Source organism: Pelophylax lessonae (genome assembly GCF_965119305.1).
Source record: "Pelophylax lessonae genome assembly, chromosome: 2".
Classification (NCBI taxonomy): domain Eukaryota; kingdom Metazoa; phylum Chordata; class Amphibia; order Anura; family Ranidae; genus Pelophylax; species Pelophylax lessonae.
The window spans coordinates 173,000,675-173,265,292 of record NC_138769.1 but is presented as its reverse complement, the minus strand read 5'-3'; the positions used below and the strand labels follow the sequence as shown (position 1 = coordinate 173,265,292).

The following is a 264,618-nucleotide window of genomic DNA, read 5'->3' as shown; positions in this document are numbered from 1 at the left end:
CTGCCCTCTCCTGTCCACCTGGCTGCACCCCATCTCCTGTCCACCTGGCTGCAACCCCCCTCTCTTTTCCACCTGGCTGCATCCCCCCTCCACCTGGCAGCACTCCCCCCCCTCTCCTGTCCACCCTCCACCTGGCTGCACCCCCCCTCTTCTGTCCATCTGGCTCTGCCCTCTCCTGTCCACCTGGCTTCACCCCATCTCCTGTGCACCTGGCTGCATTCCCCCTCCACCTGGCTGCACCCTCCCTCTCCTGTCCACCTGGCTCTGTCCTCCCCCCTCCACCTGGCTGTACCCTCCCCCCTCTCCTGTCCACCTGGCTCTGCCCCCCCCACCTGGCTGCACACCCCCCATCTCCTGTCCACCTGGCTGCAACCCCCATCTCCTGTCCACCTGGCTGCAACCCCATCTCCTGTCCACCTGGCTGCATTCCCCCTCCACCTGGCTGCACCCTCCCTCTCCTGTCCACCTGGCTCTGTCCCCCCCCACCTGGCTGTACCCTCCCCCCTCTTCTGTCCACCTGGCTGCACACTCCTCCACCTTCTGTAGCTGCAACCCCCCCCCTCTCCTATCCACCTGGCTCTGCCCTCTCCTGTCCACCTGGCTGCACCCCATCTCCTGTCCACCTGGCTGCATTCCCCCTCCACCTGGCTGCACCCTCCCTCTCCTGTCCACCTGGCTCTGCCCCCCCCCCCACCTGGCTGTACCCTCCCCCCTCTCCTGTCCACCTGGCTGCACACTCCTCCACCTTCTGTAGCTGCAACCCCCCCTCTCCTATCCACCTGGCTCTGCCCTCTCCTGTCCACCTGGCTGCACCCCATCTCCTGTCCACCTGGCTGCATTCCCCCTCCACCTGGCTGCATCCTCCCTCTCCTGTCCACCTGGCTGCACCCCACCCTCTCCTGTTCACCTGGCTCTGTCCCCCCCCACATGGCTGCACCCCACCCTCTCCTGTCCACCTGGCTCTATCCCCCCCCCACCTGGCTGTACCCTCCCCTGTCACCTGGCTCTGCCCCCCCCACCTGGCTGCACACTCCTCTCCTGTCCACCTGGCTGCATTCCCCCCCTCCACCTTCTGTAGCTGCAACCCCCCACCCTCTCCTGTCCACCTGGCTCTGTCCTCCCCCACCACCTAGCTGCACCCCATCTCCTGTCCACCTGGCTGCACCCCCCCACCTGGATGCACCCTCCCTCTCCTGTCCACCTGGCTCTGTCCCCCCCCCCCCACCTGGCTGCACCCACTCTCTCCTGTCCACCTGGCTCTGTCCTCCCCCACCTGGCTGTACCCTCCCCCCTCTCCTGTCCACCTGGCTACATCTCCCCCCCTCTCTTGCCCACCTTGCTCTGTTCAGCCCCCACCTGGCTGCACCCCCCCTCTCCTGTTCACCTGGCTGCACCCCCCTCTCCTGTTCACCTGGCTATGTCCAGCCCCCACATGGCTGCACCCCCCCTCTTCTGTTCACCTGGCTCTGTCCAGCCCCCACATGGCTGCACCCCCCCTTTCCTGTCCACCTGGCTCTGCCCTCTCCTGTCCACCTGGCTGCATCCCCTCTTTTCCACCTGGCTGCATTCCCCCTCCACCTGGCTGCACCCTCCCTCTCCTGTCCACCAGGCTCTCTCTAATCAAGAGTACCTATCACTTATATGCAACCACATAGGGGGCTATTGGTCCTCTGTCTAATGGCAATAAAAGTTATGTATAAAAAAAAAAAAAAAAACTTTTAAACATTTAAAGAGACACATATAAAAGCAAAACATTTTAGAGCCCCCCCCAAGACATACACACAAAAAAAAATGCATGTGATTGCCCTGCACATGTTATGCATCACCACACACGCCAGACTGACCGCAATATTTCTAGTATCAGAACTACTGCATAACACTAACCTGATGTCCTGTAGGGGCTTATTGAGTGTTGCCTATGAAAAAATATAGGGTACTAAAGTTTTTTGCTGTTTCATGGGTGCACACACGAAAAGACCCTATAGGCCATCAGTTTAATGTTATGCAGGAGTTCTGGTGCTAGTATTAGTGAATTTATTTATATATATATATATTTTTTTTGGGGGGGGGCGCAATTAGCTGGTCTTACCTAGGGCGCAAAATAGTCTAGCACCAGCCCTGTTTACAGCAAGATACAGCCGCTCAGCAAAGCCAGCGCTGACAGTTCCTTCTGATCCTCCTCCTCCTGCCCTCTCCTCCTGTGCTTGCCCACCAGGGGATGCTTGAATGGGAAGTTTGAAGCCCAGCAGCCAGAAGAGGAAAGATTGAGCCTGATCCATCCATTTATCCAGTCCCTCCCTTGTCTCTCCTGCCTCCCAGTGAGTACTCTGATGTGAGGGGTCTTCTCTCTCTCTCTCTCTCTCTCTCTCGATTCGGTGGGGCCTCATGTCTAAATTTTGCCTAAGGCCTCACAAAGCCTAGAGCCGCCTCTGTATGTGTCAGTGGGTGGGATAGGTGCTGCCCGCTCTCTCCCACTCTGCTCTCAGTGCTCCTGTCCTCCTGGAAGCTTCTGTAACTGGCTGGACAAGTCAAGACATGTCTCTGGAGTCTCAGTCTGGACTAGAGAGGAGGTGTGGAGGCAGAGCAGACAGACGAGAGCACTGTGAGCCAGAGCTTCCCAAGCCAAGCCTACAGCCCGAGCGGCGCTCCAGGTGGTTCGGTGGAGTAACAGTAGGCAGCAGCATTAACCACCTCAATACTGGGCACTTAAACCCCCTTCCTTCCTAGACCAATTTTCAGCTTTTAGTGCTGTTGCATTTTGAATGACAATTGCGCGGTCATGCTACACTGTACCTAAACCAAATTTATGTAATTTTTTCCCCACAAATAGAACTTTCTTTTGGTGGTATTTGATCACCGCAAGGTTTTTTCTTTTTTGGTGCACAAATAAAAAAAGACCTGAAAAGTTTGAAAAAAAAAAAGTTTTTTTGTTTATGTTATAAAATTTTGTAAATAGATAAGTTTTTTCCTGCACTGATGAGGAGGCACTGATGGGGTGGCACTGATGGGATGGCACTGATATGCAGCACTGATGGGCACTGATATGTGGCACTGATAGGTAGCACTGATATGCAGCATTGGTGGGCACTGATAGGCAGCGCTGACGGGCACTGATAGGCAGCACTGATGGGCACTGGTAGGCGGCACTGATGGGCACTGATAGGTGGCACTGATGGGCACTGATAGGCGGCACTGATGGGCGGCACTGGTGGGCAATAATGGGCACTGGTGGGCAAGACTGATAGATGGCAATAATGGGCACTGGTGGGCAGCACTGATAGATGGCAATGGTGGGCAGCACTGATGGGGAGGGCACCACTGGCAGGCTCTCTAAGCCCTGATTGCCATCCCTGGTGGCCATGGTGGGCATCCCTGGTGGTCATGGGTGGGCATCCCTGGTGGCTCTAGTGGCACCCCCCCCAGGGCTGCACTGGTAATCAATGTTCTGATTACCAGCACAGACCCCCCCCCCCTGTGATCAGTGGGTAATTAGAAAAACTCACTGATCCCCTGGCTGCAGCACAGATCGTCTTCTTCCCCTCACTGACAGGATCTGTGTGAGGAGAAGAAGAGATCAAAGCCGTTACAACGGCTGTATTTACATTGCATGATGGCTGTGATTGGACACAGCCGTCATGTGATCAGGAGGGCCAATCACAGGGCCCTCCTGCCAAAACTTGTTGCTATGTGTCCGAGGGACACAGGCACATCGAGATTGCGCCGCTGCGCGTGCCCGCGGCAGCGCGATCTCGCTCCTTCTGCAGTACGTTCGGGAACGTCCGATCAGAAGGACGAGACACCCACCCAGCCGTATATGTACAGTGGCCGGGTGGGAGGTGGTTAATATAACAATGCATTAGAGCCTAGAGCGGCGCAAATAAAAATGTATATTGTACACTGATGCTCTTGGGGGGGGGGGGTGTTTCAACCCCCCTAACCCCCCCCCCCCCTTATCTATGTCCCTGTTTAAAGTGGCCCGGTTAGAAAAATAAAATTAGCCAAATACCTATTGCCCCAAAAGAAGAAAATGAGTACTCAACTCTCCTGCTGCTCATGCTCATGTTAATGAACTCCGCTCCATTGAAGATTAATCTTCCCCTAATTTAAACACTTGCAGGCGAACTGATCTCCTGGTTATCCTCTGTGCTCAGTGGCTTCTCTTGATGACCTCCAAATTTACCTCAGGGCGCAGTACTGACATTGAGGTTGATGGGGGGGGGGGCACAGTGAACAGTTTCAGATCAGAAGATTGAGACTAATGAAAGTGTCAATATCTTAAGAAGCAAGATTAAAAATACATACAGTATAGTGTTAATCACAAAGCTGGTCATGTCACAGTTTGCTTTGCAAGGGAATTTTTCCAAGGCTTCATAAATGCGATAAAAATTAAATTTGAAAAGAATACCCAATCATATGCAAGACAATTCTAAAAAAAAAAAATAAATAAATAAAATAAAACTGTTATTTTGCTTGCACATAATTGGTTGATAGCAGGGGCGGACTGACAACTCATGGGGCCCCCGGGCAATAAGAGATCATGGGCCCCCTGTGTCCCTGCCCACACTCAAGCCACACCCACACAAACCCCGCCTACATCTTGCACTGCCCACATTACATTTGTTCGTCACAGAATTTCTCTACACTATGTTCAAATAAATGTTTATTATAGAAAAAAAGAAAAATAAACTTACATTAAAAAAGTGCAACAATGGTACATTTCCAAAAATAAGGTTTTCATGAATTAACACAATATAACAGGTGTAACAAATGTGTTCTTAGCTGAACAGTTTAATAAAAAAAGATACAAAAAAAATAAAAAGCGCTGACCAGCATGTTACAAAATTATGGCCCTAGAATTGCTCTCACTCCGACGTTCCTGACGATACCATACATATGTGCCGCCATTATTGTTTTCATGCGCGTGCTCGTCCTACATAACACCCTACCTGAATGTTCTTTACAGTCTTTTTTAACAATTTTTATTTATTTTATATAATTTCCACTGACCACCAATGTAAGGGGGCCATTCCTCCCATCGACCACCATTGTAAGGAATATTCTTACCACTGACCACCAATGTAAGGAGCATTCTTCTCACTGACCACCAATGTAAGGGGCATTCTTCCCACTGACCACCAATGTAGGGGACATTCTTCCCACTGACCACCAATGTAAGGGACATTCTTACCACTGACCACCAATGTAAGGGACATTCTTACCACTGACCACCAATGTAAGGGACATTCTTCCCACTGACCCTCAATGGAAGGAACATTCTTCCCACTGACCACCAATATAAGGAACATTCTTCCTACTGTCCACCAATGTAAGGAGCATTCTTCCCGCTGACCACCAATGTAAGGAGCATTCTTCCCGCTGACCACCAATGTAAGGGCCATTCTTCCCACTGACCACCAATCTAAGGGCCATTCTTCCCACTGACCACCAATGTAAGGAGCATTCCTCTCACTGACCACCAATATAAGGAACATTCTTCCTACTGTCCACCAATGTAAGGAGCATTCTTCCCGCTGACCACCAATGTAAGGAGCATTCTTCCCACTGACCACCAATGTAAGGAGCATTCTTCTCACTGACCACCAATATAAGGAGCATTCCTCTCACTGACCACCAATATAAGGAACATTCTTCCTACTGTCCACCAATGTAAGGAGCATTCTTCCCACTGACCACCAATGTAAGGGACATTCTTCCCACTGACCCTTATGGAAGGAACATTCTTCCCACTGACCACCAATATAAGGAACATTCTTCCTACTGTCCACCAATGTAAGGAGCATTCTTCCCGCTGACCACCAATGTAAGGGCCATTCTTCCCACTGACCACCAATCTAAGGGCCATTCTTCCCACTGACCACCAATGTAAGGAGCATTCTTCTCACTGACCACCAATATAAGGCGCATTCCTCTCACTGACCACCAATATAAGGAACATTCTTCCTACTGTCCACCAATGTAAGGAGCATTCTTCCCGCTGACCACCAATGTAAGGGCCATTCTTCCCACTGACCACCAATCTAAGGGCCATTCTTCCCACTGACCACCAATGTAAGGAGCATTCTTCCCACTGACCTCCAATGTAAGGGACATTCTTTCCACTGTGGCCATGAGTGGCACTGGGCAAGAAGGAACACTCATTCAGCCTGGCTGGTAATTATAGACACACACTAAACTGTGTGATCAGGCCAGCCTTCAGACATTTTGAGGGCCCTTACACAGCTTTAGGCCTGCCCCCTGGGCCTGACCGCCGACTTTCCCTAGGGCCTGCCCACTTGCCATTCCCCTAAATTCACCCACTGGCCAGAGGTATACACAACATTTGCAGTTTGGGGGCAGTAAAACCCCATATTTGATCCCTATTTTAACTCCCCCACCACACCCTCTTTAACTTCAGTGGCCAGGAGTGTACATATGTTGCAGTCGCAGCAGGGATTATACACACTGTCACACAGGTGTAGCGCCTGCCAAGTGTGACCTAATCAAGTGAATGGGGCCACTCTGCAAAGGCCCTGCAACTGTGTGCAATGCATGCAGTTTCTGCATGCTAGCGTTGGATCCAAAGAGGTAAAGCAGTTGGTGTGGAGGTGATAAAACTCCTCCTCACCACCTCCTTTACCCTCTCTTTCACTGTACTGCACAAGGTTGCAGAGCGCTTGCAGAGCAGCCCCACTCACTATAATGGGTCACACTTTGCAGGTGCTACACCTGTTAAGTGTGACAGGGCGAATAATTCCTGCTGTGGCATGTGTACACCCCTGGCCACTGCAGTTAAAGGGGGGTGCGGTTGGGGGTGGTAAAAACAGGGCTCAACTATGGGGTTTTACCGACTCCAATCTGCAAATGTAATCAAGTCCTTACTGTGTGAGATGGAGGGTGAGAGAGAGAGAACGAGAAAAAAAAAGGGATGAAGGAAGAGGGATGGAGGGAGATACAAAGAAAGAGGGATGGAGGGCAAGAGAAAAAAAAGAGATGAAGAAAGAGGGATGGAGGGAGAGAACAATATAGGCATTAGGCACAGCTCTTGAATCTAGTGTTAGGATTTTATGTTGTGCAATTTGAAGAAGAGAGAGAGAGAGAGAGAGAGAGAGAAAGAGGGAAGGAGAGAGAGAGAGAGAAGGAGGGGGTAGAAAGAAAGAGGGAAGGAGAGAAAGAGGGGTGGAAAGAAAGGGGGAGGGGGGAGAGAGAGAGAGGAGGGGTGGAAAGAAAGAGGGACAGGGGAGAGAGAGAGAGAGAGAAGGAGGGGGTGGAAAGAAAGAGGGAAGGAGAGAGAGGGGGGTGGAAATAAAGAGGGACGTGGGAGAGAGAAAAGGAGGGGGTGGAAAGAAAGAGGGAAGGAGAGAGAGAAGGAGGGGTGGAAAGAAAGAGGGAACGAGAGAGAGAGAAGGAGGGGTGGAAAGAAAGAGGGACAGGGGAGAGAGAGAGAGAGAGAGAGAAAGAGGGGGTGGAAAGAAAGAGGGAAGGATAGAGAGAGAGAGTGGGTGGAAAGAAAGAGGGACAGGGGAGAGAGAAAAGGAGGGGGTGGAAAGAAAGGGGGAAGGAGAGAGAGAAGGAGGGGTGGAAAGAAAGAGGGAAGGAGAGAGAGAGAGAGAAGGAGGGGTGGAAAGAAAGAGAGAAAGAGGGAAGGAGAGAAAAAAAAAGGGAATGAGAGAAAGAAAGAGGGAAGGAGAGAGAGAGAGAGAGAGAGAGAGGGAGGGGGTGGAAAGAAAGAGGGAAGGAGAGAGAGAAAGAAGGAGGGGTGGAAAGAATGAGAGAAAGAGGGAAGGAGAGAAAGAGAGAGAAGGAGGGCTGGGAAGAAAGAGGGAAGGAGAGAGAGAGAGAGAGAGAGAGAGAGAGGGGGGGGGTGGAAAGAAAGAAGGAAGGAGAGAGAGAGAGAGAGAGAGAGAGAGAGAGAGGGGTGGGAAGGAAGGAGGGAGGGGGAGAGATAGATCTAGTGGCTCATCTACAAATCTCTGCAATTAATACATTGGCACAATTGTGGAAATGCAAGCATATCAAATTGTGAAGGTCACATTAAAAATGAAACATTACAAAAATAATTCAACATACTGTACTGTATATGGTTCACTGAAAATACACTTCTTGCCCTCTAGGTAAAAAACGAAGTGTCTGTTAGAAAGCAAAGTAGTTTTTGGGAAAAAAAAAAAAAGCAAAGTAGTTGAAGAACTTTTGTCACATTGTTGTATATGAATATTTTAGAAATATAGAAATCTTATTCTAGCCATACACAGTGTAGTTTTTTGTGAACACTGAACAGTGCCATCTCTGACATTTGCTGTGGGGATGGGGAATGATAAGGCTGTGCACGTGTGATAGAACAGTCATAGTAAGTAGATGTAAACATGTCCCTTCTTATCTCAGAGGGAAGATGTTTGTCTTTAGATAAAATACAATCGTTTTGCTACATGCATTTTGGAACACAGCCACATTTACCTCAGAGAGAAGTATAAGCAAGATATAGAATGACAGATTATATCACCTCATGCAGCAGTTTGCCTCGGTCCTGCTCTGAGGTCTCCTGATGGCAGTCAGGCAGTTTCTCTCGGCCGCACAGTGAAGAGGAAGGGAGGGAGGTGGGTGGAGCCACACATTCCATATTAGGCACAGAGCAGAACGAGGAAGATCCTCCTCGCTCTGCATTCTGGGTCCTCTCCTCGCACGTCACTGGTTGCTAGATGCTAGGCGGCTGGCCAGCCTAGCAACCAGTCTAGCACACACTAAAGTTGCTACTGCAGCGTCCTGAGGGATCAGATGGGGAAAATTGCTACCCTGCGTGGGGCCCCCTGGACAACTTCCCAGCATGCCCATGCAGAAAGACAGCTCTGCCGGGCCCCCCCTGACCGCGGGCCCTCGGGCAGTGACCGAAATGCCCGAATGGTCAGTCCGCCCCTGGTTGATAGAAGTCAGCAGAGCTTCATCTCATTTACTAAGCTAAGGAAAAAAAATGCCTTGCAAAGGGAAAGTTTCCTTGTAAAGCGAACTGACTATTTGTCATTTGTCTTATCAACCCAATTTAGTCCCGGACTTGTGTAAAGGCAACATAGATTATTACTTAACGCAAACCTTGCAAGAAAAAGCAAGGTCTATTAATTACCTCAGGGATCCCACTGCCTAAGTATTTTTTTAATTCCTTCTTTTACTGATTGTTTGCTGTGGACAATTTAAAATCTATCCTTTAGCACATGTCTTAAACTTCAGATCCTTTCTTTTTAATTAACGAGCTGCATTGTATTGTAATCCTTTCAAAAACATATGAATATAATTGTGCTGTTAAATTTGAAGTGAGAAACAGGCAGGACAAAGATAGAAATCCCATTCCTCAGCATTTTTTATTGTGTACAACAGGAATGAGTTCTAAAAAATAGTATATTCAAGTAGCAGACTAGGCTCTGAGAACTGATCATTTAAATTTGTCTCTACAGCAAACTGATTCTACATGCAGAAATGGGATCCTGAAACAACAAACTGCTGTAATAGTGACTATTTGTTACCATATTAATGAAGAAAAAAAGGTGACACATTCTACATACAAGCTCAGCAGACACCTAAGGGAGAAAATAAGCAGGCCGCACTTCAGTAAATACCTTCTGTCTAGAGGACTTAAATACATGTTTGCTATTTTAGGAAACAGTTGAAAGGTTTTTAATGGAAAAGCTAAAATGGGATGAAAGACCAAATATGGAGAACTGGGTCAAACATGTGAACAGACTTTTAGACCATTAATGGAATACCAATGCAAAGGTAGAAATGTAGAAAATACTGTTACTGCTATCAAATAATGCTCTGTGAAGAAGCATCAATTGCAGATAGTAAGTTAATGTGTCGATATTAATCAAAACAGTTCGAGCTGTGATTTGGAAAATGAGAAAAGGCCGAGGACTGTCAGGTGTTCTGTGATCAGCAGGGAAGTCCACCTAATGAGGATTGGAAGTGAGTCTTGTTATTCGCACACTGTCTGATGAACAAGTCCAATTAGTCTGCAAAGATAGAGATAACCTCGTTGTTACTTCCCAGATAGATACAAGGAGCCAATAAATGATAAAAGAAAATAGGTGATTTTTTGGAATTGCTGCTGTGAACATTAGAATGAGCAGTGGGTTGATGATATTCGTATCAGTGATAATTGTTATAAACTGTGCAAAGGTACAAAGTATGTCTAAGAACAAAGCAGAGGCAAATAAAAGTGATATGTGATAACTGTTCTATACACAGAATAACAGTAAAGTTTTTTGAAATTTAGGTAAATGTAAAGTATATATATATATTTCTGGGATAAGATGTAAAAATGAGCAGCTTGATGTAAATGATCTTATAAAAACATTGCAAATTCCTACTTTTCCTACTTTGCATTACTACTCAGTAATAATGCTGTACTGTTTTTTCTTACAATAAAATTCTCTAGGCTGGTCAACTCATGGAAAACAAAGGGGGGTTGTTAAAGGGTATTGTGGACACCCATTATAATTTTGTAGGGCCATCACACAGAAATTGTCGATGCCCAAGCCCATTTCATGTACCTATCAGACACAGGTGATTGAATCTGTAAAGACCCAACACTAAGGTTGGTGTCTCCATACTGGATGCATCCTTCCTAGTGTGCTCCTGGCCAGCCACTGCACCCATCACAGCCCGTAGGCGGTTAGCTGAGGAACTTTGCAGTGTAGTCTGCGGAGTCTGATAGGGAAATAGTCTCCCAGTTCCCCATCAGGTCCACCGTGCTGTTGATTGACAGTACCTGAAATGGGAGGATCCATAGCCACTATTCTGTCCAATAATGGCTTTTCAATCCTCCCGCTGCTACCCAATGTCAATCAAAACTAAGGCAGGCCTAAAAGGTAAGTGATCTCCCAGTTCATTATCAGGCTCTGCCCACACAGTGACTCAAGTAATTTGCCAAATATTGGCATTGCCATGTTTGGATACTGAAATGACCAGTATTTGTTTACATTTAGCTTTTGGCCAGGGAATCTCCTAACTGAAAGGGGCCTGCCATGGAGCCTTGTGCAGGAAATTGTTACATACATAACAACTTCCCAGCACAGACATGTTCACTCTGAGCACTGGCGTACCTCTGTGAAAATCGCATACCACTGAATTTCTGTGCATTCCTGTGCAATTCAGGTGAGTAGCAGCACTGAAACTTTGATCAACCACAAGAAAGTTAAATAAAAAATAACACAAGCCATGTGTATCAGCAGACAGGATATATAAATATATTGTAGTTCGCAAATCACCACTTATAAGAAAATTGGAGAAGGTCAGAAAACAAGAAACACATTCCAAAATGTGTCACTAGGAAAACTAAGATTTGATGTTAGAATAATTCTTTGACAATAGCAACCTCCGCTCCCAGTGATTGTCATAACTATATGTTACGTGGTTCCACAGCAAAATCAATACGTTTACATCTAGTCAAAACTTTTTTTATTGATTGGTTAAAACTCCTATCAGTTTATTTTTTTATGTCTTTGTACCCTTGGCAAGATTTCCCTTTACTTCTTGTCCCAGAGGTGTAACAAAAAGTAATAGGAAATCTCTTAAAATGAGGGGGATTACCATCGTAGACAGTTCTCATTGAAACATGTGACAACCGATGGAAGACTCTATTCCCCATGCCTCTTGTTTTGGTGAAAACTTTAAAATATATATTTTCCTAAATTTCAGCTTTAATAAATGTATCCTTGCGTTTAAATCATTTTCACTACACAGCCACTGAAAATTATAGAGGGGAATTTGAAGTAAATGAAACAAAACCAAAGTAAATTCCCAGCTCAACTCACCAGCCAGCCTGCAACCAACTGAATTATCCTGTTTAGCAGTATGCGTTAAAAACAGGTTTAGTTTGCACACAGTTGCAAATACATGCGTAAGCTCCTGAGCCACTTCAAGGCACCCCAGTATTATCTGCAGTCCTAACTCTATAAAATTATAAGAGCCTCCATAGTAGAGGCAAATGCATAATAATGTATAGATAGAGGGCAGATATGCCTGGAGGGAGCCCATCCTTCCTTAAAGGCACAGGGGCGCACTGGACACCCAGCATATAGCACAATGGCAGCATAGGTGTCCAGTGCGTCCCCTCACCATTTAAAGTAAACCAGTCAAAAACCAAATCAATTCAGCAATTTATGGGTCACAATAAGTGGAGTGTGCATGGGGGGGAGGAGCCTTATAATAGCGCCTGCACAGAGTTTGTGCTAGGAGCGCCAGGAGTCCTTATCCTGCTTATGTGGTTGTAAGACATTGCCTGAAATTCCCCAGGTGTTATGCCTCTCTGACAGCTGAAGCGGCTTAGAAGGGAATATGTGTCTTGCTGGAAGTGGTGTCAGGTTTCTTGTGTCGGTGTGGATGCAGTGGAGCGGGGAGCTGAGGCGGTGGACTCAGGGCTGCTGTGGATGGAGGGGACACCGACGCTCGCAAGGGGGAGTGGGTGAACAGAAGTGTGACGCTGAGTTCAGAGGAGTGCAGGAGGATTCGGCAGCCTCCGGCGGGACTCGACTACACTCGGCCACACTTGGCAAGACTCAGTAGAGTCTAACGGTGAGCTGAAGTAGAGCGGCTTGGGAACTATCAAGGAGCATGCTTGTGGGCTGCGAGAGGAGAGAGGCCACTCAATAAAGAAAAATACAGAGCGGCTACTGAGAGGTGAAAAGGGGAAAAAAAAAGGACTTCCATTACAAACAGCATATCTCCGCTTAACAGGAGTGGTGAGTCAACGTCTCCTTTTCTCTCTTTCCCTTCCATTTATACAAACTGTGTATACACTGCAGACAAGTTTTGTTTTTGACGGAAAGACACCCCCCCAATACCCCTTCTGCATACATAAATACATTTACAGTTGGATTAGATGATAAGGGAGAAACTGGCTAAAGGAGGCAGGATGGTAAAGTTGTCTAAAATAAGTGCTAGCCCCTGGACAAAAAATCTATTTATGACCCAAGATGGGAATAATGAGAAATCAATCTCTGAAAAACAACAGGGAGCAGGGGGGAAGCAGATGACAGAAACCAATAAAATGGACAAAATAGGACAGCAATGGAAAAGAATATGTTTAACCAGCCAAAAGTAGATATAGAGATTGAGAGGGATACAGAAGTAGGATTCATGGAGGAACAAACTTAAAAAATGTAGTTGCCTACAAAAGTAGAAATGGCGGATATGTTCACAAAATTAGAAATATCCTTGAAAACTGATGTAGCAACACTTCATAGAGACTTAGGCCAGATACTGACATGAGTGGAAGAGACAGAAAAGAGACTGGACTTTCATACTCAAGGTATAAAATAATTGAGAGAGGAAATTAAAGTATTACAAATGGAACAAAGGAATTTGGCCTATAAACTAAAAGACCAGGAAAGACGTTCAGCCAAATTGAGCTTCCTATGATAGATATCCCTGGCTGGCCGTATAATAGGAGAGACGATCTACAGTCAGAAGAAGACCAATGGCAACTAGTACCTAGGAAGAGCTGGAAATTAAAGAGACAATAGAAAGGAGTTACCACCTTATGAGATGTTGAAAAGAAAACGGGGAGAGTAGGGATAGAAAAGTAATGTTGTAAGCAATAGGGATGGAACATCTGAATGTCTGGTGGGCTCTGGGCATTACCTATCCAATTGAGCGGGGAGGGATATCCAGTGGGCACATCAGACAGAGCACCACCCCAGTTATGCAAGAGTAGAAAGAATATGGAAGGGCAGGATGGGGGTAGGGAGGGCAAGAGTTTATTTTGCCAAAAGGAATGGAATCCCCTCGTCTCCCTCATTCACCCCACTGAAGAGACAAAGGTCCTAAAAGAAATTAACAATACTCTGCAAATGTAGTCTTTTTTTACAAGAGACACACATTTCACATGATGTAAATGTTAGATTGTATTCCAAATATTAACCGATATGGAGACTCCACAACAAAAAGGGCAAAAGGAATTGCGATAGGTTTTGCAAAAGATGTAAAGTTATTTTTACTAGAAAGGACGGTGGACCCAGAAGGGTGATATTAATTTTTGAAGGGAAGATTGCAGGAGGTGGAATGTCACCTGGCAAATATATCCTTTCCGAATAAAAACCCTACAGGGTACCCAGGGTGGTACTGGGAAAGCTAGTGGATTTTAAAAAGGGAAATTGATCTTAGCGGGTGACTGCTGCATGGATCCAAGGGAAGACAGTACGTCACATGCATTGGGGAAGGAAAACTGCTAACTTAGGCTGGTGAAGAAAAAATTATATCAATTCCAGATGATAGATATATGGAAAATACAACAACCCAGGGGTAAAAGATTATAGGTTTTACTCCTCAATGCATGGAAGGTACTCCAGACTGGATTATATAACGGTAGACTATAGATGGTTGGACTCAATAGTTAAAACATCTATAGAAACAATATTCCTATCGGGCCATGCCCCGGTAATAATGAAGATGAAAATAGCAGAGCATCAGAATAGGACAGGTACCTTCAGGCTAAATGAGGAGCTGATACAAGATAAAGGGGTGGAAGGCAGACTAAAAAAAATGAGTTACAACAATACTTCCTGTTAAATGAAACCCCAGGGACTTCGGAGGCCATGATATGGGAAGCGCATGAATCCTATATTAGAGGTATTTTGGTTTCAATCTGAGCTAAAAAGAAGAGGGAAAGAATAAGTAGCATGAAAGTATTAATAACAGAAATACGAGTTAGAACAACTAGGTAAAAAGACAGCAGATTCAGAAGTACAACATACCTTAATATAAAAAAGAGAAGAACTAAAAGAGATAATGGAACAGGAAACAAGAAAGGTATTTAATGTGCGCCTCCTAATCTGACCGGTTTCTTCCCATAGGACCAGTAGAAGTCCTATGGGAAGAAACCGGTCAGATTAGGAGGCGCACACGTCACACACAACTTGCGGTCCGTGCTGCAGCCGGTCGCAAGCCTTTGCAGGAATTCGTATGCCTATGTTTATGCTGAATACAAGACATCTAATTGTAAGTGCATTATCAACTGTTTTTTGAATAAATCTCAAGGGTAATACACTATTAGCCCTCTTTTTTCCTTTAATACACGGTGGTTTTGTGAGCTTGTAAAGAAGGATGAGGCTGTGTTTCTTGCTGGTACTCGTTGCCATCTAGTGGAGAAAGAAAGGTAGAGCGGTTCTACATCCCACTTCAGGATTTTAAAGAGGAAGCAAGGCGGTGGTTTCACTGAACAAGTGCATACCTATTACCATCTGGTAAGAGGCTAATTCTTGGTGATTTACACGTGGTGTTTGTTCACAAGGAGATTGGATATTTTTTCAGCACAAGAAAATATAGTTGCACCTTATTTATTTCCGTTTGGTATGGATGAATTTCACTCGGTGGTGGATACACGTATTATTCGGATAGAATACAATTCTACTCACCTGCAAAATATTTATGGACACTTATGAACTTTTATGTTTATGCACCAATGGATTTGCATTATTAATTGGCTTCACAGATTGATATATGATATATATATTTACTTTTGTTGATTTGGTTCACACATAGATATATGTTATATATTCATTATTTATTTGTTGTTTAGCGCACCCCACACCACATATACATTTATCTATATTCAAAAGCACTGAATACCGGGAGCAGCTTCAACGCACTATCAGCGCACCCATCCCCCCTTACAAAATTAATCAATTTGATTAACTGAGTAACCATTATCCAAAAATACATTCAACATGTAGAGTTGTTTTTTTTTTTTTCAATAAAAAACAGTTTGTATCATTGAAAGCTCTGTTACTGTGTTTTTTCTTTTAAGACAATAGATGGTAATTATTTCGGACAACTGTATGAGTTGTTTTTTCTACACTAAAACCTCAGTATTCAAGTTTAATTTTAGCGTTGGCACTTTGAAATAAATAAGTTGGTTTTGTGTTGCAGTTTGGGCACTTAGGCTCAAAAAGGTTCACCATCACTGGACTAGGAGAAGGTATGGAGATGAGGAAGGAATCACTGGAAGCTCATATTACAGTTATACCTAAAGGGGGGGGAGGATGTTACTTTATGCTCCAGTTATAGACCAATAGCACTGTTAAATGTAGACACAAAGCTATATGCAAAAGTTTTGGCTTCTAGATTAAAAGAGCTGATGCCTGATTGGATCCATGCAGACCAAACCGGATTTGTCCCTGGGAGGGAAGGCAAGGATAATGGAATAAGAACCTTGTTCCTTATACAAAGGATGAGAAGTGGAAGGTCTCCAGCGCTACCTCTGTCAATTGATGCCGAAAAGGCATTAGACAGGGTAGACTTGGGATTCATGATAAATACAATAGAGGCTGTGGGAATAGGCCCAATGGATTAAAACATTATATAGTCAACCTACAGCATCAGTAAATGTGAATTGGGTGGTGTCCACTTAAGAGTGCTGCTTTCTCCCCTCCTGTTTGTGCGGTCATTGGAACCTTTATTGGCAACCATACAAAATAGCAAGGATATAGGAAGAGTGAATATTGGAAATGAAGAGCACAAGCTAGCGGCTTATGCAGATGACATTCTGTTCTATGTATCTAACTCGAGAATCACATTGCCAAATGTAATAAAATAAATCAAAAGGTACAGAGAACTCTCAAATTTTAAGATCAACCCTGTAAAATCTGAAATTTTAAACATAAATATGAATAGGAAAGAAGAACTAGCTTTACAAAAAGAATCCCATTCTCCTGGGGAAAAAAAGTTTTAAAATATCTTGGGATAAATTTAACACCGTCCTTAAAGAATTTATATCATGAAAACTATGTTCCACAACTGTACGAAATAAAAATGGAAATGGAAAAAAATAACAACATGACCACTCTCTTGGGTAGGACGAATAAATATGGTAATGATGGTGATAGTGCCGAAAATCCTCTACAAATTTCAGATGCTACCAATATATCTACTGCAGACTTATTTTAAAATACTAAACACGGTCCCGTTCCCCTTTCTTCCCCCTTGTCTCCCCTTCTTTCCTCCTCTCCCTTATTCCCTACCACATTCCCTTCCTCATCCCTCTTTTGTCCTTCTTTTGCTTCCTTCTGTTCTTTCTTTCTCTTTCCATCCTCTTTGACGTTCCCGGATGGGACCGACTGTTTAACATCAGAAAAAGTCACTCGCTGGGGCAGGATTCTTCAGGGATACCTACATGGAGGGATGCTTTAGCCTGTTGTTCCTCTTGGGGGAATTAAGTTTGATCTGCCATTGCTGATAACACCTCACGGCCTTACAGTACTATTCTTCTGTGACTTATGTTGTTGCACCGTGATTTGCTCATATTGCACTCCTCTTACTTATATATTTTGTTATGCCTGTACCTGGTTGTTCTCAATAAATTTATATTTGCAAAAAAAAAAAAAAAATACTAAACACAATGATAACAAAATTCTTATGGCAGAATAAGAAACCAAAAATACAACTCTCAGTACTAAGCAGAGGCAAGACACAAGGGGGTTTAGTTGCATGGATAATAAAAAGGTATTAAAATGCTGTGGTATTAGCATGAATGGTGGAGTGGACAAAAATAAAAAGTGAAAATATAATGGGTAAAAATTGAAAATGAATGGTAAAAACACAATCTGCATTCTAACCCTAATCCCGCCATCCTGTGGAGTTAAGTATTGTCCTGCTCCACCCGAGCTCCCTTAGACACTGCCACTATAGGTTGATAGGAGATATGACAGCAGCGTCACTCACTACTCCTGTCAGCAGTGCTGTGTGGGCTCATCAGGGGTGCTGCAGCATCCTGGTTGAGAAAGGCTGACTGCCTGAGAAGCCAACTGGCTTCAAATGTTGAACTGTTGAGCAGAAACGGGCAATAAGGGGCACAGTCAACAGCTTCCCAAGTCCTGACCTGCCTCGTCCTCACTTCCATGCAGTACTGTACACAAGCATCTTACTCGGCAGTGCAGGTGCCAAACACAGGTCCTGGCGTCAGCCTGGTACAGTAAGCTGGGTATTTTCAGAAGGATATATGTATGTGAGTGTGTATGTACTGTGCAAATGTTTTAGGCAGGTGTAAAATAAAAAAGGCTATAAATTACAAATGTTTTCAGAAATAGAAGTGTTAATAGTTTATTTTTGATCAAAATAACAAAATGGAAAGTAAAAGAACTAAAGAGAAATCCAAATCAAATCAACATTTGGTATGACCATTCTTTGCCTTCAAACCAGCTTCATTAAAGGAACTTGGCAAGCAGTTTGTTTCAAACATCTTGGAGAACTAACCACAGATCTTTTGGGGAAGTAGCTTTTCTCAAATCCTTCTGTCTCTTCATGTAATCACAGAGACTTGATATTGAGGTCAGGACTCTGTGGGGGTCCAAACCATCACCTCTGGAACTCCTTGTTCTTCTTTAAACTGAAGATAGTTCTTAATGACATGGGCTGTAGGTTTGGGGTCGTTATCCTGCTGCAGAATAAATTTGAGGCCAATCACACGCCTCCCTGATGGTATGGCATGAAGGGAAAGTATCTGCCTATATTTCTCAGCATTGATCACACAATTGATCCTGACCAAATCCCCAACTACATTTACAGAAATGCAGCCCCAGACTTGCAAGGAACCTCCATCATGCTTCACAGTTGCCTGCAGACACTCATTAATATGTCATTCTCCAGCCTTTTATTAAGAGGGCAGGACAGTGTGTACAGTGGGTGAATTTGCTGGATAACTCCCAGGTTGTCTTTATTTGTTGTTTCTAATAAGACTATAAAGCCATGCCCAATATTCAGCAAAATTTAACCGCACCCACTTTTTGCTGTGGCGTGTGTAGTACTCAGAAGGTCCTGAACTCCCTACTGTGTCCCTCATCCTCAAGTTTAAAAATTGGGAGGTATGCAAAGACAACAAAGAAAACATGTACTAAAAGAAATATGAAGGCTGACATTTCTGACCGCCTTTAAAATATATTTGTTTTTGGCTTGGAGTCTTTGACTTGCAACAAGCATGCGGCCAGTACATCCAGGTAGGTAGCATTTTTATTATATTTTTGGATGTCTGTATTCTGTAAAACATTGACATGTATGGTAGGAAGAAATTTAAACATAATCCAATGTACCTGACAACCACCGGTCCAGCTTTGTGCAATGGGTGTTTTTGTAATATTTTCACACTGAATGAAAGAGGGATCCCACTAATGCAAACTCAAAAGGAGGGGGAAGGTTTGGGACTTTGAGTGAGATGCACGAAGGGGCCTTTTATCGTGCATCTCCATCCCTATTCATTAGAAGAAAAAAATGGAGAAGTTTGGGACTTTAAATGAGAGACATTGCAAGGCTGGTTGGACAAAAGATAAAAACATTTATTGATACATACATACATGAATAGTAATATAGAATACAAAATAATAAGGAAACTGGTAAGTAGTCCCCAGATCCAGGTACATCTCAATCAACAAGGCAAAGATTCCAGATGGTAAAAAGTATTACGATACAAATCATGACATCATGAGACTCGACGCGTTTCGTGGACTGTGTATGCCACTTCTTCAGGAGTAGATGTGTGATATGTATCTAAAAAAATAAATGAATATAAGGAAAATGCAACTATGATGATGAAGGGAACTGGAAAGGGGAAGGAGGGAGAGGGGGAGGGACAAACCCCCCCCAAAAAACGCAAACTTACATGAGAGTTCTCATGACACCAGCACTGGATGTGAAGACACGACCATGAGTGCTTCCCATGGAAGCAGAGGGCACACAGGGCAGGCAGGCAGGGTGAGATGCCACATATGTAGTGAGTCTGGGTGATTCAAGAGTGTTGGCAGTAACAGCATCATGATATCTAATAATAATGAGGTATATGAGATATATGAGATATATAGAGTGCATGTAAATAAAATACATGATGTTGCTTTCAACAGGTGCATATAAAGTGAAAGAAATCAAAAATAAAATAGGTGATAAGGGAGAATGTGGTGTGAAAGAAAGAAGATGAAAAAGTCTAGCCCAATCCAAAGAGAGTGAATAAAAGCCCTTGTGGTGAAATCATGAGCCACTCATGATTGGGAAACCAGAAAAGAAAAATGGGGGGGGGGGGGGAAGAGATAAGAGAATAGGACCTAGAGTGAACCAGAGTCCAAGTATCCCCAGGGAGAATAACCAGTGAGGCATGACCATAGTGAAAAATAGAAAGCAAGTTACCAAAGAAAGTGTTGATCCCAGAACTCAAACCATACATTGTCCAAGACATTGCAAACGGCTTCCAATCACTGTGTTCCCAGCGTCACGTCGGTGTAACATGGTAGGAAAGCCGCGGGAACGGAGGAGATAATAGCAGCACCGTCCCATGGGCCACCTATTATACACTGTGGTGATGGACAAACAGCCGTCGACGCTTGGCGCCAAAATGACATCAGGCGTCGGCGCAGGGCGTGGTGCCGATGCGCAGCGGGAGCGCCCACCAACCACCCCACACCTGGAGGGCGAGAGGAGAGAAGGAGGACACCTGCTGCGCATCGCAGCTCCCAGGTGAGACATCGTGCGGTCAGCCAAAACAGACAGTGCATGTCCAGGTGCACTATAATGGATTGTTGGAAACATGAAAGTTAAAATAATGATGATAAAAATACCATTATTGTGCTGTATGTACAATCTGGTTGTTAATTGTAAAAAGAGTATACACAATCCCCAAAGGTCTGAGGGAAATATGTGGAACATCATGTGGGGCTGGGAAATGTAGGCCATCACATGCGGTAACATAATAACTGTTATATCAACCAATCGGCCAGAGCAATGTCTCTCCATCCCTATATTGCGTAGCAAAAAAGGAGGGGGAAGGTTTGGGACTTTGAGTGAGATGCACGAAGGGGCCTTTTATCGTGCATCTCCATCCCTATTCATTAGAAGAAAAAAATGGAGAAGTTTGGGACTTTAAATGAGAGACATTGCAAGGCTGGTTGGACAAAAGATAAAAACATTTATTGATACATACATACATGAATAGTAATATAGAATACAAAATAATAAGGAAACTGGTAAGTAGTCCCCAGATCCAGGTACATCTCAATCAACAAGGCAAAGATTCCAGAAGGTAAAAAGTGTTATGATACAAATCATGACATCATGAGACTCGACGCGTTTCGTGGACTGTGTATGCCACTTCTTCAGGAATAGATGTGTGATATGTAACTAAAAAATAAATGAATATAAGGAAAATGCAACTATGATGATGAAGGGAACTGGAAAGTGGAAGGAGGGAGAAGGGGGAGGGACAAAACCCCCAAAAAACGCAAACTTACATGAGAGTTCTCATGGCACCAGCACTGGATGTGAAGACACGACCATGAGTGCCTCCCATGGGAGCTGAGGGCACACAGGGCAGGCAGGCAGGGTGAGATGCCACATATGTGGCTAGTCTGAGTGATTCAAGAGTGTTGGCAGTAACAGAATCAAGATATCTAATAATAATGAGGTATATGAGATATATAGAGTGCATGTAAATAAAATACATGATGTTGCTTTCAACAGGTGCATATAAAGTGAAAGAAATAAAAAAAATACACAACATGCTGTAACCAAAGCAGCATGGCTTTACTGAGGGCAGATCATGTCAGAGTAATCTAATTTAATTTTTTGACTATATTACCAATGTTTTGGACCAAGGTGGTGCTGTGGACATCTTTATTTAAGCAAGGCATTTGATACAGTTCCACATAATGATCTAATAAAAAAGTTTTACAAACTAGGACTTAACCCTTGGGTGGTTCAGTGAATGTGCAGTTGGCTAAAGGATAAATACCAGAGTGTGGTTGTAAATAGGGTTCACTCAAAACAGAGGCCAGTTAGCAGTGGTGTACCACAAGACTCTGTACTGGGTACTGTTCTGTTTAATCTATATGTAAGTGATACAACTAAAGGTTTGTTGGGCAAGCTACGTCTTTTTGCTGATGACATCCCTGGAGGTGTCTGTAATATGGAACATGATTTGCAGGAAGATTGGTCAAAGCAGTGAAGACTGCAGTTCAATGTTTCTAAATGTAAAATAATGCACCTAGGGAAAAATAATCCCATGAGAGAGTACAACATTGGGGGTACAGTGTTAGCCAGAACTACAGGAGAAAAAGATTTGGGGGTACTTATTTCAAATGATTGCAAAATTAGCAGTGTGACCAAGCAGTGGGAAAGGAAATCGATTTCTAGGATGAATCACTAGAGGGATCACCAGCAGGAGGAAGGAGGACCTGATTTCTTTATATAGATCTTTGGTTAGACCTCATTTAGAATACTGTGTCCAGTTCTGGAGACCTCACTTAAAAAGATTTTGATAAAAAAGATGAGTCCGGAGACGGGTAACAAAAATGATAAAAGATCTGGGGTTTAAAACATATCGAGAGCAACTTAAGGAACTTAATATGTACAGTCTGGAGGAAAGGAGAGAAAGGGGAGACATGATTAAAACCTTTAATTACATCAAGGGGGTGAATAAAGTTCAGGAGGGCAGTTTTTGTCAAAATGAAACCAAAATCAAGAACACGGGGACATGAACTCAAACTCACTAGAGGAAAGTTTAAAACGAATCTTATAAAGTATTATTTTACTGAAGTGGTAGTTAATGCTTGGAATAAACTACCAGCAGAGGTAGTGAGACAGCCAACAGTAAATGGCTTCAAACATGCTTGGGACAAACATAGATCTATAGTCAGACAATAAAATTAACGAAAAAAAAACAAAGAAAAAAAACAAAAAAGCTCCAAAACTTTTTTTTAAAATGGGCAGAATCGACCCAGTGCTTAATGGTCTTGATGCTTGGGATTTAATTTAATGGACATGAACCCTATCTAACTACCTAAAATTCACAAAAAAAATGGGGCCATTAAAATAAATTTATATACCAAGTCCTGATTTAGAAAGTTAGATATGGTTTTTGTCCAATAAGTTAATTTTATATACCAAGCCCTGAGTGCAAGAGGCGTAATTTAGTCTATAAAATAAGCAAGAGTAAAGCTGGGACTACTCACTCCTGAGAGCAGCCAATTTTGATGAGCCACATAGGGCAGGACTTCAGGATGATGTCATTTCCGCTCTTTGGAGCACACGCTGGGTACATACAAAGCGGCCCTTCCTGGTTTACATGCGACTGATGTTAAGCATACTGTGAGTGCACTGACTTTTATTTGTTGTATTTATAATAAAGGGTATTTCACTATGGAAGGTTTTCCTCTATTTTTTCTGCTTCTACAATATTACCCCCTATTTGAGTTGTGAGTGGCTGGAGTCACTTATGGGACAGCATTCAAACACATCCTGAGCATCGAGACCATTTAGCTCTGGGGGCCTATCCTGACTCACTTGCTAATGCAAGGGATCACATATTTTTTTGTTGAGTGCAGAAATTGGGGTCATGTGGAGTGTACACAGTTCTGCTACCTGGCTGGATTAAAGGTCTGACTGTCCATCCAGATGGCACACAGCTATTGAGCGCAGTCCCTAACAACATTTGCTAAAAGCAGTAACTTCAGGGAACCCCCTTGGGGTGTTAACTAAGAAGGCTAAATGCCAAGTTGCAAGAGGCTCTGGCTGCATCTGGGAATCGCTACTTCAGCATTGCATTCCGGTGGTGGTGTGGGGCACATACACTGAATATACCTCTGGGCATTAAAGATGGTGGTGCGCTCCACTGTGGACAGCACGCTGTTGGGACCTGGCTGGCTTGTCTGCATATGCATGCTCCCCATTGGCCAATCAACAGCCTCGGGGGCAGGGTAATTGCCCCATTGTCAAATTTAAGCTGACAGCCTTTCAGTATGTTGCTGCCTTGTCTGGAGGAAGGTCTGTTTACCTCTTGTGCTGCCATTGCTGTGCGATGTTGTGTCTCCAGGTATTCTTGAGCTTAAAATGATATTGTATGTGTTAGCTGCACATACTTAGTATGCAAATGTGAACCCCTGCGAAAGGCCAGCAGTTGCACCTAGGTAGCAGAGTACGTCCACCGTTCACAATTTGATGCTTATTTTTGGTTCCTTTGACACTGCGGGGATCTCACTTTTATGAGCTTGTCAAGCTCAAGGCATCGCTTGCCTCACCTATAAGATGACAGGAATCATGGCAGGGGTAGTCATCGGGATCGGCACTCTCGATCCAGTTCACCCTAATTCCTCACAAAGGTTCCTAAACGCCTATCACCATCAACAGTCCTGGCCTGGGCTTGCCCCAATATGGAACTTCTGGGTAAAATGGCCTGTGAATCTTGTTTTAGGGTATCGACCAGGGAGAGGAAGGCGGATAGTAGAAAGATGTCAATACAGAAGCAGACCTTTATAAAACGCAATGACATTTTTTGCTAGTCAAGTACAGCCTTCACCCTAGCAGTCAGCTTAAACTTCTCAGGTGGCAGTGCCCCAGTAATATACTGCAGGGCGTGAGACCCAAGAGCCTGCTAAATGAGCAACACTGATTTGTCCTCAGAGGGGGAAAGTCATTTCAGTGGTGCAGCCAGGGGATTTGCTTCTATCTGTTGAGCTAAAAGATGTGTATTTTCACATGCATGTGGCACTACATTTTCAGAAATGCTTGAGTTTTGCAATCAGCCAGCTCCACTTCGTCCTTCCCGTTTGGGCTAACCACATCACCAAGAGTCTTTACAAAGATGCTCCTAACCTTGATAGCTTGGCTTCAAGAGCTAAGAATACACATTTACCATTATCTGGATGACATTTTGCTATTGAATCAAGCCAAAAGCGTGCTCCTGCTGAAACTAGTTATGCCAGGCTGGGATGTGGACTCAAATTTATGAGATCTTATTATTGCAGGGGGTGGAGGGGCCTCCTCAAGTGTGTGCTAACATTGAGTTTGTCAGAAAAGGAAAATTTCGGCACGTATGAAGAACAATTTTCCAATTTAAGCATTAGGTTTTGGCAAAGCTAACACAAAATTTCCACTCTATTTGTGAAGAAGATCCCTGCTTGGGTTTGGATTTTTATAGTTTAAACTGACATTCTCTTTTTTAATTCTTTAACAAGTTGAAGCTAAATAAACCATTTGTATAGTAATTCAAAGTCTGGTTGAACATAGCTAGCCACTACCAAATCAATACAGTAAAATGTAGTAAATGTTTGCTGCACAGTCAATGTCTTTTAGCTCATTTATTTTGAAGCATCAACTGGCATTTAAAGCTAAACGCCAGGAAACCGCTAAATACACAAATAAAACACATGTATAGGAGCGGTTTTACCTGCCAAAGGATTTGTATATCTGTCCACCCAGTCATGAGATTTACATAGCTCTGCCACACAGAATAACCCTCTCTGGCAGGGCAGGAGACCAGATTTGTACAGCCCCAGAAGCAGCTTTTTTTGTACACTGCTAAATACAGCATACATTTGGGTTTGTAGACGCAGCTGTGTGCATGATCCCATTAATTCCTATTGTTCTGTGTTCATAAGCATACAAAGCTATACACCGCATGCATCTAATTGCAGCCCTTTAGAGTCCCCATGTGAATATGCCCTTCAAGGCATCCCTCCTTTTTTTTTTAAATGTTGGAAACTTTGCAGTAGATAGCATCTCTGAGCTCCTGCAGGTTAGGTATAATCATATGTTACGTTCAGTCTCTCTGCATTCCTTACAGCCACCCTTGAACGGGCAAATCCACTCTCAACTCCCCCGCATGCATGATATTCAATTTCATGAATAATGCTAAAAATAATACTAATGAATGGGGGTGTTTAAAGAGGTCTATCCTGGGTGGGAGATATTTTATGTACACCACTGCTCTGTGTTACTCTGCTCTGTTACTATCACCTTGTCTATTGTTACCACACGAGCACTGCAGCACAGCTAACTGGCTCCTTGTTCTGCTTCTAGATCTCCCAGTCTAAGCTCTGCCGTACAGGGATTGCAAGAAGTGGGTACCAGGTCAGATTCAGGTACATTAGGTACTGCTTGCATTAAATGGTATAAATACAGAGGGTGCATTCATTTGTATTTTTTATATTTGACTGAAGTTCAGCTGTAAGGGCCACTGCTCTCATCCAAGAAAAGGTAAAAGTCCGAAAATACATGTTTGCTGAGATGGGCTCCCTTTGGGTCTGATCTGCTAGGGCAGGGGTGTCAAACACAATTTTATCTCGGGCCACATCACCATTATGGTTACCCTCAGAGGGCCAGTTCTATCTGTAGCCCACCACTATCAGAAGTCAAGAGCCTCAACCAGGGCCGGACTGGGTATGAAAACCAGCCCTGGAAAAAAATGACATACCAGCCCCATAGCATTGCGTCATTATACCAGCGCAACCCCTCAGTAAGCCCCCCACCTAGTACAGACCCCTCAGTAAGCCCCCATCCCAGTACAGACCCCTCAGTAAGCCCTCCTCCCAGTACAGACCCCTCAGTAAGCCCCCCTCCGTGTACAGATCCCTCAGTAAGGCCCCTCTCCCAGTACAGACCCCTCAGTAAGCCCCCCTAGTACAGACCCCTCAGTAAGCCCCCCCTAGTACAGACCCCTCAGTAAGCCCCCCCCCCCACCTAGTACAGACCCCTCAGTAAGTTCCCCTCCCAGTACAGACCCCTCAGTAAGCCCCCCTCCCAGTACAGACCCCTCAGTAAACCCCCCTTCCAGGACAGACCCCTCAGTAAGCCCCCCTCCCAGGACAGACCACTCAGTAAGCCCCCCTCCCAGGACAGACCCCTCAGTAAGCCCCCCCACCTAGTACAGACCCTTCAGTAAGCCCCCCTCCCAGTAGAGACCCCTCAGTAAACCCCCCTCCCAGTACAGACCCCTCAGTAAGCCCCCCTCCCAGTACAGACCCCTCAGTAAGCCCCCCTCCCAGTACAGACCCCTCAGTAAGCCCCCCCACCTTCACTCCCCAGTACAGTTGCAGTGTAAGTTGTGTGCCCCCCTCCAGCGGTATGGTGCTCACATACTTTCCCCCTGATGTTGATCCCATGTTATGAAGAGCACTCATGCCCATGGAAGAATGGATCCAAGCTCAGCAATGTCCGGGAACAGTGTGTGCACAGCTATGACACAAGGTGGGTGGAGAAAGGGGGGGAACCTATCCTGGCCACTGCTGCTGGCGCGTCTCGTCTGTGTAGTAGGGATCGGCATCAGCACCATGACAGTCTTGCAGGCAGCCACTCGGACTTGATCCACCATCGCGCAGCCGCCCCCGCCGGATGTGATGTCATGCCGCTTACAGCGGCTGACGTAGAAGAGTATATCGGACGGACCGTCACTCTAGAGCGCAGCGGGGGCCGGGGCCGCTGCAGCGGCCATCATCACAGCGGCCGGCCCCAATGCTTAAAGGTGCCCTTATCTTAAAGTGTAAGAAAAAGTGGGGATAGTGGCGCTGCCTATATAATTAGATATAAATTATGGTGAAAACTCTAGTGGTTAAAAATGTGAAAAGTGCCTACGTGCTAACATTGATATGTGCAATAATATAATATAAATTCACCAGCACAGAAATACAATCCTAAACATCAAATTGGTGCAAATACGCAAGTGCAATGTATTAAAGTGCCTTCAAGAATGTAAGAGTGACTGGTGCAAGAAATTATATGTGATAAATAACATACATAGACGATAGGCTACCAATTAATATGACCAATAATAATAATATTCATGCAATCTTAAGGTGCTTTGAAAAAGGGCTATATAGTGTAAGAAACCCCAATATTACCACATTCACTGGTAAAGGGGTAGTGTAAAGTGCCAACAGAAAACAGTCCAAAATCTATACAGCTTGCAAAGTCCAGTAGAGGATCTAGTAAAAAAGTCTATATGTCACATGCAGTGACCACAGGCAAACATAAGTTGAGATAGGTGACAACACTCAGGTGACAACACTCTGGTGATTGATAGATGAAGAGTAACCCCGTGGTGGGTGGTAAGGTGCTGGGATATCCCTCCAGTGGAAAGGCACACTTACCAGAAACACCCACCCCACACAGGGGTATAGAGCGGGTGTTTAAATGGGTCCAGCAGCCCAGCGATATCCTCCTATGCCTGGATGGGGGCGTGTGCCGGAAGCCTGGCTGGTCCTAGTATGGATATCCCCTGGTTTGGTCCCCTGTGTGCTTTCCTGATCTGGGTATGCTCCGAGGTATCCCCCGATTCCACTCCTGATATTATGCCAGAGAGTAAATGATGGACATAGTGTAATGCCGTAAGGTGATTTATTTAGCATATAATATACAGAGGTACTCACATTTGAGCAGGTAAAATTGAGCGTAGATGTGTATCAGAGCGCTTGCGATCCAAGCCTCGATACCATACGGGTAAACCGGAAATGACTCGACACGCCGTACGCGTTTCGTAGCTAGTACGTCATCAGCAGCGTCAAGTCACGTCCGGTGAGCTTCCTTAAATATGCATGCGGTAACCAGGCAACCAGTTGACGCTTGTATTTCAATGCGCGGTCCGATCATGCGGACTACGGGAAGATGGCGCCTGCTTACATTCCATCCGACTATGATAATAGACTAAAGGGCTGGAGCAGGGCCGAATATATAGATAAAGCTATAAATATATTAATTAATATAATAAAAAATGGTTCCTGGTGGTGGTGCATGTTCATATTTACGGAAGTTAACGTACATTTTGTAGCTCATAGTATATGTCAACATTTTAAAAAATCTCATTTATTTAAAACAATGAATATGTATTAAAAAACACAAAAATGAAAAAGAAAAAGAAAAGTATTTAAATGTAATGCTGGTCCGCATAAATATATACGGTGGGGAAGATTAGAAGGACATCTAGTGGACATAGGTAAAACTACATGAAATGGTGTCAATGTAATAGGTGTATTTATGTTTAAAAAATAGATGTATGTTTAAAATCTATTAAAAAAGGGGGGTGAAAGAAGCACTGAGTGTTCACTTATCCATATAGTCCGTGGCGCGGAAGTCTTATTTTTCTCATTCTACATACCTCTTGGGGTATGACTACCTCTGCAGCCATGGATCTATTTGGATATGTCACCAATAGGGTCATTAATATAGAAGACATCTTTAATCAAGAAACAGTTGCCAACAAACATGATATGGAAGGATTATTTAAACAATTAAAACATGCATTAGAGAAACAACTAAGGGTATGGTGGGACATATCCATTCTCAGAATGTACATCAAAGAAAAAATCACACCCAGAAGATTGAGATGGGATGTAAATCCCAATGATGGGTTGGAAGACACCATACTTGCAGACGAATGGTATGTCTTTTTTAATAGATGCGAGACAGAGCTCCTGACACTTATCATAAAAAGGAGACAAGTTAAACTTCGGAACATAGAGACCAATATCACCAATCTCAAAACCGCACTAACACCATACGCAGAGCTTAACCACTTGCCTACAGTGCACTTTCACCCCCTTCCTGCCCAGACCGATTTTCAGCTTTCAGCGCTCTCACACTTTGACTGAGAGTTACTCAGTCATGCAACACTGTACCCATACAAAAATTGTGTCCTTTTTTTCACACAAATAGAGCTTTCTTTTGATGGTATTTGATCAATACTGGGTTTTTTATTTTTTGTGCTATAAATAAAAAAAGACTGAAAATATCGTGAAAAAACGCATTTTTCTTTGTTTCTGTCATAAAATTTTGCAAATTAGTAATTTTTCTTAACAAATTTTGGCCAAAATTTATACTGCTACTTATCTTTGGTAAAAATAACCCAAGTAAGTGTATATTATTTGGTCTTTGTGAAAGTTATAGAGTCCACAAGCTATGGTGCGAATCATTGAAAATTGATCACACTTGATCACACCTGATGTACTGAATACCTATCTCATTTCTTGAGACACTAAAAAGTCAGGAAAGTACAAATACCCCCCAAATGACCCCTTTTTGGAAAGTAGACATTCCAAGGTATTTAATAAGGGGCATGGTGAGTTTTTTGAAGTTGTAATTTTTTCCCACAATGCATTGCAAAATGAAGATTTTTTTTTTTTATTTATTTTTTTTTACAAATTGCCGTATTAACAGGTTATTTCTCTCACACAGCACATGTATACTTGCAACTACACCCCAAAACACATTCTACTACTCCTCCTGAGTATGGCGATACCACATGTGTGAGACTTTTTCACAGCCTGGCCACATACAGAGGCCTAACATCCAAGTAGCAGCGTCCGGCATTCTAGGAGCACAAATTACACATATAATTTCCTGACAACCTATCGCACTTTTGAAGGCCCTGGAGCACCAGGACAATGGAAACCCCCCATAAAAAGACCCCATTTTGGAAAGCCAACAGCCCAACGTATAATTTTTGAGGCATAATAAATCTTTTGAATATGTCATTTTTTTCCACAAGTTTTTGGAAAATGTGGAAAGAAAATGAAAACACATTTTTTTTTACACAAAGCTGTCCATTTATGCAATATTTCTAACACATAGAATGTACATAGCAAAAATTGCACCCCAAAATACATTCTGCTATTCCTCCTGAGTATGGCGATACCACATGTGTAACACATTTTCACAGCCTGGCCACATACATAGGCCTAACATCCAAGTAGCGCTTTACACAAAGTTGTCCATTTATCCACTTTAAGACTGGGCCTATTTTTGACACTTGGTGTTTACAAGCTAAAATCATTTTTTTTGCTATAAAACTACTTGGAACCCCCAAACATTATATATATTTTTTTAGCAGAGACCCTAGAGAATAAAATGGAGATCGTTGCAATATTTTTTATCACACCATATTTGCGCAGCAGTCTTCCAAATGCGATTTTTTTGAAAAAAATTCACTTTTTTGAACTAAAAAATAAGAAAACAGTAAATTTAGCCCATTTTTTTTCCATAATGTGAAAGATAATGTTATGCCGAGTAATTAGATACCCAACATGTCATGCTTCAAAATTGCGCATGCTCACAGAATGGCGCCAAACATTGGTACTTAAAAATCCCCATAGGCAACATTTTAAAAATTTCTGCAGGTTACTAGCTTAGAGTTACAGAGGAGTTCTAGGGCTCAAATTATTGCTCTCGCTCTAACGATCACGGCGATACCTCACATGTATGGTTTGAACACCGTTTACATATGTGGGCGGGACTTGCGTATGCGTTTGCTTCTGCGCGCGAGCTAACGGGGACAGGGCGCTTTAATTTTTTTTTTTTTCCTATTTATTTTATTTATTATTTTTTTATTTTTACACAGTTTTAAAAAAAAAAATGTTTTGATCATTTTTATTCCTATTACAAGGAATGTAAACATCCCTTGTAATAGAAATAGGCATGACAGGTCCTCTTTATTGTGAGATCTGGGGTCAAAAAGACCTCACACCTCACAACTACACTAAAAAAGAAAAAAAAAAATTGTTGAAAGAGGAAAAAAAAAAAAAGAAAAAAAAAAAGCGGCCCTTTAAACCGGTTGCTAGGCAACGTCTTTTGACGTAGCTCCGGTCCTCCAAGACCATAGATTCGAGTGAGGGCCATCTTGCCCTCACTCGACTTCCTGTCTCTGAGGATCCGGGACCGGATAGTTTTCACCGCTGCCGGCGGGTCCGGTAAGCTGGGAAAACGTCTGGGACGCGGCAGGAGGGGGGGGGGGCACCTCTTCCCCTGCACCGTAAGGGTAATTCCGCGGCGAATCCGCCACTGGGACCACCCTTATCTGAAAGCCGACCGCCCGCCGTTTCAAAAAATACCGGGGTTATGGGGGCTATCTGCTGCCATAACCCCAGTATTTAGCTTTTAATGGCCGACGCATATAGTCATTAGGCAGTCAGTAAGTGATTGCATGTATATGGCAAACAGGTGACGATGACTGATGGGGTGACAGGTGACGATGACTGATGGGGTGACAGGTGACGATGGTTGATGAGGTGACAGGTGACGATGATTGATGAGGTGACAAGTGACGATGATTGATGGGGTGACAGATGACAATCACTGACGGGGTGACAAGTGACGATCATTGATAGGGTGACAGATGACAATGACTGATGGGGTGACAGGTGACGATGACTGATGGGGTGACAGGTGACGGTGATTGATGGGGTGACAGGTGACGGGCGATGGTCACTGATGGGTGACAGGCGATGGTGCACGGCGGTACTGATGGCAGTCTCTGGTGACCGGTGAACTTTAGGCTACGTTCACATGTGAGCGTAGCGATCGCAGGCAGAATCACTGCGATTCTGCCCGCGATCCAGAAATCATTGCAAATCGCTGGACGCCTGTGCGTTGCCTGTGATTTGCAATAGCACCCCAAACGCTGTGCGATGTTGCTGCGATTTCCACCTGCCGAATCGAGGTAACATCACGCAAACAATGCATGACGCCCCAAAGAAACTCTTGTACCTTTTTTGGGCGTCATGCGATGTTTGCGCGATGTTACAGCGATTCGGCAGGCGGAAATGGCGGCAACATCGCACAGCGTTTGGGGTGCTATTGCAAAAAACGGGCAACGCACAGGCGTCCCGCAATTTGCAACGATTTCCGGATCGCGGGTAGAATCGCGGTGATTCTGCCCGCGATCGCTGCGCTCACATGTGAACGTTATGGGTGTCAATTTCTGGGCACTGATGAGGTGACTGTTGGGTGACAGGTGACACTGGGGGGGGCTGAGGACTGTGTGGGGACCTTTATTTGTGTGCTTTTACTTTGTGACAAGGTATACAGAGCAGTAACTCACTATTTCTAGCTCTGCTCCCCTCATACTGGAAACTGTATGAGGGGAGAAGAGCTAGCAACAGTCAGTTACTGCTCTTTGTTTACATTTTGTGATCGGCTGTGAATGGATTCACAGCCGATCACATAGTAAACAGTCACTGTCAGTGACTGTTTACTACCGCCGGTGACAGCTGTGTTCCTACGGAACACAGTGCCACCGACATGACCGCGCTGCGAGCTCCCGATCGCGCATGCGCGGTCATCTCCCGGGCGCCTCCATTGTGATCGGCTGTGTCATTGGAACACAGCCGATCACGTGGGAAACAGCCACGCCCATTGGCTGTTTCCCCCCTGCCGGTGACGGGGGGTGTTCCGGGGCCCCCCCGACACCAGCAGTGCAGGGCGGCGCGAACGCGATCGCGCGCCTGCCCTGTTTCCTGGGATCACGTCATATGACGTCTTCCCAGGATAATGGTCGCACCACTCCGCCGTCAATTGACGGCGGGCGGGCGGCAAGTAGTATATATAAGAATATAAGGATAAAGAAAAAGAATTGCATTCCTATATTAACAGATATGATACAGCATTGCAGTTAAAGAAACAGAAAAAATTCAGTAGAGACGTCAATGACTACAGAAAGCAAACAGTATATAAATGGCAAACAGGGGGTGTGGAAGAAATGGAAATCCCCACCACACCCATTATCCCATCGTCAATGGAATCATCATTAGACGATGGAGATTTTGAGGATGAACCAGAAACACCCGTTTCTGTTACACCCCAGGTTGTCTCTTTCAGACCTAACAGGGAACATAGGGAGACTCAACCTATACCACCCCAGAATAGATTTGACCAATCCAGAGACTCAAGAAGACCAGATACCAGACCCTCTCCTCTACACAGACCTAGGCCGAGACCTTCTATATTGAGTACACCTAATACAAGGTTTCAGATTCCTACTCATAATAGATACTCCCCTTTGGAAAGAAGAGATTCCTTCACACCCACTAGGGAAGACCGAATCCAATACCAAGAACCAAGAAGTTTTTTTCGGGGAGGCCCCCGCCCAAGACCCCCAGCATATGGATTCCAACAAACTCAAGGATGGCCAAGACCACAAGGGAGACAAGGTTGGAGAGGCCCCCAAGGGTTCAACAATTGGAACACCTTTCATCTCAGGAATCGGAGACCGGTCCCACCCAGAGGAGGAGGAGGATACCAAGGGACATGGAGAGGTCAACAACAAGCAGGATATTCGAGACCCCAATACCAGAACCAATACTGGGAAGACGAAGACGTACACGAGGGAAGAGAGGAGGCAAGAAGAAAAAGAAGACGCAAATTTTAGGACAAGGTATTTTTAATCTCACGGACATTGTTTTTACTCCAGACGAACTTTTTATCTTAGATCTTGGTCTTAAATACACCCCAAATAAAGACATGGATCCCTTTGAAGTTTTTATAGATTTGCACAAGTTTTTAAGAAAACTCAAAATAAAGAAACATTTTAGTTTGAAAGGTTCCACACAACCGTCGGGCGATTCCAAATTTGCACATTCCGGGTTACGAAACAAATCCCTTTTTAATCCCAAAGTACCGGGAGGCGAATGCATTAGTGCATTCAAACAAATGGTAGAAGCTGATTTACGCAAAATTAAAGCTAACCCAAAAAAGTACAATTATATTCAACATACCATCAAGAAATTAGAGAAAAAGAAATACATAGTGATCAGGCCGGCAGACAAATGAGGCGGCCTGGTCATTTTGAAGAAATCCGACTATGAAGCCGAAATGAACAACCTCCTCAGCATACCAGACACATATAAAAAACTCAAAGGTAACCCTACCAAAATATTTAAAAAGAAACTTAAGGATTATGTGAAAAAAGGGGAAGAACTAGGAATACTAAATAAAAAAGAAGCAGAATATCTAATACCAGAGTCCAACAAGATACCAGTGGTATATTATTTACCCAAGATCCACAAAGACGCGCAGAAGCCACCTGGTAGGCCAATCGTGAGCGGCATTGACTCACTATTTTCAAGACTTGGCGAGTATATAAACACCTACCTACAACCAGTAGTCAAAAAGGGTAGATCTTACCTCAAAGATAGCTCTGAACTTATTAGGGATCTCAAATCAATTCCCATTACAGACCAATGCTTCTTAGCCACTATAGACGCGAACTTGTTATATACGAGCATTTCCCAACCAGATGGCCTACGGGCAGTAAAAAAGGCATTGCAACAACACAGCAAATGAAAGCAAATCCAAATAGAGTACATTATGGAAGGACTTGAATTGGCAATGTCACACAATTTCTTTTGGCATAATAGAGAGTATTACCTACAAACAAAGGGCGTGGCCATGGGAGCCAAATACGCACCGAGTGTTGCCAATTTGCTTATGGATATGCTAGAAGAAATTTCCGTCTATGGTCGACATATTCCAGAATTCGTTTTTACAAACGCTACATAGATGATATTGTGATCATTTGGAACGGCACTGAAGACACCTTAAGAGAATTTTTTTCCATACTTAATAACAATTCTTTCGAAATAAAATTCACCGGCAATTGGGACCAGGAACTAATACATTTTTTAGATTTACAAATTTTTAAGGATGAACACGTTTTAAAAAGCAAAACTTTTTTTAAGAGCACAGATAGAAATGGGTACATACCCATCACGAGTTGCCATCATCCCAACTGGAAAGGGAACATACCTAAGGGCCAGTTCATAAGAATGAGGCGCAATTGTGATAATTATGAAGATTTCCTAACACAATCAGAAATCCTATTGGAAAGATTCGTGGAAAAAGGATACGATAAAGAGAATCTATACAAAACCAGGGAAGCGGTATCAAGAATGAATAGGGACGACCTTCTAAAGAAAAAGAACCGTACAGATAATAAAAGAGGAGATACAGCTTTTATTACAGGGTTCCATAAAAACTTCAGAGACACTGAACGCATCATCAAAAGATACTGGCCCATACTTAAATCAGATAGGACCTTATCAAAGCTGCTACCTAATAAACCCACGTACATTTACAGGAAGGCACCCTCCCTCCGGAACCAACTGGTACACAATGTAGTTGACCCACCCAAACCAGTAAAAATGTTTAAAGATCTCAAAGGATTTATTAGGTGCAGAAGATGTTTGGCCTGTAAGACAAATCCAAAGCAACCCAGAAAAACGCTACAATTTAAATCGAGAGCCACTGGAGAAGAATTCATTATAAATAAGTTGATCACCTGCCAGACGGATTATGTTACATACCTTGTTGAATGTCCTTGCCGACTGCAATATGTGGGCAAGACCACTAGACCACCGTACATCAGAATAAGAGAACATATTAACCGCTTGCCGACCGCCGCAAGTAGATTTACTGCGGCGGTCAGCCCCTGCCAGGCAGAGTGACGTTAATTAACATCACTAGCCTGGGAGGGTCTGGGGAGCGAGCGCGCGCCCGCGGAGGCGCGCTCCCGCTCCCGCGCGGTCACGGATCCCCACGCGCGTGTGACTGGCGGACCCGATGTCCGCCAGTCACTCGGCGATCGGCGGGGGAGAGGGAGAAAGTCAGGCGGCTTGTGTAGACAAGCCACCTGTCATTCTCCTCGGTGTAAAGACACTGATCACACGGATCTACTATGTAGATCCGTTGATCAGTGTCCTTACAGCTCAAGCCACAGCCAATCACAATAGAAAGCACGCCCCTAGGGACACACACAGCCCCTCCCTCCCAAATAAAGTTAACCCCTTCACTACCAGTGTATTTTTACAGTAACAGTGCATATATATAGCACTGATTACTGTAGAAATGTCACTGGTAACCCCAAAAGTGTCAAAAATGTCAGTCAAGGGTCCGATCTGTCCGCCGCAATGTCGCAGTACCGCAAAAAAAATCGCAGATCGCCATTACGCGTTAAAAAAAAAAACAACAAAAATGACAAAAATCTTTCCCTTTGTTAGTAAACGCGATAACTTTTGCGCAAACCAATAAAAATACGCTTTTTGCAATTTTTTTTACCAAACATAGGTAGGATAAAACAAATTGGCCGAAAATGTTAAAAAATTTTGATTTTTACATTTTTTTGGGGGGAATTTCATATAAAAAAATGTGAAAAATATCGCTATTTTTGCAAAATTTACGCTCTTTTTTTGTTTATAGCGCAAAAAATTAAAATCGCACAGGTGATCAAATACCACCAAAAGAAAGCTCGGTTTGTGGGAAAAAAAAGGACGTCAAATTCGTTTAGGTACAGCGTCGCACGACCGCGCAATTGTCCGTTAAATTCACGCAGTGCCGAATCGCAAAATACCCCCTGGTCTTTTAGCAGGAAAATCCTCCGGGGCTTAAGTGGTTAAGAATATCCGTTTAGGTTTCCCCAAACATAGCCTGTCTAGGCATTTTGCGGAGAAACACAATAAAGATCCCAGGGGCCTTACTTTTTGTGGAATCGACTCCATTTCCGCACACTGGCGAGGAGAAAATAAAAGAAGAAAAATCTCCAAAAATGAAACTTTTTGGATTTATAGATTACACACACTACAGCCTAAAGGCCTAAACTTAGATATCGATTTAAATTGTTTCATTTCTAATTTTTAGTAGTTTATCCTATCTGTGAGTCTAACATTTAATTTAAATATTTGATTCATCCTTCTGGTTTTAAACTAATTTAGTATATGTAGCTTATCAGGATATGATATATTAAATAGTACGTGTGCAAACCCAGCACAGCTATATTCAGATAATTCATACATGTCATCAAATATTAAGTTCTATTGGACCATACATGCCAGGAATTTACATGCATTGGCACATTATATCCTTGACATCATAATATCATATTTATATATTGCTTCTTTCACCCCCCTTTTTTAATAGATTTTAAACATACATCTATTTTTTAAACATAAATACACATATTACATTGACACCATTTCATGTAGTTTTACTTATGTCCACTAGATGTCCTTCTAATCTTCCCCACCGTATATATTAATGCGGACCAGCATTACATTTAAATACTTTTCTTTTTCTTTTTCATTTTTGTGTTTTTTAATACATATTCATTGTTTTAAATAAATGAGATTTTTTAAAATGTTGACATATACTATGAGCTACAAAAAATGGATTTTTGTAAAATCTTACCGTAAAATCCTTTTCTCTTAGCTCATTGACAGACGTAGTCCTCAGTGATTTAGCACCTTCGGGTTATGCTGCCCTCCACAGGAGTAGGACTAGACAGGAAATAAAAATGCTCTGGTCACACCCTAGGGGCAGTCCCCGAGGGTATATCCTCTCTCTCTCTGCCACAGCAAATCAGTTATGTCACAAAGCAGTGTTTAGAGAATTTAACCCAACCCAACTCCAAAACAGAGGGGCGGGTACTACGTCTGCCAATGAGCTAAGAGAAAAGGATTTTACGGTAAGATTTTACAAAAATCCATTTTTCTCTATCGCTCATTGACAGACGTAGTCCTCGGTGATTTAGCACCTTCGGGACGCCCCAAAGCAGTACCACAAATGAGGGGTGGGAAAAATGGAAATTAAATCCAATCTAGAAGGCCCAACCGGTGCCAACTAGAAGTTTTACAATGCTCATCCTCAATGATGAGACTCAACAAAAAATTTTTCAACAGAAAAAATCCTCGAGGTAGACCTGCGGTCTCCTCAAATTGCGGCCTGCAAAACCTTGCGGCCAAATGAGGCATCCGCCGATGCCATCACATCAATTTTATAAAATTTTGTAAAGGTATGTACCGACGACCAGGTGGCCGCCTTACATACCTGGACCACTGACGCCTGATGGCGGAAGGCCCAGGAAGTACTGAGCGCTCGAGTGGAGTGCGCCCTAACAGGGAACGGAGGACTCCGACTCTTAATAGAATAAGCCTGTACCACCGTCTGTCTAATCCATTTGGCGATAGTCGCGGCAGATGCAGGCAACCCCTTTCTGGGGCCATCCGTGATCACAAAAACTGAATCCGTCTTACGGAACGATTCCGTAGCCTTCAGGTATACCCTAATTGCCCGAACCACATCCAAGGAATGCAACGCATGTTCCCGATGATGATTGGGCTGAGGACACAAGGAAGGTAGTACAATATCTTCATTCAGATGAAAATCTGAAACCACCTTAGGAAGAAAGGATGGCTTAGGATGAAGTACTACCTTATCCCTATGAATCACTAAGTATGGGGACTGGCATGATAAAGCAGCCAGTTCTGACACCCTGCGTGCAGAAGTGATAGCCACCAAGAAGGCTACCTTCTGGGATAAAGTAAGCAAGGGAATCTCCCTGATGTATTCAAAGGGAGGTTTCTGTAGAACCGACAAAACCAAATTAAGATCCCAGGGCGGTAAGGGCGCGCGGACTGGTGGAGCCAGGTGCCGCACCCCCTGGATGAAATTCCGCACCAAGGACTTAGTAGCTAAAGGCTTCTGAAAGAAGATTGCTAATGCTGAAACTTGACCCTTGATGGTGCTCAAGGCTAGTTTCTGCTCAACCCCTTTTTGCAGAAAGGCCAATATTCGGGTCACCGAATAGGTACGTGGAGGAATCCCTAAAGATTCGCACCACGCGATATAAGTCTTCCATGTGCGATAATAGACCTTGCTGGAAGTCGCTTTCCTTGCTTTAATAAGGGTAGGAATAACTGAAGCTGACAACCCTCTGTCCTTCAGTACCTGGGTCTCAATGGCCAGGCCATTAAAACCAGCGACTGTAAAGCACGATGGAAGATTGGTCCTTGAGACCGCAGACACTCCCTGAGACGAAGTTCCCAAGGAACGTCCGCGACTCGCATGTCCAAGTCGGGTAGATCGGCTTGACGAGGCTAGCCTAGAATTTCTAGGACCACTGGCGCTGACTGGATCTGAACCAGGCGGCCCTAGAGCTATCTGGTCCCGACCATCCGACAAAGTCTGATCGTTCTCCGTTCCCACACATTTATCAGACACCTGATTCCTATCAGGAACGGTGATCTCTCCTGGTTGAATCTCAGGGACCGAAGTCACCCGGCTAGAGGCTTCTTGGTCTGTCTGTTCAACTGGATCCGATTCTTGTGGGGAACTGAGACTAATCTTTGGAAAAGGTAAAGAAAAAGATCTTTTCAGGGAACGGTAACTACCGCTCCCTGTAATACTTAAATGTTGGAAGGGAAGAATCGCACCGGTAGCAGTGGTCGATGCTCGATCTAATGCCCTGAATACCGGTGAAAACGTCCCCCCACCCTCAAGCCGGGTGGGGGCGCACCTTCAGGCTGTGTAATCCTTTGCTTCAGGTTTGGCTGAGTCGGTCTTTTGTTTGTCCGACCAGCCCTTCTTGAACCCTCCTGGAGGAGCCTTGCCCTTCCCGCTTGCAGCAGTCGGGCGCACAAACCCTTTATGGGCGGTAAAGAAAGGTCCCCGCTTGTTACGAGGTCCTTTAGCTTTAGCAGCCTGTGGCAAGAAAGTGCTCTTGCCCCCAGTGGCATCCTTAATGATCTCATCTAGGGTGGCCCCAAATAGGCGATTCCCCTGAAAGGGGAGATTCGTCAAGGTCTTTTTGGAACCTAGGTCTGCTGACCAGCATTTTAACCACAGCACACGTCTGAGGATTACCGCTGACATAGATGCTTGCCCTAATAGGGGAGTAGTATCCAAGGCTGCGTCACAGACGAACTGTAGTCCTTGTATAATCTGTTCCATTAATTCAGATGTTCCCTGGGGGATATCTTTCCCCCTCAGGTCTTGGCGTACCAATCTCGCCCATTCCGTTAATGTCTGGGAAACTAGACCAATAACAATTACTGGTCTAAATGCTGACCCTATCAGGGAGAAGATAGTGCGGGACTCCGCTTCCACCTTTCGATCCACCGGATCCTTAAAGGACGAAGTGTCCTCCACTGGGATAACCGTGGCTTTATTCAGCCTGGAAATAGGTGGGTCCACCACCGGTGGAACAAATAGGTGGGTCCACCACCGGTGGAACCGTCCATTTCTTGATGAGGGATTCCTCAAACGGATAGCGTCTAGCAATACGCTTGGAAATAGTAGAGGTACGCTTAGAATGCTCCCATTCTACCTTAATTTTGTTATCAAAACACTTGGGTACAGGAAAAACCTTCACCGTTTTGATGGGCTTGTTAGTACCAAAGGGAATCTCTGTTTCAGTTGCCTCTGCCGGTAAAACCTCAAGTCTTAAGGTTTCCCGCACCGCCACAACTAGTGCGTCCACCAATGCTTCTTCCCGAATTATGGCGGAAGAATGAACGTCCTCCTCACTGTCTGAGGGAACTTTACCTGAGATAACAGCCCTTGCAGAGGGACCTGCAGCTGCAGTGACCATCTCTGAATATGAGTCAGAGGTGTCAGATGATATAGGGGTAGGCGGGGGTCGCTTTCTTGACCCCTGTCCCTGACAGGCCGTCTCCACCCGAGCCACCAAAGACTCCAAAGCTGATGTAAAAGCGTCTATACTCTGTGCACCGGCGGGTCCCGTGGTCCCCTCGAGGGAAACAGGTGGGGTGCTTGTGTGGCAGGGTCCATGATAATTCCAGTTACTACCGGAAAATTCAATCCAAAAATAAAACTTTTTTTTTTTTGTTAGACCCCCAGCGCCACAAAGCCCCTCAGTGTTAGCTGCTTAGGGACCCCTATTGAGCGAAAGAGAGAGAGATAGACCCCCAGGCTCACCACTTGATGCTCATAGTTTTCCACTGCACTTGTCTCAGCACTGTCTCGAACCGACAGGAAGTCTCTTGGCTGGGTGCCCGGGAAGAAAGGAGGCGGCTCCGCTCCTCCGTACGCCTTCCGGCGCCTCCCCTAGCTCCACGAGGTGTTTGGGTCACCTCAAACATGGCCGCCCCCATGCTGGAGACACGAGGCTACGCCAAAATGGCGGCCTCGTGCGATCTAGCAAACAATGGCGGCGGCTGTACCGAATAGCGGCGTGACTGCAGGGCATCACAACACCTTCTCTACATGGGGATTTAGCCTGGTCGGCGGTACCGGACCCTGGCGGACCGCATGGCCGTCGGAAGGTCTGCTATTGCTGGAGACCTGACTTGGAATGCAGTCTACATGTCCGTGGCTTCTGACTGGTAGGATACTTATATTATCACAGAAAGATTCCAGTACTGCCACTGATTACAATTTTTTAAACATATTTACAATTAGATTGTCAGCTCCCAAACCAAGCCTCCTGGCTTTTTGCACACAAAAATCACACTCAAAGTAGGGGGATCTGTGCCATGTTATAGGATAGAGGGGAACTCATCCTTACCATACAGAGAGGGGCCCGCGTTCACCACAAGACCCGTCAGAGGGAAAGGGGGAACATACTACTCACCATACCAGGAGCGGGCGCCAACTCCTGACAGTACCCCTCTCCACCGGGGCGGGAGGGCTGTCGACCAATACGGACACCGTGACTCATGGTCCTTGGCGTTTCAGTGAGACGTTTAACTCGCAAGGTCAGTCCCTCCAGTGGGACTATGTCGCGGCCGACCCAGCGCGGAGCTATGGCCTGCACGCGCTCGTAGGCTGAACTGGGGTGACCACCGGATCTCAACATCCAGCCCGTTGCCCAGTTCAGCTTTCTTGCTTGAAGATCTCACAGGAACACTGGAGAAAAAAAGCTGTCTAAAAAATGGATTTTTGTAAGATCTTACCGTAAAATCCTTTTCTCTTAGCTCATTGACAGACGTAGTCCTCAGTGATACACCACCTTCGGGTTATGTTGCCTCCACAGGAGCAGGACTAGACAGGAAATTAAAAAGCTCTGGCCACACCCTAGGGGCAGTCCCAGAGGGTATATCCTCTCTCTCTCTGCCTCAGCAAATCAGTTATGTGAAAAAGCAGTCTTTAGAGATTTAACCCAACCCAACTCAAAAAACAGAGGGGCGGGGACTACGTCTGTCAATGAGCTAAGAGAAAAGGATTTTACGGTAAGATCTTACAAAAATCCATTTTTCTCTAGCGCTCATTGACAGACGTAGTCCTCGGTGATACACCACCTTCGGGACGTCCCAGAGCAGTATCACAACTGAGGGGTGGGAAAATGAAATCAAATCCCAATCTAGAAGGCCCAACCGGTGCCAACTAGAAGTTTACAATGCTCATCCTTAATGATGAGACTCAACAAAAAAGAGAAAAAAATCTTTTTTTTTTTTTTCAAACAGAAAAAAACCCTCGAGGTAGACCACCGGTCTCCTCAAATTGCGGCCTGCAAAACCTTGCGGCCAAATGAGGCATCCGCCGATGCCGTCACATCAATTTTATAGAATTTTGTAAAGGTATGTACCGACGACCAGGTGGCCGCCTTACATACCTGGACCACTGACGCCTGATGGCGAAAGGCCCAGGAAGTACTGAGCGCTCGAGTGGAGTGCGCCCTAACAGGGAACGGAGGACTCTGACCCTTAATAGAATAAGCCTGTACCACCGTTTGTCTAATCCATTTGGCAATGGTCACGGCAGATGCAGGCAAACCCTTTCTGGGGCCATCCGTGATCACAAAAAGTGAATCCGTCTTACGGAATGATTCCGTAGCTTTCAGGTATACCTTGATTGCCCGAACCACATCTAAGGAATGCAACGCATGTTCCCGATGATGCTTGGGCTGAGGACACAAGGAAGGTAGTACAATATCTTCATTCAGATGAAAATCTGAAACCACCTTAGGAAGAAAAGATGGCTTAGGATGAAGTACTACCTTATCCCTATGAATCACTAGGTATGGGGACTGGCATGATAATGCAGCCAGTTCTGACACCCTGCGAGCAGAAGTAATAGCCACCAAGAAGGCCACCTTCTGGGATAAAGTAAGCAAGGGAATCTCCCTGATGTTTTCAAAGTGAGGTTTCTGTAGAACCGACAAAACCAAATTAAGATCCCAGGGCGGTAAGGGCGCGCGGACTGGAGGAGCCAGGTGCCGCACCCCCTGGATAAAATTCCGCACCAAGGACTTGGTAGCTAAAGGTTTCTGAAAGAAGATTGCTAATGCTGAAACTTGACCCTTGATGGTGCTCAAGGCTAGCTTCTGCTCAACCCCTTGTTGCAAAAAGGCCAATATTCGAGTCACCGAATAGGTACGTGGAGGAAATCCTAAAGATTCGCACCACGCAATATAAGTCTTCCATGTGTGATAATAGACCTTGCTGGAAGTCGCTTTCCTTGCTTTAATAAGGGTAGGAATGACTGAAGTAGACAAACCTCTGTCCTTCAGTACTTGGGTCTCAATGGCCAGGCCATTAAACCCAGCGACTGTAAAGCATGATGGTAAATTGGTCCTTGAGACCACAGACACTCCCTGAGACGAAGTTCCCACGGAACGTCTGCGACTAGCATGTCCAAGTCGGCCAGGCCGGCTTGAGGAGGCCAGCCTAGAATTTCTAGGACCACTGGCGCTGATAGAATCTGAACCAGGCGTCCCTAGAGCTATCTGGCCCCGACCATCCGAGAAAGTCTGGTCGTTTTCTGTTCCCACACATTTATCAGATACCTGATTGTTATCAGGAAGGGTGATCTTTTCTGGTTGAACCTCAGGGACCGAAGTCACCCGACTAGAGGCTACTTGGCCTATCTGGTCAACCAGATCCGATTCCTGTGAGGTATAGGGACTAATCTTAGGAAAAGGTAAAGGAAAAGATCTATTCAGGGAACGGTAACTACCGCTTCCTGTAGTACTTAAATGTTGGAAGGGAAGAATCGCACCGGTAGTAGTAGTTGATGCTCGATCTAATGTCCTGAATACCGGTGAAAACGTCCCCCCACCCTGAAACCGGGTGGGGGCGCACCTTCAGGCTGTGTACTCCTTTGCTTCGGGTTTGGCTGGGTTGGTCCTTTGCTTGTCCGACCAGCCCTTCTTGAACCCTCCTGGAGGAGTCTTGCCTTTCCCGCTAGTACCAGCCGGGCGCCCTTTATGGGCGGTAAAGAAAGGTCCTCGCTTGTTGCGAGGTCCCTTAGCTTTTGCAGCCTGTGGCAAAAAAGTGCTCTTGCCCCCAGTGGCATCCTTAATGATTTCATCTAGGTTGGCCCCAAATAGACGATTCCCCTGAAAAGGGAGATTTGTCAAGGTCTTCTTGGAACCTAGGTCAGCTGACCAGCATTTTAACCACAGCACACGTCTGAGGATCACCGCTGACATAGATGCATGCCCTAATAAGGGAGTAGTGTCCAAGGCTGCGTCACAGAAAAACTGTAGCCCTTGTATAATCTGTTCCATCAAATCAGATGTCTCCTGGGGAATATCCTTTCCCCTAAGGTCTTGGCGTACCATTTTCGCCCATTCCGTAAGTGTCTGGGAAACTAGACCAATAACAATTACTGGTCTAAATGCTGACCCTATCAGAGAGAAGATGGTGCGGGACTCTGCTTCCATCTTTCGATCCACCGGATCCTTAAAGGACGAAGTGTCCTCCACTGGGATAACCGTGGCTTTATTCAGCCTGGAAATAGGTGGATCCACCACTGGTGGTACCGTCCATTTCTTAATGATGGATTCCTCAAACGGATAGCGTCTAGCAATACGCTTGGAAATAGTAAAGGTACGTTTAGAATGCTCCCATTCTCCTTTAATCTGATTACCGAAACATTTGGGTACAGGAAAAACCTTCACCGTTTTGATGGGCTTATTAGTACCAAAAGGAATCTCTGTTTCAGTTGCCTCTGCCGGTAAAGCCTCAAGTTTTAAGGTTTCCTGCACTGCCACAACTAGTGCGTCCACCAATGCTTCTTCCTGAATTATAGCAGGAGAAGAAGCGTCCTCCTCACTGTCTGAGGGGGCTTTACCTGGGATAACAGCCCTTGCAGAGGAACCTGCAACTGCAGTGACCATCTCTGAATCTGAGTCAGAGGTGTCAGATAGTATAGGGGTAGGCGGGGGTCGCTTCCTTGACCCCCGTCCCTGACAGGCCGCCTCCACCCGAGCCACCATAGACTCCAAAATTGCTGTAAATGACTCTACACTCTGTGCACTGGCGGGTCCCGTGGCCCCCTCGACGAGGGAAACAGGTGGGGGAATATGTGTGGCAGGGTCCATGATAATTCCAGTCACTTCCTGGATAATATAATTCAAAAATAAAAAACTTTTTTTTTTTTTTTTTTTCAGACCCCCAGCGCCACAAAAAGCCCCTTAGTGTTACCTGCTAGGGATCCCTATCGATCGAGAGAGAGAGAGAGATAGACCCCCAGGCTCACCACTTGATGCTCAGAGTTTAACTGCAACAGGTTACAGCGCTGTCTTGACAAACAGGAAGTCTTTTGGCTGGCTGCCCAGGAAGAAAGGAGGCGGCTCCGCCCCTCTGCACGCCTTCCGGCGCCTCCCCAAGCTCCACGAGGTGTTTGGATCACCTCAAACATGGCCGCCCCCATGCTGGAGACACGAGGCTACGCCAAAATGGCGGCTCGTGCGATCCAGCAAAAAAAATGGCGGCGGCCTGTACTGAATAGCGGTGTGCTGCAGGGCACACAACACTCTCTCTGCATGGGGATTTGGCGTGGTTGGCGGTACCGGCCCTGGCGGACCGCATGGCCATTCGGGAGGCCTGCTAATAGCTGGAGATCTGATTAGGAAGGCAGTCTACATGTCCGTGGCTTCTGACTGGTAGGTAACTTATTCTTATCACCGTAAGATTCCCAGAATGCCACAGATTACATCTTTTTAACATGTATACAATTAGATTGTTAGCTCCCAAACCAAGCCTCCTGGCTTTTTGCACATAAAATCACACTCAAAGTAGGAGGATCTGTGTCATGTTATAGGATAGAGAGGGACTCTATCTTACCATACAGAGAGGGGCCCGCGTTCACCACAAGACCCGTCAGGGGAAAAGGGGGAACATACTACTCACCATACCGGAACCAGGCGGGCACCAACTCCTGACAGTACCCCTCTCCACCGGGGCGGGAGGGCTGTCGACCGATACGGACGCCGTGACTCATGGTCTTTGGCGTTTCAGCGAGACGTTTAACTCGCGGGGTTAGTCCTTTAATGGGACTTTGTCGCGGCCGACCCAGCGCGGAGCTATGGCCTGCACGCGCTCGTAGGCTGAACTGGGGTGACCACCGGATCTCAACATCCAGCCCGTCGCCCAGTTCAGCTTTCTTGCTTGAAGATCTCACAGGAACACTGGAGAAAAAAAGCTGTCTAAAAAATCCTTTAAGAAAAAATTCTTGCCAGGACCTAAGATCCCAGCAAGGTATCTAGGTCCTTACTCCTAACTAGACAGAAAATAACTGATTTGCTGAGGCAGAGAGAGAGAGGATATACCCTCTGGGACTGCCCCTAGGGTGTGGCCAGAGCTTTTTAATTTCCTGTCTAGTCCTGCTCCTGTGGAGGCAACATAACCCGAAGGTGTTGTATCACCGAGGACTACGTCTGTCAATGAGCGCTAGAAAAAATCTTTTTAAGAAAAAAATCCTGCCAGGATCGAAGATCCCAGCAAGGTATCTAGGTCCTTACTCCTAACTAGGCTTGTGACGGTATCAGATTTTCATGCTGCGATTAATTGATTAAGGTTTTGCCACGGTATACGGTATTATCACGGTATTCTATTATTAAATTTAAATTATTAAATTTCCACCTCACTTCAATTTCATTGCTGAATTTAGGGGCTTTGGTTCACTTATGCACATTATTATATAGTCAGTCAGTACAGACTCTGTGAACCAGGCCTAAAATAGGTCATCAAGCAGTGTCTGGCCTAACTGGTGATAACTGGTCCTGGCGCTCGGCTCCGATCCGATGGCCTGGTCATTAAGAGGGCAAATCCTTGTGGTCAAGAAGTGGTTAAACCTGAAGGAGGTGTTGTTTATAAATGACTTTACTATTGCTTTAGGCCTGGTTCACATGTATGCGGGTTGGCGGTTCACATGTATGCGGGTTGGCGGCCCACATTTGCACAGGCATAGCAGCCCATTGATTTGAACGGGCTGCTATGCCCTCATTTTCCGCAGAAAAAAGGTGCATGCAGCATTTTTTTAAAATTCAGTGGCCTTGAAATCCATCCTGCTTTTGCACCATGCGACTAACCTGCAGTTCCTGCTATGGCAAGCTTTCTGCATTTTTTGTATACGTGGGCATGGCATTTAAAAACAGTTTGCATGTGCAGCAACAGCAGGTAAGTCGCATGGTGCAAAAGGATGGATTTCATGGCCACTGCATTTTTTTAAATTCTGCATGCACCTTTTTTCAGCTGAAAACGCAGGCATAGCAGCTCAAGCCCATTCACATCAATGGGCTGCTATGCCTGTGCAAATGTGGGCCCCCAACCCGCATACATGTGAACCAGGCCTAAAGCAATAGTAAAGTCATTAATTGGTTAAACCTGCAGGAGGACCGGTGTTTTTATCTATTAATGACTTTACTATTGCTTTAGGCATGGTTCACATGTATGCGGGTTGGGGGCCCACATTTGCACAGGCATAGCAGCCCATTGATGTGAATGGGCTTGAGCTGCTATGCCTGCGTTTTCAGCTGAAAAAAGGTGCATGCAGAATTTAAAAAAATGCAGTGGCCATGAAATCCATCCTTCTTTTGCACCATGCGACTTACCTGCCGTTGCTGCACACGCAAACTGTTTTTAAATGCCGTGCCCACGTATACAAAAAATGCAGAAAGCTTGCCAGAGCAGGAACTGCAGGTTAGTCGCATGGTGCAAAAGCAGGATGGATTTCAAGGCCACTAAATTTTAAAAAAATGCTGCATGCACCTTTTTTCTGTGGAAAATGAGGGCATAGCAGCCCGTTCAAATCAATGGGCTGCTATGCCTGTGCAAATGTGGGCCGCCAACCCGCATACATGTGAACCACCAACCCGCATACATGTGAACCAGGCCTAAAGCAATAGTAAAGTCATTAATAGATAAAAACACCAGTCCTCCTGCAGGTTTAACCACTTCTGGATCGCAAGGATTTGCCCCTTTAAAGACCAGGCCATCGGATCAGAGCGCCAGGACCAGTCATCACCAGGTAGGCCAGACACTGCTTGATGGCTATATAATAATGTAATGTGGGCTGCTATGCGTGTGTGTGTGTGTGTGTGTGTGTGTGTGTGTGTGTGTGTGTATATTTATATATATATATATATATATTAGAGCTGCACGATTCTGGCCAAAATGAGAATCACGATTTTTTTAGCTTGGAATAAAGATCACGATTCTCTCACGATTCTCTGTGTAACAAAAAAAAAAATTGGGATAACTTTACTGTTACGTTTTTTTTTTTATTCATTAAAGTCTATTAATTGCGTTTGAAAGACTGCTGCGCAAATACAGTGTGACATAAAATATTACAACAATCGCCATTTTTTTCTGTAGGGTCTCTGCTAAAAAAATATATAAAATGTTTGGGGGTTCTAAGTACTTTTCTAGCAAAAAAAAAACTGATTTTAACTTGCAAGCAAGTAGCAACAAGTGTCAGAAAAAGGTCCAGTCTTTAAGAGGTTAAACTTCCTTTCTCCCTGGCAGAGGTAAGGAAAAGATACAAATGTAATCATTTTTGTTTATAGTTACTGGGAGACTTAGCCCCCATTCACACTGGGGCGACGCTACTTCGCACCGCGACCTCCGAGGTCGCGGTGCGAGCAGCGCGCCGCTACCTCGGAGCGGCCGCCACGGACTTCGTAACATTGAAGTCTATGGCGGTCGCCTCCTGGTCGCCCCAAAGAAGCTCCGGACCCTTTTTCTGAGTCGGAGCGACTTGTGTCGCTCCTATCAGAACGGGTCCGCAGCTTCCCTATGGGAGGCGACCTGCGGCGACCTGTGAGGCGACCAGGTCGCCTCACAGGTCGCCCCAGTGTGAACGGGGGCTTAATGCTGAAAGGCGTTAGCTGTGTGAGTGAATGAGTCATCCAGCTCACTGAAATGTATCAATTCACAAGTCAGACCCAGGAGCAGAGAAACTCTGTATTTTAAAAATGCCACAATAACAATACCGTGGCTATGCAATACCGCGATATATCGAATTACCGAAAACCGGCATGTCTACTCCTAACTAGACAGAAAAAAACTGATTTGCTGTGGCAGAGAGAGAGAGAGGATATACCCTCGGGGACTGCCCCTAGGGTGTGGCCAGAGCATTTTTATTTCCTGTCTAGTCCTACTCCTGTGGAGGGCAGCATAACCCGAAGGTGCTAAATCACCAAGGACTACGTCTGTCAATGAGCGATAGAGAAATGTATGTTAACTTCCGGAAATATGAACATGCACCACCACCAGGAACCATTTTTTATTATATTAATTAATATATTTATAGCTTTATCTATATATTCGGCCCTGCTCCAGCCCTTTAGTCTATTATCATAGTCGGATGGAGGTCTTTTATATTTATATTCATGTAAGCAGGCGCCATCTTCCCGTAGTCCGCATGATCGGACCGCGCATTGAAATACAAGCGTCAACTGGTTGCCTGGTTACCGCATGCATATTTAAGGAAGCTCACCGGACGTGACTTGACGCTGCTGATGACGTACTAGCTACGAAACGCGTACGGCGTGTCGAGTCATTTCCGGTTTACCCATATGGTATCGAGGCTTGGATCGCAATCGCTCTGATACACATCTACGCTCGATTTTACCTGCTCAAATGTGAGTACCTCTGTATATTATATGCTAAATAAATCACCTTACGGCATTACACTATGTCCATCATTTACTCTCTGGCATAATATCGGGAGTGGAATCGGGGGATACCTCGGAGCATACCCAGATCAGGAAAGCACACAGGGGACCAAACCAGGGGATATCCATACTAGGACCAGCCAGGCTTCCGGCACACGCCCCCATCCAGGCATAGGAGGATATCGCTGGGCTGCTGGACCCATTTAAACACCCGCTCTATACCCCTGTGTGGGGTGGGTGTTTCTGGTAAGTGTGCCTTTCCACTGGAGGGATATCCCAGCACCTTACCACCCACCACGGGGTTACTCTTCATCTATCAATCACCAGAGTGTTGTCACCTGAGTGTTGTCACCTATCTCAACTTATGTTTGCTTGTGGTCACTGCATGTGACATATAGACTTTTTTACTAGATCCTCTACTGGACTTTGCAAGCTGTATAGATTTTGGACTGTTTTCTGTTGGCACTTTACACTACCCCTTTACCAGTGAATGTGGTAATATTGGGGTTTCTTACACTATATAGCACTTTTTAAAAGCACCTTAAGATTGCATGAATATTATTATTATTGGTCATATTAATTGGTAGCCTATCGTCTATGTATGTTATTTATCACATATAATTTCTTGCACCAGTCACTTTCAACATTCTTGAAGGCACTTTAATACATTGCACTTGCGTATTTGCACCAATTTGATGTTTAGGATTGTATTTCTGTACTGGTGAATTTATATTATATTATTGCACATATCAATGTTAGCACGTAGGCACTTTTCACATTTTTAACCACTAGAGTTTTCACCATAATTTATATCTAATTCAATATAGGCAGCGCCACTATCCCCACTTTTTCTTACATCCATTGTATAGTCTCCGGACTATCATTCAGGGAGGCTGCAGCCTATTTTTAGATATATTCCTCATATATATATATATATATATTTTTTTTTATACCTTTTACAATTTATTTATACACTGAGTGTTCACTTATCCATATAGTCCGTGGCGCGGAAGTCTTATTTTTCTCTTATCTTAAAGTGGCCCCAGGGCCGGCGGCCCTCCGGGAAACTTCCCGGTAGGCCAGTGCGGCCCTGGCCTCCACCCTCCCTTACATCACAGTGCATCCCCTTTACCACGTGCTGCTGCTGTGAAAAAGCTGGAGGCAGCGATGGGAAGCAGCAACTGAAGGGTCTGGAGGAGGGCTGGAGTCAGCTTCCAGAGTCTGCCGAATGCTAAGACCAGTGAAGGCGGAGAGGAGGGGGTGCTGCAGGTGCACAGATAGGTGCAGGATCTGTAGGAGGAGTTGTGTCCTCCTCTCTGCTGCCAACTGCCGAGTTTTGAGGGGGGTCCTCTCTGCAGCTGCAGGGGGAAGCACAGGATCTGGCACAGTTCTGTCCTCTCTGCTGCTGTCTGCTGAGACAAGGTGGGGGCAGAGATGTAGCTGCATGAGAGGTGCAAGGGCCACATGAAATGGCCTGGAGGGCCAGATTCGGCCCGCGGGCCTTGTGTTTGACACCTTTGTGCTAGGGTTTCTTTGGTGCTTCTGTTCTATGGTCAGGGGCAGGCACCATGAAAATGAGGCACTGATTGGCTGCCATTGCCTAAGCAACCAGTAAATGTGTCTGCCACGAGATTCTGCCCTCAGCTAAGAAATGTTAGAAAATCAGTGGCCTTTAAAAATAAGTTGTTGGGAAGGGATCTTCTAGTTCTTTTTATAAATGAGCATTGAGGACTGTTGTCACCAGGATTACAATTGAGTAAAATTGAGCAAAATTTCAAATTGTCACTGGAACAAGAATTTAAAGGAAACCTTACAATAGGGACACTTGTTCCAGAAACAAGAAGGCATTTCCCTCACTTTCATCTCACTTCCTATTGAGTCTATAGGGCAGGAAGTGATGGAAAATCTCTTGAGAAGGACAAAGATAAAAAAAAAAACGGCAGAGGTTTTACCCTTTGCAATGCAATTCAAGATAAAAACATAGTTTGGGCTATATATATATATATATATATATATATATATATATATATTTTAAAAACTCCAGTCCTGCATAATAAGCTTTGGTTTGACCATTTATAGTTTCAGCTTGAAGCACAAATGATGGGGTGACAAAGCAAGAGAACAACTGGGAGACCGGGACAATGTTATCACCTTACAACAGGAAGTGCCTGAACAAGGATCTTCATGGCAGAAACACCAAGTATTATTTTAATGTAATTTGCAGATTTAAAAGTAGTGAAAACAACTTTTGAAATTGCATTACCGTGTTAAATTTATATGAGATTTTAGTGATGGCTTTTAGATCTACTTTAAGGGTTCAATCCCACTGAGGTGAATTAAGTTAACACATGTGCCACAACATGCTTTATTGTATACTGTGGGACACTACATTATTGCTGCAATTTTTTATCGCAGCTCACCGCAAAGCACATCATGTGTTGGGGTATACTGTAGCATAATTGCGCTCTGTAGATGCATTAAATGGCAATAAAATATTGTAAGATCACACTGTGCTTGAAGAATTATGGAAGCAGGCACTGTTTACCACACTCTACTACAAAATGATGGTGTGAAAGGGCTAAAGTGTATAGGCAGCAGGGTTCCCTGATCCCTAGGAACAGGATTCCAGCTGCCATTTTTAGAGATTAAAGAAAAGAGATAAAAAGATAAAAAAATGAAAGACTGTTAGATGATCATCACACACCTCAAGCTGTCCAATCGCTCCTCTGTCCTGTGAGACAGGTGCCTAAGCCCAGGAGCCCGCTCCCCCTCTGTACAGCAAACAAAAGGGCTGAGCATCTAAGATGTAATTTAGATCCGATTCAGTTTGAGAGACAACAAATGCCACATCGTTTCACCTAGGGCCCTCCCTCTAACGCATTTCACCCATCCAGGGCTTAGTCATAAAGATCTTCCACCAAGCCCTGGATGGGTGAAATGCGTTAGAGGGAGGGCCCTAGGTGAAACGATGTGGCATTTGCTGTCTCTCAAACCGAATCCGATCTAAATGACATCTTAGATGCTCAGCCCATTTGTTTGCTGTACAGAGGGGGAGCGGGCTCCTGGGCTAGGAGGAACAATACAGTGTGTGTTGTTTGTCAAATAAACCAAATGGGACCTAAATGACATCCTAGTTCTGCTGCCCATTTGTTTTTGCACCAGACTGGTTGTAATAGGCAACACAAAGACATACACATATGGCCCTCTGAGTATTAAAGCACAGAACCAAGTCAGCATCAAACAATTCAGGCACTTTATTAACATTAATAATACACAAACCATGAAACAGAATTTTACAACTAACAAACAAACCAACAAAAAAAAAAAAAAACAGTATGGAGAAAATCCAAACAAAAACATGCTCTTATTGAGGAGGAATATGCACAATAAATAAGACAGTCCCATAGGAGGGATGATCACTGCTTGAAAAACATTTTTAATGCTTTGCATATGTTTTTTATTTTCTTGCAAAAAAAAAAAAAAGTAACAGGGAAACTAGTAATCTTCCATCTCAACGCTGTCTTTACAAAAATGTGAAAACCGTAAAAAAGTTGTGCAGCATTCCACTACCGAAAAATAGTTATTTTCTTTTATCAAGACTATTGAGCTTGTAATGCCAGTGCTCCTGAAAGTCACATATCTAAATCTAGAAGTCCTTTTTTTTTGCAGCACAGTCTCTATGAAATCCAGGGAAGAACATTATATTCTTGCAGCAGGGTTCCCCCATCCCTGTGGAGAGAAATGACAGAATGCATGAGTGAAATATTATCCAGCTAGTATGAAATACTGATTCATAGTACAGTTTTGCTTTTCTATTTTAATGTAATAGGAAGGCACAGTGACAGAAGGAGTAAACCCAGCTGGCAGCCAAATGGTGAAATGCTGATCAGCTCTGTAGGTGGTAAATGAAGCATTCGTGTAAACTAACTATGTGTGTTTGTACACAACATTTAGCAGCAAGGTCAGACAGGTAATGATAAATACTTCCAGTAGGTGGAAAAGTACGCTTTTACTGGTTTAACAGGAAGGAAGTTTTTATTCTTTAGTCCCGTGATCCTGGATTTCTATCGCTGTAGCCACCACTGGTGCCCAAAGCAATACCCTTTACTAAGATCACCTCTTTCACACCTATGTTACTGGTCTTAACCTAGCTAAGAATACTTTGATAAAGAAAAACCATATATTAGATGACATATTTCTACCAATAATGGGAAAAATATGTGGCGGTAATTATACAGGGCGAAGGTGCCTTTTCGCCCACTGTGCCTAACAGTAAATCTGATGCAGGAATAAATGCTTTTACAGGCACATGAACTTTAATGGCATCCCAGTCTTAGTCCATAGGGTTCATTATTGAGTTGGCCCACCCTTTGCAGCTGTAACGGCTTCAACTCTTCTGGGAAGGTTGTCCACAAGGTTTAGGAGTGTGTCTATGGCATGTGTGACCATTCTTCCAGAAGCGCATTTTTGAGGTCAGGCACTGATGTGGACAAGAAGGCCTGGCTCGCAGTCTCTGCTCTAATTCATACAAAAGGTGTTCTATTGGGTTGAGGCCAAGACTCTGTGCAGGCCAGTCAAGTTCCTCCCCCCCAACTCGCTCATCCATGTCTTTATGGACCTTGCTTTGTGCATTGGTGCGCAGTCATGTTAGAACAGGGACAACCCCAAACTGTTCCCACAAAGTTGGGAGCGTGAAATTGTCCAAAATGTCTTGGTATGCAGACGCCTTAAAGAAGTTGTAAAGTCAGAAGATTTTTTTATCTAAATGCATTCTATACATTAAGATAAAAAACCTTCTGGGTGCAGCAGCCCCCCCCCCCCCAGCACCCCCTAATACTCACCTGAACCCAATCTCCGTCCAGCGATGTCCACGAGTCCTTCAGCCGTCCAAGACTGTCCCTCCTGATTGGCTGGGAGACAGCAGCGGCGCCACTGGCTCCAGTGGCTGTCAATCAAATTTAGTCAGCCAATCAGGTGAGGGGGGGGCTGAACGGCAGCTCCATGTCTAAATGGACAGATGGAGCTGCAGCTCGGCTCGGGTGCCCCCCATAGCAAACTGCTTGCTGTGTGGGCACTCGATAGGAGGGAAGGGCCTGGAGCTGCAAAGAGGGACCCGAGAAGAGGATCTGGGCTGCTCTGTGCAAATCCACTGCAATAGATCAGGTAAGTATAACATGTTTGTTGTTAAAAAAAAAAAAAAAAAAAAAAAAAAAAACGAGATTTGGCCAACCACAACCCCTGAAAAACAACCCCACACCATAATCCCCAACCCCCCCAAATGATTTGGACCAGTGCACAAAGCAAGGTCCATAAAAACATGGTTGAGCAAGTTTGGGGTGGAGGAACTTGACTGGCCTGCACAGAGTCCTGACCTCAACCTGACAGAACACCTTTGGGATTAATTAGAGCAGAGACTGTGAACCAGGCCTTCTTGTCCACATCAGTGCCTGACCTCACAAACGCGCTTCTGGATAAATGGTCAAACATTCCTACAGACACACTTCTAAACCTTGTGGACAGCCTTATCGGAAGAGCTGTTATAGCTGTAAAGGGTGGGCAAATTTAATAGTGAACCCTACGGACTAAGACTGGGATGCCATTAAAAAGGAAGTAAGCTTCCTCTGCAAACAGTTACCTATAGGTAAGTCTATAATAAGGCTTACCTATAGGTAGTGTAAATTTGTCCTAAATGTATACTGTTTAGGAGATTTTTATATGACATGCAGCCAGTGACATCACTGGTGCGTGCGCTCTGAAGGAACTGCCACGGGTGCTGTTCCTTCCAAGCCCCGTGCCGTGAACGTCGGCTCCCGCGCGTGACAACATTGCGGCCCGTGCCAATCACAGCGCAGAGCCCGCCAACTCGGAAGTAACTCCGGGGAAAATGTCAGCAGTGACACAGATGTGCAGGCGCTGCTGAGGGGGCTTCGTTCTAAGGTAAGTATTATATAATGAGCTAGTATGCAATGCATACTAGCGCATTATGCCTTTGTCTTACAGGGGTTTTTTTTTTTTTTTCGTTTTTTTTTTGGGGGGAGTTTACAGCCTCTTTAAAGTTCATGTGTGTGTTTAAAGGCAGGCGTCCCAATACTTTTTTTTAATATAGTGTATGTCTGTCACTCCTCCTACTACTTCCCTATGTCCTCCCCCCTAACATCATTTCAACCTGCCATCTTATTGAGAGGAGTTGGGGGAATAGCAACTTTCAGTAATATAGTGTATATACAGTCAGGTCCATAAATATTGGGACATCGACACAATTCAAATCTTTTTGGCTCTATACACCACCACACTGGATTTGAAATGAAACAAACAAAAGATGTGCTTTAACTGCAGACTTTCAGCTTTCATTTGAGGGTATTTACATTCAAATCAGGTGAAAGGTGTAGGAATTACAATAGTTTGTATATGTGCCTCCCACTTTTTAAAGGGACCAAAAGTAATGGGACAATTGGCTGCTCAGCTGTTCCATGGCCAGGTGTGTGTTATTCCCTCATCCGATTTTAAAGGAGCAGATAAAAGGTCCAGAGTTAATTCCAAGTGTGCTATTTGCATTTGGAATCTGTTGCTGTCAACTCTCAATATGAGATCCAAAGAGCTGTCACTATCAGTGAAGCAATCCATCATTAGGCTGAAAAAACAAAACAAAGTGTTTTGAACATCCTTAAAAAAGAACGCACCGGTGAGCTCAGCAACACCAAAAGACCCGGAAGACCACGGAAAACTGTGGTGGATGACCGAAGAATTCTTTCCCTGGTGAAGAAAACACCCTTCACAACAGTTGGGCAGATCAGGAACACTCTCCAGGAGGTAGGTGTATGTGTGTCAAACTCAACAATCAAGAGAAGACTTCACCAGAGTGAATACAGAGGGTTCACCACAAGATGTAAACCACTGGTGAGCCTCAAAAACAGGAAGGCCAGATTAGAGTTTGCCAAACAACATCTAAAAAAGCCTTCACAGTTCTGGAATACATAAACAGATGAGACCAAGATCAACTTGTACCAGAGTGATGGGAAGAGAAGAGTATGGAGAAGGAAAGGAACTGCTCATGATCCAAAGCATACCACCTCATCAGTGAAGCATGGTGGTGGTAGTGTCATGGCGTGGGCATGTATGGCTGCCAATGGAACTGGTTCTCTTGTATTTATTGATGATGTGACTGCTGACAAAAGCAGCAGGATGAATTCTGAAGTGTTTCAGGCAATATTATCTGCTCATATTCAGCCAAATGCTTCAGAACTCATTGGACGGCGCTTCACAGTGCAGATGGACAATGACCCGAAGCATACTGCCAAAGCAACCAAATCGTTTTTTATGGGAAAGAAGTGGAATGTTATGCAATAGCCAAGTCAATCACCTGACCTGAATCCGATTGAGCATGCATTTCACTTGCTGAAGACAAAATTTAAGGGAAAATGCCCCAAGAACAAGCAGGAACTGAAGACAGTTGCAGTAGAGGCCTGGCAGAGCATCACCAGGTATGAAACCCAGCGTCTGGTGATGTCTATGCGTTCCAGACTTCAGGCTGTAATTGACTGCAAAGGTCCCTTAAAAAGTGGGAAGCACATATACAAACTGTTGTAATTCCTACACAATTCACCTGATTTGGATGTAAATACCCTCAAATTAAAGCTGAGAGTCTGCAGTTAAAGCACATCTTGTTTGTTTCATGTCAAATCCATTGTGGTGGTGTATAGAGCCAAAAAGATTAGAATTGTGTTGATGTCCCAATATTTATGGACCTGACTGTATATAAATATATATATATATATATATATATATATATATATATATATATATATATATATATCTATCTATCTACACATACACACGCACAGGTTATAAAAATAAAATAATGCGATACCCTTTTCAAAGTAAAAAAGGGCAGGATTTGCAGATCTTCAATACTCTCATACTGGTGCTGTTCCCCACAGACTTGATACTCGGTACAGGGCTGCTCATCTCTCAGGTTGAATAATGGCTATCATCATCCAATCCTTTTCCTGTATGCCTAATACAAACCTATTTTGCCACCCTCTGCACGTCGGGAGCCGTGCTTTGAAGTGCACTGTATTAACTAAGTTGACCACCACTGTTTTACCCCTCACCACAAGAGTGCAAAAAGGTTTTGATCTGGCAATTTTGTTTAATATCCTTTTTATTTTAATTTTGATCAAAAAAGAATAAACAAACATACAAGGAAGAAAAAAGAAAGTCTATATCATTCTCATTCAAAAAGTACGAACAACATAACATAACATTGAGAGTGTGCTCTGGTAAATTCCAGATACGGTAAATATTCTTCCAAATACAAAATCTCATTAAATTATAACGAAAAATAAAAGAAAGAAAAAAAGGAAAGGATAAGAGAAAAAACAAACTCACATACCATAATTCAATCAGTTAGGTTATCACAATCGCCTTATAAATTGGGGTAGTTTTAAAAGAATACCATTTACTCCAACTGGCTAATTGTCTGACTGGATTTCCTCCAGAAATGTACGTGAGTTCCTCCAACAGACATACATCGTCCAGCATTCAATCTGGCAATTTCGACAACCAGTCCATAAAATAGTGCATCGGCTTCCTGATTCCTCAACAAATAGGTTTTGTATAGCTTAGAAATAGGCTTCAGATAGTTGACATTCTGCATTATGAAACTGGCACCAGTCAAGTGCTGACTACAGGTTTTTGGCTTCTGTGTTTCTGTGCTAGACTCCCACTTTACCAATGCAGCTGCATCCCAGTACATGTTCTTGGTCATGCTTAACAGAGGAACTATTTACTTCTCAAACATCATTTAGACTGGTTCTATGTCCTGTCTATCTTCTAGATCCAAACACCTAAAGCTTAAACTCATCTGACCATAAATACTATTTTCCAATCATCCATTGTCTTCTGTGCTCTTAGCCTTTTTTTTTTTCCCCTTTTTTTAACTCTTTCTTAGCCTTTTCTTTATAACTGCCCCAGAGAGTCGTTTTTGCACAGAAGATAATACTGGGGTTTTTCGCCTGCAACATTCCTGTATCAGTAGTTTCTGTTTGTGTTCAAAGTGGTCTAATCAGTCGGCCCAATTTTGTATGTGTTTTTTGTTTTTTTTGCCAATTTTGTTATTTTTTTTGCACCATGTATCTATGAAATCCTTGTTCCAAGCATGTTTGAAGCCACTTACTGTTGACTAGTTCCTCTGCTGTAAGTCCGTTCCAAACATCAACTACTCTTTCAGTAAAATAATACATCACTTCTGTTTGTAGTTTAAGAACTGACACTTCCTGTGAACAAAACTAAATATCCCACAATCCATGGGTCTCGCACTGGTGAGGGTGAGAGCTTAATAGTAATTTGATCTGACATAGACAAACAGCCAGAGCAATTAACAGCAATAAACACCATGCTGAAAGAGAATGTTTTCAACACATCAGCATTTGTGATGAAACACATAGGAAATGGTGAGCCAAGGACTGAATGTTGGCGATTTACAAAAACTGGAGAGTGAAAAATCCCATTCAGCTCTGCAGAGAAACCAATCAGCTTCCAGGTTTTTTTTTTTTTGTCAAAGCTGAATTGAAAAAGCTAAAGTTAGAAGCGGATTAATTAAAACAAAGGTGACCAGCGCTATGGATTAATAAGGTGAATGCAGAAACAGACGGTGTGAGCTGCCAACAACCAAACCCAACAAGTTGGGTTGGAAATAAAATAGTGCAAGTGGGGTTGTGAACGGCGCTACCGTTTTTCAAGAAATAGCAATATTATATTTGCTTAGCGTGAATGGTGATACCACTTAATGTGTGCCGTGAATAAATAGATAAATAAATTTTAAAGTGCAATCTTATAAAATGCTGTATAAAAATATTGTGTAAAAATCAATAAAAATAGATTATATAAATGCCTTGTATCTTAAATTATTGGTGATAAAGTGCATAAGTGCTAGTGCAAAGAAAGGAGAGACACAAGGCTGAAATAAATTAGTGAATTTTATTTAAAAAAAGACCAGGTGGAACATATATCTATCCTCACTATGAACCAAAGGTGATGGTGTTTAGTGAAGAGAAAAGAAGTAAAAGCTGCTGTGAGCAAACGAAAAAAATGTATACTGAAATTAATAGGTGTAAGATGAATAGGATAAATGAATTAATGTGATGAATTTGGGTTGCAACAACCTGCGTGACCGCTAGGTGTCGCACCCTGCTATATGACCTGATATCAGTTGCAGGAGGGTACCGTATATCTGGGTTCCGCTGTCCCCTCTGACTTCCTGGTGGGTCTGCGTGATTCCTCAGAAAGAAGAAAGGAGACCCCTAGGTATCATATCCAAACAACATGATAAAAAAGTGTAGAGACTCACAGGGAGATTCGAGGCTGTCCGCGATCAGTGTAGTGTGGCCGGGAAGCTTCCGCGTTCCACGGCTCTGGCTCCGGGTGCCGGAAATGACGTTAGACGTCGCTGACTCCGCCCTTTTTGGGCGGAGTCAGCGACGTCTAACGTCATTTCCGGCACCCGGAGCCAGAGCCGTGGAACGCGGAAGCTTCCCGGCCACACTACACTGATCGCGGACAGCCTCGAATCTCCCTGTGAGTCTCTACACTTTTTTATCATGTTGTTTGGATATGATACCTAGGGGTCTCCTTTCTTCTTTCTGAGGAATCACGCAGACCCACCAGGAAGTCAGAGGGGACAGCGGAACCCAGATATACGGTACCCTCCTGCAACTGATATCAGGTCATATAGCAGGGTGCGACACCTAGCGGTCACGCAGGTTGTTGCAACCCAAATTCATCACATTAATTCATTTATCCTATTCATCTTACACCTATTAATTTCAGTATACATTTTTTTCGTTTGCTCACAGCAGCTTTTACTTCTTTTCTCTTCACTAAACACCATCACCTTTGGTTCATAGTGAGGATAGATATATGTTCCACCTGGTCTTTTTTTAAATAAAATTCACTAATTTATTTCAGCCTTGTGTCTCTCCTTTCTTTGCACTAGCACTTATGCACTTTATCACCAATAATTTAAGATACAAGGCATTTATATAATCTATTTTTATTGATTTTTACACAATATTTTTATACAGCATTTTATAAGATTGCACTTTAAAATTTATTTATCTATTTATTCACGGCACACATTAAGTGGTATCACCATTCACGCTAAGCAAATATAATATTGCTATTTCTTGAAAAACGGTAGCGCCGTTCACAACCCCACTTGCACTATTTTAGAAGCGGATTGGCTACCATGCACAGCTGCACTAGATTCGGAGTGCTCCAGTTTTAGTAAACCAACCTCAGTGTGACCCAGAGAACAAGAAGTTGCCTGTCTCTTTAGCGAATAGGACAAGCTGGGTGAATGAATACATGGACACAGGGGAATTGATCAGCCATGACACTACAAACTGCAGACATAACATGTGAGCACATCAATTCAAGGTAAGGCAAACAAACAATGCAGGGAATATAACTACACTAATACCTACCTAATAACAAAAACATCTTAGGCCTCATGTACACTGCTACTTGTAAATGGATGTTTAGGAGCAGTTGGGCATTTTTTTCAGAAGCCCCTGAACCCTCCTCTATGTTATCTTATCTGTCCATGTACACTGAGTCGTTTACAGTCATTTAGAGGCAGTTGAGTTCAGTGTCGTTTTTTGGAAAGCAATTATTTGTATTCAGGATGTTCAGACCGTGTGTTTACCGGCATTTCAAACGCAAAACGCGACCGATTGGATCACCCGCGTTTAGCGCTTGCGTTTTTACTGTTTAAAGGGGAATGATTTAAACACGGCTGCAAAGGCGACACAACGGACGTTTTAAATGTCCTTTACATAGCTGTTAAATTCCAGCGTTCAAAGGACTTTTTAAAACGTCCCGTGTACATGTAGCCTTAAAGTGTACAATGGCTTTAAATACAGTTATTAAGGCATAGGCTAAGGGAGTCACATTAGGACACACATGCAGCTGCTACAAAAGGGGCTTTTCAGAGATACAGTATGGGAATAAATGCATGCCTTTCACAGCACTTTAGCAACTGCATTGTCTTTTTTAATCAAGTATTAATTATTCCAAATACTGTACATCCATCCCAATGAATGTTTACCTGGCACGCTAAGCAAAAATCTTTATATATCAAGAATAGAACCATAAGGGCCCATTTAGAATTATGCATTGCAGTATTAGGCATTACCAGCACCCAATGCACTAAAACAGTAGAGCATTACCAATGCAGATGCAATGCACACGCCATTCAGTCTTTACATTCCTCAGGTTGTTAATAAGCTGTTAGTCTACAAGTTGTTGAACCACATGTAAATTGCTGCCTAATACTGTGGCCAAAGCCCTAAAAAGTTTATAATTTTTTTTTTTAGCCTTTTGAAAAACGGAATTTTTGTAAAATCTTACCTGTAAAATTCCTTTCTCTGAGTCCTCCGACAGTCGCCGCCTCTTCATATTCGTCACATATGGGGTATTAGACTTTGCTCCGAAGGAGTAGCTAGGCAACAGAATATGTTAACAATAAAGCTTTAACATATCCCACCCTCAAGGGGTGGTCCCCTCAGTCAATACCCTCCTACTTCCTGCAACCATATCTCAGTTTTAGTGGAATAGCAGTAGAGTATACATTCAAACCCCAAAAGAGGGGCGGGGGCGGCGACTGTCGGAGGACTCAGAGAAAGGAATTTTACAGGTAAGATTTTACAAAAATTCCGTTTTCTCTTACGTCCTCCGACAGTCGCCGCCTCTTCATATTCGTCACATATGGGGACGTCCCAAAGCAGTGCAAACATGAGGGGTGGGAAACGCATCCGCGCCGAAAGGCAACGCAGTCTCCACATCAAAGAAAGGAACCTTACCAAAGGAAGGAAACCAGCTGGGCAACAGCAAAAATAAGTGCTCAACAGGAGCAACAACCCAGGAAAAGACAAAAAACCAGGGGATACAAAACTTATCCCAACAGCCAGGAGTCCCCAACAAAGGACCCTAGGGAACAGCCGCACTAAGAACCTTGCGGCCAAAGGAAGCATCCGCCGATGCCTGAACATCTACTTTGTAGAATTTTGTGAAAGTGTGTACGGTCGACCAAGTCGCCGCCTTACACACCTGGGCTACAGAAGCCCCATGATGACAGGCCCAAGACGTACTCAGAGATCTAGTAGAGTGCGCCTTCACAGGCACAGGGGGAACCTTCCCCTGCAAGGCATAGGCCTGTTCAATGGTCTGCCTGATCCATTTGGCAATGGTAGAGGCGGAAGCCGCCATGCCCTTCTGAGGACCCTCTGGAAGAACAAACAAGGAGTCCGTCTTTCGAAAAGACTCAGTCGATTTAAGGTAAACCCTAATCGCCCGAACAACATCCAGAGAATGCAATCTCACCTCCTTTGGATGTTTAGGCTTCGTGCACAACGAAGGCAAAACAATATCCTCGTTAAGATGGAATTCCGAAACTCGTTTCGGCAGAAAAGAAGGATTAGGTCGCAAGACCACCTTATCCAAATGAACAACCAGGTACGGAGACTTGCAGGATAAAGCCGCCAGTTCCGACACTCTGCGAGCCGAAGTGATCGCCACCAAAAAGGCGACCTTTTTGGACAACATAGACAACGAGATCTCCCTGATCTGTTCAAAAGGAGCACGTTGTAACACAGATAGGACTAGATTCAAGTCCCAAGGGGGCAAAGGATCCCTCCTAGGAGGAACCAGATGCCGCACACCCTGAATAAAAGTGCCAACCAAGGAGTTGGAAGCCACGGGACGTTGAAACAGAACGGCCAGCGCAGACACCTGACCCTTTATCGTAGCCAGCGCCAAACGCTGATCGACACCCGTCTGAAGGAAAGACAGCACACGGGAAACCGAGTACGTGCGGGGTGAAAGTCCCCTGGACTCACACCAGGCAAAATAGGCCTTCCAAGTACGGTAAAAACCTTTCCCGAGGAAGACTTCCTCGCGTTCATCAAGGTATGAACAACCTCTGGAGAGAGACCCTTCTCCTTCAGGACCTCGGTCTCAACAGCCAGGCCGTCAAAGCCAGCGACTGTAAAGCAGGATGGTAAATCGGTCCTTGAGACAGTAGATCTTCCCGAAGAGGCAGACGCCAGGGGGCGTCGACCGCCAGATTCACGAGGTCTGCGTACCAGGACCGGCGAGGCCAGTCCGGTGCCACAAGGATCACCGTGCTGCGTTCCGAGTGTAACCTGCGAAGGAACCGGGACAGCAACTGAATCGGTGGAAACGCGTACATCAGCCTGTACTGATGCCACGGGGCCACTAACGCGTCCGACGCGTCTGCCCGAGGGTCGCGCGTCCTTGCCACGAACCTCTTCACCTTGTAGTTGAGGCGAGACGCGAACAGGTCCACATCTGGAAGACCCCACTTCGCGCACAACATCTGGAAGACAGCCGGATGGAGAGACCATTCCCCCTGATCCAGGGTCTGGCGACTCAGATAGTCCGCCTGCCAGTTCTCCACTCCCGGAATGTGAACCGCCGTTATCGCCGGGACATGAGTCTCGGCCCAAGACAGAATGTCGGCCACTTCTCGAGCCGCTCGGGCACTCCTGGTGCCCCCTTGGTGGTTGATGTAGGCAACCGCCGTGGCATTGTCCGTCTGCACCCGAACCGGGCAGCCCTGCAGCCGGTCCGTCCAGCGATGAAGACAGAGCCTTATCGCACGCAATTCCAGAATGTTGATCGGGAGGGAAGACTCCCCCTCCGACCAGGTCCCCTGGGCGGACAGAACGCCCAGAACACCACCCCAGCCCGACAGGCTGGCATCCGTGGTGATTATCGTCCACGAGATCGGACGAAACGACTTGCCCCCGGACACCAACGGGGACTGGAGCCACCACAGAAGGTTTCCCCTGGTGCGATGACTCAACGAGATCTGAAGATCCAGAGATTGAGGTCGCCCGTCCCACTTGGACAAGATCTCCGCCTGGAGACCCCGCGTGTGAAACTGCGCGAAAGGAATCGCCTCGAAAGCCGAGACCATCAATCCCAGACATCTCATACACGTCCGCAGAGACGAGTTCGGAACGTCCCTGAGGGACCTGACTTCCTCCTGAAGAGTCCTGAGTTTGTCTTCCGGCAGGAAGACCTTCGCCTGCACCGAGTCCAGTATCATTCCCAGATAGGGAAGACGAACCGACGGACTCAGTGTCGACTTTGGAACATTTATCGTCCAACCGAACTCCTGCAGAGTTTGCATCGTGACAGACAGGTCCTTCTCCAGACCCTGACTGGTCGCAGACCGAATCAGAATGTCGTCCAGATACCCCAGGACAGAAATGCCCTGGGCCCTCAATAATGCCAGAACCGGTGCAAGCACCTTGGTGAAGACCCGCGGAGCCGAGGCGAGCCCAAAGGGCAACGCCACGAACTGGTAGTGATCCTCCGCAATGGCAAATCGAAGGTATCTCTGATGACCCTCGAATATGGGGATGTGAAGATACGCATCCTTCAAATTGATGGAGGCCATGAATTCCCCCGGAACCAGGGCAGCCACCACCGAGCGCAGGAATTCCATGCGGAACTTGCGAACCCGCACAGAGCGGTTCAGAGCTTTCAAGTCCAGAATTGGACGAACCTTGCCCTCCTTTCTGGGCACGGTGAACAGATTGGAATAAAACCCCCGAAATCTGTCCCGATGAGGCACCGGAACCACCACTCCCTGAGCCCTCAGGTCCCGCACCGCCAGGTGCAGATCCCGCAGGCGCTCTGGAGACAGTTGTAGATTTGAGGGAAAAAATCTGCTCTCTGGCCGAGAGAGAAACTCGATCTTGTAACCAGATCGAACGATTTCCAGAACCCATCTGTCCCGCACACGGGCCAACCAGGGCTGAAGAAAACCGAGCAAGCGTCCCCCCACCCCAAAACTGGGTGAGGGCGCCCCTTCAGGCCGAACTGTTATGGGCCGCAGGTCCGGATTGGCCGGACTTCTGTTTCCCAGACCAGGGTTTCTTCTGAGAGCCCTGGCCTTTGAACGGTTTGCCCTTGTAGTGCGGCCGAAAGGCACGAAAGGACCCCTGAGGGGGCCGAAAATTCGCATGCTTCTTCCCAGAAGCCCCCTTAGCCTTGGGGAAATGGGGCAAGAGAGTGCTCTTACCCCCGGTGATCCCCTTAATCAACACATCCAGGGACTCCCCAAAAAGGCGAGACCCATCATAAGGCAGATTGGCTAAGGTTTTACGTGAAGATTGGTCCACCGACCAACATTTCAACCAAACCAGGCGGCGAGACAACACCGCCACGCTGTGCACACGTGCAGCCAACGGAATCAGGTCCAGGTCCGCATCACACAGATACATGACACCCTGGTGGATCTGATCCACCATGTCCAGGGTCGCCGCCGAGGCCGAATCGGCCACTAGGACGCGCCTAAGCATCTGCGTCCAACTTGCGATCGCCTGGGCCGCCATGAGAGAAGCAAATAGAGCCTTAAGCATAGAACCCGTAACAGAATAAGTATGACGGGCAAGAGACTCCAGTCTCCTATCCGTGGCATCACGGAAAACAGGGGATCCCTCTGCAGGAATCGCAGTGGCTTTGTTCAAAACCGCAATTGCATGATCCACTGGTGGAGGCACACACCACCGTTCATCAGTGGCAGGGGAGAAAGGATAACGCAGCTTGAATTTACTTGGTACCGCAAAAGGTTTGCGCAGATCGCGCCATTGATCCTTTACAGCGCGCTGAAAATCAGCATTGCAGGGAAAAACCTGCGGCGTCCTGCGTTTTCTCTGCGTCCCATAAGCCGCCAAGGCAGCGGGGGGACACACTTCGTCCTGCAAACGTAGCGTCTGCTTAATGGAAGCAATCAACTCATCCATGATTGCAAGCTCTTCAGGCGAGCCAGGGGGAGAATTATCAACCCCCTCAACCTCAGCCTCTACCTCAGACCCCACTAGATCAAGAGAGGAACGGGACCCCGACAGGGGGGTCCCTGCCAGAACAGCCCCATCACCTTCACCCTCAGAATCGGAGGACAGAGTAACTCTGGGCCGTTTAGTAGATTGAGCACCTGGGCAGCAAGGCCAGCCACAATAGTGGCTAAATCCCCCCCTGGGGGGGAAACAGCGGTCCCCTGGCTTTCCACCAATACTGTGGGAAACTTGCCCTCCTGAGAATCCATTGCCCCTGTACGCCAGACAACCAAGGGTTAACTGCCCCCTTTCAGCAAGCGCGGTAAGCGCAGCCCACCGCACACACTCAGGCACAATGAGACCCCCACAGGGAATATACAGACTGAATACAGGCAATGGACAACAGGAATAGAAGGATAAAACCTGAGGAGACCCCGCTGCTGCTGCTGCCTCGACCGGTGTTCCAGGAAAAAGGAAGTGATGCTGCCAGGGCGCTCTATGTAAGCCTATGGAGGCTACAAGAAAATGGCCGCCGTGCATGTAAACCATGCGGCCGGAGCGGGCGCCGGTAAAATGGCGTCGTTTGGCGCCGAAACCGCCGCTCCACAGTGCATAAAAACACACACAATTTCATCCCATTATATGGATACATGTTAGATCGCCGCAGCGATCGCTGTATATGCCCCAACATGCCATTAAAAACATGCCCCACAGCACACAGCTTCCCACACTGCCCAGCCTGACACACACAGTGTCATACAGCTCCCCCCCCCCTTGCAGCCCACAGCATGCAGCCGAGAGATAGGGAGACAAGCAGTGTGATTTAAAGGCAGGTTACACAGTCCCAGACTGAGACCCCCCCCAGACAGACAGGTCCCCACATAGACACACTTACCTCATATGGCGTGGGGAACCCGCACAGGCGAACAAGCCGCTGCACATGAGGCAGGGAGAGTCGCAATTCAAGACGCACACAATGGCGGTTAAGAAACCGCACAGCGTCCGGTGAGGTAGCCACCTCACCAAACATCCCTGCACCGAACAGGGATGGGTCGTTCACCGTGCCAGGAGCGTTACCTGGCTGAACGCTCGATGGCAGACTGGGAAGCCACTGACCCACGACCTGCGATCAGGGGGATCAGCCCGAGACCCAGTCCGCATGATCCTCTTCGTCCGAAGAACTAACTAATGCTGACAAAAACAACAGCTAAGTAAAAGGTAGAGAAAAAACTCAAATAAAATATTAAAAAGAAGAAAGAGTCTGGGACAAAAAGTCCCAGCACAGAGAGAGCCAGCCACTCCTGACAAGCTAGACATTAAAACTGAGATATGGTTGCAGGAAGTAGGAGGGTATTGACTGAGGGGACCACCCCTTGAGGGTGGGATATGTTAAAGCTTTATTGTTAACATATTCTGTTGCCTAGCTACTCCTTCGGAGCAAAGTCTAATACCCCATATGTGACGAATATGAAGAGGCGGCGACTGTCGGAGGACGTAAGAGAAAAATATTTTTTTTAATATTTACATCCAAAATGATTAGGTGAAATGCATTGCTAAATCATGCCTGCCATCTACTGGCAATATGCAGTATTTTACGTTTTTGCTAAAAACTTTTAAATTCATGCCTTAAAAAACTTGACATCGATAGTATGTAAACTTCTGGAGGGGATAATAAGGGACTATATCGTAGAGTTTGCTAAAGACAACAACATCAGCAGTAATCAGCACGGGTTTACAAATGGGCGTTCTTGTCAAACCAATCTCTTAACATTCTATGAGGAGGTAAGCTGTGAGCTAGATAGGGGGAGACCAGTGGATGTGGTGTACTTGGATTTCGCTAAGGCATTTGATACAGTTCCCCACAAGCACTTAATTTATAAAATAAGGTCTGCAGGCATCGACCGCAGGGTTTGCTCTTGGATACGGAACTGGCTAAAAGGGCGTGTCCAAAGGGTGGTAATAAATAGCGCATACTCAGACAGTTCAATTTTTTCATAAACAGCATTGAGGACGGGATCAGTAGTTCGATATCAGTTTTTGCAGATGACACAAAATTGGGCAGGGCAATAACTACACGGCATGAAGCAGATATCCTACAGAATGACCTAGACAAAATAACAGAGTGGGCAACGACATGGCAAATGAGTTTTAATGTGGAGAAGTGTAAGGCTTTGCACTTGGGGACTAAAAACATAAAAACACAATACACTTTAGGGGGGGAACCTTTGGGGGAATCAAAAATGGAGAAAGATCTGGGAGTCATGGTAGAGGATAGACTAAGCAATAGCATGCAATGTCAAGCGGCAGAATATTAGCATGCATAAAGAAAGGGATGTATTCCAGAGATAAAACTATAATCCTACCACTTTTTTAAAAATCTGGTCCGACCGCATCTGGAGTATTCTGTCCAGTTCTGTATGCCAGTCCTCAGGAGGGATGTGTTGGAGCTGGATAGAGTCCAGAGAAGGGCAACTAAACGAATTAGGGTATTGGAAGACCTTAATTATGAAGAGCGTCTGCAATCGCTTGATTCCCTAGAGAAGAGACGCCTGAGAGGGGACATGATAGCAATTTATAAATACCTCAATGGTGATCTCAGCATAGAAAAAAAGCTATTCAGTCGAAAGGATTGCATGAGGACTCGAGGGCATACAATACGATTAGAGGAGAAGCGTTTTAACCTCAGGCAACGCAGGGGGTTCTTTACGGTTAGGACTACAGGATTGTGGAATTCTCTACCACAAGAGGTGGTTTCTGCGGGAAGTATGGTTGCTGTCAAAAGACTTTTGGACATACATCTCAATAATCAGAACAGTCAGGGGTATGAGAGATGATTACGGCCACACACACCTACACAGGTTGAACTGGATGGACTATTGTCTTTATTCAACCTCAACTACTATGTAACTATGTGACTGCCATGACCAATCACAGCAGGTTACATGACAAAAATAGATGTTGTACAAAATAGATGACTTCCTTTCATGCCATCCGTTATGTACAATTGTGTTGCTAACTGTGATTGGTCGATTTGATCACATGGTACAGACAGGGCCAATCACAGCCCATCTGTACAATGTGATTAGCTTTAACCAATCACAGCTAATCACAACGAAACTGACTGAGGCTGGATTCACATGTATGCGAATTGGATGCAGGTTTCCTCGCACCCAATTCGCATGACAGGAGAGTGTGACCAGCTATCAATGAAGAGTCACTATCTGTCTGATCCATCTGGAGATGGTAGCCGAAAAAGTGGCCAGCCCTTTCCTTGGTCCTTGTGTAACCACAAAGAGCAAGTCTGACCTCTGATAGGACTCCGTAGCTGCCAGATGCACCTGAATCGCTCGAACCACATTTGAGGTGTGCAAGGCAAATTTAATGGGATGAGCCGGCTTGGGACACAAGGAAGACAACACAATGTCCTTATTTAAATGGAAGTCAGAGACATTTTTGGGCAGGAAAGATGGACAGGGACGAAGAACCACTTTATCCCTTATGGACCACTAAATAGTGCTTCTGAGACTCCGAATAAGGGAAAAAGATCCTTCCAAGTCTTCCTCAGGAGGTTCCAAGCAACCTTGGTCTGGTAAGCCTAGCGCTTCTCCAGACCCGCAGACAAGACCCCTTCAGCATGAAGGTCTGCCCTCACCCATTACTGGGGTGGAAGAACATCTTTGCTGGTTTCCGGCCCGGTGGACCTCTTTTGTGAGCGTCAAGGAGGGGTACCCAGAAAGGGGGGCAAAGTTGGTGCTTTTCAGATTTTTTAGGTCCTGAGTCTCCTTGTGTGGATTTAATTTCTGCAAAATTTTGAGTGACGTCCAAACTACCTAAGGTCCCCCTTATCCCTGTCCAGGGAATTGAATTACCTAGGTCTGATTTTATTTCTGACCAGGGTGGTCCTTTCTCTGAAAGATCTTCAGGAACCACAGACCGTTATTCACTGGCTGCTGTCACACAGTTCTCTCTCTCGACTTGCATACAGGTTCTGGGTCTGTACACTACCAGGCAGGGACAACATTTTGAGGAACTAAGTAGGGCATGCACCTAGGGGTCTCAGCTGCGCCCTCTGCACTGGAATACCCCTCCCCCGCATACCGTCAGGGCAGGACACACGCCACCCCAAAACTTTTACTGAAGGGGAATGGCGGGGGAGACACCCTGGAATCTCAGCTGCCTTCCCTGGGACCCCCACCAGTCGAGGGACTTTAGAATAGGAGGAGGGAACCCGCAGGCAGGCCCGACCATCCCTGAAAGGTACCAGTGTCCACCCCAAAACCGCCCAAAGGGGAGAGGGGGACTGTACTTACCCTTCCATGGTGTAGGTGACGCTCCAGACAGAACTCCTAACTACCGAAGTCGGGGAGCTGTTGGCCAAGGGACCGCTGCAACTCAGACCAGTTGCCCGGTTGTATGGGACCCTGAGAGACGTTTAACTCACGGGCCAGCCTCTGTGAGGCTATCTCGTGGCCGACTTAGCTCGTAGCTGCGGTCTGTACGCGCTCGCTGCCTAGGCGGACCACTGGATCTAGATTATCCAGCCCGTCCGTTGATTGTAGATCTCCCAAGAGATAAAACAAGATGAAAAAGAAGAAAAATCTGCTAGGACCAGAGATCCCAGCAGGGAGTCCAGTTCCTTACTCCTGAGTAGACAGATTAAAATTTGATCACCTAGAGCAGAGAGGGGGAATATATACCAGCTGAGGATGGCCCATGGGTGTAGCCAGGGGTTTTTGTTCTGCCTAGTCCTACTCCTGGAGGAGGCGATATAACCCAGTAGTTTTGATTTATGGAGCGCTGTGTCCCCTGATAAACAAATAAGAAATTTAGTTTGGGTACAGTATTGCATGACCGTACAATTGACATTCAAAGTGCAACAGCGCTGAAAGCTGAAAATTGGCCTGGGCAGGAAGGAGATAAAAGTGCCCGGCCCTGAAATGGTTAAAGAATGCTGCTTGAAGCGTAATAAATAAGGATGGGTTCAGGCATGTTTGGATCCTAGTTCCAACCCACTAGAGCAATCCCACCAGGAACCCGTAACTGCACAACGCCAATCATGAGCAGCATGTATATGTGCAGCTGCAGTCCCGGGAAATGCCTGACTGCCTATGATTGGTGGTGTGCAGTGACTGCTTCTTGGTGGGGTTGCTCAGGGGGGGTTGGGACTTACGATACAAACACGCTTGAGCCCATCCCTAGTGCTAAAAGCTTCACAGATCTCTGTGTTTACACGGCTATCATTTAGGCTGAAGTCTATGTGAACAGGGTTTACAGTGTTCTTGAAAAGCAATATCATGTAGAAAAGAGACTTGTAATGTGCCCTGACTGGAGGAGGGACTGAAATTTGAATATAATGAGCCCTCTCCAACACGTTCCTCTCAAAACAGAATTTTGAAACGTATTTGTAGCATTTGTCGCGTTTAGGGCAGCCCATTCAAGTAAATGGGCTGCCCTAAGCAGGACAAGAGGAAATGAGGAAACGCTCCAAAACGCGCAAAAAAATCACACAAGCGGGAACTCAAGCTCTTGCTGCAATCAGGTGTGAACCCAGCCTTAAGGCCAAGGTCTAGATTTTCAGTAGGAAGTCCCAAGGACATTTGTTTATGTGGACCAAAGTTAGGATTAACAAGTGGACAGCATCAGGCTCCATCTTGATCAAGCTTATTAAAAGAGCTTTGGGAAGAAATGGGATGTGTGTGAAAGGTTTGCATTAGGGATGCACCGAAATGAAATTCTTGGCCGAAGCCGAATAATAATGAAATGCTTGGCCGAAGGCCGAATACCGAACGCAGTGTTTCGCATTTTTTCCATTTATTTTGCCAATTTTTAGGGGGCACGCTAATGGGCACATTTTATGTTAGGGGGCACGCTGATGGGCAAAACAAAACATTTAAATCAGCGTTGCTCTTAACATAAAATATGCCCATTAGCGTGCCCTTTAAAATAAAATATGCCTATCAGAGTGTCCCTTAACATAAAATATGCTCATCAGAGTGCCCCTTAACATAAAATATGCTCATCAGCATGTCCCTTAGCATAAAATAAGGGGCACGCTGATGGCCACATTTTATGTCAAGGGAGCACTCTGTTGGGCACATTTTTTTTCTTTTTTTTTTTTTTTAAGGGGCACTTTATAGGGCACTGTAATGTAATGAGCATGGCAAGTGGCAACAAAATATGGCAGTCTGCACACTAATGCTTGTGCAGCTGCCAGCTACCGTATTCTCCCCCAAATGTGCTCAGCTCCACCTCACATACCTGAACTGCAGCCAGAGCCAAAAGCCGCGAACAGGGGGGCGGGGCGTGGACCTAGTGTGAAGGAGCCGCAGTCAGGAGCAGGGGGCGGGACGCGCGCGTGACGTCACACCCCCTACTCGCGGCCGGACAGGACACCGGCGGCGTGTGAGAAGGGAGCCGCGAGCCGCAATGAGGAAGGTGAGCGGTCAGGGCGGAAGCTGACATTGTTCGGCTCAAAATTATTCGGCCTTTTGACTTATTTGGCCGAATGCCGAAAGTGCTATTTTCTCTATTTTCGGCCGAATAATGTTCGGCCGCCGAATATTCGGTGCATCCCTAGTTTGCATCTTTGTGTCCATAAATCTAGCTGTGAAAAGTACCAAAGTCTTTGAAATAAACTCCCTGTCTGATGTCAGCAGTGAATTTTCTCAGTTCTTAGCCATGTTTTGCCATCTTCATACCAATTTCTGCAAAAGTCCCTTCTACCGTATGATAATGGGTGTAACCAGTCTTGGATGGGAATAGGGAGTATCTCCATAAACACATAAGGGCCCTGCAAGGTGATCTTAAATCTCACAGTAAAAGAGGAATTAGCCTTGCAAATGATAAAATCAAGCGGATAACCCCATCTGCTCCATGGGTGATTCAGTTTCACAATTCACGCAGCTTGATGCAATGGTCCACTATGCTGTTTTTCCTCTTCGTTCCCTAGCGAGCCCGGGATGGATCAGAGCAGTGGCATGTGACTGCACTGACCAATCAGAACTACTCTGATACGACCTGGCATCCCTAAAAAAGGAGGAAGAGCCGCACGGTTTTCAAACTCTAGGATCGCTGTACTGGGCTGCATGGACGGAGAAATTGTATCATTCATGGAAGTAAGTGCAGTGGGAATGGGAGTGGGGTGAGGAGGGTGTATAGGATTTACCTTTTTTCAGTATTTTTCTGAAAAGGTGAACTCACATTTTAATGTACTTCTTTGAATAAAATTATCTAGATTTCTCCTTAAAGTTGAGACTCTGTGGTGTCGCAAATATCATTTTACATCACTGCCTCTACGGTATCTTGCTGTGTTTTTTTATGGAACAAATATAATGTATTTTAAAAGTGAATTATTTTTATACAACTGTTCAAGCTACTGACAAAAGCCCAACAAAGAACGTTCCAAAAAAAATGACAGGCTATAAGTGTATGTCTACATTATGTGTTAAAGTATAGCAGAGCACTATAGTGTATGACCAATTTCCTCTAATACAACAGTGCCACCCAGTGGCAACAAACAGATGAACTCTCATCTCCCTCAACGTTTATTTTTGCTTGAAGATGAATGTTTTTAACATTTTACAGGGTAATGTGGGCTTTTTTTCCTTTCCTGGCTAAAGATGTGACAGTAGTGACAGTAACAGACTCATGAATCACCCATTCCATTTAATTCCAGATTTATTGTGGACAGATGACAGCTAATAAAAAAACAAAATGTTAATGGCTATTACTTTTTTGCATTAAATTGAGCAGAACATTGAGAAATGTCTAAGCAGGTGAACGTAATGTCTGTGTGGCGACTAGTGGGTGGGGATGAGGCAGTAAATCGACTTAGTATGGATGGAAGAAACATTAGACACATGAATTGCATTTCTAACAAAATACTTATGTCATCAATAGTTTTTGGTGCCTGGAAAGGGTTTTTTTTTAAAAAGTTCATAACACTGACTGCTAGCACTAACATGTTAAAAGTTCATAACAATGACTGCTAGTACTAACATGTTAACCAATGTAAATTTAAAGCCTAAGATTAGTCAAAAATTTTAAAAAAAAAAATCAGAGATGTCAGTGTGAAGCGTCCCTTGTGCTGCTGGCTCCTGTTTTAGTTGAAATCTTCAATTTTCTGATGCCCCCATCGCTTTAACATCTATTTATCACATGTACTGTATTTTTCTAGAGCTATACACATTGTTGACTTACTAAAACTGGAGAGTGCAAAGTCTTTTGCAGCTGTGCATGGTAGCCAATCAGCTTCTTACTTCAGCTTCTTCAATTAAGCTTTGACAAAAAAACTGGAAGCTGATTGGTTTCTGTGCACAGCTGCACCAGATTCTGCATCTTTAGTAAATCAACCCCTATGGCTTTTTTTTTTTTTAGACCTATCTGATATCCATCTGTTATGATCTGCACAAGTTTTGGATTAAAGCTTCCTATGATCTGCAAGATATCATTTGGATCAAGTCACTCTATCTGCTAATTCTACTGAGGCTGTAATTACAGCTATCTTGCTACAACTGGATCAGTTCTAGAGATTGCACTTGCAGTGCTCAGATTGGAGAGGCAGAACACGCCCATAAGCCATACCCTGTTACTTTTGAAAGATGGCCTATCTGTGTTCTATAGAATAGGAAAGGACTGTAGATCCACCTACTTTAAAGCAAAGACTGAGAATCTATTTTAGAAGCAGAAAAAATGGGCATTGCCCATTTGTTGTGTATAGAGCTGTAGCGGCAGCCCAGTCAGGGTGCCTATGCTGACCCGTGTCCACAACCAAAAGTGCCTACAATGGGCATGTGAGCATCAGGGCTAGACCACGTTGCAATGGAAGAAGGTGGCCTGGTCTGATAAATCACAATTTCTTTACATCACGTGCATGGCCGGGCACACGCGTGTGTTGCTTTCATGCAAGCTGGCATTAGCAGGGTAGCTGCTTTGGGCAATGTTCTTCTGGAAAACCTTGATCTTGTTATTCATGTAGAGGTTACTTTGACATGTACCATTTACCTGTTGCTGACCAAGTACACCCCTTTATTGAAACAGTATTCCTTAATGGCCGTGGCCTCTTTCAGCAGGATATTGCACCCTGCCACACTGCAAAAATGGTTCAAGAATGGTTTGAGGAACACAATGAGTTTGAGGTATTGACTTGGCCTCCAAACTCTCCAGATTCCAATCTATCTAGCATCTGTTGGATGTGTTAGAAAAACAAGTCCAATCCATGGAGGCCCCCACCTCACAACCTACAGGACTTAAAAAATCTGCTACTGACGGCTTGGTGCCAGATACCACAGTATTGTTCATACATATACACTGTTTACCCGCAAAAGGATTTGTAAGTCTCTGAATTCCCCCATCCCTGCCAGACTTCAACAAACTCCCAGCTTGCTGAAAGGACAATAACCTCTTGCCGACTGCATAACTCTATTATACGGCAACAAAGTGGCTCTCCTGTGCTGGATCATGTACCCAATACGTGCTCCAGCACTTCTGGGTAGGGGGTGCCTGCCTGTGCTGTGATTATTAGTCACAGCACAAGCCGATCAGCGGGTGCCTGCCAATAGATGACCACTGGCACCCACTGATTGGCGAGGGGAAATACAGAACAGAGCTCTGCATATGTAAACAAGGCAGAGCTGTGCCCTGTCAATAGAGATTTGCTGGCTTTTGTTATCCTGCAGCAATATCGCAGTCCCACTATAAGTCGCTGATCGCCACTATTACCAGCATGGGGTTCTCCCTTCAAATCCATACCAGACCCACACATTCAGTTGTCAGCGGGGAACCCACTGGGGGACTCATTGGTTGTTAAGGACGCAGCGGCCGTCTGCTGCTTAAAAACCAGCTATTCAGAGTTTGTTAAAGAGTACAAAACCTCCAAAAACTCAAAAGGCATGAAAAGTGCATGGCAAAACGCATCAAAATTGCATGTTGTATAAAGCGAAACACGGTGGTGAAACACATCAACCGCTTAGATGTGAACCTAGCCTCAGTGCTGGTCCTGTCTCCCTGGTCAGTACATTTTAAGTACTTTTTTATTGCTACTGTACACGATCAAAGCTTTTATATCAGGCTGGGTGTTCAGCTCTAATCTAGCATTTCAATATATACTGTACCATAGTTTGTAGACGCTATAACTTTATGAGTTGTTCGATGTGAAGAACTGGTTCTATATTGGAAGTTACCAGCAGAGCATTAACGAGGCTCAGAAAGTGAAGACCTGGGATTACCTTCTATTACCCTTGGGATACTGATGTCCATTGATGTTTATGAGCCTAAATTGCATCCCTGAGATATGATCTGAGAGAAGGACCACAGCTAAGGTTATCAGGGTCCAGGACCCCTGCCATACGGGAGTGAACCCCAACATTAACTACAAGCTGGCCACCCCTGTAGGGGTACTTAGCTCTGGTAAGTGCGGGCTGTATTGAGAGGGAGTACAAGATTCCTCAACCGCACACCCACTCCGGATCCCCTCAAGAAAAGAAAGCACCTTATATAATATATATATTTATTGGACTTTGCACTTAACTACTTATGGACTTTTTTACATTTTAAATACTAATTTAATCACCTATTGATTTATCATCAATTCTCACCGTCCAATTTTTTCCTTGATTTTTTTGCTGAACCACAAGTTTGTGGATACAGTGAACCTTCACACCTGTCACCTTAATATTTTGTTCCTTTATATTGTTGCACAAGTTTGTGGATTCTGCCATTTTTCACACTTGTCACATTAACACCAGAAATTTGTAGTATTTGCATTTTATTTCTCAATATTTATTTTATATATTTTTTAAAAACCCACCTATATTACTATCCGAATATTTATTTAATCTTATCCAGCAAATTTTTGCACCATCACTCAGCACTTTATATATTTGAGCCACTTCGATATATTTATTATCAGCATCTACCTGTTTAAAATTACCACTTGCCACTTTATTGCACGATTTGCACGTGATATATATGTCCTTTGTATATATGGTTCATGTGATACTATTTATTCAATATTATTTGTGATTAATATGTGGTAGCAGGATTTGGATGATATTTTATTTACATACTACACCTTCATTGATATAACATAGGCAGCGCCAATCACTTCACACACCCCCTAACTTATTTACTATATATCCCTATTAAGGCTATATTCTGAAGTTCGCTGCAGCCAGATTCTTAAATCTCGTTCCTTAGCGCGGATTTTCTCTCCTTCTTTATGCTTTAACTATTGCGCCAAGCAATCAATATACGCTTATTGGGATTTTTTCTAAATAATAATTTTCACAAAGTCTGCTGCCTCAGTTTTTATGATGGCAATTTGCATATACTGCAGAATGTTATGAAGAGTGATCAGATGAATTGCAATTAATTGCAAAATCACTCAATGCCACGAAAATGAACTTAATTCCACAAAAAACATTTCCACTTCATTTGTGAAGAAGATTTCAGGGCGCCAAAGTCCCGCAAGCACCAGGACCGATCTCCTACAGTAGATTCAGCTGCGGGATCAGGGCACCACCAGTGCAGAGCTTGCTCAGAAATGGCAGCAGGCGGGTGTAAGTGCTTTTGCACGCATAGTGAGGTGAAGACTTTTGGAGGATTGCCTGGTGTCAAAAAGGGAAGCAAAGAAGCCACTTCTCTCCTGGAAAAACATCAGGGACAGACAGATATTCTGCAAAAGGTAACAGGGATTGGACTGCCAAGGACTGGGGCAAAGTCGATTCCTCTGATGAATCCTCTTTCCGATTGTTTGGGGCACCGGGAAAAAAAACCTTGTCTGAAGAAGAAAAGGTGAGCGCTACCATCAGTCCTGTGTCATGCCAACAGTAAAGCATCCTGAGACCATTCATGTGTTCACTCAATTTTGCCTAAGAACACAACTATGGATAAAGAATAGTACAAAAAACATCCTCCGAGAGCAACTTCTCCCACTTATCTAAGAACAGTTTGGCAACGAACAATGCCTTTTCCAGCATGATGGAGCACCTTGCCAGAAGGCAAAAGTTATAACTAGGTGGCTTGGAGAACAAAACATCGAAATATTTTAGTCCATGGCCAGTAAACTCCCCAGACTTTAAGTCCATTGGGAACTTGTGGTCAATCCTAAAGAGGCAGGTAAAAAAGAAAAAATCCCACAAATTCTGACAAAGTCAAAGCATTGATTAGGCAAGAATGGGCTGCCATCAGTCAGGATGTGGCCCAGAAGTTGATTGGCAGCATGCCAAGGCGAATTGCAGAGGTCTTGAGAAAGAAGGGTCAACACTGCAAATATTGACTCCTTGCATAAACTTAATGTAATTGTCAATAAAAGCCTTTGACACTTATGAAATGCTTGTAATTATACTTCAGTATACCATAATAACATCTGACCAAAAGGAACTAAAAACACTGAAGCAGCAGACTTTGTGAAAATTAATATTTGTGTCATTCTCAAAACTTTTGGCCACGGCTGTACATTTTGGCCTAAATTTATTTAAAGATTAAATTTATGTAATTTTTTTTATTGGATATGTTTTATAGCAGAAAGTAAATATATATATATATATATATATATATATATATATATATATACACAGTGCCTTGCGAAAGTATTCGGCCCCCTTGAACTTTGCGACCTTTTGCCACATTTCAGGCGTCAAACAAAGATATAAAACTGTAATTTTCTGTGAAGAATCAACAAGTGGGACACAATCATGAAGTGGAACGAAATTTATTGGAGATTTCAAACTTTGTTAACAAATAAAAAACGGAAAAATTGGGCGTGCAAAATTATTCAGCCCCTTTACTTTCAGTGCAGCAAACTCTATCCAGAAGTTCAGTGAGGATCTCTGAATGATCCAATGTTGACCTAAATGACTAATGATGATAAATAGAATCCACCTGTGTGTAATCAAGTCTCTGTATAAATGCACCTGCACTGTGATAGTCTCAGAGGTCCGTTTAAAGCGCAGAGAGCATCATGAAGAACAAGGAACACACCAGGCAGGTCCGATATACTGTTGTGGAGAAGTTTAAAGCTGGATTTGGATACAAAAAGATTTCCCAAGCTTTAAACATCCCAAGGAGCACTGTGCAAGCGATAATATTGAAATGGAAGGAGTATCAGACCACTGCAAATCTACGAAGAACTGGTCGTCCCTCTAAACTTTCAGCTCATACAAGGAGAAGACTGATCAGAGAGGCCCATGATCACTCTGGATGAACTGCAGAGATCTACAGCTGAGGTGGGAGACTCTGTCCATAGGACAACAATCAGTCGTATACTGCACAAATCTGGCCTTTATGGAAGAGTGGCAAGAAGAAAGCCATTTCTTAAAGATATCCATAAAAAGTGTTGTTTAAAGTTTGCCACAAGCCACCTGGGAGACACCAAACATGTGGAAGAAGGTGCTCTGGTCAGATGAAACCAAAATCGAACTTTTAAGCAACAATGCAAAACGATATGTTTGGCGTACAGCTCATCACCCTGAACACACCATCCCCACTGTCAAACATGGTGGTGGCAGCATCATGGTTTGGGCCTAGTTTTCTTCAGCAGGGACAGGGAAGATGGTCAAAATTGATGGGAAGATGGATGGAGCCAAATACAGGACCATTCTGGAAGAAAACCTGATGGAGTCTGCAAAAGACCTGAGACTGGGACGGAGATTTGTCTTCCAACAAGACAATGATCCAAAACATAAAGCAAAATCTACAATGGAATGGTTCACAAATAAACATATCCAGGTGTTAGAATGGCCAAGTCAAAGTCCAGACCTGAATCCAATCGAGAATCTGTGGAAAGAACTGAAAACTGCTGTTCACAAACGCTCTCCATCCAACCTCACTGAGTTCGAGCTGTTTTGCAAGGAGGAATGGGCAAAAATTTCAGTCTCTTGATGTGCAAAACTGATAGAGACATACCCCAAGCGACTTACGGCTGTAATCGCAGCAAAAGGTGGCGCTGCAAAGTATTAACTTAAGGGGGCTGAATAATTTTGCACGCCCAATTTTTTAGTTTTTTATTTGTTAAAAAAGTTTGAAATATCTAATTAATTTCGTTCCACTTCATGATTGTGTCCCACTTGTTGTTGATTCTTCACAAAAAATTACAGTTTTATATCTTTATGTTTGAAGCCTGAAATGTGGCAAAAGGTCGCAAAGTTCAAGGGGGGCGAATACTTTCGCAATGCACTGTATATATTTTTTTCAAAATAGTCTTTTTTTGTTTAAAGCGCAAAAAATAAAAACTTAAAGGTGATCAAATACCACCAAAAGAAAGCTCTGTTTGCGGGGAAAAAAATTGACAAATTTATTTTACGTACAGCGTTGCATGACCAAGCAATTGTCAGTGAGATTGATTCAGTGACGTATAGAAAAAAATGGCCTGGTCATAAAGAGGGGTAAATCTTCTGGAGGTGAAGTGATTAAAGGAGTGGCAGCATTGGTCATCTCCCAGCTCTCTCTATCGGTTTGCATGTTTATTGTCAACACATGTAAACTGCTTCAGAGCCTAACTGACCCTTAGTCTAGGTTCACACCAATGCATTTTATTTCATTTTGCGGCTTGCAGAAATGCACTACAATCCATTCAACATGTTTGTCTATGGGATACATTCACATCTTTTCATTTTTCAGCTGCTGCGTTTTGGGAAAGGGTCAGGGACTTTTTTCCCCCGCAGAGAGTGTTTTAAGTCTAATAGACTTCAATGGACCCATCACAAAAAGAGCAAGTGTTAAAGAGAGCTTCCAGATTCTGATAAGCCCCCTGCCCTCAGACCCCCACAACCACTGGCCAGGGTTGTGGGGAAGTGACCCACTTGCCCCAAAGCACCCCCTCTCCCCCCCATGTGGAGGGGGGCACTCGCTCGTCCTTCCCTTTCCTGGCCTGCATGCTAGGGGATAAGGGTCTGGTATGGATTGGGGGGGGGATACCCCACGCCATTTTTTTTTAGCATGTTGTTCTCCCTTAAAATCCATACCAGACCCGAAGGACCCTGTTATATATATTTGGGGGGGGGGGCACAATGTTTCTTTTCTTATATTTTCTTTGCTGGCAATTCTTTTTCATCGGTTAAGGACGAAGCAGCCTGCTCCTTAACAACCAGCTATTCACAGTTTGTTAAAGCGTAAAAAAACCCCAAAAACTCAAAACTTCATAACTTCATGCAACAACGCATCAAAATCACGTGTTGTATAAAGCAAAACACGCTGGTTAAACACATCAACTGCATAGGTGTGAACCTAGCCTTAGTGCTGGTCCTGTCTCCCCTGATCAGTACATTTTAAGTACTTTATTGCTACTGTACACGACCAATGCTTTTATATCAGGCTGGGTGTTCAGCTCTAATCTAGCATTTTACTATGAGCAGTGACAACCACAATAACAAGACTATCTTTTTAGAGGTCTGTCCTTTAAATGTGAAAATAACTGGCTTCCAGAGAGGATAAATAAAGAGTAAATTAAAGGTCGAACTAGTTTCTTAGAAACAAAACTGCAGCTTCCGGTCCTCTGCAGTGCTGGTCATGTGACTGAAAGTCCAGGCATTTGGTCACATGATCTCTGCTGAATGGGAGGAATAACCAATCCAGACTCTGATCCTCCTCTTCAACAGAAATCACTTGTTCGAATGCCAAGGATAACGGAAGCCCAGAAAAACATTTTCTCCACGAAAGGTAAATATTTCAGTCTTTATCTGTTTCTGCAAGGCTGTAAAAAGAGATTTAAGTAGCATTTCATCCTTAACCACATAACGACCGCCCACCGCAGATATACTGCGGCAGGCAGGCGCTGCTGGGCAATGTGACGTAGGGGTCCGTCACTCTCTCAGCCGCCTGTGGGGGGCGAGCACGCGCCGCCGGAGGCGCTCTACCGCCCCCGCTCGTTCACAGGCATCCCCTTGGAGAGGGAGAAAGGCAGATGGCTGATGTAAACACAGCCGTCTGTCATTCTCCCTGATGTAAGTGCAGAGACTATACGATCCTGCTATGTATGATCGTATGTCTCTGTGGTTACATCACAAGTCACGCCCCCCCACAGTTAGAATCACGCCCCTAGGGACACACTTAACCCCTTGATCACCAATAAAGTTAACCCCTTCCCTGCCAGTGTCATTTTGACAGTAACAGTGCATATTTATAGCACTGATTACTGTAGTAGTCGCTGGTACTCCCAAAAGTTTCAAAAATGTCAGTCAGGGGTCCGATCTGTCCACCGCAATGTCGCAGTCCCGCAAAAAAAAAAAAAAAAAAACGCAGATCGCCGCCATTACTAGTAAAAAAAAAACAAAAAACAATAAAAATGTCATAAATCTTTCCCGTAGTTAGTAAACGCACTAACTTTTGTGCAAACCAATCAAAATACGCTTATTGCGATTTTTTTTTTACCAAACATATGTAGCAGAAAACAAATTGGCCTAAAATGTTAAAACATTTTGATTTTTACATTTTGTTTTTGAGAATTTCATATAAAAAAATGTGAAAAATATTGTTATTTTTTCAAAATTGTCGCTCTTTTTTTGTTTATAGCGCAAAAAATAAAAATCGCACAGGTGATCAAATACCACCAAAGGAAAGCTCTATTTGTGGGAAAAAAATGATGTCAATTTTGTTTGGGTACAGTGTCGCACGACCGCGCAATTGTCCGTTAAATTCATGCAGTGCCGAATCGCAAAATAGGGCCTGGTCTTTGTGCAGCCAAATCTTCCGGGGCTTAAGTGGTTAACATAATACAAAAACTAGTAATTGTTTTTAAAGTATAGATATCCACCCTATAAAGTACAACAATCATTTAATTAACCTTCATTAACTTTAAATGGTAAAAAAAACTTGAAGGTCTCTGTAAGGCTTACCATGTAAGGCTTTCTAATCTCATCAGTGTCTTCAAAATTGTTCGGTGAAGTGTAGTACTGGTTGGGTTTTCCTCTGTAATACGCACCCTGCAAGAACCAAAGAAAGTAGCATAACATAAAACACATGAGATGCAGTGTGGTATATTTGTACAGATTACAGAGTACCATGTCATAGCACAGTATTTGATTTACTTAAAAGGAAAACGATATCTTTGGCACAGATGTAATTTAATCAATTGCCCCCATGCCCCTGAGTACAGCACAGCAGATCAAACACTTACCTTCTATTTGAAAATTATTTAAGCTGGCGGGGTAGTGGGAATTGAATAAAGGACAGTAGCAAAAGTACAAACATCCTTTAGGCAGTAGAGATTGGTGTTTAAAAAGCAGCTTTACTGTGCTGGGGTCCTAAAGATTTATTATATACTACTAAGGAAGCCTGCGGGACCTACACCAGCCTGCAATCCAGTATCTTTTGGTGCCAGGATCTCAGTGCTTCAAAATGGGATTGCAAGTTCTTGGCACAAAGGTTCCTGCTGCAGGATAAAAAGAGTATGCAGAATAGGAAGGAATTAGTGTTAGGGCTTAAGGGCATTAAAACTTTTCGGGATTAAAGCTGAAGTTTTGATATGGCTTTTTTTGCATAATTACATTGGTCCAGTCTTGACTTTTGATTTTGGTCCATATTGACATAATAGCATCACAGTTGCTGCAGAGTTGTTGGCTGCACATCCATGATGCAAATCTCCCGTTCCATCACATCCCAAAGGTGCTCTTTTGCAGAGATTCCCAAACTATGGCCCTCCAGTTATTCAGGAACTACAATTCCCATCATGCCTAGTCATTTATGTGAATGTCAGAGTTTTACAATGCCTCATGGGATGTGTAGTTCTGCAACAGCTGCAGGGCCGTAGTTTGGGGATCAATGCTCTATTGAATTGAGATCTGGTCACTGTGGAGACCACTGGAGAACAGTGAACTCATTGTCATGTTCAAGAAACCAGTGGTGAGATGATTTGAGCTTTGTGACATGGTGGATTATCCTGCTGGAAGTAGACATCAGAAGATGGGTACGCTGTAGTCATAAAGGTATGGACATGATCAGCAACAATACTTAGGTATGCCGTGGCATTCAAACGATGCTTAACTGGTACTAAGGGGCCCAAAGTGTGCCAAGAAAATATCCCCCACACCATTAAACCACCACCACCAGCCTGATCTGTTGATAGAAGGCAGGATAGATCAGTGTTTTCCTGTGTACCCAAAATTCTGACCCTACCATCTGAATGTCCCAGCTGAAATCAAGACTCATCAGACCAGGCAACGTTTTTCTAAATCTTCTATTGTCCAATGTTGGTGAGCCTGTGCGAATTGTAGTCTCAGTTTCCTGTTCTTAGCTGACAGGAGTGGCACCAGGTGTGGACTACTGCTGTAGCCCATCGGCTTCAAGGTTCAACATATTGTGCAATCAGAGATGATATTCTGCATACCTTGGTTGTAATAAGCAGCTATTTGAGTTACTGTTGCCTTTCATCCCAAATGAGTCTGCCCATTCTCCTCTGACATCAACAAGGCATTTTCCTCCACACAACTGTTGCTCACTGGATATTTTCTCTTTTTCGGACCATTTTCTGTAAACCCCAGAGATGGTTGTGTGTGAAAATCCCAGTAGATCAGCAGTTTTTGAAAAACTCAGACCAGATCGTCTGGCACAAACAACCATGCCACATTCAAAGTCACTAAAATCCCCTTTATTCCCCAGTCTGATGCTCAGTTTGAACTTCTGCAAGTCATCTTTGCCACATCTAGATGCCTAAATGCATTGAGTTGCTGCCATGTGATTGGCTGATTATCAATTTGTTACCAAGCAATTGAACAGGTATGCCTAAAAAAGTAGCTGGTGAGTGTATATTTCTACCTTCTGACTCAAATCCATAGCAGTAAATGTTTATATAATATCAGATTCAAATAAACAGCACACACTATGAGGATTGGCTACTGGCAAAAAAAAAAAAAAAAAAAAACTGTACGGAAGTCCAAGATAACTCCTCTCACTACCAGCATGTCTCAGTTTTCTAGGATGCAGTTCTGAGAGCATTTTGAAAAATGTGCATCCTTCAGAGCACTCAAAGAAATGATTTCACAGCGAGTACAAAATTCTTGTTTTTAAACTCAAGTTTATACTTTTGAGACGTTAAAAAAAAGTTCAACTAAGGGGTGGGCAACACAGCAAACAAACACCAACACCAATGATTAACAGAAAAACTGGGGACTGCTTGAAATTTAGGAGCAACCTGAAGGACCGTATACCCAACACTGGCACCAGATGAGGCTGCAAACCCCACCTGGTAGAAAAAAACATAAGAGAACCAGTGGTAACCCTAAGGAAACCGAATGCCTGAGCAACACATAACCAATAAAGTGTCACAGAATACTGCTTCATACTTTGTTCTTGAGCGATATCCTACCGTGTGGGCTGCTGATATAAGGTAGGGGATCCCCCCCCCCCGATCTCCCTATGCCATCCAAAGGGAGATCTCCCAAGAAACAGCTGCCTCTCAAGCCTGGGAGCTCCGCAGCAGGGATACATGTTGCGCCCACCTTGCCTCTCTCCCCTAAGACTGAACAGGCAGAGGCAGTGAGAGCGAATCTGCGGAGGCTGTTTCTTGACATGGCATCTGTGACAGGAAGTCAGGTAAATCTGTGGATGTTGTCACAGACAGGAGATACACTTATGCTTGGTTTAGACAATTCACCAATTACTATAGGGTGTCGGCTGCAAAGGCAGCAGGAAGGTGTAAAGAAGTTGAAAACCATTCAGCTGTTCGGAATGAGGAAGTTAAGGCCTCTATAATTTGTCCAAAGGAAGTCTATTGATTGCTGCCTCCTGACTCTGTGTGAGCTGGGGAGAGGACGACAGTCAGATGTGTGCCTCCCGACGCTGTGTGAGCATGGGAGAAGACCTCCTGAATCGATGTGCGCTGAGGAGGGTAAAAAGTGTGAAGACTACTCAAGGTGAGGTCTGGGATTGTTTCTATGTGGAAGAAATAAATTAACTGTTTGCTATGTGAAGAGACATGCAAAGGAATGGTTGCGATGTGAAGAGACAAACAAAGGAATGTGTTCTATGTGAAGAGAAAAGCAAAGGGACATGTTCAATGTGAAGAGGAAAAGGGACATGTTCAATGGACATTTGTTGTGTGAAGAAAAAACATGGACTATTGAGTGTCTGCTGTAGGATCAGCAACAGTAGGTTGCCCAACAGTAGGTTGGAGACAGACTCCGTAGGTAGGTTCCTGTATGTGAGAAGGTAGCCGCCCACAGTGGCAAGGATTTATTTTGTGTTTTATTTTTATTTTGATGTTTTTGAGGCTTGCACTTGTGTGAAGTAAATTGCAAGAATAAACCAAACTATTGTTTGCAACCACTTCTCGGCTATCTCCCTGTGTAAAGAACCCCCCTAAAGGGGTCATCCACACCCGCCACCGAGCAAATCCCCACATATGGTGGAGGTATGCATTGGGCAGAAGCAGAGATCCCTGCAAAGAAGTGCATCTGTTCTATGAACTTTGTCTGGTGCATGAGATTGCACAATCTGTGTGTGCAGGAGAGAAGATCCTGAAAGAGAGAAAAACTACTAGTTTTAAAGAGACAGTGGTCTCAAAATTTTTGATGAACTTTGTCTGGTGCATGAGACTGCACAAACTGTGTCTGCAGGAAAGGAGATCCTGCAAGAGAGAGAAAAAACTACTAGTTTTAAAGAGACAGTGGTCTCAAAATTTTTTTGCTGGACTGTGAAAAATATATTGTGGAGTTATTGAAGATGGGGCTGTCAAAACACCTGAAAGATGCAAAGATAGCTGAAATGAGAGACCGAATTCTATGGATGGAGGGGATGTTACCATCTGAACGAGCCCCATCCATGCCTGAACGGAATCTGCTAAAAAGAGAGGTTGTTGTCCCTAGCAACACTGGGGCAAATGTGGATTTTCAGCGGAGCTTTGCAGCTCAACAAAAGGCTCACCAAGAGAGCATGGCAGGCTGGAAACAGAGACGCCAGCAGCCAATGGAGGCCATCGGTTTGGAGGAAACAGAGTATGTGTGCAGGGCTGAGTGGGATGCCTTGCAACGGAAAATGGAAGAAAAGGAACAAGCCCTGGAGTTGCTTAGGATGGAGCATAGAAACTTGCAGGCTCAGGTGTTACAGTGGGAAGAATCCACTGCTCTTCTTTTTTCCGAGTTACAAAAACGTAGAGAGACTATAATGGAGAAAGATACCATCCTCATGGAAAAGGAAATTGAAATTCAGACTTTGCAGGAGCAAAGTAAGGGTGATATGTTGGAGTTGCGTAATCAGCTGACAAAAAGTCTTCAGTCTTTGGAAGCTACAAAAATAGACCTGCAGGATGTGCAGGAACAGAATGTCGCTCTGAAAACGACATTGTCTCTCAGCTACAAGGAGAAAAGTGAGAGAGAGGCTAAATTACTGAGTACTGTGTATGAGCTCACCACTTTGAGCAATGTGGTAGATGAATTGCATACGGACTGTGAAAGTTGGAAAGATGAAGCCCAACGTGTCCAGCAGCAGTTAAAGGAGAAAGAAGCCTGTGTGGCAGAATTACAGTCTCATTCCCAGAAACTAGCCAATGAGGTGAGGGCTCTTATGCAGGGAAAAGGAATTTCTGAACACAAGAGAAAAAAAGTAGAGGCACAGCTGCAGGAATCGCAAGTCAAGGTGTCAGAAGGTGACCGATTGTGTGCTAAGCTGTCAGAGAAGGCAAACCGACTGCAGGTTGAGTTGGACAATGTCACAAATCAGCTTTCTCAAGCAGACAGCAAATCTAGAGAAATTGCCAAAGATTTCTCTATCTTGGAATCGCAGCTGCAAGACATGCAGGAACTCTTACAGGAAGAGAGGTGTCAAAGGCTGAGTTTTAGCACAAAGCTCAAACAAATGGAAGATGAGAAAAATGGCTTCCTGGAACAATTAGAGGAGGAGGAAGCAAAGAAAAACAGAGCAAGTCGCAACATTGCAAGCTCAGATAGCGGATATGAAAAAACGCATGGAAGAAAGCGTTGGTTCATTAGAAAATGTTGAAAATGTGAAAAAGAAGTTGGATCAGATGCTTGGTGAGGAGAAGACTGTGTCTGCAAAATATGCAGAAGAACGCGACTGTGCAGAAGCTGAAGCGCGTGATAAAGAGAGCAAAGCCCTGTTCTTGGCTCGCTCCTTGGAGGAAGCTCTAGAGTCTAAGGCTGAACTAGAAAGACTTAACAAACTGCTGTGTACAGAGATGGAAGATTTGGTCAACTCCAAAGATGATGTTGGGAAAAGCGTTCAGGAGCTAGAAAAGTCTAAGCGAGCCTTAGAACAGCAAGTAGAAGAGATGAAGATTCCGTTGCAGGAACTTGAAGAGGAATTACAGGCAACAGAGGATCTGTCCCAAAGAGGGGATAGTGTGCCTGATGCAGTTTATAAAAGGATCAGTGTTTTGGGGTCTGTCCTGAGTGAGCATCAGAAATGTGATGACATGTTGTTTGAAGCACCCCTCTGGATTGAACATTTCCTTCAAAAATGCCACCTAGTGGAGAAAACTAAGGCTGTTGGTGAAAACGTGAAGCAAATGAATAAGTGCCTTTCAGGGAATATTTCCAAAATGGAACTGGTGAAAGACAGGTGGCAGAAGTTTGATCGTGAGATACATTCCATGTGGAGTTCGAAGAAAGAAAAGGAACTAGGTGACCTTGAGCGGTCAATGCAATTCAACCAAAGTAAGGAAATACTAAAGGAGCTACAAGGGAAAAGTAGTGCAATTGCAGAAAGTGCATTGAAGAAACCTGTAATAGACTGTGTTGTTGCCTTTGACCCATATGTTGGTGGAAGGAAAGTTGATGATATCGCTGGAAAAATGAACAGGGGTCACTTTGAAGAAATGTGTGACAGCCTGTTGTCGCAAATGGAAGGCCTTCTGCACAGCATCTTAGAGCAAGCCAAGCTCAAGAAGGCATTTCTTGGAACAAAGCCAAGTGAAGCAGAGGTTCTCAAAGTTTTGTGGAAATCATTTATTGATTGCAGAGAGAGGCGGCTCAAGAATGTTGAAGACTTTAAGTCTAGCCCAATTGAGTTGCCTATGGATCACGGTCCTCCTTGGTGGATAGGACAGACGGTTATGCAGGACAAACTTGAGAAGGAGCGAAATGATGCCAAAAATGCAGTTGAAGAATGTGTATATGAGATGAGGGACAAACTGTGTGACATGTATGAGAAATCTGTCAATGAAGATGACAGAAACAGTTTCATCCTGAAGCTTGAAGATACAGAGAATTGGCTATATGAAGATGGAGAGGATCAGCCAAAACAAGCATATATAGACAAGCTAACGGACTTAAAGAAAGAGCCACCCCTACAAGCATTTCAACAAAGGTTAGCAGTTGTTAATGAACTGGGGAGGGAAGATACTAGGAGGCTTATCAGTGAGAGTCAAGAGAAGTGCCTGACACATGCATGCCTGGAAAACTGTGTCCCAACCCTAGGGTTGAAACAAGAGGGGGGGGGGTATGTGACAGGAAGTCAGGTAAATCTGTGGATGTTGTCACAGACAGGAGATACACTTCTGCTTGGTTTAGACAATTCACCAATTACTATAGGGTGTCGGCTGCAAAGGCAGCAGGAAGGTGTAAAGAAGTTGAAAACCATTCAGCTGTTCGGAATGAAGAAGTTAAGGCCTCTATAATTTGTCCAAAGGAAGTCTATTGATTGCTGCCTCCTGACGCTGTGTGAGCTGGGGAGAGGACGACAGTCAGATGTGTGCCTCCCGACGCTGTGTGAGCATAGGAGAAGATCTCCTGAAGCGATGTGCGCTGAGGAGGGTAAAAAGTGTGAAGACTACTCAAGGTGAGGTCTGGGATTGTTTCTATGTGGAAGAAATAAATGAACTGTTTGCTATGTGAAGAGACAAGCAAAGGAATGGTTGCGATGTGAAGAGACAAACAAAGGAATGTGTTCTATGTGAAGAGAAAAGCAAAGGGACATGTTCAATGTGAAGAGGAAAAGGGACATGTTCAATGGACATTTGTTGTGTGAAGAAAAAACATGGACTATTGAGTGTCTGCTGTAGGATCAGCAAAGTTTGCCCAACAGTAGGTTGGAGACCGACTCCGTAGGTAGGTTCCTGTATGTGAGAAGGTAGCCGCCCACAGTGGCAAGGATTTATTTTGTGTTTTATTTTTATTTTGATGTTTTTGAGGCTTGCACTTGTGTGAAGTAAATTGCAAGAATAAACCAAACTATTGTTTGCAACCACTTCTCGGCTATCTCCCTGTGTAACGAACCCCCCTAAAGGGGTCATCCACACCCGCCACCGAGCAAATCCCCACACATCTGACATGGGAAAGCCCTTACAGCCTGTGGCTGCAGGACCCCCAGGGAGCGATTCCTCCACTGCTACCATCCTCAATGCTATAGAGGCTAGTAAAACCACCCTGATTGGCAGGATCGACACACTGGCCATTGAGTGCAGACTAATCAAGCAGGACATGGGCAAATTCAGAGGACAGGTTTTGGCAGCAGAGGCTTGTATATGAGAAATTGAGGATGCTGCTGGCAACTCTAGGCACAACATCTCTGAGCTACAAAATACAGTGAAGCTTTTAATGGCAAGATCAGAGGATGCTGAGAACCATCTGCACAGGAATAACTTGAGAGTGGTGGGCCTCCCGGAGGGCTCTGAGGGAGCTAATCCTGCTGGTTTTGCAGAGTGGTTTTTCAAGGACATCCTCAATTTGACCCAAGTATCCTCTGCTTACATAGTGGAACGTGTCCACAGGGTGCTGACGGGTCCTAGGCCACAAGGAGCGCCAACCCAGACCGTTCCTAGTGTGTTTCCTCAACTATCGTGACTGAGACCTCATCCTGGCTGAAGCAAGGAAATAACCGTAGCTTAAATATGAAAATACCACTCTGCATTTCTTCCCTGATTTATCTCCCGAGCTTTTGAGATAGGAGATCATTTGTGGATGTCAGGAGATGGCTGAGAGAAAAGGGGCTCACATATGAACTGGATGGACTATTGTCTTTATTCAACCTCAACTACTACTATGTAACTATGGCATGCCTAGTAAGTTAAGTTGTGGACCAAATGGGATCTGTGAAATTCTTCAAGAATCCGTCGGATGCCTCTGAGTGGTTAGATACCCTTGCTTGATTTTTCTGCACTCTGTGGTTATATTCCTTTACTAATGTTGGGGCCCTTCTTTGATGGCTGTTGGAAGGAGGGAATATCAACCTGCGGGGACTTGCGGCTGAGGTCTCCATCTAGCTCAATGCTTTGCATAACGTCAGAAACATACCCCTTTTGATGCAGCTTAATCAAAACTCCTTTTATAAACATTATGCGGGACCCGGAGTTCTTCTAAGGAGCCTTGGAGCGAAACGGACCCTAGAACTTTGCATCTCTCCCCTCTATCTTCTGCGGAGTGCATGGAGTAACTCCTTAGTGGGGCAGTTTGAAGTTTATGGGAATAAAATCCTCCAGCTAGTTTTGATATACCAAGTTTGTTATGCTGGTGAGACAGGGAATGACAATTTTCCAGTATGGGTTTTTTTTTTTTTCAGTTAAGGTGCAATTTTTCTATTTTTTTGCAGTTTTTTGGTACACTATTGTAAAATGGTGCATTCAAGTTTTGTGCACTCTCTCGTGCACAGGAGAAGGATTTTTCCAAAACTGTTATCTTTAGTGAATGTATTATTTTTTACCAATTCAGAGATATGCTTCAGCACTGTCAATGGGACTGTATGGCTCTCAGGATCTGCAATGTAGTTGGGCCCCCATCTAGTGGTTATTTTAGGCACTACAGATATGTCTCTGACTATTAAGGTTCTCTCCTGGAATGTCAGGGGGCTTAACTCTAAATATAAACAGGCTCTAGTGTTGAAATACATCCAATCTCATCGCCCTCAAATATTATTTTTACAGGAGACTCACTTGATGGGAAATAAAATACTGGCTATGCGCTATCCTTGGATCCAACGATTCATACATGCCACATTCTCCTCTTATGCCAGAGGGGTCTCAATTTTACTTCATAAGTCCGTACCTTGCACCATAGACACAGTGCTAACAGACCCTGGGGGTTGATAAGCGATGGTGATTATTGAAATCCATTCCCATCACCTAGCGTTGGTGAACATGTATATTCCTCCTCCATTTTCCAGTGTCATTTTATATGAAATATTGGAAAAGCTAGCGCCTCATTCTCCCTACAACTGTTAATTGTGGGTGATTTTAATATCCTAGACTACACCCTTGATACCTCTAATCCACAACGAGCACCTAACCATTACTTATCTCAGTGGAATGAGACGGCTGGCTTCATTGAACTATGGAGGTGGAAACATCCCATGGACAGATGTTACTTGTATATCCCCTGTGTTTAACTCCTCATCCAGAATAGATTTGGCCTTTGCCAATGAGGCTCTTCTAACTATGGTGCATGATGTTACTTACCTTCCTGGGGGTATATCAGACCACACCCCACTTCAGATTACCTTGCAGATTGGGGGTCATAGGTCCAAGAGGTCCTGGAGACTGTCCCTGGGTGGGTGGGGGAGCCTATGGTGGAGGACACATAGATTCGTTCTGGCAGATTAATGAGGTTTCAGTCACAGGACAGATTGAATGGGAAGCGTTTAAGGCTACTTTCAGAGGGATATACATATTAGCTATCAAGGCAGCAAGTGAGGAACATAATCACACGCTGGCAACCCTGCAGGACAAGGAACAATAATGTGCAAAGGCACATGCTAATATAACTTCTTCCGATACTCTGACAAATTTGCAAGGAGCTCGGAGAGATTTACATCTCCACTACCAAGACATAACACACTGCCCCTTGCGACCGGGTGTGGAACAGATTTTAGAACGGGGAGAAATAAATGGGAAGCTGCTAGCATCATTAACGACTCAGGACAAATCCCAGACAGTAATCCCATGCACTTCCTCACAATATGGATCATTACTTACAGATAGAGAAGATATACTGCTTTTACAGGGACCTCTACTAACCTATACCCCCTTATGCTGTAGAGCAGTGTTTCTCAACTCCGGTCCTCAGGGCCCACTAACAGGCCAGATTTTATGTATTACCTTGGGGAGATGCAGACTAGAATACTGCAATCATTGAGCAGTAAATTATATCACCTGTGAATTATTTCAGTTTTCTTGCAAACCTGGCCTGTTAGTGTGCCCTGAGGACCGGAGTTGAGAAACACAGCTGTAGAGGACCTGTCGGCTGTCCTAAATCCCTTGAGCCCCAGTTAAAAAGGAAGACTTAACTTGCGCAAAAGGCTCCTTCCCTAATGGAAAGGCGTTGGGTCCGGATGGATTACCTATAGAGTGGTATAAACACTATGCGGAAGTTCTCTCTCCAAGATTACTTAAGTTATATACGAAATGCTTTGAGGCTGGTTCCCTCCCTTCCGCCTTCTATGAGGCACAAATAGTGTTGTTAGCCAAACCAGACAAAGATCCCACTAAAAATTCTTCATATAGGCCTATCTCTTTGCTTAACCTAGATTTCAAAATTCTCACTAAACTGCTAACAGACTCATGCCAGTCCCTGAGCATTTAATTTCCCCCGATCAGACAGGCTTTATGCCGAAAAAAGCCACAGATATCAACCTACGCAGGGTATTTACGCATACACAACTAGGGCCAGATGTATCCAGCAGAGGGGTTCTGGTTTTTTTTAGATCTGGAAAAAGTCTTTGATTCGATAGATTGGCAATGTATGTCCATGGTGTTGGAGGCATATGGGTTTGGCCCCAAGTTCAGGCAGTGGATAAATATTATATACCACAATCCAACTGCAGTCATTAAACTTAATAGTCTGATCTCTGAATTTTTTTTTTTTCCGGTAAGAGACGGGATACCAGACAAGGGTGTCCGATGTCTCCTGGCTATTTACCTTGCTAATTGAGCTTGTGGTTATCGCACTGAGGGCCTCACCTAGGGTATGCGGTATTCAGGTTGGAAGCCTGACAGAAAAGGTGGCGTTATATGCAGACGATATGGTGCTAATTTTGAGTGATTCTTATGCTTTCCTGACAGCGGCGCTATCCATTTTTAATTCCTTCGCTAGCCTCTCAGGGTTAAAGTGAATTGGAGCAAATCTCTAATTCTTCCTTTAAAAATACCCAATCTGGCTATCAGACTTGTAGCTAATTGCACCTTACAGCAGGTAGACAGGATTAAATACCTGGGCATTCATATTTCTAATTCAGTCTCAGACTTCATCACCTTAAATGTTACCCCTTTATTACAGGCATTGAAGTGTAGATTGCAGGCCTGGCTAAACTTACCCTTGACACTCCTTGTGAAAGTTAACCTAATAAAGATGACGTTTCTGCCGTTATTCCTGTATGTATTCCGAAATATATATTCCAGGACTTTGACAGTCTGGTCTCTGCTTTGTTATGGAATGGACTAAATCCTAGAATCAAATTGCAGGTACTTCAGCAACCATGGAAACAAGGGGGACTATCGGTATCAAACTTCCTTCGCTACTATCTGGCAGGGCTGGTTTTCGCTTATAGGTGTTTGACCTCTCGGACGATGCGGCGGTTGCTCTGGACGTTGCGATAATAGGCTCCTACGAGGCCCTGTCTTATCTCCTGCTCAGAAGTAGTAAAGCCCCTTACCCCATCACTACCTCTATGACAGTAACAATTAGAGCTTGGGTGGTAGATGGCAGGAAATAATCTGGAAGCACCCAGGTAATATCACCACACTCCCCATTGTGGAATAATCCTCAGGTTCCACACTTATTTAAATTCCCAGAGCCCATTATATAAACTAAATATGGTATTAAAGAGGTTTCGGATATAGTCAAGAATGGCCCACTTCTACAGTTTGATGAGATGAAGTACAAATTTAATCTACCCAACTCCCACCTGTTTCGTTACTTGTCATTGCGGCATGCATACAACTCTCAATTTGGTACCTCACCAATCACTTTGCAAGAGAGCGATATGGAAATTATTCTCAGAAACGACTCTGTGGATAAAGCATTGTCTAATATTTATAAGCAACTATTAGTATATACCTATAGAGAGCTTGAGCCTTGCAGAACAGCATGGTAAAGGGTGTTTCCCCAGATGGACGGAGTGACTGGGATGATATATGGGATATCAATTTCTCTCAGTTGGTCTCTACCAGAGATCATCTCATCCAATATAAATTTCTACATCATATAGATTTTACCCCGGCCAGATTGGCTAAAATTTTTCCCTTCAGTCGTCCTGTTGTTGGTGGTGCATCCCAACCGGAACAAATTTCATGCATATATTCTGGGAATGTGTGCCCATACAGTTCAGGCTAGATGCTGCTGAATGCATAGAGGAGGTTACTATACTCTGTGTTAGGCCCAGCATTGAAGTGTGTCTTTTGGGATTGGTGGATGCTCTAGCTTGTACACTTGTTGACTGTTATTTTACTATGCACTCAATGTATTCATTCATACCTGAAGCATAGTAAACTCTGACTCCTGTTCATTGAGCTGAGGATTCAGAGAAAGGGACTGGGGAATGTGTTTCCCCAGTCCCTTTCTCTGTCTCAAAAGTGAGACTTCAGGATTCTGTTAGACCCCCTGCTATGTCACCAAAGACCACCTAAAAAAAATGTCAAGAAAAATTTTAAATAAAATAAGAAATTGTAAAAAAAAAAGACTAGATATTCTAATAAGACTAAAGGCCATGCCCAATTGGTAGCATAATTTAGTCACGCCCACTGTTTGCCGTGGTGCGCTACATGCACTGCAGGTCAACATCTCCCTGGTATGGGCCCCAGTGCTTTACTTTGCCCGGGGGCCTATGATGCTGTTAAGGTGGCACTGCATTCACAATGGGCCCATCAAGGGTGACCAAAAAGCAGTCAATAGCTAATAGACAGAGACACACAGCCTGAACCATGGTCTGACAAGGAAAATAAGCTCATCTTGGTGGGTTTGGGCCAGACAGACTGATTGCACACAATGTCCTGGTTGTGGCAAAAGATCAGAACTGCCCTAGGTGGGTGAGTAGAAGGTCCTAGGTCTCAACTCAGTTTATTCCATTACAGGCCCAGACATAATACAATAACCAGAAGAGGTCTTTTGATGCATACTCATGGGCACTTAAAATTGCCCAACCATTCATGTTTCTGCCTAATTATGAGGCAGTAGATACAGGCCTACTGGCTTATCTCCTAGTGAACAAGAGTGACATGGCAACCCAGGAGGAAAAGGAAGGCTGGATGTGTCAATTTGTGCCATAAGAGTTGGTCACATTTTGGAGCTTTTTTTGGGCACAGCTCACTGCATGCCTATGGCCAAATTCAGAGAGGTATATCAGATTACCAGCATTGCATCTTTGGAGCCAAGTAAGTGACGGGAGAAGGTCTAAAAAACAAGCTACAACTTCACAAAGGCTGCTATGACTCATTAATAGGTGGTATCCAAAATGATTTCACTCTGCCTTGCCACTAAATCCTGAAATGACGCCCCCCCCCCATAAAATATGATGAATGTTGCCGCAGAATAGGAAATACTGAATATGAATAAATGTCTCCGAATAAAATACAGGATATGTCTGGGTGTATCATAGGTTTGTCCTTATGGAACAATCGGATAACTTTCTAATTAGAAATTAACTGCAATAACCTGCTTCGAATTCAACATTTTTCCATATTTATGATCAATCATTTAATGTTTAGATAAACAAAGAGCTCTACTGTTTGAGGAAATGTATACAGGTTAAAAAAAAAAAAAAAAAAAAAAAAGGTGACCTAACTTGATATCCTACAGACAGGCCCAAAGATGAGCTAACTCATTTCCATGAAAACACAGGAAGAAACTTTGTTTATTGGTTAATAAACATCATAAAATACTATGCTATGCCAAGGTACAGTATATAGGTCTGTTTTCTAAAACCCATTGCATCTCATACAAGACAACTAAAGTATGACCCTGTATTTAATAAAGCTCTGGGGAACGCAGACTCTTGCACTGGGGCAAGGGTTAAAATGTTTGTCCTGTTTAGAGAACAAACAAATACCCCGACAGGTAGGCGGGACTTTAAAGACAACTTGGACGCCAATTGAAATTATTATAAAACATTTTTCTTTGGAGAGAGCATAAACAGAAACTTTACTTCCCCTTATTCTGTGCTCATGCAGGCTTCCACTAAGGCTAGGTTCACACATGTCCGCTGCAAATTTACCCGCAGTTTTCACTGCATATTTTCAAAGCAGCTGCTGAGAGGTTCTTCTGCGATTTAGATGCAAATTTTTGGAGCATTATCTGGTTGTTAAGGAGCCGGCCAGGAAGCCAGCCGCCACATCCTTAACAACGGATAACTCACCAGCTGTCAACGGGGTTCCAAGCTGACAGCTGAATGTAAAAATAACATTGCTGGCAAAAAACTTTGTAAAAAAAATGGCATGGGGGTTCCTCAGGTCTGTTATGGTTTTGAAGGGAATCCTCACGCCAAAAAAAAAAAGAACCCCTCCCCTACAATCCATACCAGACCCTTATCCGAGCATGCAACTAGGCAGACCAGGAAAGGGGGGTGTTGGGTGAGTGAGTAGAGCCCCCCCCCCCGGCCCCAAAGCACCCCTTCTCCATGTTGGGCATGTGGCCTGATCTGGTTCAGGTGGGGGGCGGGGCGCTCGCCATTTTCTTTTTTTCCTTCTGGCATGGGGGTTCCCCAAGCCCTTTTTTTTCTTACATTTTGGCGTGGAGTTCCCCTTAAAATCAATGCCAGACCTGAAAAGGGTTCTAATTCGTGTTCAAAACTGATCACATATGCTGCCGTAGAAGGCAATGAGCCTGGAATTCGCATCCTAACTGCACCGCAGTGCTCAGAAAACGCAAGGGACTCTTTTTCAAATTACAGCGGATCTGCACTGCTGCTGCACCACATATATGTGAACCAGCTCCATAGAAAAGACTGCCGGTTTACATGTCATGCAAATTGGATGTGGTTCAAAACCTCCCTGAGACGGTAAAGTTATTTCAAGGGTTTCTCCAAGTTCTAGCACGAGAAAAGTTAAAAACTAACTTTAGAAAGCATTATTTTACCACATAAGTAGGTAATGCTTGAAACAGACTTCCAGCAAAGGTAGGGAGCTCAGTAATTACACATGGATTAGGATAAACACAGATCTACTCAGACAAAAAAGGTAAATAAATAAATAAAATAGATAAAAAAAAGGCAGACTCAAAAGGACTTGGTCTTTTTCACTATGACTCTTCTAGGTTTCTGCCTGGTAGCTGGCGTCTTAAAAGTTCATCCACTGGACAAATATAAATCTTTTTTTTTTTTTTTGATCAGCAGGTTGCTAGAAAAAAACAAAGGGATTTTCCTATCCACAAAAGCGAGGTGGATGGGAGAATCCTGCCCACTGAGCCATTGTATTCTGACAGCAGGACTCCTCCACTGCCAGGATACAGTGTTCAGCCGCTGCAGCCATTGATTGAAAAAAGCTTTCAAACATTCCATTTGACATGGATCAAACTTCAATCTATCTATGGCTTGCTTAATCAGTTCCCAAAGGACACGGCCGACGACTGATCAGTGTACCGGCCCGCTGACAGTACCATGTGAACAGTGTGACCAATCACAGCAGATCACAAGACAATTGTAAACAATGGAAGGATTCCTTTTATGTCATCCATTGTGTACAACTGTGTTGCTAGCTGTGATTGGTCACAGTAATCACATGTTACTGACAGGGCCAATCATATCCCATCTATACCATGTGATTAGCTGTGGCTAATCACAGCTAATTACATCAAAACAAACTGAATGAATCGATTTCATTCAGTAAAATGCTTGCTTAAAGCAATGAAATTCAGTGGTATAAGCAATTATAATGTATAAAAAAAAATTAATAAATACAGATCGCTTCCCCAGAGTAGTACAATGTTACAGTGTGTTAAAAAAAAGAAAATCGTAAAAAAAAAAAAAAAAAAAGTAATAATAAAGAAAGAAAAAGTGTAAAAAAAATTATTATTTTTTTTTTTTGTATGGTCACCAGTCAGTGTCCCTGATCATCGCCACACCAGTAATATGACGCTCTACTGCACTTGTGATTTTTTTTTTCTTTATTTTTCAAAAAATTTACAAAAAATTACAACTTTAAAAAACATACCATGCCTCTTACTAAATACCATGGGTTGTCTACTTTCAAAAAGGGGTAGTTTGGGGGATATTTGTACTGTCCTGATATTTTTGGGCCTCAAAAAATGGATAAATCACGATTGATTGATTTTCAGATATACAATATATCCCATAGTTTGTGGACTCTAACTTTCCTACAGACTAAATAATATACACTAACTCGGGTTATTTTCACCAAAGAAATGTAGCAGAATACATTTTAGCCTAAATAAATGAAACATTATTATTTTTTTGCAAAACTGTATAAAAGAAGAGGAAAAAAAGTGTTTTTTTTTGTTTATTTAGCAAAACAAAAAACCCAGTGGTGATTAAAGAATACCAAACTAAAGCTCTATTTGTTTAAAAAATTAAAGCTTAAAAAAATTAGCTTTGGGTACAGTATTGCATGGCCGCCCAATTGTCAAAGTGTGACAGCTCTGAAAGCTGAAAATTGGCCTTGGCAGGAAGAGGTAAAATTGCCCGGTATTGAAGTGGTAAAGCTATCCTCACACAGTAAGATTTTACAATGTGAGGGACCTAAACAATCCACTCAATTTAGACACCCACAGGATACACCTTTTAGATTGTCGTGTTAATCTGGGGTCTGTGCTGGGTAACTTCCTCATGTGAGAGGCTGTAAGAAGCCTACAGCAGATACAATTGGGAATACCTCCATGCTCTTTACTGCACACAACTAAGCAAAAAGTAAGTAAAAAAAGGGTTCTCAAATCAACAGGAAGAGGTAATGAGATGGACTGGTATACTACTACAACACCTGGATAAAAAAATTAAGCACTGAGCAGGTAGGTAGGCAGGCTGAGTTGGGGGTTTATGTGTTGCAAGGCTTAATTTTCACTTTTGGCAGGAGTAAACATTTATGAAAACTCAGGATTTTTACCTTGAGGAAAAAACTTTCAACTCACCCTAACTGGAAGCCTTCCTGTTGATTTTCGGAAAGGTGGCCTGCTCACCCTGGATGAACTCTGAAATTCTCTGGTTTCCTGGTATGGAAGTGTATAACAGCTGCTTGAAGCATCACTTCAAAGGACAAAGGGAACACTGTCAAGCTCAATGTAATTGATATATTTTACAAAAACACCAACACAAAGATAAGCATCTCAAGTGGTTAAACCTTTGCAGAATGGAATTTATATTACAACCAAAGCACGTTGATAGATAAACAATAACTTTATAATTATGTATCTATTATAAGGTGAGCCCAGTGTCTGCAGATTATGTGACAAATTCAAGCATCATCAACCTACGTGGAAGGTTAACAACAAAGCCATTACATGATGTGCAGAGCTCTGGATTTCAGATATGCAAGACTTGTGATTTGGAAGATTGGAATACATAATATATTGAACCTTCCCCTAAATGACCACACCTGCACTGAATGGCATACAGGTTTTCAGCAGAGACAGCAAATTCCTGAACTCATATACTGCTACACAAGAGCAGCATTCTTCAACCTGCAGTGTATTTCAGCCTGCCATAGAATAAAATATCTGCATGCAGTTTGAAATAAATGGCTCGATAATATTAGGCAATATCTGTACTATATATTCACATGGCGTGAAATAATTACTGATGTTCTTACATGTGTGTTTTCTTGGAGAAAAGTTCCTGCATAATGATCAGTATAATACTTGCGTAGAGATGCGTTTAAACATAGTGATAATTTATTTTTCTCCTTTGTGTAGACCTAAAGTGGTTGTATAGGCTCAAGGTTTTTCACCTTCATGCATTCACTGCGTGAAGATGAAAAAACTCCTGTGTGCAGCAGTGCCCCCAAGCCCCCTAACAATTACCTGAGCTTCATCTCGATACAGCTATGTGCACGAAAGCCTTGGCTCTCCCAGGTCTCTCCCTTCTCACTGGCTGAGAGAGCAGTGGTAGCCATTGGCTCCCACTGCTGTCAATCACAGCCAGTGAGCCAATGAGAAGAGAGCGGGGCCGAACCAAGCTCAGTGCGTGAAAGGACACAAAGAGCAGCTGCTCAGGAGCGAGCCTGCTTGGGTGCCCCCATAGCAATCTGCTTTCTATGTGGACACTATCTAGGGGGGAGGGGCCTGGAGCGCTGGCAGGGAGGATCAGGACTGCTCTGTGCAAAACCATTGCACAGAGCAGGAAAGTATAACATGTTTGTTATTTAAACAAACAAAAAAACATGAATCTTCAATACAACTTTAATGTACACGCTTACAAACGCGTATACATATTTTTATACAGGTAAGCGCATAAAATGCATGTTCTTAAATACGGATTTTTGGATTCTGTGTTACGGATCTGAATGAACTGCATATTAATGCGTTTTTTACAGTCCGGTGAATGAAGCCTAAAGCGGTTGAAAAGCCTTAAGGTTTTTCACCTTGATGCATGTATGCTGCAGCTTCCCCCCAGACCCCCCCCCCCCCCCCACTTTTTCTTACCTAAGCCCGATCAGATCCAGCAATGTGCATGAGCACAAAGGCTCCAGCCACTGTTGCTCTCCTCATTGGACAGATTGATAGCAGCAGGAGCCATTGGATCCTGCTGCTGTCAATCAAAAGTTTGACATGGGAGCAGTGGGGGCGGGGAGGGCCAAGTCCCGCTGACTGTGTCAATAGAGGCAGCAGTGGGACTTGGGAGCGAACCCGCACAGGTGCCCCCAAGGAAAGCCAGAAGATTGGGGCTGCTATGGGCAAAACAATTGCATAGAGCAGGTAAGTATAGGCATGTTTGTTATTTAAAAGAAAAATGAAAATCAAAGGTTTAAAACCACTTTAAATGTTCTGTATGTACAGTTGGCCAATGGGCATAAAGGAATGATCTGCACAATTCTACCTACTATCATAAAAATCTTTAAAAAACCCTCTTGCTTCTGGAATTTGTTTTGTTTTCCGTTTTAAGAAGGCTTTGCTGTGCTACATAAAGATATACTGGGTGTGGAAAAAAAAAACAAAAAGATATACAGTGTGTATATATACAGTGGGTACGGAAAGTATTCAGACCCCCTTAAATTTTTCACTCTTTGTTATATTGCAGCCATTTGCTAAAATCATTTAGGTTCATTCTTCTTCCTCATGAATGTACACATAGCACCCCATACTGACAGAAAAACACAGAATTGTTGACATTGTTGCAGATTTATTAAAAAAGAAAAACTGAAATATCACATGGTCCTAAGTATTCAGACCCTTTGCTGTGACACTCATATATTTAACTCAGGTGCTTTCCATTTCTTCTGATCATCCTTGAGATGGTTCTACACCTTCATTTGAGTCCAGCTGTGTTTGATTATACCGATTGGACTTGATTAGGAAAGCCACACACCTGTCTATATAAGACCTTCCAGATCACAATGCATGTCAAAGCAAAATGAGAATCATGAGGTCAAAGGAACTGCCTGAAGAGCTCAGAGACAGAATTGTGGCAAGGCACAGATCTGGCCAAGGTTACAAAAAGATTTCTGCTGCACTTAAGGTTCCTAAGAGCACAGTGGCCTCCATAATCCTCAAATGGAAGACGTTTGGGACGACCAGAACCCTTCCTAGAGCTGGCCGTCCGGCCAAACTGAGCTATCGGGGGAGAAGAGCCTTGGTGAGAGAGGTATAGAAGAACCCAAAGATCACTGTGGCTAAGCTCCAGAGATGCAGTCAGGAGATGGGAGAAAGTTGTAGAAAGTCAACCATCACTGCAGCCCTCCACCAGTCGGGGCTTTATGGCAGAGTGGCCCGACGGAAGCCTCTCCTCAGTGTAAGACACATGAAAGCCCGCATGGAGTTTGCTAAAAAAACACCTGAAGGACTCCAAGATGGTGAGAAATAAGATTCTCTGGTCTGATGAGACCAAAATAGAACTTTTTGGCCTTAATTCTAAGCGGTATGTGTGGAGAAAACCAGGCACTGCTCATCACCTGTCCAATACAGTCCCAACAGTGAAGCATGGTGGTGGCAGCATCATGCTGTGGGGGTGTTTTTCAGCTGCAGGGACAGGACGACTGGTTGCAATCGAGGGAAAGATGAATGCGGCCAAGTACAGGGATATCCTGGACAAAAACCTTCTCCAGAGTGCTCTGGACCTCAGACTGGGCCGAAGGTTTACCTTCCAACAAGACAATGACCCTAAGCACACAGCTAAAATAACGAAGAAGTGGCTTCACAACAACTCCGTGACTGTTCTTGAATGGCCCAGCCAGAGCCCTGACTTAAACCCAATTGAGCATCTCTGGAGAGACTTAAAAATGGCTGTCCACCAACGTTTACCATCCAACCTGACAGAACTGGAGAGGATCTGCAAGGAGGAATGGCAGAGGATCCCCAAATCCAGGTGTGAAAGACTTGTTGCATCTTTCCCAAAAAGACTCCTGGCTGTATTAGATCAAAAGGGGGCTTCTACTAAATACTGAGCAAAGGGTCTGAATACTTAGGACCATGTGATATTTCAGTTTTTCTTTTTTAATAAATCTGCAACAATGTCAACAATTCTGTGTTTTTCTGTCAGTATGGGGTGCTTTGTGTACATTCATGAGGAAGAAGAATGAACCTAAATGGTTTTAGCAAATGGCTGCAATATAACAAAGAGTGAAAAATTTAAGGGGGTCTGAATACTTTCCGTACCCACTGTATATATATATATATATATATAAATAAAAGAGTTGAGTGCTTCTATAAAATATAAGAAGCAATGCAAAATAAATGAAAAGTAAACAGATCGAACTGATGAAGATTATATAACGTATGTGACCAATCTTCAAAGCGAAGTTGTTTGTAGGTAGAGAAGACTAACCTGTTACCATAGCTGGTATCCGCAGTACCATTCTGTTCACTGTGTAGTCTCTGTTTGCGCCTCCTCTCTATATCATGCCGTAAGTCATTTGGATCTTCAATTACTCTGTGGCTTCCCTAAAAAAAAGAAGGGATGAAAAAGATAATTGAAGTGTATGTAAACTCAAATCACTAAAATCTCATAGAAGCTTTAATATGCAGTATTCAATAAAGCAGCCTTTCTCAGTCAGGGTTCTGTGGTATTCTATGGCTCATCCAGAGGTTGCTAGAGGTTCCTTGAAAAATTAACAATTTCTACCTCTCATTTACAGTAAGGGATCAATGACACATAGCTATGTGTATAGGAGGCGTTCTTCCCATTGACCACCAATGTAAAGGGATCGTTCTCCCACTGACTACAAATGTAAAGCAGCACCTCTTCCGCTTAGCACCAACATAAGAGGGTCCTTTTCCCACTGACCACCAGTTTAGCTTTTTAAGAGATTCTCTAAGTTAGAAAGGTTGAATAAGGCTGCATTAAATAAAACCCGCTAATTCTGCCATGAGGGTTATTGTGCAGGTACTTTCTGCAACAGAGTGACAATTCTCTGTCATTTTCCCAATTGTTCTCAAAAGAAGTCTCTCCATTTCACACACTCCCAATTTAAGCAAGTGGCTGTGCTGCGGAACATTATGCAGGCACATTCCATTGTTGTCACCATCAAGAATCCTGCCCTGAGAAATGACATGTAGCAGTTGCTGGAGTACATGCATGTGAAAGGGAAGTGGCTGCAAAGAGGCTGTGGAAAATCATCATCACTGAGAAGTAATAAAAGATGAAAAGAATGAGAATTTTAAATATGGCCAGCTACCACAAAAACCTCCTTCGACATTTTAGCTATAGAAAATTATTTTAGGGCCCAATGACACTAAAATGAAGTGCGGGAAAGCTGCATTCCCATGCAGCTTCCCGGCCCGCATTCTAATCGCACTACCCTTGCAATCTGCTGCTGGGGTCAGTACAAAGGTAATGATACCCAAAACGCAGTGCATTTGCCTGTACGGGATCGCATGGTACAAAAGTATTATTTGATGTGGTTGCCATGCATTTCAAAAAGTAGAGCATGCGCTACTTTTGGTTCGGTGCAATTGTAGTCCATTCAAAATGAATAGGATTTAAATGGCACTGCACAGAACTGCATGTGAATCGCATGCAGTTCCTATTGTGAATGGGCCCTTAGCCCAAGTTTACACTGAGGCCGTTTTGAAATCGCTCATGCTCAGCTGAACTTGCATGATTTCAAGCCCCGCTGAACTCGCACGATTTCAAGCTCAGCATTTTAGTCCGAATTCGGGGGCGATTTCACAGACATATGTGTGGGTTCCTGCACAGATGTCCATGGAGATCGCCGCCCCCCCCAAAATCGCCAAAAGTAGTACATAAACTACTTTTTGGAATCGGTGTGGTGCCGCAACGTCGGCGTTGTGCCGATTCGGAAGGTGCCATTGCTGGCAATTGACTCAGATTTGAAATGTCAAATCGCATTTCAAATCGGACCAATGTGAACGTGGGCTGAAAGTTATTTTTCAATGGCACTAAGCAGACAATTTCTCATTCATGGAAATCCCCTCCACTGAACTTCTCGGCTTCCCCAAAATTACAACATGATTCCCGAGTCCCCCTGGATCTCCCACCCAGCCTAATCTGAGAGCATAATCTTTTTAACCTGATACATTATTCACCTCATCTGTGGGGGAAGGGAGGGTACTACACCTTTCTAGCCCCAATTCAACCCCCCCCCCCCCCAATCCCTTCTCCTCTCCTTCCATTCCACATTTTTTCCCCCACTCTCAACTTCCTGACTGGTGTATTACTCTATCCTCTTAAATCTCATAGTCCTGGATGCGTCATAAAACTACTACTGAAATTGCTTTTGATAGTTAATATTTTTCTCTTTCCTGCCCTGTACTGTAATGGGTTTGCAGTTGCGAATTACAGTGGGTACGGGAAGTATTCAGACCCCCTTAAATTTTTCACTCTTTGTTATATTGCAGCCATTTGCTAAAATCATTTAAGTTCATTCTTCTTCCTCATGAATGTACACATAGCACCCCATACTGACAGAAAAACACAGAATTGTTGACATTGTTGCAGATTTATTAAAAAAGAAAAACTGAAATATCACATGGTCCTAAGTATTCAGACCCTTTGCTCAGTATTTAGTAGAAGCCCCCTTTTGATCTAATACAGCCAGGAGTCTTTTTGGGAAAGATGCAACAAGTCTTTCACACCTGGATTTGGGGATCCTCTGCCATTCCTCCTTGCAGATCCTCTCCAGTTCTGTCAGGTTGGATGGTAAACGTTGGTGGACAGCCATTTTTAGGTCTCTCCAGAGATGCTCAATTGGGTTTAAGTCAGGGCTCTGGCTGGGCCATTCAAGAACAGTCACGGAGTTTTTGTGAAGCCACTCCTTCGTTATTTTAGCTGTGTGCTTAGGGTCATTGTCTTGTTGGAAGGTAAACCTTCGGCCCAGTCTGAGGTCCAGAGCACTCTGGAGAAGGTTTTTGTCCAGGATATCCCTGTACTTGGCCGCATTCATCTTTCCCTCGATTGCAACCAGTCGTCCTGTTCCTGCAGCTGAAAAACACCCCCACAGCATGATGCTGCCACCACCATGCTTCACTGTTGGGACTGTATTGGACAGGTGATGAGCAGTGCCTGGTTTTCTCCACACATACCGCTTAGAATTAAGGCCAAAAAGTTCTATTTTGGTCTCATCAGACCAGAGAATCTTATTTCTCACCATCTTGGAGTCCTTCAGGTGTTTTTTAGCAAACTCCATGCAGGCTTTCATGTGTCTTACACTGAGGAGAGGCTTCCGTCGGGCCACTCTGCCATAAAGCCCCGACTGGTGGAGGGCTGCAGTGATGGTTGACTTTCTACAACTTTCTCCCATCTCCTGACTGCATCTCTGGAGCTCAGCCAAAGTGATCTTTGGGTTCTTCTTTACCTCTCTCACCAAGGCTCTTCTCCCCCGATAGCTCAGTTTGGCCAAACGGCCAGCTCTAGGAAGGGTTCTGGTCGTCCCAAACGTCTTCCATTTGAGGATTATGGAGGCCACTGTGCTCTTAGGAACCTTAAGTGCAGCAGAAATTTTTTTGTAACCTTGGCCAGATCTGTGCCTTGCCACAATTCTGTCTCTGAGCTCTTCAGGCAGTTCCTTTGACCACATGATTCTCATTTGCTCTGACATGCATTGTGATCTGGAAGGTCTTATATAGACAGGTGTGTGGCTTTTCTAATCAAGTCCAATCAGTATAATCAAACACAGCTGGACTCAAATGAAGGTGTAGAACCATCTCAAGGATGATCAGAAGAAATGGAAAGCACCTGAGTTAAATATGAGTGTCACAGCAAAGGGTCTGAATACTTAGGACCATGTGATATTTCAGTTTTTCTTTTTTAATAAATCTGCAACAATGTCAACAATTCTGTGTTTTTCTGTCAGTATGGGGTGCTATGTGTACATTCATGAGGAAGAAGAATGAACCTAAATGATTTTAGCAAATGGCTGCAATATAACAAAGAGTGAAAAATTTAAGGGGGTCTGAATACTTTCCGTACCCACTGTATGTTGATCTGTATTTTGTAATTACGACATGCCCCGTATTATTGTGCACACTTTTGTCATAAGAGAACATGGGTTGCCGCATGCGATATGAAGGTCACGCGACTCATTTTTCAAGAATAACGCATGAGATAATAAAGGTGTAAATTCAACAAAGAAAAAGATCGAATTTGAGGTAAATACCGCAAAAAGACATGAGATAAATCTAAGTCCATTCACTAAGAAAAAAAAAAATACACACATTTTCGTTATTTATCTGCGCTGGCCAGGAAATGAAAAGTATAAATGTATCAGTGTGAAAATGTTCTACCCCGAGTTTAGGAATAAAAATAAATTGTAACATTTCTTCAGAGGGGCTGGTTCTGTGAAGGAAAGCACCCTAGAATTGTTTTCTAGTTTCCCAATATTCCTATGGGCCTTCTGCTTTCAGACAGAGCTGAATCTGTCAAGCGGATCAGCCTGCTCGACGGAGGATCTCTCTGATGATCACCGCTGAGCAGGCGGATGACAGGTCCATGTCCACTCTGCTATACGGAACGGACACGAACACAGCCTGCTGTTCTCTATGGGGCAGTCAGATGTTAACGGACTGCATATCTGTTTCCATCTAACTGTCATCTGATCCGATTGACAGGTGGCGAACGTATTCCCCTCCATCTGTTTTTAACGGACCGGATCAGATGCCGGCAGGTGTCTGCTGACATTCACTACTCTATAGTGAACACTAGGTGGTCTGATCGGGTCTGTCCTGAAAAAAGGACAGGTGGACCCAATTGGTACGCTAGGGTGAAAGGGGCCTTAGCCTGCAATAAAAATAAAAAAAACGCCAAAAATAATGCAAAATTTAGGTGCTAAATATCGCAAAACATAAATATTTAACGCATTTGGTAAATAACGCATGTTTTTTAGTGAATTGACTACTTTTAAGATAAAATAAAAGTTATTTTAATCTAAATATGTATGCAGTATTTATCTCTTAGTGAATTGACCCCTATGTGTTGGGGCTTTAATGCCTTCTTTTCCCTTCTGTATTTGTATTAAAACCCTAATAAAAAAAACATTGAACAAGCAAAAAAAAAAAAAACAAGAATTGTGACTTGCTTGTAAATTCCTTATCTTGGGAGTATTGTACGGGACTTATATTCATAAACCATGGATAATACACAAGCTACCTATGGTCTATGAATATAAAGCCCTGTGTCCTGTACGATTTAGACAATGGAAATTTTTACAAACCTGTATATTCCTTCGTTTGGAGTACAATACAGTACACAGGACTTGTATTCATAAACTATGGTCTATGAAATCCTGTACTGTACAATTAGGATAAAAGGCGCAAACCATATTTTACAAAATAAAAAAGAAACATGGTGATTGTTTATGATACATTATCATGTACTTTAATATTTCTTTTTTTTTCTTTAATCAATACTTTATTTTAAGACAACACACAGTGAGCAGCTCCAGTAAATCTGAAATGAAACATTGACATCGAAAATTCAACATAGCAAAAACCATTGCATACAAAGAGGCAGGAAAGTGTATAAGCATATAACTTGGAGAACCGGATATTTAGTAGGTCTCCGTACCTCGTGTGACAGATTGCATGGTAGACACTGTTATTTCAAAAAGAAGAAAAGAAGTGATCCGAAGGTCACACAATGTGAGAGAGTAGCATAGCAGGGGAAGAAAAGGGGAAAGAAAAAGAAAAAAAAAGGGGGGGGGGTTTCTGACATACCGCCAGCCCCTTAGGGCCTGGGGACTCACCCTTAAGATCACCAGTAAAGAGGGATTTTAGTCAGTAGCACTCTGTATTCCTCAGAGTAGACAAACTCGTGCCAGTAGAACCACTTTTTAAGGAATTTCTCAAAAAGGCCTCTTTCTGTGGCCACCAGATCTTCCATTTCATTGATTTTGGCTACCTTTTTCAACCAGATTCCCACAGAAGGGGGCAGTATCTGCTTCCAAAAAAGCAGGATACAACTCTTTGCCGCTGTAAGCAGCAGAGATAAAATGGATCGCTCATAGGACAAACTCGAGAACCGGTGGTGGTGCAGAGCTGGGCCCATCGGAAGTTTATTATCAGTGAACTTTTGGGTGAGTACTTTAATATTTCTAATGTGCAAATTTGGTACAACGTCAAACATCATTTTAGTGAATTTGCTGGTAATGTGAACACATAGCCAGTCAAAATCTGAGATACGACTAGCACAAAAGACCTATCTTCACATATGGTGTACTGAGAATTTTATTGAAATTATATAAAGTAATAAAAAAATCTTAATCACATCAGTTGGCTTAAATGGGAGTCACCCAATTGAGATTTGTAAGTCCTATATAGAATGTCCTGAATCCTATAGAAAGTCCTAAAGAATGACCCCAGAAGCCAGTCTACTAGTTTTTACCATATTCTGCTTCAGTCATTCAGAAATAGCTTACTTCACCATTGAAGTTTCACACTGGGCATGAGATAAAACCTGATATATGCAAAAAGGGATTATTCATAGACACATCTAGAGACTGATACAGAATCTAAGGCTTCTTTTATCCCGTTTTTCTACATAGCTAAGCACAACCACATTTTTAACTAAATATTTATGGGAGCTGCAAGCTTCAGCATTTCCTCTGCGCCAGATATCAATATCAGCATTTATTATTTACACATACAGACTATTTTGACATTCAATTACTACTACATGTTGCATAAAATATATCAGTTTCTCATTCTGAACTGACAGTTGTGACAAGCAAAGAATAACAGTCATGCTATTTAAACTATCCTAGGGGGTTAACCAGTAAAATGATTTCTAATGTCATGCTTACTTTATTTCATTTGGCTAAAGGGCAAACTTCAGATATGTAAAGTTGACATATAAAAAGCTAAAGAAGTCACTTTGGCTCAAGTCATACCAAGTGTATAGGCAGCAAGCTGACATTCTCTGTTAAGGGATGCATGACATGATAAGTTAGATTTGCAGCTACAGTATGTGTAGATAAAGTGAAGTGCGTGTGTCAGTCGCACGCCATGCCGGACAATTATCTTTAAATTATTTGCGGGTGCTATACTGAGTGAGGGGATGTAAAACCAACAAAAATGAATCCTCACTAGCTTAAATTCTTCATAAACAAGGATTTCTCTTTATTACATCATTAGAGAGAAAATATCCCCAACCAACATTTCGGGACCTCACAGCGACCTTTCTCAAGTTTAACCACTTTAGCCCCTGGAAGGTTTACCCCCCCCCCCCTTCATGACCAGCTCATTTTTTGCAATACAGCACTGCTTTGCTTTACCTGACAATTGTGCGGTCGTACGACACTGTGCCCAAAACATTTTGAAAAAAAAAAAAAAAATGTTTTTACTTCCTGCAATAAAACACATTTAGTAATGAAAAAATCCCAATAAGCGTATATTGATTGGTTTTCACAAAAGTTATAGCATCTACAAACTATGTGATAGATTTATGGAATTTTTTTTTTTTTTTACTAGTAATGGCGACAATCAGTGATTTTTAGCAGGACTGCGACATTGCGGCGAACAAATCTGACACTTTTTGGGGACCAGTGACACCAATACAGTGATCAGTGCAAAAAAAAAAAAAAAAAGCACTGTCACTGTACTGACACTGAAAGGGACGGGGTTAACATCGGGGCAATCAATGGGGTTAAAGGTGTTCCACAGTGGGCACCTGGCTGTGAAGCCGCAAGCTGTCACAGTCAGGTGCCCATAGTAAAGATGCTGGCGCGAGAGAACACAGGGAGAAAACAGCTGGGGTGAGCTCACCGCTGGAATGTGGGACAGGTGAGGGGGCTGTTTATCAACAGTTTTTGTAGCTGCTGACATTAATTTTAACTTAAGAGACTGGCACTCCTCTTTAAATAATTGTATTACTATGCCTGTAGACTATCTGCACCACCCCCCCCCCCCCTTCCCCAGAAGTCTGCTTGGAAAACTCCCATAGCTATCTGCTTTCCATCCTGTCCTAGCCCTAGGACGCTGTAGCCATTAATCCCTTGCCCTCCCAGCATCATTGGTAAAAGTGTGCATTTCTCATTCAAATCTTTGCGCATGTGCTGTGCAATCTCACCGTCAGCGCTGAGCTGGATGTGAATACCTGATAACTCCACTTTTATATAGAACTGTATCAATATTGCAATTATGAAACAATCAAGGTGGGTTGGGTGGGGTCGGCAGTGACCAACTTAACTCCTCTTTTACATGGGAGTCAATCTCTACTTACCGCCAACTGAAAAGCGCTCTGCGGTAGTGTTAATTTCATCAATAAAAATATTTTCAGCAAGAAAATGTAATACTAATACTGGAGATTTTAGTTAACTAAAATACGACTTAAACAAACAATTCTGATGACTAAAATACGACTAAAACTGAAAGGCATTTTAGTCAAAAGACTATGACTAATACTAAATTTGATGTCAAAATTAACACTGCTCTGCTGGCCTTTTCTACACTGGCAACATAATTCCATCCCCAGCCTACAATAAATGGATTTTTGTAAGATCTTACCGTAAAATCCTTTTCTCTTAAGCTCATTGACAGACGTAGTCTTCTTGATTCTCAAGAGCTGGGTTATGTTGTCTCCGCAGGAGTAGGACTAAGCAGAAAGACAAAACGTTCTGGCTCCACCTTAGGGGCAGTCCCTGAGGGTATATCCTCCCTCTCTCTGCTACAGGGAATCAGTTCTGTTTTAAAGCAGTACAGAGAATTTAACCCAACCCAACTCAATGATAGAGGGGCGGGTACTACGTCTGTCAATGAGCTTAAGAGAAAAGGATTTTACGGTAAGATCTTACAAAAATCCATTTTTCTCTATCGCTCATTGACAGACGTAGTCTTCTTGATTCTCAAGAGCTGGGACATCCAGAAGCAGTGCCACAAATGAGGGGTGGGATTGACAAAATCAAATCCAATCTAGAAGGCCCAACCGGTGCCAAACTAGAAGTTTTAAAGGCTCATTATAAACAAAGAATGAGACTAAAGAAAAATTTTCCAACGGAAAAAAACCCTCGAGGTAGACCACTGGTCTCCTCAAATTGCGGCCTGCAAAACCTTGCGGCCAAACGAGGCATCAGACGATGCCATTACATCAACTTTATAATGTTTAGTAAAGGTATGCACCGACGACCAGGTAGCCGCCTTGCACACCTGGACCACTGACGCCTGATGGCGAAAGGCCCATGACGCACTAAGTGCCCGAGTGGAGTGCGCCTTAACAGGGAACGGGGGCTCCCGACCCTTAATAGAATAAGCCTGTACTACCGTCTGTCTGATCCATCTGGAAATGGTCGCGGCAGATGCAGGCAACCCCTTTTTGGGTCCATCTGGGATCACAAAAAGTGAATCCGTCTTGCGAAACGAGTCTGTCGTTTTCAAGTATACCCTGATCGCCCGGACCACATCCAAGGAGTGTAAAGCAAACTCCCGAGGATGACTGGGCTTAGGACACAGGGAAGGTAACACAATTTCTTCATTCAGATGAAATTCTGAAACCACTTTTGGTAGGAAGGATGGATTCGGACGAAGAACCACCTTATCTCTATGAACCACCAGATATGGTGAACGACAAGATAATGCGGCCAGTTCTGACACCCTGCGTGCAGAAGTAATAGCCACCAAGAAGGCCACCTTCTGGGACAACGTGGGTAGAGGAATCTCCCTAATATCTTCAAAGGGAGGTTTCTGAAGAACCGACAACACTAAATTAAGATCCCAGGGGGGTAACGGCGCGTGCACTGGCGGAGCCAGATGTCGCACCCCCTGGATGAAGTTCCGCACCAAGGAATGAGTAGCCAAAGGCTTCTGAAAGAAGATGGCTAATGCTGAGACCTGACCCTTGATAGTACTCAAGGCCAGTTTCTGCTCAACCCCTTGTTGCAGAAAAGCCAATATTCGACTAATCGAATAAGACCGAGGACGGAACCCCAAAGGTTCACACCATGCAATGTAGGACTTCCATGTGCGATGATAAATCTTTCTGGAAGTCGCTTTCCTTGCTTCAACTAGAGTAGGAATAACTGAAGCTGACAAACCTTTGTCCTTCAGCACCTGGGTCTCAATAGCCAGGCCGTTAAAGCCAGCGATCGTAAAGCAGGATGGAAGATCGGTCCCTGAGACAGTAGATCCTCCCTGAGAGGAAGTCTCCACGGGACGTCCGCCACCAGTCTGACCATGTCGGCGTACCAAGCTCGACGAGGCCAGTCCGGAGCTACCAGGATTACTGGAATTCCTTCCTCCTCTATCCTGCGAAGAAGTCTTGGCAGTAACGCGAGAGGAGGGAAGGCATATATTAGCTGGTATTGCCCCACGGGGCGATCAGTGCGTCTGCGGTTTCTGCTAGAGGATCGCGGGAGCGGGCCACGAATCTCTGAACTTTCCTGTTGAATCGTGATGCCAACAGATCCACATCCGGGGTGCCCCACCGTAGGCACAACTGGTGGAAAACGTCTGGATGGAGGGACCATTCCCCCTGATCCAGGGTCTGACGGCTGAGATAATCTGCCTGCCAATTCTCCACCCCCGGAATGAACACCGCAGAGATTGCTGGAACAAATCGTTCCGCCCAGCGAAGAATGCAAGCCACTTCTTTGGCCGCTCGGACACTCTTGGTGCCCCCCTGGTGATTGACATAAGCCACGGCCGTGGCATTGTCCGACTGGATCCGAACCGGGCTGCCCTGGAGCTGCTCGGTCCAGTGAATCAGACAAAGTCTGATCGCTCTCAGTTCCAATACATTTATCGGTAACCTGGATTCTTCCGGGGACCAAAGTCCCTGGACAGATAACTGACCGAGAATTCCTCCCCATCCGGATAGACTGGCATCCGTGGTCACTATCGTCCAATATATTGGCAGAAATGACTTTCCCTGGCTGAGCATCGGAGACCGAAGCCACCAGACCAGAGACTCTCTGGTCTGTTTGCTCAATCGGATCTGATTGTCCAGGGATTCCGATTCCATCTGAGAAGAATCTCTTGCTGAAGAATTCGGGTATGGGACTGGGCAAATGGGACTGCTTCGAATGAAGCCACCATCAACCCCAGAACCCTCATGCAAGTCCGAAGGGAAGACCAGCTGTTGGACAGTAACAACTGGACTGCTGATTGAATCTTTCGGAGTTTCCCTACCGGAAGAAAAACTCTTGTCCTGACTGTGTCTAGAATTAGACCCAGATATTCGAGCCTCTGGGTGGGAACCAGAAATGACTTTTGCTGGTTCACCAGCCACCCGAATTCCTGTAAAGAAATCATAGTAATTTCTATGTTTTGTAGCAAGGTCTGAGGAGACTCTGCATGAAGCAGAAGATCGTCTAGGTAACCAAGGATCGATATACCTCTTTGGCGCAGAAGTGCCAACATTGGGGCCAACACCTTTGTGAAGACCCGCGGAGCCGTGGCGAGACCGAAAGGTAACGCCACAAACTGATAGTGGTTCTCCTCTACGGAAAAGCGTAGAAACCGCTGATGTCCTGCGAAAATGGGAATGTGAAGATAGGCGTCCTTGATGTCTATGGACGCTAGGACATCCCCTGGATGCAGGAAGGCTGCTACTGTGCGAATGGACTCCATTCTGAATCTTCTTATGTTGACGAAAGAATTGAGTGCTCTTAAGTCCAGAATTGGACGCACTTTGCCCTCTTTCCTGGGTATTGTAAACAGGTTTGAATAAAACCCTTGAAACCGTTCTGTCCAAGGAACGTGGACTACCACTCCTTGTTGTAGTAAATCTGTGACTGCTCTCCGCAGATCTTCTAAACGATCTGAGGATAGTCGGATATTGGAAGGGAAGAATCGCGCTGGTGGGAGAGATCGAAACTCGATCTTGTACCCTGACCTTATGACTTCGCAAACCCATTTGTCCGGGATTCTGGAAAGCCATGGATCCGGGAACCGGCGAAGACGTCCCCCCACCCCAGTTATGGGTGGGGGCGCACCTTCAGGCTTTGGATGGTTTATCTTCAGGTCTGGAGGGGGCGGGCTTTTGCTTGCCCGACCAACGACCCCTGATGCCTCCTGCAGGAGCTTTGGAGGACTTAGTTTTTTCACCCGCGGGACGAAAAAACCTCTTGTGAGCAGAAAAAGAAGGCCCTCGTCTTTGACGAGTTCCTCTACCTTTAAAATTTTGCGGTAAAAAGGTGCTCTTTCCACCCGTGAGATCTTTAATGATCTCATCTAAGTTGGCTCCAAATAGACGCTCTCCTGAAAAGGGGATATTAGCCAATGCTTTTTTGGAACCTTGGTCGGCTAACCAACCTTTTAGCCACAGTGTACGCCTGAGAACCACTGCTGAGACTGATGCTCGCGCCAATAATGGAGTGGCGTCTAACGCCGCATCACACACAAACTGTAACCCCTGTATCATTTGTTCCAACAAATCTGATACCGCCTGAGGGACCTCTTCTAAGTCCCGGCGTAACCACTTGGTCCATTCAGTTACAGCCTGCGAAACCAGACCAATAGCAATTATAGGTCTGAAAGCTGATCCAATCAAGGAAAACATGGTGCGAGACATAGCTTCTATCTTGCGATCCACTGGATCTTTAAAAGACGGAGCGTCTTCTAAAGGAATAACCGTGGCTTTATTCAATCTAGCAATTGGTGAATCCACCACAGGTGGTTCTGTCCATTTCTTAATAAGGGTTTCCTCAAACGGATAACGCCTGTCAATGCGTTTAGAAATAGTAAAAGTGCGTTTTGGCAGACGCCATTCTTCTTCGATTGGATTGCCAAAACATTTGGGCAATGGAAAAACCTTCGCCACTTTGATGCGTTTTTTAGTCCCAAAAGGGATTTCAGTTTCAGCTATTTCCGATGGAATACCCTGTAACCTTAGAGTCTCTTGAACAGATACAATGAGTGCGTTTACCAACGCTTCCTCTCGGGCTATGGCGGATGCCGAAACATCCTCCTCACTGTCTGAAGAGACAGGACCCGAGACACCAATCCCAGATGAAGTACCTGCAACTGCAGAAATAGGCTCAGAGTCTGAATCCGAGGTTTCAGATAATAAGGGGTTAGGCGGGGGTCGCTTTCTTGCGCCCTGTCCCTGACAAGCCACTTCCACCCGGGACACAAAAGTTTCCATAATAGCTGACAATGATTCAATTGTCAATGGGGTGCTGGAGGAACCCGCAGACCCCTCGAGGGGATCCGGAGGAGATACATGAGTGGCAGGGTCCATGTTAATACAGGACACCTTTGCCAGCAAAACAAAAAAACTTTTTTTTTTTTTTGTGTGTCTCCCCCTAGCGCAATAGCGCCCCTCAGAGTACCTGCTTCTCGATCCCACAGAGAGAGAGAGAGAGGGACCCCCAAGGCTCACCAACCGATGCAGTGCAGTTTCCAACCAACTGCAGTCAGCGTCTGTCTTACACAGACTGGAAGGAGCTGTTTGCTTTTTCCCGGGTAGAAGGCGTGGCTCCGCCCCCTGTGTACGCCTTCCGGCGTTCCCAGCTCTCCACGAGGTAGCTGGGCTCACAAAACATGGCCGCCCCCATAGAAGAGACATAGGACTCCAAAAACATGGCGGCCGGCGTGACCTGAGGACATACATGCATTCGGTCTATGGCAAAATGGCGGCGGACCGCCGAAATCGTTTTCCCAGCACATCCACCTGCATCTCTGCTAAGAGGCGATATATGGATCTACAGAAGATACACTACACATAAGGTAGGATTATACCTCCTATGTCTGCTGTAATGTTACAGTCTGCTGGGTAGAGTGTTAGCTCTTAGTGTTACCAAGTCCACTTCCCACAAACACATGCTGTATTACAAGGGGGACTTGTAAGTATCAGATATATACTGACCATATATGGAGGGGCCCATAATACATACTGCCTCATAACGAGGAAAAAAGGGAACGTTTACTCACCATACCGAACCGACAGGCACCCTCTCTTCACAATACCCTCTCCACCGGGGTGGGGGTTTGTGGACCACTCCGGACGCCTCGACTCTCTGGTACCTGGTGTCCAAGCGAGACTTTTAACTCGCAAAGTCAGTCCCTTCACTGGGACTCCGTCGCGGCCGACCCAGCGCGGAGCTCTGGTCTGCACGCGCTCGTAGGCAGAAACCGGGGTGACCACTGGATCTCAACATCCAGCCCGTCGCCCGGCCCCGCATACTTACTTGAATATGTCGCGGCCGACCAAGCGCAATGCCATGGTCTGCGCGCGCTCGTAGGCCGGCTGGGGTGACCACAAGTGTCGCCCAGTCCGGCATTTTTTGCTTGAAGATCTCACAGGAAAAAAACACTGGAGAAAACTACCTAAAAAATGTCTTTTTCTTAAAGAAAAAAAGTCTTGCCAGGACCAAAAGATCCCAGCAAGGAACTTAGGTCCTTACTCCTGACTAGACAGAAAAAAACTGATTCCCTGTAGCAGAGAGAGGGAGGATATACCCTCAGGGACTGCCCCTAAGGTGGAGCCAGAACGTTTTGTCTTTCTGCCTAGTCCTACTCCTGCGGAGACAACATAACCCAGCTCTTGAGAATCAAGAAGACTACGTCTGTCAATGAGCGATAGAGAAAATAGCACATTAAAGTTTAAACATGTATTGTACTATAGCACTACCACATAAGAATAAGTAGAGGGTATCTGCTAAGCTGCTAAAAGAAAAACAAAATTAAGAAAAAGGCTTCTCTTATTTTTTTTTCTTAATATATAATGTTGGTAATACATTCGGATAATGTGTGCAATGACATTACAGACAACTGAGTTTACTTTTTTTTTTTATATATTTAAAGTACTTCTGTTTGCCAAAAAGCAATATTTTTATTTGTTTATGAAACTTGGTTTTATGTATAAAGATATATTTAATATATATCACAATGGCTAAGGCTCCATTTTCATTAGCGCATGTGACTTTTGATGCTTAACGCATAGAATGCATTAAAATAAAAAACCTTCTGACATTACAACTCCTTTAATACAATTACTAACATGTTTTTAGATCGGGCAGTAACAATGTAGGTCAACCACTTGTTTTTACCAGTCATGGGAAGACCCGAGAAATCTAATATTTCCGTAATAGTTCCATAAGACTGATAGAAAGTGAAAAACCAAATGCATATACTGCCTGCATTTCATAAATGTGCACATATAAGGCCCCGTTCACATTTCAGGTAGCGGGAACGCATGTTTCCACTCACAATTGTTTGTGTGCGATTTGCATCTCTGCACGTGTCGCGCATGGGGCAGCCTGTTCACTTAAATGGGCTGCCCTATGTGCATTTGTGGCAGCAAAGAAGCTCAAGGACCAAATTTTGTTCCCGTGCCAAGCATACGAATTGCCTTGATTCTTTTGTTAAAATGGATGTAAACCTTATTCATGAAATCTGACCTGGGCACATATATCTCTAGTGTTTACATATCTCTCTCCAAAGCCCTAAGTCCCGTGTCTTTCTGCTGCTCCGTTCTTCTGTTATCAGCATGAAAACTTCTGACAAGTTCTCTGACACAGGGGATAAAAGCAGCAGGAAATTTGTGTCGGGGTGGGTGCATAGAGATAGATTAGCAGAGAGATATTCACAGCTCTGCATGTTTCTTCCTTGAGGGGAGGGGGGGGGGGTGTGTGCCTTTCCTCCAATCAGCTGTCACACAGTGAATGCCAGGACTCAAATCCCACAGCTGGAACGCTGGAACAGAAAGAAAAAGTTCTAAAAAGATGTTCACTTTCTAAACAGTGTAGAAAGCTGCTATATAAATAAAACTTATGTAGGGAGATTTGTTTAATCTCAGTGTATCATCTGAGGCTGTTCACTTCACTGGGTATATGTGAGGGTTTACATCCACTTTAAATATGAATGGCACCAAATGTGCATTGAGCGTTTTGCTGCGTTTTTAGCAAGATTTGGAATAGCAGGCTGAATCACAATAATTCTGTCCGCAATTCCAAATCACTAAGGGTGAACAGGGCCTAAAGGAATATAAATATATGTAAAGATCAGTGTGAATTGACTGTTACCACTCATTCTAGTATACTTTTATTGGAATTATTAAATATAACTGGAGAGAAACCAGAAGAGAGAGAAGGAAAAGAAAAGGGAGAGAGATACTGTGGCTCTGTATAAGATCACTTGGTGTGATTCTTTACATAGATGCTGAATATTTTATAAATACTTACTGGGGCAACTTCCAATGTTTTGTGTAGAGATTTGCTCTGAAGTTCTTCCAAAGAAATATCAATTCTCCTAAAAGATAAGAGAAAAAATATAGCAAAGGTCTATTGGCAGCAATGTACTGATAATCAAAAAAAAATAATTGAGATCTTTCTCTATCCACTAAAGACTTGTGTCCAAACATTGTTAGGACCATCAGCGAAAACATAGAGGTAAATTTATATTATCAATAAATAATTTGTTTCACTTAATTTTGTTTCACAGCAAACTAGATATATCCAACTGACCTGAAACATCCCTGTACTCAGGATGATACAGTACAATCAAGATGTTTTGCAACACATTTCATAAATACAAGAACCATTTTGAAAATACAGAATGGGAGGAAAGCCACAGTGGTAGGAGTGGAATGGAGTATGGGGGGGTGAACATCTAACAGTGGAGTTATGTATACTTTCACATCACTGCCTGGTACCGCTGGTGTATAACTTCAACCAAGACTAAGCACTGGATTTGTCTTATATGTCTTATACAATTTATATTTTTTCCTGAAGCGGAGCACCACCCATAAGGGGAAGCTCCACTTGTTTGCTTCCTCCCCCCTCTTCTGCCACATTTGGCACCTTTCGGGGGCAGCAGGTACCTGCTAACAGGCACCCGTCCCAACTTCTGGGTGATGTTGCCACGGCAGGGTCCCCCCAAAAGTTCACCCCTCCCCCCTCCTCCTTCGCCCTCTGCCGGGCCATTCACAAAGTACAGAACTCTTCACGCATGCGCGGTAGGGAACCGGCTGTAAAGCCGCAAGGCTCCACTGCCGGTTCCCCTTACAAGGAATGGCAGCGGTAGCACCCGAGAACTAACTGAAAAATCGGCTGGGGTGCCGACATCGAGGGATCCCTGGACAGGTAAGTGTTCTAATAATAAAAGTCAGCAGCTACAATATTTGTAGCTGCTGACTTTTAATGTTTTGGTGGGGGGGGCTGGAGCTCCTCTTTAATTAAACCCCATGGGGTTGACAAATATGTAACCTTGGGGAATCAGATTCAAGATCTTACTCTGTCTACCGAGTAAGCCAATAATCCTGACAAATTCATATCTGTGTTTTATTGACCTGGGGATTAACCTAAATATGATGTCTGAGGGATATATCCAACACCAGGGGTGTCCAACCTGCAGTCCACAGGCCACATGTGGCCCAATATGGCTATGAATGTGGTCCAACACAAAATCGTAAATTTACTTCAAAAATACATTTTTTGGAGGGTTCCCCAGACCAGCTTACCTGTGAATCTCTGGATTGGTTTGTGGTGTAGGATTGTTAAGGTTTAATTCCTGTTTATTGCTGTCTTCTTGCAGCTTGGAGAAGCGTTCATGAAGCGACAAGCCAGTTGACCTGAAATGGTTTGCTAGAAATCGAGGGAAAAAAAAAAACATTCATTTTTTTCTCTATATTATTCTGCATACCCAGTCTTAAAATGTATGCAAACTCTAACAATAAATATATCTAGCGTGTTCCCCTGCTCTGGTAAACATACCATTAAAAAGGGTTTTGTCACATTGGTTCAACAAGTGCAAAATATACCTGTTGATCATGAAAGAAATCTTAACAGTTGATATTATTTAGTATTGTTCTTCCCAATTTCCTCTGTTAAGACCAGAAACAATCTTCCCCCTTCCCTTGCCATGAAGAGGAGGAGATGGGGAGGTGTTCTGTAGTCTTAATACACTTCCTGTCGGGGGCTGACAATGCTGCTCCTCCATAGATAAAAGTACAACGACTATATGTATATGTTGTTACTCTATGATAGGAAAAGTGTTACTGGCATGATCATAAAAAAAAAAAAAAAAAAAAAAAAAATCAATAAAATAAAACTGATGCAACCACCACACCTAAGAACTGGTAAACTACAATAAGTAACATTTTTGTTCTTTTCGAGTGTCAAAACACGTTTAACATGGACTCCACTTGTTCTATTGATTTTGGCGTTACTCAAAGTAGAGGTGAAAGCATATGCCTGTGTCCCAGAGCATGGGGTGCAGGCTTGTCCGGAGGACTAGTAAATGAAAAGAGGAAAGGATTGCCGCTACTCCCGACCAGCCCAGGTGAATAAATGATAAGGAGTGGACTCCGCCTGGATGTTTCCACCAAACCACACATCCTGATGCATTTAGGCTATGCCTACAGCAGTGGGCAGGATGAAATACACCAGTGTGTGGTTTGGTAGAGACATGTAGGCTGAACCGCTCCTTATTGTTTATTCGCCTGAGCTGGTCGGGAGTAGCAGCGATCCTTTCCCTTTACTCTGAGTCCAGTTGTACTACATTTACACATTCTACTCTATTCCCCATATTTATATAAAAAAAAAATCAAAATGACATCCTATGTGGCTCAAAACAATTTGTGAATGTTAGCAATTCAGTTTTGCGTTTCAACTATTGACTGTTTTGCTATCCAGTGTTTGTATGATTGTGTTAACATACTTGTAATTTTTGTACAGTGAATGCTCCTGATTTTAATATATGCAACCTCTGAAAAAGGCTGCATAGCAAAAGAACATGTACCTACAGGCTGGGATCCTGATAAGAAAAAAATGTAAGCTCTTGGGATAACATATCTCTCAGATGTGGAAGATCTTGGCTGTGCTATTAAATGCAAAGCTCTGACCGATGCAAAACAAGATCTTTGCTGCAGAACCTTTTACGGGAGTTACCTAGACTTCCCATCCAAATAGACAAGGACAATGCTTCTATGACACTGCTAAACAAAGGCCACTACAGCTCAAACCATGGAACAGAAAACTAGTTGGGCTTTATTACAAATGGCTAATCTACTTGTTCACCCAAGGAAACCAGACATTCCCATATAATGAAAGATAAAAACAATAGTAACAAAGCATTGGAAGTAGAAGGCATTCAAACTGCAGCACTAAAGCAGGCCCTAGATCACATGTGTCAAACACAAGAACCGCGGGCCGAACCTGGCCCTCCAGTCCATTTCATGTGGCCCTTGCACCTGTCCTGCAGTTACAGAAGAGCTCCAGCCCTCCTTTGGTCCTCCTCCAGACCCTGTACTTTCTGCTTTCCAGTAATGCCTCTAGCTTCTTCCCAGCAGCAGCACAAGGTAATGGGGGTGAACTATGATGCAAGAGAGGGTGGGGGACTCCACTTCCGATGGTGGGGAGGCTCTTGACATCTTATGTAAGGGTAGGGAATGCTCTGGACATCTAGTTACAGATACAGCTGGCCCTTTTAATGGCAATCATAATGCTGATGAGGCCCGCAATTAAATTGAGTTTGACACCCCTGAACTAGATAATGCGATTTTCTTTCCTGCAACCATAGTCAGTGTTGATAGGGGAATCCCTGCCACTGAGCTATTGTGCTCTTCTGGTGGGGTGTGCAGGGAGCCGTTCCTGTCGGGAGAACATAGTGATTATTGCTAACGACTATAGCCGCTGGCAATAATTGCATGCCAGTAATCCGACAGGCTGGTTGCACCCCAGTCGATGGGTGGATAGAGCCTGCCCATACGTGGATCAAATCTTGGCCGGTCCCTGCAAAACCAGCCGAGATTCATACAACCTATGGCTGGCTTAAGACAAAACCCTCTACCTGAACATGGATAAAGAAGAGAAAAGAACCACAGACCAGGTTTGCAAGGACCTCATTACGAGAAACATAGATCATGATGATGATTGTCCTTTGGAACCTTTCTCCTGGAGTCAAATATTACCATTTTTTTTATAACACTAAAACCTTTCTTGCCAAAAGACACTTAACTTTATTAATTGGTATTATCCAGGTTATTTTTCCCCCTTTTCCTACCCACTGATGTGGTATAAGCTTTGGTTAATATGGAGATTCATTCAGTATGCCAATATCTTCTATGCAGGATGTGGAAATCTTGCAAGCAGACCTGAACAAAATAACGGGGTGGGCAACTACATGGCAGATGAGATTTAATGTAGAAAAATGTAAAGTAATGCACTTGGGGGCCAGAAACCAGAAAGCAAGCTACTCACTAGGGGGGGAACCTCTGGGTGAGTCTAGGATGGAAAGGGACCTGGGGGTACTGGTAGACAACAGGCTTGGAAGTGGCATGCAATGCCAAGCCGCTGCAAGCAAAGCCAACAGAATACTGGGTTGTATAAAAAAGGGGATTCACTCCAGAAATAAAGAGATTATTCTTCCACTCTACAAGACTCTGGTCCGGCCACATCTGGAGTATGCTGTCCAGTTCTGGGCACCGGTCCTCAGGAAGGATGTGCTGGAACTGGAGAAAGTCCAGAGAAGGGCAACAAAAATAATTAGGGGAATGGAGGACATCGGCTATGAGGAAAGACTACAAGCACTGAACCTATTCTCTCTGGAGAAGAGACGCTTGAGGGGGGATATGATATCAATGTACAAATACTGTACTGGCGACCCGAGCATAAGGAACAAACTATTTAGAGTAAGGGAATACAATAAGACACGTGGCCACTCACTAAAACTAGAGGAAAGGCGGTTTAACCTTAAAGTGCGTAAGGGGTTCTTCACTGTAAGAGCGGTAAGGATGTGGAATTCTCTTCCGCAAGCAGTCGTATCAGCGGGGAGCATTGATAGTTTCAAAAAACTATTGGATGGACACCTTAAAGACCACAACATACAGGGGTATACAATGTACGGTTAAAAGCAAACACACACACATAGGTTGAACTGGATGGACTTGTGTCTTTTTTCAGCCTCACTAACTATGTAACTATGTAACTATGTAAGTACTTTTTCTATTAGGACTGATCTGGGTTCCAAAAAATGGAAACACTACATTGAATACTCTATTTCAGCTTCTGCTTACCAGTGTTTTCTTTTTCAGATACCATAAAGCTTTACAACTGACCCAAATACCCCACCTTTGATCTAAAATAATTTTCCTGGTGACCCGTGTGACTCAACCACAACAAAAGCTGCAGGCACTCCCCTACTTACTACTTCTTAAGGCTTTGGTGTATATCCTATTTCAAATATGATTTTCTTTTCACAACACCTACCAAAATCCTTGGATTCAGACTTCCCATTAGGAGTGACACAGGACAGCAATAAAGTTTAACCACTTGCCGTCTGCTTACGTTGATAGTACTGCGGCAAAGTGGTCTGTTATCGTCTGACGACGTAGATCTACGTCGTCAGACACTCCCCTTTCTCGCCGGAGGCTCGCTCCCGCTGTATTCAGTCACAGCGGGAGTCGGGCCAGGGGAGGAGCAGCGGCGATCGCCGCTGCTCTTCCCCGATCGTCGGGGATCTAGTGTGGAGACCTGCCTGCTTGTGTAAACACAAGCAGGCGGATCTCCTAAGTGACAGGCAGGGTCAGATTGCAGGGTTCAGCATAGCTGAACCCTGGATCTGTCCTTGTGTCACACAGTCACCTCCCCCCACACACGTCAGTAAGCACCAGGCATACATTAACCCCTCCCTCTCCAATAAAATTAACCCCTTCCCTGCCAGTGTCATTTTTACAGTAACAGTGCATATTTATAGCACTGATTACTGCAGTAATGTCACTGGTACCCCCAAAAGTGTCAAAAATGTCAGTCAAGGGTCCGATCTGTCCGCCGCAATGTCGCAGTCCCGCAAAAAAATCGCAGATCGCCGCCATTACTCGTTAAAAAAAAAACACCAAAAATGACAGAAATCTTTCCCTTAGTTAGTAAATGCAATAACTTTTGCGCAAACCAATCAAAATACGCTTATTGTGAATTTTTTTTACCAAACATAGGTAGCAGAAAACAAATTGGCCAAAAATTTAAAAAAATTTAGATTTTTACATTTTTTAGGGGGAATTTCATATAAAAAAAAATGTGAAAAATATTGTTGTTTTTTCAAAATTTACGCTCTTTTTTTGTTTATAGTGCAAAAAGTAAAAATCGCACAGGTGATCAAATACCACGAAAAGAAGGCTCTGTTTGTGGGAAAAAAAGGACGTAAATTTTGTTTGGGTATTGCGTCGCACGACCGCGCAATTGTCAGTTAAAGTCGCACAGCGCCGAATCGCAAAAAGTGGCCCAGACGTAAGACAGCAAAATTCTCTAGTGGTAAAGTGGTTAATGTCACACCACAAAATTTCAACCTAAAATACAATGTCTGAAAATATCTGCACATATTGTAATTTCTGAGGAGGCATAATCTCTAACCTGCAGGGCTGTATGAATAAGCAAGTGGTGAAATCAAGATTTAGATAAATAGTTGGCAAAAATACTACATGACACTTCGCAAAAGGAGTAGTCAAAGTGATCTTTAATATTTCCATTAGCTACAAAGAGCCTACTATATTGTACTAGCAAGGCTTCATAAATTCTTTTATTTTGTATCACAAGCTGTTTAGGAGGCATGCATGTTGGAAGTATTCAATGGCTTCATATTTTTGGTGGCTATGATATATCTCTAACATCATCCTTAAAGTGGGTGTAAACCCAATTCATGAAATCTGACCTGGGCACATATCTGTAGTGTTTATGTATCTCTCTCCAAAGCCCTATGTCCCGTGTTTTTCTTTTGCTCCGTTCCTGTTATCAGCATGATAACTTCTGACAAGCTCTCTGACATAGGAGATAAAAGCACCTGAAAATTTGTTTCAGGGAAGGGTGTTGACAGACAGGCAGAGAGTTTGTCTATTCACAGCACAGCTCTGCAAGTTTCTTAATTCCTCTGCCTATGAAGAGGAGAGGAGGGGTTTGTGCCTTTCCTCAAATCAGCTCACACACAGTGTATGCCTAGAGTCCCCTCCTACTGCTGAAACAGGAAGAAAAATTTGTAACACAAAGTTCACTTTCTAAAGAATGTAGAAAGCTTAAGAAAGCAGATAGACATGTAAAGCTGGGTTCATACTGAATTTGGAGCTGCATACAGCAGGGGGTCCGGTGCATCCCAGTGCACTATTTCAGGTCCGAATGTTTGACTGAATATGATCCTGAAACATGATCATGATCAGGAGAAATGGAGCTGTGTACACAGGCTCCATTGAGAGCCAGGCACAGTCCCCTGTCATGTGAATAGGATGCGGCGAAATCCGCATCCAATTCGCAATAGTGTGAACCCGTGTTTGCTACTTACATACTCTGAATTGGGAAACCTGCTACATGTTAGGATTAAAGTGCTAGTTTACCTTTACATTTTTTTCTGTAAAGGTAACTATTTTAAAAATGTCATCAACCACTTGTTGCCATTATGTGCCATTTTCTCCCTAAATTGCTGTGAGTCCCAGAGCTTTTTTTTTTCTCTTGCAATTTTAGCTAAGCTTTTGTAGTCTACCCAAACGTATTGTATAAAACTTTTTTCAGGACATATAGGGACTTGACATAATAGCCAATCTGGATACATATATTTTTATTTCTGTTTTTTTTATTGGGAATAAATAGTAACAAATGAAAAAAATGCATTTTCATGTATTTTTTCACAACACAATGTTTATGTATCCCCATATTTACTACAAAATAGAGCTATCCAGGCCTCCTGATTAAAATTATATTACATTAGCGTGACTTTTATGCAAGATAGGGAAATGGTAGAGCTCAAAGTAAATGTATGGGAATTACTTCTGAAGAGCTTTATTCCCTGTGGCAATGCACACAGAGAAAAAAAATAGTATGCATTAATCGTTATAAGATTAAGATAAGTGGACAAGGTCTGCAAACAATTAAAACATTTGAAAGACATTGGGTCTGATTTACTAAAAGCAAACAAGCTTTTCACTTTGCAAGGGAAGTTACACGGTGCATGGGAATGTTCCTTACTGCTTAGTAAATGTGGTGAAATTTTACTCTGCCTCATACGCAATTCACAAGCAAGTAAAATAGAGAAAAAAATAAATAAAAACATTTTTTGTCAACCCAGCTGGGTAAATGAAAAAAACCTGACAGATTGCCATACTAATACACACAATGTTATTGTAGTAATTGCTGTGCCTGTGTGTTTTAATAGGGGGACTAACCCCTCCAAGAACACAATGATCAGCAATCACAGCTGCAAGCGCTGATCAGAGGCTTGATTTCCAGCATCTCCCTTGGACAAAAGCCTGTCAGTAGAACCAGCCGATATTTGGCCCATGTGTTCCCAGCCTTAGGATCCAGACCTCCCTGTGCAGCTGTGCAGAAGCAAATCACTTCTCATGGTGATCTGCTCTTGTAGGGTGAGGCTCAACAGAACTGCAACAGCACTGCTGGAGCCACTGTACTGACAGGAAGTGCTGTGATGTAACTACACTCCCACTGTAAACACATTTGCTTCTACAGCACATGCTCCTAGGGAACTTTCTGCTGAAACATCGGAAGCCTACTAAAAGTTCCTCGGCTTAATGCTGAACTCCAGCTGTCACTGGCAATTGGTAGTTCCAGCACTAGTGCCAGTGGAGGCCTGATGGAGCCAATGAGCCCAAATGCCTCTTTAAAACTGTGCTAGGACAAACAGCCGTTGTCATAGAGTCAGGACTGAAAAAAGTAAAAAAAAAAAAAAAGAAATCTTTAAAATCGAAGGAAAGGTCTCCTTACCTTTGACTTCATGAATAATGGTTATAATTTTCTGAGTAAATTCAGAATTTGTTGCATTAGCATTAGCCAATGGCAATGAAGATTCTAGGTGTTCAAACACTGGATGGAACGTCTCCTTTCCAGCAACAGCTACAAGATCGTGAGATAGCTGTCTGTCCTTGGAAGTAGAATTGCTCCTGTAAAAGGTGAAAATTGGATTAGGAACTGAAAACTTTGCTTTGGTAAACGTTCCATCCTAAGACTGTAAAAGCAAAACTCTGAGGAGATGCATATTTGCCAGCAGCAGCTAATAGCTAGGACCAGTTCACCTAAAATGGATCATTTACTTATACAGTGGATAAAAAAAGTCTACACGCCCCTTTAAATGTCAGGTTACTATGATGTAAAAAAGGAGACAAAGATAAATCATTTCAGAACTTTTTCCACCTTTACTGTAATGTGACCTATAAACTGCACAACTCAGATGAACAACAGACTGAAATCTTTTAGGTGGAAGGAAGTAAAAATAAAAAACTAAAATAATGTGGTTGCATAAGTGTGCACACCCTTAAAGTAATACTTTGAATGCTGTAATAAAATCAAAAGGTGCTTCAACAGTCTCTTTAGGTATGAGTCTATCAGCATGGCCAATCTTGACTTGGCAATATTTACCCACTCTTCTTTGCAAAAACACTCTTTCAGACTGCGAGGGCATCTCTTGTGCACAGCCTTCTTCAGATCACCCCACAGATTTTTAATCAGATTCAGGTCTGGGCTCTGGCTGGGACATTCCAAAACTTTAATCTTCTTCTGGTGAAGTAATTTATTTGTTGATTTGGATGTTTGCTTTGGGTTGTTGTCATGCTGAAAGATGAAGTTCCTCTTCATGTTCAGCTTTCTAGCAGAAGCCTGAAGGTTTTGTGCCAATATTGACTGGTATTTGGAACTCTTTAGAATTCTCTCTACCTTGACTAAGGCCCCTGTTACAGCCCCAAAGCATGATGCTGCCACCACCACCATGCTTCACTGTGGGTATGGTGGGTTTTTTGGCCATATCTTTTGGAATCATGGCCAAAAAATTCAACCTTGGTTTTCAACAGACCATAACACATTTTCCTACATGCTTTTGGGAGACGGGCTTGGATGTTTTTCTTTGTAAGAAAAGGCTTCAATCTTGCCACTCTACCCCATAACCCAGACATATGAAGAATGTGGGAGATTGTTGTCACATGTACCACACAGCCAGTACTTGCCAGATATTCCTGCAGCCTCTTTAATGTTGCTGTAGGCCTCCTGGCAGCCTCCCTGACCAGTTTTCTTCGTCTTTTCATCAATTTTTGAGGGACGTCCAGTTCTTGGTAATGTCACTGTTGTGCCATATTTTCTCCACTTGATGATAACTGTCTTCACTGTGTTCCACGGTATATCTAATGTCTTGGAAATTCTTTTGCACCCTTCTCCTGACTGTTACCTTTTAACAATGAGATCCCTCTGATGTTTTGGAAGCTCTCTGCTGACCATGGCTTTTGCTGTAGAGTGCGACTAAGAAAATGTAAGGCCCCTTTTACACATGCCCATTCCGCCGACTGACTCCGTTTTTCTCAGCGGGGGTCGACCCCCGCTGAGCAGGCAGATGACAGCTCCGTCTTTCTGTTCTCATCTGATCCGATCCGCCAGACGCCTGGAAAATAGGGTTTCCATCTGTTCGGATTTGATGGACAGGATCGGATCGGATGTCAGCGTACATGTCTCCTCTGACATCCGCTGCCCCATAGAGATGCATGGGGCATCTGTTCAGATCCGCCTGTCAGTTTTTAAGGCGGATATGAATGGACCGTATGTGTGCAAGGGGCCTAAAGAAAGACCTAGAACAGCTGAACTTTATATAGGGTTAATTAGAGGCACTTTAAATGATGGCAGGTGTGTACTGACTCCTATTTAACATGAGTTTTAATGTGATTCCTAAATTCTGAACACAGCTACATCCCCAGTTATAAGAGGGTGGGCACACCTATGCAACCACAGTATTTTAGTTTTTTATTCTTACTTCCCCCCCTAAAAGATTCAACTGAGTTGCACAGTTTATAGGTCACATTATAGGTGGAAAATGTTCTGAAATTATTTATCTTGGTCTCATTTTTTTACATCACAAAAACCTGACATTTTAACAGGGGTGCGTAGACTTTTTATATCCACTGTAGGTGGTGGCTGGACAAGGGCATCATCCCTGGGTTTAGTATATACAATAAGGTCCATAATTTTCAAGTCTCTGGGCCCCTTTCACTATTGAGTGCTCCCTAAGGAACAATAGATTTTACCCCCTTCATGATTAGGCCATTTTGTTTGCTATTTATTGCTACTTTAACTGGCAATTGTGTGGTCATGCAGCACTGTAAACAAATGACATTCTTATTATTATGTTCACACAAATGGAGCCTTCTTTTGGTGGTATTTGATCACCAATGGGTTTTTTGTTTTTTTTTTTTTGCAAAAAAAAAAAAAAAAACAACCATAAAAACTATATTTTCTGTTATACAACATATACAAAAAGAAAAAATAAATAAAAATTCTTCATAAATTGAGGCCAAACTGTATTCTGCTACATTTCTTTGGTAAAAAAGAATCACAATAAGTGTATATTAAATTGTTTGTGTGAAATGTATAGCGTCTACCAACTTTGGTATATATACTGTAATTTACGCAGCTATAGATCAGTGTTCCTCAAACTTTTTTCAGTCAAAGCACCCTTTAAAATTATGGACAATCTCGGGGCACCCTCCAAAATTATGGACAGTCTTGGCACCCCATTATAACATGTTAAAACTGTTCTATTAGTTGTACACAATGCAGCGAAGCTCACACACGTAGGACACCCAACATTAGAGGTACAAACTAGTACAGTATTATTATTATTCAAATGTTTCTCTTCCTCAGTTTTTCTCCATCACTCAGCTAATGTGACCCCAGAGCTGATGGGAGAAAGGCAGAGGAGGGTCAAACAGAAATGCTTTGCAGGCGACTGATATCCTCATTATCAACTGATGATGTTATTGGTCATTATAAGGCCGGCAGCTAGAAGGTCATAATGGTGTTCAATGAGAACCTGAGGCTTTATGTAACTAAAAGGCAGGCTTCATCCCCCCACCACCTGTATGCAATTTTTAGGCATTTTGCCAAGGCACCCCTGAAGAAACCTCAAGGCACCCTGGCTGAAAAAAGGCTGCTATAGATGCTTTACTGTAATTGCGGTGATCAGCGACTTACAGTGCCTTGAAAAAGTATTCATACCCCTTGAAATTTTCCACATTCTATTATGTTCCAACCAAAATCATAAATGTATTTTTTTGGGATTTTATGTGATAGACCAACACAAAGTGGCACATCATTTTGAAGAGGAAGAAAAATGATAAATGGTTTTCACATTTTTTTTTACAAATAAATATCGGAAAAGTGTGGCGTGCATTTGTATTTAGCCCCCCGAGTCAATACTTTGTATAACCACCTTTCGCTGCAATTACAGCTGCAAGTATTTTTGGGTATGTTTCTACCAACTTGGCACATCTAGAGAGTGACATTTTTGCCCATTCTTCTTTGGTAAATAGCTCAAGCTCTTTCAAGTCTTGCCACAGATTTTCAATTTGATTTAGGTCTGGACTTTGACTGTTATGCCCCATACACACGTGCAGATTATCTGCAGACTTTTGTCTGCAGACTTACCAAAACCATATAATATGAGGTCAAACCTAAACACTTTCAATTTGTTTGCAATCCGGCAGGCCCTTGCACTACATAGAAAAGGTAAGTCTGCAGACAAAAGTCTGCAGATAATCTGCACAGGTGTACGGGGCATTAGTCAGTGTTAGTTTTCCACCACACACAACGTTTTGCTTTTAAGCCAAAAAGTTCAATTTTGGTCTCATCTGACCAGGGCACCCTTTTTCACATGTTTGCTGTGTCCCCCACATGGCTTCTCACGAACTGCAAACGAGGATTCACAGAACAGCTGTATATATATATATATATATATATATATATATATATATACACAGAGATTAAATTACACACAGGTGGACTCTATTTACTAATTAGGTGACTTATGAAAGGCAATTGGTTCCACTAGATTTCTGTTAGGGGTATCAGAGTAAAGGGCGCTGAATACAAATGCACATCACACTTTTCAAATATTTATTTGTAAAAAATGTTGAAAACCATTTATCATTTTCCTTCCACTTCACAATTATGTGCCACTTTATGTTGGTCTATCACATAAAATCCCAATAAAATACATTTACATTTTTTGGTTGTAACATAACAAAATGTGGAAAATTTAAGGGGTATGAATGCTTTTAAAGGAGCTGTATAGTGGGACTGTGATAGGGTGACAGCCAATCTGACACTACCAGACACTATTTGGGAGGGTCACGGACACTGACATTGCTAGTGAAACGAATACAGTGATCAGTGATAATACTGTACACTGACACTGTACTGACACTGGCTGGGAAGGGGTTAACATCTAGGGGCAATCAAGGGTGTAAACGTGTGCCTAACAAAGTGTATAAGTACAAGCTGCTTTTACTATATGTAGCTCTTTTTTCTCCCTGCTTTTTAGGGAAAAGAAACAGCCAGATCGCTGTTCCTTTGCACGCAGTTCTGTGTATTTGTAAACGCAGAACTGTGTGTGTGATTGGACACGACACGGGTCAGGGGGAAGAAAGTGCCGACATATAGATCCGAGACCTGAGAAGATGCCAGATTATTTGCCAACAGCGTCAATCTTGGCATGAATCATGGCGTTGGTGATCCTATGTTTCACTCGGGTATAGATCGGACCCTGAGGACCTAGTTCAACCAGGAGAGGGACCCCGGATCTTTTGGCACTACAAAGTCCAGCAGTATCCTTCCTGGCCCTGGCAGCCATTAAGCGCATACAGGTCTTAATGCCGTACGGTATTTAAGAACCACTAAATCTGGTGAGTTCAATCCCCTATTATTTCCTCACGGTGACACCATAAGTACCAGCATTGGATTACTGGAGGATTCAGCACAGAGCACCTGCACTTTCCTTATTTGAAACCCAAGATCTATTTATTTATTCAATTTCACCCTAGTCACTAAATGAACTTTTATCTGGACTATTACTATTTGCACATTTGCAACTGCACTTGAAGCACCATTAATGTCCTTTATTTATTTGATTATAATTTATGTCATTTATTTGCACATTTGCACTTGAAGCACTATTAATGTCTTTTTATTGTGACAGTATTTATTTGATCATATTTTATGCTATTTATGCCATTTGACTGCCATCCATCTATTCACGTCAATATTTATATGGTATTTCTTCACACCATTTAACTTATTTAATAGCACCTAGCACTTTATTGTTAAGCGTACTTTTCCTCAACCTGGGACACTGATAGGCCACTGTCCACCCCTGGTCTAATCCCAGCAAGCGCTATAACTGGCCCCATCCCCCCTGGGGTCTTATTCCTACAAAATAAAATTGGTGTCTTGTGCATAAAGTCAACTTTTGCTACATATAGAATAACAAACTAAATTTGACTGCTAATATAAAAGTAAAATAAATGGTACCTTTTCTGCACATCCCCAACTAAAATCTGCTGCTTCTCTTCTGAAATCGCCTGTCCTTGGGTGGGGTTAGATAGTGGTGGTGGCAGGTGTTTAGGTTTGTTCCTTTGCTCATGAGGCTGTCTAGAAATGAGACAAAGCCCATGACATCTGAAACTCTGCAACATATTTTAATATGCAAATGTGTACAGGATAACATATAATGGAACTTAACTGGAGCGAGGCGGTAAAATGTGCTGCAGTAGGTGCTTATGAATTAAAGATGGTTAAAAGAGACTACAGAAGATGCTTATGGAGACATAGAAAAGCTTACAGAATTGTCATATTGTCAAGAACAGAATAAATGTAAAAACTTTAGGTTAGCAAAAATAAAAACTATTGTAAAAAGAATTTATGTTATGTGCTTATAAACACACTAATTCTTTTGTAGGTGTTGGCTCAAAAGCTGTTCCCCTATGGAACGTAAGCTTACTTAGTTTCCCCGTTTTTAAACTCTTCCATTAATAAGAATTTCAAGGTCTGGAAATAACACTAATTTTTTTACCCAATATTTTCAAGACAGGTCATCTCTTTGTAATAATGACAACCAAATGTGCAGTCAAAACGAACTGGAGGTAAACACACTAGAAGATTCGGTGGTTTCACCAATGTTCCAGTCTCAAACCATTTAATGGCAGGATAGAGAAGATTTGGGATCCAGTGATAAACAAATATCAAAAAGCTTTGTTCCATAAGACAAATCAAATTATGAGACCAACGCTTTAAATCAGCAGTCACCAACCAGCTGTCCTCGAGAAAATGTTATTGATCCCCATAGGTTCTGCCGCAAATCAACATTGTGGCGTGTGTAAATCACCCAATGTTGTTTCCAGTGTCGTTCTCAATTTGCGTTGATAGTCAATACTGTCAACATGCATTGATACCTGATGCCTCCTCTGTAGTTCCGGCTCTTGTGAACTCGGAGGGAGGCACCGGGAGTAGTGCAGAGAGTGGTAGGTGAAGAAAGAGGGGACTTCTAATGGCAGTACTGATCCCAGGCTGTGGGAGGGAGCACATGGCTGGATAAGGAGGTGAGATCCAATGATGAGTCTGTGTAAGGCAGCAGTGTGATGCAGAGTGTGCGTGTGGGGGGTGGGGCAGAGAGCCCGAGCATTCTGTGTATAAGACAGCAATGTGATCCAGGTGGATGGGGGGGTAGAGAGCCAGAGCATTCTGTGTATAAAGCAGCTGTGTGATCCAGGTGGAGGGGGGCAGAGAGCCAGAGTAATGTGTGTATAAGGCAGCAGTGTGAACCAGGGGAGGGGGGGGGGCAAACAGCTGGAGCATTGATTGTATAAGGCTTGTAAAATTCATGTTAGTTGTCCGCAGGATTCAAAATTGTGAGTTTAGTAGTCCGCAAGGTCCAAAAGGTTGGCGACCACTGCTTTAAATAATAGTTGCTACACATACTTATGTTCAATGATAACAAAAAAAAAAAAAAAGTAGGGGGGTTTTATGGTAACACAGAAACAACCACTTACCTGGTCACCAACTCTTGCTCTTTGAGGTCACAAATAGGATCCAAATTGTTGATGTAAATATATACAGCAACATATGAAGCCAACCAATCATGAAACACTATATTAGGATTTTTCTTGGATTACATGTTTTAGTGGTGGGATTGGCACATTGTATTATTTCCTGCTCTACCAAAAATTTGTGAGGTGAGAAAAATTTCATGCGACTTTCAATGCAGCCTTGTTTTCTAGGGCCATTAACAATGAATATAAATTGTATTGCAATGCTGATCTCAAGTTTAAAAAATTACAATTCTTTAGTGTTTTATTTTTATCTGATATTCAAACAAAATGTGGCCTTATGGATCTTGTTCTGTAGTATAAGGTTCACGCCTTTGTATTAATAGAAAGATGTATTCAAAAATTGTCTCACTTGTTCCGGTGTTATTATTAGGTTTAAAGTCAATTTAAATTTAAAAGGATAGATCATTTTCATTCAATCCAACCTTCTTTTTCTTTGTGCTTAGTAAACAGGTTCCTCCTATTCATGGTATTCACGGTTTCCTAACTTGCGATAAAATCTTTAACGCATTTGCTGAAATCCAATAGACTCATATCTACAACAAATAAGGTCATGAGCTAGTTGGACAGAGTTCAAGCAGCTGAAAAAGTGTAAAGTTTCTCTTCTCGAACATGGGCAGCTCTCATTGAACCAACACTTGATGTCATCACTTCGTTGCTTAATCAGCCCAAATAACGAACCTGTTGTAATCCAAAATACTCAAGGTTACAACAAATATGAGAACTGGCAAGACAGCAGATTTCAGTCAGTTTTAAGAGTTTCAAGCAGCAATTTCTTCTACTCAGACATGGTTTGGCCCATCATCCAAATCTTACTTGATGGTGCAGCCAAAAATAAACAAGGTAATTAACAATGATGACTGTACGAGAGTTAGAATCTTGTTTTTAGAGTAAGGCCATGCAAAGTTTCCACATATTAAAAAGAATTTGATTTAATTTTCCAGTAGTCCACCTCATGGAAACTTTTGTAAAATTTCTCCCTTTCTTTGGGGAATAAAAACAACATTTATTCAATCATCGAATCCTAAAACTGCTTTCCAAAGGTTAATTGGAGTGTGAAGTCATTGGGCGCGTAGGCCATTCCCAAATATGTTTTCCGCGAAAAATATTAGGCTTGGATGAAGAGTGTTCATATGATCCGCGTGTCACGTCATGTATGAAGGGGGCATGACCTTTTAAGTAAATATTTCGAAGTTCTTGATTTCCGTTTTAACTTGTTTGAAAGTAATTTTCTTCTTCGTCACAGATTATGCTTCGTTCTTTTACAATGAACCCCGCTTTCTGTTGATAGCTTAGATTTGTTATGCTTCGCTGCTACAGTGCCACCACTCACTGAATTTTGATCCATGTGTGAACATTTTTGCATGGTGCCAGCATGCTTTAAAAAGATGATAATTCTCCCATCTTCACGGGAGAAAGAAGCATGAACTTTTACCTCAGCCTCACATAAAACCCAAGAAAAAAAAAAAATCAAGAATGGGATTAAGCAAAAATACCTATACTTATCCGACGATTTCTTCAAATCCAAATTAACAACGATAGATTCTTTTTCAGAAGTGATCTTCAATACACCTTTTGGGTCTGGAGTTTGGGGACTTTGACTTCGCAGATGGAGTGGAGAAATTGGATCCTTCTGGTATTCAGCTTCTTTTCTCCCCTGGTAATTACCTTCTTTTCTTATTTTTTCCTTGTGCTTATAGCTTGCCTGCTTCACGTCAATATCATTTTTGGAAGCCATATTGTTGTCATGTTTTTTTGAAGTGTATTTAGACAATGGCTCCAAAGACCTATCGTCATACCTCCTCCTTTCTCTGCTACTGATATCTGATGTTTTGTGGTATTGAGAAGTTCTGGTAGATTCATTTTTTCTCTCTTCATGCCGATTGTGCCGCTCAACATGGCTGTGCCTTTCAGCGTGTGCATCTTCCAACACAGGCTCAGCAGTATATACATATGTTGGTGATTGATGACCATAGTCATATTCAATTTTGGTTAAGGCTCCTGAATGTTTCTCATGAACAAATGGAGTAGGATCTCTATACTCCATGTTCTTTGACCACTCTTTAGTATAATATGATCTATCTGGATGGTCATCTTTCCAGTGGGGACTTTTCAGAGGTGGTCGGAAGTCATGCCGCTCTGCTTCTCTGACTCTCTTATGATGTGGCTCATGTTCTCTGTAATCATCCTCAGGATACCTATTTACACAAATCATCATTACATTTGTGAGCAGAATTAACATAGATAATTCAGTGCCTATATTTCAGCAAATATGGCTAGAAGGAAATAGCTATGTGCATATGTTACCTCTTCTGAAATGACTTTCGTTCATGTTCTTCAGGTCTTCTTCTATGAGGTGACAAATACTGGTTTGCTGGATCATGCTGATCCCAACAGCCATCATTTTCATGCCAGTTCTTATTATGGTCTCTGTTGTATGGTCTATGAAAGTTGTTCCCACGTCTTGCTGCTTTAAAACCGTTATTCTGTACCTGTACCGCGGGATTATCACCATTTCTTTCATGATTTCTGTGGTTATGGAAGTTTCTAGTATTTTCTCTGTAATTTGTTTCTTCAGGAGATTTTGGTGGGAATCTTCTATTGCTTTCTCCCCTTCGCTCAGGAGAGTACGCTCTCTTCAGTCGATTTATTGCTTCGAATGGGGATCTTCTTAGATTGGTGTCAGATGTACCTTGTTTAAACAAATTATCACCAAAGTGACTGTAGGAATCAAATCTGGAATTGTTCTGCCTATGCTGATCATCCTCCCAGTGTGTTGACCTTCTTGAGTCTCTATGGAAGTCATTGCTATTGTGGTAATGATCTTGTCTATGTCTGTTATGCTCTGGACTTCTCTGTGCTGGAGGTCTACAAAAATAAATATATAAATAAATTACTAATATTTAGACATTTGCTCCACTGTGCTGACATTTAATGTGCAATATATTGCTCCATGGTGACTGCAGATGGCCTGCACACTTTATATAAGCAGGAAACTTAAACAGTATTACATTCTAATACTACCCCTACACATCACAACATTTACCACTAGTCACAATGGATACCTAGTGGAGGGATCCACCTAAAACTATCTAGGAACTTGGCATTAGGACCCCAACCTTAGGTCTGTCCATGATAGAAGGCACTCTGCTGTCAGCTAAGATTGTTGTTCTCCATCTGAGAGATACAATCTCACTTTACTTCTACAGAGATTCCATTTGGGGGCCTGGAATGGACATGCAGGATCATGCTTGTTCTATTTTCCCCAAAAGGATCTGACAGTGAGATTACTTTGCTCAGTCAAAGCCGAACTCCAGGTATATTTATTGCATATCTCAAACTCGAGGGACCGCTGTTGAAGGTTACAATCGCCACTCCTACAGTGATTGCCACAGTCTTTAGACCTATTTACATTGGTCCAAGCTGGAACAAGGAAACTTTGCAATAAAGATCATACCTAGATTTCAGCTTTGAAACTGGCAATACACTGATCAATTTTTGGACGGTTCAACAGAGACCGAATGAAGTTCAATCAGTGTGTGGCCATCCCCGCTTGCCAGAAGTCAATAGTTTGATCGTCTTCTGTAGAAGGGACATGCTGGAAATGTTTTGTTAATCAGAGGCTGCAGCTGCTCCCACTCTCAGAATACAATGTTCCAGTGGAGAGGGGAATTCCTCCATCCACCTTCTTTGTGTATTTAGAGGAATAATTGTTTTTTTGTTTAGCCCACAGAAAACATGGAACAGAATATGGCCAACCTAAGGCTGAACAAACAGAATTGATTTACCATTTTCTAATATAATCTTTGTTATTGTAAACCCCAAATACAGCAGTATTCGTATTTCCTATTAGGAGCATTGAAATGAAAGTGATCTGATATGTAATAGTTTATGACAGTTAGCACTTGGCTCAGTATAAGGATTGTAAACGTACACAGATGATGGCTCCAAAGAATATATTGCACAATGAAACCATATTTCCTGACCTGCAGATGGTTCATTGCATATATAATGTATGGGATCTCAGGGGAGTCTATGCATTGTACCCATACAGTATAAAAATCCTCTTATTTACCTGGGCTTCCACCTGGGGGATCTTGATCGTGATTTTGCCATCTTCTAAATTCTGACCTGAAAAAAAAAAAAAACATTTTACATTCACGTCAAATTATATCTGCAAGGAGCTTTAAAAAAACATACAATATAAAAATGAGTGTAATCATTTTCATGATTCATGTACACTGATTATGTGGGCAGGATAAAGAACAAAATGTTAGTAAGCACAGAATTAAATCATTCTATATGCCAGCGCAATAAAAGAAAAATAAGTTAACTTGTAGAAAAAAATATAATTATAGGAATTTTTAACCAATATATTTTACTATGCTGATCCAAACAGATTTAAGAAACATCAGTCACACTGTGGTGAGTTTGGCATATTGCTGCCTTTTGTATTTAACCATCAGTCGCTCATAATCTGTAGAGTAACGTTCTGAAGTACAGTTCCCCGTGCTGTGGGAACTTTAGCTTACATTCTAGCCGAGTAAATGAAATTTAATTTTACACAAAACAGGTTTCATTTATATAAAACTGCAATGATTTTAAATATTGTGCTTCTTGCATAGTCGCAAACCATTCGGATTTATTACCGATCTTTAGTCTGAGACTTGTAGCAGTCAGTGTTATCACACTCTTAGAACCAGGAGCTGTACACACGCAAGCTCCTAGTTTCTCATTTTTGTCCTTTCTCGGCTTATAAAAAAAACTATGAGCAGAGATTTTTTATATTAAAAGTGAACCAAATAAAATCCTTATGTTCTTAAAGTGGATGTAAACCCTTACATATACTCAGTGAAGTGAACAGCCTCAGATGATACACAGAGCTGAAACAAATCTCGCTACATAAGTTTTACATGTACAGTAGGGCTGCACGATATTGGGAAAAAAAGTACATTGCGATATTTGGTTTTCAAAGATATATATCGCAATATTTCTCCACAGTCACGTGCTATCACTGGGAGACACATATCACAGGGGAGGAGACAGGCCGCACTGAGGAAGACGCTGCTTCAGCCAATCAGCGCTCAGCTTACATGACACTGCACAGCTGGAAGGAAGCGATGTGTGTGCGGTGTGCCCGGTGTCAGCTGATCACCTCCATCCCTCCCCCGATCTCACCTGGTGAAGGTGCTGTGCCCGGAGTGTAGCCGGGGAACACACACACCCGACCCCGCCGGACCGAGATCCGGTGTTGTGTCGATATCGGTTTCCCCTTGCTTTCGGCTGTGATCGGAACTCCGCCCCTCCAGCCCGATGCAATCCAGCCCTCCCAGCTCTGTATCTAGTCTCCAGCCGACCATTGCTCCGCCCATTGTCTCTCCATTGAATCCATTTACAAAACATTACAGCCTGATCCCGCCCCTGTGCACGCCCCCGATGCAGCCAGGAGAGACAATGGGCAGAGCAGGGCGGAGTAATGGTCGGCTGGAGACTAGAGGCAGAGCTGGGAGGGCTGGATTGCATCCGGCTGGAGTTCCGATCACAGCCGAAAGCAAAACGGATGTGTCGGCTGCCAACACTGTGAGTCCTCCTCCTCCCCCGAGTTACGACTTCTCCCTGTGCTAAATATCGTGTCTTCGGCGATATGAATATCTCCCACGCCCGCAGAACGATAGTCGATATCACATCGACTATCGTTCAGCCCTAATGTACAGTATCTCACAAAAGTGAGTACACCCCTCACTTTTTTGTAAATATTTTATTATATCTTTTCACAGTTATTTTGAGGGGACAGCAAAATTACACGATTATACAAGCTGTACACTCACTACATTGTAGCAAAATGTAATTTCTTCAGTGTTGTCACATGAAAAGATATAAGAAAATATTTACAAAAAGGTTAGGGGTGTACTCACTTTTGTGAGATACTGTAAATCTGCTGTCTTCAGCTTGCTGTATTCTTTAGAAAGTGAAGATTGTGTTAGAATGTATTTCACCTGTTTCAGCTGTGGGAGTAAAGTCTTGGCATGCACTGTGTGACAGCTGACTGGAAGAAAGGCACACCCCCCCCCCTCTCCACATAGGCAGAAGAACGAAGATACTTGCAGAGCTGTGCTTTAAATAGACCAGCTCTCTGTTAATCTATTTATAGCACCCACCCCGACACAAATTTTCAGCTGCTTTTATCTCCAGGGTACGGAGAACTTGTCAGAAGTTATCATGTAAATAACAGAAGAATGGAGCAGCAAAAAACCATGGGGAGAGGCAAGTAAACACTAAAGATATATGTGCCCAGGTCAAATTTTATAAATTGGGTTTTAAAAAAACTTTAAAAACACTGTACACATTATTTAGGTAAGCATATCAGTCATAAAGTTATTGATGCATATGGAAGTTGATATATTTACGTCGGGCATCTGGGCTTAAACTATATCTAAACATTTGGATATAGTAGGGGGGAAGGTTAAAACAGCTGCCAGTTTTTTAAGCCATCTGCATCTCATTACGAAGATTTTCCCTTTCTTCCTGCCCTCTGAACTTTAAGAAGTAAGCGCTTACCTTGACCGGGAAATCCCCTTTGCTGTTTTGGGGACAAGCATTCCAACAGGATGATTTTCCCTCTATTTTAAAAACTTTGGATTTACCCTTATTTTTTTTCCCCCATGACACTGGTGATCAGGACATCTAGAGAAGGTGAATCTCTCTAGCTGGTACACAGACAGCAATAAAAAACGGATAGTGAAAAAAAAAAAAAAAAAGAAAAGGCTTGCTTTCAGTTAAAGGAGTGTTCTTCAAAACCTTTTTACACTTTTTTTTTTAACTCTATTATACAGTGTATAAAATAATGCAGAAACTTTGTAAAGACCCCTTGTACTTTAAATAACTTTTGAGCATAACACAATAAAGGACCTGTAAACTCTTAAAATTCTAAGTTAGAAATATTAAATTTAAATGACAGTTTTATTTATTCTGGCTAACTATTTTCTGGCTCTATTTTGCTCGGAGCCATAGAAATCCTCTACTGATGTTATCACAACCCTGAGGACATTTGCTGTTATCACTGACGCATCTTGGTAGTCCTGGGTTGCATAGCAACATGCCTTTAAACCCCAAAACAGAATAGTAATTATATTGTGTAAGTGTTTTTATTAATTCAGATATAAGCAAATGAAATATAGAAACGCAATATCTGATTGGATGAAGAGGAGATCAGACATCACTGCCCCTCATATTATACGTTATTGTATTTGTGTATTCGCAGTCAACCCACAAAATCCAAATGACCTTTTCAGCACTGGTTCTTCAGTTGTAGAATTATCACTTCTGTCAGGATGGGATTATGAAAGATTTCTGGAGGTATCTGATGTTTGCTGAAGATAGGTGAATTGAAATGGAGCCCTTTTCGTAATTACAGGAATTTAAAGCTATTGCACAGCAAAGAAGAAAGCATGTAGTTGCAGTGATTTTTATTTGATTTGCAGTGATTTTTCAGAAAAAAAAAAAAGAATGATGGTGATTTCATTCTAAGGTGAATGCCATGAACCCTGAAAAACCTTAAAAAAAAAAAAAAGGGGGGGGGGGGCAACCTTTATGGGACTTTAATCGGCATCCAAGTACAAACACATATGAGTAAAATAAAATTATTTTATTGAATACACTGGATAAAAACCTTTAATAAACCAAAATCAGCGGACATTGTATACATATATACAGATCGCTCTACAGTGTGTCTCTACTGTATACAATGTATACTTATCATCCAACTCGTGAGGATGTTGGACACTCCCAAAGTGTTTAAAAATTTTCCTTACTGTACATTTGGTCATTCACTTACAGTATTTATTTATATATTGATAGGAGTTGGGAATTCATTGTTAATTTATAATAGGATAGTGCTGCATTGTTTTTTGGTTATAGTTTAGTGTGAGATTGCCTTCAGAACTGCCCTAATTCTTAATGGCATAGATGAAACAAGGTGTTGGAAACATTCCTTAGAGATCTTGATCCATATTTACATGATAGATTTGTCGACCGCACATCCGTGATGAGAATTTAACATTTCACCACATCCAAATGGTGCTTTATAGGATTGAGATCTGGTGACTGTGGAGGCCATTGGAGTACAGTGAAATCATTGTCATGTTCAAGAAACCAGTGGGGAGAGGATTTGAGCTCTGTGACACGGTGCATTATCCTGCTGGAAGTAGCCATCAGAAGGATTGGTACACTGTAGTCATAAAGGGATGGACATGGCCAGCAACAATACTCAGGTAGGCCACGGCATTTAACCACTTTACCACCGGAGGATTTTGCGGTCTTCCGTCCAGGCCACTTTTTGCGATTCGGCACTGTGCGACTTCAACTGACAATTGCGCGGTCGTGCGACGCCGTACCCAAACGAAATTTACGTCCTTTTTTTCCCACAAACAGAGCTTTCTTTTGGTGGTATTTGATCACCTGTGCGATTTTTACTTTTTGCGCTATAAACAAAAAAAGAGCGTTTATTTTGAAAAAATAACAATATTTTTAACATTTTTTTATATGAAATTCCCCCCAAAAAAGATGTAAAAACCAATTTTTTAAAAAATTTTTGGCCAATTTGTTTTCTGCTACCTATGTTTGGTAAAAAAAAAAATCGCAATAAGCGTATTTTGATTGGTTTGCGCAAAAGTTATTGCGTTTACTAACAAAGGGAAAGATTTCTGTCATTTTTGGTGTTTTTTTTTTAACGCGTAATGGCGGCGATCTGCGATTTTTTTTGCGGGACTTCGACATTGCGGCGGACAGATCGGACCCTTGACTGACATTTTTGACACTTTTGGGGGTACCAGTGACATTACTGCAGTAATCAGTGCTATATATATGCACTGTTACTGTAAAAATGACACTGGCAGGGAAGGGGTTAATTTTATTGGAGAGGGAGGGGTTAATGTATGCCTGGTGCTTACTGACGTGTAGGGGGGGAGGTGACTGAGTGAGTCATGGACAGATCGGATGTCCAGCTATGCTGAACAGTCCGATCTGTCACTCCCTGTCACTATGGAGATCCGCCCGCTGTGTTTACACACAGCGGGCGGATCTCCAGACTCGATCCCCGACGATCGGGTAAGAGCAGCGGCGATCGCCGCTGCTCCTCCCCTGGCCCGACTCCCGCTGTGAATGAAAACAGCGGGAGTGAGCCTCCGGCGGCGCGCAAGCGCCGCCCAGAAGGGGGAGTGTCTGACGACGTAGTACTACGTCGTCAGACGATAACGAGCCACTCTGCCGCAGTAATATTACTGTGAGCAGAGGTAAAGTGGTTAACCAATGCTTAATTGGTACTAGGGGGTCCAAAGTGTGCCAAGAAAATAACCCCCATACCATTACCACCCCGAACCGCTGATGGTCCCAAGCCATAAAAAAAAAAAAAAAAAAGGTATATAACTGGAATGGCTGGTGAGTATTCAGACACAGTTTGTAAAATGAAATGAGATAAATTAATGAATACCAAACAAATCCCTATAGAGAGAATAAAAGAGGACATAAGGTGGTCACAATATTTCTCTTAGTGGAAGCATTAAAGTGTTACTAAACCCAGGACCCTGCACTTACTATATCTGGTTTCCCAAAGTACACAGAACATGGAGATGCAATTATTTTAGTAAATATAAACTGCTAAATAACTTTTCTCATCAGCAGGATATAGCAGTCTTGTGACTTCTATCATTGTTCAGCCAAGCACTGGTAAAAGCTTGTAGGAGGAGTTTTCTGACTGTTCTATGAGACTGCAAAACCCCTGACCCTCTGTCTGGATAGTGCTGATTGGCCCTGTGCTGATCATATGCACTCTCTCAAGAGCAAAAAAAGACTCTCTAGCAATACACACCAAACTGAGCATGTCCAGGCTGACTCCATAGATTCTGTGTTATCAGGAAATTATCAGGGGACAGTAGAAGGAGGGGAGGATCAGAGAAGACAGGATCAAACAGCCTTCCTACGCAATGCAGAGGATTACCCTTTAGGTTCCACAGTGAGTATAACCAGCATGCCAGTGAGTATAACCAGCATGCTTTACTGCAAATGCACACTGATTTTACTGTTGTGGGTTTAGTAACACTTTACTTTCAATACATTTTTATTGTTTTAAATGCAAAGGAAAAGAATACACAATAAAACAGTGTAGAGAACGTCCGTTGTGGAGTACATGGGTACAACTTAAAAACACAACAAGTGACACAGTCTCCGAAGGGATTCATAACAACATACAACATTTCCAAGTGATACATTGTTTGCTACATCCCCGGCCGGTCGGTCCGGGCCAGGCCCGGATCCGCCCCCTCCCGGCGCCCCGCAGGGGAACACACTGCGCCGAATGGAGGGGGTTGGTCGTCCAGACCCCAGCCCATCCCCAACCCCCGGTCTCAGGGGAACCATGTAGCCGCAGTATTGCACCAGATGGCAGAACTACAGTGCATAGTAAGGCCACTCCAGGCGGCACTGTCAAACCCAACGGGATCCCAAGGGGACCGCGTCTTTGAAAGTATGGATCAACAGAGATACAGGAAAGAAAAAGGAAAAATAGAAAGGGAGAATAAGAAAGTCTGGGAAGGAAAAGAGGGAGTAGAGAAGGAGTAAGACAGGGGGGCAAGGGGAGGGTGGTGTCCAGGTCTGCCACAAAGAAACCAAAGTAGCCGTGAAGAGGTGTTTCCAGAGGAGCTCACCATGAGAGCCTCTCATGCTACTGGGGTCCCGCCAGATATCTCATCCAAGGGTCCCAGGTTTTCTCGAATAGGGGTAATTTGTCCTGGAGGATAGCCACCATTCGCTCGTTCACCATGATCCAAGTTAATTTAGCTTTAAGCAGTTCTAGTAATATCACCGGGGATCGCCATGAGCGAGCTATGGTAATCTTGGCTGCCGTAAAGATGAGAGCGACCAAACGTTTAGTGTGTTTTGGGGCCATAGTTATTGGTTTACCCAGAAGCGCTTGGATAGGGGATTTAGGCAGGTTAACACCAGTGAGTGAATATATGAAATTGTATGCTCGGATCCAGAATCTGCGGACCTTGGGGCAGGTCCACCAGATATGCATGACCGTGCCAGACTGACTGCAGCCCCGGAAGCACAAAGGAGAGGCCTCCCGGACCGCCGCTGCCAGCCTGACAGGGACCATGTACCACCTCAGAAGAACCTTATAATTGGCCTCTATCAGAGAGGTATTGATTAGGGATTTTGAGTTCAGTACCGCCAACTGATTCCATTCCGCCCTGTCCATCTCCTCCCCCAGGTCTGCCTCCCATCGAACCATGTATGGTAGTTTAACATCATCATCATGTAGCACTGTATATATTGTGGAGATAAATCCCTTCTGTCTATCAATATTGGTACAAAGGTACTCCATTGGAGTCGAGGTAGTTATATCGCTGAAGCTCTGTAGAGAGGAAACATAATGAGAGATTTGAGTATAACGGTACAACTCCCCCTCTGGAAGAGAATATTTGTCCTTCAATACAGTTCTGGAGAGAATACCTCTACTATCACATAAATCTGCTAGACGAAGAAGACCCTTGTTGGTCCACCAAGTGAAGGCTAGGGGACAGAGGCCCGGGGGAAACCGCGGATTGCCCAGTAGGGGCGCCAGTGGGGCATGAGGAGATCTGAAACCATGTCGTTTCGCCAGTCGGCCCCATATTCCCAAAGACAAGGACAGGGTGGGACACAGGATTGCGGGGCGGTCCTTTGGCAGTAGCCACAGTAAATGTTCAAATAAATGAGCAGATACATGACTGGCTTCCAGCTGCATCCAAATCGGGCAGGGTTCCCTAGAGTGGAATCTTATCAAATGGGTGAGCTGTGCAGCGTAGTAGTATTTGAGAAAATCGGGGACTCCCAAACCCCCCCTCAACGTAGGTGTATACAGGGTGCGTCTATTTACCCTGGGCCTCTTATCCCCCCATATAAACTGTACAACCTTGTTCTGGAATGTTTTGAGGTCCGGCATGTTAATGGATATCGTCAAGGTACGGAACAAATAGAGTAATCGTGGCAAAATATTCATTTTCACCGAGTGCAACCTGCAGAACCACGACGGGGGGTTAGTCGCCCATCTGTTGAGGTCTGCCCCCAGGGTTTTGTATAAGGGAGGGTAGTTGGCTGCATAGAGCGTAGTGATCGAAGATGTCAAATAGATGCCCAAATACGGTAGAGATCTCTCCTGCCACCGATTAGTAACACTTTAAGTTGTATTGATGTAGCACCCTCTTAGGTAGGTGCTAGGTAAAGTATAGTGGGCCTTGTCTGCTTATCAGCATGACCATGATTTTCAGCTAGGCTGGCATGTGTTCCCAAGTGTGCCTGTTGAGTTGGGTAGTCTCCCCACTATGTCCCAATGAGGGCTCTCATTGGGCAGTGGAGTAATCTTAATATATAAAAATATTGCTGCACCAAGTAAGCATAAATAAATGAGGATAAATCAAAATAAATCAGTGTTGGTAATAATATACATGTGAATATATATAGATAAACATATATAAATCCAGTGCAAAAAAGTCCAAATCAGGTAATATATCAAAATCAGTATAGTCCCAGAATCATAATTTGTGCCCAAAAGTGGAGTAATCTTGACCAATAGCACACCAGGGCTTGTATCCATCCTGGAAGGGCAGATTCTGCCGCAGAGCATTCTGGGAGGGGGTTGAAGTCTGTGGGGAGCACATGAAAGGAGGTCAGTTTGGGGCAATTTTAGGCATTTTGCCAAGGCACCCCTGAAGAACCCTGCTTGAAAATGGCTGGTATTAGGAGTTTCAAACACAATAGAGTAAGTAATTATTTCATGAAAAATAGATTACAGGGCCATAAGGTTGTGAATGCGTATAGATTATTTTTGGAGAATAAGGATATTTTTGAGTGTCCTTTTAATTTTTAAATTTGAACCTACAAAAGACATTAAATACCATATATGAACATGACAAATTTTACAAATGACTGCAAATCATTATACTCCCAAAGGAATGGCCAGTGTTTGTACACTTATAATAATTGTATGCTGGTTCTGTGCATTATATACAGCATGTCTGATGTTACATAGTTAGGTTGAAAAAAGTCCATCTGGCTCAACCAATAAAAAACAAAAAAAATAGTAAAGAAAACCCAACCATACAATCCCATATACACAATCCTTTACCCGCAGTTGAACCGGAGGAAGGCGAAAAAAACCCAGCAAAGCATGATCCAATTTGCTACAGCAGGGAAAAAAAATGACTTCCTGATCCCCCGAGAGGCAATCAGATATTCCCTGGACCAACTTTACCTATAAATATTAGTACCCATTTATATTATGTACACCTAGGAAAGAATCCAGGCCTTTTTTAAAGCAATGTTTATGGGATTGTGTCTTACCTCCGTTGACAGGCTATGTGCAAGTGTCACTGCTGTCAAGGTGTCTGGCAAAGGATGAACTTCCTTCATCGGGACGTTGTGTGTTGCCTTAGTCTTCAACTATTCACAGTCAGCATGCCAGGGACAGGATCACCACAGGGGCCTTGTGTTGTCTGCTCTCAGCCTGCACCAAAAGAATAATAAGAGTAATTTAACAGGGAATATTTCTCTTCATAGCAATGAATGTTTATAGTGTCTGAGAAGAGAACCATGCTCTGCATTGGTTAGAGAAGGCGTTAGGAAAGATGTCTGGCACATACAAGGTTTTTAGCTGTACAGTTTGTGGCTACATGGAAGGCTGCTGACCTTACATTTTTTTTTCGGCTAGAATAAACATTTCCTTTCTTGCCATGAAAAGACATTTGTAGAGACACAAGATATTATTATATTATAGGATATTATAGGATAAGTACACATACAAAAAAAAAAAACAGTCACGCTCGTAGCCAGTGTTATTGTCATGCCATGCTTAGAGCAGATTTCATCCCTCTGCCAACTGAGTTGAAGACACAGACTTGTTTTATCTGTACAGCCTTTCCCTCTGCTCAGACAGGTACATTCACACAGGCTTCAATGAAACGAAAAAAAAAAGTTGCTCCAGTTGAGTGTGTTTCTAGATAATCCCCACACACGCTAGTCAGGTTCTAGCCCAGCTCGTATAAGGAAGTAATTCCGGATGGCTGCACTTCCAAAAATCCTTTTATTAAAGCTTCATATGACAAGTGGTTGAGAGATGGAGCAGGGTACAAAGAAGCAGACGCGTTTCGCACAAATGTTAGCACTCCCCTGTAAATGCAGCGGGCAAGGTTGTACACATGCTGCGACTGCAATGATTTGCATCACGGCGTAGAAATAAATTTACTTACCTGCCCAGTGTAATGGTTTTGCACACAGCAGCCCGGATCCTCCCCTTCTTGGGTTCCTTTTCAGTGCTCCTGGCAGCATACTATGGGGCACCCGAGCCGACTTACAGCTCTGTGTATCCATTCAGACACGGAACAGTGGTTCTGTCCCACCCCTGTCTCTCTTGATTGGCTAACTGAGTTTGACTGACAGAAGCAGGAGTCAATAGCGCCACTGCTGTGTCTCAGCCAGAAGGGAGAGTCCCGGACGGCCTAGGCATTCATGGATATTGCTGGATAGAGATGGGGCTCAGGTAAGTATTAGGGGGGCTGAGGGGTCTGCTGCACACAGAAGGCTTTTTATCTTAGTGCATAGAATGCATTAAGTTAAAAAAATGTATGCCTTTACAACCATTTTAATTTCTGTGTGAGCTGACGGTGCTGCCTTTGACCTCGTACACAATAGGCATTTAGCACCATTGGGTAAAGCCTAGTACACACAGGTTGAATATCGGGGGACATCAGCCGGTTCAACAGAAACCGGCCAACATGTGGCTGGTGTGTGCGGAAGCCGGTTTCGGCAGAAGCTTCTGTAGAAGGGTCATGGCTGAAAAAGGTCTGCCGATTGGCCCCCTATCAGCGCTCCCTGCCAATGGCTGAGAGAACTGACCGAAGTCTTCTGGCGAGGGGGCCACCCCCCTATCAGTACGGCAATCTCCCCTGCTGTGCTATTGTGTTCTAACATTTTATTGTTAGTACAGCGGCTCTGACCTGACCTGTCAGTTTTTTAACTAAAAAAACTAGTAGTGTGTAGCAGGCTTAAGACTCCGATGTTTAGGTGTGGCAGCCTTTCAACTTTACCGAGAGGCTGACAGCTGCTGCGGCTGGATGGAGCTGGACAATGCACTAACATTTAGGGCAGTATGCGTCCAGAAACAAATGTCTGGAACAGAAAAAAGATAACACTATACGTGTGTATCTCCCCGCGCCTCGGAAAAGGTTTTGTTTAAATATAAGATAAAAATGTGTGTAATTAGTGAGATATAAATATAAAAATATATATTGTGTGGCAGCAGCTGTAGATTTAAAATGGATGATAGAAGAATAGCCTAGGCTATATACAGCGCTTGTCGCAGAAAAACAATTAACTTAATGTATGTGATAGACATATGCCGGTTTTTGGTAATTCGATATATCGCGGTATTGCATAGCCACGGTATTATTGTGGCATTTTTAAAATACCGAGTTTCTCTGCTCCTGGGTCTGACTTGTGAATTGATACATTTCAGTGAGCTGGATGACTCATTCACTCACACAGCTAACGCCTTTCTCTCCCAGTAACTATAAGGCTCGGTTCACATATATGCGATGCGGGAAGGCTGCGAATTCGCAGCCTTTTCCCGCATCGCACACGCACCCCCGGCAGTTCACACTGCCATATGCGATCCGCTGGGGGTGTCAATGTAATCTTAACGACACCCCCAGTTTGATCGCATATCGCAGTGCGATCGTGCAGTTCGCACAGGATCGAATCGCACAAGTGTGAACCGCTGTGCGATCCGATCCTGATGCGGCAGCAAAAATGCCTCCTGTGCGAGTTTGCTGCGGGTGCGATGCGAATTTAGCCATACAAACTGTATGGCTAAACTCGCACCGCACAGCTGATCGCATGTCATGTCGGAGCAGTGCGCTCCGACATGACATGCGAACCCCGCACACGCAGTAGTGTGAACCGGGGCTAAACAAAAATGTTTACATTGTATCTTTTCCTTCCCTCTGCCAGGGAGAAAGGAAGTTTAACCTCTTAAAGACTGGATCTTTCTCTGACACTTATTGCTTGCAAGTTAAAATCAGTTTTTTTTTGCTAGAAAAGTACTTAGAACCCCCAAACATTTTATATATTTTTTAGCAGAGACCCTACAGAAAAAAAATGGCGATTGTTGTAATATTTTATGTCACACTGTATTTGCGCAGCAGTCTCTCAAACGCAATTAATAGACTTTAATGAATAAAAAAAAAAAAAACGTAACAGTAAAGTTATCCCAATTTTTTTTTTTGTTACACAGAGAATTGTGAGAGAATCGTGATCTTTATTCCAAGCTAAAAAATCGTGATTCTCATTTTGGCCAGAATCGTGCAGCTCTAATATATATATATATATATATACACACACACACACACGCATAGCAGCCCACATTACATTATTATATAGCCATCAAGCAGTGTCTGGCCTACCTGGTGATGACTGGTCCTGGCGCTCTGATCCGATGGCCTGGTCTTTAAAGGGGCAAATCCTTGCGATCCAGAAATGGTTAAACCTGCAGGAGGACCGGTGTTTTTATCTATTAATGACTTTACTATTGCTTTAGGCCTGGTTCACATGTATGCGGGTTGGTGGTTCACATGTATGCGGGTTGGCGGTTCACATGTATGCGGGTTGGCGGCCCACATTTGCACAGGCATAGCAGCCCATTGATTTGAACGGGCTGCTATGCCCTCATTTTCCACAGAAAAAAGGTGCATGCAGCATTTTTTTTAAATTCAGTGGCCTTGAAATCCATCCTGCTTTTGCACCATGCGACTAACCTGCAGTTCCTGCTCTGGCAAGCTTTCTGCATTTTTGTATACGTGGGCACGGCATTTAAAAACAGTTTGCGTGTGCAGCAAAGGCAGGTAAGTCGCATGGTGCAAAAGAAGGATGGATTTCATGGCCACTGCATTTTTTTAAATTCTGCATGCACCTTTTTTCAGCTGAAAACGCAGGCATAGCAGCTCAAGCCCATTCACATCAATGGGCTGCTATGCCTGTGCAAATGTGGGCCGCCAACCCGCATACATGTGAACCGCCAACCCGCATACATGTGAACCACCAACCCGCATACATGTGAACCAGGCCTAAAGCGATAGTAAAGTAATTTATAAACAACACCTCCTTCAGGTTTAACCACTTCTTGACCACAAGGATTTGCCCTCTTAATGACCAGGCCATCGGATCGGAGCCGAGCGCCAGGACCAGTTATCACCAGTTAGGCCAGACACTGCTTGATGACCTATTTTAGGCCTGGTTCACAGAGTCTGTACTGACTGACTATATAATAATGTGCATAAGTGAACCAAAGCCCCTAAATTCAGCAATGAAATTGAAGTGAGGTGGAAATTTAATAATTTAAATTTAATAATAGAATACCGTGATAATACCGTATACCGTGGCAAAACCTTAATCAATTAATCGCAGCATGAAAATCTGATACCGTCACAAGCCTAGTATGTGAACAATGTTGAAAACATATCTTTACAGTATAAGTGAAAATACAAATCAATTAAACACATGAAAATTAATAAAAAGTTCCAAGGAATTGATAAATAGATAAATAAGTCTTTTCCAGTGGTGATCAATATATGTGAATAAAATAAATGTAAAATTCAATAAATAAAGTCTTTTCAAGTGGTGATCAGGTGCAAAGTGCTTCGTGCTCAATAAATAAAAGTTTGTGACTTTCGTGACGTGGATTCCTCTTTTCCTGTGGCTTGTGGTATAAATAAATGACTTACCAGAATTGTTGGGTCCTATGTGCTGTATAGCACTAGGACCTACAGCGCTTGGAGGCCGTTCAGGCCGGATTGGGGATCCCCTTTGTGGATGATCCTGGTGGGATACAGGTTAGGTTCCTCCTTACCCGATCTCGATCCTCAGGATATGGGGTTAAAAAAAAAAAAAAGGCTCCAGATAGTGTATTATGGTTTTAAAAGTTTATTCATCAAATATTCATAAAAATCGGAGCGAAGAAAGACTCAAACTCCAAGTTTGCAGGCAAAGAAATTGCTTGCAAACACCTCCTAGGTAGCCTTTTGAAAACGTCACAGGAAGTGACGAAACACGTCAAGGTTGTGGAACGCACGTCAGCACGCTACTCACCACGTGGAACGCAAGCCGGAACACTCCGCTCGCCACTCTGCTAGGAGGTGTTTGTAAGGCCTCCAAGCGCTGTAGGTCCTAGTGCTATACAGCACATAGGACCCAACAATTCTGGTAAGTCATTCATTTCTACCACAAGCCACAGGAAAAGAGGAATCCACGTCACGAAAGTCACAAACTTTTATTTATTGAGTATGAAGCACTTTGCACCTGATCACCACTTGAAAATACTTTATTTATTGAATTTTACATTTATTTTATTCACATATATTGATCACCACTGGAAAAGACTTATTTATCTATTTATCAATTCCTTGGAACTTTTTATTAATTTTCATGTGTTTAATTGATTTGTATTTTCACTTATACTGTAGATAAGATAAGTTTTCAACAGTGTTCACATACATTAAGTTAATTGTTTTTCTGCGGTAAACGCTGTATATAGCCTAGGCTATTTTTCTATCAAATGTCTGGAACGCAAGCATTCTGTGTTGTGAGCATTTATCCTGGGCACATATTGTCCTACACATTATTTTTGATAGGAGCACCATGCAGCAGCAGTAAACTCTCTGCCTGTGTGAACGGGCCTAAATATGTGTCTATGATCAGAAGAGTCAGTTCTCTTTTCCGAGCCTCACTTATAATTTTTCAGTCTATAGCCCAGCAGGGCCATTCCATGGGTGCAATATCTGGGCTGCGGGATGAAAACGGGTACCAAGACAGCAGGGCTCGTTTACGCGAGTGTCTTCCTCTAAATAGTGATCTACGATGTATTGCATTTCTGAGGACGCCTAACAGGCAGTGAGAATGTCTTATGTTACACCACTGCACACTTTCAGTGCAATTCAGTTGAAAGGATTGCATTTGGCAGGTGGGAGTGAGGGAAATGGCATGTTTGTTATTTTAATAGAAAAAAAAAAAAAACTTTACAATCACTTTAACCACTTAAGGACTGCATCACGTACATTTACTGTAGCAGGGCAAAAATCACGTACTTGTACGTGATTCTTTAAAAAGGCTCAAGGGGGGTGCCGGCACGCTGCCGGAGCCACGCTCCTGCTGTGATTGGACAAAGCAGGAGCCAATAAGTGGGTCTGAAGGCCGCAATGGCCACCGGCCACCCGCAATCATTCGGAGGAATGACAGAACAGCAGTCTGCCTATGTAAACAAGGCAGACCACTGTTCTGTCAGACAGGAAGAGAGAGAACTTGTGTTCCTACTAATCAGGAACACAGATCTCACTCTTCCTGCAGTCAGTCCATCCCCCAGTTAGAAAGCACTCCCTACGAGCACACTTAACCCTTTGATTGCCCCCTTCCCTGCCAGTGTCATTTATACAGTAACCCGTGCATATTTTTAGCACTGATCACTGTATTGGTGTCACTGGTCCCCAAAAAAGTGTCACTTAGTGTCAGATTTGTGCACTGCAATGTTGCAGTCCTGCTAAAAATCGCTGGTCACCGCCATTACTAATAAAAGCAATAAAAAAAACAAAAAGTCCATAAATCTATCCCATAGCTTGTAGACGATATAACTTTAGCGCAAATCAATCAAAATATGCTTTTTGGGATTTTGTTTTTCCAAAAATATGTAGCAGAATACAAATTGGCCTAAACTGATAAAGAAATTAGAATTTAAATTTTTTTTCAATAGATATGGGTTTTTTTTTTAAATTTAGCTGGTCTTTTTTTGTTTATAGCTCAAAAAATAAAAAACCTCAGGAGGTGGTCATATACCACCAAAGGAAAGCACTATTTGTGGGGAAAAAGACGACATAAATTTTATTTGGGTATAACGTCGTACGACCGCGTAATGTAGGGCTGTAACGCAATAAACGGCCTGGTCATTAAAGAGGAAGAAAACCGCTGAAAAAAAATTTGAAAAAAAAACCTGTAAAGACAAATGCATAATGAGCTAGTATGCATCGCATACTAGCTCATTATGAAGTACTTGCCTAAAAACAAAGCCCCCGCAGTGCCGACAGGACGGCTGACTTGTCCTGCTTCCTGGATTGCGTCCTCCGGCCATCTGATTGGCCGGAGGCGCGATTTCATCACTCCTGCGCATGCGCGCGGGAGCCGCCGTTCTCGGCACTGGGCTCTGAAGGAACGGCACGGGGTGGCCGTTCCTTCAGAGCGCATGCGCCGATGACTTCATCAGCTGCATGCACTGTAAATATCTCCGAAACGGTGCATGTTTAGGAGATATTTATAGCACCTATAGGTAAATGTCAACAAAGTGGGTTTACAATCAATTTAAGGCGGTAAACCTTCTGAAGTGGTTAAGGATCTCACTGGGTATTTGGTGGATCAATATGTATTTTTCTGTACTTGTATTGTTTTTGCAGGGATAAAACATGGAGAAATGTGCATGCATTGCAGAGATGCACTGACTGTTTTGCATTCTTTTTTCCCCAGATATACACTATGGAAAAAATTTACTAAAAATGGCGCACAGAATCTGGTGCAGTTGTGCATAGTAACCAATCAGCTTCCAAGCTTAATTGAACAAGCTGATGTTAGAAGCTGATTGGTTCCTATTCACAGCTGTACCAGAGTTTGCTTGCTCCAGTTTTAGAAAATCAGAGAGAAAAGGAACACTCAGAGGCTGGAATACAATTTCAAAAAACCAAAATAAAAAATGACTTTGACACCACAATAGCCTCCTCAATGTTCTAGCACACGGAAGCTAGAATAAAATAAACCTTTCCAGAGGGAGGCCCAAAATGTTTTGACAAAGAAGAAAGCAGTGATTGAAATGGGAGCAGTTCCACATTCTTCAATGACCCGAGGAGATCACACCCACTTATGTCATTTACAAATGATTCCGCAGAGTGACAGATCTCCCAGACGTTTTCTACACATGAGCTACAGCAGCTGCTCAGAAAATCATACTGGAAAAACAGGACACCACAATTCACAGACTTGGAACGATCAGTTGGAGGTCAGGTTTTCTGCTTGTCACCGAGGCCATAAGTGTAGCTTCATAAGACAATATTTATGACATACTAAAAATGACCGCCATGCACTGCAGTCTGGAGTGCCAGTAAAATAAATCCAGCCAAAAGAATATTAATAACTGCTGAAATCCTGAGCCAGCAAGCACTTTCCTTGCAATGGGAGAGTAGTTCGTATAGAACTGGGACAGCCTACTGGCTAACTGGTTAGCACTCCGGTCTTGCAGCACTGGTAAACGGTGTTCAATTACCACCAAGTATGGAATTGTAGGCCACACTCCCGCATAATCTCACTTAACTTAACTAGAATAATAACACTGACCCCAGTTTTGGCAAAGAAAAGGCCGCGGCACTCTTTATTGGTTTAAATAAATAAATTAAATCATAACAATTACTTTGAATAGTTAAATCATTCAATTCAATTGTTTTATCAATTACTTGCTTGTAAAAACACTCAAACTGAAATAACTTATAATTGCTCAGTTATAAAACAACTCGAGCAACAATAAACATAAAATACCATACGAAATACAATGTCCCCCCTAGTATACTAGGGTGACCCAACCACACAAAGGTGCACGCGACAAAGGGAGGGGGGGCGGGGAACTTTCTTCTTTGTGCTCTTCGGTGCAAAAGGAAGCACCCCAGCCCAAACCAAGCTTATAAAGCCTCTGCCCCAGCTTGCTAGAACCTTCCCTGCACACCGATTGGCGGATACCTGCTGTATGCTCAGGTAAAATTAACCTCCTACTAGCCTAAACCTGTAAACCTATACCCCTATGCTTACCTGACAGAACTGCTAATGGTGGCCACAATCCCACACAAGTGGCCACATAATGTGCCCCCTTTTATATGGAATTGTAGGCCACACTCCCGCATAATCTCACTTAACTTAACTAGAATAATAACACTGACCCCAGTTTTGGCAAAGAAAAGGCCGCGGCACTCTTTATTGGTTTAAATAAATAAATTAAATCATAACAATTACTTTGAATAGTTAAATCATTCAATTCAATTGAATCATCAATTACTTGCTTGTAAAAACACTCAAACTGAAATAACTTATAATTGCTCAGTTATAAAACAACTCGAGCAACAATAAACATAAAATACCATACGAAATACAATGTCCCCACCAGCCGGGCTTGAGCAACAAGGACGGCCCTACCCCACCACCGCGGCCCTTTCAATGCTACACTGCAGCCCTAGATTTAAAATATCAATCCCCACATCTGAAAGGTGAATGCCATCCTGGCGATAGAGCCCCTGGATGCCACCCTCCAGATCCACATGCCTATAGGACAAGCCGCCAATAGACGGCATAAACTTTTCCATTGCCCTATTTACCCTTTTCCTCATCTTCTCCATGACTTTCCTCTGCGATGAGGAAAGCCAAGGAAGCCGAGGAACTATTTCAGAAAATACCACCACTGTCCCTGGAGCCGAGAGGGAAAATAAATGCAAATCTCTCTTAATCTTAAATAGTAAGTCCAAAGTTTTAATATTACCAAGGTCATTACCCCCAGCGTGAATAACCACGATGGACGGAGGAGGCCAAACTTGGAACAATCTAGACAAATGAAAGTACAGCTGGTGCCACTGCAAGCCTCTAATTCCTTTCCAAAATAATTTAAACTCCAGAGGTAGTGCTAAATTTGTACTGTAAATACGATGTGAAGCTCTTTTCCTCGCCCAAAAAATGAATGAGTGGCCCAAGATCCAGACTGTTCGCTGAAAACCTGAAGGATTCAAATAAACAAGTTAGTCCTTACATACACTTTAAAACATTTTGATTTCCACCTTCCCATACTTTGTATTACCCTGTCCGAAAATCCCCTTCTAGCTGCCTCTGATGCTGCCCCTATCCTGAATGAATGTGAGGAAAACCTAAAATTTTTTAAGCCCAGCCGCTCTAAGCATTTCCGTAAAACAAAATCGAATTGATATTTTGTGAGTGGAGTGGAATCCATGTGGACCAAAAAAACGCCCACCACCAACCAAATTGATTGACCATGCCCAACGGGCAAACACCCTGATTATGCTGAGCCTTAATAGTAATTGCCACACCTCTCCCCAGAGTGTCCGACTTTGAGCGACGTAACCAAATCTGGACATCTTCCCTGCCTACCACTACCTGATCATATAAAAGGCCTCCCTCAGTCTTATTTGACAAAGGTAGCAGCTCAGAGATGCGGAGCGCCTCAAAAAAGGTCAATACAAAAGCCATTCTGAACAACAGTGCTTCATAGTCAGAATTACACACTAATGAGGTCATACCGCAGATATCCCCAATAACTCAATAGAAATAGGTCTCCTGTCATCTGTTACCGCCACCTTCCTCCTATAACCTTTCAATGCTTGCTGTACCGAAAAATAGGTCGTACAAGCCGGAAAACCTTTCAGGCGGCAGAAAAAAGAGATGCCCGCCAATGTCTTACGTAAATAACTATAAGACAGTTTCCGCTGCATCAAAGAACCCATAAACTCCAGAACCAGACATTCCTCCGGTCGACCCTCCATCTTGCCCTTTGCCTCCATGAAAGCCAATCAACTCTTCCAGGCAGCAGAATAACTCGCCCATGTTCTGGGGGCCACTGATCCCTCGATCGACCTCTCGACTAAATCCCAACAACCGTCCAAACTCGGCTCGGAATCTCGGTACCTTTTTCGTCCGCCTCCGGCAACAGCTGGCGAAACGGTCCATCTGAAACCGAGATAGCGCATCGGCCAGATTATTCAAGACACCCGGTGTGTGTTTCGCCTTAAGCTATACATTGAGCTGTAAACACAAAAGGACAATCCTCCTGAGCACTCTAATCACACAAATGGACTTGGATGAGAGGCAGTTCACCGCGAACAAGACCCCTTTGTTGACAGTTTCCACCAGAATCCTTCTATTCGCGAAACATGCACCCCACAGTTCCAACGCCACTAAGATGGGGAACAGCTCCAACAAAACCACGTTTTTTGTCAGCTTTCCACTTTTCCATGACTCCAGCCATCCTGCACAACACCAATGCGTCTACCATATGGCCCCAAAGCCTCTAGAGCCCGCCACATCTCTAAACAAACGAAAGTCAAGGGCAAAAATGAAATCCTCCTGAAAAAATGAACGACCATTATACACCTTGAGAAATTCCGCCCAAACAGCCAAATCCTCCAGGTCACTAGTCAATCTGATGTGGGAAAAGGGGGCCTTCAAGCCCGAAGTAGACAAGTAAAGGCGCCTTGAAAACACCCTACCCATGGGCATAATTCTGCATGCAAACGCTAACAAACCCAAGAAAGACTGCATCTCCTTCAATAGGACCTTCCTCCTCGACATAAACAACCGCACCAGAGATTTCAGCTTTGGCACCTTATCCACAGGTAAACAGAACTCCATACGATCCGTATCAATGTGAATGTCCATAAAAATTATTTTTGTAGTATTCAAGCAAGTTTTTTCCTCCGCCAGAGGAACCCCAAAATCTTTCGCCACTCCCCTAAAGATTTGCAACAAACTAAGACAATCCACAGAATCTGGTGGGCCCACGAACAAAAATCGTCCAGGCAATGCAAAACTCCCACACTACCCGACTTAGCCGCTACCACCCAGTGCAAAAAGAAGAGAACGCCTCAAAGTAGGCACATGACACAGAACATCTCATAGGGAGGCTTTTGTCAAAGAAGTACATACCTTCCAGCTTAAAGCCCAAAGAATTAAATGCCACAGGTGATATAGGCAAAAGACGAAACGCGTACTTTATGTCCGCCTTCGCTAACAATGCCCCTTGGCCAAACAGCCTTATCATAGCAATGGCTTCTTCAAACGTGGCATATGACACTGAAGACAAATCTCCATCAATGTCGTCAATCAGTGAGCTTCCTTTCGGGTAAGAGAGGTGGTGTATGACACGGAATTCATTCAGCTCTTTTTTGGGGACCACTCCAAGCGGAGAAACACGAAAACTATCAAAAGGCGGATGCTCAAAAGGACCTGCCACCCTACCCAGCTCGATTTCCTTAAAAATCTTGTCCCTAACTACCTGTGGGAAGTTTTCCACCGACTTCAGATTGACAACCTCTGTACATCCTTTCCCTACAAATGGGGGCAAAGGGAAACCCTTCTCAAAACCTTCAATGAGAAAACTGGCCCTCTCCCTGTTTGGGTATCTGTCCAACCATGGAAGCATTCTTTCCAGCCTCACAAGCGTGCAGGCTTTTTGGAAAAAATATCCTTTGGAACTTGCCCCGACCCTACCGTAGCATTTTTTCTAAAGCACTTACTCACTGGATGTGGGCCAGAGCAAAATGAACATTCATGCTTAGAACGGCAAGCCGCATTCCAACGACATTGACTTTCGTTGAATGCGAAACAACAACCTTTGCGATAAGCTGCATTCTGAGTGTTCACCACCGGCTGCCTAGCAGGATTCTGCCTCTGCGGGGACATCAAGTTCAGCCAAAGGCCGACATCCTTCATACCCCATCTTAAAGAGGGGTGGACTGACAGCTTCTGACGAAAAGATTTGTCGTAATAGTACCAGCCCAGCCCCCCAAAGCTCTTGTAAGCTCCCAAGATAAAATCGAGGTGCCGAAATAGGCCCCCACACCCCTCAGGGTGCTTCTCAGCCATCAACCCCGCAAATATACAAAACGCCTGCAACCAGTTATGGAATGACCTAGGGGCCCCCCTGCGCCGCTCCTCATCCTGTTTGTCGTCTCTTTTATCAGTCCTAACCGACAGCTCCTTATGAGCAGGTAACAGTGTTAACAAGTCGACAAACTCGCTTAAGCCCAACACTCAAGTGGTAGCCCAGAGGTGACATCTCACATGGCATCGCGCCCTTCATACACACCTCAGGCACACCGCTACATCCCAGCAATGGTGCATGCGCGGACAAAACATTATTTTCCTTAGATAAACTTTGACTAATATTACTATGAGCGAAATTATCACCATAAGGAATGGAGACAGTAGATACTGCAGGTGAGAAATTAAGTTTACAGCTTGGCTGCTGCTGAACAGACACAACAGGCTTAACAGGCACAGGAGAAACAGCAGGGGAGACACGAGAAAAAGATTGCACCAAAGAAGATAAAGAGTTAATTAATATAGACAGATTCTGTACATTGCACAACTCACCAGCTGCTGGGGGGAGAACAGGCTGCTGCTCAGCTTCCTCCAGCAGCACACTGTCAGATGCTCCTGTTGTCTCATGCTGCGCTGTAGCCACTCCCACAGCAGGTGTTCTTGAAACTACAGGGATAATTCTCTGTGGAGATGGCAGACGCCTTCTCTTCCTCTCTGGGTCCGCCTGTTAGTTTTCAGCCCGCCCTCCGCCGCCCCTTCTTGGAGACAGGGAGGCTCGTCTTCTTTTAGATGCTTGGCGCATGTGCGCCTGGGACGTCTTCACCGCCATGACAACGCATGGCAGCTCTCCTGCAGGTACACACGCCGGCTTCTCAGGTGTCTTCTCTCTCTCTGCAGGCGCTTCTGCCTGTGAAGGAGCAGGGTGAACTTCAACCGCAACTTGCTCTGTAATTCCAGACATAGAGAGACAATGCCGCAGCCAGGCTTCTCCCCCCGCACTCTCTGCCTTCTCAATCAGCTGCTTCAATCAAGGCCTCCATGACAGCAGGTAAGAAAAAACCTCCTGGACTACTTCTGCTGAACTTTCTTCTTTGTGCTCTTCGGTGCAAAAGGAAGCACCCCAGCCCAAACCAAGCTTATAAAGCCTCTGCCCCAGCTTGCTAGAACCTTCCCTGCACACCGATTGGCGGATACCTGCTGTATGCTCAGGTAAAATTAACCTCCTACTAGCCTAAACCTGTAAACCTATACCCCTATGCTTACCTGACAGAACTGCTAATGGTGGCCACAATCCCACACAAGTGGCCACATAATGTGCCCCCTTTTATATTCTCCCTATCTTAGTTGTGGCTTTACTTGTATCTGCAAATTAAACAAAAAACTATTTTTAACATAAGATGTTGAAAGTGATATCCCAAGTTAATTTTTGTCACATTGGGGATATGTGAATACAGCTGTGTATTTACATACAGTATGATCAAGCTTTAATGTTCTTATTGTTGAGCAAAATATCACAACATATGGCCTATTTGATCTAGTTTAAGAGCAGAATTAGCTAGTTTATCGATTTATTTCCATTCATTTTCTGTATGTTGCATTTCTCTTATGTATTCTTGTTATTTTTCCCAAGCTGAAGGGGGACTGTTGCAGCCCCTGAAGTGCGTTGTCCATAAACATCTAGGGTCAACTTGATTAACATCTTGCCAACCGCCCCACGTATATGTACTGCGGGACGGCGGCTCCTCTGTGCGAAATCACGAACAGGTATGTCATTTTGCACTTCCGAGTGATTAGACACATCGGGAGCCAATCAGCGGATGTCCGCCCGGACACGCCGATCTTTCCTGACAAGAGGCAGAATGCCGGTCTGCGTATGTAAACAAGGCAGATCGCCATTCTGTTAGTAGGGAAGAAAGAGACCCTGTGTTTCTGCCAAGCAGGAACATGGATCTAGGTCTTCCAACAGTTAAAGCACCCCCACACAGTTACAAAGCACTCCCTAGGGACATATTTAATCCTCTGATCGTCACTGATGTTAACCCCTTTCTTGCCAGTGTCATTATTTTTTTAGCACTGATCACTGTATTGGTGTCACTGGTCCCCAAAAAAGTCTGAAAAGTGTCACTTAGTGTCCAATTTGTCCGCTGTAAAATCGCAGTCCCGCTATAAGTCGCTGATCGCCTCCATTACTAGTAAGAAATACATTAAAAAAATTCCATAAAAAATATCCCATAGTTTGTAGACGCTATAACTTTTGTGCAAACCAATATACGCTTACTGGGATTTATGTTTACCAAAAAATGTAGCAGAATACATATTGGCCTAAATTGATGAAGAAATTGTATTTATTTACATTTTTTTATTGGATGTGTTTTAGAGCAGAAAGTAAGAAATATTTTTTTTTTTTTTTTCAAAACTGTATAACACAAAAAATAAAAAAATGTTCAAATACCACCAAAACAAAGCTCTATTTGTGGGGAAAAAATTACATCAATTTTATTTGTGTAGAACATCACATGACCACGCAATTGTCAGTTAACCACTTGCCGACCAGCCGCCATTTTTTACTGCGACAGGTCGGCTCAGGTACGCAAAACGACTTACCTGTATGTCACTTTGTGTAGCAGAAATTGGGGGTGCGCGCGTGCAACCAGACGAGATGTCTGCCGGGCACCCGCGATTGCTTCCCATGAAGACAGAACGGCGGTCTGCCGATGAAAACAATGCAGACCGCTGTTCTGTCTGTGATGAACACAGGGATCCTATGTTCCTCCTATTTAGGAACACAGGTCTCTGTGTTCATCTACTAAATAAAATCCCCCAAACAGTTAGAAAGCACCCCCCTAGTCTCATATTTAACAGTTTAACCGCCCCTGGTGTTAACACCTTCCCTGCCAGTGTCATTAGTACAATAACAGTGCTTATTTTTAGCACTAATTACTGTAGTAGTGTCACCGGTCCCCTCAAAAGTGTTGAAAAAGTCAGTTAAAGCGGAGTTCCACCCAAAAGTGGAACTTCCGCTTTAAATAGTCCTAACCCCCTGACATGCCACATTTGGCATCAAATACCACCAAAAGAAAGCTCTATTTGTGGGGAAAAAATACATAAATTTTATTTGGGTACAGCATCTCACAACCGCGCAATTATCAATTAAAATAATGCCGTGCCGTATTGCAAAAAATGGCCTGGTCATTAATGGGGTAAAACCTCCCAGTCCTTAAGTGGTTAAAGTAACGCAGTGCCTTATCGTAAAAAATGGCCTGGTCATGAAGGGAGGTATACCTTCCGGAGCTAAAGTCGTTAAAGACTAACTTCAGGTTTTGGTCCCTTTCACACAGTGTGGATTTCGGCAACAGATCCACCTGCTCAGTGGGGAACCTGTCCGCTAATCCCCGCTGAGCCGGCGGATGACAGGTCTGTCTCGGCTCAGCTGAAGCAGAGCAGACACGGACACAGCACGGTGTTCCCTATGGGGCGGTCCCAGCTGTCCATTTCCATTCAACGGTCATCCGATCCAATCTAGCAGGCGGTTGGAGAACGGATCCCCATCTGTCTGTTTTTATCGGTCAGAATCGGATATCAGCAGGTGTCAGTGGACACATGTCCACTGACATCCGCCGTTCCATAGAGAATAATGGATGGTCCGATTGGGTCCATCAATGTGAAAGGGGCTTTAAGAAACTTTAGTTTATTTGTACTAAACTGGTCCAAACAAACGATTTCCTTCACTTCGAGCCGGTTCACATACAGGTGACCCGACTTGCCGGGGCGACCTGTGAAGTCGCGGTGCACAGCACACACCGCGACCTCGGAGCGACATGCACGGACTTCATATCATTGAAGTCAATGCAGGTCGCTCCAGGTCACCCCAAAGTAGTACAGGACCCTTTTTTTAAGTCGGAGCGACTTGTGTCGCTCCTATTAGAACGGGTCCTGTGCTAATCTATGGCAGGCGACCCACGGCAACTTGTCAGGCGACCAAGTCGCCCCAGTGTGAACCGGCTCTAACACATGCAGCTGTTCCCTAAAACATTGACTTAGGCTTTAAGGATTAAGAAACTTATTTTTCCATACTCTGCAATCTGGCAGCTTGTTTTGTTGTTGATACATAGAGTCCATTTATGAAATCCACCAAAAAGTGAGTAGATGAATCCATTTACTGTGTGCAGGGGCCACTGCCAAATTTATACAATGCAAAGGGCAGAGGCCGAGATGTTTTAATCATACATCCAATCAGGATTTTTAAAAGTCAGGAGAAAAAAAATGAAAATACATAATACAACTGCAATGTCATCGCCAATAAATCAATGCACCTCAATATACCTCTATAAAGCAAACTTCCAGTTAAATGTTTGGGGAAGGAAAAAGGATTTTAAAAAGGCCAATGCTGTACAAAACAAAGTAAAAGTAAAGCCACCAACTGTCTCCAAAGAAGTTCATATTTATTTTTCCTTCTTGGTGGTGCAACTACAGGACTGACATCTCATAAATTATGCAGGGAATTTCCCAAACCAAACAATGCTTAAGGGCCGTACACAGAGGCTAACATTCCACCTGTGTGTACAGAAGACGGTCCAAAAAAAAAAAAAAAAGTACTGTAGTTTGTACCAGGCTTTTCTCCAGAGATTACACCTTTCAAACGTCCCAGATACAATAAGCAAAGAACTGTGACAAAACACAATTTGAAATAATGGAATTTTTGTAAAATCTTACCTGTAAAATTCCTTTCTCTGAGTCCTCCGACAGTCGCCGCCTCTTCATATTCGTCACATATGGGGTATTAGACTTTGCTCCGAAGGAGTAGCTAGGCAACAGAATATGTTAACATTAAAGCTTTTAACATATCCCACCCTCAAGGGGTGGTCCCCTCAGTCAATACCCTCCTACTTCCTGCAACCATATCTCAGTTTCAGTGGAATAGCAGTAGAGTATACAACCAAACCCCAAAAGAGGGGCGGGGGCGGCGACTGTCGGAGGACTCAGAGAAAGGAATTTTACAGGTAAGATTTTACAAAAATTCCGTTTTCTCTTACGTCCTCCGACAGTCGCCGCCTCTTCATATTCGTCACATATGGGGACGTCCCAAAGCAGTGCAAACATGAGGGGTGGGAAACGCATCCGCGCCGAAAGGCAACGCAGTCTCCGCATCAAAGAAAGGAACCTTACCAAAGGAAGGAAACCAGCTGGGCTACAGGAAAAAATAATTGCTCAACAGGAGCAACAACCCAGGAAAAGACAAAGAACCAGGGGATAAAAAACTTATCCCAACAGCCAGAGGTCCCCAACAAGGGACCCTAGGGAATTGCCGCACTAAGAACCTTGCGGCCAAAGGAAGCATCCGCCGATGCCTGAACATCTACTTTGTAGAATTTTGTGAAAGTGTGCACGGTCGACCAGGTCGCCGCCTTACACACCTGGGCTACAGAAGCCCCATGACGACAGGCCCAAGACGTACTCAGAGATCTAGTCGAGTGCGCCTTCACAGGCACAGGGGGAACCTTCCCCTGCAAAGCATAGGCCTGTTCAATGGTCTGCCTGATCCATTTGGCTATGGTAGAGGCCGACGCCGCCATGCCCTTCCGAGGACCCTCTGGAAGAACAAACAAGGAATCCGTCTTTCGAAAAGACTCAGTCGATTTAAGGTAAACCCTTATCGCCCGAACAACATCCAAAGAATGTAGTCTCACCTCTTTCGGATGTTTAGGCTTCGCGCACAGCGAAGGCAAGACAATATCCTCATTAAGATGGAATTCCGAAACTCGCTTCGGAAGAAAAGAAGGATTAGGTCGCAAGACCACCTTATTCAAATGAACAACCAGATACGGAGACTTGCAGGACAAAGCCGCCAGCTCCGACACTCTGCGAGCCGAAGTGATCGCAACCAAAAAGGCGACCTTCTTGGACAACATAGACAACGAGATCTCCCTGATCTGTTCAAAAGGAGCACGTTGTAACACAGATAAAACGAGATTCAAGTCCCAAGGGGGAAGAGGATCCCTCCTAGGAGGAACCAGATGCCGCACTCCCTGAACAAAAGTGCCAACAAAGGAGTTGGAAGCCACGGGACGTTGAAACAGAACGGCCAGCGCAGACACCTGACCCTTTATCGTAGCCAGCGCCAAACGCTGATCGACACCTGTTTGAAGGAAGGACAGCACTCGGGAAACCGAGTACGTGCGGGGTGAAAACCCCCTGGACTCACACCAGGCAAAATAGGCCTTCCAAGTACGGTAGTAAACCTTCCCCGAGGAAGACTTCCTCGCGTTGATCAAGGTATGAACGACCTCCGGGGAGAGACCCTTCTCCTTCAGGACCTCGATCTCAACAGCCAGGCCGTCAAAGCCAGCGACTGTAAAGCAGGATGGTATATCGGCCCTTGAGACAGGAGATCGTCTCGAAGAGGTAGACGCCACGGGGCGTCGACCGCTAGATTCACAAGGTCTGCGTACCAGGACCGGCGAGGCCAGTCCGGCGCCACAAGAATCACCGTGCTGCGTTCCGATTGTAACCTGCGAAGGAACCTGGACAGCAACTGAATCGGTGGAAACGCGTACATCAGCTTGTACTGATGCCACGGGGCCACTAACGCGTCCGACGCGTCTGCCCGAGGGTCACGCGTCCTTGCCACGAACCTCCTCACCTTGTTGTTGAGACGAGACGCGAACAGGTCCACATCTGGAAGACCCCACTTCGCGCACAGCCGGGTGGAGAGACCATTCCCCCTGATCCAGGGTCTGGCGACTCAGATAGTCCGCCTGCCAGTTCTCCACCCCCGGAATGTGCACCGCCGTTATCGCCGGGACATGAGTCTCGGCCCAAGTCAGAATGTCGGCCACTTCGAGCCGCTCGGGCACTCCTGGTGCCCCCTTGGTGGTTGATGTAGGCCACCGCCGTGGCATTGTCCGTCTGCACCCGAACCGGGCAGCCCCGCAGCCGGTCCGTCCAGCGATGAAGACAGAGATTTATCGCACGCAATTCCAGAATGTTGATCGGAAGGGAGGACTCCCCTTCCGACCAAGTTCCCTGGGCGGACAGAACGCCCAGAACACCACCCCAGCCCGACAGGCTGGCATCCGTGGTGATCACCGTCCACGAGATAGGACGAAACGACTTGCCCCCGGACACCATCGGGGACTGGAGCCACCACAGAAGGTCTCTTCTGGTGCGATGACTCAACGAGATTTAAAGATCCAGAGATTGAGGTCGCCCGTCCCACATGGACAGGATCTCCGCCTGGAGACCCCGCGCGTGAAACTGGGCGAAGGGAATCGCCTCGAAGGCCGAGACCATCAATCCCAGACATCTCATGCACGTCCGCAGAGACGAGAGCGGAACGTCCCGGAGGGACCTGACTTCCTCCTGGAGAGTTCTGAGTTGGTCTTCCGGCAGGAAGACCTTCGCCTGCACCGAGTCCAGGATCATTCCCAGGTAGGGAAGACGAACCGACGGACTCAGTGTCGACTTTGGAAAATTTATCGTCCAACCAAACTCCTGCAGAGTTTGCATCGTGACAGACAGGTCCTCCTCCAGACCCTGGCTGGTCGCAGACCGAACCAGAATGTCGTCCAGATACCCCAGGACAGAAATGCCCTGGGCCCTCAATAATGCCAGAACTGGTGCAAGCACCTTGGTGAAAACCCGCGGAGCCGAGGCGAGACCAAAAGGCAACGCCACGAACTGGTAGTGATCCTCCGCAATGGCGAATCGAAGGTACCTCTGGTGACCCTCGAAAATGGGGATGTGAAGATACGCATCCTTCAAATCGATGGAGGCCATGAATTCCCCCGAAACCAGGGCAGCCACCACCGACCGCAGGGATTCCATGCGGAACTTGCGAACCCGCACAGAGTGGTTCAGAGCCTTCAAGTCCAGAATTGGACGAACCTTGCCCTCCTTCCCGGGCACGGTGAACAGATTGGAATAAAACCCCAGAAATCTGTCCCGATGAGGCACCGGAACCACCACTCCCTGAGCCCTCAGGTCCCGCACCGCCAGGTGCAGGTCCCGTAAACGCTCCGGAGACAGCTGAAGATTTGAGGGAAAAAATCTGCTCTCCGGCCGAGAGAGAAACTCGATCTTGTAACCAGATCGAACGACCTCCTGAACCCATCTGTCCCGCACGCGGGCCAACCAGGGTTGAAGAAAACCGAGCAAGCGTCCCCCCACCCCAAAACTGGGTGAGGGCGCCCCTTCAGGCCGCACTGTTATGGGCTGCGGATCCAGACTGACCGGACTTCTGTTTCCCAGACCAGGGCTTCTTTTGAGAGCCTTGACCTTTGAACGGTTTGCCCTTGTAGTGCGACCGAAAGGCACGAAAGGACCCCTGAGGGGGCCGAAAATTAGCATGCTTCTTCCCAGAAGCCCCTTTAGCCTTGGGGAAATGGGGAAAGAGAGTGCTCTTACCTCCGGTGATCCCCTTAATCAACACATCCAAGGACTCCCCAAAAAGGCGAGACCCATCATAAGGCAGATTGGCTAAGGTCTTACGTGAAGATTGGTCCACCGACCAACATTTCAACCAAACCAGGCGGCGAGACAACACCGCCACGCTGTGCACATGTGCAGCCAACGGGACTAAGTCCAAGTCCGCATCACACAGATACATGACACCCTGGTGGATTTGATCCACCATATCCAGGGTCGCCGGCGAGGCCGAATCGGCCACTAGGACGCGCCTAAGCATCTGCGTCCAACTTGCGACAGCCTGGGCCGCCATGAGAGAGGCAAACAGAGCCTTAAGCATAGAACCCGTAATAGAGTAAGTATGACGGGCAAGAGACTCCAATCTCCTATCCGTGGCATCACGGAACACCGGGGAACCCTCTGCAGGAATCGCAGTAGATTTGTTTAAAACCGCAATTGCGTGATCCACCGGGGGTGGCACACACCACCGTTCATCAGTGGAAGGTGAGAAAGGATAACGCAGCCTGAACCTACTTGGCACAGCAAAAGGTTTGCGTAGATTGCGCCATTGTTCCTTAACAGCGCGCTGAAAATCATCATTGCAGGGAAAAACCTGCGGCGTCCTGCGCTTTCTCTGCGTCCCATAAGCCGCCAAGGCAGCGGGGGGACACACTTCATCCTGCAAACGCAGCGTTTGTTTTATGGAAGCAATCAATTCATCCATGATTGCAAGCTCTTCAGGCGAGCCAGGGGGAGAATTATCAACCCCTTCAACTTCAGCCTCCACCTCGGACCCCACTAGATCCAGGGAGGAGCGGGACCCCGATAAGGAGACCCCCGCCATAACAGCCCCATCACCTTCACCCTCAGACTCAGAGGAAAGAGAAACTCTGGGTCTCTTGGTAGATTGAGCAGCCACCAGCATCTGCACCTGAGCAGCAAGGCCAGCCACAATAGTGGCTAAATCCCCCCCCTGGGGGGGAAACAGCAGTCCCCTGGCTATCCACCAAGGCGGTAGGAAATTTGCCCTCCTGAGAATCCATTGCCCCAATATCAAAATGCCGGATAATAAAGGGTTAACTGCCCCTTTAACAAGCACGGCGAGCGCAGCCCACCGCACCACACACAAGCACAATGAGACCCCCACAGGGACAATAAAACTGACACAGGCAATGGATAAGAAGGATATAACCTGAGGAGACCCTCGCCGCTGCTGCTGCCTCGATCGGTGTACCCAGGAGAAGAGGAAGTGATGTGACCAGGGCGCTCTATTAAAGCCTATAGGAGGCTACAAGAAAATGGCCGCCATGCATGTAGAACATGCGGCCGGAGCGAGTGTAGGCAAAATGGCGCCGTTTGGCGCCGAAACCGCCGCTCCACAGTACAGTAATGCACACATTTAGCCATATATAAAAAAACATGGTAGATCGCCGCAGCGATCGCTGTATAGTGCCCAAACATGCCACAAAACATGCCCCACAGCACACAGCTTCTCACACTGACAAAGCTGACACACATAGTATCACACAGCTCCCCCCCCCCCCTTGCAGCCCACAGCATGCAGCCGAGTGATAGGGAGACAAACAGTGAGAACAGAGGCAGGTTACACAGTCCCAGACTGACACCCCCCCAGACAGACAGGTCCCCACATAGATACACTTACCTCACAATGGCGTGGGGGACCCGCACAGGCGAACAAGCCGCTGCACATGAGGCAGGGAGAGTCGCATACAAGACGCACAAAATGGGGGTTAAGAAACCGCACAGCGTCCAGTGAGGTAGCCACCTCACCAATCATCCCTGCACCGAACAGGGATGGGTCGTTCACTGTGCCAGGAGCGTTACCTGGCTGAACGCTCAATGGCAGGCTGGGAAGCCACTGACCCACGACCTGCGACCAGGGGGATCAGCCCGAGACCCAGCCCGCAGGATCCTCTTCATCAGAAGAACTAACTAATGCTGACAAAAAGAACAGCTAAGTAAAGGTAGAGAGAAAACTCAAACAAAAAATCAAAAAAGAAGAAAGAGTCTGGGGCACAAAGCCCCAGCACAGAGAGAGCCAGCCACTCCTGACAAGCTAGACATTGAAACTGGGATATGGTTGCAGGAAGTAGGAGGGTATTGACTGAGGGGACCACCCCTTGAGGGTGGGATATGTTAAAAGCTTTAATGTTAACATATTCTGTTGCCTAGCTACTCCTTCGGAGCAAAGTCTAATACCCCATATGTGACGAATATGAAGAGGCGGCGACTGTCGGAGGACGTAAGAGAAATGTAGTTTACAGAGAAAAAGTAAATTAAAATTTACAAAACAAGCACATAATCACGATTCCACCGAACCCACAACCCACCTCCTGTAATCTTTTGGTGCAGTGGGGATTAATAGAACTGAGCAGCTGTCACACTCTTTTGAAGAGTAACTGACTCCGCCCTTCCTTCTGGCCTCCTCCTCCATTCCTAGTTAATACAGCTTCCACAAATTAAACATGATCTATGAATGGAGGGGACAGAGTGTTCAATCATCTGACAGATGTTGTAGTACCAGCGTCTATGAATGAAGGAGCTGGGCAGAAAGGGTGGGCAGAATCAGGCTCTCTTGATCAGAGTGGTGACAGCTCCTCGGTACTATTAAAACCCGCAACACCAGAAGATTATGGTGGTGAGGCATAGGAAGACAGAAGCACAAGGGACATGTTACACTGAAGATAAGGAATGCCCTTATTTTGTATTGTAGTCAAACATTATCTTTAAAGTGTATGTAAAGCTCTAAAAGATTTTTTTAGTATTTTGGGCACCATGCCTCACTACCAATTACGTTTACACATATTCCCAGGAATCCATAGACAGCGTTGTAGATACTCATTAGAAATCTGCCTCTTGGTTGTGAGACAACTTATCCCAAATCCAGCTCAGCGCCTTGCCACCATTCTCGCCTAGACGGGAATAATATATCCCTGTCACATATTCTAGGAGGCTGCAGAACAAGACACAAAGCAGCCAATGGGGGGGACCTAGTGGCGGATTATCGGGGGCTGACTGCAAAAGCCTTGAAGAGAGAGCCAGCATTCCATGTCCTCAGAGAAGAAGGTGGCGCGGTGTTCCGTGAAAAAACCATACCCTCGTCACTTCCGGTGCACCTACGGAGGGTATGGATTTCTCACGGTACTTAAACTTGCGGCGGTTACATTAAAACAGCTCCTCTGCATCATGGCTCATGTCCGCTCCTTCCCCTGTCACTTCCCTGATCTCGGGGTAATAAAAATAAAAGCGGATCACGGAGCCGCGATCGCCATCATTTACATCTCATACACCCGCCGCCGTTTTTATATTTATTAGGCGAGATCAGGCAAGTCACAGGGACAGGAGAGGAGATGATTGATGTTGCAGCCGAAGTGTTTTTATTTAGCCACCGCAAGCATAAAATTACACACAATACCATGAGAAGTTCATTCCCTCCGAGCATGCGCACTTCTCAAATTCTTTGCTCTTCAATTACGTTTCCGGGGCTCTGAGCATGCGCACTGCTGCGCTGCTCAGCTGTTTCAGACAGGAAGTGACGACGGTATGGAATTCTAACGAGGTATGGAATTCTAACGTTACAGTGGGATCCAGGTTTTGGCAGGGTATTGTAGCCAGACAATGCTGCATTTGCTGGGCAGATGAGTATGTGAATGGAGGACAACCTTGGATAATATCAAGTAACCCCCAAAAAAGGCATTCTAAATACGGGGGGAGAAGGGGGATGGAGAAGGAGAAGCAAAACTTCCCCTTTCGAGTGAAGTTCAGCTGTAATCCATCTTTACCGTTTAGGCAGGAACACAGACCTTATAAGCCCTATAAACATTATAAAAATGCTGAGCGGCCATAAACATCTTTATTGCTAATGCTATGTCCTCAATACAATATTGTTATTTATACACATTCATTTCATTAAAGACTAGACTGACTGGTTCTGGAATCCTACAATTTAACATCTAAACTATAAATAATTTCACTTAATTTAAACAATTATGTTTAAATGGAAACATTTATTTCGGTGAATCATGTCAAAATTCAATCCCTTATTATTTTGTCGGTGCTGTGCCATATTCCTAGGGACAATCCACTAGAGGGTATACATTAGAGTATGTTTATGCTCTGCACCCTCTTAGGGAATTCTCGAAAGGTATCTATGGAGACTTTACACAAGTCTGTGACAACAGTAGCTTAGCGGACAAGCTTAGCCTATCACAGTTGTCCCACAGGAAGTGGAGAGCTTTATGCTAGCATCTTAGATGTCAGCATAGTCCCGGTACAAATCAGAGCCTACTACTCCACCAATAATGACGTGACCATCCAAATGATACTGTAATATGATTTCATGTTTGATCTGGTCCCATCAAGTCACATCACTAACTATAGCACATATCGCAAACCTACAGCTAAACATCTAGTGTGGATGAATACCACGGACGGACTAAGCTAAGGGTGGAGAAACAATTATTTCATTTCTCCCAGATGTGAGGTTGGCACTGAACCAATTCATTGCCAAATATTTACATATCTCATAAATAGATTAATTTTTCAATCATACGTATGATGCAGTTTATTTCTTATTATGTTGCTTGGCGACAATGATAAATAGACCTTTTATGCCATATATACTTGTTCATGTTAGATCCTAGATGAAATGAAGAAAACCGAGGATCAAACGTTTTTTTGGATAGAATTCCTGTATTTGTAAAGCAGAATGCCAGCCAAAAATAACAAGGAAAAAGAAAAAAAAAAAACAAAATAGTCCATTAAAAGATATAATAAAATTGCAGGTTTAATTGCAATATTAATTTTCTGCCAGTACTTATTTAATGCCACAATATGCTTTAATCAATTTCTTCTGAGCCCTGTACCGTCCCCTGCCTGTGATTGGACAGTGAAAGCTGAAGCAGCACAGTAATAGGTTCAAATCTCTGTCACTCTGCTTTTTCCTTCTGCCAGCGTGCCTCATGTCAGCATGTGAACTTATTGGCATGTGAGGTTTCCTCCTCTCACACTCCAGGCCTGCTGAACAGGGAATGTAAGAGGCTGACACTTGGTCAAATTCAGGAACATAAGCTAGCCATACACTTTGATTCCTCTCGTTCGGTCCGCAGGATAAAAGTCTCCCTGGCCGGCTATTGTACTCATGGAAAAGTAGAAAGGAAAGAGTGCCCGGTGTCAAAAAGCATGCAAACATGAACGTAGGTTAAAAGGCGTTTATTCAAAGTATTGGGAAGTACATCAATCAAACGCGTTTCAGGGGAAAGGACTCTCCCTTCTTCAGGGCTGTTGCTGCATGCTATTAAATGGAAACAAAGTCCCCAAGTGTCATGTTTGTTTGGGAAGTGTCAGAGAACTTACTGACAAAATGACAGCTGCGATTACAGATGCAGCAAGAACTCCTCCAATACTTTCAACAAACATCTTTTACCTACCCTCAAGTTTACATTCCTTTGGACACCAGGTGCTCCTTCCTTCCTACTTTCCCAAGTTAACATGTGGAAATGTCCATAAGACTACACCCAAAAGGCAGCAGCCCAAACCCCAAGAGGGTCCATCGTCATTATCCAATACTGGGCATAACCCACTGAAGGAATTTCTTCCTATGTGCACACACAACCATCCACCTACGACCAGTAACTGGTCCAGTCAGTCCAGCGCAGTCTCCAGCACAAACTAGGCTGTTGTATTCAGACAGCTGTAGAACCTGCCGCTGTTTGAACACCCAAAAAGTGAATGCATCTGATTGGATGCAGTCCTTGTTTGGCTAGCAATTTGTTATCAAGCTGGGTGGTGCAGATAGGACCACACACAGCCCGAACTGCAGCCAATTCAGCATGAATTGGGCGATATTTGAGCTGTGTATGACCAGCTTTACAATGCTGGCATTCAACAAAAAGGTAATATGCACACGACTGGTATTTGAGGGATTTCTGGTTTTACCAAATAAGATAGCCACAACTGGATATATAATATAATGGGGCAGACCTATTAGGCCCACTTGCTCCATGGAATCATGTCAGTCCTTTACAAAATTGACTGCATCTGAATACCAGCTGATCATGTCTCCAAGTGTGACTAATGCAGCTGCAATTGAGGGAATGGCCCAGGGCTTAGCGGAGAGTGAAGAGCAGAAGGGATGGGAGTGGGACTCCAAAGGAGTGGGGCTTTCATCAGTGAATAAATACACATTTCAGACACAAAGTTGGTATTTACCTTAATCAGTGGAGGTGTGGTGTGACAAAACAAAATTACTCACCCACTCATTGACTTCATCAACTCAGTAATAGAAAACAAAATACAAAATTCTCTCAGTTAAAGTGGTTGTAAACCTCAGACATGAAATACGAACAAAGCATATCCTTCTGTAGTGTGTACTTGTCTTCATTTAGGAACACCAAGTTTCACTTTTGTTTGCTGCTTCGTTCCTCTGCTATCAGCATGAATCCATGCCGACAATTTTTCCTGACACCAAGAGAAAAGAGACGGAGAGGGACCTCCAGCTTATTGACAGCCTCAGCTCTGTTTCTGTGTGAAGGTGGTGGTGGTGGGGGGGGGTCCCTTCCCTCTTCCCTCCCTTCCCTCTTCCCTCCCTTCCTATCAGCTCTCAGAGCTCTCCTCACTGAGCTCTGCAGATTGTAACTGTAGCACTCCTCTCCTTTTTTTCTGAAAAGCTTTAAAATTCAGCACTTTGAATGGCTGTAGAGAAGAAGAGGCTGAAGATAAGACAGGTAAAGCTTAGGTTATGTAGGAGGATTTGTTTCATCTATGTGTTTCACCTGAGGCCAGTCACTTCACTTTAAAAAGAGATTTACTCAAAAAACTGGATGGGAAATCTTAGCCCACAAGGTATCAAACCCTGCTGTCTGTGTCCCTACTGGAGAGATCTATCCACTCTTGTTTGTCTTTGGTGACCAGACATTTACTGTTGTCAGGATTTGAGAGTGGACTTCCCTTTACTATTTGAGAGATTTCCTCTCACTTCCAGTTGTGTCTCCCTAGGTCCCAGGAAGCAAACAAAAAATAACAATTGGGGCACAAATTGGAGACAACAACATAACAGGGGTTTTAGCCATTCCACAGCCTATTCAAAACTAAAAAAAAATGTTAGCTATAGATACATTAAAGTGAATGCTAAATTCCTATTATTTCATAATTGGCAGAGTTTAAGTATAGCAGAGGGTAAGGGCAGAGAGCAAAGCAGTAGAGGAGAATAAATGAAAGATTAGATGGACAGGAAGCATACAGGAGCGGAAATAGAGCTGCACAACTAATTGTTAAAAAATTGCGATCTCGATACATTCCCCCTCACGATCTCAATCCGGCATTTCAACGATTCAGTGCAGAGCCGTTCTCTGTTCACAGCTAACAGCTGTAAAAAAAAAAAAAAGGCAGCCGGCAAAGTTTATCACAACATTGCTTAGCAATGAGAGATAAAAACGAACATTGTATCATTTGGTTCTTTTAGATTGAAGGAATGAACTTCAGTCTGTAAATGAGGGCAGTTTAACCCCTTGGAGCCTAAGCCTTTTTCTGACACTTGTTGCTTACAAGTTAGAAGACAGTATTCTTTGCTAGAAAATTACTTAGAACCCCCAAACAGTATATATATATATATATATATATATATATATATATATATTTTTTTTTTTTAGAAGAGACCTTAGAGAATAAAATGGCGTCGTTGCAATATTTTATGTCACACTGTATTTGCGCAGCGGTCTTTCGAAAGCAATTTTTTTGGGGGGAAAAAAAAACCACTTCAATGAACTTAAAAAAAAAACTAAACAGTAAAGTCAGCCCATTTTGTTTGTATAATGTGAACGATTTGTGATCTTTATTCTAAGCAAAAAAAATCATGATTCTCATTTTATCCAGAATCATGCAGCTCCAAGCAGAATAATACAGTCATGGAGAAAGAGGGGGGCATGTGAAATAGGGAGCAGAAGACACAGGTTCATAATATCAGAGTAAAGCAGGGTATGTGCGATGGTGGTGGAACATTAGGGTACACCTCCATGGATTCATGTTTATATATGACAAGGAGTGAAGCTGCAGATATGAGCACTGGTGGAAAGTACAGAAAAACATTAATAGTTAACTCCTGCAAGCAACATACACAAAGACCTTGCTCAGCTTCCGCCTTCGACAGCATAGGTGCAGGTGAGTCCAAAGTGTCCCTGCTCAATCTTTACATTCCTGGAGATACGCAAACACACACACCCGAAATACCAATGTCTTCACCAATAACTTTATTAGTCTAGAACAGCCATTCTCAACCAGGGTTTAAAAAGTTACTAGAGGTTCCTTGAGCTTTGATTGACTTCCCATTCGATGGTGGCTGCAAATTTATGAGGCCAATGCCACTTGGCAGAGTCAGCTGTATGACACCAATGATCATTTTAGCGGTCTGTAAGGGTGGAATTCTGATTACCACTATGGGAGGCGGGTATTCTTCCTGATGGCCACCAATGTATAGGGCATTTTTTGCACTGACCCCCACATTAACTGGTTTCAGCTAGGATTCCCAGAGACCTGACAATTAATTTTAAGTGTTCCTCTGGGGTAAAAATGTTGAGAATGGCTGGTCTTGTAAGGCCATAGTATGAAGGTCACCCAGCCTGGATCTGTGTTTGGTTTTGCACAGAGTAGTCTCAATCCTCCTTTTCTCTGGTCCCCCGCCAGTGCTCCTGCCGCCCCCTCCAGCCAATGTGCCCCATAGCAAGCCGCTTGCCATGGAGGCACTCGTGCATGCTTGCTCCTGAGCAAATAGAGCTTTCGTTTGGTGGTACTTGATCACCACTGGGTTTTTTCATTTTTTATTAACCACTTAAGCCCCAGCCCTATTTCGGACACTTTTTGTTTACGAGTTAAAACCAGTATTTTTCCTAGAAAACTACTTAGAACCCCCAAACATTATATATATTTTTTTAGCAAAGACTCTGGAGAATAAAATGTCGGTCATTGCAGAATTTTTTGTCACGCAGTATTTGCGCAGCGGTCTTTAAAACGCCATTTTTTTTGGAAAAAATTAAAAAAAACACATTTCACTGCATTTAAAAAATACTAACCAGTAAAGTTAGCCCATTTTTTTTTGTATATTGTGAAAGATGATGTCACGCCGAGTAAATAGATACCCAACATGTTACGGTTTAAAATTGCGCCCCCCCCCCCCGTGGGATGGCGACAAACTACGGTCAATAGAGATCTCAATCGGCGACGCTTTAAATTTATTTAACGTTTACCAGTTTAGAGTTAGAGTGTAGCTCTTTTTTTTAAAGGCGATCGCGGCGATACCTCACATGTGTGGTTTGATCAGTGATTTCATTCGCGGCTCGACTTGCGTATACGTTTTTTTTTGTGCGCGAGCTAACGGTGACGGGGGCGGCTAAATGTTTTTTTTTTTTTTCCCATTTATTTTTTCTTTTTTTTAACTTTATTACAGGTTTTTTTAAAAAAAAAAAAAAAAATCGGATCACTTTTATTGCTGTCACAAGCAATGTAAACATCCCTTGTGACACCAATATATAGTGACAGGTACACTTTATGGAGGGATCGAGGGTCTAAAAGACCCTAGACCCCTCCACTACACTTCCCTGTATGCAAAAACGCCGAAAACTGCGTTTTTTGCATACAGCCGTTTTTCAAATCTGCCTCCTTTTGCAGCACAGTAACCCGGAAGTGACGTCATGGACGCCGCCTCCGGGTTACGTCATCGGAGACCCGATCTATGCCGTTTCCGGCATTCATCGGGACTCCCTCCATCCAGCCGGCGGACGTGCCGGCTGGGTGCTCGGGGCTCCCGGTGGGACGGGAGCCCCGAGCAAAGCCACGGAAGGCGGCGGGAGGGGGGGGAGGACGTCCCCTCCCGCTCACCCGGGTAACGATCGAGCGGCTCCCGAAGGCTTCAAACCACGGTACCGGGATGGTGCCTCTAGCTAGAGGCATCATCCCGGTATAACCCCGCATAGTTACCCGACGTATGGGTACGTTACTATGCGGTAAGTGGTTAAATAAATGAAAAAAAGATTGAAAATTTTGAAAAAACTGTAAACTGCAATACAACACATCCAATACAAAAAAAAAAAAAAAAAATGTCTTCATAAATTTACGCCAAAATGTATTCTGCTATATGTTTTTGTTAAAAAAAATCCCAATAAGTGTATATTGGTTGGTTTGCATGAGAGTTATAGTGTCTACAAATGATGGTGTGTATATATACAGGAATTTTTATTTATTTTTTTATATACTAGTAATGGCGGTGATCAGCGACTTATGGTAAGACTGTGATAGTGCGGCGGGAAATCTGACGCCGACATTACCAGTGACACTAATACAGTGATAATACTATACACTATGACTTTACTAATGAAAGAGACCTGTGTTCCTAAATAGTTAATCACTGAAAGAACAGAGGTCTGCCGTGTTTACATCGACAGACTGCCATTCTGTCCCCATAGGGAGCGATCGCGGGTGCCCAGCAGACACCGCATCTGCCAACCCGCTGATTTGTTCACCCTCTAACCAATCGGCGCACACGTCCCTGCTAACTGCTACACAAAACGACGTATATGTACGTTGTTTCCCATTACAGAGCCAACCTGCCGCAGTAGAACTATGGCAGCTGGTTGCCAAGTGGTTAAAGGAGCAAAGTAACTGAAGGGGATTCCCACTCTGAACTAAATTGTGGAATTGTGCTTGAGATTATTCTTTTAGTATCATGGAGAGCTCTTTGACGTCTTGTACCCTTATCATCAATAATTGGGCCCAATTCAAATATTTTTTTTATGGTCAGAATTCATGCAGATGAAAAGGAGTTCATAGAGCAATTCAATTTGCCTGGGCAAATCTTGATAACTCTCAAACAACTAAATAACCACTTTTGTCACCCCTAACACCCATTTGTTTTATAAATAAATTTTACTCTTAATAGGGGGCTATGATGACTGTTAAGTATGTCTCTCTATGGCTACTTTGCTGGTTCTTTCTGTTTTGTGTTTCAGGTGTCAAGCTACCTGCTGTTGCTAGGAAGATTTACCTCAGCTGCTCAGCACTAGATTGGTGACAAATCTTTTGGCGGGAAACATCCAGCCAATGAGTTTAGTAACCTTTTACTTCTATCCTCTTCTGTCACTGGGCGGAGTCAGCATTTACCTCAGGACTGTCAGCTGGACTCACCTCTGGATTCTCCTCAGCCTTCCTCCTGGATCTTTTGACCTGCTCTCCCTCCCTCCCCTTTGTTATTTCCCCCCTGTCACAGTCCACCTTTATGTGGGTAACGCCCACTGTGTGGGTGGACAGTGGTTGGTACGCTGTTATTGGTATAAGATATTGTTGTTTGAGTCTAGTGATTAAGCATGCTAGTCTGTTATTGATTAACACCAGTTCTGTTTGATATTGAAGGTCCATGTTTTTGGGTAAGGTCGCCCACTTTGTGGGTGGACAGAGGTTGGTAAACTATTTGGTTGCTATAAGATATTGCTGCTTGAGTCTTAGTGACTAAGCATTTTGGTCAGTTAATGGTTAACAGTGGTTCTGTTTGGTATTGAAGGAAATGTACAGCCAAAGCACGTTTGGCTGTACATCTCCTATGGATCACAGGAGTGCAGTTTGTTTTGCACTCCTGTGGCCCGTTTTTAGCAGAGAGCGGGCTTCAGTCCACTCTCTTCTGACGTCACATAAGTCGGTCCAGGCACCGCGTCATCACGACAATGGAAGTCGGGATCCACCAGGTGCCTGGGCCAACATCTGGCTCAGCCTCTCAACAAGTCGCTGAGAGCCTGAGCCGGCGGCTCCCCGCCCCACCACAGCCCAGCACTCCAGTGAGCGAGGAGGGAGCAGAGCAGAGAGCGGCTGAATGACAGTCAGCAGCTCTCTGCTCGAGGAGCTGTCAGAACCTGGAGATCGGCGGTGTTCAATTGCTCGGTTCTCAGTGCTGACGCACCGGGGGACAAATGCAGCATCGGACCAATGTTGCATCCACCTAGGTAAGTTTTATTCAAAGAAAAAAAAATTAGAATCCCATTCATTTTTTTTAAAGGTTAAAATTAATTTCATAATAAAATCATTTTAAACCCAATAAAAGGGTCGCGGCCTAAACTTTTCCACAATCCTTGTTGTGTGTTTATTTTATATTTTAGGTACATTCTTATTGTATGATGGGTGTTAATGGGGTGTGCAATCCCATCACGGTTCGTTGGAACTTGGCAGGCAGCTAAGTATCATGGGATATTTACTTTAGAAATGCAAAGTAAAGGAGACGCTGCAAATCAGGCAGGGATTCCAGGAAGATGTGCAAAGAGATGGCCAGCAGAGAGGCAACACTCGCAACATGAAAGGAGATTTACTATTGTTTGTATTGCTATTACAATGCTGATGTTATAAAATAAAAGTGTATGTTCTGAAAAAGGCCAGTTATAGGTTAGGGGCAAGGGTGTAGGAACCCACACAAATCTGGGGGGGACAGCATTTTTACTCGCCAGGTATATGCTTTTTCAGTAAACTGCGAGAGAGAGAGTGTGTGTGTGTGTGTGTGTGTGTGTGTGTGCGTGCAATACAATTAATTCATCGAATTTGTTTATTATATCCCACATAACATTAATAAGAATTAACCCACATAGCATTAATAAAAATTAACCCACATAGCATTAATAAAAATTAACCCACCTGGCATTAATAAAAATGAACCCCCAAATTAATCCCATGGCATTAATAAAAATTAGTGCTGGTGCTGCTGCTTGGCTTGCTGGCTGGGCTGGCATATGCTTGCTGCCAGTGCCTTGCCTTGCGCTGCCGCCGGAACCTCCTCACTGTCCGGTCCTGGACCCCGACACACAGTGGACAGACTGCTAGTCAGTCAGTACTGTCCATGTGACGCCACTCCCGCATGCGCCTTAGGCCTGGCCGCCTAGGCTGGGTGCTTGGTGCGCGCCGCGCACTCTCCCTATGCTGGTGAGACGTCTTGCATGATGCCACTCCGCTGTGCACGCCCCCCTCCACCCGCCTGCCAGCCTGTGTTTGTAGCACAGAACAGGACCCCCCAGGGCAAGACAGAACCCCCCAAAGACAGGAAAGGACCCCTCAGGATAAGACAGGACCCCCCAAAGGAACAGGACCCCCAAGGACAGGACAGGACCCCCCAAGGAACAGGAAAGGACCCCAAGGACAGGACAGGACCCCCAATGATTGCAGAGTGCCAGCCACAGCATTGCCCCTAATTATTGCAGAGTGCCAGCCACAGCATTGCCCCTAATGATTGCAGAGTGCCAGCTACAGCATTGCCCCTAATGATTGCAGAGGGCCAGCCACAGCATTGCCCCCAATGATTGCAGAATGCCAGCCACAGCATTGCCCCCAATGATTGCAGAGTGCCAGCCACAGCATTGCCCCCAATGATTGCAGAGTGCCAGCCACACATTGCCCCCAATGATTGCATAGTGCCAGAACACAGCATTGCCCCCAATGATTGCAGAGTGCCAGAACACAGCATTGCCCCCAATGATTGCAGAGTGCCAGCCACACATTGCCCCCAATGATTGCAGAGTGCCAGCCACACATTGCCCCCAATGATTGCAGAGTGCCAGCCACACATTGCCCCCAATGATTGCAGAGTGCCAGAACACAGCATTGCCCCCAATGATTGCAGAGTGCCAGAACACAGCATTGCCCCCAATGATTGCAGAGTGCCAGCCACACATTGCCCCCGATGATTGCAGAGTGCCAGCCACACATTGCCCCCAATGATTGCAGAGTGCCAGAACACAGCATTGCCCCCAATGATTGCAGAGTGCCAGCCACAGCATTGCCCCCAATGACTGCAGAGTGCCAGAACACAGCATTGCCCCTAATGATTGCAGAGTGCCAGAACACAGCATTGCCCCCAATGATTGCAGAGTGCCAGCCACACATTGCCCCCAATGATTGCAGAGTGCCAGCCACACATTGCCCCCAATGACTGCAGAGTGCCAGCCACAAATTGCCCCCAATGATTGCAGAGTGCCAGCCACAGCATTGCCCCCAATGATTGCAGAGAGCCAGAACACAGCATTACCCCTAATGATTGCAGAGTGCCAGCCACACATTGCCCTCAATGATTGCAGAGTGCCAGCCACACATTGCCCCCAATGATTGCAGAGTGCCAGCCACACATTGCCCCCAATGATTGCAGAGTGCCAGCCACACAGCCACACATTGCCCCCAATGATTGCAGAGTGCCAGCCACACATTGCCCCTAATGATTGCAGAGTGCCAGAGCACAGCATTGCCCCCAATGATTGCAGAGTGCCAGCCACACATTGCCCCTAATGATTGCAGAGTGGCAGCCACACATTGCCCTCAATGATTGCAGAGTGCCATCATTGAGCTTCTCTTCAGTCCCCGGCTCCATGCGTCTCCGAGTCTTCAGTCCTCCCGCGGCGCCTCCTCCTCGTCCAATGGCACGGTGTTTGCCTTTCGGCCAATCAGGAAGCGGGAGGACCCGCTCCCTGATTGGCCGGGAAGAGGATACGTGTGACAATAGCGAATTGTCATTCGCTATTGTCACAGAATGGGCGGGTCGGGGCGCACTGCTGCTCCCTGGCCGCCACGTCTGCGGCTGCGCGGTCCGAGCGCGGGACATTCAATTGTACTGCGCTCGGACGCGCCACTGCTAAACTGGGGGGGATTTCACCATACCCGTCCCCTCCGCATTATTTCCTGGGGGGGATGTGCCCCCCCCGTCCCCCCCGGTTCCTACGCCCATGTTAGGGGGTTGTTTCCATTTGTTTGTATAGTTGGTTAAATGGTGAAGGGACGCACTGGATACCTTTAGCTTCTATTGTGCCCTTGCTGGGTGTGTCATAAGTCCCTGTACCTATAATGAGGGGTGGGCTCTCAAAATTATAGTCAAATCTATAATGTACTGTAAAATCTTGGATGAGAACCTTCTTCCCTCAGCCTGAACACTGAAGATGGGTCTTCCAGCATGACAATGACCCAAAACATTCAGCCAAGGCAACAAAAGTGTGGCTCAAGAAGAAGCACATTAATGTCATTGAGTGGCCTAGCCAGTCACCAGACCTTAATCCTATAGAAAATTTATGGAGGAAGCTGAAACTTCAAGTTGTCAAGAGACAGCTAAGAAACCTTAAGGCTTTAGAGAAGATCTGTAATGAAGAGTGGACCAAAATCCCTCTTGAGATGTGTGCAAACCTGGTGACCAACTATAAAAAATGTCTTACCTCTGTCCTTGTCAACAAGGGTTTCTCCACCAAGTACTAAGTCATGTTTGGCTTGGGGATCAAATACTTATTTTGCTCACTGAACTGCAACTTAATTTATAACATTTGTTTTATGTGTTTTTTTCTGGATTTTCGGTTGATATTCTGTCTCTATTATTTCAAATATACCTATGATAATAATTCTAGACCCTTCATTTCTTTGTAAGTGGGCAAACTTACAAAATCTGCACGGGATCAAATAATTATTTTCCCTACTGTACTTGGTTTACAAAACTGGCTAAACAGAATTTTTTCAGTGTAAATCTGCGAAATCTTGCAATATTGTACTGTGCATACACAAGATGGAGCGAGGGACGCCATGATGCAACATTATATTAATTTGTTGGTAGGAGATCTCGAAAGAAGGCTTAACAGATGACGATGCATGTGCGAAGCATGACTCATATTTTTAAACTGGTGGCATGGGAACAGGGGTACAGGCAGTGCAGGGGAGAGGAGACAGTATGGACATGTGCAAATGTACTTGTTTAGGTACACAGATGTTGGGATTTTCTTTGGGGGGTCCTCTTTAACAAATGACGGCCACATCGTTTTCCTTTTGAGCAAGGCCTCACTCCAGAGCCGCAGTTACAAAACACATAAGAAGACATAAAGCAAGCCTGTCATTAAGGAAAACACTTATTTCAGAAGCCTGTCATCCAGGGCAGTGACTTCATTCACAGAGTACGTGAATACACTCAACTTCACTGCCACAGAACTAGTAGAAGCTTGTGAATCCAGGAAAAGCAGCTTCCTTCACACACTTCATGACAGAATCTCTTTAACACCGTGGAAATGACACATACGTAATACAAACTTATGGAATCGTTTCAATTATTGGAAAAGATTTATGCCAATGTGACTGCAAGGTAACACACCGCAGTCAGTGCAGACTAGAAATCAGGCACATGAAGGACACTAAAGTTATATTCGGAAATATGATAATCAGCCACAATAAAAAAGGACAGATCTGCTGCGTAAACACTAACCCATTGTGTCGCTGCAAAGGACAAGTAAAATGTCAAGATCTCTGGCAGCCTGGAAGGTGGGGGTGAATGCTATATACTTCAGTCAGCAGTCTGAGAGTTGGGACAGTTTACTGTTTGCCCATTAGGTCTGCTAATTATCACACTTCTGTTGCTGCAACATGATTTTTTTTTTAATATATTAGAAAACTTTTGTAAAATATTATGTGTATATTACTGGCTTATATTAAAACCCGATTCCAAAAAAGTTGGGACACTGTACAAATTGGGAATAAAAACAGAATGCAATTATGTGGAAGTTTCAAATTTCAATATTTTATTCAGAGTACAACATAGATGACATATCAAATGTTTAAACTTAGAAAATGTATTATTTTATGGGAAAAATAAGCCAATTTTAAATTTCATGGCATCAACACATCTCAAAAAAGTTGGGACAAGGCCATGTTTACCACTGTGTGGCATCCCCTCTTCATTTTATAACAGTCTGCAAACGTCTGGGGATTAAGGAGACAAGTTGCTCAAGTTTAGGAATAGGAATGTTGTCCCATTCTTGTCTAATACAGGCTTCCAGTTGCTCAACTGTCTTAGGTTTTCTTTGTCGCATCTTCCTCTTTATGATGCGCCAAATGTTTTCTATAGGTGAAAGATCTGGACTGCAGGCTGGCCATTTCAGTACCTGGATCCTTCTTCTATGCAGCCATGATGTTGTAATTGATGCAGTATGTGGTCTGGCATTGTCATGTTGGAAAATGCAAGGTCTTCCCTGAAAGTGACGACGTCTGGATGGGAGCATATGTTGTTCTAGAACTTGGATATACCTTTCAGCATTGATGGTGCCTTTCCAGATGTGTAAGCTTCCCATGCCACACGCACTCATGCAACCCCATACCATCAGAGATGCAGGCTTCTGAACTGAGTGCTGATAACAACTTGGTTTGTCCTTGTCCTCTTTAGTTCAGATGACAGTAGATTACAGTAGCATTCCTGTATGTGGTGCAGTGCCGTCTTAGGGCCCAAAGATCACAGGCATACAGTATGGTTTTCCGGCCTTGACCCTTACGCACAGAGATTGTTCCAGATTCTCTGAATCTTTGGATGATATTATGCACTGTAGATGATGATAACTTCAAACTCTTTGCAATTTTTCTCTGAGAAACTCCTTTCTGATATTGCTCCACTACTTTTTGCCGCAGCATTGGGGGAATCAGTGATCCTCTGCCCATCTTGACTTCGGAGAGACACTGCCACTCTGAGAGGCTCTTTTTATACCCAATCGTGTTGCCAATTGACTTAATAAGTTGCAAATTGGTCCTCCAGCTGTTCCTTATATGTACATTTAACTTTTTCGGCCTCTTATTGCTACCTGTCCCAACTTTTTTCGAATGTGTAGCTCTCATGAAATCCAAAATGAGCCAAAATTTGCATGACATTTCAAAATGTCTCACTTTCAACATTTGATGTGATCTATATTATATTGTGAATAAAATATACGTTTATAAGATTTGTAAATTAGGCCATTCCTTTTTTACTCACAATTTGTACAGTGTCCCAACTTTTTTGGAATCGGGTTTGTATTATAATCTAACTGAAGATCAAATTTTAGGTGCATTTCATGCCAAAAGCCAGAACATTCCTAAGGTCGGTTATACATGGATTGAAATTTGGCCAGTTCAAAAGGGGTCAAATCAAATACTGATGCATGTAAGGGCTAGCTGGTTGTACATAAGTCCATCTATCTATGATCAACTTGTGTACAACAAGTAGGTCGGATTTTGCCACCAGCTATAGCTGGCAGAATACAACAGCGGAGTGATTTCCCCCATCCACATCGAATGTGTGGATGGGGGAATAAGATAATCTTTTTTTTTTTTTTTTTGATAAAAACAAATAAATGAAGGGCCTGCCTTAGGCCTCCTTTACATGGGCAATTATCTGCATGCAGTGGGTTCCAGCAGCAAGACTCATAGGCTGCTCAGTCTATACCAGGGGTCTCCAAACTTTCTAAACAAAGAGCCAGTTTACAGTCCTTCAGACTTTTGGGGGGCCAGACACTGGCCAGTGGGAAAAAACAATGCCCCATCTTTGGTACTGGGGGGGGGGGGGGAATAGTGGGTGTCAGTGGGAGAAATAGTGCCCCACTGCTGGTGTCAGTGGGAGGAATAGTGCCCCAATGTTGGTGTCAGTGAAAGGAATGATGTTCTAATATTGGTGTCAGTGACAGGAATAAGGCCTCAAGGGCCAGATAAAGACAAGCAAAGGGCCAAATCTGGCCCCTGGGCTGCATTTTGGAGACCACTGGTCTATAGAAAGAAATGAAAAGCTGAGGGGAGCCATTGCTGCTCACATGTACATGCTGGGAGAGGAGGGATGAGCGACCCTTGATGCAGACAGATGCCTGCAGGGTCTGACATTCGTCCCTAACCACAGGTAGCTGCTGTGATGTGAACAGCGACAGATCCGTATCCCTCAATAGGGAAGCCCTATATACCTACTGCATAATACACCTATGTGGGGTGGAAGGATTGGAAACTACTAACCCTTGAAATTAGTGCAGCGCTAAAAACAGATACAAAGAATTACAAAAGGTCTAAAGCAGGGGTGTCCAAACTTTTTTCAAAGAGGGTCAGACTTGATGAAGTGAACATGCGTGAGAGGGCCAACCATTTTGGCTCACATCTGAACCATTAAAATGCAATACAAACGAACTAACTATTTTATGCAAAGTTTATTGCAAATGATTTGGATGACAAATCTAAAACAGGTGTTAAATCACTCTGCCTTTCATATCTGAAGGCCAGATGCAAAAAAAAAAAAAACAGAAAGCTGTAATATATGTCAGGAACATTGTAAAGTACATTACATATTATTGGTAATATAGTGAATACTGTAGTGAGTGACTCTGTCTTGACTTCAAGACAATTCTCTTCTTATTTCGCCTACCTTAGGCTGTTGTCTCGAGTCCTCCGATCCAGCCACTCTCTCCAGTCAGTGACAGTCTCCCCCCTGGCCCTGCTAAAGAAGAATTTATTCCTCTGGAGTCCAAATCCTCCCTCCATCCAGTTCTCCTCCCTCACTTTGGTGGTGGCTCTGCAGTGCACGGTTGACTAGTCCACTCCTCACAGTCTCAGTCCCTCCCCCAGCCAGGGCCCAGAGATCACTGCGCAGGCACGTATCTCTCACCGCCACCACTACACTTGTGAGCACCTCAGCCAGAGAGAGCCGAGTGGGAGGTGGAGCAGGACTCGAAAGCGGCCAAGCCAAGCTGCCGAGGGAGGCCAGGGGCGGCGAGGCCCCGCCCCCCAGCCATCACATCAGCATCTGGGCAAGGATGTGACGAGTCCTAGAGAGACATTGAGAAAAGTCAGCGGCAGACCTGGCTGCAGCGCTCAGAGATTCACTGGGGCCATTTTAAACTGAAACACGGGCCACAACTGGCCCGCAGCCTGGACTTTGGATACGACTGGTTTAAAGGATAATAAAGAGAGTCTCATGTAGTGATACAGTATAGGTGCTCCAAAATGACACTTGTGGGTAATCGACTGCTAGAGTTCCTCCACCAGTAATGCAAGCCTCTCACCTCTCCAGGCGACTCCTGAATTAACAGAACAAATCATAAATGGATAACAGGTCCTCTCCAGGCTTATCACTTCAGATCTCCTCAGGCCAATAACAGTTCCGCTGAAGAAGTACCGCCCATGGATTGTAAGGCATATGGAGGGGGAGGGGAGGATCTGATGTCACCCATGGTCACCCTGTTGCTTTGCTGTGTAAACAAGCTGCTATCGCCAGGCCGTGGGTTACAATGCCGCTCATGTAAGCATAATTTTATTATATGTAGCACCCTACAAGGTAGGTGCTAGGTAAAGTATAGTGGGCCTTGTCTGCTTAACAGCAGGGCCATGATTTTCAGCTGGGCTGTCATGTCTCCCAGCCGGTGTGGCTGTTGGGACTGGGGAGTCTCCCCACTGTACGTAATGAGAGGGTTCTCATTTGGCAGTGGAGGAAACCCAGCCAATGGTTCACTCAGGCCTGTATCTACCCCAGCAAGGCAGATTCTGGGAGTGGATATAAGTTTGAGGGGAGCACATGACGCAGAGTCTTTGGCGGGAAGCAGAGTCCAGGGAGGGAGAGTACGCCTGTCTCTTCTTCTGTCAGAGGAATCGGGTGTCCCAGGCGGCTTGCCTGAGGGGACAGAGGGCTGAGCTGAGCTGCAGAGAGGATCCGGTGTGCTGAGGACCAGCGGAGCTGAGAGTGGCCGAGTTTCAGGAAAGCATTCCCAGTTCCTGAGTACTGCAAACTGCCCCTGGGGGTCTGCCAAGTGAGAGGGGATCACTCCGGAAAAAGTCAGAGGAATCCCGGAGCTAGCTAGCCGGTGCAGGAAGCAAGTGGACAAGGGGGTGCCAGTGTTGACCATTAAGTGTAACGGGGGTGCCAGAGTTTGGGCCCTGAAGTGTACAAGTTAGTGCCAGTGTGTGGACCCTGAAGAGTAAAGGGTGTGCCAGCAGTTGGGCCCTGAAGTGTTCAGTGTACAGCATGCAGTGTACAGTGTTGAGAGTTGCAGCAGAAGAAGCAGTTTACAGAAGCTACCTCAGTCAGGAAGGACTGGAGGGAGCAGTGTTTAGGACTTTTGAGCTAATCAGAGTGTCAGAAGTCAGTTCTCAGTACAGGCCAGGACTTTTGAGCTAACCAGAGTGTCAGAAGTCAAGTTTCAAATACAGTACACCAAGTCAGTGTTTTTCAAGCGCCAGCAAGCGTTGGTCGACACCGAGCCGGCATCAAGACAGTGTTGAAAGGCATTTTTCTTCAAGTGAACCATTTTGTACCTAGTTGAGCCAGAGAAGTATCCCACTCATTCCCTTCTCCCATCCACAATATAAAATAAACAAAACAAACCAAAGATGCCAGTCTGGTCTTTGACTCAAATCTCACACTTGGGTATTCAGCTTAAATTGACTGAAGGTGTTACCGTGGCGGAACCACATAAGGCCCAATGCCTGGAAAATCTGCTACATATATTAAAGGATTTGTTTTACAAACGGAGAGCACAATATGCTTGCTTTATATTGAATGATATTGGCCTGGGGAGATCTGAATTGATAAGCCTGGAGGGGACGGGTTATCCATTTATGATTTGTTCCGGTCTTGGATATGTCCGGCCGTCCTGGAGACCTGTGCTGGAGAGTCATTCTGCCTTAAAGGCTACAAGCTTGTTTAGATCTAACTGTTAATTCAGGGATCTCCTGGAGAGGTGAGAGACTTGCATTACTGGTGGAGGAACTATGGCAATCGATCACCCACAAGTGACATTGTGGAGCACCTATATCACTTCATGGGACTCTCTTTATTATCCTTTAGGCCTTTGTAATTATTTGTATCTGTTTTTAGTGTTGCACTAATTTTATTGATGGTTTATTCTGGGATTTGATCATTTGACCCCGAGTGTCCAGTTGCTGTCACTGTGGTTTTGAGTTATTTTTTTTGCGCTGATTTATAATCACTTTGTCTTTTACTGCCCTTGAAACACTAAGCAGTGGTAAATAAATACAATATGGTATTAGGGTCTTGTGCACACTGGACATTGAGCCAAGGTGCATGAGACTCTGGCATTTAGCTGCAGCTGGAGCAGCCTGTAAAACTCTGAGAGTCTGACAGCTACCGCAGTTGGATGAGGTGCTGCCCCTAGCACATAGGTCTGCAACCCGCGGCTCCGGAGCCGCATGCGGCTCTTTTGAACCTTTGCCGAGGCTCCGGGGCGGATGATAGCGAGGGGAGGAGGCGCACTGTGCGCCCCGACACTCCCCACTGGTACGCTGTCCTGGCTGTGACGTTGCGTGGGGGGCGGTGCGTGCGTTAGTCACGCACCGTCCCGACGTCACCTTCCCGCCCGCTGTGGGAGAGGAGGGCAGCGGTGCGCATGCAGGACGAAGAAGACGACAGCAGCAGCACACCAGGCACCAGTGTGAGGCAAGTGAAGTGATGCCTCAGGGGGAGGGGGGGGCCCACACACTGCTTTGAAGGGGGCACGCACGCATGCTGGTCTCTGCATTGAAATAGGGCATATGTGCTGGTCACTGCATTGAAAGGGGCATGTATGCTGGTCACTACATTGTAAGGGGGCATGTATGCTGGTCACTACATTGAAAGGGGCATGTACGCTGGTCACTACATTGTAAGGGGCATGTACGCTGGTCACTACATTGTAAGAGGCATGTACGCTGGTCACTACATTGTAAGGGGGCATGTATGCTGGTCACTACATTGAAAGGGGCATGTATGCTGGTCACTGCATTGAAAGGGGCATGTACGCTGGTCTCTGCATTGGGGTATGATCATTGGGCATAGCAAATTTTGCTATGGGGCCCTGTGATTTCTAATTACGTTCCTGTTGTCGACCCCCCGCATGCTGGTCTCTGCATTGAAATAGGGCATATGTGCTGGTCACTGCATTGAAAGGGGCATGTATGCTGGTCACTACATTGTAAGGGGGCATGTATGCTGGTCACTACATTGAAAGGGGCATGTACGCTGGTCACTACATTGTAAGGGGCATGTACGCTGGTCACTACATTGTAAGAGGCATGTACGCTGGTCACTACATTGTAAGGGGGCATGTATGCTGGTCACTACATTGAAAGGGGCATGTATGCTGGTCACTGCATTGAAAGGGGCATGTACGCTGGTCTCTGCATTGGGGTATGATCATTGGGCATAGCAAATTTTGCTATGGGGCCCTGTGATTTCTAATTACGTTCCTGTTTTCGACCCCCCGGTAGGTTTTTGTAGGTTTTGCGGCTCCCGGTTTTTTTTTTCCTTCGGAAACGGGTCCAAGTGGCTCTATGTCTTAAAGGTTGCAGACCCCTGCCCTAGCAGTAGGTATGTTTAGAGCAGTATGCACCCAGAAAAAAAATGCCCAGAATGCAAGCGAACACCCAGTGGGCATGAAGCCTTATGCTGTTACAAATGGCAGTATCACACTGGTTATGATGACTCTTTAATTCAATGTAGGTGTATCTACACTCACTTGGGCACTTTATTAAGTACACCTTGCCACCTGATGCACATGGGGGTCCATTTAGCTGGCCACCTGTCATTGATTTTAACAGGCTGCCTGCGCAGCCTTGCATGGAACACCTATGCAGGTAAAAATGGCCCTTTTCACCGGCTTATGGATCGGTATACACCCGAGTGAATGAGGCATAAGTGACACCTTTCAAAAATGTATTGGAATATGTTATTCCCACTTGAACCAGAAGGCCTGGGGGAATGTTTATTTTTGCACTTTAAAGCATGTGAACCCAATAAGAAGTTCTCTTACTTTTCCTGCACAGAACACTCCCTCTCATAGGTTCTGGGGATTTCTCACCTAATTTCTCAACTTAGTTCGCTAAAGCACTATGTTCAAAAAGGAAGGGCTTGTGACAGGGTGACAACACAGAAGAGTAAATGGAGACAGGGTCAGAGTGTTGTCACCCCATAAGAGGAAGTGGCTGAACAGGGACTTGATTGTGAAAACTAATTTAAAAACACTGAAAATTTTTTTGAAACCATATCAAAATGTAAAATCCCAACTGTTCCCTCTGAAGTTAAAATAGAAACAGAGGATATTGAAAAAAAATCAACCATTTACAATGTCTAAAGTTCAGCATAATGTTCACGCCCCTGGCAGCCACCTGCACATATAGAAGACTACTCTGTGGGAGAGCAGTTGTGTCTGTATAGTTGTCTAACATCGCCCCGCTGACTCACCACTGCAGAGCTGCAACAGACAATGCCTGGGCTCCCTGCTGGTTGAAGAACTGTAGTTGTGACTCAGTGGGTGTGGATCAGGCTGCTACACAGAAGCCATTTTTAGCTAAGCAATGGAAAATTGTTTCTTGCACAAACAACATTTGTATGTGTCTATATTAAAACAGAACACCAGACAAAAAAAAAAAAAAAAAAAACGATCTACCCATTAAAATATAAAATAAGTAAACCAACTTTTGATAGTTTGGAGATTTCCCCTGCAGTACTTTTTTATGCCACTAGATGTCCCCAGCCTGGTCACCAGCATCCACTTCCTCTAAGCCAGCACATGAGCGGATTGGTCTCTTGTGCTGCTTCTTCCTTGATCACTCCAGATCTGCTATACACAGGCTTTTTGAAGGGTCAAATTCATATACTTACACTTCTGGCATTTACAAATACATTTAATGGCTTACAGCTACCTACAGACTTTAAGGTCTTAATAACATGGGGGCTGGGGGTGGTGCATAGTAAAAACAGGTGGTTGAAACACAGTTTTACCGCCCACCTAAAAGATAGCACACAGCAGCTCAGGGTTTTACCCATACTACATACTGCGATGCTTTGCAATGCTGGCAACAATTATTCAGCAGGTAAAATTAGTATTGAACACGTCACCATTTTTCTAGGTAAATTTCTAAGGGTGCAATTGACATGAAATTTTCACCCCATGTCGGTCACAACCCATGCAATCCATACATACAAAGAAACCAAAAACATAGAAGTTTCGAAATTAAGTTATATGTAATAAAATGGAATGACACAGGGAAAAAGTATTAAACAAGGTAACGGAAATTTATTTAATACTTGGTACAAAATCCTTTGTTGGTAATGATCGCTTTAAGACGCCTCCTGTATGGAGAAACTAGTCGCATGCTTTGTTCACATGTGATTTTTGCCCCATTCTTCCACACAGTCTTCAAATCTTGAAGGTTCTGTGGGCCTCTTCTATAAACTCTTGTTTTTAGTTTTTTACATAGATTTTCTATTGGATTCAAGTCAAGTGATTGGCTGGGCCAATCTAGCAGCTTTATTTTCTTTCTTTGAAACAAGCTGAGAGTTTCTTTGGCTTTGTGTTTGGCTCCATTCACACCTGAGCGTATTGTTTTCAGGCGTTTTTTTCGGCATTTTCCTTTTTTTGGGGGGGGTTTAGGCGTTTGGAGGCTGGCATTGATATCTAACAAAAACGCTGGTAATCTGCCAAAAAAGAAGCTCACTTCACTTCACTTTTTTGAGCTTCAGGCATTTTGCTTCAGGCGACAAAACGTTCATGTGTGAACAGGGGCCATTGAAATGAATAGGATTTTGCTTGTCGGGTGTTTTGAGACTTCAGAGATGAGCATTTTACGAGCTGAAAACCGCTCAGGTGTGAACAGGCCCTTTGGGATCATTGTCTTGCTGAAATGTCCACCCTCATTTTCATTTTCCTGGTAGATGGCAGCAGATTTTTATCAAGAATGTCTTGGTACATTTTTCCATTCATCCTTCCTTCAATGATATGAAGCTTGCCAGTACCATAGGCTGAAAAACAGCCCCACACCATGATATTCCAAACGTCACTGTTGGCATGGTGTTTTTGAGGTGATGTGCAGTACCATTTGACTTCAAAACATGGTGTGTATTATGGCATCCAAAGAGTTCAATTTTGGTCTCACCTGACCAAACTATATTCTCCCAGTACTTCACAGGCTTGTCTTTATGTTGTGCAGCAAACTTTAAATGAGCTTCCACATGCTTTTTCTTCAGCAATGGAGTCTTGCATGGGGAGCGTGCATACAGGCCATGGTATTTGAGTGCATTACTTATTGTTTTCCTTTAAACCATTGTACCTGCTAATTCCAGGTCTTTCTGAAGCTCTCCACAAGTGCTCTTTGGCTCTTGGACAACTCTTCTGATAGTTTTTTTCACTTCTCTGTCGACGGCCACGGCCACGGCAAGGTGCGAGGAGCACCTGGCCAGTTTATGGTGAAATACTGTTTTTTCCACTTCCGGAATATGGCCCCAACAGTGCTCACTGGAACATTCAGAAGTTTAGAAATCCTTCAGTAACCGATGCCATCAGTTTGTTTTGCAACAATAAGGTTGCTAAGGTCTTGAGAGAGCTCTTTGCTTTTACCCATCATGAGATGTTTCCTGTGTGACACCTTGGTAATGAGACTTTTTATAGGTCATCAATTGAGATTTAACCAGCTGATATTAATTTGCACTGACAAGGGGCAGGATTGCTTTCTAATTACTGATAGATTTCAGCTGGTGTCTTGGCTTTCCATGCCTTTTTGCACCTCCCTATCTTCATGTGTTCAATACTTTCTCCCTGTGTCATTCTATTTTTATTACACATAACCCTAATTTCTGAACTTATTTGTTCTGGTTTCTTTGTATGTAAGGATTTCATGGGTTGTTACCGACATGGTATAAATTTAATGTGAATAGCACTTTTAGAAATATATTTACCTAGAAAAATGTGTTCAATACCAGCACCAAATTCAAGTAAATGAGGCAGGGCCGCACCTGCATAGCAATCTTCGTTCGCATTTGTGGCAAAGTATTCCAATACAAAATCCTGTCTTGTCTGTAAAAAATAAATACTAATTTTAAAAAAGGCATTTAGGAGGCGCCTCCATAATGCCTGGCAGCCACTGTTCTACTGCCCTCAGAAAAGCCTTTAATTTCCAATCGCTTTTTAGAGGAGCAGCAAGGGCTGCTGCTTTCTGTAGGGAGCCCTAAGGATGCAGCTTCCAGATTATTCTTGATCCAGCCACTGAATGAGCCTTCTAATGGAAGCCTGTGGTTCAGATACAGTAGACATTTCAAGTATCTACCTCTTGAAGAAGCTCGAGAGAAGGATGTCATGCTACGGTCAGGTATAGCCTACAGACATAGGAACATTCTACAATCTGACAGTAAATGCTAGGTTCAGCAAACGCTGACTCTCAGCGCCTTTAGACATAGCCTTTGCTCCAAATGCAGTAAAAACCTTACACTAGGAACACCCTAATAATTATATGCTTTGTGCACACAAATTCCTAGACTGACAGGTGCACAGGTCATAGGGTTCTGTTCAGAAAAAATGATGGCAGACAGCGGGAGTTGTCACAGTTTTGGAAGCATGTGGGAACAAAGGTGCTATAAGTGACATTTTCAGGAAGGCACTGGTTTCAAAACATTATATACAAAATGTGAATGTTAAAACTAGGGTGTAAACAAATGAGATGTCAATATGCTCTACAATTACAGACTTTATATGACAGGAAAATAGAAAAATAGGAAAACCATGGGCACCTGTGCTCTAATGCAAGCAGCGCACTTTCCAAATTTTTGATGGCGATTTTGGAGTGATAACACCAGCTTTCATGCACAACAATCTGACATCCATGGTTTTATATGTTTTCCAGTTCCTAGATGCCCAAACCAAATTGTGATGCAAATCCATCTAAAAAACATTACAATGACAGCTGAAAAAAATATCTGATCAATTTTGATGCCAGCTTTGGTTAGTTCAGTTGTCTTCTGCACTGAAAGAGAAGTCCAACTTGCCGCATTAAAATCTTACAAATATACCGAATGTCTTAGAGTATGAGAAATTAAAATAATAGTCCCAAAAATGTGAATAGAAAGTCCGAACTTACGAATGTTATTGTGAGAAAATCATAATAACTGGATGCTCCGAACACCAAAGTGTCCCACCACTTTGAACATACAAGGAGAAAGTAAGACTGTACATAATAAAAAGAATCACATGAGCTTGTATATCAATAGGTCATCTGTTGCAGAGCTTGAACCACCTCTAGATCTCCATATTTAGTCACCAGAACACTACATCCAATGAAGTAGGATTTTCAGCCATAACATACAAAGAGAACCATGGATGTCAACATAAAAAATAATCATTCACATCAAACACAACAAGCGCTTATCTGTGAAAAAATTCCAGTCCTGGGAATCTAACCAGTCATTTCCTGATATTGGCATGCGTGGCGACGTCACAAGCGTTAGCTCTGCCATACACATTCCGTCACATGTGACGTCATTGTGGGCGACAGTCCTCTGCACTGGCATCGCAGCAATCAATTGGATTAATTTCCAATACCAGTTGATTTTTGATTGCTAGGAAGTGGTAAATATCTGATGTATGGGTGGGTAGCATGTTCAGTACACACAGACATCTTTTCAGTCTGAAAAGCAACACAGGTGGAAGAATCACAATATAAGTTTATTTGCACCAAAGGGAATGCTCTCCAGACTACAACTTACAAGCTAAGACGATATGGACCTGTGTCTAACCCTGAATTTGTAACTAAAGGATAAAGCACTTCCACATGAAAATAATAACACAGAGGGTCAAGCATGCATGTCATGTGATCAGCTATCCTGAAAAGAGTCATATGCAGTCATTCATGTGCTCCTAATAAACCGAGCTTAATTGATATGGATATTAAATCATAAGGCCCATGTGAAATATCAATGGGCCTTAAAAGACCATACAAACATTCTTTAAAAAGAAAATATTTACTTTAAAAGTCCATGGATCAGGTTTAGTGCTGGTTCACACTAGGGCGACCTGTGAGGCGACCTGGTCGCCTCACAGGTCGCCGCAGGTCGCCTTCCATAGGGAAGCTGCGGACCCGTTCTAATAGGAGCGACACAAGTCGCTCCTACTTAGAAAAAGGGTCCGGAGCTTCTTTGGGGCGACCCGGAGGCGACCGCCATAGACTTCAATGTTATGAAGTCCGTGGCGGCCGCTCCGAGGTCGCGGCGCGCTGCTCGCACCGCGACCTCGGAGGTCGCGGTGCGAAGTAGCGTCGCTGCAATGTGAACCGGCGCTTACAGCCAGCCAACCAGCATTTTCAGCAAGAGGTCGCCAATGACAACTTTCATAGTACAGGTTTTCATTTAATAAATGAAATAAAACTAATGGAGCCATCACATCTAAAAATTGGTAAGCTGCAATATAATAAATGTCTGCTCTTTGGTTTAAAGCCACTTTAACTACAGTAATGGGGACAGGCTCAACTGGTAAACCAAGCATGAGACAGGAACACCCAGATAAACAGTGGGGAAAATAATTATTTGATTCCCTGCAGATTTTTTAAGTTTGCTGACTTACAAAGAAATGAAGGGTCTATAATTGTTATCATCAGTGTATTTTAAATGATAGAGACAGAATATCAACCAAAAATCCAGAAAAAAAACACATGATACAAATGTTATAAATTGAGTAGCAGTTCAATGAGTAAAATTAATATTTCATCAACAAGCAAAACATGACTTAGTACTTGGTGGAGAAATCCTTGTTGGCAAGCACAGAGGTAAGACATTTCTTGTAGTTGGTTACCAGGTTTGCGCACATCTCAGGAGGGATTTTGGCTCACCCTTCTTTACAGATCTCTCTAAATCCTTAAGGTTTCCTAACTACTACGAACACCCTCTTGCTCTATTGTATGTCCTCTAACTCACATCTTCAATCTCTTTCTTACTACTGGCATCTTTCTCTTCCCTCTAAAACATGCACTGGTTGCATCCATACCTAAAAAGCTGTCACTGGCAAACACCAGCCCAAACAAATTAAGACCCATCTCCTTGCACCCGTTTACCTCCAAACTTCTGAATTGCCTAGTTTACAACTGTCTGAGCTGCTACCTCAAGGATAACAACCATCTCGACCCATTACAGTCTGATTTTCATCTACAACCCTTCACAGAAACTGCCCTACTAAAACTAACAACTTACTGCTAAAACCAACTACGGCTACTCCATGCTTACACTATTAGATTTTATGTTGGCTCAGAAAACTCCACTCTCTTGGCCTCCAAGACGCTGCTCTAGGAGGTTCTCCAGGGTAACCTACAACCATCTTCTCCTCTCCTTGTAGGTGTCCCTCAAAGGTATGTCCTTGGACTACTTCTGTTCTCTATCTACATCTCCTCCCAGGCCAGTTGATAGCCACCCATGGCTTCCAATAATATTTCTGGTGACAACAAAATCCCTCCCCTTCATTTTTCTTGAACATCACTAATGAACTGATTTTGACATATCAGTATGAATGTCATATCACTTCCTCAAACTCAATCTTTCCAACTTCCTCCCCTCTCCACCCTTTGTCTACTCCCTGAGTTTTCTATTAAGATCAATAGCACAGTTCCCCCACCCGCATCCCAGGGTGAAACATGCGATCCTGGACTCTGAGCTCTCCTTTCACCTCAACATCCAATTACTGTCCAAATCCTGCCACCATCACCTCTGACATTTAAAAATACACCTCTTCTTAACAAATGACACCTCTAAGCTACTAAATTACTCTCTTGGTATCTCTCACCTCAGTCTATCATGAATGCTGCTGTAAGGATCATTCACCCTACCAACCTTCTCTACCAGTCCCTTCCCTTGCTTCTACTCGCCCAACAAATAAAATTCAAAATACGAACATTATAATACAAAGTAACCCATAACCCTGCCCCCAGCTACATTACAAACCTGGTCTCAAAAAATTACCTAAACCTTCCCTTTTCTCTCCTGCTCTTTTGTTCCCTCATCACTCCCTCCCATGCTCATCAACGTAGCTTCTTTAGAGCCACTCATCCCCCGGAACCATCTACCCCAAACTGTCCAGCTGTTTCCTTTGATATCTACTTTCAGGTGATCCCTGAAAACACATGCCCCTACAGTTACCTTTTGTATCAACACCCCCCTTCATTTTAGAGAAGGGCCCTCCTAACCTCCTTGTCTTGAATTGTATTAAAACTGTACCATTAGGCCTGCACTCCTGGTTTGGGAGGTGCAGCCTCATTAAAATGACAATATTGCCCAAGGTTTTATATCTCCTACAGGCTCTTCCCATTCGAATTCCAGCGATTTTTTTTACCCGACTCCACTCTCTTTTCGTACTATTTATTTGGGCTCGAGGGCGACCGCGGCTGGCACGCTCCTGACCCTTCCTAAACAACATGGGGGCCTGGCGGTTCCTGATGTGACCAAATACCGTCAGGCGGTGCACCTCAGTAGACTGTTAGATTGGTGCAGGCATGGATCGGGGAAACTGTGTGTACAGCTGGAGTAGGCTCAGTCGAATATCCCGCTGCATGGGGCGCTATGGTGTGTGGGAAACGTTCGGGGGGGCTCTCCGCTCACACCCATTAATTGGTGTGACGCTTGCGACAGTGGCTTCCCTCTTTTCTCACCTGGCCATCTCCACGCAGTCTTCTCCGATGTGCCCCATCCTGGGAAACCCGGCCTTTGAACCGGGATTTACAGATCTGACTTTTGAGGGTTTATGGACGAGGGGCCTTTTTCTTGCATCCCACTTTGTGCAAGGGGGCTGCTGGCCTTCGATGAAGGAGCTCATGGACCCTGGGGGTCTCTTCCGATTGAAGTTCTGGACGGCGGCCCGAATGCACCATTTTTTGCACTCCTTACCGTCTCCGGATCTGTACACCCCAGACCGCATGGTGTTTGAGGACTTCTGCTTAGATAAGGGGATATTGCCGAGCCCCCTCTCCAAAACTTATAGTCTACTCGTTACCCCTATGGAGGGATTCATCCCACCTTATTTTAGCAAATGGGAGAATGATCTAGGTTGTACATTTATGCCTGCACAGCGCTTGAATATCTGTACTTTGGCGCTCAAGACTCCCACCTGTACGAAATTACAGGAGACCAATTATAAAGTGCTGACCAGGTGGTATCGGGTCCCATCACTTTTACGCTGAATTTATCCAGATACGTCCGGAGTGTGTTGGCGGTTTGGGGAGGAGGAGGGCACATTGTTGCATGTGTTCTGGTCATGCTCCAAGCTCCAAGCTCTCAGGATTCTGGAGAGCGGTCAAGGAGCTTATAGGGGAACTTTCCGACCGCACGGTGCCGGATTCCGCTGCCTTTTTTCTTCTCCAGGTCTCGGACATCTCGATCACCAGATACAAAAAGTCGATCCTTCCATACGTCTTGTGTGCAGCGAAGTCCTGCATTCCGATGTATTGGAAGACTACGCAGGTCCCTACTATCAGCGAATGTACAGTATGCGTAAGCTGGAGGAAATTAATAAATTGGAGGACTTGACCCTCACGGCACAGCATAGACGGGAGAGATATAAGAAGGTATGGGGATGCTGGAACATGTTTCTCCTCTCTGATCGAGGCAAGGCGAGGTAAGGCACTGATGTGTCCACAACGATTGGACAGTGAGGTGTAAAATTCTCTCAGGTGACACTACATGGATAGAGATGGTCCATTCCTCGCCCTTCCTTACCTTGTCCAGCTCCCCCCCCCCTTTTCCCTTCCCATTCCCCTGCCCCTCTGTACCCATCCTTCTCCCTCTTCTCTCTGTCTGCTTTGTATTTGTCCTTCTGTATTTTTCTTTTTTTCTTCTACTTTCTGGTTCTATTTTAAAAATCCCAAAAGGGGAAAAAATAAAAGGAGTCGGAAACTGACGGAGGTTCTTCTTTGATAATTTTTATTTCATAGAAAGGGCGGTACCTGGTTATTCAGTATCACCTGGGTGGCCGCGGTTTGTAGCCGACTTTACGCGCAACCGTTTTTTCTTTTGCAACTTATGTTGTCTAGCTATATCTGCTGGCCAGGCTACGTGGTTACGATACCTGATGATATACTATATGACTGAATGTATATGCACTTTCATTATACTGTTGATTGCACCCTTTTTTGTTTGTTGATGCTGTTCCGTCACTGTTTCTGACTTCATTCATAAATAAACATATTTGAAAAAAAAAAAAAAAAACTGTACCATTTCCCTTTTATATTGTTAAGCGTTGCAAAATCGTTGGCACTATATTAATCCTGTCAAATAATAAAAAAAATCATAGCCTATTATTACACGGTTTAGCAAGTTTCTTAAGGTTAGCTCCACTTTTAAGGGAAAAATAATAAAAATAATATAGCATATACAATTGCTAGACAAGCCATATTGTAATTTAAATGTTATTAAAAATTACCTTTACTTTTTAATCTGCAACTCTGCAGATTTGTTTAAAATTCAATGCAATATGGAAAACTGGAGGCCTTCTGTACACAGTTGTTGTACAGAACTTCCCCAGAAACATCAAATGCAATGCTTGTGTGATTGACTCAATGTTTTCTCCAGATGCACTAGGTCAGATTTTAGGCATCTTCTGCAACCCATTTCATTTTTGAGAAGATACTCCAAAGTCACTCCCATTTAGATTAAATATTGACAATGACATCAAGCAGCTTTTTCTTCAGAGCAGAAACAGGTAGGAATCGGCTACAAAGGTTGTTAAAATCCCTGCAATATACAATGATCATCGAGAGGGTATTGCTTTTTTTCTCAACAAAAGTGGGGAAAATGATGTGCTTTACAGTTCTACTAGGTTCCTTTACAGAAGACACCGCAGTAGGGGAATCTCTAGCACTGCCATATATTTTTATTTTATTTATTACAGGTTTTTATATAGCACCGTCAATTTATGCATCACTTTACATATATATTACACAATTTACATCAGTTCCTGCCCTCAAGGAGCTGTGACAGAGGGAGGCTCTGTCACTATAAGAACATAGGAAATGTGACACAGGATTTGCATTAGGGGTTAATGCAAGATTCAGAGTTATCAATACTGAGTGGCGAAAGCTGTGCTTCACAATCGGAATAGTCAATCCTGTATCTGGGTTTTGCTAGATGCCTGCAACCTGGCTGACTACACAGGTGTGCAAGATTATATACTCAGGTGTGAGGATAGCTCAGAGCTGCCAGTGTGGAGACTGCTCCCAGTGTGGGAGACAAAAGGTCTCACCTGGGGTCAGGGGGCCCCAGCCAGATGCCACTAGACCGAGGTCTCATTGAGGGGGTCAGAGGGGCCCAGCCAGAAGCCAAGGGGCAGAGTGTTTCACTGAGGGGTCAAAGGGCCCTGCCAGAAGCTAGGAGGCAGAGGTCTCAGTTCCAGGAGAGCTGGACAACACGGTCAAAGGGTTTGGAAGAGGAGCAGAAAAGCTGCCAACAAGTAAGCCAGGTGGGCTCTGTATTTTCTTTTGTGCATGTTGTATGGAAGAAACCCATGTGGGCAACTGATTTATAAGTGAACATTTATTGAATAAAAGTGGGCTGCCATGCCCTAAAATACAGTTTACAACTCATTGTAAATGCACCTACCGCTTGAATTTAATCACCCCAATCCCACAGAGCTTACAATCTAAGGTCCATAATTCACATTCATACATACAAATATTAGGCCCAATTTAGACAGGAGCCAATTAATCTACCAGCAAGTCTTTGGAATAAGGGGAGAAACTGGAGTACTCAGAGGAAACCCACACAGGGACAGGGAGAACATGCAAACTCCAGGCGGGCAGGGTCATACAAAGTAATTCCATTTGGTCTGTGCAAAGCTTGGCAGGGTTCACCAGACTGAAATGAACCAAAGTGATAAGGCTTTCAAAGTTTAATAATATCTACACTGGTAATCTTCATCAATGGTAACCGGACATGTCTGCCTCCAAGTCTTCGTTCTTAGGTGTGCAGAAAGGCGTGGCAAATGGTGACATATGCCTCTCCAGGGCAAAATCTATAGGCTCAATGTGGCAACTGACAGCCACCTTTGCCAGTCAATAACACTGTAAGCAACTAATGTGCTGTGTTTCTCTCAAGAAAGAAATGCTTATGTTGGATGTCCTTGATATCTGGCACCTACTTGTATCCCCCCTCCTTAGGAGCCTGTTTATCCCTTGGGGGAAAAAAAAGCCACAATCTCATCTCATGGTTGACGTTTTCCCATTTACAGAGGTTACCAGTCTGCAGGGCAGACCCCAGAGATAGCCCCTAGGTAGCACAATGATGTTTCACAAGAGACAACTAAGAACAGTTCAAGCAGGTTTGAGCTGCAGTGCAAAAAAATACTGTAATACAAGAGGACTATGTAGAGCAAGTCCATTGGAAAACAAAAAACAAAAAAAAAAACAAAAAAAAACAAAAAAAAAAAACAAAAAAAAACTTCAAGCCGCTAACTACTTAGAACAGTTCCGGAGTAACTAGGTAACCTCTAACGGGTTCCCAAAACAAACAAGCAGCACTTGTTTCTTTTTAGTCAGCATATTCACCCAGCACGTGTGTTTTAGCCGACTTCCATGGCACTAGCCTTTCTCCCTTTTTTTGCTCGGGTTGTGCATGCAGGTTTACAGAAACTTCTCAGGCCGCGTTCTCGAGGCTCACCAGGGATTACACAGGAGGTAGTAGCCTCTGGTGAGCTGGGACTAATTAGTGACATCTGGCTAACAGGTAAGAAGTGCATTAAGGAAAAGAGCGTTTATCTTACCCAAAGCCAGAGAAATCCTCCATGCGCCAGGACCCAGGTCAGAACTTAGTGGGCCTCCTTCACATGGGCGATTACAGGCATACACCAGATTTTTGTGACTGCGATGACAGATGTACATGAACTGCGGCAGCTACTCAGCCTGTACAAAGCAATGACAGCCCAAGAGCAGCCATCACTGTTTGCATGTATTTGCATAGTGACAACACCCCCCAGCCGGTCATTACTTAGTACAAGCTGAGTGGATGCTGATGTTCGCATACACCGGTCATACCAGCCACAAGAATCCACTAAGTTGTGCAGCTGGAATCTAGTGTATGAATGTAATCGCCGTATAAAGGAGGCCTTCAGATCTGAGAAAACAAAAAGCTTGTTTATTAACATATCAGACTCGATCCTCTGTGGGCCTCTGCAGCGGAACGTAAACGGTTCTTTAATATGTCAGAAGTAGATCTATGCACTGCCAAAAGAAAAAAGGAGCTGGATCCCCTGGGGGAAAGGATAGGGAAGAATGGAGCACCAGAGACCTACAGCTAATAATGTAGTGTCACCACATACAATCAGGAAATAAATAAAGCATAAATATCAGCGCAGGTGCTCTAGGAACAGTGGACCATCACTCTAAGTAGCTCACTTAGACAATAATCTCAATCGAAAATAACATAATATAATAAGTGTGAATGATTAATAAAAATAAAAGGTGATAGTGCACCCCATACAAAGTAGGGGATGGGAAGTGCAAAGAGTGGTGAAAAGATATAGTGTACACATACACTCAACAGGACACTAAGGATGGTGTCAAAAAAAATGAATAAGCAAATTATTCAAAAGGTGAAAAAGTGCCCTCTGAAGGGTGAACCAAAGTACTTCCTTATGTGAAATGGAAATTGGAGTGATAAAATTGTAAAAGTGAAGAAGTATCAGAAAGTGGTATATCCAAATCCAAAAAAATGCAATAAAGGAAGTAAAGTGTCCTCTGAAGAGCGAACCGCTGTCAGCTCTTCAATACAGTTCCAAAAGTGTAAAATACACAGAAGTGAACCATGCACTACAAAATATATAACAAAGTCCAAAAAATATTATCCCAAGCAAGTTAGTAATCGGTGAAAAAAATAAATAGTTCCGGTGATTCCCAGTGTGATTCTATTAGTGAGCTAAGATATCCAAACGAAATCAGTGCAATGGCCGCTCACCTCCACTAACACTCTTAAGAGCGTTTCAGGTATTGCTTGTCAACCTGCAGACTTTAAAAAGGTATCTCCTCCAGGTCCTAGGGGTCTCGCAGTCCCAGTCACTATATGTCATTCAGATAGGGAATACTTGCTACCCGGGTACAGATGCTGCATATAGAGCAGCACCACACAGCCGCGTTATCCCCGCCCCAATAGCGGTAAACGGTCCCTCCTCCTCTCCAAGCAGGGTGGGAGCCGTCTCTGTGAGTCAGGCATAGACGGACAGTGCTGTGACAGAGACCGGAGAGGGGGTGTACGAGCATTCCGGGACTGAGGCCCCCACCCTGCTTGGAGAGGAGGAGGGACCTGTTGAGTGTATGTGTACACTATATCTTTTCACCACTCTTTGCACTTTCCATCCCCTACTTTGTATGGGGTGCACTATCACCTTTTATTTTTATTAATCATTCACACTTATTATATTATGTTATTTTCGATTGAGATTATTGTCTAAGTGAGCTACTTAGAGTGATGGTCCACCGTTCCTAGAGCACCTGCGCTGATATTTATGCTTTATTTATTTCCTGCTTCTTTAATATGGTTGCATTTTTTGAGGAGGGGAAAATGACTGGTCGCCTCCTGGCAAGGATCGTCCAGTCGCAACAGGTCTCCCCAGCCATTGGTGCTATTACGGAGTAATTTTGGTAGGATTGTTAATAAAACTGAACTAATTATGAGGGAATTAACAGACTTTTACTCCTCCCTCTATCAGCTGCAGAGGTCGCAGTCCACAGAAGACTTGTCTTCCTATATTCAGGGGATTTCCCTCCCCACTATCATGACAGCCCAAAAGGCTAGATTAGATGCCCCTATTATTTTGGCGGAGCTACAGAGGGCGGACAGTTCTTTTCCTACCTGTAAGGCCCTGGTGATGATGGCATTCCGATGGAAGTATATGCCAAATATGGAGAGTTAATTTTGCCACACCTGCTAAAGGTATTCAATGCTTCGTTGAAAGCGAGTCGGCTACTGTTGTCTACATCCTGAGCTCTAGTGGTTCTTCATTTAAAACCTTGTAAGGACCCTTAGATCCAGGCTCATATAGGCTAAATTCCTTGCTCCAGAGGGATGTAAAACTCTTGGCAAAACTCCTGGCCCTTAAGGTGAATGAGGTCGTACTGTCAGTAGTGCATCAGAACCAGGTGGGCTTTATACCCCAAAAGTCAACAGCGGTTAACTTGCAAAGACTTATTAACATTCAGACTCATGCAGATAACATGGGTAACAGAGCCTTACTATCCTTAGATGCTCACAAAGCATTTAATAGTGTTGAATGGGATTATCTCTGGCTGGTTCTGACCAAATTCGGTTTCGGAACACAGTTTATATCCTGGGTCCGCCTCCTATACAGTGCACCAACTGTGTCCATAGGAGTTATGGCTAGGGTTTCCTCTTCATTTGCATTGGGCAGGGGAACTAGGCAGGGTTGTCCCCTGTCTTCACTGCTCTTTGCGCTTGCCATTGAGCCATTAGCTGCCCTCATAAGAGCCAACCCCCTAACCACAGGGTTTTACTATGGCGAAACCCACAAACAAAATATGTTGTATGCAGACGACATGTTGCTACTACTAGGGAAACGAATCTGTCTCTGCAAACTGTCATAACTACAGTCCTCGACTTCGGCCAATACTCCGGCCTGACAATCAATTGGACCAAATCAGAGCTGCTCCTAGACGGTGATCCCACACAACCAATTGGTCCCATACCCATCACAGATAAACTTAAGTATTTGGGGATATATGTGACCATCTCTCCCTTAGATTATAGCTCACTAAACATTGCCCCAATACTACACAAATTCCGAGATAAAATTAGAATTTGGAATAAACTTTCACTGTTGGTTGCAGGTAGGTCGAACGCTATCAAAATGATGCTGATGTCCCAGCTCCTTTATCCCTTACATAACTCCCCTACTGTTGTCCCTTTAAAAACATTTAGATTAGTAGACTCCATCTTTAGAACCCTGTTATGGGGAAAACGCACAACAAGAATTAAATTGGAACAATTACTAAACCTAAAGATGGAAGGGGAGGGGTCTATCCCTCCCCTAACCCCTGGCTATATTATGTAGCAGCACAACTGCAGCAGTTAATTGGCCCCAGATTTGCTGCTGCACAGTCAGTTGCAGATCATATTCCCTCCACGGCCCGTATTATGCATACCTATAGCCAGAGAGACTCAGTCTCAGAGGCCCTTAGCCTTGTCAAACCAAATACTAGAAAAGGTCCTGCTGACGTACGGTCTCATTAAAAAAATATGGAAGAAGGCTAAACACTTGCAATATGTCACTGGGTATACGAAGAATAGCCCGATATGGAGTAATAACAATTACCTGGAACAAATTAAATTGATGCATGGCACTCAGTGGAAGGTATATGGAATAGAGCATATGTCCCAGATCTCTGAGGATGGTGTTCTGTTGCCTTTTGCCTCCCTGCAAGCCGAATACTCGCTACCTGCTCATATGCATTTTTCATATTTGCAATTATGGCATGCAGTCATGGCACAGGGGGACTCGCAGGAATGGCATCGATCTCCCACCCTTATTTTCAATCTCATACAAATGGTTAAAAGCTCTAAAGGTTTTATTTCCTAATGTTATAACATGTTGTTGTCTGAATTTCATACAACTGGAGACAGGTTACAGACACATTAAACATGGTGTTTAGGTTAAAAATCCCACTGGACCCTAAATACTGTCTCCTGAATGTTCTAGGTGTTGAGGATGAACATTCCAGGACAGCAGTAGGAAGGGCCCATAGGTTAATCCTAGTAATGTGGAAATCTCCAGATCCCCCCGAACAGAAGTCCTGGGTGTCAGCTGTGGGAAATAACGCCATATCTTTACAAGACGTGGTTGCCCTGGTAAATCTGAAAAGCTTTGGGGCTTTGTGGTTAGATGGTAGGAAAAATGGATATGCTAAACCTGGGATAAAAAAGCAGCACCTGAAATCCCTGAACCTCGCGAATCAAAAATAGTGTACATGAAAAAAAGGTGCGCTAATTAAAGCGGAGTTCCGGGCACAAAAACGATTTTTTTTTTTTTGTGCCCCTCCGCTAGGTAGAGCTCACCTGAAAAGGAATTGGATAGTTATTTTTATTTTTTTTGTTTACTCACCTTTTTATTGAAGATCGTAAATACTCGCCTCTGACTGCTTCCTCCCTCGGAGCCGCGGCTCACCCCGTCACTTCCTGCCTCGCGATGATTCCTGGGAGCTAAACGTCATAGCTCCCAGGAATCAATGCGACGGCACCGGCCCCGCTCGTCATTTCCGGGCGACGCCGCATTCCCCTGCTAAACAGCTTCTGGGCATGCCCAGAAGCTGTTTAGGAATGCGGCGCCGCACCGGAAGTGACGAGAGGGGCCGGTGCAGTGCATTCTGGGACACGAAGACGCGGAAGAAGACAGAGAAGAGGACCGCGCCGGCTTCAGCTGCCCACAACAGAGATGGAAACGCTATGGAAGAAATTTTCTAAGTAAGTATTTCTTCTAAAAGGTAAGTGCGAACCGGGACAGATCAGAGGCTAGCCATTGTGGAATGTGCTAGCCCTGACTGTCCCGGGGGTATGTTCAGCAAAAAATCATTTCTGTGCCCGGAACTCCGCTTTAAGACACTTAACAAAAATAAAAATATTTCTGATAGTGATAAATATGAATTTAACAACGTTATGGGACATAGAGTGATTCAATAACACCTTGAAAAGACTGTGATAGGTAAATGGTGAAAATCAATTGGTGATGTGAAAATCCAAAAGCAGTAAGTCCACTAAGAGTGCAAACAATAAGGACAGGAACATATAGACTCTGGCTGAAGTAGGAAGTGAATGTATTCCCCACATTTATCCCATTAGGTACAGCATGCAATCCCGCTGTGTTCAATCAGTTGGAAAGCTGCTTACCAGAAGTCAGATCAGACTTTGCATGTATGAAGTGGTTCTGCCTCAGTAACCAGACCAGGTGAAGTTGTCAGCTAAACTGAATGTAAAGCTTCCTGCTTCTGGAGGGAGGGATGGATGGATGCTGCTAACATACAGGGCTGGAAAGTGACACCGGCTTCAGGCACACACTCCCCCTTTGGACACTGACATAGAGCTCTCCTCAGGCAAACGGGCTTAGCAGCGGTAATACAGTGCAGCATGCAAAGATGAAAAAAGCAGCCGATAGTGCATGAAATCTCTTTAAATCTTTTATTAAAAAGTAAAGGGCGCGCTTATATTTGGATGAATAAAAGCGGCTGTTTAAACGAGTAAAAGTCTGGATGGCTTGGCCGCCTGCAGTGCGGACCAAGCAGCGTGACGATACAGCTCTCCACCCAATGCGTTTCCCCTTAAAACAGGCGTCCACTGGGGTTGGAGTGTGGTTAGATACCCCTGGACTCAGCCCCCGGGAACTTGTATATCAGAGATTGTTTATGTGTCCAAATACACCATAAAGATTTAGGGTTACTTCAATCAGCTGTTCATATATAACTGTATTTTTAGTGGGATGGTGGCATGGTTAGACTGTGTTGGTATATTCTTTGATATACAGTGCCTTGCAAAAGTATTCACCTTGACTTTTTACCTATTTTGTTACATTACAGCCTTAAGTTAAATGTTTTGTTAATTTAATTTTATGTGATGGACCAGAACACAATATTCTAAGTTGGTGAAGTGAAATGAGAAAAATATCTACAAAAAACTATTTTTTAGAAACAGAAAATTGGCATGTATGTATGTTTGTATTCACCCCCTTTTTTATGAAGCCCATAAAAAGCTCTGGTGCAACCAATTACCTTCAGAAGTCACATAATTAGTGAAAAGATGTCCACCTGTGTGCAATCTAAAGCCCCGTACACACGTACCGATCGTCGGCCGAACGATCGGCCGTCTTTTGTCCAGGGCTGTCGGTGTCTGTTGAAAAGTGCAAAAGACTGCACAAGAATTTTGTCCGCCGACTACAGCCGACTGCAGAAGTGATGTCATGTAATGGTTAACTTTCCGTGTGTTTTTTCTTTTCTGAGCATGCCCAGTCTTGCAAATCTGCGGTCTGTCGGCCGAATTCTGTACTGACTGGCGAACAATTGGCCGCTCTGGTGTCGGCATACAAAAATTTTAATGCTTGCATGACAGATTCTTTTCGGCCGAATGTGCGCTGTCGGAGGCATCATACTAACAAGCCGACAATCGGCCGATCGGTCGTCGGCCGAAGCTTTTCGGCCGACAATCGGTACATGTGTACGGGCCTTAAGTGTCACATGATCTGTCATTACATATACATACCTTTTTTTGAAAGGCCCCAGAGGCTGCAAAACCTAAGCACCACTAGCCAAACACTACCATAAAGACCAAGGAACTCTCCAAACAAGTAAAGGACAATGTTGTTGAGAAGTACAAGTCAGGATTAGGTTCTAAAAATAATATCCAAATCTTTCATGATCCCCAGGAGCAACAAAACACCAAAAATGCCAGGGGGGGGGATACTTTTGCAAGGCACTGTATATGGGGGGGGGCACAGAGAGATATATATATATATATATATATATATATATATATATATATACACACACACACACATATATATATATATATATATATATATATATATATATATATATATATATGTTTATTTGTTATTGTCTTTGTCATCATTACCTTTAGATATGTAAACGGAAGCACCTTTTTTTTATTGTGCTGTATTGTGTTGGACTGCTATGTTACTTGTTTCATACAATAAACATTTTTCTGATCTAAAAAAAAAAAAACCATATCAGACTCAAACTGTAGTTGAGAAACCTGCAGTAGGTGACACATACACTGTTCACAATCCAGCACGTTAATGGCTCACACTACATAAACATTTATGAAGATACGTTTATTTCTAGCTGTTCCTTGATATTTGCAAAGCTCTGCCACGTAACTGAGGTTAAACAAATTTATAAGCTCAAAGCAAACAAGAAAAAAAAAAACTAGTTAATGAAAGAACAGCTATGCAGCCTGGATATAAAATTAAATATATTTAAAGTGACTCAGGCTGATAGTACACAGGTAAAACTTCTCACCTAGAAAAATCAGCAGTGTTTTTTCTTCCTCTGATCACTGGACTGTACAATTTCTTATTGGTTAATTTTACTATGAAGCTGTTGAAAGGTGATTTAAAGTGTAACTAAAGGCAGAACCTTTTTTCCCCCATTTTAAATAGAGTAAGGGAGAGTTATAAGCCCTTTCAATCTTTTTCCATGTGTGCCCCATAGAGAGAATTTCCCTTCATTTCCTGTTCCATACCCAAAAGAGGAAATGAAAAAGAAATCCCTCCAAAATCAGGGAATCACAGCCTGTCAGCGAGGTCACCAAAACTAGTGTCCCCATTGGAAGATTTCCCCTCTATTGTTGTTATGGTGACAACCCAAAATTTGGGATTTTCTGTTACTTTCAATTTTGATGAAAATGCCAAACAGGACACAGAGAGAATGTGAAGGAACAGAAATCAATAAAAACCTGACAGGTGTTCTAATCCCTGTCCACTCTATCCAAAACTAAAAGTTTTGCCTAGGTGCACTTTAAAGAGGAACTGAACTCTCTGGAAGCTGTGTCAGCATGGTCTGTGGTCTCCCTGAAGCTGATCTAACACAATGCCTTGTTCTGTACTGTGTCTCTGTGTGGAAGTGGTTTTGCTTCCTCATGTCAGAGCCTCCAGCAAGGAGAACAATGAGCAGCATACTAGTGAGAGAAATCCTCAAAACTCAACGCAAATAAGGGAAAACTAGCAATCAGAGGCAGCAGTGTCCTAGAATTCACACTGCAGATATACAGCTGTAATTCCGGTAGGGATATTTTTAGGAAGAAATCAAGGAAAAATGCTACACTTTTTTTTGGGGGGGGGGGGGGGGGTGCCTAGGTACAATTAACATTTCCAAGTTTCCTACAACATAACAAGTCTTCACTTTTTGAGTTCAAGTGCAAATTATATAAACCAAACTAAAGAGTTTTAAAATGGCATGTTACAAATATAGTTGTGCTCATAAGTTTACATACCCTGGCAGAATTTATGATTTCTTGGCCATTTTTCAGAGAATATGAATGATAACACAAAAACTTTTCTTTCACTCATGGTTAGTGTTTGGCTGAAGCCATTTATTATCAATCAACTGTGTTTACTATTTTTCAATCATAATGACAACAGAAACTACCCAAATGACCCTGATCAAAAGTTTACATACCCCAGTTCTTAATACCGTGTATTGCCCCTTTAACATCAATGACAGCTTGAAGTCTTTTGTGGTATTTGTGGATGAGGCTCTTTATCTTCTCAGATGGTAAAGCTGCCCATTCTTCCTGAAAAAAAGCCTCCAGTTCCTGTAAATTCCTGGGCTGTCTTGCATGAACTGCATGTTTGAGATCTCCCCAGAGTGGCTAAATGATACTGAGGTCAGGGGACTGAGATGGTTACTCCAGAACCTTCACTTTATTCTGCTGTAGCCACCGACAGGTCGACTTGGCCTTGTGTTTAGGATCACTGGCATGTTGGAATATCCAAGTACGTCCCAGCGTCCGGGCTGATGAATGAAAATTTACTCCAGTATTTTTTGATAACATACCGCATTCGTCTTGCCATCAATTCTGACCAAATTTCATGTGCCTTTGTAGCTCACACATCCCCAAAACATCAGCAATCCACCTCCGTGATACACAGTAGGAATGGTGTACCTTTCATCATAGACCTTGTTGACTCTTCTCCAAATGTAGCCTTTATGTTTGTGGCCAAAAAGCTAAATTTTGGTCTCATCACTCCAAATGAATTTGTGCCAGAAGGTTTGAGGCTTGTCTCTGTGCTGTTTGATGTATTGTAAGCGGGATACTTTGTCGTATTGGCTTTCTTCTGGAGACTCGACCATGCAGCCCATCTTTCTTCCATTGCCTCCTTGTGCATCTTGAAACAGCCACACCACATGTTTTTAGATAATCCTGTATTTCACCTGAAGTTATTTTCTGGTTTTTCTTTGCATCCCGAACAATTTTCCTGGCAGTTGTGGCTGAAATTTTAGTTGGTCTACCTGACCATGGTTTGGTTTCAACAGAGCCCCTCATTTTCCACTTCTTGATTAGAGTTTGAACACTGTTGATTGGCATTCTCAATTCCTTGGATAGCTTTTTATATCCCTTTCCTGTTTTATACAGTTCAACTAACTTTTTCCACAGATCCTTTGACAATTCTTTTGCTTTCCCCATGACTCAGAATCCAGAAATATCAGTGCAGCACTGGATGAAAGATGCAAGGGTCTGTCAGGAGTCCAGAAACTCATTGACCTTTTATACACACACACTAATTACAAACCAACAGATCACAGGTGAGGATGGTTACCTTTAATGGCCATTCAAACCCCTTTGTGTCAACTTGTGTGCATGTTATCAGGCCAAAATCACCAGGGTATGTAAATTTTTGATCAGGGTCGTTTGGGTAGTTTCTGTTGTCATTATGATTTAAAAAGAGTAAGCACTGTTGATTGATAATAAATAGCTTCAGCCAAACACTAACCATTAGTGAAAGAAAGGTTTGTGTTATCATCCATATTCTCTGAAAAATGGCCACGAAAACATAAATTCTGCCAGGGTATGTAAACTTCTGAGCACAACTGTATATTACTGCTTGTTATTTTTGTAATCTTCCCTCGGGCCCAGCTGAAAACTCCTACCATATTTTCCAGCATATAAGATGACTTTTTATAATAAAAAAGATACCCCAAAAATCGGGGGTCGTCTTATACGCCAGGTACTGTAGCTTCAGCTAGTTACAGAATGTCCCTATTAAATATTTTAGCCCACTGGATGTGCCCCAATGTGTACTGTAGCTTCTGCTACATACAGAACTTATGTATTAATATTTTAGCCCGCAGGATGTGTATACAGTAAGCTTCGGCTACTTACAGAACGTCCCTGTGCTGTAATACTCTATGTACCACGCTGAGCCAATCACGGCAAGCAGTGTATTCTATTAATGCATACAAAGTTTGCTCAGATTGGGAAAGGATGTATAAGCCTGCCTCTCTGACTCAGCCAATCCGAGCAGGCTTTGTATGCATTAATAGAATACACTGCTTGCCGTGATTGGCTCAGCGTGGTACATAGAGTATTACAGCACAGGGACGTTCTGTAAGTAGCCGAAGCTTACTGTATACACATCCAGCGGGCTAAATATTATTACCGGTAAGTCATAACCATTTTGATTAAAACTATTTACGGTAAATCAAAACTGAGGTTATGAAATGGTGTTGCCTCAGAAGAGGGGGTAGCCTTATAGGGCAAGTATAAGGCAAAAACCTGTTTTAACTGGAAAATTAGGGGGTCGTCTTATACGCCCAGTCACCTTATACACCGGAAAATACAGTATCTTCGGCAGTGAGCTGTAGAGAAAGACTGCTGTGCTCTGTATTAGAGCAGTGGTCTCTCTCTAGTGGTCTACTCAGACCTAGAGTACTAAAAATCAGCAAAACTCATGCTCTGTTCTGGTCCGAAAACCAAGTCTGTGCTCATACTTGTGTGTTGCAGTTAATGCATGTTCTTTTGCATTACTGCAACCCACAGGCATATGTCCATAGAGGTATGCTGCTATTGTTTTTGAATGGTTCAAAAAGCAACTGTGCTATGGCGCACCAAACGAGCAGAAGTGCATACCCTGTGAATTGTGGTATGACACAAAAACGTGCCTTAACATGCAAAATCACATTTGTTAGAGCATGCACAAGTGAGAATGGGCACACAGCAAAGTGAACCTCTACTTTGCCAAATAAGGGTGTACACTATAAATAGTTGCCTTTTATTTGCTACCCTGTCACTTGGTTCACCTGTCCAAAATTCCTCTTAGCCTTTGAGCCAGATCTTACATTGGGTTAAGGGCCCACCCCCACATGTCAACATCTGGGGCTGACACATAGGTATTCAGGAATTCAAAATAATGTTGAGATATCACCTGTGCTATGGGTGTGTAAAAATATGTAAAGATGCTATTCCAACTGTGCTGCTCAAAAAGTGCACATATAATGTAAACATATTAAATAAACTGAACAGCATTAGTACATAACCAATGCATAAATAAAAAATACATAGATAAAAATGAATCAATCCAGTGAGCATATAATAAAAAAAGTGTGCATAAATAAGCCACAATAGTGTCAAATAGTGATCATCAACACCCTTTGTGGCCACCAAATTGTATAAGTGCTCAAAGTCCCTAAATCAAACAGATCAAGTGCACATGGTTCACATCAATGACTCCAGATTTTAGTGTGCCTGAAGCTGTGAGGAGTGTTATTGTTCTTGGACATATTGTAAACAGGCGTTTTTGGGGCATCGGCTCAGTAAAGGTTTCCTTCTGGCAACTTGACCATGCAGCCTATTTTTGTTCAAGGATTGTTGTAATGGGCTCCTTGAAACAATCAAACTGTCTTTTTCCAAGGCAGCCTGCATTTCTCCTGACGTTATCTGTTAATTGTTCTTTTGTATCCCGAACAATTCTTCTGGCAGTTGTGACTGCAATCTTTCTTGGGCAACCTGACCTTGATTTGGTATCAAGAGCAGGGCTGTGGAGTCGGTAGATAAATGTTCCGACTCCTCAGGTTTTTGTACTTCCGACTCAGACTCCCCGACTCCTCTGTATTAACCACTTAAGCCCCGGAGGATTTTCCTGCTAAACGACCAGGGGGTATTTTGCGATTCGGCACTGCGTGACTTTAACAGACAATTGCGCGGTCGTGCGACGCTGTATCTAAACGAATTTGGCGTCCTTTTTTTCCCACAAACAGAGTATTTTGATTGGTTTGCGCAAAAGTTATCGCGTTTACTAACAAAGGGAAAGATTTCTGTCATTTTTGGTGTTTTTTTTTTTAACGTGTAATGGCGGCGATCTGCGATTTTTTTTGCGGTACTGCGACATTGGGGCGGACAGATCGGACCCTTGACTGACATTTTTGACACTTTTGGGGTTACCAGTGACATTTCTACAGTAATCAGTGCTATATATATGCACTGTTACTGTAAAAATACACTGGTAGTGAAGGGGTTAACTTTATTTGGGAGGGAGGGGCTGTGTGTGTCCCTAGGGGCGTGCTTTCTACTGTGATTGGCTGTGGCTTGAGCTGTAAGGACACTGATCAACGGATCTACATAGTAGATCCATGTGATCAGTGTTTTTACAGCGATGAGAATGACAGGTGGCTTGTTTACACAAGCTGCCTGACATTCTCCCTCTCCCCCGCCGATCGCCGAGTGACCGGCGGACATCGGGTCCGCTGGTCACACGCACGGGGGGGGGGTCCGTGACCGTGCGGGGGCGCGCGCTCGCTCCCCAGAGCCTCACAGGCGAGCGACGTAGACCTACGTCACTCTGCCTGTGAGGGGCTGACTGCCGCAGTAAATATACCGTGAGCAGTCGGCAAGCGGGTAATATGTATTAATCTTTCAACACTGACTTGGGTGGGTGGCATTGCAGTAACTATTCTGGCCACATCACTAACGATCTCTGGATAAACAAGGATGGCTTCTTCAACAGTAAGTTTTGATGAGCGATCATACTTTTCAACTTCTTTTAGTGCCTTTTAAAACTCCTGTTGGATTTTTTTTATTTTGACATTTACTGGTTCTGTAACGCTTATGCGACGTAGCTTTCCTTTAGCAACTTCCATTTTGTCTAAGAAGGAATCAAAGTCTAATTCTTCGTTTGAAGAAGATGATCCTGAGTTACCACTATTGCTTAAAAGAACTTCATCCTGTGGAGGTATTTCAGGTCGTAATCCCTTCATGCGAACTGCTACATCATAGAGGGCCTTTTTCCCAGTAGCAGTCTGTTCACTGTTCAACAAAAGTCCGATCATTGGGTCGACATAAATAGCCGCTAACAACATTTCATTTTCCAGCAAAAGACTCTCTCTTTTCATCATTGAAGATGCAATGCCCTCAGCTATTAACCCTCCATTTTTGTTCAGCCGATATAACAGGCTCTTCCATTCCAAGAGGAATTTACCCGGGGTTAGATCGTCACATTGCAACCTCTTGGTGACAGTGAAGGGCTGAGAAAGAAGGTTCTCCAACTCTTTTGTTTGTGTCCACTGGCTTTCAGTTAATGCAAGATTTTCATTGTCCATTTCTTCTATGAAGTCTTTAAGTTCAAGCAAACGCTTCACCATTAAATAAGTGCTTCCCCAGCGAGTTGTTTAATCCAAAATGGCTCCTTTTCCTGCGCGTCTTTTCAAAATTGCATCTGTTTTTGGGGCCCTGGCTGCAACAGTTACTTGCCGTAATTTGCCAATTAGTGTAGCTGCATGGCTATCTTTTAATCCATCTCTTATGGCAAGTTGCAGTGTATGAACAGCACATCGCATATGATGAATAGTAGCAAGCTTCGATGCTTCTTCAACAAAGTTGTCTAAAAAAATGTCAGCATTCTCTTCAGTTTCTAAACTTTCTCCAATACTTGCAGAGCTGTCTTACTCTAACTCTAATATCTGTTTGTTACCTTCTTCATCTGCGTTCATCTTCTCAATTGTGCTCAACATGTTAGAAGCGTTATCTGTCACAACACATAAAATTTGTTCCTTTGTAATTTCAAAATCTTCTAGAACACCCTCCACTAACTTCTGAAGGTAATCACTGGTGTGATGTGCCTGAGTGTACTTTAATCCGAGGGTCCGTGTTATTGTTTTGTTATTTTCATCCACAAATCTAATATTAATAGCAAAATAATTGATTCTGTGATGTGTGCATGCATCCATTTTAAGAAAGACAAAACGTCCTTTCAGAACTTTCTGTAGTTCTTCCTTTTTACATTTGGCCTCCTCAATTATAAGTTTCCTTATACTAAGTAATTAATTATAACTTGTTGTGAATTGGGACATTTAAACTTGCTTTTTTTAAAATTCCAATCTAAATTTAGTAGGAGTCGGTGCATTGTTTGCCGACTCTGACTCCAGGTACCCGAAATTTCCTCCGACTCCTCAACTCCGACTCCACAGCCTTGATCAAGAGATCCCTTAATTTTCCACTTCCTAATAGGTGATTTAACAGTACTGACTGGCATATTCAAGGCTTTGGATATATTATATCCTTTTCCATTTGTATAAAGTTCTATTACCTTGTTATGCAGGTCTTTTGACAGTTCTTTTCTCCTCCCTTTGGCTCAGCATCTAGCCTACCCAGTGCATCCACGTGAGAGCTAACAAACCCATTGACTATTTATACACGGATACTAATTGCAATTTAAAAAGCCACAGATGTGGGAAATTAACCTTTAGTTGCCATTTTAACCTGTGTGTGTCAGCCCAGAATGTTTGGCCTTGGTACAGACACACATGGTATGTAAACTTTTGATCAGGGCCATTTGGGTGATTTTGGTTAATAATTTACAAATACGCCAAACAACTATGATAAATGGCTTCATATGATCACTATCCATAAAGGAGTTGCAAAGGCAAGAAGGTTTTTTTTATATTAATGCATTCTATGTATTAAGATAAAAAACCTGTGTGCAGCAGCCTCCCCAGCATCCCCTCCTACTTACCTGACCCCATCTCTATCCAGCGATATCCACGATTCCCTCGGCCATCCAGGACTCTCCCTACTGACTGGCTGAGAAACAGCCACGGCACCATTGGCTCCTTTGGCTGTCAATCAAAGTCAGTGAGCCAATCAGGAGAGAGAGGGTGTGGAGCCAAACGACAGCTCTGTGTCTTAATGGACACACACAGCTGCAGATCCGCTTGGGTGCCCCCAAAGCAAGCTACTTGCTGGGGACACTCGATAGGAGGGAGGGGCTAGGAGAAGAAAAGAGGGACCCGAGAAGAGGAGGATCTGGGCTGCTTTGTGCAAATCCAACTGCACAGGGCAGGTAAGTATAACATGTTTGTTATTAAAAAAAAAAAAAAGAGATTTTACACTTTAAGTGGGTAAACTGACCTTATTTACAGACTGAAGTTTATCCTTTTGATCTAAAAGAACAAAATTATAAGTTTCTCCTCATCTCACAGTGCTTAGCAATGTTGTGATAAACTTTGGGCTGTTTTTTCTTTTTTTCTTTGACAGCTGTCAGCTGTTAGCAGAGAACAGCTCTGCACGGAATCATGGAAATGCTGGATTAGGATCGTGAGGGGGGTTAAATAGAGATCGCAATTTTTTTTTTTACAATTAATTGTGCAGTTCTACGGTACCCAGAAGAAAAGAAAAAAAAAATATATATATATATATATATATATATATTTTTTTTTTACAAGGAAAAGGGGACATTAGAGGTAGAGTAAATTAAATAAAAATAATGGAGACTTAAAACAGTAAAGAAAACTATAAACACATCTATACTGCGATTTTATGAAAACCTACTCAAAGATTGCTTTTACTACCGAGCTTATAAAATAGTTATTTTACTCATGGCGCTGCTAACTACGTTTCCATTAAAATGAATAGACTTTTACTTTTCAGTGCAATGAAAGCCACATTACTAGCAGATTGCATCAAATGAAGCAAATGCTTTCACTGTAAAGCTGTCCATACAAAGTTTAGGCCACCTGAGATTTCTTTTCAGATGCACAGCTTAAATTGCAATACATTTGGCTTTCCATGATGAGGGCCACATCAAGCAGATCTCGGCAGTGCAGGTAGGTGAAAACAGCCAAATCAAGTAGGGAACAACAGAAATGGTTAACACGTAGGTTTACCCTCGAAATAATCAATCTACAATTAATATCAATATACCACATGTACAGTATCTCACAAAAGTGAGTACACCCTCACATTTTTGTAAATATTTTATTATATCTTTTCATGTGATAACACTGAAGAAATGACACTTTGCTACAATGTAAAGTAGTGAGTGTACAGCTTGTATAACAGTGTACATTTGCTGTCCCCTCAAAATAACTCAACACACAGCCATTAATGTCTAAACCGCTGGCAACAATTAGCCATTTTCCCTCCATAGTGTCATGTGACTCGTTAGTGTTAGAAGGTCTCAGATTTGAATAAGGAGCAGGTGTGTTAAATTTGGTGTTATCGCTCTCACTCTCTCAAACTGGTCACTGGAAGTTCAACGTGGCACCTCATGGCAAAGAACTCTCTGAGGATCTGAAAAAAAAGAATTGCTGCTCTACATGAAGATGGCCTAGGCTATAAGAAGATTGCCATAACACTGAAACTGAGCTGCAGCACGGTGGCCAAGACCATACAGCGTTTTAACAGAACAGGTTCCACTCAGAACAGGCCTCGCCATGGTCGACCAAAGACGTTGAGTGCACGTGCTCAGCGTCATATCCAGAGGTTGTCTTTGGGAAATAGACATATGAGTGCTGCCAGCATTGCTAAAGAGGTTGAAAGGGTGGGGGGTCAGCCTGTCAGTGCTCAGACCATACGCCACACACTGCATCAAATCGGTCTGCATGGCTGTCGTCCCAGAAGGAAGCCTCTTCTAAAGATGCTACACAAGAAAGCCCGCAAACAGTTTGCTGAAGACAAGCAGACAAAGGACATGGATTACTGGAACCATGTCCTGTGGTCTGATGAGACCAAGATAAACGTATCTGGTTCAGATGGTGTCAAGCGTGTGTAGCGGCTACCAGGTGAGGAGTACACAGACAAGTGTCTTGCCTACAGTCAAGCACGGTGGTGGGAGTGTCATGGTCTGGGGCTGCATGAGTGCTGCCGGCACAAAGGAGCTACAGTTTATTGAGGGAACCATGAATGCCAACGTGTACTGTGACATACTGAAGCAGAGCATGATCCCCTCCCTTCGGGACTGGGCCGCAGTGATAATGACCCCAAATACACCTCTAAGACCACCACTGCTTTGCTAAATTATCTGAGGGTAAAGGTGATGGACTGGTCAAGCATGTCTCCAGACCTAAACCCTATTGAGCATCTGTGGGGCATCCTCAAATGGAAGGTGGATGAGCGTAGGGTCTCCAACATCCAACAGTTCCAAGAGGACTCCAGTGGCAACCTGTGAAGCTCTGATGAACTCCATGCCCAAGAGGGTTAAGGCAGTGCTGGAAAATAATGGTGGCCACACAAAATATTGACACTTTGGGCCCAATTTGGACATTTCTACTTAGGGGTGTACTCACTTTTGTTGCCAGCAGTTTAGACATTGATGGCTGTGTGTTGAGTTATTTTGAGGGGACAGCAAATTTACACTGTTCTACAAGCTGTGCACTCACTACTTTACATTGTAGGAAAGTGTAATTTCTTCAGTGTTGTGACATGAAAAGATATAATAAAATATTTACAAAAATGTGAGGGGTGCAGGGCTTTTTTTCAGCGGGAACGTGGGGGAAGGCAGTTCCAGCACCTCCAGCAATTAACGTATGTAATGGCAAGGGGTGCTGGAGTGACTGCAGGGTCTATGGATACTGGTTGCTGGGGAATCTATAGTTGCTGGAGGAGATCTATTTTTGCAGGGGGGGTCTATTGTTGCTGGGGAGTCTGTATTTGCTAGGAGGGATCTATGGTTAAGGGGGGGGGTATATTGTTGATAGGAGGGATCTACTGTTGAGGGAGGGGTATATTGTTGCTGGCTGCTGGAGGGTCTATTGATACTGGCTGTGAGGAAATTTGCTGTTGCTGCTGGGGGTCTATATTGTTGAAAGCGGCCCATTGTCTCTTGGGGAAATGTTACTTGGTTGTGTATTCTCGAAAAGGGGCGATACTTGGAGGTAAGTAGTGGTTGGAACCAAGGGACCCTGCTCGAAGGTGGGTAAGGGGCAGAGACAAGGGGTAACTCTGAAAGGGGGAGTTCCTGCACCTATTCTGAGGCAAAAAAAAGCCCTGGAGGGGTTGTGACAGTATTCACCGTCACTGGAAGTTAAAAACAGATAATTAATGGTTTGAATTGCTTCAGATGGGACGGTCATATTTGCCAGCAATATCTCCATATAGGAATATAAAGATTTATTCCCATTTGCCATGAAATCTGTTCTTCCTAAATGCTGTGTATATTACATATCTTTCAATGTCAGACAGGTTTTCCTTTTGTTGTGTATTGGGAGGGAATGTGGATTGCCCTGTCTCATTGTTAAGTGTTAATGACCTCACATTTTTCTGTCTGTCTGACTTAAGAGAAACTTATTATGGGATGTATATAGGTATGTGGATTGGATGCTAAGGGGGAGTGGGGATTGTCCCACATTGTATATTGTTGTGTACTGTTCCTATTGGATTGTGAATATCACATCCAGTCTTCAACAAGGTCCATTGATGGAAAGGGTAAACTGGGACCAAACCCTGGGATCACTGACCACGGAGGAAAAATGGGAATGGTTTAGAAACATATTAAGCAAAGGTATCTTGCAGTGCATTCCTATGGGAAATAAATTTAGAAGAGACAAGGCCAAACCTGGCTGGCTAAACCGTAGCGTTAAAAACCTTATTAGGGGAAAAAAATTGGCCTTCAGGAAATATAAATCAGAAGGCACAGTATTGGCTTTCGACCAATACAAGGAGGCAAATAAGAAGTGTAAACACGAAATCAAGATGGCTAAAATAGACTTTGAAAGACAAATAGCGGAGGATAGTAAAAAAAACCCATAAGTATATCAACAGCAAAAAAACTAGGGCAGAGCATATTGCACACATAATTAGCGATGATGGGGGGGTGGTTACAGAGGACACTGAAAAAGCAACCGTGCTGAATGCTTTTTTCTCGTCAGTATTTTACACAGGAAACGGAGGGGTACACTGACCATGACTGTATGGTTAGTAGTAATACACAGGACTTGCCACTATGGCTAACAGAGGGTGAAATCAGGGAAAGGCTGGATAAACTTAACACAAACAAATCACCAGGCCCGGATGGCGTACATCCGAGAGTACTCAAGGAACTCAGTAAGGTTATATCCAGACCACTGTTCCTGATCTTTGCGGACAGTATTAGGACAGGAGATGTACCAGGAGATTGGAGGAAAGCTAACGTGATTCCGATATTCAAAAAGGGTCAGAGGCCTGTCAGTTTGACATTGATAGTATGTAAACTTCTTGAGGGGATGATAAGGGACTATATCGTAGAGTTTGCTAAAGACAACAGCATCATCAGTAATAACCAGCACGGGTTTACAAATGGGCTTTCTTGTCAAACCAATCTATTAGCATTCTAGGAGGAGGTAAGCTGTGAGCTAGATAGGGGCAGACCAGTGGATGTGGTGTACCTAGATTTCGCTAAGGCGTTTGATAAAGTTCCCCATAAGCGCTTAATTTATAAAATAAGGTCTGCAGGTATCGACAGCAGGGTTTGCTTTTGGATACAGAACTGGCTAAAAGGGCGTGTCCAAAGGGTGGTAATAAACAGCGCATACTCAGACTGGTCTGAGGTGGTAAGCGGGGTGCCCCAGGGCTCAGTCCTGGGTCCAACCTTGTTCAATTTATTCATAAACAGCATTGAGGTCGGGGTCAGTAGTTCAATAGCAGTTTTTGCAGATGACACAAAATTGGGCAGGGCAATAACCGCACAGCATGAAGCAGATATCCTACAGGATGACCTGGACAAAATAACGGAGTGGGCAACGACTTGGCAAATGAGGTTTAACGTAGAGAAGTGTAAGGTTTTGCACTTGGGGACTAGAAACATAAAAGCACAATACACGTTAGGAGGGGAACCCTTGGGGGAATCAAAAATGGAGAAGGATCTGGGAGTCTTGGTTGATGATAGACTAGGCAACAGCATGCAATGTCAAGCGGCAGCTGCCAAAGCTTGCAGAATATTAGCATGCATAAAGAAAGGGATGTATTCCAGAGATAAGACTATAATCCTTCCACTTTATAAAACTCTGGTCCGACCGCATCTGGAGTATTCTGTCCAGTTCTGGTCGCCAGTCCTCAGAAGGGATGTGTTGGAGCTGGAGAAAGTCCAGAGAAGGGCAACTAAACTAATTAGGGGATTGGAGGACCTTGATTATGAAGAGCGTCTGCAATCGCTTGATTTATTCTCCCTGGAGAAGAGACGCCTGATGGGGGACATGATAGCAATTTTTAAATATCTCAATGGGGATCTCAGCTTAGAAAAAAAGCTGTTTAGTCGAAGGGATTGCATGAGGACTTGGGGGCATACAGTGCGATTAGAGGAGAACCGTTTTAACCTCAGGCAACGTGGGGGGTTCTTTACTGTTAGGGCTACAAGATTGTGGAATTCTCTACCACAAGAGGTGGTTTCTGCGGGTAGTATGGTGGCTTTCAAAAGACTATTGGACGTGCATCTCAAGGATCAGAAAATTCAGGGGTATGTGAGATGATTACAGCCACACACACCTACACAGGTTGAACTGGATGGACTATTGTCTTTATTCAACCTCACCTACTATGTAACTATGTAACCTAGGCGGGAACCTTGTGGGTGAAAACTGTATACAAGTCTCTTTCTTGTTTAATAAAGTTGTTCTAGAGTTACTTCACCCTCAATCTAGAGTCCTGTCTCTTATTTGGGGGATATGCTACAAGGGATTGCTATGGTCTTCCATACTCCCTTAGATAATCACTAAGCTCTTGTAAGAGCTTGTGTAAGAGCTTGTTCTGCTGCACTCTCTGTGGAAAGAGAGGTTCACCCACGGAAACCTGGAGCCTTGTCGTAGGTCCAGGGTGGGTTGGAGATGGCGAGACCCTAACCAAGCTGCAGCGGTTCGTGGGGTCTGAAGTGGTTACGGTGTCTGGTGGAGTGCTTGGAGCCCTCGGGAAGCACTAGGAGCATCTGTCAATGGAGGTGCCTGGTCGGGGTGCTGGTTGATCTGTTACAGGGGTGTACTCACTTTTGTGAGATACTGTACCTTTATAAATGTATAGCGCCAACTTTGGATTGGCTGTGCTCCCCTTTTTATGGAACCAGCCTGTAAAACTGTTGGCAACTATCAGTGTCACCATGCAACTCATGGTATCATTCAGTCCACCTCTTGCCATCAACATCCTGTGATTGACAGCACAGGTGTAAAGAGGAAGTGTGTGCATGTAAATCTCTGTCTATTGACAGACATATGCTGCTGGAGATCTACAGTAAAGTGGAACTCCACCCAAAAGGGGAATTCCGCTTTGTTGACTCGTCCCCCGCTCCTCTTGCAGAGTTGCCACTTTTGAGGAGCGGGTACCCGATTTTGACAGGTACCTACTCCCACTTCCATTCTGATAGAAGTTCTCCTCACTCCCTCCCTCTGCAGTCTTCTGGTACACTGACAGGTCCCAGAAGACTGCATCCGCCAATCCAGAATGTGCAGTGCGACTTGCGCATGCGCAGTGGGCGCCCGGCTGTGAAGATGCAAGTTGTCACACTCAGGTGCCCATAGTGAAGATGCCGGCGCAGCCGAGAGAGGGCGGAGGATAAAGACGGCTGGGGCATGGTCACCGCTGGACCATGGGACGGATGAGTGGCTGTTTTTTTTTAAAAGTCAGCAGCTACACTTGCCGAAGTGATCGCCACCAAAAAGGCAACCTTCTTGGACAATAGAGACAACGAGATCTCCCTGATCTTTTCAAAGGGAGCCTGTTGCAACACGGACAGAACCAAGTTCAAGTCCCATGGAGGTATAGGGTCCCTCCTAGGAGGGGCCAAATGTCGCACCCCCTGAACAAAGGTGCTAACCAATGAATTAGACGCCACAGGGCGTTGAAAAAGAACGGCCAGCGCAGAAATCTGACCCTTAATTGTGGCCAGCGCCAAACGCTGGTCCACTCCAGTTTGGAGGAAAGCCAACACTCTCGACACCGAGTATGAGCGAGGGGAATACCCCCTGGACTCACACCAGGCAAAGTATGCTTTCCAAGTACGGTAGTAAACTTTACCCGAAGAGGCTTTTCTAGCCTTGATCAACGTGGGAATGACCTCAGGGGAGAGACCCCTATCCTTCAGGACCTGGCTTTCAACAGCCAGGCCGTTAAAGCCAGCGACTGTAAAGCAGGATGGAATATCGGCCCTTGAGACAGGAGATCCTCTCGAAGTGGCAGATGCCACGGAGCGTCGACCGCCAGATTTACGAGGTCTGCGTACCAGGACCGGCGAGGCCAGTCCGGCGCTACCAGAATCACCATGTGCGGTTCCGAGGCTAACCTGCGAAGAAGCCTGGTCAGCAGCTGAATCGGTGGAAAGGCATACATCAGATGATACTGATGCCAGGGCGCCACTAACGCGGCTGAGGCGTCTGCCTGAGGATCGCGCGTCCTTGCCACGAACCTTTCCACCTTGTTGTTCAGACGAGACGCGAACAGGTCCACATCTGGGGAACCCCACTTCGCGCACAACATCTGGAAGACATCCGGGTGAAGGGACCATTCTCCCTGGTCCAGGGTCTGGCGACTCAGATAATCCGCCTGCCAGTTCTCCACCCCCGGAATGTGAACTGCCGTTATCGCCGGGACGTGTGCCTCGGCCCAAGACAGAATGTCGGCTACTTCCCGAGCCGCTCGGGCACTCCTGGTGCCCCCTTGGTGGTTGATGTAAGCCACCGCGGTGGCATTGTCCGTCTGAACCCGAACCGGGCGGCCCCGAAGCCGGTCCGTCCATCTCAGAAGGCAAAGCTTTATCGCTCTCAATTCCAGAATGTTGATCGGGAGGGAGGACTCCTCCTCCGACCAAGTTCCCTGGGCGGACAGAACGCCCAGAACACCACCCCAGCCCGACAGGCTGGCATCCGTGGTAAGCACCGTCCACAACAATGGACGAAAAGACTTGCCCCCCGACACCGCCGGGGACTGGAGCCACCACAGAAGATCCCTTCTGGTGTCTTGGCTCAACGAGATCCGCAGATCCAGGGATTGCGGCCGCCCGTCCCACTCGGACAGAATCTCCGTCTGGAGACCCCGCGTGTGAAACTGGGCAAAAGGGATCGCCTCGAAAGACGAGACCATTAGACCTAGACATCTCATGTAGAGGGTTGGTGAAATTCTCGCGCTGTCTTCTCTAATTATTGTCTACAAAATAGGCACCTTTAATGCTGCAGGTACTAAAATTGGTAACCTACACAATAAAGATAAATAAAGTTGGGGGGAGTACCGCGCTTTAAAAGTGCTTAAATAACATAAATAAAATATATAAATATGTAAATAAGTGAAAAAGTGCCAAAGTGCTTCTTAAATAATATTAAAATTGATGTGTCTTAATGTATACAATAATACAATCCGATATAATTTATACAATAAATATAATAGGTGATGAAATATTCATTAAAAAATTATAAATCTTATTGAGACCAGCTATATCAATCCATTATACAGTGAAAAATTTATATAAAATTAAAATCGGTGACTTATTTAATTATAAAAAGTGCTCTAAATAAGTGATAACCAATAAAGTGCTGAAGTGTCCTTTTAAAATTATTTTTATAAAATATATAATGTGATGAACACAATCTTCTTAATCCAAATTTCACATGCAGGTGCTTCGTGCGGTGCCCACTAGGTGTCCTAAGCGCTCACCTCACTGCTCCTTTAAAAGAGCCTTAGGTTGTATTCCCCAGTATGCTGTTCCTTCCTCCTTATTGGCATATATGTACCATTATAGATCCTTGGTTATATCTCCCTTGTAAATGCAGCTATCTTCCAGGGGATATAAGCGGTTCTTTGTATCTCCAAAAAAATCAAATTGGGCCCAACATAGTGAAGTACGTCCCATAAATTTTATTTAAAAAAAGGATAGAGTAACACTCACATTGCTTTTCGTCTTGTTTCAAGCATAACATACGATCCTTTGCCGATACGTCACTTCCGGTTTAGCTATCCTACGCGTTACGCTGCGTCATCACGCAGCTTCTCCCAGGGATCCACAGCACCGTCCACAACAATGGACGAAAAGACTTGCCCCCCGACACCGCCGGGGACTGGAGCCACCACAGAAGATCCCTTCTGGTGTCTTGGCTCAACGAGATCCGCAGATCCAGGGATTGCGGCCGCCCGTCCCACTCGGACAGAATCTCCGTCTGGAGACCCCGCGTGTGAAACTGGGCAAAAGGGATCGCCTCGAAAGACGAGACCATTAGACCTAGACATCTCATGCATGTCCGGAGAGACGAGTGCCGGTTGTCCCTGAGGGACCTGACCTCGTCCTGAAGAGTCCGAAGCTTGTCCTCCGGCAGGAAGACCTTCGCTTGGACAGAGTCCAGAATCATTCCCAGGTAGGGAAGGCGAACCGAAGGACACACAGGCTGGCATCCGTGGTAAGCACCGTCCACAACAATGGACGAAAAGACTTGCCCCCCGACACCGCCGGGGACTGGAGCCACCACAGAAGATCCCTTCTGGTGTCTTGGCTCAACGAGATCCGCAGATCCAGGGATTGCGGCCGCCCGTCCCACTCGGACAGAATCTCCGTCTGGAGACCCCGCGTGTGAAACTGGGCAAAAGGGATCGCCTCGAAAGACGAGACCATTAGACCTAGACATCTCATGCATGTCCGGAGAGACGAGTGCCGGTTGTCCCTGAGGGACCTGACCTCGTCCTGAAGAGTCCGAAGCTTGTCCTCCGGCAGGAAGACCTTCGCTTGGACAGAGTCCAGAATCATTCCCAGGTAGGGAAGGCGAACCGAAGGACACAGAGTCGACTTCGGAATGTTTAAGGTCCAACCGAACTCCTGCAGAGTCCGCATCGTTGTGGACAGGTCGGTCACCAGGCTCTGACTGGCATTTGACCATATCAGGATATCGTCCAGATACCCCAAGACAGCAATGCCCTGTGCTCGCAACAGGGCCAGAACCGGCGCCAGCACTTTGGTAAAAAAAAGCGGAGCCGAAGCGAGACCGAAAGGTAACGCCATGAATTGGTAATGATCCTCCGCAATGGCGAATCGAAGGTACCTCTGGTGACCCTCGAAAATGGGGATGTGTAGGTACGCATCCTTCAGATCGATGGAGGCCATGAATTCCCCCGGACTCAGGGCAGCCACCACTGAGCGCAGGGATTCCATGCAAAACTTGCAAACCCGCACAAAGCGGTTCAGAGCTTTCAAGTCCAGAATCGGACGCACTTTGCCCTCCTTTCTGGGCACAGTGAACAGATTGGAGTAAAACCCCCGAAACCTGTCCCGATGAGGCACCGGGACCACCACCCCCTGGGCCCGCAGGTCCCGCACCGCCAGGTGCAAATCCTGCAAGCGCTCCGGAGACAGCTGAAGATTTGAGGGAAAAAATCTGCCCGCCGGCCGAGAGAGAAATTCGATCTTGTAACCAGATCGAACGATTTCCTGAACCCACCTGTCCCGAACGCGGGCCAGCCAAGGTTGTAGGAAACCGCGCAGACGTCCCCCCACCCCAGAAACGGGTGAGGGCGCCCCTTCAGGCGGAAGTGGTATGGGAAGTCGAACCGGACTGGCCGGACTTCTGCTTCCCTGCCCACGGCTTCTTCTGGGAGCCTTGGCCTTTGAAGGGCTTGCCCTTGGACTGCGACCGAAAGGCATGAAAGGACCCCTGAGAGGGCCTAGACGAGGAATTCCGCTTTCCACGGAAAGACTTATGCTTGAAAGACTGGGGCAGGAGAGTACTCTTGCCCCCCATAACCCCTTTTATCAGGGTATCCAAAGCCTCGCCAAAAAGGCGAGACCCCGCGTAGGGAAAATCCGCCAGCGTCTTGCGAGAGGATTGGTCGACCGACCAATTCTTCAGCCAAATCAGACGACGGTTCAGTACCGCCGCGCTGGACAGCCTTGCAGCCAAGGGAGCTAAATTCAAGTCCGCATCACACAAGTACATGACACCCTGATGGATCTGGTCCACCATAGCCAACATGGTAGGCGGAGCGGAATCAGCCGCCAAGGTGCGCCTGAGCATCTTGGTCCAATCAGCAACAGCCTGTGTCCCGCCATAATGGAAGCAAAAATAGGCTTCAGCATAGAACCAGCCACCATATAAGCATGACGGGCAAGAGACTCTATTCTCCTGTCCGTAGGGTCCCGGAAAACCGGGGTATCCTCGGAGGGCACCGCAGTAGCTTTGTTCAAAACGGCTACCGCGTGATCCACCGGAGGCGCCACACACCAACACTCGTCGGTGGCAGGCGTAAATGGATAAAGTAATTTAAACTTATTTGGCACAGTAAAAGGCTTCTTTAAATTGCGCCACTGTTCATTAACCGTATGGTGAAATTCAGCAGGGCAGGGAAAAACCTGCGCTGATTTGCGAGCCCTCTGTGTTCCGAAAGCAGACATCCTAGCAGGAGGAGTAGGCTCATCCTCCAAGTGCAAGGTGTCCTTAATGGAAGCAATCAGCTCATTCATGAGTGCAAGCTCTTCAGGCGAGCCAGGGGGAGAAACATCAACCCCCTCCACCTCAGGCTCTCCCTCAGACCCCACAAGGTCCAAAGATGAGCGGGACCCTGAGAAGGGTATGCCAGCCACAGCAGCCACATCGCCCTCTGAATCAGAGGAAATGGATAACCTGGCCCTTTTTGCGAATCGTTCAGCCAGCAGCACCTGCACCTGAGACACCAAGGAAGCCACTACAGTGGTCAGATCAGCCCCCTCGGGGGGTGCAGCAGCCCCCTGGTCCCCCACCAGGGCGGGGGGAAACTTGCTATCCTGAGAATCCATGTCCCAGTACAGAAAAGTATTAAAGGTACTGGCCCTTTAAAACCACGGCGAGCGCAGCCCACCGCACACCGCTGTATGCACTGACCCCGCAGGGATAGACAAATACTGAGCAAGGAATGACAGGACAGAAAGGTAAAAACCTGGAGAGAGCACACCAGACTGCTGCCACCGATCGCTGTTCCCGGGGAAAGAGGAAGTGATGCAATGCTGACTGATTGATATAGCCTATGGAAGGCTCCAGCAAAATGGCCGCTCGGCAGAGGGAAAAAGGCTACAATAAAATGGCGCCGCCATGTGCATGAGTAGTATCGCCCGCCAAAATGGCGGTGAAGGGCGCCAAAACACGGCGCTGCATAGAGACAGGGCCGGTCACAGTATACAGGCAAATAAAATGGCGGATCGCCGCACACACACGTCTGCACACAAAACTGCACCCAGAGCATATTAAACAGCAGAGCAGGATGGCCCCCCCTCGCAGCCCACAGGCATGCAGCCACACAGGTATCTGACAGGGAGCCCGCAGTTACACAGACATGGAGGGTAATACACAGCCACAGACTGACACCCATACAGAAAAGGTCCCCACACAGAAGGTGCTTACCGTACCAGATGGCGTAGGGAGCCGTCTCCAGCGACAAACCGCTATCAGGGCAGACAGGGAGTCCCGCAGCCAGGACGCTTGTGGACCGCAGTCATGGCGTCCAGTGAGGTAGCCACCTCACAGGCAGCATCCCTGCAGCGAACAGGGATGGGTCGTTCAATGTGCCAGGGTAAAACCTAAGCTGAACGCTCAATGGCAGGCTGGGGATCCATCTGGCTATCAGCCCTGGGATGCAGGGCGGCCAGTCCGAGACCCAGCTCCGCATGATGATTCTTCATCAGAAGATCCCTAAACTAAGGCTGACAAAATAACAGCTAGCAAGGAAAAGAGAAAAATACTTGAAATAAAATCAAAGAAAGGGTAGAAGGCTGAGACTGAGCCCCAGCAAAGGATAGCCAGCTACTCCTAAGCTAGGCAAAGTCAAACTGAGTTGGGAATGCTGGTGCAGGGAGGTATTGACTGAGGGGACAGCCCCTAGGGGTGTGTCCATGTTAAAAGCTTTGTATTAACAATTCTTGTTGCCTAGCTACTCCTACGGAGCAAAGGTCAATACCCATTGGTGAAGACTTGGGAAGGGGCGGCGACTGTCGGAGGACGTAAGAGAAAGTTATGTTTTCACCAGAATTCTACTCCAAAGCTAAATACATACAAGCTGTTTTACCTGCCAGAGGATCTGAATTTCTTTTCATCCAATCCTGAGAGTTATACAGCCCCTTCGCAATGCAAAGTAAGGAGAAGAACCTGACTCTCTCTCTTACAGGTAAGAAACAAAGTGTTGTCATCTCTGAGCCTGGGTTCACATTGATGCGGTATAATTTTTGCGCATGTAATTGGCAAAGGAATCACAGCACATTCCTGTGCGGTGTCTCTGGGATGCGATTTAAGCTATGGATTTGTATGGCTCAAATTGCACTGCATTTACACCAAACTCGTGCAGGACCCTTTTTTTTGTCCACACCAGAATCCGATCGCATTGCTGTGAACACGTTCTGCAAATTGCACTGCGTTTTGCAAACCCATTTCGGGGGTATCTTTAACTTATCATAAACTCTGCAATCGGTTCGCATGAATGGGTTCAATTTTGATACGGTGCAGAATCTGCAGTGAATTCGCTATGAATTTGCACCGCATCTAGTCTGAACCGAGGCTGAAAGATCAGCAGCAGATTGCTGAGGTCATCCCTTTGATCTCTCTTCTTATCAGCATGTTACTTATCAACAGATTTGCATGTAGCCACCTTGTTGACCCCTAGTGATGCCCCTTCTGCCTCCAGTCTGAAAGCTGCCATACTGTACAGATGACAAGAGGCTAATACTAAGTCAAAAATACTACTTACACCAGTTGAATGATCACATGCATGTGCTTAAAGTGAATCATTACGCTTTCAATCAACATTGACTATTTTGAATCCTTATGCTGCTAGCATTAGAAAATAGATAGGAAAGTACATAATATTTACTTGTTTTAGGGTCCTTTCACACGGGCTTTGCGCCCGGCGGACTCCATTTTGCTCAACAGGGATCAATCCGCTGATCCCCACTGAGCAGGCAGATAACAGGTCCGCCTCCACTCTGTGTGCAGAGACAGACCTGGTAGATCGGATGAAAATGGACCGCCTGTCCGTTATTATCCGATTCTATCTGATCCGATCCTCCAGTCAGATGGAAAATAGGGTTACAGACAGGATTGGATCGGATAGCATCGGGTGTCAGCAGACATGTCACCCCTGACATCCGCTACTCCATAGGGGTGCATAGAGCATCCGATCAGGTCCGCCTGAAAAACTGACTGGCGGTCCTGATTGGAAAGCCCGTGTGAAAGGGCCCTTAAACTTTTTTTTTTTTTTTTTATTTACCTTTCTTCTGTTACTTTATGGTTTCCAGATCTAGGCAAATGATGTCATACATCCCAGGATTCTTCAAGAGGGGAGGAGGTATTTTCTCAGCTAGGGAAACCATCCTGTCTGCATGTTGGCTAGGGGCAGATGGATTCCAGGAAGTAAATGAAAAAATCTGCCCTTACCAAAGATGGCTATGGCTAGATATGCTAGGGGGTGTTTTTGAAAATTATTCCTCAGCAAAATAAAGCATGGAGACATGGATGGATGGATGGTGAGAGTTTGCTTTGAAATTTTAAAAATGAATTAAATAGAGCTTTTGGTTTGTGATGCTCAGATATGGTGTATTTCCACTTTAATATTGGCAGGAAAGATTTAAAACAAGTTTTCTCTACAAAAAGGGAACAGTGTATGGTCTTCATAAAGTAGATTTTTAGCTATTCCCTACGCCATCAACCTGACCGCCTTGCCACACACTTTTTATAAGGGATTAAAAGTCTACCTAGTCCTGAAGAAAATTCTGCTCTGGTTGTACATGGTGGCCGGTCTAGGCATTAGGCCCCATGGGGCTTAGGGATTGACATCCAAGCAGAACTGGCCAATCAGTGACTCTGCCTGAACTCTTGACCCTCCTCTTCAGAGATACTGCCTGAAGCTGCATTTTCTAAAGCAAAAGAAAGTATTACAATACTATAATGTTTTACAAGGCAGCAGAGCGGTAAGGATGGGAGCCAGGATGTGTTTTAACTATAAGGTTGTTTTACCCAACAACCCTTCATGCTTTCTCAATAAACCTACCAGCTATAGAATAAAAGGCTGCCACTTTAAGCAATCAAAGTGATTCCCACAATTAAAGGATTATTGATGCCCTTAGAAGATGAGTCACAATAAAAACGGGTGGAAAGCAAAAGGTACTTTGCACTTCTGACACATAGGTGCGGTGACATATTAGGACAATGACAAAAGAAATGTGTGGATTATTTAGATGATTAAAAATAGCATTAGGCCACGCCACTGAACATACCTACAAGTAACCACTTAATGAAAAAATAATCTTACAGTTATTGATTTTGACTCAATCTTGTAAGACAGGGCTAGGTAACCTTGGAGAGGAGGAAATCTAAATGAAAAACATGGAACAGATCAAAGATCACCGGAGTGAGGAGCTTCAAAAGATAGCCTAGCTATAAGAGCCCATTAACAAGCAAGAGGGTTTTCAGAAAAATGTAATACAGATGTTGCTGTAAAAATAATAATGTATTCCACCTTTTAAGCTCCAGTGACACAATTTTGGGTCATGTCTAAGAAGTAATTTATTGCCCAATTCCCAGCAGGATACCTTTTTCTCACACCTAATAGACACACTGTCAGAATTCACGGAGGGCCAATTGATCCTAGGGGGGAGATCTTAACGTCCCCTTGATCCCCAAGCTAGTTAGTAGGCTTCTCTTCTGTACCCCCTCCCGCTAATAAACGTATAGCCCAAACCTTACATAAAGCTCAACTGATTGATGTATGGCAGTTGCAACACACAGGTGAAAGGGACTACACATTCTACTCTTCCCCGCATCGCATGTACTCTAGGATTGATTATTTCCTTTCCTCATTCCTTACAATCAACTCCATGCAGTACTTACCACCACAATTGGAAATATAACCTGGTCCGACCATGCTCCCATTCTTTTATCTTACAAACTGCCCGAGGTCCCCTCCTCCACAACCAAATTCTGTAGACTAAATGAAAGTCTTTTGCAGAACCCAGAGGTCCTGGCGGATTGAAGGGAACTTCAATCATACTTCCACAAGAATGTCCAACCAGACTGTGACATAGGAACCTTATGGCAAGCGTATAAAGCAGTCATTAGAGGCATCCAGATTAAACAAGGTTTCAGACTTAAAAAGGAGAGAGAACTTCACTCACTCCTTTCCAGACTGCACAACACAAGCATGCGCCATCCCGATCCTTGAATTTGGAAATGACGACTATCCGTAAACAAATTGTCAACATTCTCCAATACAAGGCTAAAGCAGCACTCCAGAGATGCCGCAAAATAGGATATAAATCGGGCGACAAGAGCGGTAAAGTTTTAGCGAGATCAGTCTGGGAAATTAGGACAGCCTCATACATTCCACATATCATGTCCTCAGACCTCTCATTCATTTAGACCAAGTGGGCTTTATCCCAACCAGAGAAGCTAGAGATAACACTACCAAAGTTCTAAACTTGATCCATGTAGCTAACACATCCTACCTGCCCAGCATACTCTTAGGGACGGATGCAGAGAAGGCCTTTAAACATATCGGTCTGGGGGAGAGGATGATACATTGGATCTCATCGGGCTACTCCACACTTACAGCCCAAGTAAAGGCGAATGCCATTCTCTCGGAATCATTCTCTATCGGGAATGGTACAAGACAGGGCTGCCCTCTATCACCCTTTCTCTTTGCCCTTTCATTGGACCGATTTTCATGCAAGATCCGTTGAAACCCTGACATCACAATACAAAATTTCAGTGTACGCTGACGACCTATTGTTTCCACTCACTAACCCTGCGATCTCTCTTCCCAATCTTATTCGACAATATGAGATTTTTGGAACCTTATCCAATTTGAGGATCAACTTCAGCAAGTCGGAGGCCATGGGAGTTGGGTTTAAGTCGAGCTTTAAGTTTAAGTGGACCAATGTTGCATTACAGTACCTAGGTACACGCATCCCCCTTCTTGTCACGTACATCCTCCTAGAGAAGTGGCGTGGAGGCCTCCACTCCAGGTTCCGTAGATGTAACCTGATAAACATATGTATATTACCAAAATATTCATACCTTTTTCAGACACTGCCTATTCGGCTACCATCCAAATTTTTAAGACAGGTATACTCTTTCCACAAAATTCATATGGACTAACAAAAAACCTTGCCTACCTTGCCATTGCCTCACTCTCCCGAAATTGTACGGAAACCTGGCATTTCCTGATCTCAAAAATACCATCTAGCGACTCATCTTGGTAGGATTGTTGACTGGTGTTGCCATGTTGACACCAAAGTATGGGCTCGGTGGAACAAAACTAGACAAGGATTCTCCTCAACAGAGCCCTCTGGTGCTTTCAGAGCCTGCCCCGAGCCATAAAGACAAATCCTCTGATTGGATCCACGCTATGTATCAGTATAGGGGCGTGTAAACAAGCCTCACTCTTCAGTCTAGACTGCCCCTTATACCCTATCCTGGGGAACCCTGAGTTCTCCACGGGTTTATACTCGCAATCTCTAATATACCTTAGAGACTCTGGGATATTCCAGGCATCACACTTCCTAAAAGACAATGTTTGGCCTTCAATTTCCACACTAACCAATAACTCAGACTCTTGCAAACTCCTGTTCTGGTGTGCTCTGCAACTACACCACTTCCTGAATTCCATCCCTAACCCTCAGCGCTTTAACTGCCAATTATTACCATTTGAGGAGCTATGATTGGAAAAGGGGATTCTTTCTGCCAAGGGTCCTCTCCAAAATGTATAAACTGCTAATCAATCCGCCGGAGCAGCCCCGGATTTCCTAGTGGGGTAAATGGGAAACGGACCTAAACCGGTCTCTCTCAACAAACCAAACACAATATATGATTAACTTCACGTTTCGTTTCTCGGTATGCACTAAAATTCAGGGGACCAACTTTTAAATTCGGACAAGGTGGTACTTCACCCCTGCAAGACACTACAGATACTTTCCTGCCATGTCGGATCATTGTTGGCATTGCCATGGGGATGTAGGTACTGTCTTACATGTCTTTTGGACCTGTCCTGAGCTCTCTCACTGTTGGTCGGAAGTCCGTAGAATAACACAAAAATTTACAGAACACGTCATACCAAATGATCCCACTTTCGTTCTTTTACATCTAACGGACATCCTAACATTGACGTATAAAAAGTCAATTGTCAGACACCTGTTCAACGCCGCTAAAGCATGTATACCCCTTTATTTGAAAAAAATGCCCCCTACTATAGCACACTGGATGAAAAAGGTGGAAGAGATAAACAGGATAGAGGACCTTATTTCCACTGGCCAACACAAACGCGAACAATACTCCAAAATGTGGGGGTTATGGAGTTTTTTTGTCCTCTCGGAAGAAGGTGTAACCTTACTCAGGTCGTAATCACTAGCCCACAGATCAAGACAGACATGCGAGTCCGATTGTTCTCCCCCCCCCCCTCCCTTTCTCCATAACCTTCCCCCCCCCTTTTTCTTCTTCTCCCTCTCCCCTCCCTCCCCCCCCCCCCCTCCTCCTCCTCCTCCTCTCTCGCCTTTACTCCATTCTCTCTCTTCTTCTTTTTCCCCCTCTGATAGCACGGCTGGCTATTGCTTCGATACTTCTGTTTATAAAAAAGGGAAAAATGGTGCGAGGTGGAAGAGCCACACACACACAGTGTAGCATTGGCACTATCCTTTGAGATCTTGTATTATTATACAGGATTTGTATGCATTTTTTAAGGAAGCCATGTACACTAATTGTGCAAACGTTGTATGTTGATTTGCTCTACCCACATCGTGCCTTAATAAAGTTTATATTTCGGAAAAAAAAAAAAAAAGAGTAATTTATCACCCCAAGTCTGATCCTGGAGTCCAGACAGTAATGTCAGTCCGCTCCCATATTTGGCTGGTTAGGCTGGATTAGGCCTTTCAAAGGAATATACAGTTTGATCAGGACAGTGTAGGGTCCGGAATAAGTAACAGTTCAGAGGTCGGTAGTATGTAATTAAAGCAGAGTGCAGGGGTCAGGAGTATGTAAGTAAAGCAGAGTGTAGGGGTTAGGAGTAAGTAATGCAGAGGTCGGAGGTTAACAGTATGTATTGCAGAGTTCAGTAGTGTGTATTGCAGAAAGAAGGGGTCAGGAGTAAGTAATGCAGAGTTCAGAGGTCTGTAGTATGTAACGGAGAGTGCAAAGGGTTAGTAGCATGTAAAGCTTGGTTCATAGATCAGCAGTAAGTAGTACAGAGTGTAGAGGTCAAGAGTAACACAGAGGCCAGTAGTGTGTAATGTAGAAAGAAGTCAGTAGTATCTAATGCAAAAAGCAGTGATCAGTAGTAACGCAGCAGAGGGCAGGGGTCCGTAGTATGGAACGCAGAGCGCAGGGGTCCGTAGCACGTAACGCAGAGCGCAGGGGTCCGTAGCACGTAACGCAGAGCGCAGGGGTCCGTAGCACATAACGCAGAGCGTAGGGGTCCGTAGCACGTAACGCAGAGCGCAGGGGTCCGTAGCACGTAACGCAGAGCGCAGGGGTCCGTAGCACGTAACGCAGAGCGCAGGGGTCCGTAGCACGTAACGCAGAGCGTAGGGGTCCGTAGCACGTAACGCAGAGCGCAGGGGTCCGTAGCACGTAACGCAGAGCGCAGGGGTCCGTAGCACGTAACGCAGAGCGCAGGGGTCCGTAGCACGTAACGCAGAGCGCAGGGGTCCGTAGCACGTAACGCAGAGCGCAGGGGTCCGTAGCACGTAACGCAGAGCGCAGGGGTCCGTAGCACGTAACGCAGAGCGCAGGGGTCCGTAGCACGTAACGCAGAGTGCAGGGATTTAGTGCTTGCTAAAACAAATATGTTCTTTTTCCTCACCATTGACCGCGAGCAATTGGGAATGTTGTGCACCAAATATAAAAATAGCTGTCACCAACCATCCCACTGGTAAAAAATGTCCTTCCTTACTGAGCATCCAAATTCCAAGCAGCTAGACTGACCTACATTCAGTTTAGTGCCATTTTGCAGCCACCATAGGTCTTGCAGGGGGTGGTACCAGTGGGGTTCTGTGCGCAGACAAAGCCGCCCAGCCAGAGCAAGCAGTCAAAAGAAGAGAGCGAGATACTAATACTCTGTGAGAGTTAGCTTGCACAGTGGGTTTGTGATGTACCTGTCAGATAGCCGGGACCGACCAGTTGACAACCCTTAATGTAGGATAAAAATGAGGTGAAAATTTGTGACTTTTATAGGCATAAAATACAATTATGAAGATTATATATTTTAGAGGTATATAGACTGTAGGTTTCCTTTTATTGCAGAAATCAATTTTAGCATGAGCCGGGTAAACCAGACACCTCAGCAGCCCTATAGATTTACTAGAATCATTTATTTATAAAACCACCAAGATAATGCACAGCACAGCAAACCCAGAGGAAGACAAAGGAGCAGTGCTGAAAATAGCTGACAAGCCTTCCTTTTCACCCAATGTCTACTGATTTGACACAGCAGAAAATAGTTTATATTCTAATGTAATAAATACAGGAACATATAAATACAAACGTACACTGTAGTCGAGATCAGCGATCCCTAGTTAGTGTCTAGCAAGTTAAGTGCCTCTTGAGTACAATGCATTTCAAGTGAGCACATTTACTCAGTCATTAGTGCAGTGTTTGTTTTAAACCTGAAAGCTACCTTTCCTGTGATTTTGATCTGATTTTCACATTTTTAATTGCTTATTCTTCCCTGCTGTATTAGAGCTTTGTAGAGGAACTGCTAGAGTACAAGAGGGAGCCCTATATTTGAATTTTATCTGTTTTCTTAAAGCACAATTCTAGGCTTAGGCAGGCCATAGACAGTTCAAATTTCTTTCCTGCAACCATGGGTAGAAAGAAAGAAATTTGCACAATTCCCCCATAAACACAGACACTGCTGACAGGGGAATCTCTCCTGCCAAGGCATTGTCATGGACACTGATTAATCAACTTGGTACATTCAGCCTGCCCACACACACGATTCGAACCGTCTATGGCCGGCATTAGTCCCTAAATCCCCCCAGAGGCCGCCGCAGTGTACTGTATGTTTGCTTTATTTCTCAAACGTCTTTAGAATGCTTATGTGACATGCTAGGTCTTTTTAACGCCTTTCAGTTTAAAAACAAAAGCAGTGGGACTGACACTGCGCTTGGTGGATGGGGTCATGATGCCTATTCATTCATAGTATGAGTTGAACGAAGCGATTGATCAACCAGGAACACTAAGGGCATCTGTGTGGGACAACTCCATGTTAAACGTGAGTATTGCAGCCTAAGTTGCTTTCTTATTTTGTACCCTGTCGTGGAACCAATTTTGTAAATATAAAAATACCAGATTTTGGATTTACCAGTTGCTAAAATATCAGCCAAACGGGGATTGCATTGCTTCCTGTGAGATGGCCAAGGCCTTACACTGCAAAAAACACAGTAAAAGCAAAAACACAAGAGCCTGTGTATGTAATGAGAAAATGCTGCTGCCCAATGCACACATACTTATATTTCAATCAGTTATTATGTCTTCCACATGTAAATGGGAAAAGAAGAGTTGCATAAGAAAAAAACAATAAAACAAGAACATATAAAAAAAAAAACAATAATCATTGGTTCTTATTGTAGTAAGGAGAAGTCACAGAAAGAAAAGGAAAGAGAAAAGTGAGGTCGCCAATAGGAAAGGTGTCTCCCAGGCCCACTCGATCTGGTAAAAGATATCTAATCCAGGTGTTCCAAGTCTTATCAAATTTAGTATTGTTATTCTGGAGGGTACATGTAAGTTTATCATTAATCATGATTCAGTTTAGTTTTTGATGGACATAATCTATTTGCACCACAGTCCATTTCCAACACCTCGCTATAGTGATTTCAGCTGCCAATAATATACATGGGATTAGTTGTCTAGTCCTGTGGTCTCCAAACTGTGGCCCTTTGCTTGCTTTCATCCTGCCGTTGGGGCAATATTCCCTCTGTTGCTGACATAGTTCCTGCCACTGACACCAACAATGGGACATTATTCCTCCTACTGACACCAAGGATGGGGCACTATTCCTCCCAATGACACCAATGATGGGGCACTATTCCTCCCACTGACACCGATGATGGGGCACTATTCCTCCCATTGACACCAATGATGGGACACTATTCCTCCTATTGACACCAAGGATGGGGCACTATTCCTCCCATTGACACCAATGATGGGGCACTATTCCTCCCACTGACACCGATGATGGGGCACTATTCCTCCCATTGACACCAATGATGGGACACTATTCCTCCTATTGACACCAAGGATGGGGCACTATTCCTCCCATTGACACCAATGATGGGGCACTATTTCTCCCATTGACACCAATGATGGGGCACTATTCCTCCCATTGACACCAATGATAGGGCACTATTCCTCCCATTGACACCAAGGATGGGGCACTATTCCTCCCATTGACACCAATGATGGGGCACTATTCCTCCCATTGACACCAATGATGGGGCACTATTCCTCCCATTGACACCAATGATGGGGCACTATTCCTCCCATTGACACCAATGATGGGGCACTATTCCTCCCAGTGACACCAATGATGGGGCACTATTCCTCCCACTGACACCAATGATTGTGTACAATTCCTCTTAAAGCTGCACGATTAAGCGTTAAAAAAAAAAATCACAATCTCGAGTCACCCCCACTCACTATCCTAAAACCGCTCTCTCGATTCATACAAAGTCGATCTCTGCTCACTCTCAGCTGTCAAAAAAAAAAACAAACCTCCAGCAAATGTTTATCAACATTGCTAAGGCTGCGAGATAACTATAAACACAATGGGGTTTACTTACTAAAGGCAAACCCACTCTGCACTATAAGTGCACTGTAAGGGTCCTTTTACACAGGCTTTCCGCCCGGCGGACTCTGTTTTGCTCAGTGGGGATCAATCCACCGATCCCCGCTGAGCAGGCGGATGACAGGTTGTCTCCACTCTGTGTGCAGAGACAGACCTGTCAGATCCCCGCTCTCCTCTATGGGAGATTGAACGAAAATGGACCTCCTGTCCGCTTTCATCCGATCCTATCCGATCCTCCAGACGGATGGAAAATAGGGTTTCCATCTGTCTGGATTTCACGGACAGGATCAGATCGGATAGCGGCGGGTGTCAGCAGAGATATTGCCACTAACATTCAACAACATAGGGGTGCATGAAGCATCCAATCAGGTCAGCTTGAAAAACTGACAGGCGGACGTGATCGGAAAGCCTGTGTAAAAGGGGCCTTGCACTTGGAAGTGCAGTTGCTGTAGATCGGAGGGGGAAATGCAAGGAAAATTAAAAAAAACTGCATTTTTGCTTGCACATGATTGGATGATAGAAATCAGCAGAGCTTCCCCTCAACTTAGATCTTCCCCTTAGATCTACAGCGACTGCACTTCCTTCTAATTGCACTTGTAGTGCAGAGTGGATTTAGTAAATCAACCACAAAGTTTTACAATGTATCATTTCCCTCTTTTAGATCTAAGGAATGAACTTCTTCTGTAAGTGAGGGCAGTTTAACCTCTTAAAGACTAAGCCTTTTTCTGACACTTGTTGCTTACAAGTTAAAATCTTTATTTTTTGGCAAAAAATTACATAGAACTCAGAAACATTTTATATATATATATATATATATATATATATATATATATATATATATATATATATATATATATATATTTTTTTTTTTTTTTTTACCAGAGACCCTAGAGAATTAAATATCGGTCATTGCAATATTTTATGTCACACGGTATTTGCGCAGTGGTCTTTCAAATGCAATTTTTTGGGGGAAAAAAACATTTTAATTACTTTTTAAAAAAAAAAAAAAAACAGTAAAGTTAGCCCATTTTTTTTTTTTTGTATAATGTGAAAGATGATGTCATGCAGAGAATCCCGAACTTTATTCTAAGCAAAAAAATTGTGATTCTCATTTTATCCAGAATCATGCAGCTCTAATTCCACCCCATTATACCAACGATCGGGCACTATTAGGCCCCTTTCACACAGACGGCTATTCTGCCACTGGTAAAAGCATGTTTTTTTATTTGAAATTCCAACACTTCTGGCACAGAGATCACTCACGTTTGTATATTGCATTTATCTGCGATTACTTGCATTTACATGCAGCTGTGTTTAGCTGCAGTAGTATATTCTTGCTTTTTCTATAACTACTGAATACTTATTTTTTCTTTGTACTGCAATTAACTGCATTTATGTACAGATAGCTGTGGTACATCGCTCCTGGCCGCTGTATATTCTATTTTTTCTAAACGCACAAAAAACTGTATGTTGTTAAAACGATGCTAAATGCAGTGTGTGAATGGCGCCATAGGGATGCATTGTCTACATTTAGCTGTGGTAAGTTCCTCTATCTGCAGCTAAAAGCTGAAATCCAACCGCCGTGTGAAAAGGGCCTTACTCCTCCCAATACCTTAACCATGGAGCATTGTTTACTCCCACTGATGGCAAGACATTTTCTTCTCCCACTGGCGGCAGTGCAGCCCCCCCCCCAAAAAAAAATGTTTTGAAGGACAGCAAACTAGCCCTTTGTTTAGAAAGTTTGGAGACCCCTGGTCTAGTCCACTTAGGAATAGCTGAGTCTAATTTCTGAAAAAGAGCCACTTCTAACCAGAATCTTTTAAAGTTATTTTGTGGCATTGCCACCAGACATGGTGCATGGTACCTTGCTGACCACAATGTCCAAAACAGGCTGAAGATGTCAATGGGTGCATTGGAGTAATCCTGAACACTATTAGATACTTTATAATTAGCTTCTATAAGGGTTGAATTCAACACAAACACACACACACACACACCAAATTATCAGTAAAAGACAATACATTCCATTTTACTACCTTTGACTATATCAAACATCTCCATTGGAAGATGATTTCTGAAATTTGCTGGGTTGTGTAAATATGGACACTTCTATTGCTTACACATTAGTGACGCACTCTTATTAAAGGTTAGTTCTACTTTACAGACAAAATGTGAAGATGAACATTGGACAGCCTCCCAATCCCCCTCAGTCCCCGGTTCACTTACCACCAGGGTTGCTGTGAGCTGTCAGTCAGGGGATTTTAAAGCAGAGTTCCACCCATGTTTTGAACTTTATACAAATCACTGGCATTCCTCAATTGAAAACATAATTGGGGACTTTTTTTTTTAACTTGATCTGCTTACCTTATTGCTGGGGGGGGGGGGGGGTAAGCATATTTCTTCCTCCTTTGGCGCCACGGCGAGATACATCACTTCCTGCAAACATGGGCTTCTGGGAGATGTGTGTCATCATTCCCAGGAGTCCGTGGGCATCGCCACCTGTTAACATTGGGTTATTTCAAAACAGGAAAGGACGCGATGCTAAGCATCATTTTCTAGATTACTTTGGGTTGCCATAACAACAGGGCAGGACCTTCCTGCGACGCCGCCATTGAGATGGCAACCAGAGACTCAATCGTGCGCCATGCTGTTTGTCCTATGCGCATGCGCGAGATCCGGAGGTGCATGCTGGGTAACCAGCAGCACCTATTGCCAGAAGAAAGCACTGGTGTTCTTCACATGCGCGCAATTAAGATGGGAGCCTGCTGCTAAAGAAATATAAAGGTTAGTTTGATATAAAAATAATCTATAATACAGCAACCATTAATATATTTAGCGAATATAACATGGATTAAAAAAAAAAATAATTAAATACGGCTGGAACTCTGCTTTAAATTCCCGCTCTCCCTCTTATTCTATGTGCAGTGCTTCTGGGAAGGGTCAGACCAATAAACTGTGACAGCACTAGTCAATTAAAGTCGATCTGGTCCATCTCAGAAGTGCCGTATGGAGCGGAGGGAGCTGAAGTGGCTGCGTGAAGTGGCTGTGTGGGTGTTTACATTTTTTCTGAAAGGGCGAATTAACACTTTAAGGCTCCATTCACACCTGAGCGTAGCGATTTACTGGCATTTTTCGGGCATTCTTTAAAGCGTTTTTTGCAGCTTTTTACAGCTTCAGGTTGAGGAAACAGGGGTAGAGATGTACAATTCGGATTGGTCGAAAATTGATAGACCGATTCGAATTCTGTGTGAAGAATAGCTAGTTAAGCAGCGGGCCAGGAAGCCGGCCGCCCCATCCTTAACAACCGATGAGTCATCGGCTGTCAGCAGGCTTCCCCACTGACAGCTGAATGTAAAAAAAAGAATGCCAGCAATGAAAAATAAACTAAAGAGAACAGTGTCAGGTCCCCCCAATCAATACCAGGCCCTTATCCGAACATGAAGCTCAGCAGGAGAGGAAAAAGGGGAGGAACGAGCGAGTGGCCCCCCTCCTGAACCAAACCAGGCCACATGCCCTCAAAATGGGGGGGCCTCTTCCCCACAACCCTGGGCTGTGGTTGTGGGGGTCTGTGTGCAAGGGGACTTATCAGAATCTGGAAGCCCCTTTTAATAAGGGGGCCCCCAGATCCCAGCTCCCCCCATGTCAATGAGTATGGGGTACATAGTACCGATGCATGCTGGGTCGATGACGTCACGTGGGGGGGGTCACCCGTCACTGACATCATCCGGTGACTCTGCCCCTTAGCTAAATGTGTGTGTCACAGAGGAACAGGGCAGTCGGCGGTTAGCCTTCATTACCTCCTAATAAAGGTGGCTTCCAAATTCCGATAAGCCTCCCTGCCTTCAGACCCTCACAACCACAGCCCAAGGTTGTGGGGAAGAGGCCCCTGTCCCTATCAACATTGGGACAAGGTGCTTTGGGTTGGGAGGGGCAGAGCAAAGCAATCCCCCCCCCCCTGTCCTAGCCTGCATGTTTGGATAAGGGTCTGGTATAAATTTGGGGGGGGCACTCCATTTTATATTTTTTAATTTTGGCGTGGGATTTCCCTTATAATCCATACAAGACCTAAGTGCCTGGCATGGATTAGGGGGACCCTATGTTGTTTTTCAGTTTATTTTATATTGCAGGCATTTTCTTTTTTTTTACATTCAGCTATCAGTGGGGAAGCCTGATAACAGCTGATGACTCATTGGTTCCCAGCCCGCTGCTTAACCACCAGCTATTCTTCACACAGAACTTGAATCGGTCGATCATTTTTCAACCGATTCGAATTCCAATCGTTCTGAAAATTTTAAATTTGTTAGAAATTTAGGAAACTAACTGAAATTTAACAAAAACGAAAAGGAAAGAAACACACTTTTCTGTTCTGCACATGGTGGAGAGCTTTTGTTTGAGCAGAAAACGAGCACAAAAACGCTTGTAAAACGCTTAAGTCACATGTTTTCAGGCATTTCTATTAAAGTCTATGGGGCCAAAAATGCTAGTAATCTGCCAAAAAGAAGCTGATGTACTTTTTTTGAGCGAAAGGCAAGTTGCTTCAGGCGACAGAACGCTCATATTTGAACAGGGGCCATTGAAATGAATGGGATTTGGCTTGTTGGGCGTTCTTGAGCTTCACAGCTGAGCGATTTTCAAGCTGAAAATCGCTCAGATGTGAAGAGATTCTAAGGATAATACATACCTTGGGACAGCACAACTGCTTAAATGGTTAGTTTTTATGGCTTTTCAGTAATGGGGTTTCTTAAATAGCATTTCGGCCAGGACATTTTCTGCATCGAGTCTGCACATTCTCCCTGTGCTTGCGTGGGTTCATTTTGGTGGTTTCCTACCACACTCCAAAGACATGCTGATTGGCTTCTCTCTAACTTGGCCCTAGTATGTGTATACAAATTGGCTATGCAGGTGTGTTTCCTCATGCCCCGTACACACGTGCAGATTATCTGAAGACTTTTGTCTGTAGACTTACCAAAACCATATAATATGAGGTCAAACCTAAACACTTTCAATTTGTATGCAATCCGGCAGGCCCTTGTACTACATAAAAAAGGTAAATCTGAAGACAAAAGTCTTCAGATAATCTGCACGTGTGTACGGGGCATCATTCTGTATAACGGTCCCAAACCTGTGCAAATGGGAAAAGTTGAGGCAAGATCTGAAAAACTAGTGTAATGGAACTGCGACCCCATAATGTGCTGGTGTGCTTCCGTCAGAATACCGCTTCCTTCAGTCTTGAACATAGATATCAGATATTCTAGCCGCCCCCATACAAAACAAGCTGAGAATAGCTCGTAAAGGTCTGGAACATTTATTGAACAAACTCACACCAAATATTTACCCCACCAGGTCAGGTGCCTGATAACATTATCCTATGCAGATGAAATTGTGTACAGAAATATAATTACCATATCTAAGGAACAACCAACACAAACAGTATTCTACTTTCCCACTAGCAACCAATAGATGACAGTGATTTAATTAACTTGAGCTAATTAACTAGCAGACTTGCCATCATTGAGCTAATGAAATACAATACACATTAATATGTGTAAACACATGCCCACCATAGACACTGGGTGAGTTAATCAGCACAATCAATAATGTGTGGAAGACATGTGGTTGAGCTGATGACATTAGCATCTGCCCTGAGTCTAACTGTGCGAAGCAGTAGACTATTGGCCATAGGAATCTGGGCCTTTAACATGGATCCTAGGCCTAGAGTCCCAGCGTCTGTATGTCTTGGGGAGATATGGACTTGAAACAAAAATAACCTTACCCCCAAGGGTCCCCGGACTCCCCCCAGCATACACCCCACAAAGAGCAGTGTTCCCTCACAAGCCAGGGCCCATAGTCAGTAGACAAGAGGCTAGCATGCAGTCCACTCCAAAAGCCCCTGTCCTGAGTGAGTTTGTCACAACTGCCTTGTAAAAAACTTGCCAAAGAAAATTCTTTGGAAAATGATCTCAAGCATATCGAACATAGTGCCCAAAAAGCTGGCACATAGAATCATTACCCCATGAACTTGAGTTACACCAACCATGGTGACATACTGCCTGCTCGTCTATTTTCGCAACACACAATAATGCATACCTCTATTGTGCTTTAACAATAGCACCTAGAACACATAAATGTGAGCCATTTGTGGCATCCTGTGTTGAAACAATGTGCAGGTGTGTTAAAGTGGTTGTAAACCTCAGACATGAAATATGAACAAAACATATCCCTCTATAGTGTGTACATGTCTCAGTTAAGAGCACTAAGTGTTATTTCTGTCTGCTGTTTCGTTCCTCTGTTATCAGCATGAATCACTTGTGACAAGTTTCCCTGACACCAAGAGAAAAATGATGACAGGGGAGGGACCTCCAGCTGATTGACAGACTCATCTCTGTTCCTGTGTGGAGAGGGGTGTCCTTTCACTCCAATCAGCTCTCAGTGGCTCTCCTCACTGAGCTCTGCAGAGTGTAACTTCAGTTCTCGCCCCCATTTTTTCTGAACTCTGACAAGTTTTATAATTCAGCATTTCAGATGTAAAGAAGAGAGGGCTGCAGATAGAAAGGTACAACTTGTGTAAGAGGATTTGTTTCATCTCTGTGTATCACCTGAGGCCAGTCACTTCACTGGGTATATGTAAGGGTTTACAGCTCCTAAAACCTCCATAGCTGTACGTTGACAGCACAATCAAAAATAATGGGTATTAACAAAACGCAATGTGCAAATCCAGCTAAAGAGCCACCTTTCTAAACCAGGGTTCCTTGAGCAGTGACAACCTGATCTCCTGGCAGAGCCAGCACCAGTCTAAAAATAAGCGAGGACCACTCAGTCAAGGAGTCCCAGAAGATAACACCCCCAAGGACCATCATTGACCGCCTGGACTCATCGGGAGTGGGTTGGATGTTGTTGGGCATCATTCAACCCAGAAGAGGACCAGCAAATGAACATGGAGTGCTTCGTTGGAGCATGGAGAGGGTGGGTTATCCATTTGGACCTTTTTTTTTTTGTTATTTATATATATATATATTATATATATATATACAGTGCTGTATCTTGGCATAGGCCAACAAGGCCCAGGCCTAGGGCGGCACTTTGCAGGGGGGGCAGCAAAAAGCTGCACCCTGCACGAAAACAAAACAGCCTCCTCCCGGCGCGAAAAGGGTCCCCCCTGGCTTGCGCTACACCTTTGTATAGTGCCAGTCTTATGTGGTGAATTGGGCCAGAGGCAGGGTCCAGGAGACAAATCAGTCTGGTACCCCCATAAAGCGGTCACACTGCTACCTACCAGTGTGATAATACCGGACGGTCAGGACATTCGGACAGACTGCAGGCCGCGGACCACACTTAATACAACTGGCCCGATGGCCGCCAATGCTAATAAGTGTGGCACTGCAGCCAAATGCTACTCTCATCTGCCCCAGGCACTGATGGGCACTCATATGCTGCACTGATGGGCACTAATAGGCTGTACTGATGGGCACTAATATGCTGCTTTAATGGCCACTGATGAGGCAGCAATAGTGGGTACTGATAAACTGCACTGATGGGCACTAATGAGGCTGCACTGATAAGGCAGCACTGATGGGCACTGATGAGGCTGAACTTATGGGAACTGATTAGGCTGAACTTATGGGAACTGATGAGGCTGCACTGATAGACTGTGGTTGTGGTCTGCGATTTACAGATGACAGGGCGGGTCATAAACAGGAAGGGGTGTGGCCTTTACAGGAAGGGATGGGTCATATTTAAATTAGGAGGTGCACAAGTTTAGTCAGGCCTAGGGCAGCACAAAACCTAAATACACCACTGTATATATATATATATATATATATATATATATATATATATATATATATATATATATATATATATATATATATATATTGGGGTAAGTTTTTTTTTTTCATAAAAATTAACTTTCACTTTAGTGTTTTTCAGCACTTCGTACTCTAATTTTACTACATCCTCCAGCAACAATTTTTTTTTTTTATCTAAACCAACAAATTTGGACAATAAAATTTAAGAATAAAAGGGGCCGCAGAAAAAGGAGCTGTATTTTCTGCACTTATACAACAGACCATACGCACACACACCAACAAGTATAAATGTGGACGCGTGTTCTAGTCAAACTCTGCGCTTTTCATTCAAACACATGCAGTCATATTTAAAAGGAAAATCAGAATTTGACAAGAAAAGACTTTACTTGACCTGCAGCTTAAACATACCTAGGATATGCCGTGTCCAAATAAATACAGCGCAACACAAAGCAGGTTAAACGCAGCCTGTAAACTGCCATGTGCACTGCTCCATTAGTAAGATTTCTGACATGCAGTCACAAGCACAGGAAAACAATTCCAATCGATGAGCCCTAATGATTGCCACACAGTGTTAGAGACTAGATCCCAAATCAAGTTGGAAAAATGTATCCGATGCCTGTTCTTCTATGATGACACTGGTACCACTGTCAGCAGCCTATTTGAAAAAGAAGCCCTTATATAACAGCAGCTGGAAAAAGGTTGTCTGCAGCCATTATTTCCTATTCGAGCATTTGAAGTCAGCAACTGTGAATACTAACAGAGGCGGAATTCCTCCTAGGGAAGCAGCGTGGGGTAAATGCCAGACAGCAATACAACCCCTAAGGATACATACACCTGGGTGCTTTCCCTCGGCTATATCTCTGTAGTCACTAACACAGAACATTAGCTTACATGCACACAGATGTTATAAAACATATCTCAGTGACGGTCCTTGTAAGAAAAAACATCTATAATTGGGGAAAATGTTTAGAAAATCATTTTTAAAAGTGTAAAAATGAAAAGGAGAATTTACAACCTAATCCCTTTCCACCTTCAGCTGTACTTACCTCTGTGGGTGATAAGCTGTCAGTGCCTATGCAGCTGGTGCAGCAGTCCGGGGGTTTGAAATGCCCACCTTTCTCCCCTTTATTTCTGCATCGTTTCCAGAATGGATCACAGGGATTCTGACTGGTCAGATAAAACACACAGCATTGCTTTGATTGGTCCAGAAAGCCCTGCAGAAAGAAGAGGGAGAAGAGCGGGAATTTCAAATTCCCAGACCGCTGCACCGGCTGCATGAGCACTGGTTACTCAAGGAGGTAAGCACAGGGGGGGGGGGGTGTTTAGGGTTCAATCACACTACTCACAAATGCCTAATCATTTTTTACCTTAAAGCATTCCCTGCATTAAGATAAAAAATGTTTAGGTATCAGTATCACCCCCCCCCCCCCCTGTATTTGCCGGAGTCTTTACTTGACGCATTCAGTGCAGCTCAGGATCGAGCCCACAGGTTTGCCATGATAGGAAGATATGAAGCTGCTCCCTGTAGCAGCACACTGAGAAGAGGAGACGCACCAGCGGGGGACCCAAGAAGAGGAGGTTTGGGGCTGTTCTGGGACTATAACAATATGTTTGTTTTTTTAAGTTTCCTTTAAAATCATTTTAAAAAAAGAAAAAAACTAAAGACAGCCCCACATCTGATATTTTCAGAAAGAGATTACTAAAGGTCTCTTCTAGTTCAGGGGTGTCAAACTCAATTTCATCATTGGCCACGTCAGCAGTATGGCTGTCATCAAAGGGCCGGCTGTATCTGGGGTGCGTTCGTACAGAGTGCCGACTTCAGGAGTGCGTTACGTACAGAGTGCCGACTTCAGGCGTGTGCGTTATGTAGAGCGCACAGTTCAGGAGTGCTCTATGCACAGAGCGCACAGTTCAGGAGTGCTCTATGCACAGAGCGCACAGTGCAGGAGTGCTCTATGCACAGAGCGCACAGTGCAGGAGTGCTCTATGCACAGAGCGCACAGTTCAGGAGTGCTCTATGCACAGAGTGCACAGTGCAGGAGTGCTCTATGCACAGAGTGCACAGTGCAGGAGTGCTCTATGCACAGAGCGCACAGTTCAGGAGTGCTCTATGCACAGAGCGCACAGTTCAGGAGTGCTCTATGCACAGAGCGCACAGTTCAGGAGTGCTCTATGCACAGAGCGCACAGTGCAGGAGTGCTCTATGCACAGAGCGCACAGTGCAGGAGTGCTCTATGCACAGAGCGCACAGTGCAGGAGTGCTCTATGCACAGAGCGCACAGTGCAGGAGTGCTCTATGCACAGAGCGCACAGTGCAGGAGTGCTCTATGCACAGAGCGCACAGTGCAGGAGTGCTCTATGCACAGAGAGCACAGTTCAGGAGTGATCTATGCACAGAGCGCACAGTTCAGGAGTGCTCTATGCACAGAGCGCACAGTTCAGGAGTGCTCTATGCACAGAGCGCACAGTTCAGGAGTGCTCTATGCACAGAGCGCACAGTTCAGGAGTGCTCTATGCACAGAGCGCACAGTTCAGGAGTGCTCTATGCACAGAGCGCACAGTTCAGGAGTGCTCTATGCACAGAGCGCACAGTTCAGGAGTGCTCTATGCACAGAGCGCACAGTTCAGGAGTGCTCTATGCACAGAGCGCACAGATCAGGAGTGCTCTATGCACAGAGCGCACAGATCAGGAGTGCTCTATGCACAGAGCGCACAGATCAGGAGTGCTCTATGCACAGAGCGCACAGTTCAGGAGTGCTCTATGCACAGAGCGCACAGTTCAGGAGTGCTCTATGCACAGAGCGCACAGTTCAGGAGTACACTATGTATGAAGTGTAGCGTGCAGGGGTGTGCTATGCACAGAGTGCAGGGTTTAGGGGTGCACTTTGTACAGCGTGCAACAACAACTCCCCCTACCTTGCCCAGCTTTAGTAACTCCCTATGTAGGCGGCTCTAGTACTATTCTGTGTAGGTGGCTCTCTCTACTACCTGTGTATTTGGCTGTTATACCTCCCTGCGTAGGCGATGCTGCCTTGCAGGTAGATCGCTCTCCCTCTCACATTCTGGACAGCTGTTCCCGCTGTGCCCTGACGTGAGAGATCTGTTACATCTGGAAGCCTCTAAACTCAAAGCTGTATAGAAGCGAGAAACGGAGAGTGGGAGCCAGAGTGGCGGAATAGAGTTCTACCACGTTCTGGCTGCAAAACTTTGTGAGAGGGCCACATGACAAGGCCTGCTGGGCCGGATTCGGCCCACGGCCTATTGTTTGACATATGTGATCTACTTAAAAGTCATGTAAACGTTTTAAAAACATCCCAACAATGGCCAGTATACTCTGTCAAACAATTATTGTAAGCTCTTGTCAGCGGGGCCCCCTGAACCCTCGTCTTGAACTGTATTGTAACTGTACTGTCTCCCTATATTTTGTAAAGTGCTGCACAAACTGTTAGCTCTATATAAATCCCTTATAATATTAATAAAATTATTTGTGGATCATTGCAGTTCTTCCCAGGATTCCTATAGATCCATCTGCAGTTTCCTGGGCTCTAAACACTGCATGACTCCTGGATGTGACACAAGTCTGTCATGCATGAAGAACATGCCATAAAGCCTAGTTTATACAATATGAGGAGATATATATAAACTGCAAAACAAAAGGAGAACAATAAAACCACAAAAAGAAATCCATCACATTAATAACAACAAAAGGAACAAAAACCACTAACCACGAGAAAAGAAAAAGGCAAATTGGGAAAGAATACCTCTTATTGAGGAGGTCATACACATTATGATTTGATCTAAACTAAAGGTCTGATCTAAGGACTTTTCACACAACTGGAAAAATGAATCAGATCTTTGAGTTGTCGAACAGACACCATGTGATTATTTATTAAAACTTGAGAGTGCAAAATCTGGTGCAGCTCTGCATAGAAACCAATCAGCTTCCAGGTTTTTACTTGGACAAGCTGAAGTTAGAAGCCGATTGGCCAGCATGTACAGCTGCACCAGATTTTGCACTCTCTAGTTTTAGGGTCCTTTCACCCAAACGATCCGATCAGATCAACCTGTCAGTTTTTTTATGTCGGATCTGATTGGATCCTCCATGAATCCCTATGGGGCAGCGGATGTCAGCAGAAATATGTCCGCTGACACCCGCTACCATCCGCATCCGATCCTGTCCCGTGAAATCCGGACGGATGGAAACCCTATTTTCCATCGATCCAGGGGATCGGATCCGCTCTCATCCGATTCCCCATAGAGAGCAGCGGGGCTCTGACAACTACCTCCGCACACTGCTGTCACCTGCCTGCTCAGTGGGGATCAGTGTATCGATCCCCCGCTGAGCGGCACGGAGTCCGCTGACGGAGCGGACCGTGTGAAAGGAGCCTTAGTAAATCAACCCCATTATGTGTTATCTATCAATTCTGAGCAAAACCGCTTGATTTTACCAAAATTAATCTAGATGGAAAATCTGATCTTAGAAAAGTAGTTGATTGATTGGGACTTTTGAGAGCATGGCACATTGAGTATCAATCTTCTTCGAACTTCTAGGTGTATTTCTGATCTGAGTAATGGTGGTCATACATGAAACAATTTCATATATGATCATAATCCCGGTGGATTTACTGCCTGATCTGAAATAAAATTGGAAGATCAAAAAGATCATTAGGTGTCTTACTTAAAGTGATTGTAAAGTCTCAGTTTTTTTTCTATAAAAATAATAAACATTTTATACTTACCTGCTCTGTGCAGTGGATTTGCACAGAGCAGCCAAGATCCTCCTCTTCTCAGGTCCCTCTTTGGCCTCTCCCTCCTGTCAAGTGCCCTCACAGCAAGCAGCTTGCTATGGGGGCACCCAATCCAAGCCATAGCTCCATGCAGCCATTCAGACATGGAGACCCGGTTCGGCCCCACCCCCTATCTTTCCTGATTGGCTGACTTTGATTGACAGCAGCTGGAGCTAATGGCGCTGCTGCTATGTCTCAGCCAGGGAAAGTCCAGGACGGCTGAGGCACTTGTGGACATCACTGGATAGAGATGGGGTGGATAAAAATTAAGGATTTAAACAAAAATAATCTGATTTTTTTTGTTTGAATCTAATTTTTTTTTTTTTATAGAAATCAGATTTTTTTTTTAATCAACTTTATTTTAATAAAACGCTTTTGTGGTAAAAATCTATCTAAAGATAGTTTTCTATTTAAGATACATTAAACATTTTGTTTATTCAGTATGAAATGGAGCTTAGTTATGTAGCGTGAGGCTGTATATTATGCAATATTTACATTTTTGGTAAACTCATTCAATGAATCCAAGCTCTGCAAGCTGAGATAACATGCACTGCATTGATGCATTCACACAATTTCACAGGAACCATGAGATAAAACAAAGTTCAGGAATATTCCTTTATCCCATTGTTTGTACACTACAAACTGTATGATTGAATTGGTTCTGATATCGCTGTTTTGCTAACCTAACAGCTTATTATTCTTAATAGGAAACCTTTTTGTATGCAAATATTAAAGATTCTAACTACGTTCCTCACCTTGTTGTGTCAGTGCAGCCTCACCAGCCCTCCCATTAAAGTAAATGGGACTGTCGGTGACTCAACAGCAGGTCAGAGGGGTAGTCGCTGTGGAACAGAGATGACAGTTGCTTATAACAGATTATGATTTAAATCAAGTTGATTTAAATCAAGCCTTTTTACTAGTGATTTAATTTGACTTCTATTGACTCGTCTATTGATGCAGAGCAGGCGGCTCAGCACCCCCCATCACAGCATTTGGTTGACAGTAGTGGGAGCCAATAGATCGGGCTCAGCTAAGAAAAAGGGGGGTGGGGCAGCTGGATCCAGCAAAAAAAAAAAATTTTTTTACCCTAATGCATACAATGTACTAGGGCAGTGTTTCTCACTCAACCTTTTTTTAATCAAGACACCCTTTCAAAATTATAGACAGTCTCGAGGCACCCCCTTAAAAAGCATGGACAGTCTTGAGGCACCCCATTCTAAAATGTAAAAACGATTCTAATAGTTTTGCATAACATAGAAACATCCACACATGTAGAACCACCCAGCGTTAGAGGTGATTTATTCTTCTAAAGCAATTACACTTTTGCAAACTGGTTCTGACTAGTATACCAATGTTTCTCTTCTCCCTCAATTTTTCTCCAACACCCCACTAAGATGCCCTCACTGCTGATATAGAGGGGCAGGGGAGGGTCAAACAAGAATGCTATGCAGGCAGCTAACATCCTCCTTTTCAACTGGTGATGCCATTGGTCATTGGGAAGTTGGCGGTTAGAAGGTTGTAATGGCTCACAATGAAAACATGTGGCTTTGTTTAACTAAAAGGCAGGCTTTATCCACACCCCGGCTTGTATACAATTTTTGGGCAATTTTTAGGCATTTTGCCAAGACACCCCTGAAGAAACCTCAAGGCACCCTGGTTGAAAAAGGCTGTACTAGGGTAAAAATACCTTTAGGCTTTACAACCACTTTAAATGGCCGAGTTTGACAGGCAGCGAAGCCTGTCACCTCAACATGCTGTGTTAAATTTGCAGTGACGCAAAGCATGGCTGTATTGTGGACTTTAGGCCCCTTTCACACTATCCGTCCGTCGGACGGATTCCGTTTTTCTCAGCGGGGGATCGAGCTGCCGATCCCCCGCTGAGCAGGGGGATGACAGCTGTGTCTCCGCACTGTCACAGCTGTCAGTTCCCCATGCATCTCTATGGGGGAAATCGCATGGGAACGGACCGTCGGTTCGTTTTCATCCGATCCCATCCCATCCGCTGGACGGATGGAAAATAGGGTTTCCATCTGTCCAGATTTGACAGATCGGATCAGATATCAGCAGACATGTCTCTGCTGGCACCCGATCCCCCATAGAGATGCATGGGGGACCGTTCAGATCAGATCTGAACGGTCCCGCCTGTGTGAAAGGGGCCTTAGATGGCCTAAAACTGCAGCTCAGCTGTGTGTCAGAGGCCTTCACATGGGCTTTACGATCAGGTCCACCTGTCAGTTTTTCAGGTGGACCTGATCGGACCCTCCAGTCTCCCCTATGGAGCGGCGGATGTCAGCGCTGACACCCGCCACCATCCGATACTGCAAAATCCAGACAGATGCTGGTCCTGTTTCCCATCTGTCTGGCATATCAGATAGGATGAAAAATGGACAGGCGGTCTGTTTCCACCCGATTTCCCCATAGAGGAGGGCAGGACTGTGTCTGTGTCCGCTCCACACAGCGGAGCAAACAGGACCTGTCATCCGCCTGCTCAGCAAAGCGATCCCCGACTGAGCAAGTGGAATCGGCAAGACTGAGGCGCCTGTGTGAGAGGGGCCTAAATCTATATAGAATATGATTGTATATAAAATCGTCCTGTGCATGGCTACCATCGATTAGGATCATACGCAGGAGGCAGAATTCTGACTGCAGAATGACATCCAGGAAAAATGATCATAAAAGTTCCTTCTCCCCAGAAATGCCCTACAGACAATGTGCAGAGTGCAGGGTGAGGAGGATGAGGATGGTGATCTGATATGATGAGGATGATGATTGATGTCCCTCTTCATGCACACCACTCATCAGAAGACAGATGAAGTTTGCAGTCAGCCTGTTATGGAATGTGCATGCCGCTGCTACATACCGGAGAGAGATCAGAGGAAGGGGAACAAAAGGAAACTAAGAGAAATGAAAGGAGAGTGGAGGAGGGGATTACACAGGGAGATCCGACATACCGACAGTAATCAGATTACAGGAGGAGGGGGCCCTACAAGGTGATCTCCCCTTCCCCCTATCTACAGCACCCATGGGAGATCAGCGAGCACCGGGTTATGTGCTGCAGCAGGGATCAGCCTGTCAGCGCCCCATATACAGCATTACCGGGGGAGATCTCTTACCTGTGCGGGGGCGATGTGATCCGATCCGTGCTCTGTGATCCAGTCTGAGGAGTCCGATCATCCGATGTGATCACAACTCTATTACAGCCTTGTGTGTGTGTGTGAGAGAGAGAGAGAGAGGAGAGAGAGTGTCTGTGTGTGTGTCCTCCCCCGGAAGTGAAAGCTCAGCCCCGCACTACACACTGCAGAGCTACACCGAGCACACTGCGGGATGCACAGTCCTCTGTACACCGAGCACACTGCGGGTTACACAGTCATCTGCTGTACACCGAGCACACTGCGGGTTACACAGTCATCTGTGCACCGAGCACACTGCGGGATGCACAGTCCTCTGTACACCGAGCACACTGCGGGTTACACAGTCCTCTGTACACCGAGCACACTGCGGGATGCACAGTCCTCTGTACACCGAGCACACTGCGGGATGCACAGTCCTCTGTACACCGAGCACACTGCGGGTTACACAGTCCTCTACACACCTAGTACACTGCGGGTTACACAGTCCTCTGCTGTACACAGTCCTCTGTACACCGAGTACACTGCGGGTTACACAGTCCTCTATACACCTAGTACACTGCGGGTTACACAGTCCTCTGTGCACCGAGCACACTGCGCGGTCTGCTGTACACCGAGTACACTGGGGGTTACACAGTCCTCTGCTGTACACCGAGTACACTGCGGGTTACACAGTCCTCTGTAAACCAAGTACACTGCGGGTTACACAGTCCTCTATACACACCGAGCACACTGCGGGTTACACAGTCCTCTGTACACCGAGTACACTGCGGGCTACACAGTCCTCTGTACACCGAGCACACTGCGGGTTACACAGTCCTCTGTACACCGAGCACACTGCGGGTTACACAGTCCTCTACACACCGAGCACACTGCGGGTTACACAGTCCTCTGTATACCGAGTACACTGCGGGCTACACAGTCCTCTGTACACCGAGCACACTGCGGGATGCACAGTCCTCTGTACACCGAGCACACTGCGGGTTACACAGTCATCTGCTGTACACCGAGCACACTGCGGGTTACACAGTCATCTGTGCACCGAGCACACTGCGGGATGCACAGTCCTCTGTACACCGAGCACACTGCGGGTTACACAGTCCTCTGTACACCGAGCACACTGCGGGATGCACAGTCCTCTGTACACCGAGCACACTGCGGGATGCACAGTCCTCTGTACACCGAGCACACTGCGGGTTACACAGTCCTCTACACACCTAGTACACTGCGGGTTACACAGTCCTCTGCTGTACACAGTCCTCTGTACACCGAGTACACTGCGGGTTACACAGTCCTCTATACACCTAGTACACTGCGGGTTACACAGTCCTCTGTGCACCGAGCACACTGCGCGGTCTGCTGTACACCGAGTACACTGGGGGTTACACAGTCCTCTGCTGTACACCGAGTACACTGCGGGTTACACAGTCCTCTGTAAACCAAGTACACTGCGGGTTACACAGTCCTCTATACACACCGAGCACACTGCGGGTTACACAGTCCTCTGTACACCGAGTACACTGCGGGCTACACAGTCCTCTGTACACCGAGCACACTGCGGGTTACACAGTCCTCTGTACACCGAGCACACTGCGGGTTACACAGTCCTCTACACACCGAGCACACTGCGGGTTACACAGTCCTCTGTATACCGAGTACACTGCGGGCTACACAGTCCTCTGTACACCGAGCACACTGCGGGATGCACAGTCCTCTGTACACCGAGCACACTGCGGGTTACACAGTCATCTGCTGTACACCGAGCACACTGCGGGTTACACAGTCATCTGTGCACCGAGCACACTGCGGGATGCACAGTCCTCTGTACACCGAGCACACTGCGGGTTACACAGTCCTCTGTACACCGAGCACACTGCGGGATGCACAGTCCTCTGTACACCGAGCACACTGCGGGATGCACAGTCCTCTGTACACCGAGCACACTGCGGGTTACACAGTCCTCTACACACCTAGTACACTGCGGGTTACACAGTCCTCTGCTGTACACAGTCCTCTGTACACCGAGTACACTGCGGGTTACACAGTCCTCTATACACCTAGTACACTGCGGGTTACACAGTCCTCTGTGCACCGAGCACACTGCGCGGTCTGCTGTACACCGAGTACACTGGGGGTTACACAGTCCTCTGCTGTACACCGAGTACACTGCGGGTTACACAGTCCTCTGTAAACCAAGTACACTGCGGGTTACACAGTCCTCTATACACACCGAGCACACTGCGGGTTACACAGTCCTCTGTACACCGAGTACACTGCGGGCTACACAGTCCTCTGTACACCGAGCACACTGCGGGTTACACAGTCCTCTGTACACCGAGCACACTGCGGGTTACACAGTCCTCTACACACCGAGCACACTGCGGGTTACACAGTCCTCTGTATACCGAGTACACTGCGGGCTACACAGTCCTCTGTACACCGAGCACACTGCGGGATGCACAGTCCTCTACACACCGAGTACACTGCGGCTTACATGGTCCTCTGTACACTGCGGGTTACACAGTCCTCTACACACCGAGCACACTGCGGGTTACACAGTCCTCTACACACCAAGCACACTGTGGGTTACACAGTCCTCTACACACCAAGCACACTGTGGGTTACACAGTCCTCTGTACACCGAGCACACTGCGGGATGCACAGTCCTCTACACACCGAGTACACTGCGGCTTACATGGTCCTCTGTACACTGCGGGTTACACAGTCCTCTACACACCGAGCACACTGCGGGTTACACAGTCCTCTACACACCAAGCACACTGTGGGTTACACAGTCCTCTGTACACCGAGTACACTGCGGGCTACACAGTCCTCTGTACACCGAGCACACTGCGGGATGCACAGTCCTCTACACACCGAGTACACTGCGGCTTACATGGTCCTCTGTACACTGCGGGTTACACAGTCCTCTACACACCAAGCACACTGCGGGTTACACAGTCCTCTGTACACCGAGTACACTGCGGGCTACACAGTCCTCTGTACACCGAGCACACTACGGGTTATACAGTCCTCTGTGCACGAGCACACTGCGGGCTACACAGTCCTCTGTACACCGAGCACACTGCGGGTTACACAGTCCTCTACACACCGAGCACACTGCGGGTTACACAGTCCTCTGCTGTACACCGAGCACACTGCGGGTTACACAGTCCTCTGTGCACCGAGCACACTGCGGGTTACACAGTCCTCTGTACACCGAGCACACTGCGGGATGTACAGTCCTCTGTACACCGAGCACACTGCGGGTTACACAGTCCTCTGTACACTGAGCACACTGCGGGATGCACAGTCCTCTGTACACCGAGCACACTGCGGGTTACACAGTCCTCTGTACACCGAGCACACTGCGGGTTACACAGTCCTCTGTACACCGAGCACACCGCGGGTTACACAGTCCTCTGTACACCGAGCACACTGCGGGTTACACAGTCCTCTGTGCACCGAGCACACTGCGGGTTACACAGTCCTCTGTGCACCGAGCACACTGCGGGTTACACAGTCCTCTGTACACCGAGCACACTGCGGGATGTACAGTCCTCTGTACACCGAGCACACTGCGGGTTACACAGTCCTCTGTACACCGAGCACACTGCGGGTTACACAGTCCTCTGTGCACCGAGCACACTGCGGGTTACACAGTCCTCTGTACACCGAGCACACTGCGGGTTACACAGTCCTCTGTACACCGAGCACACTGCGGGTTACACAGTCCTCTATACACCTAGTACACTGCGGGTTACACAGTCCTCTGCTGTACACCGAGTACACTGCGGGTTACACAGTCCTCTGCTGTACACAGTCCTCTGTACACCGAGTACACTGCGGGTTACACAGTCCTCTGCTGTACACCGAGCACACTGCGGGTTACACAGTCCTCTGTGCACCGAGCACACTGCGTGGTCTGCTGTACACCGAGTACACTGCGGGTTACACAGTCCTCTGTGCACCGAGCACACTGCGTGGTCTGCTGTACACCGAGTACACTGCGGGTTACACAGTCCCCTGCTGTACACCGAGTACACTGCGGGTTACACAGTCCTCTGTACACCGAGCAGACTGCGGGATGCACAGTCCTCTGTACACCGAGCACACTGCGGGATGCACAGTCCTCTGTACACCGAGCATACTGCGGGTTACACAGTCCTCTGTACATCGAGTACACTGCGGGTTGCACAGTCCTCTACACCGAGCACACTGCGGGTTACACAGTCCTCTGTACACCGAGCACACTGCGGGTTACACAGTCCTCTGTACACCGAGCACGCTGCGGGTTACACAGTCCTCTGTGCACCGAGCACGCTGCGGGTTACACAGTCCTCTGTGCACCGAGCACACTGCGGGTTACACAGTCCTCTGTACACCGAGCACACTGCGGGTTACACAGTCCTCTGTACACCGAGTACACTGCGGGTTACACAGTCCTCTGTGCACCGAGCACACTGCGGGTTACACAGTCCTCTGTACACCGAGCACACTGCGGGTTACACAGTCCTCTGTACACCGAGTACACTGCGGGTTACACAGTCATCTATACACCTAGTACACTGCAGGTTACACAGTCCTCTGCTGTACACAGTCCTCTGTACACCGAGTACACTGCGGGTTACACAGTCCTCTATACACCTAGTACACTGCAGGTTACACAGTCCTCGGCTGTACACCGAGTACACTGCGGGTTACACAGTCCTCTGTACACCAAGTACACTGCGGGTTACACAGTCCTCTATACACACCGAGTACACTGCGGGTTACACAGTCCTCTGTACACCGAGTACACTGCGGGCTACACAGTCCTCTGTACACCGAGCACACTGCGGGTTACACAGTCCTCTGTACACCGAGCACACTGCGGGTTACACAGTCCTCTACACACCGAGCACACTGCGGGTTACACAGTCCTCTGTACACCGAGTACACTGCGGGCTACACAGTCCTCTGTACACCGAGCACACTGCGGAATGCACAGTCCTCTACACACCGAGTACACTGCGGCTTACATGGTCCTCTGTACACTGCGGGTTACACAGTCCTCTACACACCGAGCACACTGCGGGTTACACAGTCCTCTACACACCGAGCACACTGTGGGTTACACAGTCCTCTATACACCGAGTACACTGCGGGCTACACAGTCCTCTGTACACCGAGCACACTACGGGTTATACAGTCCTCTGTGCACGAGCACACTGCGGGTTGCACAGTCCTCTGTACACCGAGCACACTGCGGGTTGCACATTCCTCTGTACACCGAGCACACTGCGGGTTACACAGTCCTCTGTACACCGAGCACACTGCGGGATGCACAGTCCTCTACACACCGAGCACACTGTGGGTTACACAGTCCTCTGTACACTGAGCACACTGCGGGTTACACAGTCCTCTGTACACCGAGTACCAGGGTTCGTACGGTCATGAAAATCCTGGAAAAG

General features: G+C 44.4%; 1 protein-coding gene and 1 pseudogene across 2 annotated transcripts; both read right to left on the bottom strand.

The window, feature by feature from the left end:
• Window positions 1-53,424: 53,424 nt before the first annotated feature.
• BCLAF3 (BCLAF1 and THRAP3 family member 3) lies at window positions 53,425-259,242 on the bottom strand. Its single transcript, XM_082245414.1, has 13 exons — window positions 259,151-259,242; window positions 149,644-149,806; window positions 140,342-140,397; window positions 138,574-139,134; window positions 137,763-138,464; window positions 134,693-134,812; window positions 129,116-129,291; window positions 121,876-121,999; window positions 120,599-120,665; window positions 104,854-104,969; window positions 101,007-101,121; window positions 83,889-83,975; window positions 53,425-53,917 (listed from the first exon to the last, which is right to left on the bottom strand). The coding sequence occupies exons 3-13, from the start codon at window positions 140,380-140,382 to the stop codon at window positions 53,888-53,890; spliced, it is 2,139 nt and encodes a 712-aa protein (XP_082101540.1). The 5' UTR covers window positions 140,383-140,397; window positions 149,644-149,806; window positions 259,151-259,242; the 3' UTR covers window positions 53,425-53,887.
• On the bottom strand, window positions 218,284-237,506 carry LOC309548007 (annotated as a pseudogene). Its single transcript has 2 exons — window positions 237,415-237,506; window positions 218,284-219,757 (listed from the first exon to the last, which is right to left on the bottom strand). The product of its transcript is annotated as an uncharacterized misc_RNA (transcript).
• Window positions 259,243-264,618: the final 5,376 nt, after the last annotated feature.

What these genes read in the sequence shown, in the direction of transcription:
- BCLAF3 (XM_082245414.1), bottom strand. Translation starts at nt 140,382, where the DNA reads ATGGCAAAATCACGATCAAGATCCCCCAGGTGGAAGCCCAG. An exon ending in TCCCCCAGGTGGAAGCCCAG is followed by an intron (nt 139,135 to 140,341) that starts GTAAATAAGAGG and finishes TTATTTTTGTAG; the next exon opens with ACCTCCAGCACAGAGAAGTC. An exon ending in ACCAATCCAGAGATTCACAG is followed by an intron (nt 120,666 to 121,875) that starts GTAAGCTGGTCT and finishes CTTATCTTTTAG; the next exon opens with GAGAATTGATATTTCTTTGG.